We start from the raw sequence: 284341 nt of genomic DNA, 5'->3' as shown, positions 1-284341 counted from the left end.
ATGAAACATAAACAAGAAATAAAAATAATATTTGCAAAATCAGAATAGATGAAATGAAATAATGATAAAGAAGTAAAACAAAATAAAAAAAATAAAAAAATAAAAATGGAATAAAATTAACATAAAATGCAACTTTAAAATTCTACTAAAACTTAATAATCCGAACATTAATTCACGTAGATTTTAAATGTATCATCATGGCAGTGGTTTAGAAAAGTAAGTTGAGAATTTAAAATATAAAATATAGGAGTAAAAAGTAAGAAAAAACAAAAAAACAAAACAAAAACAATTATTTGATGCTGTAGTGTTTACAAATATTTTAGTTAGACAACTTGGCTGACCTAGAAAAGGGCCGGATGGTGATACTGAAAAAACACAAGTCTGTGCATAGATACTCGTCATAATTGGCATAATATGCATGAACTTGTCCTGATCGCCAAATTTCAGGATAAACAGTGCAGGTGAATGTTGCATTTTGTCCTTTGGTCAGAGTGACAGTCTTGGCGGGTTTGTAGGTGTAAGCTTCTGTCAGCATCGCTGACCATGAAAGGAACAGGATCAGGTGGTGCATGATGCAGTTGAAAGAAAATGGTTCTGTGCCTCTAATTGGTGTTTGTTGAATTCACGGAGTTATCCCTCGTGTTGTCCTCTCGTTGTTCATTCTCGCGTTGTCCGTGTTGACAGCTGAGTCCCTCCGTTGGTTCAGGAACCTTCCTGCAGTGGCTGGTGTGTATCCATGTTGTTCTTTCAGCAATCTTCACAGCGGTATGTGTTGTCAGGAGTACTTGGAATGGACCTCGCCAGCTTTTGGAATTCCAATGTTTCCTTCTCATGTCCTTTATCCCCACCCAGTCACCTCTGTGAGAAGCAATCAGAGGCCAGCTCTGTGAGAAATAATAAGAGGCCAGTGAGAGCCAATCAGAAGCCAGCTCTGTGAGAACATATCCGAGGCCAGTTAGAGCGTATCAGAAGCCAGTTCTTTAAGAGCCAATCAGAAGCCAGCTCTGTGAGAACAAATCAGAGGCCATTGAGAGAAAGTCAGACGCCAGCTCAGTGAGAGCTAATCAGAAGCCAGCTCTGTAAGAGCAAACCAGAGGCCAGCTCTGTGAGAAGCAATTAGAGGCCAGCTCTGTCATAGCAAATCAGAGGCAAGATCTTTGAGAGCAGATCAGAGGCCAGCTCCGTGAGAGCCAATCAGAAGCCAGCCCCGTGAGAACAAATAAGAAGCAAGCTCAGTGAGAGCCAATCGGAGGCCTGTAAAAGCCAATCAGAGGCCAGCTCTAACAGAACCAATCAGAGGCCAGCTCTGTGAGAGGCACTCAGAAGCGAGCTCTCTAAGAGCAAGTCATAAGCCAGCTCTGTGAGAACCAATCAGAGGCCAGTGAGAGCCAATCAGAGGCCAGCTCAATGAGAGCCAATCAGATGCCAGCTCTGTGAGAGCAAATCAGAAGCCAGCTCTGTAAGAGCAGATCAGAGGCCGGCTCGGTTAGGAAGCAATTAGAGGGCAGCTCTTTGAGAGCCAATCAGAGGCCAGCCCTGTGAGAGAAAATCAGAGGCAAGCTCAGTGAGAGCCAATCAGAGGCCAGTAAAAGCCAATCAGAGGCCAGCGCTATGAGAACCAATAACATGCCAGCTCTGTGAGAGGCACTCAGAAGCGAGCTCTGTAACAGCAAGTCAGAAGCCAGCTCTGTGAGAACCAATCAGAGGCAAGCTCTTTGAGAGCAGATAAGAGGCCAGCTCAGTGAGAGCCAATCAGAAGCCAGCTCTGTCAGAGCAAATCAGAGGTAAGCTCTTTGAGAGCAGATCAGAGGCCAGCTCAGTGAGAGCCAATCAGAAGCCAGCTCTGTCAGAGCAAATCAGAGGCAAGATCTTTGAGAGCAGATCAGAGGCCAGCTCCGTGAGAGCCAATCAGAAGCCAGCTCTGGAAAAGCAAACCAGAGGCAAGCTCTTTGAGAGCAGATCAGAGGCCAGTTCTGTGAGAAGCAATTAGAGGCAAGCACTGTGAGAGCCAATCAGAAGCCAGCTCTATGAGGACCAATCAGAAGCCGTTGAGAGCCAATGAGAGAATGGCTCAGTGAGAGCCAATCAGAAGCTAGCTCTGTAAGAGCAAATCATATGACACCTCTGTAAGAAGCAATCAGAGGCCAGCTCTGTGAGAGCCAATCAGAGGCCAGTTCTGTAAGAGCCAATCAGAAGCCAGCTCTGTGAGAACCAATCAGAGGCCAGTGAGAGCCAATCAGAGGCCAGCTCAGTGAGAACATAACCGAGGCCAGTTAGAGCGTATCAGAGGCCAGTTCTGTAAGAGCAAATCAGAAGCCAGCTCTGTGAGAACCAAATAGAGGCCAGTGAGAGCCAATCAGAGGCCAGCTCAGTGAGAGCCAATCAGAAGCCAGTTCTGTTAGAGCAAATTAGAGGCCAGCTCTGTGAGAGAAAATCAGAAGCCAGCTCTGTAAGAGCAGATCAGAGGACCTCTGTGAGAAGCAATTAGAGGCCAGCTCTGTGAGAGCCAATTGGAGGCCAGCCCTGTGAGAGAAAATCAGAGGCAAGCTCAGTGAGAGCCAATCAGAGGCCAGTAAAAAACAATCAGAGTCCAGCTCTATGAGAACGAATAAAAGGCCAGCCCTGTGAGAGGCACTCAGAAGCGAGCTCTGTAACAGCAAGTCAGAAGCCAGCTCTGTGAGAACCAATCAGAGGCCAGTGAGAGCCAATCAGAAGCCAGCTCTGTGAGAACCATTCAGAGGCCAGGGAGAGCCAATCAGAGACCAGCTCAGTGAGAGCCAATCAGAAGCCAGCTCTGTCAGAGCAAATCCGAGGCAAGCTCATTGAGAGCAGATCAGAGGCCAGCTCATTGAGAGCCAATCAGAAGCCAGCTCTGTAAGAGCAAACCAGAGGCAAGCTCTTTGAGAGCAGATCAGAGGCCAGCTCATTGAGAGCCAATCAGAAGCCAGCTCTGTAAGAGCAAACCAGAGGCAAGCTCTTTGAGAGCAGATCAGAGGCCAGCTCATTGAGAGCCAATAAGAGGCCAGCCCTGTGAGAACAAATAAGAAGCAAGCTCAGTGAGAGCCAATCGGAGGCCAGTAAAAGCCAATCAGAGGCCAGCTCTAACAGAACCAATCAGAGGCCAGCTCTGTGAGAGGCACTCAGAAGCGAGCTCTCTAAGAGCAAGTCATAAGCCAGCTCTGTGAGAACCAATCAGAGGCCAGTGAGAGCCAATCAGAGGCCAGCTCAATGAGAGCCAATCAGATGCCAGCTCTGTGAGAGCAAATCAGAAGCCAGCTCTGTAAGAGCAGGTCAGAGGCCGGCTCGGTTAGGAAGCAATTAGAGGGCAGCTCTTTGAGAGCCAATCAGAGGCCAGCCCTGTGAGAGAAAATCAGAGGCAAGCTCAGTGAGAGCCAATCAGAGGCCAGTAAAAGCCAATCAGAGGCCAGCGCTATGAGAACCAATAACATGCCAGCTCTGTGAGAGGCACTCAGAAGCGAGCTCTGTAAGAGCAAGTCAGAAGCCAGCTCTGTGAGAACCAATCAGAGGCAAGCTCTTTGAGAGCAGATAAGAGGCCAGCTCAGTGAGAGCCAATCAGAAGCCAGCTCTGTCAGAGCAAATCAGAGGTAAGCTCTTTGAGAGCAGATCAGAGGCCAGCTCAGTGAGAGCCAATCAGAAGCCAGCTCTGTCAGAGCAAATCAGAGGCAAGATCTTTGAGAGCAGATCAGAGGCCAGCTCCGTGAGAGCCAATCAGAAGCCAGCTCTGGAAAAGCAAACCAGAGGCAAGCTCTTTGAGAGCAGATCAGAGGCCAGTTCTGTGAGAAGCAATTAGAGGCAAGCACTGTGAGAGCCAATCAGAAGCCAGCTCTATGAGGACCAATCAGAAGCCGTTGAGAGCCAATGAGAGAATGGCTCAGTGAGAGCCAATCAGAAGCTAGCTCTGTAAGAGCAAATCATATGACACCTCTGTAAGAAGCAATCAGAGGCCAGCTCTGTGAGAGCCAATCAGAGGCCAGTTCTGTAAGAGCCAATCAGAAGCCAGCTCTGTGAGAACCAATCAGAGGCCAGTGAGAGCCAATCAGAGGCCAGCTCAGTGAGAACATAACCGAGGCCAGTTAGAGCGTATCAGAGGCCAGTTCTGTAAGAGCAAATCAGAAGCCAGCTCTGTGAGAACCAATAAGAGGCCAGTGAGAGCCAATCAGAGGCCAGCTCAGTGAGAGCCAATCAGAAGCCAGTTCTGTTAGAGCAAATTAGAGGCCAGCTCTGTGAGAGAAAATCAGAAGCCAGCTCTGTAAGAGCAGATCAGAGGACCTCTGTGAGAAGCAATTAGAGGCCAGCTCTGTGAGAGCCAATTGGAGGCCAGCCCTGTGAGAGAAAATCAGAGGCAAGCTCAGTGAGAGCCAATCAGAGGCCAGTAAAAAACAATCAGAGTCCAGCTCTATGAGAACGAATAAAAGGCCAGCCCTGTGAGAGGCACTCAGAAGCGAGCTCTGTAACAGCAAGTCAGAAGCCAGCTCTGTGAGAACCAATCAGAGGCCAGTGAGAGCCAATCAGAAGCCAGCTCTGTGAGAACCATTCAGAGGCCAGGGAGAGCCAATCAGAGACCAGCTCAGTGAGAGCCAATCAGAAGCCAGCTCTGTCAGAGCAAATCCGAGGCAAGCTCATTGAGAGCAGATCAGAGGCCAGCTCATTGAGAGCCAATCAGAAGCCAGCTCTGTAAGAGCAAACCAGAGGCAAGCTCTTTGAGAGCAGATCAGAGGACAGCTCATTGAGAGCCAATCAGAAGCCAGCTCTGTAAGAGCAAACCAGAGGCAAGCTCTTTGAGAGCAGATCAGATGCAAGCTCATTGAGAGCCAATCAGAAGCCAGCTCTGTAAGAGCAAACCAGAGGCAAGCTCTTTGAGAGCAGATCAGAGGCCAGCTCTGTGAGAAGCAATTAGAGGCCAGCTCTGTGAGAGCCAATCAGAGGCCAGTTCTTTAAGAGCCAATTAGAAGCCAGCTCTGTGAGAACCAATCAGAGGCCAGTGAGAGCCAATCAGAGGCCAGCTCAGTGAGAACATAACCGATGCCAGTTAGAGCGTATCAGAGGCCAGTTCTGTAAGAGCAAATCAGAAGCCAGCTCTGTGAGAACCAATAAGAGGCCAGTGAGAGCCAATCAGAGGCCAGCTCAGTGAGAGCCAATCAGAAGCCAGTTCTGTTAGAGCAAATTAGAGGCCAGCTCTGTGAGAGAAAATCAGAAGCCAGCTCTGTAAGAGCAGATCAGAGGACCTCTGTGAGAAGCAATTAGAGGCCAGCTCTGTGAGAGCCAATTGGAGGCCAGCCCTGTGAGAGAAAATCAGAGGCAAGCTCAGTGAGAGCCAATCAGAAGCCAGCTCTGTGAGAACCATTCAGAGGCCAGGGAGAGCCAATCAGAGACCAGCTCTGTGAGAACATATCCGAGGCCAGTTAGAGCGTATCCGAAGCCAGTTCTTTAAGAGCCAATCAGAAGCCAGCTCTGTGAGAACAAATCAGAGGCAATTGAGAAAAAGTCAGAGGCCAGCTCAGTGAGAGCTAATCAGAAGCCAGCTCTGTAAGAGCAGATCAGAGGCCAGCTCTGTGAGAAGCAATTAGAGGCCAGCTCTGTGAGAGCCAATAAGAGGCCAGCCCCGTGAGAACAAATAAGAAGCAAGCTCAGTGAGAGCCAATCGGAGGCCAGTAAAAGCCAATCAGAGGCCAGCTCTAACAGAACCAATCAGAGGCCAGCTCTGTGAGAGGCACTCAGAAGCGAGCTCTCTAAGAGCAAGTCATAAGCCAGCTCTGTGAGAACCAATCAGGGGCCAGTGAGAGCCAATCAGAGGCCAGCTCAATGAGAGCCAATCAGATGCCAGCTCTGTGAGAGCAAATCAAAAGCCAGCTCTGTAAGAGCAGATCAGAGGCCGGCTCGGTTAGGAAGCAATTAGAGGGCAGCTCTTTGAGAGCCAATCAGAGGCCAGCCCTGTGAGAGAAAATCAGAGGCAAGCTCAGTGAGAGCCAATCAGAGGCCAGTAAAAGCCAATCAGAGGCCAGCGCTATGAGAACCAATAACATGCCAGCTCTGTGAGAGGCACTCAGAAGTGAGCTCTGTAAGAGCAAGTCAGAAGCCAGCTCTGTGAGAACCAATCAGAGGCAAGCTCTTTGAGAGCAGATAAGAGGCCAGCTCAGTGAGAGCCAATCAGAAGCCAGCTCTGTCAGAGCAAATCAGAGGTAAGCTCTTTGAGAGCAGATCAGAGGCCAGCTCAGTGAGAGCCAATCAGAAGCCAGCTCTGTCAGAGCAAATCAGAGGCAAGATCTTTGAGAGCAGATCAGAGGCCAGCTCCGTGAGAGCCAATCAGAAGCCAGCTCTGGAAAAGCAAACCAGAGGCAAGCTCTTTGAGAGCAGATCAGAGGCCAGTTCTGTGAGAAGCAATTAGAGGCAAGCACTGTGAGAGCCAATCAGAAGCCAGCTCTATGAGGACGAATCAGAAGCCGTTGAGAGCCAATGAGAGAATGGCTCAGTGAGAGCCAATCAGAAGCTAGCTCTGTAAGAGAAAATCATATGACACCTCTGTAAGAAGCAATCAGAGGCCAGCTCTGTGAGAGCCAATCAGAGGCCAGTTCTGTAAGAGCCAATCAGAAGCCAGCTCTGTGAGAACCAATCAGAGGCCAGTGAGAGCCAATCAGAGGCCAGCTCAGTGAGAACATAACCGAGGCCAGTTAGAGCGTATCAGAGGCCAGTTCTGTAAGAGCAAATCAGAAGCCAGCTCTGTGAGAACCAATAAGAGGCCAGTGAGAGCCAATCAGAGGCCAGCTCAGTGAGAGCCAATCAGAAGCCAGTTCTGTTAGAGCAAATTAGAGGCCAGCTCTGTGAGAGAAAATCAGAAGCCAGCTCTGTAAGAGCAGATCAGAGGACCTCTGTGAGAAGCAATTAGAGGCCAGCTCTGTGAGAGCCAATTGGAGGCCAGCCCTGTGAAAGAAAATCAGAGGCAAGCTCAGTGAGAGCCAATCAGAGGCCAGTAAAAAACAATCAGAGTCCAGCTCTATGAGAACGAATAAAAGGCCAGCCCTGTGAGAGGAACTCAGAAGCGAGCTCTGTAACAGCAAGTCAGAAGCCAGCTCTGTGAGAACCAATCAGAGGCCAGTGAGAGCCAACCAGAAGCCAGCTCTGTGAGAACCATTCAGAGGCCAGGGAGAGCCAATCAGAGACCAGCTCAGTGAGAGCCAATCAGAAGCCAGCTCTGTCAGAGCAAATCCGAGGCAAGCTCATTGAGAGCAGATCAGAGGCCAGCTCATTGAGAGCCAATCAGAAGCCAGCTCTGTAAGAGCAAACCAGAGGCAAGCTCTTTGAGAGCAGATCAGAGGCCAGCTCATTGAGAGCCAATCAGAAGCCAGCTCTGTAAGAGCAAACCAGAGGCAAGCTCTTTGAGAGCAGATCAGAGGCCAGCTCATTGAGAGCCAATCAGAAGCCAGCTCTGTAAGAGCAAACCAGAGGCAAGCTCTTTGAGAGCAGATCAGAGGCCAGCTCTGTGAGAAGCAATTAGAGGCCAGCTCTGTGAGAGCCAATCAGAGGCCAGTTCTGTAAGAGCCAATCAGAAGCCAGCTCTGTGAGAACCAATCAGAGGCCAGTGAGAGCCAATCAGAGGCCAGCTCAGTGAGAACATAACCGAGGCCAGTTAGAGCGTATCAGAGGCCAGTTCTGTAAGAGCAAATCAGAAGCCAGCTCTGTGAGAACCAATAAGAGGCCAGTGAGAGCCAATCAGAGGCCAGCTCAGTGAGAGCCAATCAGAAGCCAGCTCTGTGAGAACCATTCAGAGGCCAGGGAGAGCCAATCAGAGACCAGCTCAGTGAGAGCCAATCAGAAGCCAGCTCTGTCAGAGCAAATCCGAGGCAAGCTCATTGAGAGCAGATCAGAGGCCAGCTCATTGAGAGCCAATCAGAAGCCAGCTCTGTAAGAGCAAACCAGAGGCAAGCTCTTTGAGAGCAGATCAGAGGCCAGCTCATTGAGAGCCAATCAGAAGCCAGCTCTGTAAGAGCAAACCAGAGGCAAGCTCTTTGAGAGCAGATCAGAGGCCAGCTCATTGAGAGCCAATCAGAAGCCAGCTCTGTAAGAGCAAACCAGAGGCAAGCTCTTTGAGAGCAGATCAGAGGCCAGCTCTGTGAGAAGCAATTAGAGGCCAGCTCTGTGAGAGCCAATCAGAGGCCAGTTCTGTAAGAGCCAATCAGAAGCCAGCTCTGTGAGAACCAATCAGAGGCCAGTGAGAGCCAATCAGAGGCCAGCTCAGTGAGAACATAACCGAGGCCAGTTAGAGCGTATCAGAGGCCAGTTCTGTAAGAGCAAATCAGAAGCCAGCTCTGTGAGAACCAATAAGAGGCCAGTGAGAGCCAATCAGAGGCCAGCTCAGTGAGAGCCAATCAGAAGCCAGTTCTGTTAGAGCAAATTAGAGGCCAGCTCTGTGAGAGAAAATCAGAAGCCAGCTCTGTAAGAGCAGATCAGAGGACCTCTGTGAGAAGCAATTAGAGGCCAGCTCTGTGAGAGCCAATTGGAGGCCAGCCCTGTGAGAGAAAATCAGAGGCAAGCTCAGTGAGAGCCAATCAGAGGCCAGTAAAAAACAATCAGAGTCCAGCTCTATGAGAACGAATAAAAGGCCAGCCCTGTGAGAGGCACTCAGAAGCGAGCTCTGTAACAGCAAGTCAGAAGCCAGCTCTGTGAGAACCAATCAGAGGCCAGTGAGAGCCAATCAGAAGCCAGCTCTGTGAGAACCATTCAGAGGCCAGGGAGAGCCAATCAGAGACCAGCTCAGTGAGAGCCAATCAGAAGCCAGCTCTGTCAGAGCAAATCCAAGGCAAGCTCATTGAGAGCAGATCAGAGGCCAGCTCATTGAGAGCCAATCAGAAGCCAGCTCTGTAAGAGCAAACCAGAGGCAAGCTCTTTGAGAGCAGATCAGAGGCCAGCTCATTGAGAGCCAATCAGAAGCCAGCTCTGTAAGAGCAAACCAGAGGCAAGCTCTTTGAGAGCAGATCAGAGGCCAGCTCATTGAGAGCCAATCAGAAGCCAGCTCTGTAAGAGCAAACCAGAGGCAAGCTCTTTGAGAGCAGATCAGAGGCCAGCTCTGTGAGAAGCAATTAGAGGCAAGCACTGTGAGTCCTCAAAGCAATTTCAATCAAAAACAACTGGACTGGTTGTTTGTCTAGGAAGACGTTTCACCTCTCATCCAAGAGGCTTCATCAGTTCATGTACGCATCTGACCAGGCTGGGACTGGTCTTTGGACCAGTCCCAGCCTTGGATGAGAGGTGAAACGTCTTCCTAGACAAATAACCAGTCCAGTTGTTTTTGACTGAAATTGCTTTGAGGATAACGATGACCTGGACGAATGAGAACATTCACAGGCTTAAGCACTGTGAGAGCTGTCGTGGAAATGTTCTGCTCTTGGTGAAGAATGAAATAACGAATTCTTGCAGGCCGACAAAGTTTTATTTTCTTTGCAAAGAAATGGTCAATCGACATGCGAACCATGAGCATAAAGAAACTTTGAACATTTATACCTGAGGGAAAGCCCACCCCTTGTATGTGTATTACATCCTTTGTCTACTGTGGGGTTGACCCCCTCCTCAGGGTGTCTTTTCACACTCTTGTTTTTCACAGGTATCAGCCCAGACATCCTGTAGTATGATCAAGAGGTCTAATCAACACAGTTCAGAATGCAAAAGGGTTTGAATACATCATGAGACACTGAGCGGTTGACTGTCTCCGAAACTTGAAATGCCATTACAAGGTCTAGACATTAAAATACACAAATGGGTAGCAAAGAAAAAGAGATCTGATATCTTGGGGGGAAAGCCTTCTGTTCTGCCTGTCTGAAAGGCTTCTCAAGGAAATAGGAATATTCAAATTTACCATTACATTTCCCCCTTTTTATTATTCATTAATCACAACTGAAGAGAATGAAACATAAACAAGAAATAAAAATAATATTTGCAAAATCAGAATAGATGAAATGAAATAATGATAAAGAAGTAAAACAAAATAAAAAAAATAAAAAAATAAAAATGGAATAAAATTAACATAAAATGCAACTTTAAAATTCTACTAAAACTTAATAATCCGAACATTAATTCACGTAGATTTTAAATGTATCATCATGGCAGTGGTTTAGAAAAGTAAGTTGAGAATTTAAAATATAAAATATAGGAGTAAAAAGTAAGAAAAAACAAAAAAACAAAACAAAAACAATTATTTGATGCTGTAGTGTTTACAAATATTTTAGTTAGACAACTTGGCTGACCTAGAAAAGGGCCAGATGGTGATACTGAAAAAACACAAGTCTGTGCATAGATACTCGTCATAATTGGCATAATATGCATGAACTTGTCCTGATCGCCAAATTTCAGGATAAACAGTGCAGGTGAATGTTGCATTTTGTCCTTTGGTCAGAGTGACAGTCTTGGCGGGTTTGTAGGTGTAAGCTTCTGTCAGCATCGCTGACCATGAAAGGAACAGGATCAGGTGGTGCATGATGCAGTTGAAAGAAAATGGTTCTGTGCCTCTAATTGGTGTTTGTTGAATTCACGGAGTTATCCCTCGTGTTGTCCTCTCGTTGTTCATTCTCGCGTTGTCCGTGTTGACAGCTGAGTCCCTCCGTTGGTTCAGGAACCTTCCTGCAGTGGCTGGTGTGTATCCATGTTGTTCTTTCAGCAATCTTCACAGCGGTATGTGTTGTCAGGAGTACTTGGAATGGACCTCGCCAGCTTTTGGAATTCCAATGTTTCCTTCTCATGTCCTTTATCCCCACCCAGTCACCTCTGTGAGAAGCAATCAGAGGCCAGCTCTGTGAGAAATAATAAGAGGCCAGTGAGAGCCAATCAGAAGCCAGCTCTGTGAGAACATATCCGAGGCCAGTTAGAGCGTATCAGAAGCCAGTTCTTTAAGAGCCAATCAGAAGCCAGCTCTGTGAGAACAAATCAGAGGCAAGCTCTTTGAGAGCAGATCAGAGGCCAGCTCATTGAGAGCCAATCAGAAGCCAGCTCTGTAAGAGCAAACCAGAGGCAAGCTCTTTGAGAGCAGATCAGAGGCCAGCTCTGTGAGAAGCAATTAGAGGCAAGCACTGTGAGTCCTCAAAGCAATTTCAATCAAAAACAACTGGACTGGTTGTTTGTCTAGGAAGACGTTTCACCTCTCATCCAAGAGGCTTCATCAGTTCATGTACGCATCTGACCAGGCTGGGACTGGTCTTTGGACCAGTCCCAGCCTTGGATGAGAGGTGAAACGTCTTCCTAGACAAATAACCAGTCCAGTTGTTTTTGACTGAAATTGCTTTGAGGATAACGATGACCTGGACGAATGAGAACATTCACAGGCTTAAGCACTGTGAGAGCTGTCGTGGAAATGTTCTGCTCTTGGTGAAGAATGAAATAACGAATTCTTGCAGGCCGACAAAGTTTTATTTTCTTTGCAAAGAAATGGTCAATCGACATGCGAACCATGAGCATAAAGAAACTTTGAACATTTATACCTGAGGGAAAGCCCACCCCTTGTATGTGTATTACATCCTTTGTCTACTGTGGGGTTGACCCCCTCCTCAGGGTGTCTTTTCACACTCTTGTTTTTCACAGGTATCAGCCCAGACATCCTGTAGTATGATCAAGAGGTCTAATCAACACAGTTCAGAATGCAAAAGGGTTTGAATACATCATGAGACACTGAGCGGTTGACTGTCTCCGAAACTTGAAATGCCATTACAAGGTCTAGACATTAAAATACACAAATGGGTAGCAAAGAAAAAGAGATCTGATATCTTGGGGGGAAAGCCTTCTGTTCTGCCTGTCTGAAAGGCTTCTCAAGGAAATAGGAATATTCAAATTTACCATTACATTTCCCCCTTTTTATTATTCATTAATCACAACTGAAGAGAATGAAACATAAACAAGAAATAAAAATAATATTTGCAAAATCAGAATAGATGAAATGAAATAATGATAAAGAAGTAAAACAAAATAAAAAAAATAAAAAAATAAAAATGGAATAAAATTAACATAAAATGCAACTTTAAAATTCTACTAAAACTTAATAATCCGAACATTAATTCACGTAGATTTTAAATGTATCATCATGGCAGTGGTTTAGAAAAGTAAGTTGAGAATTTAAAATATAAAATATAGGAGTAAAAAGTAAGAAAAAACAAAAAAACAAAACAAAAACAATTATTTGATGCTGTAGTGTTTACAAATATTTTAGTTAGACAACTTGGCTGACCTAGAAAAGGGCCAGATGGTGATACTGAAAAAACACAAGTCTGTGCATAGATACTCGTCATAATTGGCATAATATGCATGAACTTGTCCTGATCGCCAAATTTCAGGATAAACAGTGCAGGTGAATGTTGCATTTTGTCCTTTGGTCAGAGTGACAGTCTTGGCGGGTTTGTAGGTGTAAGCTTCTGTCAGCATCGCTGACCATGAAAGGAACAGGATCAGGTGGTGCATGATGCAGTTGAAAGAAAATGGTTCTGTGCCTCTAATTGGTGTTTGTTGAATTCACGGAGTTATCCCTCGTGTTGTCCTCTCGTTGTTCATTCTCGCGTTGTCCGTGTTGACAGCTGAGTCCCTCCGTTGGTTCAGGAACCTTCCTGCAGTGGCTGGTGTGTATCCATGTTGTTCTTTCAGCAATCTTCACAGCGGTATGTGTTGTCAGGAGTACTTGGAATGGACCTCGCCAGCTTTTGGAATTCCAATGTTTCCTTCTCATGTCCTTTATCCCCACCCAGTCACCTCTGTGAGAAGCAATCAGAGGCCAGCTCTGTGAGAAATAATAAGAGGCCAGTGAGAGCCAATCAGAAGCCAGCTCTGTGAGAACATATCCAAGGCCAGTTAGAGCGTATCAGAAGCCAGTTCTTTAAGAGCCAATCAGAAGCCAGCTCTGTGAGAACAAATCAGAGGCCATTGAGAGAAAGTCAGAGGCCAGCTCACTGAGAGCTAATCAGAAGCCAGCTCTGTAAGAGCAGATCAGAGGCCAGCTCTGTGAGAAGCAATTAGAGGCCAGCTCTGTCAGAGCAAATCAGAGGCAAGATCTTTGAGAGCAGATCAGAGGCCAGCTCCGTGAGAGCCAATCAGAAGCCAGCTCTGTAAGAGCAAACCAGAGGCAAGCTCTTTGAGAGCAGATCAGAGGCCAGTTCTGTGAGAAGCAATTAGAGGCAAGCACTGTGAGAGCCAATCAGAAGCCAGCTCTATGAGGACGAATCAGAAGCCGTTGAGAGCCAATGAGAGAATGGCTCAGTCAGAGCCAATCAGAAGCTAGCTCTGTAAGAGCAAATCATATGACACCTCTGTAAGAAGCAATCAGAGGCCAGCTCTGTGAGAGCCAATCAGAGGCCAGTTCTGTAAGAGCCAATCAGAAGCCAGCTCTGTGAGAACCAATCAGAGGCCAGTGAGAGCCAATCAGAGGCCAGCTCAGTGAGAACATAACCGAGGCCAGTTAGAGCGTATCAGAGGCCAGTTCTGTAAGAGCAAATCAGAAGCCAGCTCTGTGAGAACCAATAAGAGGCCAGTGAGAGCCAATCAGAGGCCAGCTCAGTGAGAGCCAATCAGAAGCCAGTTCTGTTAGAGCAAATTAGAGGCCAGCTCTGTGAGAGAAAATCAGAAGCCAGCTCTGTAAGAGCAGATCAGAGGACCTCTGTGAGAAGCAATTAGAGGCCAGCTCTGTGAGAGCCAATTGGAGGCCAGCCCTGTGAAAGAAAATCAGAGGCAAGCTCAGTGAGAGCCAATCAGAGGCCAGTAAAAAACAATCAGAGTCCAGCTCTATGAGAACGAATAAAAGGCCAGCCCTGTGAGAGGCACTCAGAAGCGAGCTCTGTAACAGCAAGTCAGAAGCCAGCTCTGTGAGAACCAATCAGAGGCCAGTGAGAGCCAACCAGAAGCCAGCTCTGTGAGAACCATTCAGAGGCCAGGGAGAGCCAATCAGAGGCCAGCTCATTGAGAGCCAATCAGAAGCCAGCTCTGTAAGAGCAAACCAGAGGCAAGCTCTTTGAGAGCAGATCAGAGGCCAGCTCATTGAGAGCCAATCAGAAGCCAGCTCTGTAAGAGCAAACCAGAGGCAAGCTCTTTGAGAGCAGATCAGAGGCCAGCTCATTGAGAGCCAATCAGAAGCCAGCTCTGTAAGAGCAAACCAGAGGCAAGCTCTTTGAGAGCAGATCAGAGGCCAGCTCTGTGAGAAGCAATTAGAGGCCAGCTCTGTGAGAGCCAATCAGAGGCCAGTTCTGTAAGAGCCAATCAGAAGCCAGCTCTGTGAGAACCAATCAGAGGCCAGTGAGAGCCAATCAGAGGCCAGCTCAGTGAGAACATAACCGAGGCCAGTTAGAGCGTATCAGAGGCCAGTTCTGTAAGAGCAAATCAGAAGCCAGCTCTGTGAGAACCAATAAGAGGCCAGTGAGAGCCAATCAGAGGCCAGCTCAGTGAGAGCCAATCAGAAGCCAGTTCTGTTAGAGCAAATTAGAGGCCAGCTCTGTGAGAGAAAATCAGAAGCCAGCTCTGTAAGAGCAGATCAGAGGACCTCTGTGAGAAGCAATTAGAGGCCAGCTCTGTGAGAGCCAATTGGAGGCCAGCCCTGTGAGAGAAAATCAGAGGCAAGCTCAGTGAGAGCCAATCAGAGGCCAGTAAAAAACAATCAGAGTCCAGCTCTATGAGAACGAATAAAAGGCCAGCCCTGTGTGAGGCACTCAGAAGCGAGCTCTGTAACAGCAAGTCAGAAGCCAGCTCTGTGAGAACCAATCAGAGGCCAGTGAGAGCCAATCAGAAGCCAGCTCTGTGAGAACCATTCAGAGGCCAGGGAGAGCCAATCAGAGACCAGCTCAGTGAGAGCCAATCAGAAGCCAGCTCTGTCAGAGCAAATCCAAGGCAAGCTCATTGAGAGCAGATCAGAGGCCAGCTCATTGAGAGCCAATCAGAAGCCAGCTCTGTAAGAGCAAACCAGAGGCAAGCTCTTTGAGAGCAGATCAGAGGCCAGCTCATTGAGAGCCAATCAGAAGCCAGCTCTGTAAGAGCAAACCAGAGGCAAGCTCTTTGAGAGCAGATCAGAGGCCAGCTCATTGAGAGCCAATCAGAAGCCAGCTCTGTAAGAGCAAACCAGAGGCAAGCTCTTTGAGAGCAGATCAGAGGCCAGCTCTGTGAGAAGCAATTAGAGGCAAGCACTGTGAGTCCTCAAAGCAATTTCAATCAAAAACAACTGGACTGGTTGTTTGTCTAGGAAGACGTTTCACCTCTCATCCAAGAGGCTTCATCAGTTCATGTACGCATCTGACCAGGCTGGGACTGGTCTTTGGACCAGTCCCAGCCTTGGATGAGAGGTGAAACGTCTTCCTAGACAAATAACCAGTCCAGTTGTTTTTGACTGAAATTGCTTTGAGGATAACAATGACCTGGACGAATGAGAACATTCACAGGCTTAAGCACTGTGAGAGCTGTCGTGGAAATGTTCTGCTCTTGGTGAAGAATGAAATAACGAATTCTTGCAGGCCGACAGGTTGACCCCCTCCTCAGGGTGTCTTTTCACACTCTTGTTTTTCACAGGTATCAGCCCAGACATCCTGTAGTATGATCAAGAGGTCTAATCAACACAGTTCAGAATGCAAAAGGGTTTGAATACATCATGAGACAGTGAGCGGTTGACTGTCTCCGAAACTTGAAATGCCATTACAAGGTCTAGACATTAAAATACACAAATGGGTAGCAAAGAAAAAGAGATCTGATATCTTGGGGGGAAAGCCTTCTGTTCTGCCTGTCTGAAAGGCTTCTCAAGGAAATAGGAATATTCAAATTTACCATTACATTTCCCCCTTTTTATTATTCATTAATCACAACTGAAGAGAATGAAACATAAACAAGAAATAAAAATAATATTTGCAAAATCAGAATAGATGAAATGAAATAATGATAAAGAAGTAAAACAAAATAAAAAAAATAAAAAAATAAAAATGGAATAGAATTAACATAAAATGCAACTTTAAAATTCTACTAAAACTTAATAATCCGAAAATTAATTCACATAGATTTTAAAATGTATCATCATGGCAGTGGTTTAGAAAAGTAAGTTGAGAATTTAAAATATAAAATATAGGAGTAAAAAGTAAGAAAAAACAAAAAAACAAAACAAAAACAATTATTTGATGCTGTAGTGTTTACAAATATTTTAGTTAGACAACTTGACTGACCTAGAAAAGGGCCGGATGGTGATACTGAAAAAACACAAGTCTGTGCATAGATACTCGTCATAATTGGCATAATATGCATGAACTTGTCCTGATCGCCAAATTTCAGGATAAACAGTGCAGGTGAATGTTGCATTTTGTCCTTTGGTCAGAGTTACAGTCTTGGCGGGTTTGTAGGTGTAAGTTTCTGTCAGCATCGCTGACCATGAAAGGAACAGGATCAGGTGGTGCATGATGCAGTTGAAAGAAAATGGTTCTGTGCCTCTAATTGGTGTTTGTTGAATTCACGGAGTTATCCCTCGTGTTGTCCTCTCGTTGTTCATTCTCGCGTTGTCCGGGTTGACAGCTGAGTCCCTCTGTTGGTTCGGGAACCTTCCTGCAGTGGCTGGTGTGTATCCACGTTGTTCTTTCAGCAATCTTCACAGCGGTATGTGTTGTCAGGAGTACTTGGAATGGACCTCGCCAGCTTTTGGAATTCCAATGTTTCCTTCTCAGGTCCTTTATCCCCACCCAGTCACCAGGCTGGAAGTCATGGAGCGATGTGGAAGCTGGCGGTGGAAGGGCTGACTTCACCTGTGTTATGTGTTGCACAAATCATACATGATGACAAAACTTCTGAACATAAGCTGAAAAACCTTTGGGGAACCAATAGCGGGTTATGGCATCAAACATTACCCCTTTTGACACATGGTCCAATCCATGTGTCAACTTTGCAAAGTGAGGAAAGAAATGTTTAGGTAGACATGGTTTGTTATCAGGCCCTTGCCACACTGCGTCTTTCTGTGTGGCACCGCATCGTTTCCACAGCGTCTTTTCCTCTGGTGTCTGTAATGCTTCGAGGGAGCTGGGTATGGAGGCTGGAGTTGAAACAAACAAAGGATTAAGGATAATGGGTTGGAACATGCTCTTTTTGCAGCAGTATCAGCTCTTGCGTTCCCTAGGGAGATAGGGTCAGAGTTGTTAGTATGAGCAAGACATTTACAAACAGCAATTGAGGTTGGGAGCAAAATGGCATCTAGAAGAGCTGCAACTTTGTCATGATTAAGAATGGGTTTCTCTTCAGATTTTAAGAATTTTCTGTGTTTCCACAGAGTGCCGAAATCGTGTACACCACCAAATGCATATCTGGAGTCAGTGTTAATAGTTACGGTTTTGTTTCTTGCCAGTTTGCATGCCTCTGTCAATGCTATCAGTTCTGCTGCTTGTGCAGAGTAGTGGGAAGGGAGTGAGTCTGAGACAAGAGTTTCATGGTTAGTGACAACAGCAAATCCCACTCTGTTGTGACCGCTTTGGGGGTCACGTGAGGCAGATCCATCGACAAAAACAACCAAATCAGGGTTAGTTAATGGGGTTTCTTGTAGATCTGGTCTTGGAGAGCAAACCTGTTGGAGGACAGCAACACAATTATGTTCCTGTCTGTCGTCAGGCGTAGGGAGGAGAGTGGCAGGGTTTAAAACATTGCATCTTTTGACAGTGATGTTAGACATTTCTAAAAGCACAGTGTTATATCTGAGCAATTCTGCTGTGGAGAGGTGAGAAGTTTTTTTTTTTTTTTTTGTTCAAGTAAAATTATGGACACAGCATGTGGGACCAGGAGGGTTACATCAGAGTAACCCACAATGTCTCTGGATGCCATAACTGCCTTTTCTACAGCAGCAACAGCTCTGAGACATCTTGGGAGGCCTGCAGCCACAGGATCCAGTTTGGAAGAAAAATAAGCTACGGGACGTAAAGGGGTTTTCACACTTGAGAGTCTTCACAGGAGATAATTACACCTGCTGCTTTAAGAGACTCAAAAACTGGCGTTATGCCATCGATGGCTTCTTGTTCGAATGGATATTGAGTCTTGCAAGGTCTAAAGTCAGATTTTGGATTTATGACAACAGGTTCACAGTTTTTGATGAGGCCAACATCATACTTATTAATAGCCCACAGTGTCTTAGGGACTTCCTGTAGGGCGTTGATAGCTGCAGCTTGTTCTTCAGACAAATAAGAAAAAGATTTAGGAGTGCTTTCGGGTACCAGCTGGATTGTTTTCGTAGTGTGCACAACAGATGTTAAACCTTTACAATTACACTGCAGTGTTGGTGAAAAAAAAATAAAAAAAATAAAAAAAATAAAAACTAAAAAATAGATCGATCACATGTCATTTTCCAATCGGCTGCGCGCTGACATGATTTTATGAATGGGCCCAAATCTTCCCAGTTATCTGATGTGTGTTTTGCAAGTGTTATGTGTGGGACGGAATCAGTTGTGGTGTACATGTTTGATTGAGCAGATGTGAGAGAGATTGATTAGCACATCTGTGTTTTGTCCAATGTATGTGTGATAGTTTAAGCTTGTCAAATCTCTCTCTCATCCAGCTTTCCTCAAATGGCTCATCAGGTTCTGGTGACACATGAGATGTACATGAGATGTACAATGCAGATCCCCTGGTGTCATGAAATCAGTTGCAGTTGTTAAAACTGTCTTTTTAGCTTCTGTGACTAGTTCAGAAGAGACTGTTAGTTCCTGTGTGAAAGACTTGGTTCCAAATCAAATAGTCTGTGAACTTTCACACCCTCTGATTGCTTGACCTGATGAACCAACAGAGTATACATGTTTTCCACTCAGTCTTGTTTTTGTAGTGAGTTCTAGAGCTCTTATCACAGAATATGTGGCTCCTGAATCAACTAAGAATACAACATCTTGTTCAGCAATAGTCGATGTATGTTTGGGAAACCTTTTGAAATGATCAGATGTGTATTGAACATATGTTAAAGCAATTGTGTCTGAGCTCTCAATAGATTGTGTGTCAATCTGCCCAACATGTGTGTGTGAGTGTGGTGCAGTACCTCCTTCTGGTTTCATAAGTTGGTTGAGCCTGTCAGCAGGAGTCCATCTCTCGCCGGCAACCCCCGACCACCGTCAGTCTGATGTCTGTGGAACTGATGATCTTGGTGTGAGACATTCACGTCTCCAATGTCCAGATTGGCCACAGCGGTAACAGATGTCATCGGGACGTCTTCTTGCAGATCTGTTAGCATTGTTTTTCCAGTTGTTGTCTTGGCTGTGTATTCTTTGTCTGTGTTCATGCTGTGGCTGTCTGTAGTCTCGGGCTGTGTTATACATGGTCATTGCTGCCATGTGAAGTTCTTTTTGAGTTGTTTCTTCTTTTTTTTTTTTTTTTTTGCGATTGGAGAAGGTGGTTTGTCTGAAGAATCTTTTGTTTGAACAGACGCATCTGGATGGGCTGCTCCCGAACTTGTTTGTTGTGTCATGCTAAAGGGATCTGTTCCTCAGAAGCTAGCTCTGTAAGAGCAAATCATATGACACCTCTGTGAGAGCAAATCAGAAACCAGCTCTGTAGGAGAAGATCAGAGGACCTCTGTGAGAAGCAATCAGAGGCCAGCTCTGTGAGAAATAATTAGAGGCCAGTGAGAGCCAATCAGAAGCCAGCTCTGTGAGAACATATCCGAGGCCAGTTAGAGCGTATCAGAAGCCAGTTCTTTAAGAGCCAATCAGAAGCCAGCTTTGTAAGAGCAGATCAGAGGCCAGCTCTGTGAGAAGCAATTAGAGGTCAGCTCTGTGAGAGCCAATAAAAGGCCAGCCCGGTGAGAGCAAATAAGAGACAAGCTCAGTGAGAGCCAATCGGAGGCCAGTAACAGCCAATCAGAGGCCAGCTCTATGAGAACCAATCAGAGGCCAGCTCTGTGAGAGGCACTCAGAAGCGAGCTCTCTAAGAGCAAGTCATAAGCCAGCTCTGTGAGAACCAATCAGAGGCCGGTGAGAGCCAATCTGAGGCCAGCTCGGTGAGAGCCAATCAGATGCCAGCTCTGTGAGAGCAAATCAGAAGCCAGCTCTGTAAGAGCAGATCAGAGGCCGGCTCCGTGAGAAGCAATTAGAGGGAAGCTCTCTGAGAGCCAATCAGAGGCCAACCCTGTGAGAGCGTATCAGAGGCCAGTTCTGTAAGAGCCAATCAGAAGCCAGCTTTGTGAGAACCAATCAGAGGCCAGTGAGAGAAAATCAGAGGCGAGTTCAGTGAGAGCCAATCAGAAGCCAGTTCTGTTAGAGCAAATTAGAGGCAAGGTCTTTGAGAGCAGATCAGAGGCCAGCTCAGTGAGAGCCAATGGGAAGCCAGCTCTGTAAGAGCAAACCAGAGGCAAGCTCTTTGAGAGCAGATCAGAGGCCAGCTCTGTGAGAAGCAATTAGAGGCAAGCACTGTGAGAGCCTATCAGAAGCCAGCTCTATGAGGACCAATCAGAAGCTAGCTCTGTAAGAGCAAATCAGATGACACCTCTGTGAGAGCAAATCAGAAGCCAGCTCTGTAGGAGAAGATATGAGGTCCTCTGTGAGAAGCAATTAGAGGCCATCTCTGTGAGAGGCAATCATAGGCCAATGAGAGGCAGTCAGAGGCCAGCTCTGTGAGAAATAATCAGAGGCCAGTGAGAGCCAATCAGAGGCCAGCTCTGTGAGAACATATACGAGGCCAGTTAGAGCGTATCAGAGGCCAGTTCTGTTAGAGCCAATCAGAGGCCAGCTCTGTGAGAACCAATCAGAGGCCATTGAGAGAAAATCAGAGGCCAGCTCTGTGAGAGAAAACAGAAGCCAGCTTTGTAAGAGCTGATCAGAGGACCTCTGTGAGAGAAAACAGAAGCCAGCTTTGTAAGAGCTGATCAGAGGACCTCTGTGAGAAGCAATTAGAGGCCAGCTCTGTGAGAGCTAATAAGAGGCCAGCCCGGTGAGAGCAAATCAGAGGCAAGCTCAGTGGGAGCCAATCAGAGGCCAGTAAAAGCCAATCAGAGGCCAGCTCTATGAGAACCAATCAGAGGCCAGCTCTGTTAGAGGCACTCAGAAGCGAGCTCTGTCAGAGCAAGTCATAAGCCAGCTCTGTGAGAACCAATCAGAGGCCAGTGAGAACCAATCAGAGGCCAGCTCAGTAAGAGCCAATCAGATGCCAGCTCTGTAAGAGCAGATCAGAGGCCGGCTCGGTGAGAAGCAATTAGAGGGAAGCTCTCTTAGAGCCAATCAAAGGCCAGCCCTGTGAGAGCGTATCAGAGGCCAGTTCTGTAAGAGCCAATCAGAAGCCTGCTCTGTGAGAACCAATCAGAGGCCAGTGAGAGCCAATCAGAGGCCAGTTCTGTGAGAACATATGCGAGGCCAGTTAGAGCGTATCAGAGGCCAGTTCTGTAAGAGCCAATCAGAAGCCAGCTCTGTGAGAAGCAATCAGAGGCCATTGAGAAAAAATCAGAGGCCAGCTCAGTGAGAGCCAATCAGAAGCCAGCTCTGTAAGAGCAAATTAGAGGCCAGCTCTGTGAGAGAAAATCAGAAGCCAGCTCTGTAAGAGCAGATCAGAGGACCTCTTTGAGAAGCAATTTGAGGCCAGCTCTGTGGGAGCCAATTGGAGGCCAGCCCTGTGAGAGAAAATCAGAGGCAAGCTCAGTGAGAGCAAATCAGAGGCCAGTAAAAGCCAATCAAAGGCCAGCTCTATGAGAACCAATAAAAGGCCAGCTCTGTGAGAGGCACTCAGAAGCGAGCTCTGTAAGAGCAAGTCAGAAGCCAGCTCTGTGAGAACCAATCAGAGGCCAGTGAGAGACAATCAGAGGCAAGCTCAGTGAGAGCCAATCAGAAGCCAGCTCTGTCAGAGCAAATCAGAGGCAAGCTCTTTGAGAGCAGATCAGAGGCCAGCTCAGTGAGAGCCAATGGGAAGCCAGCTCTGTAAGAGCAAACCAGAGGCAAGCTCTATGAGAGCAGATCAGAGGCCAGCTCTGTGAGAAGCAATGAGAGGCAAGTACTGTGAGAGCCAATAAGAAGCCAGCTCTGTGAGAACCAATCAGAAGCCAGTGAGAGCCAATGAGAGGCAGGCTCAGTGAGAGCCAATCAGAAGCTAACTCTGTGAGAGCAAATCAGATGACACCTCTGTGAGAGCAAATCAGAAGCCAGCTCTGTAGGAGAAGTTTAGAGGACCTCTGTGAGAAGCAATTAGAGGCCAGCTCTGTGAGAGGCAATCATAGGCCAATGAGAGGCAGTCAGAGGCCAGCTCTGTGAGAAATAATCAGAGGCCAGTGAGAGCCAATGAGAGGCCAGCTCTGTGAGAACATATCCGAGGCCAGTTAGAGCGTATCAGAGGCCAGTTCTGTAAGAGCCAATCAGAAGCCAGCTCTGTGAGAAGCAATCAGAGGCCATTGAGAGAAAATCAGATGCCAGCTCAGTGAGAGCCAATCAGAAGCCAGCTCTGTAAGAGCAAATTAGAGGCCAGCTCTGTGAGAGAAAATCAGAAGCCAGCTCGTTAAGAGCAGATCAGAGGACCTCTGTGAGAAGCAATTTGAGGCCAGCTCTGTGAGAGCCAATTGGAGGCCATTCCTGTGAGAGAAAATCAGAGGCAAGCTCAGTGAGAGCCAATCAGAGGCCATTAAAAGCCAATCAGAGGCCAGCTCTATGAGAACCAATAAAAGGCCAGCTCTGTGAGAGGCACTCAGAAGCGAGCTCTGTACGCGAAAGTCAGAAGCCAGCTCTGTGAGAACCAATCAGAGGCCAGTGAGAGCCAATCAGAGGCCAGCTCAGTGAGAGAAAATCAGAGGCAAGCTCAGTGAGAGCCAATCAGAGGCCAGTAAAAGCAATCAGAGGCCAGCTCTATGAGAACCAATAAAAGGCCAGCTCTGTGAGAGGCACTCAGAAGCGAGCTCTGTAAGCGCAAGTCAGAAGCAAGCTCTGTGAGAACCAATCAGAGGCCAGTGAGAGCCAATCAGAGGCCAGCTCAGTGAGAGCCAATCAGAAGCTAGCTCTGTCAGAGCAAATCAGAGGCAAGCTCTTTGAGAGCACATCAGAGGCCAGCTCAGTGAGGACCAATCAGAAGCCAGCTCTTTAGGAGAAGATCAGAGGACCTCTGTGAGAAGCAATTAGAGGCCAGCTCTGTGAGAGGCAATCATAGGTTAATGAGAGGCAGTCAGAGGCCAGCTCTGTGAGAAATAATCAGAGGCCAGTGAGAGCCAATCTGAGGCCAGCTCTGTGAGAACATATCCCAGGCCAGTTAGAGCGTATCAGAGGCCAGTTCTGTAAGAGCCAATCAGAAGCCTTCTCTGTCAGAGCAAATCAGAGGCAAGCTCTTTGAGAGCAGATCAGAGGCCAGCTCAGTGAGAGCCAATGGGAAGCCAGCTTTGTGAGAACCAATCAGAGGCCAGTGAGAGAAAATCAGAGGCGAGTTCAGTGAGAGCCAATCAGAAGCCAATTCTGTTAGAGCAAATTAGAGGCAAGGTCTTTGAGAGCAGATCAGAGGCCAGCTCAGTGAGAGCCAATGGGAAGCCAGCTCTGTAAGAGCAAACCAGAGGCAAGCTCTTTGAGAGCAGATCAGAGGCCAGCTCTGTGAGAAGCAATTAGAGGCAAGCACTGTGAGAGCCTATCAGAAGCCAGCTCTATGAAAACCAATCAGAAGCTAGCTCTGTAAGAGCAAATCAGATGACACCTCTGTGAGAGCAAATCAGAAGCCAGCTCTGTAGGAGAAGATAAGAGGTCCTCTGTGAGAAGCAATTAGAGGCCATCTCTGTGAGAGGCAATCATAGGCCAATGAGAGGCAGTCAGAGGCCAGCTCTGTGAGAAATAATCAGAGGCCAGTGAGAGCCAATCAGAGGCCAGCTCTGTGAGAACATATACGAGGCCAGTTAGAGCGTATCAGAGGCCAGTTCTGTTAGAGCCAATCAGAGGCCAGCTCTGTGAGAACCAATCAGAGGCCATTGAGAGAAAATCAGAGGCCAGCTCTGTGAGAGAAAACAGAAGCCAGCTTTGTAAGAGCTGATCAGAGGACCTCTGTGAGAGAAAACAGAAGCCAGCTTTGTAAGAGCTGATCAGAGGACCTCTGTGAGAAGCAATTAGAGGCCAGCTCTGTGAGAGCTAATAAGAGGCCAGCCCGGTGAGAGCAAATCAGAGGCAAGCTCAGTGAGAGCCAATCAGAGGCCAGTAAAAGCCAATCAGAGGCCAGCTCTATGAGAACCAATCAGAGGCCAGCTCTGTTAGAGGCACTCAGAAGCGAGCTCTGTCAGAGCAAGTCATAAGCCAGCTCTGTGAGAACCAATCAGAGGCCAGTGAGAACCAATCAGAGGCCAGCTCAGTAAGAGCCAATCAGATGCCAGCTCTGTAAGAGCAGATCAGAGGCCGGCTCGGTGAGAAGCAATTAGAGGGAAGCTCTCTTAGAGCCAATCAAAGGCCAGCCCTGTGAGAGCGTATCAGAGGCCAGTTCTGTAAGAGCCAATCAGAAGCCTGCTCTGTGAGAACCAATCAGAGGCCAGTGAGAGCCAATCAGAGGCCAGTTCTGTGAGAACATATGCGAGGCCAGTTAGAGCGTATCAGAGGCCAGTTCTGTAAGAGCCAATCAGAAGCCAGCTCTGTGAGAAGCAATCAGAGGCCATTGAGAAAAAATCAGAGGCCAGCTCAGTGAGAGCCAATCAGAAGCCAGCTCTGTAAGAGCAAATTAGAGGCCAGCTCTGTGAGAGAAAATCAGAAGCCAGCTCTGTAAGAGCAGATCAGAGGACCTCTTTGAGAAGCAATTTGAGGCCAGCTCTGTGGGAGCCAATTGGAGGCCAGCCCTGTGAGAGAAAATCAGAGGCAAGCTCAGTGAGAGCAAATCAGAGGCCAGTAAAAGCCAATCAAAGGCCAGCTCTATGAGAACCAATAAAAGGCCAGCTCTGTGAGAGGCACTCAGAAGCGAGCTCTGTAAGAGCAAGTCAGAAGCCAGCTCTGTGAGAACCAATCAGAGGCCAGTGAGAGGCAGTCAGAGGCCAGCTCTGTGAAAAATAATCAGAGGCCAGTGAGAGCCAATCAGAGGCCAGCTCTGTGAGAACATATACGAGGCCAGTTAGAGCGTATCAGAGGCCAGTTCTGTTAGAGCCAATCAGAGGCCAGCTCTGTGAGAACCAATCAGAGGCCATTGAGAGAAAATCAGAGGCCAGCTCTGTGAGAGAAAACAGAAGCCAGCTTTGTAAGAGCTGATCAGAGGACCTCTGTGAGAGAAAACAGAAGCCAGCTTTGTAAGAGCTGATCAGAGGACCTCTGTGAGAAGCAATTAGAGGCCAGCTCTGTGAGAGCTAATAAGAGGCCAGCCCGGTGAGAGCAAATCAGAGGCAAGCTCAGTGAGAGCCAATCAGAGGCCAGTAAAAGCCAATCAGAGGCCAGCTCTATGAGAACCAATCAGAGGCCAGCTCTGTTAGAGGCACTCAGAAGCGAGCTCTGTCAGAGCAAGTCATAAGCCAGCTCTGTGAGAACCAATCAGAGGCCAGTGAGAACCAATCAGAGGCCAGCTCAGTAAGAGCCAATCAGATGCCAGCTCTGTAAGAGCAGATCAGAGGCCGGCTCGGTGAGAAGCAATTAGAGGGAAGCTCTCTTAGAGCCAATCAAAGGCCAGCCCTGTGAGAGAAAATCAGAGGCAAGCTCAGTGAGAGCCAATCAGAGGCCAGTAAAAGCCAATCAAAGGCCAGCTCTATGAGAACCAATAAAAGGCCAGCTCTGTGAGAGGCACTCAGAAGCGAGCTCTGTAAGAGCAAGTCAGAAGCCAGCTCTGTGAGAACCAATCAGAGGCCAGTGAGAGACAATCAGAGGCAAGCTCAGTGAGAGCCAATCAGAAGCCAGCTCTGTCAGAGCAAATCAGAGGCAAGCTCTTTGAGAGCAGATCAGAGGCCAGCTCAGTGAGAGCCAATGGGAAGCCAGCTCTGTAAGAGCAAACCAGAGGCAAGCTCTATGAGAGCAGATCAGAGGCCAGCTCTGTGAGAAGCAATGAGAGGCAAGTACTGTGAGAGCCAATAAGAAGCCAGCTCTGTGAGAACCAATCAGAAGCCAGTGAGAGCCAATGAGAGGCAGGCTCAGTGAGAGCCAATCAGAAGCTAACTCTGTGAGAGCAAATCAGATGACACCTCTGTGAGAGCAAATCAGAAGCCAGCTCTGTAGGAGAAGTTTAGAGGACCTCTGTGAGAAGCAATTAGAGGCCAGCTCTGTGAGAGGCAATCATAGGCCAATGAGAGGCAGTCAGAGGCCAGCTCTGTGAGAAATAATCAGAGGCCAGTGAGAGCCAATGAGAGGCCAGCTCTGTGAGAACATATCCGAGGCCAGTTAGAGCGTATCAGAGGCCAGTTCTGTAAGAGCCAATCAGAAGCCAGCTCTGTGAGAAGCAATCAGAGGCCATTGAGAGAAAATCAGATGCCAGCTCAGTGAGAGCCAATCAGAAGCCAGCTCTGTAAGAGCAAATTAGAGGCCAGCTCTGTGAGAGAAAATCAGAAGCCAGCTCGTTAAGAGCAGATCAGAGGACCTCTGTGAGAAGCAATTTGAGGCCAGCTCTGTGAGAGCCAATTGGAGGCCATTCCTGTGAGAGAAAATCAGAGGCAAGCTCAGTGAGAGCCAATCAGAGGCCATTAAAAGCCAATCAGAGGCCAGCTCTATGAGAACCAATAAAAGGCCAGCTCTGTGAGAGGCACTCAGAAGCGAGCTCTGTACGCGAAAGTCAGAAGCCAGCTCTGTGAGAACCAATCAGAGGCCAGTGAGAGCCAATCAGAGGCCAGCTCAGTGAGAGAAAATCAGAGGCAAGCTCAGTGAGAGCCAATCAGAGGCCAGTAAAAGCAATCAGAGGCCAGCTCTATGAGAACCAATAAAAGGCCAGCTCTGTGAGAGGCACTCAGAAGCGAGCTCTGTAAGCGCAAGTCAGAAGCAAGCTCTGTGAGAACCAATCAGAGGCCAGTGAGAGCCAATCAGAGGCCAGCTCAGTGAGAGCCAATCAGAAGCTAGCTCTGTCAGAGCAAATCAGAGGCAAGCTCTTTGAGAGCACATCAGAGGCCAGCTCAGTGAGGACCAATCAGAAGCCAGCTCTTTAGGAGAAGATCAGAGGACCTCTGTGAGAAGCAATTAGAGGCCAGCTCTGTGAGAGGCAATCATAGGTTAATGAGAGGCAGTCAGAGGCCAGCTCTGTGAGAAATAATCAGAGGCCAGTGAGAGCCAATCTGAGGCCAGCTCTGTGAGAACATATCCCAGGCCAGTTAGAGCGTATCAGAGGCCAGTTCTGTAAGAGCCAATCAGAAGCCTTCTCTGTGAGAACCAATCAGAGGCCAGTGAGAGCCAATCAGAGGCAAGCTCTTTGAGAGCAGATCAGAGGCCAGCTCAGTGAGAGCCAATGGGAAGCCAGCTCTGTAAGAAGCAATCAGAGGCCATTGAGAGAAAATCAGAGGCCAGCTCAGTGAGAGCCAATCAGAAGCCAGCTTTGTAAGAGCTGATCAGAGGACCTCTGTGAGAAGCAATAAGAGGACAGCCCTGTGAGAGAAAATCAGAGGCAAGCTCAGTGAGAGCCAATCAGAGGCCAGTAAAAGCCAATCAGAGGCCAGCTCTATGAGAACCAATAAAAGGCCAGCTCTGTGAGAGGCACTCAGACGCGAGCTCTGTAAGAGCAAGTCAGAAGCCAGCTCTGTGAGAACCAATCAGAGGCCAGTGAGAGCCAATCAGAGGCCAGCTCAGTGAGAGCCAATCAGAAGCCAGCTCAGTCAGAGCAAATCAGAGGCAAGCTTTTTGAGAGCAGATCAGAGGCCAGCTCTGTGAGAAGCAATTAGAGGCAAGCACTGTGAGAGCCAATCAGAAACCAGCTCTATGAAGACCAATCAGAAGCAGTTGAGAGCCAATGACAGGCTGGCTCAGTGAGAGCCAATCAGAAGCTAGCTCTGTGAGAACCAATCAGAGGCCAGTGAGAGCAAATCAGAGGCCAGCTCAGTGAGAGCCAATCAGAAGCCAGCTCTGTCAGAGCAAATCAGAGGCAAGTTCTTTGAGATCAGATCAGAAGCCAGCTCAGTGAGAGCCAATGGGAAGCCAGCTCTGTAAGAGCAAACCAGAGGCAAACTCTTTGAGAGCAGATCAGAGGCCAGCTCTGTGAGAAGCAATTAGAGGCAAGTACATTGAGAGCCATTTAGAAGCCAGCTCTTTGAGGAACAATCAGAAGCCAGTGAGAGCCAATGAAAGGCTGGCTCAGTGAGAGCCAATCAGAAGCCAGCTCTGTGAGAGCCAATCAGAAGCCAGCTCTGTGAGAACAAATCAGAGGCCAGTGAGAGCCAATCAGAGGCCAGCTCAGTGAGAGCCAATCAGATGCCAGCTCTGTGAGAGCAAATCAGAAGCCAGCTCTGTAAGAGCAGATCAGAGGCCGGCTCGGTGAGAAGCAATTAGAGGGAAGCTCTCTGAGAGCCAATCAAAGGCCAGCCCTGTGAGAGCGTATCAGAGGCCAGTTCTGTAAGAGCCAATCAGAAGCCTTCTCTGTGAGAACCAATCAGAGGCCAGTGAGAGCCAATCAGAGGCAAGCTCTTTGAGAGCAGATCAGAGGCCAGCTCAGTGAGAGCCAATGGGAAGCCAGCTCTGTAAGAAGCAATCAGAGGCCATTGAGAGAAAATCAGAGGCCAGCTCAGTGAGAGCCAATCAGAAGCCAGCTTTGTAAGAGCTGATCAGAGGACCTCTGTGAGAAGCAATAAGAGGACAGCCCTGTGAGAGAAAATCAGAGGCAAGCTCAGTGAGAGCCAATCAGAGGCCAGTAAAAGCCAATCAGAGGCCATGCCTATGAGAACCAATCAGAGACCAGCTCTGTGAGAGGCACTCAGAAGCGAGCTCTGTAAGAGCAAGTCATAAGTCAGCTCTGTGAGAACCAATCAGAGGCCAGTGAGAGCCAATCAGAGGCCAGCTCAGTGAGAGCCATCAGATGCCAGCTCTGTGAGAGCAAATCAGAAGCCAGCTCTGTAAGAGCAGATCAGAGGCCAGCTCTGTGAGAACCAATCAGAGGCCAGTGAGAGCCAATCAGAGGCCAACTCTGTGAGAACATATCAGAGGCCAGTTCTGTAAGAGCCAATCAGAAGCCAGCTCTGTCAGAGCAAATCAGAGGCAAGCTCTTTGAGAGCAGATCAGAGGCCAGCTGAGTGAGAGCCAATGGGAAGCCAGCTCTGTAAGAGCAAACCAGAGGCAAACTCTTTGAGAGCAGATCAGAGGCCAGCTCTGTGAGAAGCAATTAGAGGCAAGTACTTTGAGAGCCAATCAGAAGCCAGCTCTGTGAGGACCAATCAGAAGCCAGTGAGAGCCAATGAAAGGCTGGCTCAGTGAGAGCCAATCAGAAGCCAGCTCTGTGAGAGCCAATCAGAAGCCGGCTCTGTGAGAACAAATCAGAGGCCAGTGAGAGCCAATCAGAGGCCAGCTCAGTGAGAGCCAATCAGATGCCAGCTCTCTGAGAGCAAATCAGAAGCCAGCTCTGTAAGAGCAGATCAGAGGCCGGCTCGGTGAGAAGCAATTAGAGGGAAGCTCTCTGAGAGCATATCAAAGGCCAATCCTGTGAGAGCGTATCAGAGGCCAGTTCTGTAAGAGCCAATCAGAAGCCTTCTCTGTGAGAACCAATCAGAGGCCAGTGAGAGCCAATCAGAGGCAAGCTCTTTGAGAGCAGATCAGAGGCCAGCTCAGTGAGAGCCAATGGGAAGCCAGCTCTGTAAGAAGCAATCAGAGGCCATTGAGAGAAAATCAGAGGCCAGCTCAGTGAGAGCCAATCAGAAGCCAGCTCTGTAAGAGCAAAATAGAGGCCAGCTCTGTGAGAGAAAACAGAAGCCAGCTTTGTAAGAGCAGATCAGAGGACCTCTGTGAGAAGCAATAAGAGGCCAGCCCTGTGAGAGAAAATCAGAGGCAAGCTCAGTGAGAGCCAATCAGAGGCCAGTAAAAGCCAATCAGAGGCCAGCTCTATGAGAACCAATAAAAGGCCAGCTCTGTGAGAGGCACTCAGACGCGAGCTCTGTAAGAGCAAGTCAGAAGCCAGCTCTGTGAGAACCAATCAGAGGCCAGTGAGAGCCAATCAGAGGCCAGCTCAGTGAGAGCCAATCAGAAGCCAGCTCTGTCAGAGCAAATCAGAGGCAAGCTCTTTGAGAAGAGATCAGAGGCCAGCTCAGTGATAGCCAATGGGAAGCCAGCTCCATAAGAGCCAACCAGAGGAGAGCTCTTTGAGAGCAGATCAGAGGCCAGCTCTGTGAGAAGCAATCAGAGGCCATTGAGAGAAAATCAGATGCCAGCTCAGTGAGAGCCAATCAGAAGCCAGCTCTGTAAGAGCAAATTCGAGGCCAGCTCTGTGAGAGAAAATCAGAGGCAAGCTCAGTGAGAGCCAATCAGAGGCCAGTAAAAGCCAATCAGAGGCCAGCTCTATGAGAACCAATAAAAGGCCAACTCTGTGAGAGGCACTCAGAAGCGGTCTGTAAGCGCAAGTCAGAAGCCAGCTCTGTGAGAACCAATCAGAGGCCAGTGAGAGCCAATCAGAGGCCAGCTCAGTGAGAGCCAATCAGAAGCCAGCTCTGTCAGAGCAAATCAGAGGCAAGCTCTTTGAGAAGAGATCAGAGGCCAGCTCAGTGAGAGCCAATCAGAAGCCAGCTTTGTAAGAGCTGATCAGAGGACCTCTGTGAGAAGCAATAAGAGGACAGCCCTTTGAGAGAAAATCAGAGGCAAGCTCAGTGAGAGCCAATCAGAGGCCAGTAAAAGCCAATCAGAGGCCAGCTCTATGAGAACCAATAAAAGGCCAGCTCTGTGAGAGGCACTCAGACGCGAGCTCTGTAAGAGCAAGTCAGAAGCCAGCTCTGTGAGAACCAATCAGAGGCCAGTGAGAGCCAATCAGAGGCCAGCTCAGTGAGAGCCAATCAGAGGCAAGCTCTTTGAGAAGAGATCAGAGGCCAGCTCAGTGAGAGCCAATGGGAAGCCAGCTCCATAAGAGCAAACCAGAGGCACGCTCTTTGAGAGCAGATCAGAGGCCAGCTCTGTGAGAAGCAATTAGAGGCAAGCACTGTGAGAGCCAATCAGAAGCCAGCTCTATGAAGACCAATCAGAAGCAGTTGAGAGCCAATGACAGGCTGGCTCAGTGAGAGCCAATCAGAAGCTAGCTCTGTGAGAACCAATCAGAGGCCAGTGAGAGCAAATCAGAGGCCAGCTCAGTGAGAGCCAATCAGAAGCCAGCTCTGTCAGAGCAAATCAGAGGCAAGTTCTTTGAGATCAGATCAGAAGCCAGCTCAGTGAGAGCCAATGGGAAGCCAGCTCTGTAAGAGCAAACCAGAGGCCAGCTCTTGAGAGCAGATCAGAGGCCAGCTCTGTGAGAAGCAATGAGAGGCAAGTACTGTGAGAGCCAATCAGAAGCCAGCTCTGTGAGGAACAATCAGAAGCCAGTGAGAGCCAATGAGAGGCAGGCTCAGTGAGAGCCAATCAGAAGCTAGCTCTGTAAGAGCAAATCAGATGACACCTCTGTGAGAGCCAATCAGAAGCCAGCTCTGTAAGAGCAAATTAGAGGCCAGCTCTGTGAGAGAAAATCAGAAGCCAGCTCGTTAAGAGCAGATCAGAGGACCTCTGTGAGAAGCAATTTGAGGCCAGCTCTGTGAGAGCCAATTGGAGGCCAGCCCTGTGAGAGAAAATCAGAGGCAAGCTCAGTGAGAGCCAATCAGAGGCCAGTAAAAGCCAATCAGAGGCCAGCTCTATGAGAACCAATAAAAGGCCAACTCTGTGAGAGGCACTCAGAAGCGGTCTGTAAGCGCAAGTCAGAAGCCAGCTCTGTGAGAACCAATCAGAGGCCAGTGAGAGCCAATCAGAGGCCAGCTCAATGAGGACCAATCAGAAGCATTTGAGAGCCAATGACAGGCTGGCTCAGTGAGACCCAATCAGAAGCTACCTCTGTGAGAGCAAATCAGATGACACCTCTGTGAGAGCAAATCAGAAGCCAGCTCTGTAGGAGAAGTTTAGAGGACCTCTGTGAGAAGCAATTAGAGGCAAGCACTGTGAGAGCCAATCAGAAGCCAGCTCTATGAAGACCAATCAGAAGCAGTTGAGAGCCAATGACAGGCTGGCTCAGTGAGAGCCAATCAGAAGCTAGCTCTGTGAGAACCAATCAGAGGCCAGTGAGAGCAAATCAGAGGCCAGCTCAGTGAGAGCCAATCAGAAGCCAGCTCTGTCAGAGCAAATCAGAGGCAAGTTCTTTGAGATCAGATCAGAAGCCAGCTCAGTGAGAGCCAATGGGAAGCCAGCTCTGTAAGAGCAAACCAGAGGCCAGCTCTTGAGAGCAGATCAGAGGCCAGCTCTGTGAGAAGCAATGAGAGGCAAGTACTGTGAGAGCCAATCAGAAGCCAGCTCTGTGAGGAACAATCAGAAGCCAGTGAGAGCCAATGAGAGGCAGGCTCAGTGAGAGCCAATCAGAAGCTAGCTCTGTAAGAGCAAATCAGATGACACCTCTGTGAGAGCCAATCAGAAGCCAGCTCTGTAAGAGCAAATTAGAGGCCAGTTCTGTGAGAGAAAATCAGAAGCCAGCTCGTTAAGAGCAGATCAGAGGACCTCTGTGAGAAGCAATTTGAGGCCAGCTCTGTGAGAGCCAATTGGAGGCCAGCCCTGTGAGAGAAAATCAGAGGCAAGCTCAGTGAGAGCCAATCAGAGGCCAGTAAAAGCCAATCAGAGGCCAGCTTCTCTGAGAACCAATAAAAGGCCAACTCTGTGAGAGGCACTCAGAAGCGGTCTGTAAGCGCAAGTCAGAAGCCAGCTCTGTGAGAACCAATCAGAGGCCAGTGAGAGCCAATCAGAGGCCAGCTCAATGAGGACCAATCAGAAGCATTTGAGAGCCAATGACAGGCTGGCTCAGTGAGACCCAATCAGAAGCTACCTCTGTGAGAGCAAATCAGATGACACCTCTGTGAGAGCAAATCAGAAGCCAGCTCTGTAGGAGAAGTTTAGAGGACCTCCGTGAGAAGCAATTAGAGGCCAGCTCTGTGAGAGGCAATCATAGGCCAATGAGAGGCTTTAAAAGGCCAGCTCTGTGAGAAATAATCAGAGGCCAGTGAGAGCCAATGAGAGGCCAGCTCTGTGAGAACATATCCGAGGCCAGTTAGAGCGTATCAGAGGCCAGTTCTGTAAGAGCCAATCAGAAGCCAGCTCTGTGAGAAGCAATCAGAGGCCATTGAGAGAAAATCAGATGCCAGCTCAGTGAGAGCCAATCAGAAGCCAGCTCTGTAAGAGCAAATTAGAGGCCAGCTCTGTGAGAGAAAATCAGAAGCCAGCTCGTTAAGAGCAGATCAGAGGACCTCTGTGAGAAGCAATTTGAGGCCAGCTCTGTGAGAGCCAATTGGAGGCCAGCCCTGTGAGAGAAAATCAGAGGCAAGCTCATTGAGAGCCAATCAGAGGCCAGTAAAAGCCAATCAGAGGCCAGCTCTATGAGAACCAATAAAAGGCCAGCTCTGTGAGAGCCAATGGGAAGCCAGCCCTGTGAGAGAAAATCAGAGGCAAGCTCATTGAGAGCCAATCAGAGGCCAGTAAAAGCCAATCAGAGGCAAGCTCTTTGAGAAGAGATCAGAGGCCAGCTCAGTGAGAGCCAATGGGAAGCCAGCTCCATAAGAGCAAACCAGAGGCAAGCTCTTTGAGAGCAGATCAGAGGCCAGCTCTGTGAGAAGCAATTAGAGGCAAGCACTGTGAGAGCCAATCAGAAGCCAGCTCTATGAAGACCAATCAGAAGCAGTTGAGAGCCAATGACAGGCTGGCTCAGTGAGAGCCAATCAGAAGCTAGCTCTGTGAGAACCAATCAGAGGCCAGTGAGAGCAAATCAGAGGCCAGCTCAGTGAGAGCCAATCAGAAGCCAGCTCTGTCAGAGCAAATCAGAGGCAAGTTCTTTGAGATCAGATCAGAAGCCAGCTCAGTGAGAGCCAATGGGAAGCCAGCTCTGTAAGAGCAAACCAGAGGCCAGCTCTTGAGAGCAGATCAGAGGCCAGCTCTGTGAGAAGCAATGAGAGGCAAGTACTGTGAGAGCCAATCAGAAGCCAGCTCTGTGAGGAACAATCAGAAGCCAGTGAGAGCCAATGAGAGGCAGGCTCAGTGAGAGCCAATCAGAAGCTAGCTGTGTAAGAGCAAATCAGATGACACCTCTGTGAGAGCAAATCAGAAGCCAGCTCTGTAGGAGAAGATCAGAGGACCTCTGTGACAAGCAATTAGAGGCCAGCTCTGTGAGAGGCAATCATAGGCCAATGAGAGGCAGTCAGAGGCCAGCTCTGTGAGAAATAATCAGAGGCCAGCTCTGTGAGAGGCACTCAGAAGCGAGCTCTCTAAGATCAAGTCATAAGTCAGCTCTGTGAGAACCAATCAGAGGCCAGTGAGAGCCAATCAGAGGCCAGCTCAGTGAGAGCCAATCAGATGCCAGCTCTGTGAGAGCAAATCAGAAGCCAGCTCTGTAAGAGCAGATCAGAGGCCAGCTCAGTGAGAACCAATCAGAGGCCAGTGAGAGCCAATCAGAGGCCAACTCTGTGAGAACATATCAGAGGCCAGTTCTGTAAGAGCCAATCAGAAGCCAGCTCTGTCAGAGCAAATCAGAGGCAAGCTCTTTGAGAGCAGATCAGAGGCCAGCTGAGTGAGAGCCAATGGGAAGCCAGCTCTGTAAGAGCAAACCAGAGGCAAACTCTTTGAGAGCAGATCAGAGGCCAGCTCTGTGAGAAGCAATTAGAGGCAAGTACTTTGAGAGCCAATCAGAAGCCAGCTCTGTGAGGACCAATCAGAAGCCAGTGAGAGCCAATGAAAGGCTGGCTCAATGAGAGCCAATCAGAAGCCAGCTCTGTGAGAGCCAGTCAGAAGCCGGCTCTGTGAGAACAAATCAGAGGCCAGTGAGAGCCAATCAGAGGCCAGCTCAGTGAGAGCCAATCAGATGCCAGCTCTGTGAGAGCAAATCAGAAGCCAGCTCTGTAAGAGCAGATCAGAGGCCGGCTCGGTGAGAAGCAATTAGAGGGAAGCTCTCTGAGAGCCAATCAAAGGCCAATCCTGTGAGAGCGTATCAGAGGCCAGTTCTGTAAGAGCCAATCAGAAGCCTTCTCTGTGAGAGCCAATCAGAGGCAAGCTCTTTGAGAGCAGATCAGAGGCCAGCTCAGTTAGAGCCAATGGGAAGCCAGCTCTGTAAGAAGCAATCAAAGGCCATTGAGAGAAAATCAGAGGCCAGCTTAGTGAGAGCCAATCAGAAGCCAGCTCTGTAAGAGCAAAATAGAGGCCAGCTCTGTGAGAGAAAACAGAAGCCAGCTTTGTAAGTGCAGATCAGAGGACCTCTGTGAGAAGCAATAAGAGGCCAGCCCTGTGAGAGAAAATCAGAGGCAAGCTCAGTGAGAGCCAATCAGAGGCCAGTAAAAGCCAATCAGAGGCCAGCTCTATGAGAACCAATAAAAGGCCAGCTCTGTGAGAGGCACTCAGACGCGAGCTCTGTAAGAGCAAAATAGAGGCCAGCTCAGTGAGAGCCAATCAGAAGCAAGCTCTGTAAGAGCAAAATAGAGGCCAGCTCTGTGAGAGAAAACAGAAGCCAGCTTTGTAAGAGCAGATCAGAGGACCTCTGTGAGAAGCAATAAGAGGCCAGCCCTGTGAGAGAAAATCAGAGGCAAGCTCAGTGAGAGCCAATCAGAGGCCAGTAAAAGCCAATCAGAGGCCAGCTCTATGAGAACCAATAAAAGGCCAGCTCTGTGAGAGGCACTCAGACGCGAGCTCTGTAAGAGCAAGTCAGAAGCCAGCTCTGTGAGAACCAATCAGAGGCCAGTGAGAGCCAATCAGAGGCCAGCTCAGTGAGAGCCAATCAGAAGCCAGCTCTGTCAGAGCAAATCAGAGGCAAGCTCTTTGAGAAGAGATCAGAGGCCAGCTCAGTGATAGCCAATGGGAAGCCAGCTCCATAAGAGCAAACCAGAGGAGAGCTCTTTGAGAGCAGATCAGAGGCCAGCTCTGTGAGAAGCAATCAGAGGCCATTGAGAGAAAATCAGATGCCAGCTCAGTGAGAGCCAATCAGAAGCCAGCTCTGTAAGAGCAAATTCGAGGCCAGCTCTGTGAGAGAAAATCAGAGGCAAGCTCAGTGAGAGCCAATCAGAGGCCAGTAAAAGCCAATCAGAGGCCAGCTCTATGAGAACCAATAAAAGGCCAACTCTGTGAGAGGCACTCAGAAGCGGTCTGTAAGCGCAAGTCAGAAGCCAGCTCTGTGAGAACCAATCAGAGGCCAGTGAGAGCCAATCAGAGGCCAGCTCAGTGAGAGCCAATCAGAAGCCAGCTCTGTCAGAGCAAATCAGAGGCAAGCTCTTTGAGAAGAGATCAGAGGCCAGCTCAGTGAGAGCCAATCAGAAGCCAGCTTTGTAAGAGCTGATCAGAGGACCTCTGTGAGAAGCAATAAGAGGACAGCCCTGTGAGAGAAAATCAGAGGCAAGCTCAGTGAGAGCCAATCAGAGGCCAGTAAAAGCCAATCAGAGGCCAGCTCTATGAGAACCAATAAAAGGCCAGCTCTGTGAGAGGCACTCAGACGCGAGCTCTGTAAGAGCAAGTCAGAAGCCAGCTCTGTGAGAACCAATCAGAGGCCAGTGAGAGCCAATCAGAGGCCAGCTCAGTGAGAGCCAATCAGAGGCAAGCTCTTTGAGAAGAGATCAGAGGCCAGCTCAGTGAGAGCCAATGGGAAGCCAGCTCCATAAGAGCAAACCAGAGGCACGCTCTTTGAGAGCAGATCAGAGGCCAGCTCTGTGAGAAGCAATTAGAGGCAAGCACTGTGAGAGCCAATCAGAAGCCAGCTCTATGAAGACCAATCAGAAGCAGTTGAGAGCCAATGACAGGCTGGCTCAGTGAGAGCCAATCAGAAGCTAGCTCTGTGAGAACCAATCAGAGGCCAGTGAGAGCAAATCAGAGGCCAGCTCAGTGAGAGCCAATCAGAAGCCAGCTCTGTCAGAGCAAATCAGAGGCAAGTTCTTTGAGATCAGATCAGAAGCCAGCTCAGTGAGAGCCAATGGGAAGCCAGCTCTGTAAGAGCAAACCAGAGGCCAGCTCTTGAGAGCAGATCAGAGGCCAGCTCTGTGAGAAGCAATGAGAGGCAAGTACTGTGAGAGCCAATCAGAAGCCAGCTCTGTGAGGAACAATCAGAAGCCAGTGAGAGCCAATGAGAGGCAGGCTCAGTGAGAGCCAATCAGAAGCTAGCTCTGTAAGAGCAAATCAGATGACACCTCTGTGAGAGCCAATCAGAAGCCAGCTCTGTAAGAGCAAATTAGAGGCCAGCTCTGTGAGAGAAAATCAGAAGCCAGCTCGTTAAGAGCAGATCAGAGGACCTCTGTGAGAAGCAATTTGAGGCCAGCTCTGTGAGAGCCAATTGGAGGCCAGCCCTGTGAGAGAAAATCAGAGGCAAGCTCAGTGAGAGCCAATCAGAGGCCAGTAAAAGCCAATCAGAGGCCAGCTCTATGAGAACCAATAAAAGGCAAACTCTGTGAGAGGCACTCAGAAGCGGTCTGTAAGCGCAAGTCAGAAGCCAGCTCTGTGAGAACCAATCAGAGGCCAGTGAGAGCCAATCAGAGGCCAGCTCAATGAGGACCAATCAGAAGCATTTGAGAGCCAATGACAGGCTGGCTCAGTGAGACCCAATCAGAAGCTACCTCTGTGAGAGCAAATCAGATGACACCTCTGTGAGAGCAAATCAGAAGCCAGCTCTGTAGGAGAAGTTTAGAGGACCTCTGTGAGAAGCAATTAGAGGCCAGCTCTGTGAGAGGCAATCATAGGCCAATGAGAGGCAGTAAAAGGCCAGCTCTGTGAGAAATAATCAGAGGCCAGTGAGAGCCAATGAGAGGCCAGCTCTGTGAGAACATATCCGAGGCCAGTTAGAGCGTATCAGAGGCCAGTTCTGTAAGAGCCAATCAGAAGCCAGCTCTGTGAGAAGCAATCAGAGGCCATTGAGAGAAAATCAGATGCCAGCTCAGTGAGAGCCAATCAGAAGCCAGCTCTGTAAGAGCAAATTAGAGGCCAGCTCTGTGAGAGAAAATCAGAAGCCAGCTCGTTAAGAGCAGATCAGAGGACCTCTGTGAGAAGCAATTTGAGGCCAGCTCTGTGAGAGCCAATTGGAGGCCAGCCCTGTGAGAGAAAATCAGAGGCAAGCTCATTGAGAGCCAATCAGAGGCCAGTAAAAGCCAATCAGAGGCCAGCTCTATGAGAACCAATAAAAGGCCAGCTCTGTGAGAGCCAATGGGAAGCCAGCCCTGTGAGAGAAAATCAGAGGCAAGCTCATTGAGAGCCAATCAGAGGCCAGTAAAAGCCAATCAGAGGCAAGCTCTTTGAGAAGAGATCAGAGGCCAGCTCAGTGAGAGCCAATGGGAAGCCAGCTCCATAAGAGCAAACCAGAGGCAAGCTCTTTGAGAGCAGATCAGAGGCCAGCTCTGTGAGAAGCAATTAGAGGCAAGCACTGTGAGAGCCAATCAGAAGCCAGCTCTATGAAGACCAATCAGAAGCAGTTGAGAGCCAATGACAGGCTGGCTCAGTGAGAGCCAATCAGAAGCTAGCTCTGTGAGAACCAATCAGAGGCCAGTGAGAGCAAATCAGAGGCCAGCTCAGTGAGAGCCAATCAGAAGCCAGCTCTGTCAGAGCAAATCAGAGGCAAGTTCTTTGAGATCAGATCAGAAGCCAGCTCAGTGAGAGCCAATGGGAAGCCAGCTCTGTAAGAGCAAACCAGAGGCCAGCTCTTGAGAGCAGATCAGAGGCCAGCTCTGTGAGAAGCAATGAGAGGCAAGTACTGTGAGAGCCAATCAGAAGCCAGCTCTGTGAGGAACAATCAGAAGCCAGTGAGAGCCAATGAGAGGCAGGCTCAGTGAGAGCCAATCAGAAGCTAGCTGTGTAAGAGCAAATCAGATGACACCTCTGTGAGAGCAAATCAGAAGCCAGCTCTGTAGGAGAAGATCAGAGGACCTCTGTGACAAGCAATTAGAGGCCAGCTCTGTGAGAGGCAATCATAGGCCAATGAGAGGCAGTCAGAGGCCAGCTCTGTGAGAAATAATCAGAGGCCAGCTCTGTGAGAGGCACTCAGAAGCGAGCTCTCTAAGATCAAGTCATAAGTCAGCTCTGTGAGAACCAATCAGAGGCCAGTGACAGCCAATCAGAGGCCAGCTCAGTGAGAGCCAATCAGATGCCAGCTCTGTGAGAGCAAATCAGAAGCCAGCTCTGTAAGAGCAGATCAGAGGCCAGCTCAGTGAGAACCAATCAGAGGCCAGTGAGAGCCAATCAGAGGCCAACTCTGTGAGAACATATCAGAGGCCAGTTCTGTAAGAGCCAATCAGAAGCCAGCTCTGTCAGAGCAAATCAGAGGCAAGCTCTTTGAGAGCAGATCAGAGGCCAGCTGAGTGAGAGCCAATGGGAAGCCAGCTCTGTAAGAGCAAACCAGAGGCAAACTCTTTGAGAGCAGATCAGAGGCCAGCTCTGTGAGAAGCAATTAGAGGCAAGTACTTTGAGAGCCAATCAGAAGCCAGCTCTGTGAGGACCAATCAGAAGCCAGTGAGAGCCAATGAAAGGCTGGCTCAATGAGAGCCAATCAGAAGCCAGCTCTGTGAGAGCCAATCAGAAGCCGGCTCTGTGAGAACAAATCAGAGGCCAGTGAGAGCCAATCAGAGGCCAGCTCAGTGAGAGCCAATCAGATGCCAGCTCTGTGAGAGCAAATCAGAAGCCAGCTCTGTAAGAGCAGATCAGAGGCCGGCTCGGTGAGAAGCAATTAGAGGGAAGCTCTCTGAGAGCCAATCAAAGGCCAATCCTGTGAGAGCGTATCAGAGGCCAGTTCTGTAAGAGCCAATCAGAAGCCTTCTCTGTGAGAGCCAATCAGAGGCAAGCTCTTTGAGAGCAGATCAGAGGCCAGCTCAGTTAGAGCCAATGGGAAGCCAGCTCTGTAAGAAGCAATCAGAGGCCATTGAGAGAAAATCAGAGGCCAGCTTAGAGAGAGCCAATCAGAAGCCAGCTCTGTAAGAGCAAAATAGAGGCCAGCTCTGTGAGAGAGAACAGAAGCCAGCTTTGTAAGTGCAGATCAGAGGACCTCTGTGAGAAGCAATAAGAGGCCAGCCCTGTGAGAGAAAATCAGAGGCAAGCTCAGTGAGAGCCAATCAGAGGCCAGTATAAGCCAATCAGAGGCCAGCTCTATGAGAACCAATAAAAGGCCAGCTCTGTGAGAGGCACTCAGACGCGAGCTCTGTAAGAGCAAGTCAGAAGCCAGCTCTGTGAGAACCAATCAGAGGCCAGTGAGAGCCAATCAGAGGCCAGCTCAGTGAGAGCCAATCAGAAGCCAGCTCTGTGAGAGCAAATCAGAGGCAAGCTCTTTGAGAAGAGATCAGAGGCCAGCTCAGTGATAGCCAATGGGAAGCCAGCTCCATAAATGCAAACCAGAGGAGAGCTCTTTGAGAGCAGATCAGAGGCCAGCTCTGTGAGAAGCAATCAGAGGCCATTGAGAGAAAATCAGATGCCAGCTCAGTGAGAGCCAATCAGAAGCCAGCTCTGTAAGAGCAAATTAGAGGCCAGCTCTGTGAGAGAAAATCAGAAGCCAGCTCGTTAAGAGCAGATCAGAGGACCTCTGTGAGAAGCAATTTGAGGCCAGCTCTGTGAGAGCCAATTGGAGGCTAGCCCTGTGAGAGAAAATCAGAGGCAAGCTCAGTGAGAGCCAATCAGAGGCCAGTAAAAGCCAATCAGAGGCCAGCTCTATGAGAACCAATAAAAGGCCAACTCTGTGAGAGGCACTCAGAAGCGGTCTGTAAGCGCAAGTCAGAAGCCAGCTCTGTGAGAACCAATCAGAGGCCAGTGAGAGCCAATCAGAGGCCAGCTCAGTGAGGACCAATCAGAAGCAGTTGAGAGCCAATGACAGGCTGGCTCAGTGAGACCCAATCAGAAGCTACCTCTGTGAGAGCAAATCAGATGACACCTCTGTGACAGCAAATCAGAAGCCAGCTCTGTAGGAGAAGTTTAGAGGACCTCTGTGAGAAGCAATTAGAGGCCAGCTCTGTGAGAGGCAATCATAGGCCAATGAGAGGCAGTCAGAGGCCAGCTCTGTGAGAAATAATCAGAGGCCAGTGAGAGCCAATGAGAGGCCAGCTCTGTGAGAGCATATCCGAGGCCAGTTAGAGCGTATCAGAGTCCAGTTCTGTAAGAGCCAATCAGAAGCCAGCTCTGTGAGAAGCAATCAGAGGCCATTGAGAGAAAATCAGATGCCAGCTCAGTGGGAGCCAATCAGAAGCCAGCTCGTTAAGAGCAGATCAGAGGACCTCTGTGAGAAGCAATTTGAGGCCAGCTCTGTGAGAGCCAATTGGAGGCCAGCCCTGTGAGAGAAAATCAGAGCCAAGCTCAGTGAGAGCCAATCAGAGGCCAGTAAAAGCCAATCAGAGGCCAGCTCTATGAGAACCAATCAAAGGCCAACTCTGTGAGAGGCACTCAGAAGCGGTTTGTAAGCGCAAGTCAGAAGCCAGCTCTGTGAGAACCAATCAGAGGCCAGTGAGAGCCAATCAGAGGCCAGCTCAGTGAGAGAAAATCAGAGGCAAGCTCAGTGAGAGCCAATCAGAGGCCAGTAAAAGCCAATCAGAGGCCAGCTCTATGAGAACCAATAAAAGGCCAGCTCTGTGAGAGGCACTCAGAAGCGAGCTCTGTAAGCGCAAGTCAGAAGCCAGCTCTGTGAGAACCAATCAGAGGCCAGTGAGAGACAATCAGAGGCCAGCTCAGTGAGAGCCAATCAGAAGCTAGCTCTGTCAGAGCAAATCAGAGGCAAGCTCTTTGAGAGCACATCAGAGGCCAGCTCAGTGAGAGCCAAAGGGAAGCCAGCTCTGTAAGAGCAAACCAGAGGCAAGCTCTTTGAGAGCAGATCAGAGGGCAGCTCTGTGAGAGGAAATTAGAGGCAAGTACTGTGAGAGCCAATCAGAAGCCTGCTCTGTGAGGACCAATCAGAAGCCAGCGAGAGCCAATGAGAGGCAGGCTCAGTGAGTGCCAATCAGAAGCTAGCTCTGTAAGAGCAAATTAGATGACACCTCTGTGAGAGCAAATCAGAAGCCAGCTCTTTAGGAGAAGATCAGAGGACCTCTGTGAGAAGCAATTAGAGGCCAGCTCTGTGAGAGGCAATCATAGGTTAATGAGAGGCAGTCAGAGGCCAGCTCTGTGAGAAATAATCAGAGGCCAGTGAGAGCCAATCTGAGGCCAGCTCTGTGAGAACATATCCCAGGCCAGTTAAAGCGTATCAGAGGCCAGTTCTGTAAGAGCCAATCAGAAGCCAGCTCTGTAAGAGCAAATTACAGGCGTGCTCTGTGAGAGAAAATCAAAGGCCAGCTTTGTAAGAGCAGATCAGAGGCCAGCTCTGTGAGAAGCAATTAGAGGCCAGCTCTGTGAGAGCCAATAAGAGGCCAGCCCGGTGAGACCAAATAAGAGGCAAGCTCAGTGAGAGCCAATCGGAGGCCAGTAACAGCCAATCACGGCCATGCCTATGAGAACCAATCAGAGACCAGCTCTGTGAGAGGCACTCAGAAGCGAGCTCTCTAAGAGCAAGTCATAAGTCAGCTCTCTGAGAACCAATCAGAGGCCAGTGAGAGCCAATCAGAGGCCAGCTCAGTGAGAGCCAATCAGATGCCAGCTCTGTGAGAGCAAATCAGAAGCCAAATCTGTAAGAGCAGATCAGAGGCCAGCTCTGTGAGAACCAATCAGAGGCCAGTGAGAGCCAATCAGAGGCCAGCTCTGTGAGAGCCAATCAGAAGCCAGCTCTGTCAGAGCAAATCAGAGGCAAGCTCTTTGAGAGCAGATCAGAGGCCAGCTCAGTGAGAGCCAATGGGAAGCCAGCTCTGTAAGAGCAAACCAGGGGCAAACTCTTTGAAAGCAGATCAGAGGCCAGCTCTGTGAGAAGAAATTAGAGGCAAGTACTTTGAGAGCCAATCAGAAGCCAGCTCTGTGAGCACCAATCAGAAGCCAGTGAGAGCCAATGAAAGGCTGGCTCAGTGAGAACCAATTAGAAGCCAGCTTTGTGAGAGCCAATCAGAAGCCAGTGAGAGCCAATGAAAGGCTGGCTCAGTGAGAACCAATCAGAAGCCAGCTCTGTGAGAGCAGATCAGAGGCCGGCTCGGTGAGAAGCAATTAGAGGGAAGCTCTCTGAGAGCCAATCAAAGGCCAGCCCTGTGAGAGCGTATCAGAGGCCAGTTCTGTAAGAGCCAATCAGAAGCCTTCTCTGTGAGAACCAATCAGAGGCCTGTGAGAGCCAATCAGAGGAAAGCTCTTTGAGAGCAGATCAGAGGCCAGCTCAGTGATAGCCAATGGGAAGCCAGCTCTGTAAGAGCAAACCAGAGGCCAGCTCTTGAGAGCAGATCAGAGGCCAGCTCTGTGAGAAGCAATGAGAGGCAAGTACTGTGAGAGCCAATCAGAAGCCAGCTCTGTGAGGACCAATCAGAAGCCAGTGAGAGCCAATGAGAGGCAGGCTCAGTGAGAGCCAATCAGAAGCTAGCTCTGTAAGAGCAAATCAGATGACACCTCTGTGAGAGCAAATCAGAAGCCAGCTCTGTAGGAGAAGATCAGTGGACCTCTGTGAGAAGCAATTAGAGGCCAGCTCTGTTAGAGGCAATCATAGGCCAATGAGAGGCAGTCAGAGGCCAGCTCTGTGAGAAATAATCAGAGGCCAGTGAGAGCCAATCAGAGGCCAGCTCTGTGAGAACATATCCGAGGCCAGTTAGAGCGTATCAGAGGCCAGTTCTGTAAGAGCCAATCAGAAGCCAGCTCAGTGAGAGCCAATCAGAAGCCAGCTCTGTAAGAGCAAATTAGAGGCCAGCTCTGTGAGAGAAAACAGAAGCAAGCTTTGTAAGAGCTGATCAGAGGACCTCTGTGAGAAGCAATAAGAGGCCAGCCCTGTGAGAAAAAATCAGAGGCAAGCTCAGTGAGAGCCAATCAGAGGCCAGTAAAAGCCAATCAGAGGCCAGCTCAATGAGAACCAATAAAAGGCCAGCTCTGTGAGAGGCACTCAGACGCGAGCTCTGTAAGAGCAAGTCAGAAGCCAGCTCTGTGAGAACCAATCAGAGGCCAGTGAGTGCCAATCAGAGGCCAGCTCAGTGAGAGCCAATCAGAAGCCAGCTCTGTCAGAGCAAATCAGAGGCAAGCTCTTTGAGAGCAGATCAGAGGCCAGCTCAGTGAGAGCCAATGGGAAGCCAGCTCTGTAAGAGCAAACCAGAGGCAAGCTCTTTGAGAGTAGATAAGAGGCCAGCTCTGTGAGAAGCTATTAGAGGCAAGCACTGTGAGAGCCAATCAGAAGCCAGCTCTATGAGGACCAATCAGAAGCCGTTGAGAGCCAATGAAAGGCTGGCTAAGTGAGAGCCAATCAGAAGCCAGCTCTGTGAGAACAAATCAGAGGCCAGTGAGAGCCAATCAGAGGCCAGCTCAGTGAGAGTCAATCAGATGCCAGCTCTGTGAGAGCAAATCAGAAGCCAGCTTTGTAAGAGCAGATCAGAGGCCGGCTCGGTGAGAAGCAATTAGAGGGAAGCTCTCTGAGAGCCAATCAAAGGCCAGCCCTCTGAGAGCGTATCAGAGACCAGTTCTGTAAGAGCCAATCAGAATCCTTCTCTGTGATAACCAATCAGAGGCCAGTGAGAGCCAATCAGAGGCTAGCTCTGTGAGAACATATCTGAGGCCAGTTACAGCTTATCAGAGGCCAGTTCTGTAAGAGCCAATTAGAAGCCAGCTCTGTAAGAACCAATCAGAGGCCATTGAGAGAAAATCAGAGGCCAGCTCAGTGAGAGCCAATCAGAAGCCAGCTCTGTAAGAGCAAATTAGAGGCCAGCTCTGTGAGAGAAAATCAGAAGCCAGCTCGTTAAGAGCAGATCAGAGGACCTCTGTGAGAAGCAATTTGAGGCCAGCTCTGTGAGAGCCAATTGGAGGCCATTCCTGTGAGAGAAAATCAGAGGCAAGCTCAGTGAGAGCCAATCAGAGGCCATTAAAAGCCAATCAGAGGCCAGCTCTATGAGAACCAATAAAAGGCCAGCTCTGTGAGAGGCACTCAGAAGCGAGCTCTGTACGCGAAAGTCAGAAGCCAGCTCTGTGAGAACCAATCAGAGGCCAGTGAGAGCCAATCAGAGGCCAGCTCAGTGAGAGAAAATCAGAGGCAAGCTCAGTGAGAGCCAATCAGAGGCCAGTAAAAGCAATCAGAGGCCAGCTCTATGAGAACCAATAAAAGGCCAGCTCTGTGAGAGGCACTCAGAAGCGAGCTCTGTAAGCGCAAGTCAGAAGCAAGCTCTGTGAGAACCAATCAGAGGCCAGTGAGAGCCAATCAGAGGCCAGCTCAGTGAGAGCCAATCAGAAGCTAGCTCTGTCAGAGCAAATCAGAGGCAAGCTCTTTGAGAGCACATCAGAGGCCAGCTCAGTGAGGACCAATCAGAAGCCAGCTCTTTAGGAGAAGATCAGAGGACCTCTGTGAGAAGCAATTAGAGGCCAGCTCTGTGAGAGGCAATCATAGGTTAATGAGAGGCAGTCAGAGGCCAGCTCTGTGAGAAATAATCAGAGGCCAGTGAGAGCCAATCTGAGGCCAGCTCTGTGAGAACATATCCCAGGCCAGTTAGAGCGTATCAGAGGCCAGTTCTGTAAGAGCCAATCAGAAGCCTTCTCTGTGAGAACCAATCAGAGGCCAGTGAGAGCCAATCAGAGGCAAGCTCTTTGAGAGCAGATCAGAGGCCAGCTCAGTGAGAGCCAATGGGAAGCCAGCTCTGTAAGAAGCAATCAGAGGCCATTGAGAGAAAATCAGAGGCCAGCTCAGTGAGAGCCAATCAGAAGCCAGCTTTGTAAGAGCTGATCAGAGGACCTCTGTGAGAAGCAATAAGAGGACAGCCCTGTGAGAGAAAATCAGAGGCAAGCTCAGTGAGAGCCAATCAGAGGCCAGTAAAAGCCAATCAGAGGCCAGCTCTATGAGAACCAATAAAAGGCCAGCTCTGTGAGAGGCACTCAGACGCGAGCTCTGTAAGAGCAAGTCAGAAGCCAGCTCTGTGAGAACCAATCAGAGGCCAGTGAGAGCCAATCAGAGGCCAGCTCAGTGAGAGCCAATCAGAAGCCAGCTCAGTCAGAGCAAATCAGAGGCAAGCTTTTTGAGAGCAGATCAGAGGCCAGCTCTGTGAGAAGCAATTAGAGGCAAGCACTGTGAGAGCCAATCAGAAGCCAGCTCTATGAAGACCAATCAGAAGCAGTTGAGAGCCAATGACAGGCTGGCTCAGTGAGAGCCAATCAGAAGCTAGCTCTGTGAGAACCAATCAGAGGCCAGTGAGAGCAAATCAGAGGCCAGCTCAGTGAGAGCCAATCAGAAGCCAGCTCTGTCAGAGCAAATCAGAGGCAAGTTCTTAGAGATCAGATCAGAAGCCAGCTCAGTGAGAGCCAATGGGAAGCCAGCTCTGTAAGAGCAAACCAGAGGCAAACTCTTTGAGAGCAGATCAGAGGCCAGCTCTGTGAGAAGCAATTAGAGGCAAGTACATTGAGAGCCATTTAGAAGCCAGCTCTTTGAGGAACAATCAGAAGCCAGTGAGAGCCAATGAAAGGCTGGCTCAGTGAGAGCCAATCAGAAGCCAGCTCTGTGAGAGCCAATCAGAAGCCAGCTCTGTGAGAACAAATCAGAGGCCAGTGAGAGCCAATCAGAGGCCAGCTCAGTGAGAGCCAATCAGATGCCAGCTCTGTGAGAGCAAATCAGAAGCCAGCTCTGTAAGAGCAGATCAGAGGCCGGCTCGGTGAGAAGCAATTAGAGGGAAGCTCTCTGAGAGCCAATCAAAGGCCAGCCCTGTGAGAGCGTATCAGAGGCCAGTTCTGTAAGAGCCAATCAGAAGCCTTCTCTGTGAGAACCAATCAGAGGCCAGTGAGAGCCAATCAGAGGCAAGCTCTTTGAGAGCAGATCAGAGGCCAGCTCAGTGAGAGCCAATGGGAAGCCAGCTCTGTAAGAAGCAATCAGAGGCCATTGAGAGAAAATCAGAGGCCAGCTCAGTGAGAGCCAATCAGAAGCCAGCTTTGTAAGAGCTGATCAGAGGACCTCTGTGAGAAGCAATAAGAGGACAGCCCTGTGAGAGAAAATCAGAGGCAAGCTCAGTGAGAGCCAATCAGAGGCCAGTAAAAGCCAATCAGAGGCCATGCCTATGAGAACCAATCAGAGACCAGCTCTGTGAGAGGCACTCAGAAGCGAGCTCTCTAAGAGCAAGTCATAAGTCAGCTCTGTGAGAACCAATCAGAGGCCAGTGAGAGCCAATCAGAGGCCAGCTCAGTGAGAGCCATCAGATGCCAGCTCTGTGAGAGCAAATCAGAAGCCAGCTCTGTAAGAGCAGATCAGAGGCCAGCTCTGTGAGAACCAATCAGAGGCCAGTGAGAGCCAATCAGAGGCCAACTCTGTGAGAACATATCAGAGGCCAGTTCTGTAAGAGCCAATCAGAAGCCAGCTCCGTCAGAGCAAATCAGAGGCAAGCTCTTTGAGAGCAGATCAGAGGCCAGCTGAGTGAGAGCCAATGGGAAGCCAGCTCTGTAAGAGCAAACCAGAGGCAAACTCTTTGAGAGCAGATCAGAGGCCAGCTCTGTGAGAAGCAATTAGAGGCAAGTACTTTGAGAGCCAATCAGAAGCCAGCTCTGTGAGGACCAATCAGAAGCCAGTGAGAGCCAATGAAAGGCTGGCTCAGTGAGAGCCAATCAGAAGCCAGCTCTGTGAGAGCCAATCAGAAGCCGGCTCTGTGAGAACAAATCAGAGGCCAGTGAGAGCCAATCAGAGGCCAGCTCAGTGAGAGCCAATCAGATGCCAGCTCTCTGAGAGCAAATCAGAAGCCAGCTCTGTAAGAGCAGATCAGAGGCCGGCTCGGTGAGAAGCAATTAGAGGGAAGCTCTCTGAGAGCATATCAAAGGCCAATCCTGTGAGAGCGTATCAGAGGCCAGTTCTGTAAGAGCCAATCAGAAGCCTTCTCTGTGAGAACCAATCAGAGGCCAGTGAGAGCCAATCAGAGGCAAGCTCTTTGAGAGCAGATCAGAGGCCAGCTCAGTGAGAGCCAATGGGAAGCCAGCTCTGTAAGAAGCAATCAGAGGCCATTGAGAGAAAATCAGAGGCCAGCTCAGTGAGAGCCAATCAGAAGCCAGCTCTGTAAGAGCAAATAGAGGCCAGCTCTGTGAGAGAAAACAGAAGCCAGCTTTGTAAGAGCAGATCAGAGGACCTCTGTGAGAAGCAATAAGAGGCCAGCCCTGTGAGAGAAAATCAGAGGCAAGCTCAGTGAGAGCCAATCAGAGGCCAGTAAAAGCCAATCAGAGGCCAGCTCTATGAGAACCAATAAAAGGCCAGCTCTGTGAGAGGCACTCAGACGCGAGCTCTGTAAGAGCAAGTCAGAAGCCAGCTCTGTGAGAACCAATCAGAGGCCAGTGAGAGCCAATCAGAGGCCAGCTCAGTGAGAGCCAATCAGAAGCCAGCTCTGTCAGAGCAAATCAGAGGCAAGCTCTTTGAGAAGAGATCAGAGGCCAGCTCAGTGATAGCCAATGGGAAGCCAGCTCCATAAGAGCAAACCAGAGGAGAGCTCTTTGAGAGCAGATCAGAGGCCAGCTCTGTGAGAAGCAATCAGAGGCCATTGAGAGAAAATCAGATGCCAGCTCAGTGAGAGCCAATCAGAAGCCAGCTCTGTAAGAGCAAATTAGAGGCCAGCTCTGTGAGAGAAAATCAGAGGCAAGCTCAGTGAGAGCCAATCAGAGGCCAGTAAAAGCCAATCAGAGGCCAGCTCTATGAGAACCAATAAAAGGCCAACTCTGTGAGAGGCACTCAGAAGCGGTCTGTAAGCGCAAGTCAGAAGCCAGCTCTGTGAGAACCAATCAGAGGCCAGTGAGAGCCAATCAGAGGCCAGCTCAGTGAGAGCCAATCAGAAGCCAGCTCTGTCAGAGCAAATCAGAGGCAAGCTCTTTGAGAAGAGATCAGAGGCCAGCTCAGTGAGAGCCAATCAGAAGCCAGCTTTGTAAGAGCTGATCAGAGGACCTCTGTGAGAAGCAATAAGAGGACAGCCCTGTGAGAGAAAATCAGAGGCAAGCTCAGTGAGAGCCAATCAGAGGCCAGTAAAAGCCAATCAGAGGCCAGCTCTATGAGAACCAATAAAAGGCCAGCTCTGTGAGAGGCACTCAGACGCGAGCTCTGTAAGAGCAAGTCAGAAGCCAGCTCTGTGAGAACCAATCAGAGGCCAGTGAGAGCCAATCAGAGGCCAGCTCAGTGAGAGCCAATCAGAGGCAAGCTCTTTGAGAAGAGATCAGAGGCCAGCTCAGTGAGAGCCAGTGGGAAGCCAGCTCCATAAGAGCAAACCAGAGGCACGCTCTTTGAGAGCAGATCAGAGGCCAGCTCTGTGAGAAGCAATTAGAGGCAAGCACTGTGAGAGCCAATCAGAAGCCAGCTCTATGAAGACCAATCAGAAGCAGTTGAGAGCCAATGACAGGCTGGCTCAGTGAGAGCCAATCAGAAGCTAGCTCTGTGAGAACCAATCAGAGGCCAGTGAGAGCAAATCAGAGGCCAGCTCAGTGAGAGCCAATCAGAAGCCAGCTCTGTCAGAGCAAATCAGAGGCAAGTTCTTTGAGATCAGATCAGAAGCCAGCTCAGTGAGAGCCAATGGGAAGCCAGCTCTGTAAGAGCAAACCAGAGGCCAGCTCTTGAGAGCAGATCAGAGGCCAGCTCTGTGAGAAGCAATGAGAGGCAAGTACTGTGAGAGCCAATCAGAAGCCAGCTCTGTGAGGAACAATCAGAAGCCAGTGAGAGCCAATGAGAGGCAGGCTCAGTGAGAGCCAATCAGAAGCTAGCTCTGTAAGAGCAAATCAGATGACACCTCTGTGAGAGCCAATCAGAAGCCAGCTCTGTAAGAGCAAATTAGAGGCCAGCTCTGTGAGAGAAAATCAGAAGCCAGCTCGTTAAGAGCAGATCAGAGGACCTCTGTGAGAAGCAATTTGAGGCCAGCTCTGTGAGAGCCAATTGGAGGCCAGCCCTGTGAGAGAAAATCAGAGGCAAGCTCAGTGAGAGCCAATCAGAGGCCAGTAAAAGCCAATCAGAGGCCAGCTCTATGAGAACCAATAAAAGGCCAACTCTGTGAGAGGCACTCAGAAGCGGTCTGTGAGCGCAAGTCAGAAGCCAGCTCTGTGAGAACCAATCAGAGGCCAGTGAGAGCCAATCAGAGGCCAGCTCAGTGAGGACCAATCAGAAGCATTTGAGAGCCAATGACAGGCTGGCTCAGTGAGACCCAATCAGAAGCTACCTCTGTGAGAGCAAATCAGATGACACCTCTGTGAGAGCAAATCAGAAGCCAGCTCTGTAGGAGAAGTTTAGAGGACCTCTGTGAGAAGCAATTAGAGGCCAGCTCTGTGAGAGGCAATCATAGGCCAATGAGAGGCAGTAAAAGGCCAGCTCTGTGAGAAATAATCAGAGGCCAGTGAGAGCCAATGAGAGGCCAGCTCTGTGAGAACATATCCGAGGCCAGTTAGAGCGTATCAGAGGCCAGTTCTGTAAGAGCCAATCAGAAGCCAGCTCTGTGAGAAGCAATCAGAGGCCATTGAGAGAAAATCAGATGCCAGCTCAGTGAGAGCCAATCAGAAGCCAGCTCTGTAAGAGCAAATTAGAGGCCAGCTCTGTGAGAGAAAATCAGAAGCCAGCTCGTTAAGAGCAGATCAGAGGACCTCTGTGAGAAGCAATTTGAGGCCAGCTCTGTGAGAGCCAATTGGAGGCCAGCCCTGTGAGAGAAAATCAGAGGCAAGCTCATTGAGAGCCAATCAGAGGCCAGTAAAAGCCAATCAGAGGCCAGCTCTATGAGAACCAATAAAAGGCCAGCTCTGTGAGAGCCAATGGGAAGCCAGCCCTGTGAGAGAAAATCAGAGGCAAGCTCATTGAGAGCCAATCAGAGGCCAGTAAAAGCCAATCAGAGGCAAGCTCTTTGAGAAGAGATCAGAGGCCAGCTCAGTGAGAGCCAATGGGAAGCCAGCTCCATAAGAGCAAACCAGAGGCAAGCTCTTTGAGAGCAGATCAGAGGCCAGCTCTGTGAGAAGCAATTAGAGGCAAGCACTGTGAGAGCCAATCAGAAGCCAGCTCTATGAAGACCAATCAGAAGCAGTTGAGAGCCAATGACAGGCTGGCTCAGTGAGAGCCAATCAGAAGCTAGCTCTGTGAGAACCAATCAGAGGCCAGTGAGAGCAAATCAGAGGCCAGCTCAGTGAGAGCCAATCAGAAGCCAGCTCTGTCAGAGCAAATCAGAGGCAAGTTCTTTGAGATCAGATCAGAAGCCAGCTCAGTGAGAGCCAATGGGAAGCCAGCTCTGTAAGAGCAAACCAGAGGCCAGCTCTTGAGAGCAGATCAGAGGCCAGCTCTGTGAGAAGCAATGAGAGGCAAGTACTGTGAGAGCCAATCAGAAGCCAGCTCTGTGAGGAACAATCAGAAGCCAGTGAGAGCCAATGAGAGGCAGGCTCAGTGAGAGCCAATCAGAAGCTAGCTGTGTAAGAGCAAATCAGATGACACCTCTGTGAGAGCAAATCAGAAGCCAGCTCTGTGGGAGAAGATCAGAGGACCTCTGTGACAAGCAATTAGAGGCCAGCTCTGTGAGAGGCAATCATAGGCCAATGAGAGGCAGTCAGAGGCCAGCTCTGTGAGAAATAATCAGAGGCCAGCTCTGTGAGAGGCACTCAGAAGCGAGCTCTCTAAGATCAAGTCATAAGTCAGCTCTGTGAGAACCAATCAGAGGCCAGTGAGAGCCAATCAGAGGCCAGCTCAGTGAGAGCCAATCAGATGCCAGCTCTGTGAGAGCAAATCAGAAGCCAGCTCTGTAAGAGCAGATCAGAGGCCTGCTCAGTGAGAACCAATCAGAGGCCAGTGAGAGCCAATCAGAGGCCAACTCTGTGAGAACATATCAGAGGCCAGTTCTGTAAGAGCCAATCAGAAGCCAGCTCTGTCAGAGCAAATCAGAGGCAAGCTCTTTGAGAGCAGATCAGAGGCCAGCTGAGTGAGAGCCAATAAAAGGCCAACTCTGTGAGAGGCACTCAGAAGCGGTCTGTAAGCGCAAGTCAGAAGCCAGCTCTGTGAGAACCAATCAGAGGCCAGTGAGAGCCAATCAGAGGCCAGCTCAGTGAGACCCAATCAGAAGCTACCTCTGTGAGAGCAAATCAGATGACACCTCTGTGAGAGCAAATCAGAAGCCAGCTCTGTAGGAGAAGTTTAGAGGACCTCTGTGAGAAGCAATTAGAGGCCAGCTCTGTGAGAGGCAATCATAGGCCAATGAGAGGCAGTCAGAGGCCAGCTCTGTGAGAAATAATCAGAGGCCAGTGAGAGCCAATGAGAGGCCAGCTCTGTGAGAACATATCCGAGGCCAGTTAGAGCGTATCAGAGTCCAGTTCTGTAAGAGCCAATCAGAAGCCAGCTCTGTGAGAAGCAATCAGAGGCCATTGAGAGAAAATCAGATGCCAGCTCAGTGGGAGCCAATCAGAAGCCAGCTCGTTAAGAGCAGATCAGAGGACCTCCGTGAGAAGCAATTTGAGGCCAGCTCTGTGAGAGCCAATTGGAGTCCAGCCCTGTGAGAAAATCAGAGGCAAGCTCAGTGAGAGCCAATCAGAGGCCAGTAAAAGCCAATCAGAGGCCAGCTCTATGAGAACCAATCAAAGGCCAACTCTGTGAGAGGCACTCAGAAGCGGTCTGTAAGCGCAAGTCAGAAGCCAGCTCTGTGAGAACCAATCAGAGGCCAGTGAGAGCCAATCAGAGGCCAGCTCAGTGAGAGAAAATCAGAGGCAAGCTCAGTGAGAGCCAATCAGAGGCCAGTAAAAGCCAATCAGAGGCCAGCTCTATGAGAACCAATAAAAGGCCAGCTCTGTGAGAGGCACTCAGAAGCGAGCTCTGTAAGCGCAAGTCAGAAGCCAGCTCTGTGAGAACCAATCAGAGGCCAGTGAGAGACAATCAGAGGCCAGCTCAGTGAGAGCCAATCAGAAGCTAGCTCTGTCAGAGCAAATCAGAGGCAAGCTCTTTGAGAGCACATCAGAGGCCAGCTCAGTGAGAGCCAAAGGGAAGCCAGCTCTGTAAGAGCAAACCAGAGGCAAGCTCTTTGAGAGCAGATCAGAGGGCAGCTCTGTGAGAGGAAATTAGAGGCAAGTACTGTGAGAGCCAATCAGAAGCCTGCTCTGTGAGGACCAATCAGAAGCCAGCGAGAGCCAATGAGAGGCAGGCTCAGTGAGTGCCAATCAGAAGCTAGCTCTGTAAGAGCAAATTAGATGACACCTCTGTGAGAGCAAATCAGAAGCCAGCTCTTTAGGAGAAGATCAGAGGACCTCTGTGAGAAGCAATTAGAGGCCAGCTCTGTGAGAGGCAATCATAGGTTAATGAGAGGCAGTCAGAGGCCAGCTCTGTGAGAAATAATCAGAGGCCAGTGAGAGCCAATCTGAGGCCAGCTCTGTGAGAACATATCCCAGGCCAGTTAAAGCGTATCAGAGGCCAGTTCTGTAAGAGCCAATCAGAAGCCAGCTCTGTAAGAGCAAATTACAGGCGTGCTCTGTGAGAGAAAATCAAAGGCCAGCTTTGTAAGAGCAGATCAGAGGCCAGCTCTGTGAGAAGCAATTAGAGGCCAGCTCTGTGAGAGCCAATAAGAGGCCAGCCCGGTGAGACCAAATAAGAGGCAAGCTCAGTGAGAGCCAATCGGAGGCCAGTAACAGCCAATCACGGCCATGCCTATGAGAACCAATCAGAGACCAGCTCTGTGAGAGGCACTCAGAAGCGAGCTCTCTAAGAGCAAGTCATAAGTCAGCTCTCAAAGAACCAATCAGAGGCCAGTGAGAGCCAATCAGAGGCCAGCTCAGTGAGAGCCAATCAGATGCCAGCTCTGTGAGAGCAAATCAGAAGCCAAATCTGTAAGAGCAGATCAGAGGCCAGCTCTGTGAGAACCAATCAGAGGCCAGTGAGAGCCAATCAGAGGCCAGCTCTGTGAGAGCCAATCAGAAGCCAGCTCTGTCAGAGCAAATCAGAGGCAAGCTCTTTGAGAGCAGATCAGAGGCCAGCTCAGTGAGAGCCAATGGGAAGCCAGCTCTGTAAGAGCAAACCAGGGGCAAACTCTTTGAAAGCAGATCAGAGGCCAGCTCTGTGAGAAGAAATTAGAGGCAAGTACTTTGAGAGCCAATCAGAAGCCAGCTCTGTGAGCACCAATCAGAAGCCAGTGAGAGCCAATGAAAGGCTGGCTCAGTGAGAACCAATCAGAAGCCAGCTTTGTGAGAGCCAATCAGAAGCCAGTGAGAGCCAATGAAAGGCTGGCTCAGTGAGAACCAATCAGAAGCCAGCTCTGTGAGAGCAGATCAGAGGCCGGCTCGGTGAGAAGCAATTAGAGGGAAGCTCTCTGAGAGCCAATCAAAGGCCAGCCCTGTGAGAGCGTATCAGAGGCCAGTTCTGTAAGAGCCAATCAGAAGCCTTCTCTGTGAGAACCAATCAGAGGCCTGTGAGAGCCAATCAGAGGAAAGCTCTTTGAGAGCAGATCAGAGGCCAGCTCAGTGATAGCCAATGGGAAGCCAGCTCTGTAAGAGCAAACCAGAGGCCAGCTCTTGAGAGCAGATCAGAGGCCAGCTCTGTGAGAAGCAATGAGAGGCAAGTACTGTGAGAGCCAATCAGAAGCCAGCTCTGTGAGGACCAATCAGAAGCCAGTGAGAGCCAATGAGAGGCAGGCTCAGTGAGAGCCAATCAGAAGCTAGCTCTGTAAGAGCAAATCAGATGACACCTCTGTGAGAGCAAATCAGAAGCCAGCTCTGTAGGAGAAGATCAGTGGACCTCTGTGAGAAGCAATTAGAGGCCAGCTCTGTAAGAGGCAATCATAGGCCAATGAGAGGCAGTCAGAGGCCAGCTCTGTGAGAAATAATCAGAGGCCAGTGAGAGCCAATCAGAGGCCAGCTCTGTGAGAACATATCCGAGGCCAGTTAGAGCGTATCAGAGGCCAGTTCTGTAAGAGCCAATCAGAAGCCAGCTCAGTGAGAGCCAATCAGAAGCCAGCTCTGTAAGAGCAAATTAGAGGCCAGCTCTGTGAGAGAAAACAGAAGCAAGCTTTGTAAGAGCTGATCAGAGGACCTCTGTGAGAAGCAATAAGAGGCCAGCCCTGTGAGAAAAAATCAGAGGCAAGCTCAGTGAGAGCCAATCAGAGGCCAGTAAAAGCCAATCAGAGGCCAGCTCAATGAGAACCAATAAAAGGCCAGCTCTGTGAGAGGCACTCAGACGCGAGCTCTGTAAGAGCAAGTCAGAAGCCAGCTCTGTGAGAACCAATCAGAGGCCAGTGAGAGCCAATCAGAGGCCAGCTCAGTGAGAGCCAATCAGAAGCCAGCTCTGTCAGAGCAAATCAGAGGCAAGCTCTTTGAGAGCAGATCAGAGGCCAGCTCAGTGAGAGCCAATGGGAAGCCAGCTCTGTAAGAGCAAACCAGAGGCAAGCTCTTTGAGAGTAGATCAGAGGCCAGCTCTGTGAGAAGCTATTAGAGGCAAGCACTGTGAGAGCCAATCAGAAGCCAGCTCTATGAGGACCAATCAGAAGCCGTTGAGAGCCAATGAAAGGCTGGCTAAGTGAGAGCCAATCAGAAGCCAGCTCTGTGAGAGCAAATCAGAAGCCAGCTTTGTAAGAGCAGATCAGAGGCCGGCTCGGTGAGAAGCAATTAGAGGGAAGCTCTCTGAGAGCCAATCAAAGGCCAGCCCTCTGAGAGCGTATCAGAGACCAGTTCTGTAAGAGCCCATCAGAATCCTTCTCTGTGATAACCAATCAGAGGCCAGTGAGAGCCAATCAGAGGCTAGCTCTGTGAGAACATATCTGAGGCCAGTTACAGCTTATCAGAGGCCAGTTCTGTAAGAGCCAATTAGAAGCCAGCTCTGTAAGAACCAATCAGAGGCCATTGAGAGAAAATCAGAGGCCAGCTCAGTGAGAGCCAATCAGAAGCCAGCTCTGTAAGAGCAAATTAGAGGCCAGCTCTGTGAGAGAAAATCAGAAGCCAGCTCTGTAAGAGCAGATCAGAGGACCTCTGTGAGAAGCAATTTGAGGCCAGCTCTGTGAGAGCCAATTGGAGGCCAGCCCTGTGAGAGAAAATCAGAGGCAAGCTCAGTGAGAGCCAATCAGAGGCCAGTAAAAGCCAATCAAAGGCCAGCTCTATGAGAACCAATAAAAGGCCAGCTCTGTGAGAGGCACTCAGAAGCGAGCTCTGTAAGAGCAAGTCAGAAGCCAGCTCTGTGAGAACCAATCAGAGGCCAGTGAGAGACAATCAGACGCAAGCTCAGTGAGAGCCAATCAGAAGCCAGCTCTGTCAGAGCAAATCAGAGGCAAGCTCTTTGAGAGCAGATCAGAGGCCAGCTCAGTGAGAGCCAATGGGAAGCCAGCTCTGTAAGAGCAAACCAGAGGCAAGCTCTATGAGAGCAGATCAGAGGCCAGCTCTGTGAGAAGCAATGAGAGGCAAGTACTGTGAGAGCCAATCAGAAGCCAGCTCTGTGAGGACCAATCAGAAGCCAGTGAGAGCCAATGAGAGGCAGGCTCAGTGAGAGCCAATCAGAAGCTACCTCTGTGAGAGCAAATCAGATGACACCTCTGTGAGAGCAAATCAGAAGCCAGCTCTGTAGGAGAAGTTTAGAGGACCTCTGTGAGAAGCAATTAGAGGCCAGCTCTGTGAGAAATAATCAGAGGCCAGTGAGAGCCAATGAGAGGCCAGCTCTGTGAGAACATATCCGAGGCCAGTTAGAGCGCATCAGAGGCCAGCTCTGTAAGAACCAATCACAGTCCAGCTCTGTGAGAACCATTCAGTGGCCAGTGAGAGCCATTCAGAGGCCAGTAAGAAGTAGACAGAGGCCAGTGAAAGCCAATCAGAAGCCGGCTCTGTGAGAAGCATTGAGAGGCCAGCTCTGTGAGAGCCAATCAGAGGCCAGTGAGATCCAATCAGAGGCCAGCTCTGTGAGATCATATCGGGGTTCAGTTAGAGCCAATCAGAGTCCTACTCCGTGAGAGCAAATAAGAGGCTAGCTCAGTGAGAAGAAATTTGAGGTTCGTTTTCAGATAGCCAATCAGAAGACAGCTCTGTTAGAAACAATCAGATACCAGATCTATGAGAGCCGATAACAGGCCAGCTCAGTGAGAAGCAATCAGAGGCCAGTAAAGGCCAATCAGAGCTCAGCTATATGAGAACAAATCAGAGGCCAGTGACAGCCAATCAGATGACAGCTCTGTGAGAGCCAATCAGAAGCCAGCTCTGTAAGAGCAGTTCAGAGGCCAGCTCTATGAGAAGCAATTAGAGGCCAGCTCTGTGAGTGCCAATAAGAGGCCAGCCCGGTGAGAGCAAATCAATGGCAAGCTCTGTGAGAACCAATCAGAAGCCAGCTCTGTGAGAACCAATCAGATGCAAGCTCTCTTAGACCCAATCAAAGGCAAGCTCTGCGAGAGTCAATAAGAAGCCAGCTCTGTCAGAGCCAATAAGAGGCCAGCTCTATCATAGCCAATCAGAGGCCAGTGAGAGCCAATAAGAGGCCAGCTCTGGTAGAACCAATCAGAGGCCAGTGAGAGCCAATCAGAGGCCAGCTCTGTGAAAACATTTCCGAGGCCAGTTAGAGCGTATCAGAGGCCAGCTCTGTGAGAACCAATCACAGGCCAGCTCTGTGAGAACCAATCAGTGGCCAGTGAGAGCGAATCCGAGGCCAGTAAGGGGTAGGCAGAGGCCAGTGAAAGCCAATCAGAAGCCAGCTCTGTGAGAAGCATTTAGAGGCCAGCTTTGTGAGAGCCAATCAGAATCCAGTGAGAGCCAATCAGAGGCCAGCTCTGTGAGAACATATCAGAGGCCAGTTAGAGCCAATCAGAGTCGTACTCTTTAAGAGCAAATCAGAGGCCAGCTCTGTGAGAGACAATCAGACGCCAGCTCTGTAAGAGCAAATTAGAGGCGTGCTCTGTGAGAGAAAACCAAAGGCCAGCTCTGTGAGATCATATCAGAGGCCAGTTAGAGCATATCAGAGGCGAGCTCAGTGAGAGCCAATCACAGGCCAGCTCTGTGAGAGCCAATCACAGGCCAGCTCTGTGAGAACCAATAGGTGGCCAGTGAGAGCCAATCAGAGGCCAGCTCAGTAATAGCAAATCTGAGGCCAGCTCTGTAAGAGCAAATCAGAGGCCAGCTCAATGAGAGCAAATCAGAGGACAGCTCAGTGAGAGCCAATCATAGGCCAGTAAAAGCCAATCAGAGGCCAGCTCTGTTAGAACATATCAGAGGCCAGCTCTGTGACAAGAAATTTGAGGCCAGTTTTCAGATAGCCAATCAGAAGACAGCTCTGTGACAAACAATCAGATGCCAGATCTATGAGAGCCGATAAGAGGCCAGCTCAGAGAGAAGCAAAGAGAGGCCAGTAAAGGCCAATCAGAGGCCAGCTCTATGTGAACAAATCAGAGGCCAGTGAGAGCCAATCAGAGGCCAGCTCAGTGAAAGCCAATTAGAAGCCAGCTCTGTAAGAGCAGACTAGAGGCCAGCTCTGTAAGAAGAAATTAGAGGCCAGATCTGTGAGAGCCAATAAGAGGCAAGCCCGGTGAGAGCAAATCAAAGGCAAGCACTGTGAGAGCCAATCAGAAGCCAGCTCTGTGAGAACCAATCAGATGCCAGCTCTCTTAGACCTAATCAAAGGCAAGCTCTGCAAGAGCCAATAAGAAACCAGCTCTTTGAGAGCAAATAAGAGGCCAGCTCCATCATAGCCGATTAGAGGCTAGTGAGAGCCAATAAGAGGCCAGCTCTGGTAGAACATTTCCGAGGCCAGTTAGAGCGTATTATAGTCCAGCTCTGTAAGAACCAATCATAGGCCAGCTCTGTGAGAACCAATCACAAGCCAGCTCTGTGAGAACCAATCAGATGCCAGCTCTCTTAGACCCAATCAAAGGCAAGCTCTGTGAGAGCCAATAAGAAGCCAGCTCTGTGAAAGCAAATAAGAGGCCAGCTCTATCATAGCCAATCAGAGGCCAGTGAGAGCCAATAAGAGGCCAGCTCTGGTAGAACCAATCAGAGGCCAGTGAGAGCCAATCAGAGGCCACCTCTGTGAAAACATTTCCGAGGCCAGTTAGAGCGTATCAGAGGCCAGCTCTGTAAGAACCAATCACAGGCCAGCTCTGTGAGAACCAATCAGTGGCCAGTGAGAGCCATTCAGAGGCCAGTAAGAAGTAGACAGAGGCCAGTAAAAGCCAATCAGAAGCCAGCTCTTTGAGAAGCATTAAGTGGCCATCTCTGTGAGAGCCAATCAGAGGCCAGTGAGAGCCAATCAGAGGCCAGCTCAGTGAAAGCATATCAAAGCCAGCTCTGTAAGAGCAGACTAGAGGCCAGCTCTGTAAGAAGCAATTAGAGACCAGATCTGTGAGAGCCAATAAGAGGCCAGCCCGATGAGAGCAAATGAAAGGCAAGCACTGTGAGAGCCAATCAGAAGCCAGCTCTGTGAGAACCAATTAGAGGCCAGTGAGAGCTGTTAAGAGGCCAGCTCAGTGAGAGCCATTCAGAAGCTAGCTCTGTAAGAGCAAATCAGATGACAGATCTGTCAGAGCATATTAGAGGCGTGCTCTGTGAGAGAAAATCAAAGGCCAGCTCTGTGAGATCATATCAGAGGCCAGTTAGAGCATATCAGAGGCGAGCTCAGTGAGAGCCAATCAGAGGCCAGCTCTCTAAGAGCAAACTAGAGTCTAGCTCTGTAAGAAATAATTAGAGGCCAGATCAGTGAGAGCCAATAAGAGGCCAGCCCGGTGAGAGCAAATCAAAGGCAAGCACTGTGAGAGCCAATCAGAAGCCAGCTCTGTGAGAACCAATCAGATGCCAGCTCTCTTAGACCTAATCAAAGGCAAGCTCTGCAAGAGCCAATAAGAAACCAGCTCTTTGAGAGCAAATAAGAGGCCAGCTCCATCATAGCCGATTAGAGGCTAGTGAGAGCCAATTAGTGGCCAGCTCTGGTAGAACATTTCCGAGGCCAGTTAGAGCGTATCATAGGCCAACTCTGTAAGAACCAATCACAGGCCAGCTCTGTGAGAACCAATCACAAGCCAGCTCTGTGAGAACCAATCAGATGCCAGCTCTCTTAGACCCAATCAAAGGCAAGCTCTGCGAGAGCCAATAAGAAGCCAGCTCTGTGAGAGCAAATAAGAGGCCAGCTCTATCATAGCCAATCAGAGGCCAGTGAGAGCCAATAAGAGGCCAGCTCTGGTAGAACCAATCAGAGGCAAGCTCTGTGAAAACATTACCGAGGCCAGTTAGAGCGTATCAGAGGCCAGCTCTGTAAGAACCAATCACAGGCCAGCTCTGTGAGAACCAATCAGTGGCCAGTGAGAGCCATTCAGAGGCCAGTAAGAAGTAGACAGAGGCCAGTAAGAGCCAATCAGAAGCCAGCTCTTTGGGAAGCATTAAGTGGCCATCTCTGTGAGAGCCAATCAGAGGCCAGTGAGAGCCAATCAGAGGCCAGCTCAGTGAAAGCATATCAAAGCCAGCTCTGTAAGAGCAGACTAGAGGCCAGCTCTGTAAGAAGCAATTAGAGGCCAGATCTGTGAGAGCCAATAAGAGGCCAGCCCGATGAGAGCAAATGAAAGGCAAGCACTGTGAGAGCCAATCAGAAGCCAGCTCTGTGAGAACCAATTAGAGGCCAGTGAGAGCCGTTAAGAGGCCAGCTCAGTGAGAGCCATTCAGAAGCTAGCTCTGTAAGAGCAAATCAGATGACAGATCTGTCAGAGCATATTAGAGGCGTGCTCTGTGAGAGAAAATCAAAGGCCAGCTCTGTGAGATCATATCAGAGGCCAGTTAGAGCATATCAGAGGCGAGCTCAGTGAGAGCCAATCAGAGGCCAGCTCTCTAAGAGCAAACTAGAGGCTAGCTCTGTAAGAAATAATTAGAGGCCAGATCTGTGAGAGCCAATAAGAGGCCAGCCCGGTGAGAGCAAATCAAAGGCAAGCACTGTGAGAGCCAATCAGAAGCCAGCTCTGTGAGAACCAATCAGATGCCAGCTCTCTTAGACCTAATCAAAGGCAAGCTCTGCAAGAGCCAATAAGAAACCAGCTCTTTGAGAGCAAATAAGAGGCCAGCTCCATCATAGCCGATTAGAGGCTAGTGAGAGCCAATTAGTGGCCAGCTCTGGTAGAACATTTCCGAGGCCAGTTAGAGCGTATCATCGGCCAGCTCTGTAAGAACCAATCACAGGCCAGCTCTGTGAGAACCAATCACAAGCCAGCTCTGTGAGAACCAATCAGATGCCAGCTCTCTTAGACCCAATCAAAGGCAAGCTCTGCGAGAGCCAATAAGAAGCCAGCTCTGTGAGAGCAAATAAGAGGCCAGCTCTATCATAGCCAATCAGAGGCCAGTGAGAGCCAATAAGAGGCTGGCTCTGGTAGAACCAATCAGAGCCCACTGAGAGCCAATCAGAGGCCAGCTCTGTGAAAACATTTCCGAGGCCAGTTAGAGCGTATCAGAGGCCAGCTCTGTAAGAACCAATCACAGGCCAGCTCTGTGAGAACCAATCAGTGGCCAGTGAGAGCCATTCAGAGGCCAGTAAGAAGTAGACAGAGGCCAGTAAAAGCCAATCAGAAGCCAGCTCTTTGAAAAGCATTAAGTCGCCATCTCTGTGAGAGCCAATAAGAGGCCAGTGAAAGCCAATCAGAGGCCAGCTCAGTGAAAGCATATCAAAGCCAGCTCTGTAAGAGCAGACTAGAAGCCAGCTCTGTGAGAACCAATCAGATGCCAGCTCTCTTAGACCCAATCAAAGGCAAGCTCTGCGAGAGCCAATAAGAAACCAGCTCTTTGAGAGCCAATAAGAGGCCAGCTCTATCATAGCCAATCAGAGGCCAGTGAGAGCCAATAAGAGGCCAGCTCTGGTAGAACCAATCAGAGGCCAGTGAGAGCCAATCAGAGGCCACCTCTGTGAAAACATTTCCGAGGCCAGTTAGAGCGTATCAGAGGCCAGCTCTGTAAGAACTAATCACAGGCCAGCTCTGTGAGAACCAATCAGTGGCCAGTGAGAGCCATTCAGAGGCCAGTAAGAAGTAGACAGAGGCCAGTAAAAGCCAATCAGAAGCCAGCTCTTTGAGAAGCATTAAGTGGCCATCTCTGTGAGAGCCAATCAGAGGCCAGTGAGAGCCAATCAGAGGCCAGCTCAGTGAAAGCATATCAAAGCCAGCTCTGTAAGAGCAGACTAGAGGCCAGCTCTGTAAGAAGCAATTAGAGACCAGATCTGTGAGAGCCAATAAGAGGCCAGCCCGATGAGAGCAAATGAAAGGCAAGCACTGTGAGAGCCAATCAGAAGCCAGCTCTGTGAGAACCAATTAGAGGCCAGTGAGAGCTGTTAAGAGGCCAGCTCAGTGAGAGCCATTCAGAAGCTAGCTCTGTAAGAGCAAATCAGATGACAGATCTGTCAGAGCATATTAGAGGCGTGCTCTGTGAGAGAAAATCAAAGGCCAGCTCTGTGAGATCATATCAGAGGCCAGTTAGAGCATATCAGAGGCGAGCTCAGTGAGAGCCAATCAGAGGCCAGCTCTCTAAGAGCAAACTAGAGTCTAGCTCTGTAAGAAATAATTAGAGGCCAGATCAGTGAGAGCCAATAAGAGGCCAGCCCGGTGAGAGCAAATCAAAGGCAAGCACTGTGAGAGCCAATCAGAAGCCAGCTCTGTGAGAACCAATCAGATGCCAGCTCTCTTAGACCTAATCAAAGGCAAGCTCTGCAAGAGCCAATAAGAAACCAGCTCTTTGAGAGCAAATAAGAGGCCAGCTCCATCATAGCCGATTAGAGGCTAGTGAGAGCCAATTAGTGGCCAGCTCTGGTAGAACATTTCCGAGGCCAGTTAGAGCGTATCATAGGCCAACTCTGTAAGAACCAATCACAGGCCAGCTCTGTGAGAACCAATCACAAGCCAGCTCTGTGAGAACCAATCAGATGCCAGCTCTCTTAGACCCAATCAAAGGCAAGCTCTGCGAGAGCCAATAAGAAGCCAGCTCTGTGAGAGCAAATAAGAGGCCAGCTCTATCATAGCCAATCAGAGGCCAGTGAGAGCCAATAAGAGGCCAGCTCTGGTAGAACCAATCAGAGGCAAGCTCTGTGAAAACATTACCGAGGCCAGTTAGAGCGTATCAGAGGCCAGCTCTGTAAGAACCAATCACAGGCCAGCTCTGTGAGAACCAATCAGTGGCCAGTGAGAGCCATTCAGAGGCCAGTAAGAAGTAGACAGAGGCCAGTAAGAGCCAATCAGAAGCCAGCTCTTTGGGAAGCATTAAGTGGCCATCTCTGTGAGAGCCAATCAGAGGCCAGTGAGAGCCAATCAGAGGCCAGCTCAGTGAAAGCATATCAAAGCCAGCTCTGTAAGAGCAGACTAGAGGCCAGCTCTGTAAGAAGCAATTAGAGGCCAGATCTGTGAGAGCCAATAAGAGGCCAGCCCGATGAGAGCAAATGAAAGGCAAGCACTGTGAGAGCCAATCAGAAGCCAGCTCTGTGAGAACCAATTAGAGGCCAGTGAGAGCCGTTAAGAGGCCAGCTCAGTGAGAGCCATTCAGAAGCTAGCTCTGTAAGAGCAAATCAGATGACAGATCTGTCAGAGCATATTAGAGGCGTGCTCTGTGAGAGAAAATCAAAGGCCAGCTCTGTGAGATCATATCAGAGGCCAGTTAGAGCATATCAGAGGCGAGCTCAGTGAGAGCCAATCAGAGGCCAGCTCTCTAAGAGCAAACTAGAGGCTAGCTCTGTAAGAAATAATTAGAGGCCAGATCTGTGAGAGCCAATAAGAGGCCAGCCCGGTGAGAGCAAATCAAAGGCAAGCACTGTGAGAGCCAATCAGAAGCCAGCTCTGTGAGAACCAATCAGATGCCAGCTCTCTTAGACCTAATCAAAGGCAAGCTCTGCAAGAGCCAATAAGAAACCAGCTCTTTGAGAGCAAATAAGAGGCCAGCTCCATCATAGCCGATTAGAGGCTAGTGAGAGCCAATTAGTGGCCAGCTCTGGTAGAACATTTCCGAGGCCAGTTAGAGCGTATCATCGGCCAGCTCTGTAAGAACCAATCACAGGCCAGCTCTGTGAGAACCAATCACAAGCCAGCTCTGTGAGAACCAATCAGATGCCAGCTCTCTTAGACCCAATCAAAGGCAAGCTCTGCGAGAGCCAATAAGAAGCCAGCTCTGTGAGAGCAAATAAGAGGCCAGCTCTATCATAGCCAATCAGAGGCCAGTGAGAGCCAATAAGAGGCTGGCTCTGGTAGAACCAATCAGAGCCCACTGAGAGCCAATCAGAGGCCAGCTCTGTGAAAACATTTCCGAGGCCAGTTAGAGCGTATCAGAGGCCAGCTCTGTAAGAACCAATCACAGGTCAGCTCTGTGAGAACCAATCAGTGGCCAGTGAGAGCCATTCAGAGGCCAGTAAGAAGTAGACAGAGGCCAGTAAAAGCCAATCAGAAGCCAGCTCTTTGAAAAGCATTAAGTCGCCATCTCTGTGAGAGCCAATAAGAGGCCAGTGAGAGCCAATCAGAGGCCAGCTCAGTGAAAGCATATCAAAGCCAGCTTTGTAAGAGCAGACTAGAAGCCAGCTCTGTGAGAACCAATCAGATGCCAGCTCTCTTAGACCCAATCAAAGGCAAGCTCTGCGAGAGCCAATAAGAAACCAGCTCTTTGAGAGCCAATAAGAGGCCAGCTCTATCATAGCCGATCAGAGGCCAGTGAGAGCCAATAAGAGGCCAGCTCTTGTAGAACATTTCCGAGGCCAGTTAAAGCGTATCAAAGGCCAGCTCTGTAAGAACCAATCACAGGCCAGCTCTGCGGGAACCAATCACAAGCCAGCTCTGTGAGAACCAATCAGATGCCTGCTCTCTTAGACCCAATCAAAGGCAAGCTCTGCGAGAGCCAATAAGAAGCCAGCTCTGTGAAAGCAAATAAGAGGCCAGCTCTATCATAGCCAATCAGAGGCCAGTGAGAGCCAATAAGAGGCCAGCTCTGGTAGAACCAATCAGAGGCCAGTGAGAGCCAATCAGAGGCCAGCTCTGTGAGATCATATCAGGGGCCAGTTAGAGCCAATCAGAGTCCTACTCTGTGAGAGCAAATAAGAGGCTAGCTCTGTGAGAAGAAATTTGAGGGTGGTTTTAAGATAGCCAATCATAAGACAGCTCTGTGAGAAACAATCAGATGCCAGATCTATGAGAGCCGATAAGAGGCAAGCTCAGTGAGAAGCAATTAGAGGCCAGTAAAGGCATATTAGATTTCAGCTCTATGAGAACAAATCAGAGGCCAGTGAGAGCCAATCAGATGACAGCTCTGTGAGAGCCATTCAGAAGCCAGCTCTGTAAGAGCTGATCAGAGGCCGGCTCTGTGAGAAGCAATTAGAGGCCAGCTCTGTGAGAGCCAATAGGAGGCCAGCCCGGTGAGAGCAAAACAAAGTTAAGCACTGTCAGAGCCAATAAGAGGCCGGCCCGGTGAGAGGCATTCAGAAGCTAGCTCTGTAAGAGCAAATCAGATGACAGATCTGTCAGAGCAAATCAGAAGCCCGCTCTGTAAAAGCAGATCAGAGGCAAGCTCTGTGAGAAGCAATTAGAGGCCTGCCCTGTGAGATCAAATCAGAGGCCATCACTGTGAGAGCCAATCAGAAGACAGCTCTGTGAGAAAAAATCAGATGCCAGCTTTCTGAGACCCAATCAATGGCAAGCTCGGCGAGAGCCAATCAGAAGCCAGCTCTGTGAGAGCCAATCAGAGGCCATCTCTGTGAGAACCAATCACAGGCCAGCTCTGTGAGAACAAATCAGTGGCCAGTGAGAGCCAATCAGAGGCCAGTAAGGAGTAGACAGAGGCCAGTGAAAGCCAATCAGAAGCCAGCTCTGTGAGAAGCATTTAGAGGCCAGCTCTGTGAGAGCCAATCAGAAGCCAGTGAGAAGCACTTAGAGGCAAGCACTGTGAGAACCAATAAGAGGCCAGCCCGGTGAGAGCAAATCAAAGACAAGCACTGTGAGAGCCAATCAGAAGCCAGCTCTGTAAAAAGCATTTAGAGGCCAGCTCTGTGAGAGCCAATCAGAAGCCAGTGAGAGCCAATCAGAGGCCAGCTCTGTGAGAACCAATCAAAGGTCAGTGAGAGAAAATCAGAGGCCAGCTCTGTGAGAGACAATCAGAAAACCAGCTCTGTGAGAGCAAATTAGAGGCGTGCTCTGTGAGAGAAAATCAAAGGCCAGCTCTGTGAGATCATATCAGAGGCCAGTTAGAGCATATCAGAGGCAATCAGTGAGAGCCAATCAGAGGCCAGCTCTCTAAGAGCAAACTAGAGGCCAGCTCTGTAAGAAGCAATTAGAGGCCAGATCTGTGAGAGCCAATAAGAGGCCAGCCCGGTGAGAGCAAATCAAAGGCAAGCACTGTGAGAGCCAATCAGAAGCCAGCTCTGTGAGAACCAATAAGAGGCCAGCTCTCTCATAGCCAATCAGAGGCCAGTGAGAGCCAATAAGAGGCCAGCTCTGGTAGAACATTTCCGAGACCAGTTAGAGCGTATCATAGGCCAGCTCTGTAAGAACCAATCACAGGCCAGCTCTGTGAGAACCAATCAGAAGCCAGCTCTGGGAGAACCTATCAGATGTTAGCTCTCTTAGACCCAATCAAAGGCAATAAGAATTCAGCTCTGTGAGAGCCAATAAGAGGCCAGCTCTATCATAGCCAATCAGAGGCCAGTGAAAGCCATTAAGAGGCCAGCTCTGGTAGAACCAATCAGAGGCCAGTGAGAGCCAATCAGAGGCCAGCTTTGTGAAAACATTTCCGAGGCCAGTTAGAGCGTAATAGAGGCCAGCTCTGAAAGAACCAATCACAGGCCAGCTCTGTGAAAACCAATCAGTGGCCAGTTAGAGCCAATCAAATGACAGCTCTGTGAGAGCCAATCAGAAGCCAGCACTGTAAGAACCAATTAGAGGCCAGTGAGAACCGTTAAGAGGCCAGCTCTGTAAGAGCAAATCAGATGACAGATCTGTTAGAGCAAATCAGAAGCCAGCTCTGTAAGAGCAGATCAGAGGCCAGCCAATCAGAAGCCAGTGAGAGCCAATCAGAGGCCAGCTCTGTGAGAACATATCAGAGGCCAGTTAGAGCCAATCAGAGTCCTACTCTGTGAGAGCAAATCAGAGGCCAGCTCTGTGAGAGACAATCAGAAGCCATTTCTGTAAGAGCAAATTAGAGGCGTGCTCTGTGAGATCATATCAGAGGCCAGTTAGAGCATATCAGAGGCGAGCTCAGTGAGAAGCAATTAGAGGCCAGTTCTATGGGAGCCAATATGAGGCCAGGTCAGTGAGAAGAAATCACAGGCCAGTAAAAGCCAATCAGACGCCAGCCCTGCGAGAGCAATTCATAGGCCAGCACTGTGAGAAGCAATTAAAGGCTAGTTCTTGGATAGCCAATCAGAAGACAGCTCTCTAAGAAATAATCAGATTCCAGCTTTATGTGAGCCGATAAGAGGCCAGCTCAATAAAAAGCAGTAAAGGCCAATCAGAGGCGAGCTCTTTGTGAACCAATCAGAGGCCAGTGAGAGCCAATCAGAAGCCAGCTCTGTGAGAACCAATCAGAGGCCAGTGAGAGCCATTAAAAGGCAAGCTCAGTGAGAGCCAATCAGAAGCTAGCTCTGTAAGAGTAAATCAGATGACAGCTCTGTAAGAACAGTTCAGAGGCCAGCCCTGTGAGAAGCAATTAGAGGCCAGTTTTATGAGAGCCAATATGAGGCAAGCTCAGTGAGAAGCAATAAGAGGCCAGCTCTACGAGAGCAAATCAGAAGCCAGCTCTGTAAGAGCAGATCAGAGGCCTGCACTGTGAGAGCCAATCAGAAGCAAGCTCTGTGAGAACCATTCAGAGGCCAGTAAGAGCCAATCAGAGGCCAGCTCTGTGAGAGCGAATCAGAACACAGCTCTGTGAGAAGCAATTTAAGGCCAGCTCAGTGAGAGCCAATCAGAAGCCAGCTCTGTAAAGGCAAATCATAGGCCAGCTCTGTAAGAAGCAATTAGATGCCAGCTCTGTGAGAGCCAATAAGTGGCCAGCCCGGTGAGAGCAAATCAAAGGAAAGCACTGTGACAGCCAATCAGAAGACAGCTCTGTGAGAACAAATCAGAGGCCGGGGAGAGCCATTAAGAGGCCAGCTCAGTGAGAGCCAATCAGAAACTAGCTCTGTAAGAGCAAATTAGATGACAGCTCTGTTATAGTAAATCAGAAGCCAGCTCTGTAAGAACATTTCAAAGGCCAGCTCTGTGAGAAGCAATTAGATGCCAGTTCTATGAGAGCCAATATGAGGCCAGGTCAGTGAAAAGAAATCACAGGCCAGTAAAAGCCAATCAGACGCCAGCCCTGCGAGAGCAATTCATAGGCCAGCACTATGAGAAGCAATTAAAGGCTAGTTCTTGGATAGCCAATCAGAAGACAGCTCTCTAAGAAACAATCAGATGCCAGCTCTCTTAGACCCAATCAAAGGCGAGCTCTGCGAGAGCCAACAGAAGCCAGCTCTGTGAGAGCCAATCAGAGGCCAGCTCTGTCATAGCCAATCAGAGGCCAGCTCTGTGAGAGCCAATCAGAAGCCAGCTCTGTAAGAGTAGATCAGAGGCCAGCTTTGTAAGAAGCAATATGAGGCCAGGTCAGTGAGAAGAAATCACAGGCCAGTAAAAGCCAATCAGACGCCAGCCCTGCAAGAGCAATTCATAGGCCAGCACTGTGAGAAGCAATTAAAGGCTAGTTCTTGGATAGCCAATCAGAAGACAGCTCTCTAAGAAATAATCAGATGCCAGCTCTCTTAGACCCAATCAAAGGCGAGCTCTGCGAGAGCCAACAGAAGCCAGCTCTGTTCGAGCCAATCAGAGGCCAGCTCTGTCATAGCCAATCAGAGGCCAGCTCTGTGAGAGCCAATCAGAAGCCAGCTCTGTAAGAGTAGATCAGAGGCCAGCTCTGTAAGAAGCAATTAGAGGCCAGCTCTTTGAGAGCCAATAAGAGGCCAGCCCGGTGAGAGCAAATCAAAGGAAAGCACTGTGAGAGCCAATCAGAAGACAGCTCTGTGAGAACAAATCAGAGGCCAGTGAGAGCCATTAAGAGGCCAGCTCAGGGAGAGCCAATCAGAAACTAGCTCTGTAAGAGCAAATCAGATGACAGCTCTGTGAGAGCCAGTCAGAAGCCAGCTCTGTAAGAGCAGATCAGAGGCCAGCTTTGTGAGAAGCAATTAGAGGCCAGTTCTGTGAGAGCCGATAAGAGGCCAGCCCGGTAAGAGCAAATCAGAGGCCAGCACTGTGAGAACTAATTTAGAGGCCAGTGAGAGCCAATGAGAGGCCAGCTCAGTGAGAGCCAATCAGAAGCTAGCTCTGTAAGAGCAAAATCGAAAGACAGCTCTGTGAGATCAAATCAGAAGCTAGCTATGTAAGAGCAAATCAGATGACAACTCTTTGAGGGCAAATCAGAAGCCATCTCTACAAGAGCAGATCAACGGCTAGCTCTGTGAGAAGCAAGTAGAGTCCAGGTTTGTGAGAACCAATCAGACGCCAGCCCTTTGAGAGCAAATTATAGGCCAGCACTGTGATAAGCAATTCGAGGCCAGTTCTTAGATAGCCAATCAGAAGAAAGTTCTGTAAGAAACAATCAGATGCCAGCTCTCTTAGACCCAATCAAAGGCAAGCTCTGCAAGAGCCAATCAGAAGCCAGCTCTGTGAGAAGCATTGAGAGGCCATCTCTTTGAGAACCAATCAGAGGCCAGTGAGAGCCAATCAGAGGCCAGCTCTGTGAGATCATATCAGAGGCCAGTTAGACCCAATCAAAGGTGAGCTCTGCGAGAGCCAACAGATGCCAGCTCTGTGAGAGCCAATCATAGCCCAGCTCTGTCATAGCCAATCAGAGGCCAGCTCTGTGAGAGCCCATCAGAAGCCAGCTCTGTAAGAGTAGATCAGAGGCCAGCTCTGTAAGAAGCAATTAGAGGCCAGTTCTTTGAGAGCTAATAAGCCAATCAGAAGCATTGAGAGGCCATCTCTTTGAGAACCAATCAGAGGCCAGTGAGAGCCAATCAGAAGACAGCTCTGTGAGAACAAATCAGAGGCCAGTGAGAGCATTTAAGAGGCCAGCTCAGGGAGAGCCAATCAGAAACTAGCTCTGTAAGAGCAAATCAGATGACAGCTCTGTTAGAGTAAATCAGAAGCCAGCTCTGTAAGAACACTTCAGAGGCCGGCTCTGTGAGAAGCAATTAGAGGCCAGTTCTATGGGAGCCAATATGAGGCCAGGTCAGTGAGAAGAAATCACAGGCCAGTAAAAGCCAATCAGACGCTAGCCCTGCGAGAGCAATTCATAGGCCAGCACTGTTAGAAGCAATTAAAGGCTAGTTCTTGGATAGCCAATCAGAAGACAGCTCTCTTAGACCCAATCAAAGGCAAGCTTTGCGAGAGCCAACAGAAGCCAGCTCTGTCATAGCCAATCAGAGGCCAGCTCTGTGAGAGCCATTCACAGGCCAGTAAGAGCAAATCAGAGGCCAGCTCTGGTAGAACCAGTCAGAGGCCAGTGAGAACCAATCAGAGGCCAGCTCTGTGAAAACATATCCGAGGCCAGTTAGAGCGTATCCGAGGCCAATCACAGGCCAGCTCTGTGAGAACCAATAGGTGGCCAGTGAGAGCCAATCAGAGGCCAGCTCAGTGATAGCATATTTGCGGCCAGCTCAGTGAGAGCTAATCAGAGGCCAGTAAAAGCCAGTCAGAGGCCAGCTCTGTGAGAACATATCAGAGGCCAGTTAGAGCCAATCAGATGACAGCTCTGTGAGAGCCAATCAGAAGCCAGCTCTGTAAGAGCAGATCAGAGGCCAGCTCTGTGAGAAGCAATTGGAGGCCAGCTCTGTGAGAGCCAATAAGAGGCCAGCCCGGTGAGAGCAAATCAAAGGCAAGCACTGTGAGAGCCAATCAGAAGCCAGCTCTGTGAGAACTAATTAGAGGCCAGTGAGAGCCGTTAAGAGGCCAGCTCAGTGAGAGCCATTCAGAAGCTAGCTCTGTAAGAGCAAATCAGATGACAAATCTGTTAGAGCAGATCAGAGGCCAGCTCTGTGAGAATCATTTAGAGGCCAGCCCTGTGAGAGCAAATCAGAGGCCATCTCTGTGAGAGCCAATCAGAAGACAGCTCTGTGAGAAAAATTCAGATGCCAGCTCTCTGAGACCCAATCAACGGCAAGCTTGGCAAGAGCCAATCAGAAGCCGGCTCTGTGAGACCCAACCAGAGGCCATCTCTGTAAGAGCCAATCACAGGCCAGCTCTGTGAGAACCAATCAGTGGCCAGTGAGAGCCAATCAGAGGCCAGTAAGAAGTAGACAGAGGCCAGTGAGAGCAAATCAGAAGCCAGCTCTGTGAGATCATACCAGAGGCGAGCTCTGTGAGAGCCAATCACAGGCCAGCTCTGTGAGAACCAATAGGTGGCCAGTGAGAGCCAATCAGAGGCCAGCTCAGTGATAGCAAATCTGAGGCCAGCTCTGTAAGAGCAAATCAGAGGCCAGCTCAATGAGAGCAAATCAGAGGCCAGCTCAGTGAGAGCCAATCAGAGGCCAGTAAAAGCCAATAAGAGGCTAGATCTGTGAGAACATATCAGAGGCCAGCTCTGTGACAAGAAATTTGAGGCCAGTTTTCAGATAGCCAATCAGAAGACAGCTCTTTGAGAAACAATCAGATGCCAGATCTATGAGAGCCGATAAGAGCCCAGCTCAGTGAGAAGCAATCAGAGGCCAGTAAAGGCCAATCAGAGGCCATCTCTATGAGAACAAATCAGAGGCCAGTGAGAGCCAATCAGATGACAGCTCTGTGAGAGCCAATCAGAAGCCAGCCTGGTAAGAGCAAATCAGAGGCCAGCTCAGTGAAAGCCAATCAGAAGCCAGCTCTGTAAGAGCAGACTAGAGGCCAGCGCTGTAAGAAGCAATTAGAGGCCAGATCTGTGAGAGCCAATAAGAGGCCAGCCCGGTGAGAGAGAATCAAAGTCAAGCACTGTGAGACCCAATCAGAAGCCAGCTCTGTGAGAACCAATCAGATGCCAGCTCTCTTAGACCCAATCAAAGGCAAGCTCTGCGAGAGCCAATAAGAAGCCAGCTCTGTGAGAGCCAATAAGAGGCCAGCTCTATCATAGCCAAACAGAGGCCAGTGAGAGCCAATAAGAGGCCAGCTCTGGTAGAACCAATCAGAGGCCAGTGAGAGCCAATCAGAGGCCAGCTCTGTGAAAACATTTCTGAGGCCAGTTAGAGTGTAAAAGAGGCCAGCTCTGTAAGAACCAATCACAGGCCAGCTCTGTGAGAACCAATCAGTGGCCAGTGAGAGCCATTCAGAGGCAAGTAAGAAGTAGACAGAGGCCAGTGAAAGCCAATCAGAAGCAAGCTCTGTGAGAAGCATTGAGAGGCCAGCTCTGTGAGAGCCAATCAGAAGCCAGCTCTGTAAGAGCAGATCAGAGGCCAGCTCTGTTAGAAGCAATTGGAGGCCAGCTCTGTGAGAGCCAATAAGAGGCCAGCCCGGTGAGAGCAAATCAAAGGCAAGCACTGTGAGAGCCAATCAGAAGCCAGCTCTGTGAGAACCAGTTAGAGGCCAGTGAGAGCCGTTAAGAGGCCAGCTCAGTGAGAGCCATTCAGAAGCTAGCTCTGTAAGAGCAAATCAGATGACAAATCTGTTAGAGCAGATCAGAGGCCAGCTCTGTGAGAATCATTTAGAGGCCAGCCCTGTGAGAGCAAATCAGAGGCAATCTCTGTGAGAGCCAATCAGAAGACAGCTCTGTGAGAAAAATTCAGATGCCAGCTCTCTGAGACCCAATCAACGGCAAGCTTGGCAAGAGCCAATCAGAAGCCGGCTCTGTGAGACCCAACCAGAGGCCATCTCTGTAAGAACCAATCACAGGCCAGCTCTGTGAGAACCAATCAGTGGCCAGTGAGAGCCAATCAGAGGCCAGTAAGAAGTAGACAGAGGCCAGTGAAAGCCAATCAGAAGCCAGCTCTGTGAGAAGCATTTAGAGGCCAGCTCTGTGAGAGCCAATCAGAAGCCAGTGAGAGCCAATAAGAGGCCAGCTCTATGAGAACATATAAGAGGCCAGTAAGAGCCATTCAGAGTCCTACTCTGTGAGAGCATATCAGAGGCCAGCTCTGTGAGAAGAAATTTTATGCCAGTTTTCAGATAGGCAATCAGAAGATAGCTCTTTGAGAAACAATCAGATGCCAGATCTATGAGAGCCGATAAGAGGCCAGCTCAGTGAGAAGCAATCAGAGGCCAGTAAAGGCCAATCAGAGGCCAGCTCTATGAGAACAAATCAGAGGCCAGTGAGAGCCAATCAGATGACAGCTCTGTGAGAGCCAATCAGAAGCCAGCCTGGTAAGAGCAAATCAGAGGCCAGCACTGTGATAGCCAATCAGAAGCCAGCTCTGTGAGAACCAATTTAGAGGCCAGTGAGAGCCAATGAGAGGCCAGCTCAGTGAGAGCCAATCAGAAGATAGCTCTCTAAGAGCAAATCAGATGACAGCTCTTTGAGGGCAAATCAGAAGCCAGCTCTATAAGAGCCGATCAGAGGCCAGCTCTGTGAGAAGCAATTAGAGGCCAGCTTTGTGAGAACCAATCAGATGTCAGCCCCTTGAGAGCAAATTATAGGCCAGCACTGTGATAAGCAATTCGAGGCCAGTTCTTAGATAGCCAATCAGAAGAAAGTGTCATGATCTGGCTCTGTCAGAGCCCTCCTCTCTTTTGTCTTGTGTGTGTTTGTCTCCCTCTGTCTGCGTTTCCCTGCATGTGCTTTCCCCTGTCTGTAGGTCCGGTAGGCGTTCCCCAAAGCTGCTGCCTGTTTAGCTGATTACACCACCACCTTAAAAGCCTGAGGCTGGCAGGCATGCAGCGCTGGACCGTCGTCGACCCAACCTTGGTAAAACTATTCCCCCCGGAATCATCCCCTTTCTCGTTGTGATTTTCACGCTCCCCGTTGCAAGCTTACTAATCGTGTTTGTGTTCTGTTTTCTCTCCGTAGTTCCCGTGTTCCCGTTTTCCCGTCCGTCTCCCGATCTCCCGTCGTCTCCCCGTTCTTGTATTTCCGTGTTTGTTTAGTTAGTCTTGTGTTTGATTATCTGTAGTGTTTTTCCGTTGTATTATTGAACGTTTAATTTGTAACTTTCTTTTGTCCGTGTCTGCATTTGAGTCCACCTTTGTGTTATTCCTGTACCGTTTATGACAGAAAGGTCCGGCCATAACATGGACTCTGCGGACATGGAAACCGAACCCCCGGGTTTTTCCGTGCGTCGTTTCTTCTCAGGGTTTACTCCTCGGTAAACATTCTCAGACGCTGCAAGGAATCCTGGATACTCTCAGTCAGTTGACTGCCTGCGTCTCTCGTCTAGAGTCGAGCCAGGTGAGACCTGTCCTTGCTGCTCCCATGAATGCTGAGTCACCCGCTACTGCTGTGAGTACTCTCTTACCTCGTGAGCCCTATGTACCGGCACCAGAGCGTTACTGTGGAACGCTGGGTGAGTGTGGAATTTTCCTTTTCCAGTGCTCTCTGGTGTTCGGTCAGCAGCCCCGCACATATGCTAACGACTGCACCAAGATAGCATATGTGCTGGGGTTGTTGTCCGGTAGGGCTCGAGCCTGGGGAGCTGCGTTTCGGAACAATCCCCTGACTCGGCAGGCTTCGTTCCAACAGTTCTCTAGTGAAATCATGTCTGTTTTCGATCATCCCGTCGCTAATAGCGTTGCCAGCAACCGGTTGCTGGATTTACATCAGGGCTCAGCTAGCGCTGCGGATTACTCCGTTGAGTTTCGCACGTTAGCGGCAGAATTAGGGTGGCATGATCGGGCTCTTCAGAGCATTTTTGTCAAGGGGCTTAATGAGGAGGTTAAAGACAGTTTAGTGGGTAGATCTGAGACTGCTAACCTTCAGGAACTCGCTATAAAATTGATAACCGTCTGCGTGAGAGACGCCGCGACCGACGGTAGAGGCCAGCCCTGTGAGAGCAAATCAGAGGCCATCTCTGTGAGAGCCAATCAGAAGACAGCTCTGTGAGAAAAATTCAGATGCCAGCTCTCTGAGACCCAATCAACGGCAAGCTTGGCAAGAGCCAATCAGAAGCCGGCTCTGTGAGACCCAACCAGAGGCCATCTCTGTAAGAGCCAATCACAGGCCAGCTCTGTGAGAACCAATCAGTGGCCAGTGAGAGCCAATCAGAGGCCAGTAAGAAGTAGACAGAGGCCAGTGAGAGCAAATCAGAAGCCAGCTCTGTGAGATCATACCAGAGGCGAGCTCTGTGAGAGCCAATCACAGGCCAGCTCTGTGAGAACCAATAGGTGGCCAGTGAGAGCCAATCAGAGGCCAGCTCAGTGATAGCAAATCTGAGGCCAGCTCTGTAAGAGCAAATCAGAGGCCAGCTCAATGAGAGCAAATCAGAGGCCAGCTCAGTGAGAGCCAATCAGAGGCCAGTAAAAGCCAATAAGAGGCTAGATCTGTGAGAACATATCAGAGGCCAGCTCTGTGACAAGAAATTTGAGGCCAGTTTTCAGATAGCCAATCAGAAGACAGCTCTTTGAGAAACAATCAGATGCCAGATCTATGAGAGCCGATAAGAGCCCAGCTCAGTGAGAAGCAATCAGAGGCCAGTAAAGGCCAATCAGAGGCCATCTCTATGAGAACAAATCAGAGGCCAGTGAGAGCCAATCAGATGACAGCTCTGTGAGAGCCAATCAGAAGCCAGCCTGGTAAGAGCAAATCAGAGGCCAGCTCAGTGAAAGCCAATCAGAAGCCAGCTCTGTAAGAGCAGACTAGAGGCCAGCGCTGTAAGAAGCAATTAGAGGCCAGATCTGTGAGAGCCAATAAGAGGCCAGCCCGGTGAGAGAGAATCAAAGTCAAGCACTGTGAGACCCAATCAGAAGCCAGCTCTGTGAGAACCAATCAGATGCCAGCTCTCTTAGACCCAATCAAAGGCAAGCTCTGCGAGAGCCAATAAGAAGCCAGCTCTGTGAGAGCCAATAAGAGGCCAGCTCTATCATAGCCAAACAGAGGCCAGTGAGAGCCAATAAGAGGCCAGCTCTGGTAGAACCAATCAGAGGCCAGTGAGAGCCAATCAGAGGCCAGCTCTGTGAAAACATTTCTGAGGCCAGTTAGAGTGTAAAAGAGGCCAGCTCTGTAAGAACCAATCACAGGCCAGCTCTGTGAGAACCAATCAGTGGCCAGTGAGAGCCATTCAGAGGCAAGTAAGAAGTAGACAGAGGCCAGTGAAAGCCAATCAGAAGCAAGCTCTGTGAGAAGCATTGAGAGGCCAGCTCTGTGAGAGCCAATCAGAAGCCAGCTCTGTAAGAGCAGATCAGAGGCCAGCTCTGTTAGAAGCAATTGGAGGCCAGCTCTGTGAGAGCCAATAAGAGGCCAGCCCGGTGAGAGCAAATCAAAGGCAAGCACTGTGAGAGCCAATCAGAAGCCAGCTCTGTGAGAACCAATTAGAGGCCAGTGAGAGCCGTTAAGAGGCCAGCTCAGTGAGAGCCATTCAGAAGCTAGCTCTGTAAGAGCAAATCAGATGACAAATCTGTTAGAGCAGATCAGAGGCCAGCTCTGTGAGAATCATTTAGAGGCCAGCCCTGTGAGAGCAAATCAGAGGCAATCTCTGTGAGAGCCAATCAGAAGACAGCTCTGTGAGAAAAATTCAGATGCCAGCTCTCTGAGACCCAATCAACGGCAAGCTTGGCAAGAGCCAATCAGAAGCCGGCTCTGTGAGACCCAACCAGAGGCCATCTCTGTAAGAACCAATCACAGGCCAGCTCTGTGAGAACCAATCAGTGGCCAGTGAGAGCCAATCAGAGGCCAGTAAGAAGTAGACAGAGGCCAGTGAAAGCCAATCAGAAGCCAGCTCTGTGAGAAGCATTTAGAGGCCAGCTCTGTGAGAGCCAATCAGAGGCCAGTGAGAGCCAATAAGAGGCCAGCTCTATGAGAACATATAAGAGGCCAGTAAGAGCCATTCAGAGTCCTACTCTGTGAGAGCATATCAGAGGCCAGCTCTGTGAGAAGAAATTTTATGCCAGTTTTCAGATAGGCAATCAGAAGATAGCTCTTTGAGAAACAATCAGATGCCAGATCTATGAGAGCCGATAAGAGGCCAGCTCAGTGAGAAGCAATCAGAGGCCAGTAAAGGCCAATCAGAGGCCAGCTCTATGAGAACAAATCAGAGGCCAGTGAGAGCCAATCAGATGACAGCTCTGTGAGAGCCAATCAGAAGCCAGCCTGGTAAGAGCAAATCAGAGGCCAGCACTGTGATAGCCAATCAGAAGCCAGCTCTGTGAGAACCAATTTAGAGGCCAGTGAGAGCCAATGAGAGGCCAGCTCAGTGAGAGCCAATCAGAAGATAGCTCTCTAAGAGCAAATCAGATGACAGCTCTTTGAGGGCAAATCAGAAGCCAGCTCTATAAGAGCCGATCAGAGGCCAGCTCTGTGAGAAGCAATTAGAGGCCAGCTTTGTGAGAACCAATCAGATGTCAGCCCCTTGAGAGCAAATTATAGGCCAGCACTGTGATAAGCAATTCGAGGCCAGTTCTTAGATAGCCAATCAGAAGAAAGTGTCATGATCTGGCTCTGTCAGAGCCCTCCTCTCTTTTGTCTTGTGTGTGTTTGTCTCCCTCTGTCTGCGTTTCCCTGCATGTGCTTTCCCCTGTCTGTAGGTCCGGTAGGCGTTCCCCAAAGCTGCTGCCTGTTTAGCTGATTACACCACCACCTTAAAAGCCTGAGGCTGGCAGGCATGCAGCGCTGGACCGTCGTCGACCCAACCTTGGTAAAACTATTCCCCCCGGAATCATCCCCTTTCTCGTTGTGATTTTCACGCTCCCCGTTGCAAGCTTACTAATCGTGTTTGTGTTCTGTTTTCTCTCCGTAGTTCCCGTGTTCCCGTTTTCCCGTCCGTCTCCCGATCTCCCGTCGTCTCCCCGTTCTTGTATTTCCGTGTTTGTTTAGTTAGTCTTGTGTTTGATTATCTGTAGTGTTTTTCCGTTGTATTATTGAACGTTTAATTTGTAACTTTCTTTTGTCCGTGTCTGCATTTGAGTCCACCTTTGTGTTATTCCTGTACCGTTTATGACAGAAAGGTCCGGCCATAACATGGACTCTGCGGACATGGAAACCGAACCCCCGGGTTTTTCCGTGCGTCGTTTCTTCTCAGGGTTTACTCCTCGGTAAACATTCTCAGACGCTGCAAGGAATCCTGGATACTCTCAGTCAGTTGACTGCCTGCGTCTCTCGTCTAGAGTCGAGCCAGGTGAGACCTGTCCTTGCTGCTCCCATGAATGCTGAGTCACCCGCTACTGCTGTGAGTACTCTCTTACCTCGTGAGCCCTATGTACCGGCACCAGAGCGTTACTGTGGAACGCTGGGTGAGTGTGGAATTTTCCTTTTCCAGTGCTCTCTGGTGTTCGGTCAGCAGCCCCGCACATATGCTAACGACTGCACCAAGATAGCATATGTGCTGGGGTTGTTGTCCGGTAGGGCTCGAGCCTGGGGAGCTGCGTTTCGGAACAATCCCCTGACTCGGCAGGCTTCGTTCCAACAGTTCTCTAGTGAAATCATGTCTGTTTTCGATCATCCCGTCGCTAATAGCGATGCCAGCAACCGGTTGCTGGATTTACGTCAGGGCTCAGCTAGTGCTGCGGATTACTCCGTTGAGTTTCGCACGTTAGCGGCAGAATTAGGGTGGCATGATCGGGCTCTTCAGAGCATTTTTGTCAAGGGGCTTAATGAGGAGGTTAAAGACAGTTTAGTGGGTAGATCTGAGACTGCTAACCTTCAGGAACTCGCTATAAAATTGATAACCGTCTGCGTGAGAGACGCCGCGACAGACGGTCTGAGTTTCCCTTGACTCCTGTTTCCCCCGTTAGCTTTTCCGAGCGTATCCCTGTGACACCTGTGAGCCGCCGGGTTCCTTTATCCTCTGTTCCTAACCAAGAGGAACCCATGCAGCTAGGCCGTAGCCACCTGATCCCCGCGGAACGCGAACGGCGTTTCCAGAACCATTTATGCATTTATTGTGGGGATCCGAACCATCAGATTTCTTACTGCCGTAAGAGGTTGAACGGTCAGACTCATCAGTCACAGGCGGGGTCCTGGTGAGTCGTTCAGTTGTTCCTGATAATCCCCGTCAACGCATAAATCTGGAAGTGGTCTTGTCGTGTGAGGGCAGGGAGTTTTCCCTTCAGGCACTCGTCGACTCTGGTGCTGACACTAACATTATTGACCGTGATTTTGTGGCCAGTAATGCCATCCCCGTGAGCCAGCTAGAGACCCCCTTAAGTGTCAACAGTCTCAGTGGGAGCGAACTCGCTCAGATTTCCGCAGAGACCTTGCCCTTAACCATGGCTCTGGCTGGTAACCAATCCGAATCTATTGCGTTTCACGTCATGTCCTCCACCAATGCTCCAGTAGTCCTGGGACTCCCCTGGTTGATTACTCATAACCCGGTTATCGACTGGGTAACTGGTCGGATTGTGAGTTGGAGTAGTTTTTGTCATTCCTCTTGTCTACGCTCAGCTCCTCCTAGTGGTCCTCGTGCTCTTAGTTCCCTGGTACCCGATCCGCGTGATTTGACTTCCGTACCTCCCGTGTATCACGATCTGGCCGAGGTCTTTAGCAAGACTAAGGCGCTTTCCTTACCTCCTCACCGTCCTTACCACTGCCCCATTGAGCTTTTGCCGGGATCAACTTTTCCCACGAGTCGCCTATATAATCTGTCTGGTCCCGAACGAGAGTCAATGGAGACTTATATAAATGACTCCCTCAAATCTGGGATCATCCGTCCCTCGTCTTCTCCACTGGGAGCAGGGTTTTTCTTTGTTGCCAAGAAGGACAAATCCCTGCGCCCCTCTATAGATTACCGATGTCTTAATAACATCACTGTTAAAAATAAATACCCTTTACCACTGATCAACTCCACCTTCGAGCCACTACATGGCGCTACCGTTTTCTCCAAACTTGACCTCCGTAATGCTTATCACCTTGTGAGGGTGAGGGAGGGGGACGAGTGGAAAACAGCGTTCAACACACCACTGGGTCACTTTGAGTACCTCGTCATGCCTTTTGGCTTAACTAATGCCCCGGCTGTTTTTCAGGCGTTAGTTAATGACGTTCTTCGAGACATGCTCAATCGCTCAGTTTTTGTATATTTAGACGATATCCTGATCTTCTCGAAGGACTTGAATGAGCACGTGGTGCACGTTCGGCAGGTTCTTCAGCGACTTCAAGAGAACCGTCTGTTCGTCAAAGCCGAGAAATGCGAGTTTCATGTTTCGTCCATGGCTTTTTTGGGATATATTGTCAAGAGCGGACAGGTTAGGGCTGACCCTGCCAAGGTCACGGCTGTGACTGAGTGGCCCACACCTACCTCTCGCAAACACCTTCAGAGGTTCCTGGGTTTCGCCAACTTCTACCGCCGGTTCATTCGCAACTACAGTCAGGTAGATTCCCCGATGACCAGATTAACGTCTCCCTCCACTCCTTTTTTTTGGTCCCCTGCTGCTAACAGCGCTTTCCTGGTCCTTAAGAAGCGTTTTTCTTCCGCCCCTGTTCTCGTGCAACCAGACACTGGCCTTCAGTTCATCGTTGAGGTGGACGCTTCTGATCTAGGAGTGGGGGCAGTCTTGTCCCAGCGAGCGGTTTCCGACAATAAGATTCACCCTTGTGCCTTTTTCTCAAAGTAACTTTCCCCAGCAGAGAGAAACTACGATGTCGGAAACCGCGAGCTGCTCGCAGTGAAACTAGCACTGGAGGAATGCCGTCATTGGCTGGAGGGGGCGGAGGTTCCATTTGTGGTTTGGACTGACCATAAGAATTTGGCCTACATACAGACAGCCAAAAGACTCAACTCACGTCAAGCCAGGTGGGCCCTGTTTTTCGGAAGATTTAACTTTACCTTGACCTATATTCCAGAAAGCAAGAATATCAAGCCTGACGCACTCTCGCGGCAGTTCGGACCTGCCGAGGAGGAGGAGTGCGGCGTAGAGAACATCGTTTCTTCGTCTTGTGTTATGGCAGCTTTAACCCGGGAGATCAAGGCCATGGTCAGGCAGGCGCAACGTTCACATGCTGATCCTGGTGGTGGACCACCGGGTCGCCTGTTTGTTCCTTCCAGTTGTCACGGCTCTCCTGTCATCCCGGAATCACCAGAACTCTGAATCTCCTTAGTCGCCACTTCTGGTGGAACTCAGTGGTTCCTGATTCCAAGCAGTTCGTTTTGGCCTGCACCGTCTGCGCTCGAGGGAAGGCTTCCCATCGACCTCCAGCTGGCCTTCTGCAACCTCTTCCAGTTCCTGGTCGACCATGGTCATATATCGCTCTGGATTTTGTTACTGGACTTCCCATGTCGCAAGGTAAAGACACCATAGTGACAATTGTAGATCATTTTTCCAAGATGGTGCATTTTGTCCCTTTACCTAAGCTAACGTCTGCCATGGAGACTGCTCAGATCCTCGTGGACCACGTATTCCGCCTCCATGGAATCCCTGCTGACATCGTCTCCGACCGTGGTCCTCAATTCACCTCCCGGGTCTGGAAGGCCTTCTGTCAAGCATTAGGGGCCAAGGTTAGCTTATCCTCTGGTTTCCACCCTCAGTCAAATGGTCAGACGGAGCGGGCGAACCAGGATCTGGAGACTGCCCTTCGTTGCATCTGTGCTCGCAACCCTTCTTCGTGGTCTTCGCAGCTTTCCTCGGTCGAGTACTCCCACAACTCCTTATCCAGCACCGCTATAGGTATGTCCCCCTTCGAGGCATCTCTGGGTTACTTACCTCCTCAGCTCTGTGAGAAGCATTTAGACGCCAGCTCTTTGAGAGCCAATCAGATTCCTACTCTGTGAGAGCAAATCAGAGGCCAGCTCTGTGAGAAGAAATTTGAGGCCAGTTTTCAGAAAGTCAATCAGAAGACAGCTCTGTGAGAAACAATCAGATGCCAGATCTATAAGAGCCGATAAGAGGCAAGCTCAGTGAGAAGCAATCAGAGGCCAGTAAAGGCCAATCAGAAGCCAGCTCTATGAGAACAAATCAGAGGCCAGTGAGAGCCAATCAGATGACAGCTCTGTGAGAGCCAATCAGAAGCCAGCTCTGTAAGAGCAGATCAGATGACAACTCTTTGAGGGCAAATCAGAAGCCAGCTCTACAAGAGCAGATCAGAGGCCATCTCTGTGAGAAGCAATTAGAGTCCAGCTTTGTGAGAACCAATCAGACGGCAGCCCTTTGAGAGCAAATTATAGGCCAGCACTGTGATAAGCAATTCGAGGCCAGTTCTTAGATAGCCAATCAGAAGAAAGTTCTGTAAGAAACAATCAGATGCCAGCTCTCTTAGACCCAATCAAAGGCAAGCTCTGCGAGAGCCAATCAGAAGCCAGCTCTGTGAGAAGCATTGAGAGGCCAGCTCTGTGAGAGCCAATCAGAGGCCAGTGAGAGCCAATCAGAGGCCAGCTCTGTGAGATCATATCAGAGGCCAGTTAGACCCAATCAAAGGTGAGCTCTGCGAGAGCCAACAGAAGCCAGCTCTGTGAGAGCCAATCATAGCCCAGCTCTGTCATAGCCAATCAGAGGCCAGCTCTGTGAGAGCCCATCAGAAGCCAGCTCTGTAAGAGTAGATCAGAGGCCAGCTCTGTAAGAAGCAATTAGAGGCCAGTTCTTTGAGAGCTAATAAGAGGCCAGTGAGAGCCGTTAAGAGGCCAGCTCAGTAAGAGCCATTCAGAAGCTAGCTCTGTAAGAGCAAATCAGATGACAAATCTGTAAGAAACAATCAGATGCCAGCTCTCTTAGACCAAATCAAAGGCAAGCTCTACGAGAGCCAATCTGAAGCCAGCTCTGTGAGAGCCAATATAGGCCAGCTCTATCATAGCCAATCAGAGGTGAGTGAGAGCCAATCAGAGGCCAGCTCTGTGAAAACATTTCCGAGGCCAGTTAGAGCGTATCAGAGGCCAGCTCTGTGAGAACCAATCATAGGCCAGCTCTGTGAGAACCAATCAGTGGCCAGATCTATAAGAGCCGATAAGAGGCAAGCTCAGTGAGAAGCAATCAGAGGCCAGTAAAGGCCAATCAGAAGCCAGCTCTATGAGAACAAATCAGAGGCCAGTGAGAGCCAATCAGATGACAGCTCTGTGAGAGCCAATCAGAAGCCAGCTCTGTAAGAGCAGATCAGATGACAACTCTTTGAGGGCAAATCAGAAGCCAGCTCTACAAGAGCAGATCAGAGGCCATCTCTGTGAGAAGCAATTAGAGTCCAGCTTTGTGAGAACCAATCAGACGGCAGCCCTTTGAGAGCAAATTATAGGCCAGCACTGTGATAAGCAATTCGAGGCCAGTTCTTAGATAGCCAATCAGAAGAAAGTTCTGTAAGAAACAATCAGATGCCAGCTCTCTTAGACCCAATCAAAGGCAAGCTCTGCGAGAGCCAATCAGAAGCCAGCTCTGTGAGAAGCATTGAAAGGCCAGCTCTGTGAGAGCCAATCAGAGGCCAGTGAGAGCCAATCAGAGGCCAGCTCTGTGAGATCATATCAGAGGCCAGTTAGACCCAATCAAAGGTGAGCTCTGCGAGAGCCAACAGAAGCCAGCTCTGTGAGAGCCAATCATAGCCCAGCTCTGTCATAGCCAATCAGAGGCCAGCTCTGTGAGAGCCCATCAGAAGCCAGCTCTGTAAGAGTAGATCAGAGGCCAGCTCTGTAAGAAGCAATTAGAGGCCAGTTCTTTGAGAGCTAATAAGAGGCCAGTGAGAGCCGTTAAGAGGCCAGCTCAGTAAGAGCCATTCAGAAGCTAGCTCTGTAAGAGCAAATCAGATGACAAATCTGTAGGAAACAATCAGATGCCAGCTCTCTTAGACCAAATCAAAGGCAAGCTCTACAAGAGTCAATCAGAAGCCAGCTCTGTGAGAGCCAATATAGGCCAGCTCTATCATAGCCAATCAGAGGTGAGTGAGAGCCAATCAGAGGCCAGCTCTGTGAAAACATTTCCGAGGCCAGTTAGAGCGTATCAGAGGCCAGTTCTGTGAGAACCAATCATAGGCCAGCTCTGTGAGAACCAATGAAAGCCAATCAGAAGCCAGCCATGTGAGAAGCATTTAGAGGCCAGGGGCCTCATGTATAAATGTTGCGTACGCACAAAAACGTGGCGTACGCCATTTTCCACGCCAACGTTCAGATGTATCAAAAGTGAAATGACCGTGGAAATGTGCGGTGCGCCACGCAAACTTCATGGCTGTCGAACGCACGTTTCTACAGCTATTGTTTCGTTGGCGACACTTAGAGGTGATGCTGGGAAACTGTTAGTTATGTGAAAACAATTCATCCTCAGTGTAATGTGCGCATCAGAAACACATTAATGGACAATTAACACACACGTGTTTGCAATTATATGGATGGATATAAAAGCATGCGCAAAATGATGAAAAAATGGCATTAACAATGTCAGCCTTGGCCTTGTTAGAAGACATTGCAAATGGTAATATCAGACGCGAGAGGGTGTTTAGAGATCGGGAAGATCTGTTAGCAAATGATGACAACTGGCTCATGAGTCGTTTTAGGTTGCCGAGGCCAGTGTTACTGGAGCTGTGCGCAGAGCTGCGGCCAGCCCTAGAACGACACACAGCCAGGAGCCAGGGGTTGTCCGTTTCCACACAGGTGCTGACCACTCTGAGGTTTCTGACAACGGGGTCTACCGGGGGAACCTGTCCGACCGGTCAGGAGTGTGCCAGTCCACTCTGAGCCGAGCCATGCCCGCTGTGTGGGACGTCATCATAAGAATGTCATCCAGGTACATCAAATTCCCATACAATGCTGTTGAACAGGCCAACATTAAAGCGCAATTTGCAGCAAGAGCCGGTTTTCCTAATGTAATCGGCGCTATTGACTGCACACATGTTGCTATAAAAGCGCCGTCACAGGATGAATTTGTTTTTGTGAACAGGAAACATTTTCATTCAATAAACGTTCAAATTAAATGCGATGCGCAAATGCAGCTCACCAACATCGTGGCAAGGTGGCCTGGTTCAACGCATGACTCGTTCATTCTTACCAATAGCATGGTTGGTAACAGGTTGGAGGCTGGCACGGTGCGCGATGGGTGGCTTCTCGGTGAGTAAATCATTTATCCTTTTAATTGCGCCCCGAATTTAAACCAGCACAATGCCCGTTTGGGCACGTCCATTCATATATGTGTATTTGTTTTTTCTCTGGTGAAAAAGTGGCAGCGCTATCTTGTCTCTTTGTGTTCAGTATTTGTCAAACGCGTGCGTAAAGTTGAATATGTCACTGCAGTAGCCACGGCGCACCTCTGCAGTCAATATAAGTGTGATCAGTCTTGTCAATCCTTGTAATGAAGTTGTTTTGTCCTGTTTGTTTTCCCACGAACAGTCGTGTGATCATTTATATTATCTAAATATCTCTTTAGAAAAGTGACTTAATCAAGTGGTGCATAAACAAAGGAAATTAAATCTTTCACATGTTGTATTCTTCCTTCATTTGACTCCAGGGGACAGTGGTTACCCCCTGAGAACGTGGCTGTTGACCCCTCTCACTAACCCCGGCACCGACCAAAAGGGGAGGTACAACGACCGCCATTCCCGAACTCGGGCAGTGGTGGAGAGGGCAATAAGGCCTATTGAAGGGGCGCTGGCGCTGTCTAGACAGGTCGGGCGGGGTGCTGCTGTACACACCTGAGAAGGTGTGCCGCATCGTGCTGGCCTGTGGTGTCCTGCACAACTTGGCACACCGCCATGGCATACCACTGCCAGACCACATCCCCCCACCAGAAGAACCGGATGCCGGACCTGTTAACCTCGACCCACCCCGCGAAGCGATACGGGCCCGGCAGCGTCTGATATCAACGATGTAAAGAGGCAAGGACACAATTTACTTTTTAAGTGCATTTATTGCTTGACAAATATCCCCAAGTGCATTGACAATTTGGTCAAGACGATCACTAACGCCGCGTATGGCGCGCACTATTTCTTCCTGGGATTCCAGCACAGCTTGCGAGAGGACACGGCCAGTCGGGCGGACGTCAGCTGGCGTGGAGTCGCCGGGGCGCGTGGTGCTGGAGGTGCCGGTAGAGTCGCCGGGGCGCGTGGTGCTGGAGGTGCCGGTAGAGTCGCCGGGGCGCGTGGTGCTGGAGGAGCTGGTGGAGATGCCAGGGCGCACTGTGCAGAGGGAGGAAGAGAACCAATCAGAGGCCAGTGAGAGACAATTAGAGGCCAGCTCTGTGAGAACCAATCAGAGACAAATGAGAGCCAATGAAAAGCCAGCTCAGTGAGAGCCAATCAGAAGACAGCTCTGTAAGAGCAAATCAGATGCAAGCTCTGTGAGAGCCAATCAAAGCAAAGCTCTGTGAGAATCAATCAGAGGCCAGAAAGAGCCAATCAGAGGCCATCCCTGTAAGAACATATCCGAGGCCAGTTCGAGCGTTTCACAGGCCAGTGCTTTTACAGCCAATCCGAAGCCAGCTCTGTAAGAACATATCCAAGGACAGTTAGAGCGTATCTGAGGCCAGTTCTGTGAGAACCAATCAAAGGCCAGCTCTGTGAGAACCAATCAGTGGCCAGTGCGAGCCAATCAGAGGCCAGGGGCCTCATGTACTAAGAATTGCGTGGCTTTCTTACTAAAACATGGCGTACGCTAGAATCCAGAAACTGGCGTAAGCATAAAAAAATTCAGATGTATCAATGTGTGCGTACGCATGGATCCAAGCACTTTTCCTTTGTACATCCCAATCAACGTGGAATTGAGCGCACATGCAGAAGTGCTAAACTCCTCCCTGTCCACGCCCCCATTTAAATATGCAAATCAATGTAAATAGGGCCTGCACCGGGGATTCCCTCTCTGCACTATCAGATTTAAACGATGAGTAAAGGTAAGAAGCGCAACTTCAACGAGTCTAAGCTCGAAATTTTATTAAATGAAGTGGAGACCGAAGAGCGGTTTTATTTGGTAGCCTCTTTTCAGGGATAAACACAAAGAAAAAGACATTTCTGGGGAGTGTGTGTGTGAGGCAGTGAACGCTGTTGGGTCGGAGCAGCGCACAACCACTGAAATAAAAAAAAAAAATGGTCCGACGTGAAGCGGAGGATTTCGGCCCACCGCCGAAGTATCACCGCAACGGGCGGGGTGACAGGAGGGGAGGAACTGACCCCCTTTGACCAGAGAGTGGCGGCTATTGTGGAGGGAACAGCTCTAAGCGGAGTTGTGGGGGGCCATGAAGGCGACACAGATCATCCTCAAGGTAAATGTGTTAAACTCAGAAATGTCATTATACTAGGCTGCTCACATTACACATGCTCGTGCGTTAAGTTGCCAGGATATAAACACATTGACTCATGTTTAATTACTTCATTTTTTTTAATTATTATTTCTCAATAGACGATGAGACAGGAGAGGGCTCCTCCCTCTGCACCGTGCGCCCTGGCGTCTCCACCGGCACCTCCAGCACCACGCGCCCCGGCGACCCCACGCCAGCTGACGTCCGCCCGACTGGCCGTGTCCTTTCACAAGCTGTGCTGGAATCACAGGAGGAAATATTGAGAGCCATCCGTGGCGTCAGTGATCTTCTAGATCAAATTGTCAATGCACTGGGAGATATTTATCATGCAATAAATGCACGTACAAAGTAAATCGTGTCCTTGCCTCTTTACATCATTGAAATCAGACGCTGACGGGCCCGTATCGCTTTGCGGGGTGGGTCGAGGTTGACGGGTCCGGCATCCGGTTCCTCCGGTGGGGGGGGGGGGGGGGGGGGTGCTCTGGCAGTGGTATGCCATGGCGGTGTGCCAAGTTGTGCAGGACACCATAGGCCAGCACGATGCGGCACACCTTCTCAGGTGTGTACAGCAGCACCCCGCCCGACCTGTCTAGACAGCGCCAGCGCCCCTTCAATAGGCCAATTGCCCTCTCCCCTCTCCACCACTGCCCGAGTTCGGGAATGACGGTCGTTGTATCTCCCCTCTTGGTCGGTGCCGGGGTTAGTGAGAGGGGTCAACAGCCACGTTCTCAGGGGGTAACTATATATATATATATATATATAAATCACACTACTGTTCGCGGGAAAACAAACAGGACAAAATAACTGCATTACAAGGATTGACAAGACTGATCACACTTATATTAATGACTGCAGAGGTTCCAACTTTACGCACGCGTTTATTGAGACGAATAATGAACACAAGGAGACATTCTTTTTTCACCAGGGAAAAAAACAAATACACATATTTGAATGCGCGTGTCCAAACGGGCATTGTGCTGGTTTAAATTCGGGGCGCATTAAACGGATAAATGATTTACTCACCGAGAAGCCACCCATCGCGCACCGTGCCAGCCTCCAACCTGTTACCTACCATGCTATTGTTTAGATTGAACGAGTCATGCGTTGCCAGAAATCCCAGAGTGGTCAGCACCTGTGTGGGAATGGACAACCCCTGGCTCCTGGGCGTGTGTCGTTCTAAGTCTGGCCGCGGCTCCGCGCACAGCTCCAGTAACACTGGCCTCGGCAACCCGAAACGACTCATGAGCCAGTTGTCGTCATTTGCAAACAGATCTTCCCGCTCTCTAAACACCCTCTCACGGCTGACATAACCATTTGCGATGTCTTCTAACAAGGCCAAGGCTGCCATTGTTAATTCCCTTTTTATTAAATTGCGCATGCTTTTATATCCTTCTCCTTATTTTATATCCTTACGATTGCAAACACGTGTGTGTTAATTGTCCATTAATGTGTCTCTGATGCGCACATTACACTGAGGATGAATTGTTTTCACATAACTAACAGTTTCCCAGCATCACCTCTAAGTGTCGCCAACGAAACAATAGCTGTAGAAACATGCGTACGCCAGCCATGAAGTTTGCGTGGCGCACCGCACATTTCCACGGTCATTTCACTTTTGATACATCCGAACGTTGGCGTGGAAAATGGCGTACGCCACGTTTGTGTGCGTACGCAACATTGATACATGAGGCCCCAGGTCTGTGAAAACCAATCAAAGGCCAGCTCTGTGAGAACCAATCAGTGTCCAGTGAGAGCCAATCAGAGGCCAATAAGAAGTAGACAGAGGCCAGTGAAAGCCAATCAGTATCCAGCTCTGTGAGAGCAAATCAAAGGCCAGCTCTGTAAGAGCCAAAAAAAGGCCAGCCCTGTGAGAACAAATCAGAAGCCAGCTCTGTGAGAACCAATGAGAGGGAAGCTCAGTGAGAGCCACCAGAGGCCCGCACTGTCAGCAGCAATTCGAGGCCAGTTTTATGAGAGACATTATGAGGCCAGCTCAGTAAGAAGGAATCAGAAGCCAGTAAAAGCTAATCAGAGGCCAGCTCTATGAGAACCAATCAGAGGCCAGTGTGAGCAAATCAGAGGCCAGCTCTGTGAGAGCCAATCAGAAGCCAGCTCTGTGAAAACTATTCAGAGGCCAGTGAGAGCCAATCAGAGGCCCGCTCAGTGAGAGCCAATCACAAGTTAGCTCTGTTATAGCAGATCATAGGCTAGCTCTCTGAGAAGCATTCAGAGGCCAGTTTTATGGGAGACATTATGAGGCCAGCTAGGTGAGAAGCAAGCAGGGGCCAGTAAAAGCCAATTTAGAGGCCAGCTCTAAGAGAACCTATAAGAGGCCAGTGTTGTGAGAGCCAATCAGAGGACAGCTATGTGAGAAGCATTTAGAGGCCAGCTCAGTGAGAGCCAATTAGAGGCCAGCTCTGTATTAAGCAATTAGAGGCCAGATCTGTCAGCTCTGTGAGAACCAATCAGAAGCCAGTGAGAGCCAATCAGAAGCCAGCTTTTTAAGAACATATCTGAGGCCAGTTAGAGCGTTTAAGAGGCCAGTGGTTTTAGAGCCAATCCGAAGCCAGCTCTGTGAGAACATATCCAATGACAGTTAGAGTGTATCAGAGGACAGCTCTGTGAAAACCAATCAAAGGCCAGCTCTGTGAGAACAAATCAGTGGCCAGTGAGAGCCAATCAGAGGCCAGTAAGAAGTAGACAGAGGCCAGTGAAAGCCAATCAGTATCCAGCTCCGTGAGAGCAAATCAGAGGCCAGCTCTGTGAGATAAAATCCGAAGCCAGCTCTGTAAGAGCAGATCAGAGGACCTCTGTTAGAAGCAAATAGAGGCCAGCTCTGTGAGAGCCAAACAAAGGCCAGCCCTGTGAGAGCAAATCAGGAGCCAGTGAGAGCCAATCACAAGTTAGCTCTGTTATAGCAGATCAGAGGACAGCTCTCTGAGAAGCAATTAAAGGCCAGCTCTGTGAGAGCATATCAGACGCCAGCCCTGTGAGAGCAAATCAGAGGCCAGCACTGTGAGAGCCAATCAGAAGCAAGCTCTGTGAAAGCCAATGTGAGGCCAGCTATGTGAGAGCCGATCAGAAGCCAGCTCTATTAGAGCAGATCAGAGACCAGCTCTGTTAGAAGCAATAAGAGGCCGGCTTTGTATGAGTCAATGAGAGGCCAGCACTGTGAGAAGCAATTCGAGGCCAGTTTTATGAGAGCCATTATGAGGCCAGCTAAGTGAGAAGCAGTCAGAGGCCAGTAAAAGCCAATTAGAGGCCAGCTATAAGAGAACCAATAGGAGGCCAGTGTAGTGAGAGCCAATCAGAAGCCAGCTCTGTAAAAGCAAATCAGAGGCCAGCTCTGTGAGAGCAAATCAGAAGCCAACTCTGTAAGAGCAGATCAGAGGCCAGCTCTGTGTGTAGCAATTAGAGGCCAGCTCTGTAAGAACATATCAGAGGCCAGTTGGAGCGTATCAGAGGCGAGCTATGTGTGCGCCAATCACAGGCCAGCTCTGTGAGAACCAATAAATGGCCAGTAAGAGCCTATTAGAGGTCAGCTAAGTGAGAAGCAATCAGAGGCCAGTAAAAGCCAATTAGAGGCCAGCTCTAAGAGAACCAATAAGAGGCCAGTGTATCGAGGGCCAATCAGAAGCCAGCTCTGTAAAAGCCAATCAGAGGCCAGTTCTGTGAGAGCAAATCAGCCAGCTCTGTCATAGCCAGTCAAGGGCTAGCTCTATGAAAGCCAATCAGAGGCCAGTGAGAGCCAATCAGAGGCCAGCTCTGTGAGAGCCAATCAGAAGCCAGCTCAGTGAGAGCAAATCAGAAGCCAGCTCTGTAAGAGCAAATTAGAGGCCAGCTTTGTGAAAGAAAATCAGAAGCCAGTTCTGTAAGAGCAGATTAGAGGACCTCTGTGAGAACCAATCAGAGGCCAGTGAGAGCCAATCAGAGGCCAGCTCTGTGAGAACCAATCAGAGGCCAGTTAAAGCGAATCAGAGGCCAGCTTTGTGAGAGCCAATCAGAGGCCATTGAGAGCCAATCAGAGGCCAGCTCTGTGAGAACCAATCAGTGTCCAGTGAGAGCCAATCAGAGGCCAGCTCTGTGAGAACCTATCCGAGGCCATTTAGAGCATATCAGAGAACAGCTCTGTGAGAGCCAATCAGAAACCAACACTGTATTTGCCAATCAGAAGCCAGCTCTGTGAGAACCAATCAGAGGCCAGTGAGAGCAAATCAGAGGCAAGCTCAATGAAAGCCAATCAGAAGCCAGGTCTGTAAGAGCAAATTAGAGGCCAGCTCTGTGAGAGATAATCAGAAGCCAGCTCTGTAAGAGCAGATTAGAGAACCTCTGTGAGAAGCAATTAGAGGTCAGCTCTGGGAGAGCCAATAAGAAGCCAGCTCTGTGAGAACATATCAGATGGCAGTGAGAGTGTATCAGAGGCGAGCTCTGTGAGAGCCAATCACAGGCCAACTCTGTGAGAACCAATCAGTAGCCTGTAAGATCCAATCAGGGGCCAGTGAGAGCCAATCAATGGCCAGCTCAGTGAGTGCCAATCAGAATCCAGTTCTGTAAGAGAAGATCAGAGGCCAGCTCTGTGAGAACCAATCAGAGGCCAGTGAGAGCTCATCAGAGGCCAGCTCAGTGAGAGCCAATCAGAAGCGAGCTCTATAAGAGCAGATCAGAGGCCAGCTCTGTGAGAAGCACTTAGAGGCCAGCTTCATGAAAGCCAATTAGAGGCCAGCCCTGTGAGAGCAAATCAGAGGCCAACACATTAAAAAGCAATTCGAGGCCACTTCTATGAGAGCCAATATGAGGCCGGTTCAGTGAGAAGAAATCAGAGGCCAGCTCTGTGAGAGCCAATCAGAGGCCAGACCTGTGAGAGCAATTCGGAGGCCAGCTCTGTGAGAACCAATCAGAGGCCAGTGAGAGACAATGAGAGGCTAGCACAGTGAGAGCCAATCAGAAGCCAATTCTGTGAGAACCAATCAGAGGCCAGTGAGAGCCAATCAGAAGCCAGCTCAGTGAGAGCCAATCAGAGGCCAGCTCTGTAAGAGCAGATCAGAGGCCAGCTCTGTGAGAAGCAATTAGAGGCAAGCTCTGTGACACCCGATCAGAGGCCAGCCCTGTGAGAGAAAATCAGAGGCCAACACTGTGAGAGCCAATCAGAAGCCAGCTCTGTGAGAACCAATCAGTGGCCAGTGAGAGCCAAAGAGAGGCCAGCTCAGTGAGAGCCAATCAGAAGCGAGCTCTGTGAGAACCAATCAGAGACTAATGAGAGCCAATGAGAGGACAGGTCAGTGAGAGCCAATCAGAAGACAGCTCTGTAAGAGCAAATCAGATGCAAGCTCTGTGAGAGCAAATCAGAAGCCAGCTCTATAAGAGCAGATCAGACGCAAGCTCTGTGAGAAACACTTAGAGGAGAGCTTTATGAGGCCAGCCCTGTAAGAGCAAATCAGAGGCCGACACTGTAAAAAGCAATTTGAGGCCACTTCTATTAGAGTCAATATGAGGCCAGTTCAGTGAAAAGAAATCAGAGGCCAGTAAAAGCAATCAGAGGCCAGCTCTATGAGAACCAATCAGGGGCCAGTGTGAGCCAATCAGAAGCCAGTTCTGTAAGAGCCAATCAGAAGCCTGCTCTGTGAGAACCAATCAGAGGCCAGTGAGAGCCAATTAGAGGCCAGCTCTGTAAGAGCAAATCAGAGGCCAGCTCTTTGAGAAGCAATTAGAGGCCAGTTCTCTCAGATCCAATCAGAGGCCAGACCTTTGAGAGCAAATCAGAGGCCAGCTCTGTGAGAACCAATCAGAGGCCAGTGAGAGACAATGAGAGACTAGCTCAGTTAGAGACAATCAGAAGCCAGCTCTGTGAGAACCAATTAGAGGCCAGTGAGAGCCAATCAAAGGCCAGATCAGTTAGAGACAATCAGAGGCCAGCTCTGTGAGAACATATCAGAGGCCAGTTAGAGCAAATCAGAGGCCAGTAAGAAGTAGACAGAGGCCAGTGAAAGCCAATCAGAAGCCAGCTCTGGGAGAGGTAATCAGAGGTCAGCTCTGTGAGAACATATCAGAGGCAAGTGGGAGCCAATGAGAGGCCAGCTCTGTGAGAGCAATTCAGAAGCCAGCTCTGTATCAGCAGATCAGAGGCCAGCTCTGTGAAAAGCAATTAGAGGCCAGCTTTGTGGGAGCCAATAAGAAGCCAGCTCTGTGAGAGGTAATCAGAGGTCAGCTCTGTGAGAACAAATCAGAGGCCAGCTCTGTAAGAAGCATTTCAAGGCCAGTTTTCAGATAGCCAACCAGAAGACAGCTCTTTGAGAGCCAATCAGAGGCCAGCTCAGTGAGAAGCAATCGGAGGCCAGTAAAAGCAAATCAGAGGCCAGCTCTATGAAAACCAATCAGAGGCCAATGTGAGCCAATCAGAGGCCAGCTCAGTGAGAGCCAATCAGAAGCCAGCTCTGTAAGAGCAAATCAGAGGCCAGCACTGTGAGAGCCAATCAGAAGCTAGCTGTGTGAGAACCAATCAGAGGCCAGTGAGAGCCAATGAGAGGCCAGCTCTGTGAGAGCAAATCAGAAGCCAGCTCTGTTAAAAGCAATTAGAGGCCAGCTTTGATTCAAGATTCAAGATTTAAGAAGCTTTATTTATCCCGAGGGAAATTATTGTGCAACAGTTTCAATACAAAGATGGGAAAGAATCAGAGTAACAATAAGCTAACATAATCAAATCAAAATAAAGCTAACGTAAAATAAATCAAGCAATTAACTGAGTGTGACAGAGTGCAACAGACATTGTGGTTAAGCGTAGGTATATACAATATACAACAATACGCACTGTGCAGTTTAGCAGCAGATTTAAATGAAATAAGTACAAACTAGATAAGTAAGAAGGAGCTATAAGTGATAACAGTGTTAAAAATGTAGCAGCATTTCCTACAGAACTAAGTGACAGTATGGCACAGTGAAGTGTAGCAGCATTTCATACTGAAGTAAGTTACAGTAAGTTACAGTAAACCACAGTGAAATGTAGGAGCATGTCCTAAAGCACAGTAAGTGTAGCAGCAGATAGTTACAGCACCACAAAATAAAGTGAAGTAGTGGTGGTTTAAAGTGACAGTGTAAAGTGTAGCAGCAGTAAGTTACAGTACCACCAAAATAAAATGATGTAGTGGTGGTATAAAGTGACAGTGTAAAGTGTAGCAGCAGATAGTTACAGTACCACCAAAATAAAGTGGTGCAGTGATGATATAAAGTGACAAAGTGACATTTTTTAAGGATACAGTGTCTCCACTGGTCCTTACCCGACCAGGGGGAGATGAATTATAAAGTTTGAAGAAAAGACTTCCTCCGGGGTTCAGTATTACACCGGTGGAGAATGAGTCTTTGGCTGAAGGTGCTTCTGCTGGAAGTCAGCGGATGGTGGAGAGGGTGAGAGTTGTTGTCCAGGATGCTGTGCAGTTTAGACAGCATCCTCCTCTAAGACACCGCCACCAAAGAGTCCAGTTTGACCCCCAGGACGGAGCCAGCCTTCCTGATGATCTTACTGATTCTCTTGGCGTCTGCTGTCCTCAGTCGGCTGCCCCAGCACACAACAGCAAAGAAGATGGCACTGGCTACCACCGACTGATAGAACATCCTCAGCATGGTGTTACATACATTCTATGACCGGAGCCTCCTCAGGAAATAGAGACGACTCTGGCCCTTCTTGGAAACAACCTCAGTGTTCTTGGACCAGTCCAGTTTGTTGTCCAGGTATACTCCAAGGTATTTGTAATCCTGGACAACATCCACAGTCACGCCGTTGATGGAGATGGGTGTGGGGGCAGAATTACTCCTGCGGAAATCCACCACTAGCTCCTTAGTCTTGGTGGCGTCTAGAATCAGGTGATTAGCTGCACACCAGTCGACGAAGGAGTCCACAACACCCCTGTATTCCTCCTCCTTACCCTCACTGACGCAGCCAAAAATTGCAGAATCGTCAGCAAACTTCTGCAGGTGGCAGGACTCAGAGAGGAGCTGAAAGTCTGAGGTGTACAGGGTGAACAGAAATGGGGAAAGAACAGTTCCCTGTGGAGCTCCAGTGCTGCTGACCACAGTGTCAGACACTCCGTCCTGCAGTCTGACATACTGTGGTCGACCCGTCAAGTAATCCGTAATCCAGGAAACCTGGGGGGGGGGGGGTCCACCTGCATCGCCGTCAGCTTATGTCCCAGCAGAGCAGGCCGGATGGTATTGAACGCACTGGAGAAGTCTTGAACAAGATTGTCACCGTGGTTTCCGGTCTGTCCATGTGGGTGCAGGCACGGTTGAGCAGGAAGATGATAGCGTCCTGCACACCTAGTCTCGGCTGGTAGGCAAACTGTAGAGGGTCCAGTGATAAGCTGACCAGGGGCCGAAGAAGTGACAGGACCAGCCTCTCCAGGGACTTCATCAGGTGCGACGTCAGCGCCACCGGTCTGTAGTCTTCGGAGGTGCTGGGACGCACCTTCTTTGGTACTGGTACCAGGCAGGGTGTCTTCCACAGCACAGGGACCTTCTCAAGACTCAGTCTGAGGTTGTTGATGTACTGCAGGACTCCACACAGCTGGATCGCACATGCTTTGAGGACCCTCTGGCTGACACCGTCGGGACCTGCTGCCTTGCCTGGGCGGAGTCTGCACAGCTCCTTCCTCACCTGCTCTCCAGTGAAAGTCTGTCTGCTGTGTGTGTTGGTGGGGGTGGAGAGAGGTGATGGCCGGGGGGAGGGGACAGGTAGGGCAAAATCAGGAAGGAATTGAGGGGGAGGGGGGGTGTGTCAGCAGGGCTGGAGGTTTGGAGGTGGATGGTTGTGGAGGAGCCGCGGGGGGGTGGTCCAGAGCCCTTTCATCAAATCTGTTGAAGAACAGATTCAGCTCATTGACATGTTCAGTACCACCTCCTACTGTCTGGCTACCAGATGGTTTGTAGCCAGTGATGCTCCTCATGCCGCTCCACACGTCCTTTAAATTGTTCTGCTGGAGTTTTTGCTCCAGCTTCCTCCTGTAGGTATCTTTGCCCTGTTGGATCCTCTCCTTCAGCTCCCTCTGGACCTGCCTCATCTGCTCTCTGTCCCCTTCTCTGAAGGCCCTCTTCTTTGCATTCAGCAGGACCTTGATGTCTCTGGTGACCCACGGCTTGTTATTTGGGAAACAGCGTACAGTCACTGTAGGAACAACGCTGTCCACACAGAAATTGATGTATCCTGTTATGCAGTCAGTGAGATCATCAATGTCCTCTCCATGTGAATTACAGAGCAAATCCTAGTCTGTACGTTCAAAGCAGCCTTGTAAAGCTTCATCGGTCTCCTGTGACACAGTCCTGGTGGTCACAGGAAGCCGCTGAACTTGGGGCTTATACAGGGGCTGCAGGTGGATGAGGTTGTGGTCTGATCTTCCAAGAGGAGGAAGGGCAGTGGAGCTGTAAGCCCCTTTTCCGTGAGGGAGAAACTGTGCACCCCGGACATCGAGCTTCTGAACGAAAGCATCATCACACTCCAAGGATGCTTTGAATCCACTGACTGGGACAACCTCCTGGCCCCCTCTGATGACATTAATGAACATGTGGACACTGTGTCATCGTACATCTACTTCTGTGTGGACAACATCATCCCCTCCAAAACGGTCACTAGCTACCCCAACAACAAACCCTGGATCACCAAAGAGCTTAAGGAGATCCTCAACAATAAGAAAAGGGTCTTCTTCACCTGCTCCGAAACTGAGAAAAAGGATGTCAACAGAGAGGTCAAGCATGCCATAAAAACTGCCAAGCTTGAGTACAAGAACAAAGTGGAGGAGTGCTTCACGCAGGGTAACCTCCGCTCAGCCTGGCAGGGACTCAAGAACATGGCTGCTGTGAACACTGCTGCAAGCAACACAAAAACCATCCAGGTTTCAGGCAGCAGCTCTTCATCTCTCCCCAACGACCTTAACTCTTTCTACACAAGGTTCGAGCAAGACAACACCACCCAGCTGGAAGAAGCGATGTCCAAGCTCAAGCCCAGTGACTCAGCAGCTTTCACTTTCAGCGCAGAGGACGTGGTGAAAGCCCTCAGGAAGACAAGGGAGAACAGCTCACCTGGCCCAGGCAACATTAGCGGCCACGTCCTGAAGCACTGTGCTGAGCAGCTAGGGGGCGTGTTTCAGACCCTGTTTCAAAGATCCATGGACAGCAGCATAGTCCCCCAGCAGTGGAAACACCCAACAGTTATCCCCATCCCCAAGAAGAGCGCCGTCAAATGTCTGAATGACCTCCGGTCGGTGGCCCTCACCTCTCTTGTGATGAAGGCCATGGAGAGGATCATAAAACAACACATCATCAGGGAAACCCACTCCCAGATGGACCCGCTCCAATTCGCTTATCGAGCTGGCAGGGGCGTCGATGATGCAAAAACATTCATAATAGACACTGTTCACAAACACCTGGAGCGCCCCAACACCTCAGCCAGACTCCTGTTTGCAGACTTCTCCTCTGCATTTAACACCATGCAGCCCCACATCCTGACTGACAAACTCTCAGCCCTCTTTCATCTGGACCAACAGCTAATCCTGTGGATACTGGACTTCCTGACCAACCGTTCACAGAGAGTCCTGGTCAACAGCACCTTCTCCGACCTCCAACACACCTCAACCGGCTCCCCTCAGGGCTGTGTGCTCTCACCTCTGCTCTTCATCCTCTACACCGATGACTGCAGAACCACACAGCCTAACTGTCATCTGGTGAAGTACGCTGACGACACCGTCCTCCTGTCTCTGCTGTCAGGCCCATCTCTTCACCACGGACCAGCTCTTCAGGAGTTTGTGGAGTGGTGTGACAGCTCCTGCCTGGAGCTGAATGTCAACAAAACCAAAGACATGGTGGTGACTCCAACAAGCAGAGGGAACTGGCTGCACCAGCAAACACCGTGATCCACAGGAAGCCTGTTGAAGCAGTTGAGGAGTACAGGTACCTGGGCACCATCTTCGAAAGCCTGCTGAAATTCTCCTCCAACACAGAGGAGATTCTCAGGAAATGTCAGCAGCGGAAATACCTCCTTAGGAAGCTCAATTCCTTTGGAGTCAGCAAAAACATCCTCCTGACCTTTTACTACTCCTTCATCGAGAGCATCATCACATTCTCCATCACATGCTGGCTCTACTCCACCAGCCTCCAGAACAGAAACCGCCTGCAGAGCACAGCCACGGTCTGCTCTAAGATCATTGGACTTCCTGTTAGAACTCTGTCGGCCATTTCCGAGCAGCAGACACTCAGGTTAGCTGGTCGGATCATGCAGGACTCCTCTCATGCTCTCTTCTCAGCGTTTGAGTGGCTCCCCTGAGGACGCCGTCTTCGCTGTCCCTGCTGCAGGACACAGACAGCCTCCCTGGACACCTCACCCCCCTCTCGACCCAGGGACATCCCTCCCATCACCCCCCTCCTCCCCTCTCTAGACACCCTCCCTCGACACCATCACCATCACCCCCCCTTCCCACCCCTGACACCTTCCCTGGACACCACCACCACCCCCTGGACACCCCCCGGACACTTACCGGACACATGAACAGGCTACCTACCTCCACTCCTGTCCTCAAAGCTGTGAACTACTGGTTTGATGCACTACTCCACTTTATTCTGTTCATTCTGTTTGTAATGTTACTGGTTTGTTGCACTACTCCACTTATTTATCCTGTTTACTATGTTACTCCGGTCTGTTGCACTACTCCACTTACTTATTTATTCTGTTATGTTCACACCGGACCTATTCTGTTACTATGTTCTTACTGGTCTACTTGATTCTGTTATTTTAATTTATGGTATTAATGCACTGCTTCACTTTATTCTGTCTATCAGGTCTTATATTGTATCCATCATAGCACTATGGTCACTTTATTTTTCAGTATTCATCTGGTTACACAGAGCTAGCATATACTTAGACTGCTGTTTTCCTGCCATGCACCACTATCACTTTATTATTTAGTATCTGCACATAGCTTATAGTTATATATTATATTTATACTCTATTACTGCACTATAGTTCTGTTTACGTCTGCTCATTACACACATGTATCATGTCTGACCACATCTGAATCTGATCACTGTCCACTTATATCTTTTCTGCACTACAGTTCTGTTTATACCTGTTTCAACAGTCTACTGCATGTTTACATCATATACACCGGTCCACATGTCTGCTTACATCTGATACACGCATGTCTTTCTACATCTCACGCCGACGAAGTTCTCCGTATCTTACTCTGTGACTGGATTCTAACCTGTACTAACACACTAACATCCTGACACTTATTCTACCTTTACTAACACACTAACATCCTGACACTTAGTCTTCTTTTACACTTTATTCTTGTTGATAGGTAAAATGTTTTTGTATAGTTGCACTGTCGTTATTTGCTGCTCTGTGTGCCCTGAATTGCCCCCCCGGGGACAAATAAAGTTTTTTGAATTGAATTGAATTGAATTGAATTTACATTAGCATAACGCAGGTCAAGTGTCTTGTTTTCCCTGGTGGGACAGTCCACAAACTGCTTGAAAGTGGGCAGTGTTGCAGCCAGAGTGATGTGGTTGAAGTCCCCAGATATTGCAATGAATGCATCTGGGTGCCGTGTCTGAAGGCCCGCGACGACGGTGTGGATGACGTCACTCGCGCGCGCCGCATTTGCAGTCGGCGGAATGTAAACAACCAGGATGATCACGTGTGAAAACTCCCTTGGCAGGTAGTAAGGCCGCAGACTAACGGCAAGCAGCTCAATGTCCGGGCTGCACACACGCTCCTTTACAGTAACGTTTCCAGGATGACACCACTTGTTGTTAATAAGAATAGCAAGTCCCCCACCTTTCCTCTTGCCACTCTCACGGTGACTCCTGTCCGCCCGAACAGTCTGAAAGCCGTCCACAGTTACGTTAGAGTCCGGGATGTCCTCGTGGAGCCACGTCTCCGTGAAACACAGCACACTGCTCACACGATACATCCACTGAGTCTTCACCAGGCCCGCCAGCTCGTCCATCTTATTAGCCAGCGACCTCACGTCCCCCATGGTGATGGAAGGGAGAGATGGTTTATATCTCCTCTTCTTTTACCGGTGTTTACGTCCAGCCTTACATCCCCTGTACTTTCTCCTCAGTTCTGTGGGGATTTCAGGCCTCTCCCGCATTAGCGCCGTTGGTGCTAGCGACAACAGCTGTTCACGAGTGTAAACAATGGAGCCGCCGCATTGTTGCGTCCAGACGGAGACGCGGTCGGCAAAAATAGACCCAAGAATGAGACAAACGGACAAAAAACATGTAAGAAAGTTAACAAACATAGTTGGCTAAGGTTAGCACGACGACTTACAGGAAAAAGCACTAATAAAAAGACAGTAAAATAAGATAAATAGCTAAAAAGTGCGGAAAGGAGAGAGAGCAACTGTTGCTGGCTGCCGCTTTACACAGCGCCGGAACCGGAAGGAGAGCAAATCAGAGGCCAGAGCTGTGAGAAGCAACTCGAGGCAAGCTCAGCGAGAAGCAATGTGAGGCCAATTCTCAGATAGCTCATCAGAAGACAGCTCTGGTAGAAACAATCAGATACAGCTCTGCAAGAGCCAATCAGAGCCCAGCTCTTTAAGAGCAAATCAGAGTTCAACTGGGTGAGAGCCACTCAGAGGCCAGCTCTATGAGAGATGATATGAGGCCAGCTCCGTGAGATGCAAACAGAGGCCAGTAAAAGCCAATCAGAGGCAAGCTCTATGAGAACCAATCAGAAGCCAGTGTGAAACAATCATAAGCCAGCTCTGTAAGAGCCAATCAGAAACAAGCTCTGTGAGAACCAATCAGAGGCCTGTGAGAGCCAATCAGAGGCCAGCTCAATGAGAGCCAATCAAAAGCCAGCTCTGTCAGAGCAGATCAGAGGCCAGCTCTGTGAGAAGCAATTAGAGGCATGCTCTGTAAGAGCAAATCAGAGGCCAGCCCAGTTAGAGCAAATCAGAGGCCGGCACTGTGAGAGCCAATCAGAAAACAGCTCAGTGAGAACCAATCAGAGGCCAGTGAGAGCCAATGAGAGGCCAGCCCTGTGAGAGCCAATCAGAAGCCAGCTCTATAAGAGCAGATCAGAGGCCAGCTCTGTGAGAAACAAATAGAGGCAAGCTCTGTAAGAGTTAATTAGAGGCAAGCTCTGTAAGAGCTAATCAGAGGCCAGCCCAGTTAGAGCAAATCAGAGGCCGGCACTGTGAGAGCCAATCAGAAAACAGCTCAGTGAGAACCAATCAGAGGCCAGTGAGAGCCAATGAGAGGCCAGCCCTGTGTGAGCCAATCAGAGGCCAGCACTGTGAGAGCCAATCAGAAGCTAGCTCTGTGAGAACCAATCACTGGCCAGTGGGAGCCAATGAGAGAACAGCTCTGTGAGAGCAAATCAGAAGCCAGCTCTATATCAGCAGATCAGAGGCCAGCTCTGTGAAAAGCAATTAGAGGCCAGCTTTGTGAGAGCCAATCAGAGGCCAGCACTGTGAGAAGCAACTCGAGGCAAGCTCAGTGAGAAGCAATGTTAGGCCAATTTTCAGATAGCTGATCAGAAGACAGCTCTGGAAGAAACAATCAGAGATCAGTGAGAGCCTTTCAGAGGCAAGCTCTGTGAGAACCAATCAGAGGCCAGTTAGAGCCAATCTGAGGCCAGCTCTGTGAGAACATATCCGAGGCCAGTAAGAGCCTATCAGAGGCCAGCTCTGTGAGAGCCAATCAGAAGCCAGCTCTGTAAGAGCCAATCAGGAGCCATCTCTGTGAGAACCAATCAGAGGCCAGTGAGAGCAAATCAGAGGCCAGCTCAGTGAGAGCCTATCAGAAGCAAGCTCTGTAAGAGCTAATTAGAGGCCAGCTCTGTGATAGCCAATCAAAGGCCAGCCCTGTGAGAGAAAATCATAAGCCAGCTCTCTGAGAACCAATCAGAGGCCAGTAAGAGCCAATAAGGGGCCGGCTCAGTGAGAGCTAATCAGAAGCCAGCTCTGTAAGAGAAGATCAGAGGTCAACTCTGTGAGAAGCAATAAGAGGCAAGCTCTGTAAGAGCTAATCAGAGGCCAGCCCAGTTAGAGAAAATAAGAGGCCGGCATTGTAAGAGCCAATCAGAAGCCAGCTCTGTGAGAACCAATCAGAGGCCAGTGAGAGCCAATGAGAGACCAGCTCTGTTAGAGCCAATAAGAAGCCAGCCCGGTGAGAGCAAATCAGAGGCCAGCTCTGTAAGAAGAAATTCAAGGCCAGTTTTCAGATAGCCAATCAGAAGCCAGCTCTGTGAGAGCCAATGTGAGGCCAGCTCAGTGAGAAGCAATCAGAGGCCAGTAAAAGCCAATCAGAGGCCAGCTCTATGAGAACCAATCAGCTCTGTGAGAACAAATCAGAGGCCAGCACTGTGAGATCAAATCAAAAGCTAGATCTTTGAGAACCAATCAGAGGCCAGTAAGAGCCAACAAGGGGCAGGCTCAGTGAGAGCTAATAAGAAGCCAGCTCTGTAAGAGCAAATCAGATGCCAGCTCTGTTGGAGCAAATCAGAAGCCCTCTCTGTAAGAGCACATGAAAGGCCAGCACTGTGAGAAGCAATTAGAGGCCAGCTCTATAGGAGCCAATATGAGGCCAGTGTGAGCCAATCAGAGTCCAGCTCTGTGAGAGCAAATCTGAGGCCAGCTCAGTAAGAAGGAACCAGAGGGCAATAAAAGCCAATCAGAGGGCAGCTCTATAAGAACCAATCAGAGGCCAGTGTGAGACAATCAGAGTCCAGCTCTGTGAGAGCAAATCTGAGGCCAGCTCTATGAGAGCAAATATGAAACCAGCTCTGTAAGAGCAAATCAGAAGCCAGCTCTGCAATAGCAAATCAGAGGCCAGCTCTGTGAGTGCATTTTAGAGTTCAACTGGGTGAGAGCCACTCATAGGCCAGCTCTATGAGAGCCGATATGAGGCCAGCTCAGTGAGAAGCAATAAGAGGCCACTAAAAGCCAATAAGAGGCCAGCTCTATGGGGACCAATCAGAGGCCAGTGTGAGCCAATCAGAAGCCATCTTTTAAGAGCAAATCAGAAGCCAGCTCTGTGAGAACCAATCAGAGGCCAGCTCTTTAAGAAGCAATTTGAGGCCAGTTTTCAGATAGCTAATCAGAAGACAGCTCTGTGAGAACCAATCAGAGGCCAGTGTGAGCCAATTGGAGGCCAGCTCAGTGAGAGCCAATCAGAAGCCAGCTCTGTAAGAGCCAAACAGAAGCCATCTCTGTGAGAACCAATCAGAGGCCAGTGAGAGCAAATCAGAGGCCAGCTCAGTGAGAGCCAATCAGAAGCAAGCTCTGTAAGAGCAAATTAGAGGCCAGCTCTGTGATTGCCAATCAAAGGCCAGCCCTGTGAGAGAAAATCATAAGCCTGCTTTTTGAGAACCAATCAGAGGCCAGTAAGAGCCAATAAGAGGCCGGCCCTGTGAGAGCGAATCAGAAGCCAGCTCTATAAGAGCAGATCAGAGGCCAGCTCTGTGAGAAACAAATAGAGGCAAGCTCTGTAAGAGTTAATTAGAGGCAAGCTCTGTAAGAGCTAATCAGAGGCCAGCCCAGTTAGAGCAAATCAGAGGCCGGCACTGTGAGAGCCAATCAGAAAACAGCTCAGTGAGAACCAATCAGAGGCCAGTGAGAGCCAATGAGAGGCCAGCCCTGTGTGAGCCAATCAGAGGCCAGCACTGTGAGAGCCAATCAGAAGCTTGCTCTGTGAGAACCAATCACTGGCAAGTGGGAGCCAATGAGAGAAAAGCTCTATGAGAGCAAATCAGAAGCCAGCTCTATATCAGCAGATCATAGGCCAGCTCTGTGAAAAGCACTTAGAGGCCAGCTTTGTGAGAGCCAATCAGAGGCCAGCACTGTGAGAAGCAACTCGAGGCAAGCTCAGTGAGAAGCAATGTAAGGCCAATTCTCAGATAGCTGATCAGAAGACAGCTCTGGAAGAAACAATCAGAGATCAGTGAGAGCCTATCAGAGGCAAGCTCTGTGAGAACCAATCAGAGGCCAGTTAGAGCCAATCTGAGGCCAGCTCTGTGAGAACATATCCGAGGCCAGTAAGAGCCAATCAGAGGCCAGCTCTGTGAGAGCCAATCAGAAGCCAGCTCTGTAAGAGCCAATCAGAAGCCATCTCTGTGAGAACCAATCAGAGGCCAGTGAGAGCAAATCAGAGGCCAGCTCAGTTAGAGCCAATCAGAAGCAAGCTCTGTAAGAGCAAATTAGAGGCCAGCTCTGTGATAGCCAATCAAAGGCCAGCCCTGTGAGAGAAAATCATAAGCCAGCTCTCTGAGAACCAATCAGAGGCCAGTAAGAGCCAATAAGAGGCCGGCTAAGTGAGAGCTAATCAGAAGCCAGCTTGGTAAGAGAAGATCAGAGGTCAACTCTGTGAGAAGCAATAAGAGGCAAGCTCTGTAAGAGCTAATCAGAGGCCAGCTCAGTGAGAAGATATCAGAGGCCAGTGAGAGCCAATGAGACGCCAGCTAAGTGAGAGCCAATCAGAAGCCAGCTCTGTAAGAGCAGATCAGATGCTGGCTCTGTGAAATTAAATCAGAAGCCAGCTCTGTAAGAGCCAATCAGAAGCCAGCTCTGTGAGAACTTATCAGAGGCCAGTGAGAGAAAATCAGAGGCCAGCTCAGTGAGAGCCAATAAGAAAAGTGCTCTGTAAGAGCAAATTAGAGGCCAGCTCTGTGACAAGCAATTAGAGGCCAACTCTGTGAGAGCCAACCAAAGACTAGCTCTGTAAGAGCAGATGAAAGGCCAGCACTGTGAGAAGCAATTAGAGGCCAGCTTTGTGAGAGCCAATCGGAGGCCAGCCCTTTGAGAGCAAATCAGAGGTCAACTGGGTGAGAGCAACTCAGAGGCCAGCTCTATGAGAGCCGATATGAGGCCATCTTTGTGAGAGCCTATCAGAGGCCAGCTCAGTAAGAAGCAATCAGAGGCCAGTAAAAGCCAACCAGAGGCCAGCTCTATGAGAACCAATCAGAGGCCAGTGTGAGCCAATCAAAGGCCAGCTTAGTGAGAAGCAATTAGAGGCCAGCTCTGTGAGAGCCAATCAGAGGCCAGCTCAGTGAGAAGCGATCAGAGGCCAGTAGAAGCCAATCAGAGGCCAGGTCTGTAAGAGCCAATCAAAGGCCAGCTTTGTGAGAAGCAATTAGAGGCCAGCTCTGTGAGAGCCAATCGGAGGTCAGGTCTTTGAGAAGCGACCAGAGGCCAGTAGAAGCCAATCAGAGGCCAGCTCTATGAGAGCCGATATGGTTTGGTTTTAAAAGTCCCTTTATTGAACCACTTCAAAAAAAACGAAAAAAATTCACTCTTTCACTTGCCTCAGAATGACAACAACAACAACAACAACAACAACAACAACAACAACATCAACATCAACAAAACAACAACAACACGGTCAAACAAACCAATGAGAGTCTCAGATGTGTATTTCCAGCTCCCCATTTTCCCCCACAGAGCACAAAACCTCCTCAACAGCCCAGAGATCTTTGAACACCTGCATAGTGCCAGTCATTTTGTAATATGCGTGTTCTACCCGCAGTCGGGCCTTCAGCAGTCCTCTCAGAACCCACACTGGCTCCACATTGCCCACAGTTTGTGCCTGGTTTCTGCGGGTCAGCCAGATGGCCAGCTTTGCAGAACCAGATATAAAGTTAAGCAGGGTATGGACGGGCTTTTTCTTTGCACAATATTTTGGGCCAAAGATAAACAACTGGAAAGAAAAAACCTCCCCGTAACCCAGAAACCAGGTTTTTAGCAAACTGAACAAGATGTCCAAACGCGGACACTGAACAAACAAGTGTGCCAGAGTCTCAGCCTGTGGACAAAACAAGCATCCCTCCCCGAGCTCAGGATCAAGGTGCACCCTGTATCTGTTTGTGGCTATCGCCCCGTGCACAATCCTCCACTGGAGGTCAGCTGTCCGTTTCTCAACGGGCAACTTGTACAGAGACCGCCAGCTGCCTTTGGGGGAGGCGTCTGGGCCAAAAAACTCAGTCCACCTCGACTCCTCCATCCCTGCCAGAGACTGCACATTTAGGGTCTTGACACATATTTGATAGAGTGCTTTTTTCCCCACAGCCTGAAACTTGTCCAGGTGAGGGGTTTCAAAAGACAGCAGCTTACCCTCTCCCTCCTGCCACTCCCCCACCGCTGGGCTGATGAACAGAGAGGGGAAGCTGTATTCGCACTCTTCACTCCACTGATCACACAGCGAGCGATCTTCCGCAGTCTCTTTTAGGTGTTGAGGCAGGGCAGCACAGACTTCCTCCACCACTTTATGAATCAGCCTGATAGAGGTGATGTTGCTCTTGTTCCTCAGGTTGTCCAGAGATGTCGCAGTCATCTTCATTAATTGACCAAGTTTGGTGCAGCCAGCTCCTCTCAGACTGGCTCGAAGGCTGGCAGACTGCAGAGTTCGGGTGTTAATTAAGCTGTTGAAGAACAGAGGCTCCTCAAACAGCCACAGCCCCGGAGTCTCTGCAGTGTCACGCTTCATCCTGAATATCTGCCAAGCCTGCAGGACCGAGGTGTAGAAAGGTGTTATTCCATTTAGGTCCATATTCTCGTGTTGTAGGAGGAACAGGTGTTTGTTGTATCCCAGCCGTCCAGCTCTTCTCAACAGCCAGCGAGCTGTGTCGCACCAACTTGGGACACAGTCATACATAAGTTTTTGAGCCGTTCTCAGTCGGAAAGCGGCGATCTTGGATTGGATGCTGATCAATCCCTGTCCCCCTTCAGCCACAGGTAGATAAAGGCCAGCTGCACGTATCCAGTGTCTCCCAGACCAGAAAAAGTCCAGAACGGCTCTTTGAATGTCCTCTATCAGGCCTCTCGGTGGTGTCAGTGCTGTTAGTTTGTGCCAGAGGGTCGAGGCAACCAAGTTATTGGCAACCAGAACTCTCCCCCTATATGACAACTGGGGTAGCAACCATTTCCATTTAGACAACCGAGCACACACTTTCTCCTTCACTCCCTCCCAGTTCTTTTTCTGGAAGCCTTCTGTGCCTAAAAAGACTCCCAACACTTTCAGTCCCTCCCTCCCCCATTTCAGTCCTCCAGGCAAACCTGGCACTATCTGGTTATTACAGCCAATCCACAAAGCTTCGCTCTTTGCCCAGTTCACCCGTGCAGAAGACGCCTTTTCGTAAAGGGACAGGGTGTCCTTCAGACATTGAACATCCCCTTGGCTGGAGATAAGAATATTAACATCATCTGCATAAGCAGAAAGGGTTGGAAAACCTCGATTAGGCATGAACGAACCAGTCAATGAGAGACCACTGAGGCGATCTCTAAGTCTGCACAGCAAGGGTTCAATGGCTAAGCTGTACAGCTGACCTGAGATTGGACAACCCTGTCTGATTCCACGCCCTACAGGGATTGGCCGACTCAACCCTGCCCCCACCTTCACCATACACTGTGCATCCCTGTACAACAAACTTACCCAAGACAAAAAACCATCACCGATACCAAACGCCTTAAGTGCAGAAAACAAATAGGAGTGATCCACCCTATCAAACGCCTTTTCCTGGTCTAAAGAAACAATGCCAATGCTGACATTGTCACATTTACACACATCAATGATATCACGAAGCAGGAAAATGTTGTCCATGATCGTCCTATCAGGAATACAGTATGTCTGATCAGGATGTACAATTATTTCCAGTACATCCTTGAGTCTGTTTGATAAGGCTCTGGAAAGCACCTTATAATCAGTGCAAAGGAGAGCCACAGGCCTCCAGTTTTTTAGTAATGCCAGATCTCCTTTTTTTGGCAGCAAGGAAAGCACTGCGCGCTGACAGGAAACAGGAAGAGATCCGGTTCTAAAACACTCCAGCAGAACACAGTGCAGGTCAGGTCCCAGTAAATTCCAGAAGTGTTTAAAAAAGTCAGTGGAAAGACCATCAATCCCCGGTGCCCTTCCTGGTGCCAACTGATTAACAGCAATTGTCAGTTCCTGTAACGTCAGCTCGAAGTCCAGAGCAGCTTTCTCCCCCTCGCTGAGCTGTGGAAGCCCCTCCAGGAGCTCCTCACGGCCTTCCATGCTACATTGCTCTTTTGCAAAGAGTTCAGTGTAGAAGTTCATTGCATGGCTTCTCATTTCTTTTGGACAGGTGGTCACTCTACCTCCCGGCAGCTCGAGGCAGGTCATGTGTTTCCTCTGTGCCACCGTCCTCTCCAAGTTAAAGAAAAAAGAGGTTGGGGCATCCATGTCCTTCAGCTGAAGGAAACGAGACCTTACCAGAGCCCCCTTCACCCTCTCCTGCAAAAAGGAGCTCAAAGCCAACCTCTTCTCCTGTAGCAGTTGGCCCTTGGTTGGATCTGAGTCTCCATGTAGTTCATCTTCCATGCTCTTTATGCTTGCTTCGAGTTCCTGAACTGTTGATTTGATCTTAGCAGTTGAATGGGAAGTGTACTGCTGGCAAAAACCACGAATCTGTGCCTTGCCCACCTCCCACCACAGCTTCAGAGAACTGAAGTAAGCTTTTTGAAGCTTCCACTTTTGCCACAGTGATTTAAAATGCTGGCAAAAAACAGTGTCCTGCAGGAGCTTGTTGTTAAAGAGCCAGTAGGACTTAACCCTTTCACCTGGCGAGATGTTCAAAATTAGATTAACAAAATGGTGGTCAGTGAAACCAACTGGATTGATATGGCAGTGAATCAGTCTGGAGCTTAGGTTTGGGGAAATGTAGATCCTGTCCAATCGTGCAGCACAGACCCTGCTGTTACTGACCCTCACCCATGTGTACTGTCTGGACTGTGAATGTTTTACCCTCCATGTGTCTAACAGATCCAGATGTGTGATGATGTTATTGAGGCTTTGAGCTGACTGAGGATGAGGTTCCTCACTTGTCCTGTCTAAAGTGAAATCTAATGTGCAGTTAAAATCTCCACCGATGATGAGCTGGTCCTGATGGTAGTTTCTCAGCTCATTTTCCATCTGGTTGAAGAAACGTACCCTTTCTGCTCCATGATTTGGAGCGTAGACGTTGACGAAGCAGAACACGTTGTTGTGTATTTCTGCCCGTACAATGAGAAGACGGCCCTTGACCACTTCAGTACAGGATATAACTGTTGCATTAGCTGTTGTCTTAAACAAAACAGCTACTCCTGCACTGAAGTTAGTGCCATGACTGAGGGCACATGGACCCTGCCACCATAATCTCCAGTCTGTTTCATCTGCTTGATTTGAATGCGTCTCCTGCAGGAACAGCACATCTGTGTTTTTTAAAGTGGAAACTTCATCTATCAGAGCCCTTTTGCGTCTGTCTCTCCCCCCATTGATGTTTAGAGACCCTATTTTAAGACTCTCCATGAAGAAGTTTGAAAAAAACAACAGACAGGAAGAAACTATAAGAGTACAGTGAGTAGAGAAAACTAGCCTGTAGTGCATGATCGCGTTTTACTTTCTGGTCCTTCTTTTAACAGTTTTACCTTTTTTTTCTTTTCTCAATGTTGTGAGATGTTTTTTAAGGCGAAAACGCTTCTTCTCATCCAAAAGGTCAAAACCAACTAATCTTTTTAGGACATCGACAGATCTTATGAATTTGTCAGTGTCACTGAAGTAGTCACTGACTTTTACAGATTTTTTGTACGTTTCATCCAGAAACTGATTGATGTCTTCCAGCGAGTAAAGATCTGTGGCCCTGGTGGTTATATCGACTACTGAGGTGGCATCTGACTCAGAGTCATACTCCATCTCATCCGTTTCCCCTAACACCTGGCTGCTGAACACAACCAGTCCTTCTCCAGTGATCTCACTGTTTTGTGTGTCAGCCACACTTGTGGATGCTGTCTCAGTCTGTCCTGCCTGTGCTTCAGCAGCTGCACACTGAGAGCTGCTCAGGTTTTCTGCAGCTACATCAGCCTGTTGCCTCTCAGGCTGACTCTCTTCCTCCCTATCTATATTCTTTTTTAACAGTGCACCAGTAGCGCCGGCCGTGTCCACACCACCATCATCCGCACTGGCTTCGGGTCCACTGGGTCGGACCGCGGCGCCCCCGCCCGCAACACCGAGCGCAGCACCGCCACCGGCCGCGGGCCCGGCGCCACCACCGCCACCGCCGTCGGCCGCGGGCCCAGCGCCACCAACGCCGTCGGCTGCGGGCCCGGCGCCACCACCGCCGTCGGCAGCGGCAGCGGGCCCGGCAACACCACCGCCGTCGGCAGCGGCAGCGGGCCCGGCAACACCACCGGCAGCGGAGCCCGCACTGGTCGCGGCGGCGGCAGCCGCTGCCCGACCCAAGCCCCCCGCGGCATCACTGTCGTGAGCTGCCGCCTGCTGTTTGTGCGGACAGGTGTAACGCTTATGGCCCACATCTCCACATTCAAAACACTTGAGTTGTCCTGAGCTAGCGTACACCATGTAAGAACCGTCTCCGTGTTTCACTCGGAATGACACCTCCAGTGTTTGAGACGGCGAGTCTAAAAACATAAAAACCTGTCGCCTCAACGACTGGACGTGCTTCAGTTTCGGGTCCTTACACCCCAAACTCACATTTTTAAAGCCGCTGGCAAACTTCCCAAACCTCCGCAGCTCATTCTCCAACAGCTCGTTGGGAATGAACGGCGGGACTCCGGATACGGTGATCCGCGATGAGGGAGCTGACAGCGGGGACACCTGCACAAACAAATCTCTGACAAACACTCCACTCTGCACCAGCTGATGAACAAGTGGCTCGTTTTTTACAAACACCACTACTGCTTTGTTCATCCGCGATGCAAAGCAGAGGCTGTCATGTCCTACCTGCTCACCTGCAGCCAGCAAAACCTCCTCCACACTTACGCTACTATCCGGCGGGACTATCCGCACTCCCTGCCGGATAGACGGAGGTGGCGTCTCGGCGGACGCCATCTCTCCCAACAACCACCAAGAAACCACTGATTAGTCGGTCACTCAATATAAATCAAAAAGCTTACCTGATCATGCACATACAGATGAAAACTGATATACAGGGACAGCAAACAATTCAAAGCTCCGCGCCACTCGCACATCCACCACCACCAACCACTCACGCTGGCAAGCTCAGTGAGAAGATATCAGAGGCCAGTGAGAGCCAATGACACGCCAGCGAAGTGAGAGCCAATCAGAAGCCAGCTCTGTAAGAGCAGTTCAGAGGCCGGCTCTGTGAGAGCAAATAAGAAGCCAGCTCTGTAAGAGCCAATCAGAAGCCAGCTCTGTGAGAACCAATCAGAGGCCAGTGAGAGCCAATCAGAGGCCAGCTCTATGAGAACCAATCAGAGGTCAACTGGGTGAGAGCCACTCAGAGGCCAGCTCTATGAGAGCCGATATGTGGCAAGCTCAGTGAGAAGATATCAGAGGCCAGTGAGAGCCAATGACACGCCAGCGAAGTGAGAGCCAATCAGAAGCCAGCTCTGTAAGAGCAGTTCAGAGGCCGGAGCTGTGAGAGCAAATCAGAAGCCAGCTCTGTAAGAGCCAATCAGAAGCCAGCTCTGTGAGAACTTATCAGAGGCCAGCTCAGTGAGAGCCAATAAGAAACGCGCTCTGTAAGAGCAAATATGAAGCCAGCTCAGTAAGAAGGAATCAGAGGCCAGTAAAAGCCAATCAGAGGCCAGCTCTATAAGAACCAATCAGAGGCCAGTGTGAGCCAATCAGAGGCCAGTTCTGTGAGAGGCAATACGAAGCGAGCTCTGTAAGAGCAAATAAGAAGCCAGCTCTGTTAGAACCATAATTGGTGAGTGAGAGCCAATCACAGGCCAGCTCAGTGAGGGCCAATCAGAAGCCAGCTCTTTAAGAGCCAATCAAAGGCCAGCCCTGTGAGAAACAATCAAATGCCAGCTCTCTAAGACCAAGTCAGAGGCCAGCTATCTGAAAGCAAATCAGAGGTCAACTGGGTGAGAGCCATTCAGAGGCCAGCTCTAGGAGAGCCGATATGAGGCCATCTTTGTGAGAGCCAATCAGAGGCCAGCTCAGTATGAAGCAATCAGAGTCCAGTAAAAGCCAACCAGAGGCCAGCTCTATGAAATCCAATCAGAGGCCAGTGTGAGCCAACCAGAGGCCAGCTTAGTGAGAAGCAATTGGTGGCCTGTTCTGTGAGAGCCAATCAGAAGCGAGCTCTGTAAGAGCAAATCAGAAGCCGGCTCTGTGAGAACCAATCAGAGGCTAGTGAGAGCCAATGAGACGCCAGCTCTGTGAGAAACAATCAGAGGCCAGTAAAAGCCAATCAGAGGCCAGCTATATGAGAACCAATCACAGGCCAGTGAGAGCCAATGAGACGCCAGCTCAGTGAGAGCCAATCAGAAGCCAGCTCTGTAAGAGCAGATCAGAGGCCGGCTCTGTGAAAGCAAATCAGAAGCCAGCACTGTTAGAAGCAATTAGAGGCCAGCTTTGTGAGAGCCAATCAGAGGCCAGCCCTTTGAGAGCAAATCAGAAGCCAGTACTGTGAGAAGCAATTTGAGGCCAGTTCTCTGGGAGCCAATATGAGGCCAGCTCAGTAAGAAGGAATCAGAGGCCAGTAAAAGCCAATCAGAGGCCAGCTCTGAGAGCAAATCAGAAGCCAGCTCTGTAAGAGCCAATCAAAAGCCAGCTTTGTGAGAACTTATCAGAGGCCAGTGAGAGCAAATCAGAGGCAAGCTCAGTGAAAGCAAATCAGAAACGCGCTCTGTAAGAGTAAATTAGAGGCCAGCTCTGTGACAAGCAAATTAGAGGCCAGCTCTGTGAGAGCCAATCAAAGGCTAGCACTATGAGAGCCAATAAGAGGTCAGTGAGAGCCAATCAGAAGCCAGCTCTGTAAGAGCAAATCAGAGGCCAGCTCTGAGAGTAAATCAGAAGCCAGCTCTGTAAGAGCCAATCAAAAGCCAGCTCTGTGAGAGCCAATCAGAGGCCAGCTCAGTGAGAAGCAATCAGAGGCCAGTAAATGCCAATCAGAGGCCAGCTCTATGAGAACCAATCAGAGGCCAGTAAAAGCCAATCACAGGCCAGATCTATGAGAACCAATCAGAAGCCAGTGTCTGACAATCAGAAGCCAGCTCTGTAAGAGCCAATCAGAAGCCAGCTCTGTGAGAACCAATCAGAGGCCAGTGAGAGCCAATCAGAGGCCAGCTCAGTTAGAGCCAATCAGAAACGGGCTCTGTAAGAGCAGATCAGAGGACAGCTCTGTGAGAAGCAATTAGAGGCAAGCTCTGTAAAAGCTAATCAGAGGCCAGCCCAGTGAAAGCAAATCAGAGGCCGGCACTGTGAGAGCCAATCAGAAGCCAGCTCTGTAAGAACAAATCAGATGCCAGCTCTGTGAGACCAAATCAGAAGCCAGCTCTATAAGAGCGTATCAGAGGTCAGCTCTGTGAGAGCGAATCAGAAGCCCGCTCTGTGAGAACCAATCAGAGGCCAGTGAGAGCCAATGAGACGCCAGCTCAGTGAGAGCAAATCAGAAGCCAGCTCTGTAAGAGCAGATCAGAGGCCGGCTCTGTGAAAGCAAATCAGAAGCCAGCACTGTAAGAAGCAATTAGAGGCCTGTGAGAGCAAATCAGAGGCCGGCACTGTGAGAGCCAATCAGAAGCCAGCTCTGTGAGAACCAGTCAGAGGCGCTGACAGCCAATGAGAGGCCAGCTCAGTGAGAGCCAATAAGAAGCCAGCTCTGTAAGAGAAAATTAGATGCCAACTCTGTTGGAGCAAATCAGAAGCCAGCTCTGTAAGAGCAGGTCAAAGGCCAGCACTGTGAGAAGCAATTAGAGGCCAGCCCTCGAAGAGCAAATCAGAGGCCAGCACTGTGAGAAGCAATTCGAGGCCAGTTCTCTGGAAGCCAATCAGAGGCCAGCTCTGTGAGAAACAATCAGAGGCCAGTAAAAGCCAATCAGAGGCCAGCTATATGAGAACCAATCACAGGCCAGTGAGAGCCAATGAGACGCCAGCTCAGTGAGAGCCAATCAGAAGCCAGCTCTGTAAGAGCAGATCAGAGGCCGGCTCTGTGAAAGCAAATCAGAAGCCAGCACTGTTAGAAGCAATTAGAGGCCAGCTTTGTGAGAGCCAATCAGAGGCCAGCCCTTTGAGAGCAAATCAGAAGCCAGTACTGTGAGAAGCAATTTGAGGCCAGTTCTCTGGGAGCCAATATGAGGCGAGCTCAGTAAGAAGGAATCAGAGGCCAGTAAAAGCCAATCAGAGGCCAGCTCTATAAAAACCAATCACAGGCCAGTGTGAGCCAATCAGAGGCCAGCTCTGTGAGAGCCAATCAGAAGCCAGCTCTATAAGAACCAATCAGAGGCCAGTGTGAGCCAATCAGAGGACAGCTCTGTGAGAACCAACCACAGGCCACTGTAAGCCAATCAGAAGCCAGCTCTGTAGGAGCCAATCAGAAACCAGCTCTGTAAGAGCAGATCAGAGGCCAGCTCTGTGAGAGCAAATCAGAAGCCAGCTTTGTAAGAGCCAATCAGAAGCCAGCTCTGTGAGAACTTATCAGAGGCCAACTCTGTGAGAGCCAATCAGAAGCCAGCTCTGTGAGAACTTATAAGAGGCCAACTCTGTGAGAGCCAATCAAAGGCTAGCTCTGTAAGAGCAGATCAAAAGCCAGCACTGTGAGAAGCAATTAGAGGCCAGCTTTGTGAGAGTCAATCAGAGGCCAGCTCTATGAAAGCAAATCAGAGACCAGCACTGTGAGCAGCCATTCGAGGCCAGTTCTCTGGGAGCCAATATGAGGCTAGCTCAGTAAGAAGGAATCAGAGCCCAGTAAAAGCCAATCAGAGGCCAGCTCTATAACAACCAATCACAGGCCAGTGTGAGCCAATCAGAGGCTAGCTCAGTGAGAAACAATCAGAGGCCAGTAGAAGCCAATCAGAGGCCAGCTCTATGAGAACAAATCAGAGGTCAACTGGGTGAGAGCCAATCAGAGGCCAGCTCAGTAAGAAGCAATCAGAGGTCATTAAAAGCCAATTAGAGGCCAGCTATATGAGAACCAATCACAGGCCAGTGTAAGCCAATCAGAAGCCAGCTCTGTAAGAGCCAATCAGAAGCCAGCTCTGTGAGAACCAATCATAGGCCAGTGAGAGCCAATGAGACGCCAGCTCAGTGAGAGCCAATCAGAAGCCAGCTCTGTAAGAGCAGATCAGAGGCCGGCTTTGTGAAAGAAAATCAGAAGCCAGCACAGTGAGAAGCAATTAGAGGCCAGCTTTGTGAGAGCCAATCAGAGGCCAGCCCTTTGAGAGCAAATCAGAGACCAGCACTGTGAGCAGCCATTCGAGGCCAGTTCTCTGGGAGCCAATATGAGGCTAGCTTAGTAAGAAGGAATCAGAGCCCAGCAAAAGCCAATCAGAGGCCAGCTCTATAAAAACCAATCACAGGCCAGTGTGAGCCAATCAGAGGCCAGCTCTGTGAGAGCCAATCAGAAGCCAGCTCTGTGAGAACCAATCAGAGGCGCTGACAGCCAATGAGACACCAGCTCAGTGAGAGCCAATAAGAAGCCAGATCTGTAAGAGCAGATCAAAGGCCAGCACTGTGAGAACTTATCAGAGGCCAGTAAGAGCAAATCAGAGACCAGCTCAGTGAGAGTCAGTCAGAAACGTACGCACGCTCGTGCTCGTACATGTACAAACGGCTCCGCTAAAGCCCACCTCTTTCAAGCGGGCCGTGGACGGTCTGCTGGCCGCAGTTGAGCGCGGAGCGGGTGCACTCACATGGCTTAAAGGTACTAGACTTTAGCTGAAAAAACGGTTTTGCCCGCGGCCAAAAGGATAGTGTGAGCACGCTCTAAGAAGGAATAGGAGGCCAGTGAAAGCCAATCAGAGGCCAGCTCTTTGAGAACTAATCAGAGGCCAGTATGAGCCAATCAGAGGCCAGCCCTGTGAGAGCTAATGAGAAGCAAGCTCTGTAAGAGCAGATCAGAGGACCTCTGTGAGATGCAATAAGAGGCCAGTTCTTTGAGAACCAATCAGAGGCCAGTGAGAGCAAATCAAAGGCCAGCTCTGTGAGAAGCAATTAGTGACCAGCTCTGTGAGAGGCAATCAGAGGCCAGTTCTATGGGAGCTGATATGAGGCCAGCTCAGTAAGAAGGAATAGGAGGCCAGTAAAAGCCAATCAGAGGCCTGCTCTGTGAGAACCTATCAGAGGCCTGTGGAAAATAACCAGGATTTTTCCTTTCTTTGTAAGTGTTTTTTTTTAGTTCATAATGTAAATCCTTGATTAACAAATCAATCAAGATTCCGGTTCCGGCGCTGTGTAAAGCGGCAGCCAGCAACAGTGGCTCTCTCTCCTTTCCGCACTTTTTAGCTATTTATCTTATTTTACTATCTTTTTATTAGTGCTTTTTCCTGTAAGTCGTCGTGCTAACCTTAGCCAACTATGTTCGTTAACTTTCTTACATGTTTTTTGTCCGTTTGTCTCATTCTTGGGACTATTTTTGGGAGTCACCGTGAGAGTGGCAAGAAGAAAGGTGGGGGACTTGCTATTCTTATTAACAACAAGTGGTGTCATCCTGGACACGTTACTGTAAAGGAGCGTGTGTGCAGCCCGGACATTGAGCTGCTTGCTGTGAGTCTGAGGCCGTGTTATTTGCCGAGGGAGTTTTCACACGTGATAGGGCCTTCAGAGAAGGGGACAGAGAGCAGATGAGGCAGGTCCAGAGGGAGCTGAAGGAGAGGATCCAACAGGGCAAAGACACCTACAGGAGGAAGCTGGAGCACAAACTCCAGCAGAACAATTTAAAGGACGTGTGGAGCGGCATGAGGAGCATCACTGGCTACAAACCATCTGGTAGCCAGACAGTAGGAGGCGGTACTGAACGTGCCATTGAGCTGAATCTGTTCTTCAACAGATTTGATGAAAGGGCTCTGGACACAACCACAACCATCCACCTCCAAACCTCCAGCCCTGCTGACACCCCCCCCTCCCCCTCAATTCCTTCCTGGTTTTGCCCTACCTGCCCCCTCCCCCCCGCCATCACCTCTCTCAACCCCCACCAACACACAGAGCAGACAGACCTTCACCGCAGAGCAGGTGAGGAAGGAGTTGTGCAGACTCCGCCCAGGCAAGGCAGCAGGTCCTGACGGTGTCAGCCCGAGGCTTATCAAAACATCTGCGATCCAGCTGTGTGGAGTCCTGCAGTACATCTACAACCTCAGCCTGAGTCTTGAGAAGGTCCCTGTGCTGTGGAAGACATCCTGCCTGGTACCAGTACCAGTACCAAAGCACCTCCGAAGACTACAGACCGGTGGCGCTGACGTCGCACCTGATGAAGTCCCTGGAGAGGCTGGTCCTTTCACTTCTTCGGCCCCTGGTCAGCTCATCACTGGACCCCCTACAGTTTGCCTACTAGCCGAGACTAGGTGTGGATGACGCTATCATCTTCCTGCTCCACCGGGCCTGCACCCACCTGGACAGACCGGGAACCACAGTGAGAATCTTGTTCATGGACTTCTCCAGTGCGTTCAATACCATCCGGCCTGCTCTGCTGGAACATAAGCTGACGGTGGACCCTCCCCTGGTTTCCTGGATTATGGATTACTTAACGGGTCGACCACAGTATGTCAGACTGCAGGAAGGAGTGTCTGACACTGTGGTCAGCAGCACTGGAGCTCCACAGGGAACTGTTCTTTCCCCATTTCTGTTCACCCTGTACACCTCAGACTTTCAGTTCCTCTCTGAGTCCTGCCACCTGCAGACGTTTGCTGACGATTCTGCAATTGTTGGCTGTGTCAGTGAGGGTAAGGAGGAGGAATACAGGGGCGTTGTGGATGACTTCGTCGACTGGTGTGCAGCTAATCACCTGATTCTAAACACCACCAAGACTAAGGAGCTAGTGGTGGATTTCCGCAGGAGTAAATCTGCCCCCACACCCATCTCCATCAACGGCGTGACTGTGGATGTTGTCCAGGATTACAAATACCTTGGAGTATACCTGGACAACAAACTGGACTGGTCCAAGAACACTGAGGCTGTTTCCAAGAAGGGCCAGAGTCGTCTCTATTTCCTGAGGAGGCTCCGGTCATTCAATGTATGTAACAACATGCTGAGGATGTTCTATCAGTCGGTGGTAGCCAGTGCCATCTTCTTTGCTGTTGTGTGCTGGGGCAGCCGACTGAGGACAGCAGACGCCAAGGGAATCAGTAAGATCATCAGGAAGGCTGGCTCCGTCCTGGGGGTCAAACTGGACTCTTTGGTGGCGGTGTCTGAGAGGAGGATGCTGTCTAAACTGCACAGCATCCTGGACAACAACTCTCACCCTCTCCACCATCTGCTGACCTCCAGCAGAAGCACCTTCAGCCACAGACTCATTCTCCCCCGGTGTAATACTGAACGCCGGAGGAAGTCTTTTCTTCTGGCGGCCATCAAACTTTATAATTCATCTCCCCCTGGTCGGGTAAGGAACAGTGGAGACACTGTATACTGAAAAATGTCACTTTGTCACTTTATATCATCACTGCACCACTTTGTTCAGTTGTACTGTCACTTACTTCAGTAAGAAATGCTGCTACACTTTACAATGTCACTTTATATCACCACTACATCATTTTATTTTGGTGGTACTGTAACTACTGCTGCTACACTTTACACTGTCACTTTATATCACCACTACATCACTTTATTTTGGTGGTACTGTAACTACTGCTGCTACACTTCACTGTACTTTACTGTAACCTAGTTCTGTAGGAAATGCTGCTACATTTCACTGTGGTTTACTGTAACGTATCTCAGTAAAATGCTGCTACACTGTACTTTACTGTAACTTACTGTGGCTTACTTCAGTATGAAATGCTCCTAGACTTCACTGTGCCATACTGTCACTTAGTTCTGTAGGAAATGCTGCTACATTTTTAACACTGTTATCACTTATCGCTCCTTCTCACTTATCTAGTTTGTACTTATTTTATTTCAATCTGCTGCTAAACTGCACAGTGCGTATTGATGTATATTGTATATACCTACGCTTAACCACAATGTCTGTTGCACTCTGTCACACTTAGTTAATTGTTTGATTTATTTTACGTTAGCTTTATTTTGATTTGATTATGTTAGCTTATTGATCCTTTCCCATCTTTGTATTGAAACTGTTGCACAATAATTTCCCTCGGGATAAATAAAGCTTCTTGAATCTTTAATCTGGAATCTTGAAAGCTGTGAATGACTGCTGGGGGGGATTGTTGAGAAGGAGTCACAGGGGGTTTGCAAATGGTGACATTTGACTGTCGTAAAACACTGATAACATCCAATGGGGTCATAAACATTGGGTAGGGTGTTTTTGTTACTTTGATGTCCTTGTGTTTGTAAGGTGCTTTGATGTAAGAATATATCTAAGAATATACAGGCAGAGATTGTTGGAGACCGGTTGTGGTAGCGTCTCTCCTGTTATGCATGCAGTATTTAGTAAAGACATGATTTGAGAAACACTGAGGACTCCAGAGAATTTCTTTCACAATTTGGCGACGAGGATGGGATGGACGTTCCGCTGATCAGGCCTGAGTCCTGACTGAAGGTTAAACCGGTAAGGGAAAATTCCGCTCCACCAAGGAGGACAGGATTCTGCCTGATGTCAGGAACGGGTGCTGGACAGCGGACGCTCCATCCATTTTAAACGTGAGTACAGTGTTTTTAGATCATATCTCGTTTGTAATTTTGAAGACAAGCTTCATTTACTTGTGGGTTTTTTGAAGCTCAGAAGAAGGTGTGTAAACCTAGGCGACAGTTCGAGAACCTGTATGTGGTCTGCTGTCAAGATATTCTTTAATTCCTGTGAGTATGAATATGAGGTCTGACGAGTCCTTTTGTGGAGGTCGTGACCGTCTTCATATGTCCTTTGTGGTTTTGAAGACTAGTTTCATTTTCTGTGTGATTTTGAGGCTCTGAGAAGGCGTGGTAACCTAGGTGACAGTTCGAGACAATGTGGTCTGCTGTCTGATATTCTATAAATCCTATAGGGTTGAATATCAAGGCTCGATGAGTCCCTTTTGGAGGTTGTGACCGTCTTCATATTTTCTGTGTAATTTTATTTTGTAGACTAGTTTAATAAAAAAAAATATATGCACTTAAAGGTATATAAGTGATGTCTTAAAATAGATATAAATGAAGATAATGTGTTGTGAGAGGTTGGTGCAACCTAACAAATGAGAGAGGTGTTTTGGAAAATACACAAGCATTTAGGGAGAAAATGAATGATTTCTGAATCAATTATTTAAAGGAGTAGGAATTTATTCCCAACCACAATAAAATGGGCGTATGAATGTGGTAAGAAAAATAAACTTTGTGATGAATCATTTCAGTGTCTAAATATCCAGTTTGGATATTAAAGGGTGCGTTGCTTGGAACGAAGGTGTCGTACAAACCACCTGGCTGAAAGGTTATCCAAAGTTAGTGGATGTGTGATAAGATCTAACCATCTTTGTATTGGAAGATCAGCCGGTGTGAAATAGTCTGAGTGATTGATAAGCCCATTAAAGGTGAAAAGCACATCCGTTTAAGTGAATCAATAGACAACATGGGTAACAAAACTGGAAAACTCAAGTCAGTATCTGATCCTCTTACGGGTCCTTCTAAATTAATGGCAGAGAAATGGGGTAAAAGTGTTGTTGAAAATGTTCCACTGTGGCACCATTTGACTGAAGAAGTTTTTCCTATAATAGGCACATTGAGCACTGATTGTTTGAAAAGGTGTAGAGTGTTGTTAGAAGAGAAAATGGGAAAGAAAGTAAGAAAAACTATAGACTGGCAAGCATTTGAAAAATGGGAAAGAGAAGCCGCTTTTAGGGAAGCTAAGTCTGTTGCAGGTTTAATGTTAAAACAGGAAATAGGAGAAGAAGGTGATACAAAGAAAGAAAAATAAAGACGTAGGGCCAAAGAATGGAATATGCCTCCCCCATATGGTGCCCCCATGTCTGCAGCTCTCCTCCCTCAGAGAAAAAAAAACAAGGACAATCACCTAAAGCTGACTACCCCCAAAAGGGTTCCGAAGGGGAGAAGGAGGAGAAACCAGAGCTGTACCCTGATCTGTCAAATCTTTCAACACCGAGGAGTGACAACAAACAGACTGTAATTACCAATCAACTAGTTAACACCACCTCTCCCAGTAATGTCTCTTCTCCATTAGCACCTTCTTTCAGGGGTCACAAAGACAAAGGACACGTGCACCAGATGCCTATGCTGACGTTTCCAAATCCACAGCCACGGCCAACAGATGAAGAGGCACAGGCTCACTGGGATCCAGAAGTGTTGGTTTACAGGCCATGGCAACCGGATGAACTGAAGGAGATTGCAGGAGAACTGCCAGATCCTCAAAGGACTGGAGGTGAGAGATGGGGGGCGGCAATGCGACAGCTGTTAACCATGTATAATCCAACTCTGCAGGAGGTAGAAGCTGTGTGTCGAAGGTGCTTTAAGCTCAGATGGGCCAACATCCGACCGGCCAACTGGCCGACATCCCCATCTGTTGGATCAATGTGTTTCAATGACATGATGACCAGACTGGCTGAAGCTGTCCGTGCTGCTTTCCCCTTAAGAGTCTGTTGGCCTGAGATCCACAACACAAAACAAAAGGAGGGTGAGTTAGCAGCTGACTACCGCACTCACATGGAATCTGTTTTCGCAGCTCACTTCGGTATCGACGCAGACAATGAGGTATACAATGATTTGCTGAAAACAGCTTTGATTAATGGACTTCATCCTAGCCTCAAGGATCGTGTCATGGCTACATGTGCTGGATGGGAGACTGGGACCATAGCGAATGTTTGGACACACGTTCTACAAGCCGAACGAAATAAGGTAGATTTGGACTCTAAACAGACACAAGAACTTCAGACTGCTCAACTGATGTATTACCAGCAGGGTGGGGCATATAATCCTGAAAAGAAGTGGAAGCTGCATCAACCCAACACCAGAGGGAGGCGTAGACTGGGTCCAAGACAGAATTTCCAGGGGCACACCAACAGCCGAGACAGACAAGATACAGTGCTACAATTGGCATGGGCATTTGTCATATGATTGTCCTACAATGACTGTATGTTTTGGAGATTACAGAGGTGAGCATCAATTCCTTCTCTCTGATGTATGTCCTGTTAATTTGTTAGCACATGACCTTATGTGTGGTCTAGGCATTGATGTACATTGTGATTCTACAGGAATCAAGGTTCCATGTGCCACAGCTGGTCTATATCCTGTCTCTGTTCCTGGGAGTGATTATCAATATTCTTGGGACCTGCTAAATTTAAAGGATATAGACAAGCTGTTGTCCCTGATACCATAGATTACAGAGACACCTAAGTATCTGCAGTGTGTGTCACATTCTCTCACAAAAATCTAAAGATTACACCTATGAAGATACCTGGAATGTGGGAGGGGATAAGGAGGCAATAGGTATAGATACAGTTTTTGTGGGTTTAGAGTTTGCAGCTGCGTCAGTAAGTCTGTCTGAAACTCAGTTGACCTTGTTTTCAATGCCTGGGTCTGTGCCTCACATTCCAGACAAAAAAATCCGATGTTGCATGGACCAAATTGGGACCCTGGGTTAAGGCAGCCTTACTGACGACAGACTGGCAAAATAGACCAAATGGTAGTTGTTACTCCCCATCAATGAAAATCACATCTTATCCTGTAAACATGAAAGCAGCAGTCAATCGGAAAATTCACACATACACAAATGAGGTGACACTAATGACATTAACTACTGAAGAGGAAGCATTGGTTTCAACAGTACCTGGGAAATTGTGGGCTCAAAATAAATTTGATTTTGGAAATATAAAAGGAACAACTCCTGTTACTGTTCAGCCAAAATCCGTTTTCAGACCATGCAAAATATATCCACCTAGCCCAGAATCTCTTGAAGGCATAGATCCTGTCATTCAGTCTCTCATAAAACAAGGTGCCATTGTGGAATGTCCTCATTCACCATGTAACTCCCCCATTCTGCCTATCAAAAAACCAAATGGGGGGTGGAGACCAGTTCAGGATCTCAGAGCCATAAATGATGCTGTGCAACACCCAGCACCAACTGTGCCAAATGTTACAAAACTAATGTCACACCTTCCATCAGATTCTTGTTGGTTTTCTGTAATAGACTTAGCAAATGCATTTTTCACTATTCCTGTCCATCCTGATTCACAATTCTGGTTTGCTTTCGATTTCAATGGTAAACGATATACATGGACGCGAATGCCACAGGGTTTTGCCTCCAGTCCCACTTTGTTTGCAATGACTGTAGCGGAAAACCTGTCGCATTGGCAGCCACCATGTGGGAGCAGACTTGTACAGTATGTTGACGATCTCCTTGTGTGTTCACCCACAAGGGAGGATTGTGTCTCTACTTAGTTTTTTGGCAGAAAATGGTCACAAAGTGTCCAAAGACAAGCTGCAGCTTGTCTCAAAATCAGTCCGGTATCTTGGTCATATAATCACTCCAGACGGTCGTAAATTGGGTCCTGACCGCATTCAAGCAATTTTAGATGTTCCAAAACCACAAACAAAAAAACAAATGATGTCCTTCTCGGGCTTATCTGGTTATTGTCGTCCATGGATTAGGAATTTTGCGGAGATCTCCCAACCAATGTATGACATAACACATGGGGGAAAACATTTGGCCATGACTGACTTGGTGACTTGGACTCTTGAGGCAGAGACAGCATTTACTGACTTGAAACAAGCTCTCTCTACCTCACCTTGTTTAGGACTTCCAGACCCGACCAAACCTTTTAATCTTTTTGTTTCTGAATGTAATGGATTTATGTCAGCAGTTCTCACTCAGTCCCATGGGGACAAACAACGACCAATTGGATACTATTTAAAACGCCTTTCTACTACGGAAAGAGCAATGGTAACATGTTTAAGGGCTGTAGCGGCCGCTACAGAAGCAGTTTTAGCCACAGCAGACATTGTGGCTATGTGTCCTTTGACTGTTCATGTCCCGCATGCTGTTCATTCTCTAATTCTGCAAGCTAAAACAGCACATCTGACTCCGGCACGACTACTGCATTGGCAGAATATCTTACTTATTATGTCACATGTTACCCTGAAACGATGTACTGTTCTTAACCCTGAAACTCTGCTTCCCACAGCTGAAGATGGAGAACCACATTCTTGCCCGGAAGTGGTGGACATTGTATCAAAACCATGGGATGTACTATTTGATAGTCTCTGTCTCTGTCTCTGTCTAACGCTGATTCTGTTTTCTTTGGAGATGGATGTGCCATGAGAAACCCAGCTGATGGTTCCTCTTGTGTGTTTTATGCTGTATGTACTGAACAAGCTATTCTTGAAAGTGCCAAACTGCCTGGTAACCTGTCTGCTCAGGCAGTTATTCGCATTAACTGGGGCTTTCATTTTAGGAGCAGGACAGAATATTACAGCATACACAGATTCACAATATGCTTTCAATGTTTGCCATAATTTCATACTTTGTGGAAAAACTGTGGGTTTTTTACTTCTACAGGAAAACCTATTGCTCATAGACCATTAATCCTCAACCTTTTGTCTGCATTATTCCTGCCTACTTCAGTAGCGGTATCTAAATGCAGAGCCCACACTGGGTTTAATGACCCTGTGTCACAGGGAAATGCAACAGCTGATGCAGCTGCTAAAGGAGCAGCTCTTGCCCCTGCCACCCCAATGTTGCAAATGCCCCTAGTTGTCCAGGATGATCTTCTTTCCCTTAATGATGTCTCTTTGCTTCAAACAGGAGCTGATGCTGGGGAAAAAGCATTCTGGCTGGTTTTTGTCTCCCTGTGTCTGTGTTTTTCTGTATGTACTTTCTTGCTGTTTTCTGGTTTGAGTTTGTTGTCTTGGCAGGTGATTCTTGTTGGCACTAATCACCTGCCACTCTGTATATCAACCCGGTACTGAGCTTCACTCAGTGCCGGATCATACCCTCTACATACCCTGATGTCTCCCTGTGTACCTGTTCCTCTTGTGTCCATTCATCGTGTCAGTTTGTATCTAGTTCTTCGTGTTTTTCCTTTGTGTTAGTGCACCTTTTGTAAATAAGTTTTATTAAATTTGTTAATACCGTCTCCTGAGTTCCGTGTCTGCATTTGGGTCCCCTCCTCCGTCGTCACACATGACACTGGCAGAAAAAAGGGTACACAAAACTCCCATCTGAAGTCTGGGTGGACGTAAATGGTCTTCCAGTACTTCCAAAATCTATATTCCCTTTTCTAGCTAAATTGACCCATGGTCCTGACCATGTGTCAAAAGGAGGGATGTTAGATATTGTAAATAGACTATGGTATGCGCCAGGGTTTTCAACGTTTGCGGAAAGCTTTTGTAAAAAAGTGTGATTTGTGCTACCAACAATGTTGGTAGAGGTGTGCAAATGCCTATATCAGCACATCTTAAACCTCAAGGTCCCTTTGAACATTTGATGATGGATTTTATTGAGCTCACTCCATTCAAGGGGTACAAATATTGCCTTGTAATTGTTGACATGTTTTCAAAATGGATTGAATGTTTCCCATGTAGACATGCGAAGGCTATGTCAGTGGCAAAATCAAGAAGTGATACCACGCTGGGGTTTGCCGTCAAAATTGACTAGTGACAATGGGCCTCATTTTGTAAATAGTGTCATTCAAAGTTTATCAGAAAGCCTTCAGATAAACTTAAAGACACACTTAGCTTATCATCCAGCCAGCGGAGGAGCAGTCGAGAGGGCTAATCAGACCCTGAAAACAAAATTAACAAAATGAATGGCTGAAACTAAGTTGCCATGGGTTGAGATTTTACCCCTTGCCCTCATGTTTATGAGAGGACGTCCACATAAGACAACTAGATTATCTCTCTATTATTAGAATATCTATTCTTACTGGGCGTCCTATGCGAATGACAAATACTCCTTACCCTCAAAACAGGCTAACCTTATTAGGAATGGATGATGACATGTTAAGATATTGTTGTGCACTTCACCATATTCTTAAGCTTATCTTTCCTAAGGTGAAAGCAGCCCTTCCTGACCCTGCAGTAGCTGAACTACACAACATCCGGCCTGGAGACTGGATAGTGGTTAAAGATCTCAGAAGGAAGCACTGGCATCAACCGTTGGTCAGGACCATTCCAAGTGCTGCTGACAACTCCAACTGCTGTCCGAATCCCTGAGAGAGATACCTGGATCCATGCGTCCCATTGTAAATTGTTCCCTGGGAATGCCGCATCAAACAGAGAAACGACGCCAGGAAAATTAGCCTGGAAATGGCTGCAAATGGGGATCTTCATGGGGATCTTCACTACACTCGTTGCAGTCCAAGGGCCTGGACAGCAGAGAAATGACAGCCTGCAGCAGATGGACTCCAAAAGGCCGCACATAATCACATCAACCACACATAACACTGATTTACCCACATTCACCGGTCGAACTGGCGCCATTTATACTGATACTTTGACACCTACCATGGATAAACCTCTCACTACCACAGAAAAGGTAGTCAGAAAAAAGAGACAACTCTTTGAACAGACTGATTGGAAACCTTGGGGTTTCAACGCAGACAAACTGTTTGACAGTTCTAACCAAAAAAATAGTTGGTATTCGTTTATAACATGGATGAGAAATAAGGTGTACGGCTCAAATACTACTGCATTAGTTGTTCAAAGTCCTCCAGCTAATTGGCATTCTTTGTTCCAGCTTGAGGTAAAACATTGTCCTTGCTTAGATCCTGTGATTAGTTTAGTGCAGTATTACGCTGGTCGTCCCCACATGGCCAATACAAATCGGAAGTTGTGTAAGGTTTCTCACCATTCATGGTATAAAGCGAGGAAGAAGTTGTACAATCATTCGACATCTCAAGCAAATATGAATGTATCTTGTGTAAACTGGTTCGGCGAGAACATGGTTCCACAACCGTTCCCTTCAAACTCAACCTATGCAGAACCAACTGAAATTCCTAACAAGAGCATAAATCTCTCACATTCTAATTGTTAATGTTCAAACGGTACAGGTCAGTTCATGGGAGTCTCACATTGTTCAAATCCTATTATTAGTTTAAGCATACACTACCGTTCAAAAGTTTGGGGTCACTTAGAAATGTCCTTATTTTTGAAAAAAAAGCACGGTTAATCTAAGTTTAAACTAATCTATACATTGCTAATGTGGTAAATGACTATTCTAGATGCAAATGTCTGTTTTTTGGTGCAATATCTACATAGGTGTATAGAGGCCCATTTCCAGCAACTATCACTCCAGTGTTCTAATGGTACAATGTGTTTGCTCATTGGGTCAGAAGGCTAATGGATAATTAGAAAGCCCTTGTGCAATTATGTTAGCACAGCTGAAAACAGTTTGGCTGGTTAGAGAAGCTATAAAACTGACCTTCCTTTGGGCTAGTTGAGTATCTGGATCATCACATTCGTGGGGACGATTAAACGCTCAAAATGGCCAGAAAAAGAGAACTTTCATGTGAAACTCGACAATCTATTCTTGTTCTTAGAAATGAAGGCTATTCCAGATTTCCTACAACGGTGTGTACTACTCCCTTCAGAGAACAGCACAAACAGGCTCTAACCAGGGTAGAAAGAGAAGTGGGAGGCCCCGCTGCACAACTCAGCAAGAAGATAAGTACATTAGAGTCTCTAGTTTGTGAAATAGACACCTCACAGGTCCTCAACTGGCAGCTTCATTGAATAGTACCCGCAAAACGCCAGTGTCAACATCTACAGTGAAGAGGCGACTCCAGGATGCTGGCCTTCAGGGCAGAGTGGCAAAGAAAAAGCCATATCTGAGACTGGCCAATAAAAGAAAAATATTAATATGTGCAAAAGAACACAGACATTGGACAGAGGAAGATTGGAAAAAAGTGTTATGGACGGACGAATCGAAGTTTGAGGTGTTTGGATCACACAGAAGAACATTTGTGAGACGCAGAACAACTGAAAAGATGCTGGAAGAGTGCCTGACGCTATCTGTCAAGCATGGTGGGGGTAACGTGATGGTCTGGGGTTGCTTTGGTGCTGGTAAGATGGTTGTTCAGGGTTAAAGGGATTCTGAATAAGGAAGGCTATCACTCCATTTTGCAACGCCATGCCATACCCTGTGGACAGCGCTTGATTGGAGCCAATTTCATCCTACAACAGGACAATGACCCAAAGCACACCTCCAAGTTGTGCAAGAACTATTTAGAGAAGAAGCAGGCAGCTGGTATTCTATCTGTAATGGAGTGGCCAGCGCAGTCACCAGATCTAAACCCCATTGAGCGGTACGCAAGAAGTGCCCATCCAGCCAATCCAACTTGTGGGAGGGGCTTCTAGAAGCATGGGGTGAAATTTCTCCTGATTACCTCAACAAATTAACAGCTAGAATGCCCAAGGTCTGCAATGCTGTAATTGCTGCAAATGGAGGATTCTTTAACGAAAGCAAAGTTTGAAGGAAAAAAAATATTATTTCAAATCAAAATCATTATTTCTAACCTTGTCAATGTCTTGACTATATTTTCTATTCATTTTACAACTCATGGTGGTAAATAAGTGTGACTTTTCATGGAAAACACAACATTTTCTGGGTGACCCCAAACTTTTGAACGGTAGTGTATATCGATTTAAATCCGGTCCCATCAAAATAATATTTAGAAATAAAGACACTGTGCTAAGTAATAAATCTCTTCACGCGCCTGCATATAAGGGTATCCCTACTATTGGAAATTTTTATTGGCTTTGTGGTAATGAAGCATTCTTGTTCTTACCACCAGAATGGTCTGGGTGTTGTTATTTTGTTAATTTAACGATTGCTAATTTAGCAATACTTCCAATATACCTGAATCAAAATTCAAACCCTATGCACATTCACAAATGAGAGATGGCACAGTTTTCCATCCTTTCATCATATCATTGGCGTATTTCATTAGGAGAAAAATGGGGCATTGGATTATTGCCGTGGTATGGTGTTACGTTTCTAGCTGATCATATTGATAATATTACCTATTCAATGTCTGGTTTTGCTAATGAAACTATAAAAGGTTTTCAATACTTAGCGGCAAATGACAAGTCCCATAGGTTGACTTTGTTAAAACACAAAATGGCTCTTGATTATATTTTGGCAAAAACTGGAGGGCTGTGTCTGACTTTGAATTTAACAGGGGACGCATGTGTTACAGTAATCCCTGATAACTCAGATAATATGACGAGTGTAATTTCAGCACTGGAGACGATTCGTAATGCATTTGGTCCCTCTGAATCAGCAGGTTTTAGTTTCAACAAATGGTTAACTGAACAATTTGGTCCCTGGGGTGCAATGATTATCCATTTATGTATTCCTGTACTAATTGTGTTTGGTATAACTTTGTGTTTTTGTACTTGTACACTCACTTGTATGCGAGCCCTTGTGTATAAGTGGATAGGGGGAGTACTTGGAGGTGATGGAACACAATTATACGTGAAAGTAGCGTGTGAGCCAAGTAAGGAGTGTGAATCGAATTTGTGTCACATTTCAGAATGGGCCCCTGGGAACCCATATAGTGTAAGTGGTTCAGATGAAGAAACGTTGTGAATAGAATTGTTTTTGTTTTAATGTTTTTCATTGTTTTTATTTTTTCCTCGTTATATTTGGAGAGTTAGAAGGTAACCTATAATAATGTTTGCAGTGTGTAGTCATAGAACAAATTAGTGGTCACCAGGTTATTTCCAAAAAATTATTTGACACTTTGTGTCAAAAGGGAGAAATGTGGAAAATAACCAGGATTTTTCCTTTCTTTGTAAGTGTTTTTTTTTTTAGTTTATAATGTAAATCCTTGATTAACATAACAATCAAGCTGTGAATGAGTGCTGGGGGGATTGTGGATAGGAGTCACAGGGGGTTTGCAAATGGTGACATTTGACTGTCGTAAAACACTGATAACATCCACTGGGGTCATAAACATTGGGTAGGATGTTTTTGTTACTTTGATGTCCTTGTGTTTGTAAGATGATTTGATGTGAGTGTATATCTGCTAAAGTGATTTGGAGACAGGAAGAGATTGTTGGAGACCGGTTGTGGTAGCGTCTCTCCTGTTATGCAGTATTTAGTAAAGACATGATTTGAGAAACACAGACGACTCCAGATAATTTCTTTCACAGGCCAGTGTGAGCCAATCAGAGGCCAGCTCTGTGAGAACCAATCAGAGGCCAGTGACAGAAAATCAGAGGCAAGTTCAGTGAGAGCAAATCAGAAGCCAGCTCTGTAAAAGCAATTAGAGGCCAGCTTTGTGAGAGGCAATCAAAGACCAGCCCTGTGAGATCAAATCAGAGGCCAGCACTGTAAGAAGCAACCCGAGGCAAGCTCGATGAGAAGCAATGTGAGGCCAGTTCTTAGATAGCCTTTCAGATGCCAGCTATCTGAGACCCAATCAAAGGCGAGCTCGGCGAAAGCGATTCAGAAGCCAGCTCTGTGAGAACCAATCAGAGGCCAGAAAGAGCATATCAGAGGCCAGCTCTTTCAGAACATATCCGAGGCCAGTTAGAGCGTATCAGAGGCCAGCTCTGTGAGAGCCAATCAGAAGTCAGCTCTGTAAGAGAAAATAAGAGGCCAGCTCTGTAAGAGCAGATCAGAGGACCACTGTGAGAAGCAGCTAGAGGCCAGCTCTTTGAGAGCCAATCAGAGGCCAGTGACAGCCAATCAGAGGCCAGCTCTGTGAGAACGTATCAGAGGCCAGTTAAAGTGTATCAGGGGCAAGCTTTGTGAGAGCCAATCAGAGGCCAGCTCTGTGAGAACCAATCAGAGGCCATTGAGAGCCAATCAGAGGCCAGTAAAAGCCAATCAGAGGCCAGCTCTATGAGAACTAATCAGAGGCCAGTGTGAGCCAATCAGAGGCCAGCTCTGTGAGAACCAATCAGAGGCCATTGAGAGCCAATCAGAGGCCAGTAAAAGCCAATCAGAGGCCAGCTCTATGAGAACTAATCAGAGGCCAGTGTGAGCCAATCAGAGGTCAGCTCTGTAAGAGCAAATCAGAAGCCAGCTCTGTGAGAACCAATCAAAGGCCAGTGAGAGCCAACCAGAGACCAACTCTGTGAGAGCCAATCAGAGGCCAGCTCTGTAAGAGCCAATCAGAAGCCAGCTCTTTGAGAACCAATGTGAGTTCTCTGGAGTCCTCAGTGTTTCTCAAATCATGTCTTTACTAAATACTGCATGCATACAGGAGAGAGTCTACCCCAACCAGGTCTCAAATGATCTCTCCCTGTCTCGAAATCACCTCAGCAGATATATACTCACATCAAAGCATCTTACAAACACAAGGACATCAAAGTAACCAAAACACCCTACCCAATGTTTATGACCCCAGTGGATGTTATCAGTGTTTTTCGACCCCCAAATGTCACCATTTGCAACCCATGTGAGTCCTATCCACAATCCCCCCAGCACTCATTCACAGCTTGAATGTTATGTGTGAAAGAAATTCTCTGGAGACCTCAGTGTTTCTCAAATCATATCTTTCCTAAATACTGCATGCATAACAGGAGAGATGCTACAGCAACCGGTCTCCAACAATCTCTGCCTGTCTCAAAGTCACTTCAACATTTATAGTGTGAAAGTTATGGACAATATCAGAGCACATTGTGACTCTGACACTGTATCAAGTTATTCGGCAGTTCAGTTCAAAGGCAAACACAGAAAGAGCAGTTAGATGGATTCCTCGCAGAACCATCTATAAAGAAAAGCAGAATCATCGTTAGACACTATGTATCAAACAATGCATCCCATGGTTTTGATCCACTGTTAAACATTTCCATCCAAGAATGGTTCTCCATCTTCAGCTGTAGGATCAAAGGCCCAAAAATGAAGACGGTACAGCGCTTCAGGCTGACATAAAACTACTATCATGCAAAAATGAAAAAGAAACAATCAGAGCTCGATCAGGTAGGTCATTTTAAGTCGGTAGAGGCTGTTTGCCTCAGCAGTCACAGTCTATAAAGTCAGTCATTGGCCAAGTTTCTTTAAACAGGGTTTGGGAGATCTCCACAGAAACATAAAATAATCCATAAGTGGCAATAGAATTTAATCTATTTTTAAAACCCATCCAGTTCCTATGGATGCAGTCAGGACCCACTTATTATCATTATTATTATTAACTTTCTGTGTCTAATGATCAACTCTCACTGCAAAACCCTAACCTTCCCTATTGACACCAATACCTATTCTTAATAAATGTCCCTATATGTATATGCATGTGTATGTATGTGTTGATCATTAACATCCTGTTCATTCTAAGTTCATCTAACAGTGTCATCTAGTGTGGATGTTTTTATCTTTAATTTCTAATTTGTGATTTTCAAATGCTCTGACCTTCCTCCGCTGTCTTTGTGGCCTGTTCACTGGAAATATGAAGACCCCAGGCAGGAAAATGCAACCAGGACTTCCCTAGATCTTGTCCCAGTCTCCTTCTGATGTTGTCTTAATGAGGCCATCTTTGTCCAGGATTCTGTGCCCCATTCTTCTGGTATAGTGAACCAAATGGCCGGTCGAATGTTTGGCTCATCGGAGTTCACACCACACCAGCTCCCACTTCCTTGCAATCTTTTAGTTCCTCTGGCTGCCATGTCCTGAACACAAGCTCTTCACTGTTCAATTCAACTGAACATCTGGTGCGGTGGACATCGGCTCTGTTTCCTTTTCTTCAGGCCAGTAGTCAGAAAAAGAAGTTGCTGTTTGGAGAGAGAACTTTCTGGAGAAGCAATGTTAGCTTTTTCCTTGTTTCAGTCTGTTTTCCTCAGTCACTGGTTTTGTGACAACTGACACACCAGATGCAGGTACAGTCTCCCTTCCCCCTCATTGTCAGAGTCTTTCTGGGCTGTTGCATATGTGCGTGATGGAGGGGCTGCATGGCTTGGAGACATTAGGAGGAGGCCGCTGTCTTTTATCCCTAATCTCTGCTCCTCATCAGTCATTCACTTCTTCTCCTTCTGTCACACATACTCTTTTCTTTAATTTCTTGTCTTCCTATAACTGACTTTGCTTCCCTCCGTCCTTCTCTTTCCCTACTCGCTGTCCCTTTCTCTCTCATCACTTTACCCTCTTCACTACATTCTTACCTAAATATGTGCCTAATAAAAGATGGAAAAATAAAAAAAATTTAAAAAAAACTCTTAGTCTAGTAATGCCAAAATGGAACCTCTCAACCACATTAACCCATTTATCTGCTATAAATTTAGCAGGATCTGTAAAAATTTTAACTTTCCCATTTTGTTTCCCATTTTTCTATTGACTCACTGGGATGTGCTTTTACTTTCAATGGGCTCATTGTTCTCTCAGACAGATTTCACACACAGTTAGAGCGTATCAGAGGCGAGCTCTGTGAGAGTCAATCAGAGGCATGTGGGAGCCAATCAGAGTCCTACTCTGAAAGAGCAAATCAAAGGCCAGCTCTGTAAGAAGCAATTCAAGGCCAGTTTTCAGATAGCCAATCAGAAGACAGCTCTGTGAATACCAATCAGAGGCCATCAAGAGCCAATTAGAGCCCAGCTCAGTGAGAGCCAATCAGAAGCTAGCTCTGTGAGAGCCATTTTAAAGCCAGCTCTGTAAGAGTCAATCAGAAGCCAGCTCTGTAAGAGCATATCAGAGGTCAGCTCTGTAAGAAGCAATTAGGGGCCAGCTCTGTGAGAGCCAATCAGAGGCCAGGCCGGTGAAAGCAAATCAGAGGTCAGCACTGTGAGAGCCAATCAGAAGCCGGCTCTGTGAGAACCAATCCGAGGCCAGTTAGAGCGTATCAGAAGCGAGCTCTGTGAGAGTCAATCAAAGGCCAGCTCTGTGAGAACATATCAGAGGCAAGTGGGAGCCAATCAGAGTCCTACTCTGTGATAGCAAATCAAAGGCCAGCTCTGTAAGAAGCAATTCGAGGCCAGTTTTCAGATTGCCAATCAGAAGACAGCTCTGTGAGAACCAATCAGAGGCCAGTGAGAGTCAATGAGAGGCCAGCTCAGTGAGAGCCAATCAGAAGCTAGCTCTGTGAGAGCCATTTAAAAGCCAGCTCTGTAAGAGTCAATCAGAAGCCAGCTCTGTGAGAACCAATCAGATGCCAGTGAGAGCCAATCAGAGGCCAGCTCTGTAAGAACAAATAAGAGGCCAGCTCTGTGAGAGCCAACCGGAGGTCAGGCCGGTGAAAGCAAATCAGAGGCCAGCACTGGGAGAGCCAATCAGAAGCCAGCTCTGTGAGAACCAATCAGAGGCCAGTTAGATCATATCAGAAGCGAGCTCTGTGAGAGTCAATCAGATGCCAGTGAGAGCCAATCATAGGCCAGCTCTGTAAAAGCAGATCAGAGGCCAGCTCTGTAAGAGCAGATCAGAGGCCAGTTCTGTGTGAAGCAATTAGAGGCCAGCTCTGTGGGAACCATTCAGAGGCCAGAGAGAGCCAATCAGAGGCCAGCTCTGTGAGAGCCAATCAGAAGCCAGCTCTGTAAGAGACAATCAGAAGCCAGCTCTGTGAGAACCAATCAGAGGCCAGTGAGATTAAATCAGAGGCCAGCTCAGTGAGAGCCAATCATAAGCCAGCTCTGTGAGAGCAAATCAGTGGCCAGCTCTATGAGAGCCGATATAAGGCCAGCTCAGTGAAAAGCAATCAGAGGGCAGTAGAGGCCAATCAGACGCCAGCACTATGAGAACCAATCAGAGGCCAGTTAGAGCGTATCAGAGGCCAGCTCTGTGAGAGCCAATCAGAGGCCTGCTCTGTGAGAACCAATCAGAGGCCACTGAGAGCCAATAAGAGGCCAGTAAAAGCATATCAGAGGCCAGCTCTATGAGAACTAATCAGAAGCCAGCTCTGTAAGAGCAAATCGGAAGTCAGCTCTGTGACAACCAATCAGAGGCCAGCTCTATGAGAGCAAATCAGAAGCCAGCTTTGTAAGAGCTGATGAGAGGCCAGCTCTGTGAGAAAAAATCAGAGGCTTTGAGATTAAATCAGAGGCCAGCTCAGTGTGAGCCAATCAGAAGCCAGCTCTGTAGGAGGAAATTAGAGGCCAGCTCTGTGAGAAGCAATTAAAGGCCAGCTCTGTGAGAACAAATCAGAGGTCAGCCCTGTGAGATCAAATCAGAGGCCAGCACTGTGATATTCAATCAGAAGCCAGCTCTGTAAGAGCAAATCAGATGCCAGCTTTGTGAGAGCAAGTCAGAGGCCAGCTCTGTGAGAAGCAATTTGAGGTCAGCTCTAAGAGAACCAATCAGAAGCCAGCTCTATAAGAGCAGATCAGAGGCCAGCTCTGTGAGAAACTAATAGAGGCAAGCTCTGTAAGAGTTAATTAGAGGCAAGCTCTGTAAGAGCTAATCAGAGGCCAGCCCAGTTAGAGCAAATCAGAGGCCGGCACTGTGAGAGCCAATCAGAAAACAGCTCAGTGAGAACCAATCAGAGGCCAGTGAGAGCCAATGAGAGGCCAGCCCTGTGTGAGCCAATCAGAGGCCAGCACTGTGAGAGCCAATCAGGAGCTAGCTCTGTGAGAACCAATCACTGGCCAGTGGGAGCCAATGAGAGAACAGCTCTGTGAGAGCAAATCAGAAGCCAGCTCTATATCAGCAGATCAGAGGCCAGCTCTGTGAAAAGCAATTAGAGGCCAGCTTTGTGAGAGCCAATCAGAGGCCAGCACTGTGAGAAGCAACTTGAGGCAAGCTCAGTGAGAAGCAATGTTAGGCCAATTCTCAGATAGCTGATCAGAAGACAGCTCTGGAGGAAACAATCAGAGATCAGTGAGAGCCTATCAGAGGCAAGCTCTGTGAGAACCAATCAGAGGCCAGTAAGAGCCAATCTGAGGCCAGCACTGTGAGAACATATCCGAGGCCAGTAAGAGCCTATCAGAGGCCAGCTCTGTGAGAGCCAATCAGAAGCCAGCTCTTTAAGAGCCCATCAGAAGCCATCTCTGTGAGAACTAATCAGAGGCCAGTGAGAGCAAATCAGAGGCCAGCTCAGTGAGAGCCAATCAGAAGCAAGCTCTGTAAGAGCAAATTAGAGGCCAGCTCTGTGATAGCCAATCAAAGGCCAGCCCTGTGAGAGAAAATCATAAGCCAGCTCTCTGAGAACCAATCAGAGGCCAGTAAGAGCCAATAAGAGGCTGGCTCAGTGAGAGCTAATCAGAAGCCAGCTCGGTAAGAGAAGATCAGAGGTCAACTCTGTGAGAAGCAATAAGAGGCAAGGTCTGTAAGAGCTAATCAGAGGCCAGCCCAGTTAGAGAAAATAAGAGGCCGGCATTGTAAGAGCCAATCAGAAGCCAGCTCTGTGAGAACCAATCAGAGGCCAGTGAGAGCCAATGAGAGACCAGCTCTGTTTGAGCTAATAAGAAGCCAGCCCGGTGAGAGCAAATCAGAGGCCAGCTCTGTAAGAAGAAATTCAAGGCCAGTTTTCAGATAGCCAATCAGAGGCCAGCTCTGTGAGAGCCAATGTGAGGCCAGCTCAGTGAGAAGCAATCAGAGGCCAGTAAAAGCCAATCAGAGGCCAGCTCTATGAGAACCAATCAGCTCTGTGAGAACAAATCAGAGGCCAGCACTGTGAGATCAAATCAAAAGCTAGATCTTTGAGAACCAATCAGAGGCCAGTAAGAGCCAACAAGGGGCCGGCTCAGTGAGAGCTAATAAGAAGCCAGCTCTGTAAGAGCAAATCAGATGCCAGCTCTGTTGGAGCAAATCAGAAGCCCTCTCTGTAAGAGCACATGAAAGGCCAGCACTGTGAGAAGCAATTAGAGGCCAGCTCTATAGGAGCCAACATGAGGCCAGTGTGAGCCAATCAGAGTCCAGCTCTGTGAGAGCAAATCTGAGGCCAGCTCTGTGAGAACATATCAGAGGCAAGTGGGAGCCAATCAGAGTCCTACTCTGTGATAGCAAATCAAAGGCCAGCTCTGTAAGAAGCAATTCGAGGCCAGTTTTCAGATTGCCAATCAGAAGACAGCTCTGTGAGAACCAATCAGAGGCCAGTGAGAGTCAATGAGAGGCCAGCTCAGTGAGAGCCAATCAGAAGCTAGCTCTGTGAGAGCCATTTAAAAGCCAGCTCTGTAAGAGTCAATCAGAAGCCAGCTCTGTGAGAACCAATCAGATGCCAGTGAGAGCCAATCAGAGGCCAGCTCTGTAAGAACAAATAAGAGGCCAGCTCTGTGAGAGCCAACCGGAGGTCAGGCCGGTGAAAGCAAATCAGAGGCCAGCACTGGGAGAGCCAATCAGAAGCCAGCTCTGTGAGAACCAATCAGAGGCCAGTTAGAGCATATCAGAAGCGAGCTCTGTGAGAGTCAATCAGATGCCAGTGAGAGCCAATCATAGGCCAGCTCTGTAAAAGCAGATCAGAGGCCAGCTCTGTAAGAGCAGATCAGAGGCCAGTTCTGTGTGAAGCAATTAGAGGCCAGCTCTGTGGGAACCATTCAGAGGCCAGAGAGAGCCAATCAGAGGCCAGCTCTGTGAGAGCCAATCAGAAGCCAGCTCTGTAAGAGACAATCAGAAGCCAGCTCTGTGAGAACCAATCAGAGGCCAGTGAGATTAAATCAGAGGCCAGCTCAGTGAGAGCCAATCATAAGCCAGCTCTGTGAGAGCAAATCAGTGGCCAGCTCTATGAGAGCCGATATAAGGCCAGCTCAGTGAAAAGCAATCAGAGGGCAGTAGAGGCCAATCAGACGCCAGCACTATGAGAACCAATCAGAGGCCAGTTAGAGCGTATCAGAGGCCAGCTCTGTGAGAGCCAATCAGAGGCCTGCTCTGTGAGAACCAATCAGAGGCCACTGAGAGCCAATAAGAGGCCAGTAAAAGCATATCAGAGGCCAGCTCTATGAGAACTAATCAGAAGCCAGCTCTGTAAGAGCAAATCGGAAGTCAGCTCTGTGACAACCAATCAGAGGCCAGCTCTATGAGAGCAAATCAGAAGCCAGCTTTGTAAGAGCTGATGAGAGGCCAGCTCTGTGAGAAAAAATCAGAGGCTTTGAGATTAAATCAGAGGCCAGCTCAGTGTGAGCCAATCAGAAGCCAGCTCTGTAGGAGGAAATTAGAGGCCAGCTCTGTGAGAAGCAATTAAAGGCCAGCTCTGTGAGAACAAATCAGAGGTCAGCCCTGTGAGATCAAATCAGAGGCCAGCACTGTGATATTCAATCAGAAGCCAGCTCTGTAAGAGCAAATCAGATGCCAGCTTTGTGAGAGCAAGTCAGAGGCCAGCTCTGTGAGAAGCAATTTGAGGTCAGCTCTAAGAGAACCAATCAGAAGCCAGCTCTATAAGAGCAGATCAGAGGCCAGCTCTGTGAGAAACTAATAGAGGCAAGCTCTGTAAGAGTTAATTAGAGGCAAGCTCTGTAAGAGCTAATCAGAGGCCAGCCCAGTTAGAGCAAATCAGAGGCCGGCACTGTGAGAGCCAATCAGAAAACAGCTCAGTGAGAACCAATCAGAGGCCAGTGAGAGCCAATGAGAGGCCAGCCCTGTGTGAGCCAATCAGAGGCCAGCACTGTGAGAGCCAATCAGGAGCTAGCTCTGTGAGAACCAATCACTGGCCAGTGGGAGCCAATGAGAGAACAGCTCTGTGAGAGCAAATCAGAAGCCAGCTCTATATCAGCAGATCAGAGGCCAGCTCTGTGAAAAGCAATTAGAGGCCAGCTTTGTGAGAGCCAATCAGAGGCCAGCACTGTGAGAAGCAACTTGAGGCAAGCTCAGTGAGAAGCAATGTTAGGCCAATTCTCAGATAGCTGATCAGAAGACAGCTCTGGAGGAAACAATCAGAGATCAGTGAGAGCCTATCAGAGGCAAGCTCTGTGAGAACCAATCAGAGGCCAGTAAGAGCCAATCTGAGGCCAGCACTGTGAGAACATATCCGAGGCCAGTAAGAGCCTATCAGAGGCCAGCTCTGTGAGAGCCAATCAGAAGCCAGCTCTTTAAGAGCCCATCAGAAGCCATCTCTGTGAGAACTAATCAGAGGCCAGTGAGAGCAATTCAGAGGCCAGCTCAGTGAGAGCCAATCAGAAGCAAGCTCTGTAAGAGCAAATTAGAGGCCAGCTCTGTGATAGCCAATCAAAGGCCAGCCCTGTGAGAGAAAATCATAAGCCAGCTCTCTGAGAACCAATCAGAGGCCAGTAAGAGCCAATAAGAGGCTGGCTCAGTGAGAGCTAATCAGAAGCCAGCTCGGTAAGAGAAGATCAGAGGTCAACTCTGTGAGAAGCAATAAGAGGCAAGGTCTGTAAGAGCTAATCAGAGGCCAGCCCAGTTAGAGAAAATAAGAGGCCGGCATTGTAAGAGCCAATCAGAAGCCAGCTCTGTGAGAACCAATCAGAGGCCAGTGAGAGCCAATGAGAGACCAGCTCTGTTTGAGCTAATAAGAAGCCAGCCCGGTGAGAGCAAATCAGAGGCCAGCTCTGTAAGAAGAAATTCAAGGCCAGTTTTCAGATAGCCAATCAGAGGCCAGCTCTGTGAGAGCCAATGTGAGGCCAGCTCAGTGAGAAGCAATCAGAGGCCAGTAAAAGCCAATCAGAGGCCAGCTCTATGAGAACCAATCAGCTCTGTGAGAACAAATCAGAGGCCAGCACTGTGAGATCAAATCAAAAGCTAGATCTTTGAGAACCAATCAGAGGCCAGTAAGAGCCAACAAGGGGCCGGCTCAGTGAGAGCTAATAAGAAGCCAGCTCTGTAAGAGCAAATCAGATGCCAGCTCTGTTGGAGCAAATCAGAAGCCCTCTCTGTAAGAGCACATGAAAGGCCAGCACTGTGAGAAGCAATTAGAGGCCAGCTCTATAGGAGCCAACATGAGGCCAGTGTGAGCCAATCAGAGTCCAGCTCTGTGAGAGCAAATCTGAGGCCAGCTCAGTAAGAAGGAACCAGAGGGCAATAAAAGCCAATCAGAGGGCAGCTCTATAAGAACCAATCAGAGGCCAGTGTGAGACAATCAGAGTCCAGCTCTGTGAGAGCAAATCTGAGGCCAGCTCTATGAGAGCAAATATGAAACCAGCTCTGTAAGAGCAAATCAGAAGCCAGCTCTGCAAGAGCCAATCAGAGGCCAGCTCTGTGAGTGCATTTTAGAGTTCAACTGGGTGAGAGCCACTCATAGGCCAGCTCTATGAGAGCCGATATGAGGCCAGCTCAGTGAGAAGCAATCAGAGGCCACTAAAAGCCAATCAGAGGCCAGCTCTATGGGGACCAATCAGAGGCCAGTGTGAGCCAATCAGAAGCCATCTTTTAAGAGCAAATCAGAACCCAGCTCTGTGAGAACCAATCAGAGGCCAGCTCTTTAAGAAGCAATTTGAGGCCAGTTTTCAGATAGACAATCAGAAGACAGCTCTGTGAGAACCAATCAGAGGCCAGTGTGAGCCAATCAGAGGCCAGCTCAGTGAGAGCCAATCAGAAGCCAGCTCTGTAAGAGCCAATCAGAAGCCATCTCTGTGAGAACCAATCTGAGGCCAGTGAGAGCAAATCAGAGGCCAGCTCAGTGAGAGCCAATCAGAAGCAAGCTCTGTAAGAGCAAATTAGAGGCCAGCTCTGTGATAGCCAATCAAAGGCCAGCCCTGTGAGAGAAAATCATAATCCTGCTTTTTGAGAACCAATCAGAGGCCAGTAAGAGCCAATAAGAGGCCGGCCCAGTGAGAGCTAATCAGAAGCCAGCTCTGTAAGAGAAGATCAGAGGCCAACTCTGTGAGAAGCATTTAGAGGCAAGCTCTGTAAGAGCTAATCAGAGGCCAGCTCAGTGAGAAGGTATCAGAGGCCAGTGAGAGCCAATGAGACGCCGGCTAAGTGAGAGCCAATCAGAAGCCAGCTCTGTAAGAGCAGATCAGAGGCTGGCTCTGTGAGATTAAATCAGAAGCCAGCTCTGTAAGAGCCAATCAGAAGCCAGCTCTGTGAGAACTTATCAGAGGCCAGTGAGAGAAAATCAGAGGCCAGCTCAGTGAGAGCCAATAAGAAAAGCGCTCTGTAAGAGCAAATAAGAGGCCAGCTCTGTGACAAGCAATTAGAGGCCAACTCTGTGAGAGCCAACCAAAGACTAGCTCTGTAAGAGCAGATGAAAGGCCAGCACAGTGAGAAGCAATTAGAGGCCAGCTTTGTGAGAGCTAATCAGAGGCCAGCTCAGTAAGAAGCAATCAGAGGCCAGTAAAAGCCAACCAGAGGCCAGCTCTATGAGAACCAATCAGAGGCCAGTGTGAGCCAATCAAAGGCCAGCTTAGTGAGAAGCAATTAGAGGCCAGCTCTGTGAGAGCCAATCGGAGGCCAGGTCTTTGAGAAGCGACCAGAGGCCAGTAGAAGCCAATCAGAGGCCAGCTCTGTAAGAGCCAATCAGAAGCCAGGTCTTTGAGAACCAATTAGAGGCCAGTGAGAGCCAATCAAAGGCCAGCCCTGTGAGAGAAAATCATAAGCCTGCTTTTTGAGAACCAATCAGAGGCCAGTAAGAGCCAATAAGAGGCCGGACCAGTGAGCGCTAATCAGAAGCCAGCTCTGTAAGAGAAGATCAGAGGCCAACTCTGTGATAGGCATTTAGAGGCAAGCTCTGTAAGAGCTAATCAGAGGCCAGCTCAGTGAGAAGGTATCAGAGGCCAGTGAGAGCCAATGAGACGCCGGCTAAGTGAGAGCCAATCAGAAGCCAGCTCTGTAAGAGCAGATCAGAGGCTGGCTCTGTGAGATTAAATCAGAAGCCAGCTCTGTGAGAACTTATCAGAGGCCAGTGAGAGAAAATCAGAGGCCTGCTCAGTGAGAGCCAATAAGAAAAGCGCTCTGTAAGAGCAAATTAGAGGCCAGCTCTGTGACAAGCAATTAGAGGCCAACTCTGTGAGAGCCAACCAAAGACTAGCTCTGTAAGAGCAGATGAAAGGCCAGCACTGTGAGAAGCAATTAGAGGCCAGCTTTGTGAGAGCCAACCAGAGGCCAGCTCTATGAGAACCAATCAGAGGCCAGTGTGAGCCAATCAAAGGCCAGCTTAGTGAGAAGCAATTAGAGGCCAGCTCTGTGAGAGCCAATCAGAGGCCAGCTCAGTGAGAAGCGATCAGAGGCCAGTAGAAGCCAATCAAAGGCCAGCTTAGTGAGAAGCAATTAGAGGCCAGCTCTGTGAGAGCCAATCAGAGGCCAGCTCAGTGAGAAGCGATCAGAGGCCAGTAGAAGCCAATCAGAGGCCAGGTCTGTAAGAGCCAATCAAAGGCCAGCTTAGTGAGAAGCAATTAGAGGCCAGCTCTGTGAGAGCCAATCGGAGGCCAGGTCTTTGAGAAGCGACCAGAGGCCAGTAGAAGCCAATCAGAGGCCAGCTCTGTAAGAGCCAATCAGAAGCCAGCTCTTTGAGAACCAATCAGAGGCCAGTGAGAGCCAATCAGAGGCCAGCTCTATGAGAACCAATCAGAGGTCAACTGGGTGAGAGCCACTCAGAGGCCAGCTCTATGAGAGCCGATATGTGGCAAGCTCAGTGAGAAGATATCAGAGGCCAGTGAGAGCCAATGACACGCCAGCGTAGTGAGAGGCCAGCTCTATGAGAACCAATCAGAGGCCAGTGTGAGCCAATCAAAGGCCAGCTTAGTGAGAAGCAATTAGAGGCCAGCTCTGTGAGAGCCAATCAGAGGCCAGCTCAGTGAGAAGCGATCAGAGGCCAGTAGAAGCCAATCAAAGGCCAGCTTAGTGAGAAGCAATTAGAGGCCAGCTCTGTGAGAGCCAATCAGAGGCCAGCTCAGTGAGAAGCGATCAGAGGCCAGTAGAAGCCAATCAGAGGCCAGGTCTGTAAGAGCCAATCAAAGGCCAGCTTAGTGAGAAGCAATTAGAGGCCAGCTCTGTGAGAGCCAATCGGAGGCCAGGTCTTTGAGAAGCGACCAGAGGCCAGTAGAAGCCAATCAGAGGCCAGCTCTGTAAGAGCCAATCAGAAGCCAGCTCTTTGAGAACCAATCAGAGGCCAGTGAGAGCCAATCAGAGGCCAGCTCTATGAGAACCAATCAGAGGTCAACTGGGTGAGAGCCACTCAGAGGCCAGCTCTATGAGAGCCGATATGTGGCAAGCTCAGTGAGAAGATATCAGAGGCCAGGGAGAGCCAATGAAACGCCAGCGAAGTGAGAGCCAATCAGAAGCCAGCTCTGTAAGAGCAGTTCAGAGGCCGGCTCTGTGAGAGCAAATCAGAAGCCAGCTCTGTAAGAGCCAATCAGAAGCCAGCTCTGTGAGAACTTATCAGAGGCCAGTGAGAGAAAATCAGAGGCCAGCTCAGTGAGAGCCAATAAGAAACGCGCTCTGTAAAAGCAAATATGAAGCTAGCTCAGTAAAAAGGAATCAGAGGCCAGTAAAAGCCAATCAGAGGCCAGCTCTATAAGAACCAATCAGAGGCCAGTGTGAGCCAATCAGAGGCCAGTTCTGTGAGAGCCAATAGGAAGCGAGCTCTGTAAGAGCAAATAAGATGCCAGCTCTGTTAGAACCATAATTGGTGAATGAGAGCCAATCAGAGGCCAGCTCAGTGAGGGCCAATCAGAAGCCAGCTCTGTAAGAGCAAATCAGAGGCCAGCTCTATGAGAGCAAATCAGAAACCAGCTCTTTAAGAGCCAATCAGAGGCCAGCCCTGTGAGAAACAATCACATGCCAGCTCTCTAAGACCAAGTCAGAGGCCAGCTATCTGAAAGCAAATCAGAGGTCAACTGGGTGAGAGCCACTCAGAGGCCAGCTCTAGGAGAGCCGATATGAGGCCATCTTTGTGAGAGCCAATCAGAGGCCAGCTAAGTATGAAGCAATCAGAGTCCAGTAAAAGCCAACCAGAGGCCAGCTCTATGAAATCCAATCAGAGGCCAGTGTGAGCCAACCAGAGGCCAGCTTAGTGAGAAGCAATTGGAGGCCTGTTCTGTGAGAGCCAATCAGAAGCGAGCTCTGTAAGAGCAAATCAGAAGCCGGCTCTGTGAGAACCAATCAGAGGCTAGTGAGAGCCAATGAGACGCCAGCTCAGTGAGAGCCAATCAGAAGCCAGCCCTGTAAGAGCAAATCAGAGGCCAGCACTGTGAGAGCCAATCAGAAGCCAGTGTGAGCCAATCAGAAGCAAGCTCTGTGAGAGCCAATCAGAAGCCAGCTCTGAGAACCAATCGGAGGCCAGCTCTGAGAGCAAATCAGAAGCCAGCTCTGTAAGAGCCAATCCAAAGCCAGCTTTGTGAAAACTTATCAGAGGCCAGTGAGAGCAAATCAGAGGCCAGCTCTGAGAACCAATCGGAGGCCAGTGAGAGCAAATGAGAGGCCAGCTAAGTGAGAGCCAATCAGACGCCAGCTATGTAAGAGCAAATCAGAGGCCAGCTCTGAGAGCAAATCAGAAGCCAGCTCTGTAAGTGCCAATCAAAGGCCAGCTTAGTGAGAATCAATTAGAGGCCAGCTCTGTGAGAGCCAATCAGAGGCCAGCTCAGTGAGAAGCGATCAGAGGCCAGTAGAAGCCAATCAGAGGCCAGGTCTGTAAGAGCCAATCAAAGGCCAGCTTAGTGAGAAGCAATTAGAGGCCAGCTCTGTGAGAGCCAATCGGAGGCCAGGTCTTTGAGAAGCGACCAGAGGCCAGTAGAAGCCAATCAGAGGCCAGCTCTGTAAGAGCCAATCAGAAGCCAGCTCTTTGAGAACCAATCAGAGGCCAGTGAGAGACAATCAGAGGCCAGCTCTATGAGAACCAATCAGATGTCAACTGGGTGAGAGCCACTCAGAGGACAGCTCTATGAGAGCCGATACGTGGCAAGCTCAGTGAGAAGATATCAGAGGCCAGTGAGAGCCAATGACACGCCAGCGAAGTGAGAGCCAATAAGAAACGCGCTCTGTAAGAGCAAATATGAAGCTAGCTCAGTAAGAAGGAATCAGAGGCCAGTAAAAGCCAATTAGAGGCCAGCTCTATAAGAACCAATCAGAGGCCAGTTTGAGCCAATCAGAGGCCAGTTCTGTGAGAGCCAATAGGAAGCGAGCTCTGTAAGAGCAAATAAGAAGCCAGCTCTGTTAGAACCATAATTGGTGAGTGAGAGCCAATCAGACGCCAGCTCAGTGAGGGCCAATCAAAAGCCAGCTCTGTAAGAGCAAATGAGAGGCCAGCTCTATGAGAGCAACATAGAAACCAGCTCTTTAAGAGCCAATCAGAGGCCAGCCCTGTGAGAAACAATCACATGCCAGCTCTCTAAGACCAAGTCAGAGGCCAGCTATCTGAAAGCAAATCAGAGGTCAACTGGGTGAGAGCCACTCAGAGGCCAGCTCTAGGAGAGCCGATATGAGGCCATCTTTGTGAGAGCCAATCAGAGGCCAGCTCAGTATGAAGCAATCAGAGTCCAGTAAAAGCCAACCAGAGGCCAGCTCTATGAAATCCAATCAGAGGCCAGTGTGAGCCAACCAGAGGCCAGCTTAGTGAGAAGCAATTGGAGGCCTGTTCTGTGAGAGCCAATCAGAAGCAAGCTCTATAAGAGCAAATCAGAAGCCGGCTCTGTGAGAACCAATCAGAGGCTAGTGAGAGCCAATGAGACGCCAGCTCTGTGAGAGCCAATCAGAAGCCAGCCCTGTAAGAGCAAATTAGAGGCCAGCACTGTGAGAGCCAATCAGAAGCCAGTGTGAGCCAATCAGAAGCAAGCTCAGTGAGAGCAAATCAGAAACGCGCTCTGTAAGAGTAAATTAGAGGCCAGCTCTGTGACAAGCAAATTCGAGGCCAGCTCTGTGAGAGCCAATCAAAGGCTAGCCCTGTGAGAGCCAATCAAAGGCCAGCACTATGAGAGCCAATAAGAGGTCAGTGAGAGCCAATCAGAAGCCAGCTCTGTAAGAGCAAATCAGAGGCCAGCTCTGAGAGCAAATCAGAAGCCAGCTCTGTAAGAGCCAATCAAAAGCCAGCTCTGTGAGAGCCAATCAGAGGCCAGCTCAGTGAGAAGCAATCAGAGGCCAGTAAAAGCCAATCAGAGGCCAGCTCTATGAGAACCAATCAGAGGCCAGTAAAAGCCAATCACAGGCCAGCTCTATGAGAACCAATCAGAAGCCAGTGTGAGACAATCAGAAGCCAGCTCTGTAAGAGCCAATCAGAAGCCAGCTCTTTGAGAATCAATCAGAGGCCAGTGAGAGCCAATCAGAGGCCAGCTCAGTTAGAGCCAATCAGAAACCGGCTCTGTAAGAGCAGATCAGAGGACAGCTCTGTGAGAAGCAATTAGAGGCAAGCTCTGTAAAAGCTAATCAGAGGCCAGTCCAGTGAAAGCAAATCAGAGGCCGGCACTGTGAGAGCCAATCAGAAGCCAGCTCTGTAAGAACAAATCAGATGCCAGCTCTGTGAGAGCAAATCAGAAGCCAGCTCTATAAGAGCGTATCAGAGGCCAGCTCTGTGAGAGCGAATCAGAAGCCCGCTCTGTGAGAACCAATCAGAGGCCAGTGAGAGCCAATGAGACGCCAGCTCAGTGAGAGCCAATCAGAAGCCAGCTCTGTAAGAGCAGATGAGAGGCCGGCTCTGTGAAACAAATCAGAAGCCAGCACTGTAAGAAGCAATTAGAGGCCGGTAAGAGCAAATCAGAGGCCGGCACTGTGAGAGCCAATCAGAAGCCAGCTCTGTGAGAACCAGTCAGAGGCGCTGAAAGCCAATGAGAGGCCAGCTCAGTGAGAGCCAATAAGAAGCCAGCTCTGTAAGAGAAAATTAGATGCCAACTCTGTTGGAGCAAATCAGAAGCCAGCTCTGTAAGAGCAGGTCAAAGGCCAGTACTGTGAGAAGCAATTAGAGGCCAGCCCTCGAAGAGCAAATCAGAGGCCAGCACTGTGAGAAGCAATTCAAGGCCAGTTCTCTGGAAGCCAATCAGAGGCCAGCTCTATGAGAAACAATCAGAGGCCAGTAAAAGCCAATCAGAGGCCAGCTATATGAGAACCAATCACAGGCCAGTGAGAGCCAATGAGACGCCAGCTCAGTGAGAGCCAATCAGAAGCCAGCTCTGTAAGAGCAGATCAGAGGCCGGCTCTGTGAAAGCAAATCAGAAGCCAGCACTGTTAGAAGCAATTAGAGGCCAGCTTTGTGAGAGCCAATCAGAGGCCAGCCCTTTGAGAGCAAATCAGAAGCCAGTACTGTGAGAAGCAATTTGAGGCCAGTTCTCTGGGAGCCAATATGAGGCCAGCTCAGTAAGAAGGAATCAGAGGCCAGTAAAAGCCAATCAGAGGCCAGCTCTATAAGAACCAATCAGAGGCCAGTGTGAGCCAATCAGAGGACAGCTCTGTGAGAACCAACCACAGGCCACTGTAAGCCAATCAGAAGCCAGCTCTGTAGGAGCCAATCAGAAACCAGCTCTGTAAGAGCAGATCAGAGGCCAGCTCTGTGAGAGCAAATCAGAAGCCAGCTTTGTAAGAGCCAATCAGAAGCCAGCTCTGTGAGAACTTATCAGAGGCCAACTCTGTGAGAGCCAATCAGAAGCCAGCTCTGTGAGAACTTATCAGAGGCCAACTCTGTGAGAGCCAATCAAAGGCTAGCTCTGTAAGAGCAGCTCAAAAGCCAGCACTGTGAGAAGCAATTAGAGGCCAGCTTTGTGAGAGTCAATCAGAGGCCAGCTCTATGAAAGCAAATCAGAGACCAGCACTGTGAGCAGCCAGTCGAGGCCAGTTCTCTGGGAGCCAATATGAGGCTAGCTCAGTAAGAAGGAATCAGAGCCCAGTAAAAGCCAATCAGAGGCCAGCTCTATAACAACCAATCACAGGCCAGTGTGAGCCAATCAGAGGCTAGCTCAGTGAGAAACAATCAGAGGCCAGTAGAAGACAATCAGAGGCCAGCTCTATGAGAACAAATCAGAGGTCAACTGGGTGGGAGCCAATCAGAGGCCAGCTCAGTAAGAAGCAATCAGAGGTCATTAAAAGGCAATTAGAGGCCAGCTATATGAGAACCAATCACAGGCCAGTGTAAGCCAATCAGAAGCCAGCTCTGTAAGAGCCAATCAGAAGCCAGCTCTGTGAGAACTTATCAGAGGCCAACTCTGTGAGAGCCAATCAAAGGCTAGCTCTGTAAGAGCAGATCAAAAGCCAGCACTGTGAGAAGCAATTAGAGGCCAGCTTTGTGAGAGTCAATCAGAGGCCAGCTCTATGAAAGCAAATCAGAGACCAGCACTGTGAGCAGCCATTCGAGGCAAGTTCTCTGGGAGCCAATATGAGGCTAGCTCAGTAAGAAGGAATCAGAGCTCAGTAAAAGCCAATCAGAGGCCAGCTCTATAACAACCAATCACAGGCCAGTGTGAGCCAATCAGAGGCTAGCTCAGTGAGAAACAATCAGAGGCCAGTAGAAGACAATCAGAGGCCAGCTCTATGAGAACAAATCAGAGGTCAACTGGGTGGGAGCCAATCAGAGGCCAGCTCAGTAAGAAGCAATCGGAGGTCATTAAAAGGCAATTAGAGGCCAGCTATATGAGAACCAATCACAGGCCAGTGTAAGCCAATCAGAAGACAGCTCTGTAAGAGCCAATCAGAAGCCAGCTCTGTGAGAACTTATCAGAGGCCAACTCTGTGAGAGCCAATCAAAGGCTAGCTCTGTAAGAGCAGATCAAAAGCCAGCACTGTGAGAAGCAATTAGAGGCCAGCTTTGTGAGAGTCAATCAGAGGCCAGCTCTATGAAAGCAAATCAGAGACCAGCACTGTGAGCAGCCATTCGAGGCCAGTTCTCTGGGAGCCAATATGAGGCTAGCTCAGTAAGAAGGAATCAGAGCCCAGTAAAAGCCAATCAGAGGCCAGCTCTATAACCACCAATCACAGGCCAGTGTGAGCCAATCAGAGGCTAGCTCAGTGAGAAACAATCAGAGGCCAGTAGAAGCCAATCAGAGGCCAGCTCTATGAGAACAAATCAGAGGTCAACTGGGTGAGAGCCAATCAGAGGCCAGCTCAGTAAGAAGCAATCAGATGTCATTAAAAGGCAATTAGAGGCCAGCTATATGAGAACCAATCACAGGCCAGTGTAAGCCAATCAGAAGCCAGCTCTGTAAGAGCCAATCAGAAGCCAGCTCTGTGAGAACCAATCATAGGCCAGTGAGAGCACATGAGACACCAGCTCAGTGAGAGCCAATCAGAAGCCAGCTCTGTAAGAGCAGATCAGAGGCCGGCTTTGTGAAAGAAAATCAGAAGCCAGCACAGTGAGAAGCTATTAGAGGCCAGCTTTGTGAGAGCCAATCAGAGGCCAGCCCTTTGAGAGCAAATCAGAGACCAGCACTGTGAGCAGCCATTCGAGGCCAGTTCTCTGGGAGCCAATATGAGGCTAGCTTAGTAAGAAGGAATCAGAGCCCAGCAAAAGCCAATCAGAGGCCAGCTCCATAAAAACCAATCACAGGCCAGTGTGAGCCAATCAGAGGCCAGCTCTGTGAGAGCCAATCAGAAGCCAGCTCTGTGAGATCCAATCAGAGGCGCTGACAGCCAATTAGACACCAGCTCAGTGAGAGCCAATAAGAAGCCAGATCTGTAAGAGCAGATCAAAGGCCGGCACTGTGAGAACTTATCAGAGGCCAGTAAGAGCAAATCAGAGGCCAGCTCAGTGAGAGTCAGTCAGAAACGTGCTCTGTAAGAGCAAATTAGAAGCCAGCTCTATGACAAGCAATTAGAGGCCAACTCTGTGAGCACAAATCAAAGGCTAGCTCTGTAAGAGCAGATCAAAGGCCAGCACTGTGAGAAGCAATTAGAGGCCAGCTTTGTTAGAGCCACTCATAGGCTAGCGCTTTGAGAACAAATCAAAGGCCAGCACTTTGAGAAGCAATTAGAGGCCAGTTCTCTGGGAGCCATAATGAGGCCAGTTCAGTAAGAAGGAATAGGAGGCCAGTGAAAGCCAATCAGAGGCCAGTATGAGCCAATCAGAGGCCAGCTCTGTGAGAAGCAATTAGTGACCAGCTCTGCAAGAGGCAGTCAGAGGCAAGTTCTATGGGAGCTGATATGAGGCCAGCTCAGTAAGAAGGAATAGGAGGCCAGTAAAAGCCAATCAGAGGCCAGCTCTTTGAGAACAAATCGAGGCCAGTGAGAGCCAATCAGAGGCCGGCTCTATGAGAACCAATCAGAAGCCAGTGTGAGTCAATCAGAGGCCAGCTCTATAGGAGCCAACATGAGGCCAGTGTGAGCCAATCAGAGTCCAGCTCTGTGAGAGCAAATCTGAGGCAAGCTCAGTAAGAAGGAACCAGAGGGCAATAAAAGCCAATCAGAGGGCAGCTCTATAAGAACCAATCAGAGGCCAGTGTGAGACAATCAGAGTCCAGCTCTGTGAGAGCAAATCTGAGGCCAGCTCTATGAGAGCAAATATGAAACCAGCTCTGTAAGAGCAAATCAGAAGCCAGCTCTGCAAGAGCCAATCAGAGGCCAGCTCTGTGAGTGCATTTTAGAGTTCAACTGGGTGAGAGCCACTCATAGGCCAGCTCTATGAGAGCCGATACGAAGCGAGCTCTGTAAGATCAAATAAGAAGCCAGCTCTGTTAGAACCATAATTGGTGAGTGAGAGCCAATCAGAGGCCAGCTCAGTGAGGGCCAATCAGAAGCCAGCTCTGTAAGAGCAAATCAGAGGCCAGCTCTATGAGAGCAAATCAGAAACCAGCTCTTTAAGAGCCAATCAGAGACCAGCCCTGTGAGAAACAATCACATGCCAGCTCTCTAAGACCAAGTCAGAGGCCAGCTATCTGAAAGCAAATCAGAGGTCAACTGGGTGAGAGCCACTCAGAGGCCAGCTCTAGGAGAGCCGATATGAGGCCATCTTTGTGAGAGCCAATCAGAGGCCAGCTCAGTATGAAGCAATCAGAGTCCAGTAAAAGCCAACCAGAGGCCAGCTCTATGAAATCCAATCAGAGGCCAGTGTGAGCAAACCAGAGGCCAGCTTAGTGAGAAGCAATTGGAGGCCTGTTCTGTGAGAGCCAATCAGAAGTGAGCTCTGTAAGAGCAAATCAGAAGCCGGCTCTGTGAGAACCAATCAGAGGCTAGTGAGAGCCAATGAGACGCCAGCTCAGTGAGAGCCAATCAGAAGCCAGCTCTGAGAACCAATCGGAGGCCAGCTCTGAGAGCAAATCAGAAGCCAGCTCTGTAAGAGCCAATCAAAAGCCAGCTTTGTGAAAACTTATCAGAGGCCAGTGAGAGCAAATCAGAGGCCAGCTCTGAGAACCAATCGGAGGCCAGTAAGAGCAAATGAGAGGCCAGCTAAGTCAGAGCCAATCAGACGCCAGCTATGTAAGAGCAAATCAGAGGCCAGCTCTGAGAGCAAATCAGAAGCCAGCTCTGTAAGAGCCAATCAAAAGCAAGCTTTGTGAGAACTTATCAGAGGCCAGTGAGAGCCATTAAGAAGCAAGCTCTTTAAGAGCCAATCAGAAGCCAGCTCTGTGAGAATCAACCAGAGGCCAGTGAGAGCCAATCAGAGGCCAGCTCTGTGAGAGCCAATCAGAAGGCAGCTCTGAGAACCAATCGGAGGCCAGTGAGAGCAAATGAGAGGCCAGCTCAGTGAGAGCCAATCAGAAGCCAGCTCTGTAATAACCAATCAAAAGCCAGCTTTGTGAGAACTTATCAGAGGCCAGTGAGAGCAAATCAGAGGCCAGCTCTGAGAACCAATCGGAGGCCAGTGAGAGCAAATGAGAGGCAAGCTCAGTGAGAGCAAATCAGAAACGCGCTCTGTAAGAGTAAATTAGAGGCCAGCTCTGTGACAAGCAAATTAGAGGCCAGCTCTGTGAGAGCCAATCAAAAGCTAGCCCTGTGAGAGCCAATCAAAGGCCAGCACTATGAGAGCCAATAAGAGGTCAGTGAGAGCCAATCAGAAGCCAGCTCTGTAAGAGCAAATCAGAGGCCAGCTCTGAGAGCAAATCAGAAGCCAGCTCTGTAAGAGCCAATCAAAAGCCAGCTCTGTGAGAGCCAATCAGAGGCCAGCTCAGTGAGAAGCAATCAGAGGCCAGTAAAAGCCAATCAGAGGCCAGCTCTATGAGAACCAATCAGAGGCCAGTAAAAGCCAATCACAGGCCAGCTCTATGAGAACCAATCGGAAGCCAGTGAGAGCCAATCAGAGGCCAGCTCAGTTAGAGCCAATCAGAAACCGGCTCTGTAAAAGCTAATCAGAGGCCAGTCCAGTGAAAGCAAATCAGAGGCCGGCACTGTGAGAGCCAATCAGAAGCCAGCTCTGTAAGAACAAATCAGATGCCAGCTCTGTGAGAGCAAATCAGAAGCCAGCTCTATAAGAGCGTATCAGAGGCCAGCTCTGTGAGAGCGAATCAGAAGCCCGCTCTGTGAGAACCAATCAGAGGCCAGTGAGAGCCAATGAGACGCCAGCTCAGTGAGAGCCAATCAGAAGCCAGCTCTGTAAGAGCAGATCAGAGGCCGGCTCTGTGAAAGCAAATCAGAAGCCAGCACTGTAAGAAGTTATTAGAGGCCTGTGAGAGCAAATCAGAGGCCGGCACTGTGAGAGCCAATCAGAAGCCAGCTCTGTGAGAACCAGTCAGAGGCTTTGACAGCCAATGAGAGGCCAGCTCAGTGAGAGCCAATAAGAAGCCAGCTCTGTAAGAGAAAATTAGATGCCAACTCTGTTGGAGCAAATCAGAAGCCAGCTCTGTAAGAGCAGGTCAAAGGCCAGCACTGTGAGAAGCAATTAGAGGCCAGCCCTCGAAGAGCAAATCAGAGGCCAGCACTGTGAGAAGCAATTCGAGGCCAGTTCTTTGGAAGCAAATCAGAGGCCAGCTCTGTGAGAAACAATCAGAGGCCATTAAAAGCCAATCAGAGGCCAGCTATATGAGAACCAATCACAGGCCAGTGAGAGCCAATGAGACGCCAGCTCAGTGAGAGCCAATCAGAAGCCAGCTCTGTAAGAGCAGATCACAGGCCGGCTCTGTGAAAGCAAATCAGAAGCCAGCACTGTTAGAAGCAATTAGAGGCCAGCTTGTGAGAGCCAATCAGAGACCAGCCCTTTGAGAGCAAATCAGAAGCCAGTACTGTGAGAAGCAATTTGAGGCCAGTTCTCTGGGAGCCAATATGAGGCCAGCTCAGTAAGAAGGAATCAGAGGCCAGTAAAAGCCAATCAGAGGCCAGCTCTATAAGAACCAATCAGAGGCCAGTGTGAGCCAATCAGAGGACAGCTCTGTGAGAACCAACCACAAGCCACTGTAAGCCAATCAGAAGCCAGCTCTGTAGGAGCCAATCAGAAACCAGCTCAGTAAGAGCAGATCAGAGGCCAGCTCTGTGAGAGCAAATCAGAAGCCAGCTTTGTAAGAGCCAATCAGAAGCCAGCTCTGTGAGAACTTATCAGAGGCCAACTCTGTGAGAGCCAATCAGAAGCCAGCTCTGTGAGAACTTATCAGAGGCCAACTCTGTGAGAGCCAATCAAAGGCTAGCTCTGTAAGAGCAGATCAAAAGCCAGCACTGTGAGAAGCAATTAGAGGCCAGCTTTGTGAGAGTCAATCAGAGGCCAGCTCTATGAAAGCAAATCAGAGACCAGCACTGTGAGCAGCCATTCGAGGCCAGTTCTCTGGGAGCCAATATGAGGCTAGCTCAGTAAGAAGGAATCAGAGCCCAGTAAAAGCCAATCAGAGGCCAGCTCTATAACAACCAATCACAGGCCAGTGTGAGCCAATCAGAGGCTAGCTCAGTGAGAAACAATCAGAGGCCAGTAGAAGCCAATCAGAGGCCAGCTCTATGAGAAGAAATCAGAGGTCAACTGGGTGAGAGCCAATCAGAGGCCAGCTCAGTAAGAAGCAATCAGAGGTCATTAAAAGCCAATTAGAGGCCAGCTATATGAGAACCAATCACAGGCCAGTGTAAGCCAATCAGAAGCCAGCTCTGTAAGAGCCAATCAGAAGCCAGCTCTGTGAGAACCAATCATAGGCCAGTGAGAGCCCATGAGACGCCAGCTCAGTGAGAGCCAATCAGAAGCCAGCTCTGTAAGAGCAGATCAGAGGCCGGCTTTGTGAAAGAAAATCAGAAGCCAGCACAGTGAGAAGCAATTAGAGGCCAGCTTTGTGAGAGCCAATCAGAGGCCAGCCCTTTGAGAGCAAATCAGAGACCAGCACTGTGAGCAGCCATCCGAGGCCTGTTCTCTGGGAGCCAATATGAGGCTAGCTTAGTAAGAAGGAATCAGAGCCCAGCAAAAGCCAATCAGAGGCCAGTGTGAGCCAATCAGAGGCCAGCTCTGTGAGAGCCAATCAGAAGCCAGCTCTGTGAGATCCAATCAGAGGCGCTGACAGCCAATGAGACACCAGCTCAGTGAGAGCCAATAAGAAGCCAGATCTGTAAGAGCAGATCAAAGGCCGGCACTGTGAGAACTTATCAGAGGCCAGTAAGAGCAAATCAGAGGCCAGCTCAGTGAGAGTCAGTCAGAAACGTGCTCTGTAAGAGCAAATTAGAGGCCAGCTCTATGACAAGCAATTAGAGGCCAACTCTGTTAGCACAAATCAAAGGCTAGCTCTGTAAGAGCAGATCAAAGGCCAGCACTGTGAGAAGCAATTAGAGGCCAGCTTTGTTAGAGCCACTCAGAGGCCAGCGCTTTGAGAACAAATCAAAGGCCAGCACTTTGAGAAGCAATTAGAGGCCAGTTCTCTGGGAGCCATAATGAGGCCAGTTCAGTAAGAAGGAATAGGAGGCCAGTGAAAGCCAATCAGAGGCCAGTATGAGCCAATCAGAGGCCAGCTCTGTGAGAAGCAGTCAGAGGCAAGTTCTATGGGAGCTGATATGAGGCCAGCTCAGTAAGAAGGAATAGGAGGCCAGTAAAAGCCAATCAGAGGCCAGCTCTTTGAGAACAAATCAGAGGCCAGTGAGAGCCAATCAGAGGCCGGCTCTATGAGAACCAAATTGAAGCCAGTGTGAGTCAATCAGAGGCCAGCTCTATAGGAGCCAACATGAGGCCAGTGTGAGCCAATCAGAGTCCAGCTCTGTGAGAGCAAATCTGAGGCCAGCTCAGTAAGAAGGAACCAGAGGGCAATAAAAGCCAATCAGAGGGCAGCTCTATAAGAACCAATCAGAGGCCAGTGTGAGACAATCAGAGTCCAGCTCTGTGAGAGCAAATCTGAGGCCAGCTCTATGAGAGCAGATATGAAACCAGCTCTGTAAGAGCAAATCAGAAGCCAGCTCTGCAAGAGCCAATCAGAGGCCAGCTCTGTGAGTGCATTTTAGAGTTCAACTGGGTGAGAGCCACTCATAGGCCAGCTCTATGAGAGCCGATATGAGGCCAGCTCAGTGAGAAGCAATCAGAGACCACTAAAAGCCAATCAGAGGCCAGCTTTATGGGGACCAATCAGAGGCCAGTGTGAGCCAATCAGAAGCCATCTTTTAAGAGCAAATCAGAAGCCAGCTCTGTGAGAACCAATCAGAGGCCAGCTATTTAAGAAGCAATTTGAGGCCAGTTTTCAGATAGCCAATCAGAAGACAGCTCTGTGAGAACCAATCAGAGGCCAGTGTGAGCCAATCAGAGGCCAGCTCAGTGAGAGCCAATCAGAAGCCAGCTCTGTAAGAGCCAATCAGAAGCCATCTCTGTGAGAACCAATCAGAGGCCAGTGATAGCAAATCAGAGGCCAGCTCAGTGAGAGCCAATCAGAAGCAAGCTCTGTAAGAGCAAATTAGAGGCCAGCTCTGTGATAGCCAATCAAAGGCCAGCCCTGTGAGAGAAAATCATAAGCCTGCTTTTTGAGAACCAATCAGAGGCCAGTAAGAGCCAATAAGAGGCCGGCCCAGTGAGAGCTAATCAGAAGCCAGCTCTGTAAGAGAAGATCAGAGGCCAACTCTGTGAGAAGCATTTAGAGGCAAGCTCTGTAAGAGCTAATCAGAGGCTAGCTCAGTGAGAAGATATCAGAGGCCAGTGAGAGCCAATGAGACGCCAGCTAAGTGAGAGCCAATCAGAAGCCAGCTCTGTAAGAGCAGATCAGAGGCTGGCTCTGTGAGATTAAATCAGAAGCCAGCTCTGTAAGAGCCAATCAGAAGCCAGCTCTGTGAGAACTTATCAGAGGCCAGTGAGAGAAAATCAGAGGCCAGCTCAGTGAGAGCCAATAAGAAAAGCGCTCTGTAAGAGCAAATTAGAGGCCAGCTCTGTGACAAGCAATTAGAGGCCAACTCTGTGAGAGCCAACCAAAGACTAGCTCTGTAAGAGCAGATGAAAGGCCAGCACTGTGAGAAGCAATTAGAGGCCAGCTTTGTGAGAGCCAATCGGAGGCCAGCCCTTTGAGAGCAAATCAGAGGTCTACTGGGTGAGAGCAACTCAGAGGCCAGCTCTATGAGAGCCGATATGAGGCGATGTTTGTGAGAGCCTATCAGAGGCCAGCTCAGTAAGAAGCAATCAGAGGCCAGTAAAAGCCAACCAGAGGCCAGCTCTATGAGAACCAATCAGAGGCCAGTGTGAGCCAATCAAAGGCCAGCTTAGTGAGAAGCAATTAGAGGCCAGCTCTGTGAGAGCCAATCAGAGACCAGCTCAGTGAGAAGCGATCAGAGGCCAGTAGAAGCCAATCAGAGGCCAGGTCTGTAAGAGCCAATCAAAGGCCAGCTTAGTGAGAAGCAATTAGAGGCCAGCTCTGTGAGAGCCAATCGGAGGCCAGGTCTTTGAGAAGCGACCAGAGGCCAGTAGAAGCCAATCAGAGGCCAGCTCTGTATGAGCCAATCAGAAGCCAGCTCTTTGAGAACCAATCAGAGGCCAGTGAGAGCCAATCAGAGGCCAGCTCTATGAGAACCAATCAGAGGTCAACTGGGTGAGAGCCACTCAGAGGCCAGCTCTGTAAGAGCAGTTCAGAGGCCGGCTCTGTGAGAGCAAATCAGAAGCCACCTCTATAAGAGCCAATCAGAAGCCAGCTCTGTGAGAACTTATCAGAGGCCAGTGAGAGAAAATCAGAGGCCAGCTCAGTGAGAGCCAATAAGAAACGCGCTCTGTAAGAGCAAATATGAAGCCAGCTCAGTAAGAAGGAATCAGAGGCCAGTAAAAGCCAATCAGAGGCCAGCTCTATAAGAACCAATCAGGGGCCAGTGTGAGCCAATCAGAGGCCAGTTCTGTGAGGGCCAATCAGAAGCCGGCTCTGTAAGAGCAAATAAGAAGCCAGCTCTGTTAGAACCATAATTGGTGAGTGAGAGCCAATCAGAGGCCAGCTCAGTGAGGGCCAATCAGAAGCCAGCTCTGTAAGAGCAAATCAGAGGCCAGCTTTATGAGAGCAAATCAGAAACCAGCTCTTTAAGAGCCAGTCAGAGGCCAGCCCTGTGAGAAACAATCACATGCCAGCTCTCTAAGACCAAGTCAGAGGCCAGCTATCTGAATGCAAATCAGAGGTCAACTGGGTGAGAGCCACTCAGAGGCCAGCTCTAGGAGAGCCGATATGAGGCCATCTTTGTGAGAGCCAATCAGAGGCCAGCTCAGTATGAAGCAATCAGAGTCCAGTAAAAGCCAACCAGAGGCCAGCTCTATGAAATCCAATCAGAGGCCAGTGTGAGCCAACCAGAGGCCACCTTAGTGAGAAGCAATTGGAGGCCTGTTCTGTGAGAGCCAATCAGAAGCAAGCTCTGTAAGAGCAAATCAGAAGCCGGCTCTGTGAGAACCAATCAGAGGCTTGTGAGAGCCAATGAGACGCCAGCTCAGTGAGAGCCAATCAGAAGCCAGCCCTGTAAGAGCAAATCAGAGGCCAGCACTGTGAGAGCCAATCAGAAGCCAGTGTGAGCCAATCAGAAGCAAGCTCTGTGAGAGCCAATCAGAAGCCAGCTCTGAGAACCAATCTGAGGCCAGCTCTGAGAGCAAATCAGAAGCCAGCTCTGTAAGAGCCAATCAAAAGCCAGCTTTGTGAAAACGTATCAGAGGCCAGTGAGAGCAAATCAGAGGCCAGCTCTGAGAACCAATCGGAGGCCAGTGAGAGCAAATGAGAGGCCAGCTATGTGAGAGCCGATCAGATGCCAGCTATGTAAGAGCAAATCAGAGGCCAGCTCTGAGAGCAAATCAGAAGCTAGCTCTGTAAGAGCCAATCAAAAGCCAGCTTTGTGAGAACTTATCAGAGGCCAGTGAGAGCCAATCAGAAGCAAGCTCTGTAAGAGCCAATCAGAAGCCAGCTCTGTGAGAATCAACCAGAGGCCAGTGAGAGCCAATCAGAGGCGAGCTCTGTGAGAGCCAATCAGAAGGCAGCTCTGAGAACCAATCGGAGGCCAGTGAGAGCAAATGAGAGGCCAGCTCAGTGAGAGCCAATCAGAAGCAAGCTCTGTAAGAACCAATCAAAAGCCAGCTTTGTGAGAACTTATCAGAGGCCAGTGAGAGCAAATCAGAGGCCAGCTCTGAGAACCAATCTGAGGCCAGTGAGAGCAAATGAGAGGCCAGCTAAGTGAGAGCCAATCAGAGGCCAGCTCAGTATGACGCAATCAGAGTCCAGTAAAAGCCAACTAGAGGCCAGCTCTATGAAATCCAATCAGGCCAGTGTGAGCCAACCAGAGGCCAGCTTAGTGAGAAGCAATTGGAGGCCTGTTCTGTGAGAGCCAATCAGAAGCGAGCTCTGTAAGAGCAAATCAGAAGCCGGCTCTGTGAGAACCAATCAGAGGCTAGTGAGAGCCAATGAGACGCCAGCTCAGTGAGAGCCAATCAGAAGCCAGCCCTGTAAGAGCAAATCAGAGGCCAGCACTGTGAGAGCGAATCAGAAGCCAGTGTGAGCCAATCAGAAGCAAGCTCTGTGAGAGCCAATCAGAAGCCAGCTCTGAGAACCAATCGGAGGCCAGCTCTGAGAGCAAATCAGAAGCCAGCTCTGTAAGAGCCAATCAAAAGCCAGCTTTGTGAAAACTTATCAGAGGCCAGTGAGAGCAAATCAGAGGCCAGCTCTGAGAACCAATCGGAGGCCAGTGAGAGCAAATGAGAGGCCAGCTAAGTGAGAGCCAATCAGACGCCAGCTCTCTAAGAGCAAATCAGAGGCCAGCTCTGAGAGCAAATCAGAAGCCAGCTCTGTAAGAGCCAATCAAAAGCCAGCTTTGTGAGAACTTATCAGAGGCCAGTGAGAGCCAATCAGAAGCAAGCTCTGTAAGAGCCAATCAGAAGCCAGCTCTGTGAGAATCAACCAGAGGCCAGTGAGAGCCAATCAGAGGCCAGCTCTGTGAGAGCCAATCAGAAGGCAGCTCTGAGAACCAATCGGAGGCCAGTGAGAGCAAATGAGAGGCCAGCTCAGTGAGAGCCAATCAGAAGCCAGCTCTGTAAGAACCAATCAAAAGCCAGCTTTGTGAGAACTTATCAGAGGCCAGTGAGAGCAAATCAGAGGCCAGCTCTGAGAACCAATCGGAGGCCAGTGAGAGCAAATGAGAGGCCAGCTAAGTGAGAGCCAATCAGACGCCAGCTCTGTAAGAGCAAATCAGAGGCCAGCTCTGAGAGCAAATCAGAAGCCAGCTCTATAAGAGCCAATCAAAAGCCAGGTTTGTGAGAACTTATCAGAGGCCAGTGAGAGCAAATCAGAGGCAAGCTCAGTGAGAGCAAATCAGAAACGCGCTCTGTAAGAGTAAATTAGAGGCCAGCTCTGTGACAAGCAAATTAGAGGCCAGCTCTGTGAGAGCCAATCAAAGGCTAGCCCTGTGAGAGCCAATCAAAGGCCAGCACAATGAGAGCCAATAAGAGGTCAGTGAGAGCCAATCAGAAGCCAGCTCTGTAAGAGCAAATCAGAGGCCAGCTCTGAGAGCAAATCAGAAGCCAGCTCTGTAAGAGCCAATCAAAAGCCAGCTCTGTGAGAGCCAATCAGAGGCCAGCTCAGTGAGAAGCAATCAGAGGCCAGTAAAAGCCAATCAGAGGCCAGCTCTATGAGAACCAATCAGAGGCCAGTAAAAGCCAATCACAGGCCAGCTCTATGAGAACCAATCAGAAGCCAGTGTGAGACAATCAGAAGCCAGCTCTGTAAGAGCCAATCAGAAGCCAGCTCTGTGAGAACCAATCAGAGGCCAGTGAGAGCCAATCAGAGGCCAGCTCAGTTAGAGCCAATCAGAAACCGGCTCTGTAAGAGCAGATCAGAGGCCAGCTCTGTGAGAAGCAATAAGAGGCAAGCTCTGTAAAAGCTAATCAGAGGCCGGCACTGTGAGAGCCAATCAGAAGCCAGCTCTGTAAGAACAAATCAGATGCCAGCTCTGTGAGAGCAAATCAGAACCCAGCTTTATAAGAGCGTATCAGAGGCCAGCTCTGTGAGAGCGAATCAGAAGCTCTCTGTGAGAACCAATCAGAGGCCAGTGAGAGCCAATGAGACGCCAGCTCAGTGAGAGCCAATCAGAAGCCAGCTCTGTAAGAGCAGATCAGATCCCGGCTCTGTGAAAGCAAATCAGAAGCCAGCACTGTAAGAAGCAATTAGAGGCCTGTGAGAGCAAATCAGAGGCCGGCACTGTGAGAGCCAATCAGAAGCCAGCTCTGTGAGAACCAGTCAGAGGCGCTGACAGCCAATGAGAGGCCAGCTCAGTGAGAGCCAATAAGAAGCCAGCTCTGTAAGAGAAAATTAGATGCCAACTCTGTTGGAGCAAATCAGAAGCCAGCTCTGTAAGAGCAGGTCAAAGGCCAGCACTGTGAGAAGCAATTAGAGGCCAGCCCTCGAAGAGCAAATCAGAGGCCAGCACTGTGAGAAGCAATTCGAGGCCAGTTCTCTGGAAGCCAATCAGAGGCCAGCTCTGTGAGAAACAATCAGAGGCCAGTAAAAGCCAATCAGAGGCCAGCTATATGAGAACCAATCACAGGCCAGTGAGAGCCAATGAGACGCCAGCTCAGTGAGAGCCAATCAGAAGCCAGCTCTGTAAGAGCAGATCAGAGGCCGGCTCTGTGAAAGCAAATCAGAAGCCAGCACTGTTAGAAGCAATTAGAGGCCAGCTTTGTGAGAGCCAATCAGAGGCCAGCCCTTTGAGAGCAAATCAGAAGCCAGTACTGTGAGAAGCAATTTGAGGCCAGTTCTCTGGGAGCCAATATGAGGCCAGCTCAGTAAGATGGAATCAGAGGCCAGTAAAAGCCAATCAGAGGCCAGCTCTATAAGAACCAATCAGAGGCCAGTGTGAGCCAATCAGAGGACAGCTCTGTGAGAACAGACCACAGGCCACTGTAAGCCAATCAGAAGCCAGCTCTGTAGGAGCCAATCAGAAACCAGCTCTGTAAGAGCAGATCAGAGGCCAGCTCTGTGAGAGCAAATCAGAAGCCAGCTTTGTAAGAGCCAATCAGAAGCCAGCTCTGTGAGAACTTATCAGAGGCCAACTCTGTGAGAGCCAATCAGAAGCCAGCTCTGTGAGAACTTATCAGAGGCCAACTCTGTGAGAGCCAATCAAAGGCTAGCTCTGTAAGAGCAGATCAAAAGCCAGCACTGTGAGAAGCAATTAGAGGCCAGCTTTGTGAGAGTCAATCAGAGGCCAGCTCTATGAAAGCAAATCAGAGACCAGCACTGTGAGCAGCCATTCGAGGCCAGTTCTCTGGGAGCCAATATGAGGCTAGCTAAGTAAGAAGGAATCAGAGCCCAGTAAAAGCCAATCAGAGGCCAGCTCTTTAACAACCAATCACAGGCCAGTGTGAGCCAATCAGAGGCTAGCTCAGTGAGAAACAATCAGAGGCCAGTAGAAGCCAATCAGAGGCCAGCTCTATGAGAACAAATCAGAGGTCAACTGGGTGAGAGCCAATCAGAGGCCAGCTCAGTAAGAAGAAATCAGAGGTCATTAAAAGCCAATTAGAGGCCAGCTATATGAGAACCAATCACAGGCCAGTGTAAGCCAATCAGAAGCCAGCTCTGTTGGAGCAAATCAGAAGCCAGCTCTGTAAGAGCAGGTCAAAGGCCAGCACTGTGAGAAGCATTTAGAGGCCAGCCCTCGAAGAGCAAATCAGAGGCCAGCACTGTGAGAAACAATCAGAACCAGTAAAAGCCAATCAGAGGCCAGCTATATGAGAACCAATCACAGGCCAGTGAGAGCCAATGAGACGCCAGCTCAGTGAGAGCCAATCAGAAGCCAGCTCTGTAAGAGCAAATCAGAAGCCGGCTCTGTGAGAACCAATCAGAGGCTAGTGAGAGCCAATGAGACGCCAGCTCAGTGAGAGCCAATCAGAAGCCAGCCCTGTAAGAGCAAATCAGAGGCCAGCACTGTGAGAATCAATCAGAAGCCAGTGTGAGCCAATCAGAAGCAAGCTCTGTGAGAGCCAATCAGAAGCCAGCTCTGAGAACCAATCTGAGGCCAGCTCTGAGAGCAAATCAGAAGCCAGCTCTGTAAGAGCCAATCAAAAGCCAGCTTTGTGAAAACGTATCAGAGGCCAGTGAGAGCAAATCAGAGGCCAGCTCTGAGAACCAATCGGAGGCCAGTGAGAGCAAATGAGAGGCCAGCTAAGTGAGAGCCGATCAGATGCCAGCTATGTAAGAGCAAATCAGAGGCCAGCTCTGAGAGCAAATCAGAAGCTAGCTCTGTAAGAGCCAATCAAAAGCCAGCTTTGTGAGAACTTATCAGAGGCCAGTGAGAGCCAATCAGAAGCAAGCTCTGTAAGAGCCAATCAGAAGCCAGCTCTGTGAGAATCAACCAGAGGCCAGTGAGAGCCAATCAGAGGCCAGCTCTGTGAGAGCCAATCAGAAGGCAGCTCTGAGAACCAATCGGAGGCCAGTGAGAGCAAATGAGAGGCCAGCTCAGTGAGAGCCAATCAGAAGCAAGCTCTGTAAGAACCAATCAAAAGCCAGCTTTGTGAGAACTCATCAGAGGCCAGTGAGAGCAAATCAGAGGCCAGCTCTGAGAACCAATCTGAGGCCAGTGAGAGCAAATGAGAGGCCAGCTAAGTGAGAGCCAATCAGAGGCCAGCTCAGTATGAAGCAATCAGAGTCCAGTAAAAGCCAACCAGAGGCCAGCTCTATGAAATCCAATCAGGCCAGTGTGAGCCAACCAGAGGCCAGCTTAGTGAGAAGCAATTGGAGGCCTGTTCTGTGAGAGCCAATCAGAAGCGAGCTCTGTAAGAGCAAATCAGAAGCCGGCTCTGTGAGAACCAATCAGAGGCTAGTGAGAGCCAATGAGACGCCAGCTCAGTGAGAGCCAATCAGAAGCCAGCCCTGTAAGAGCAAATCAGAGGCCAGCACTGTGAGAGCGAATCAGAAGCCAGTGTGAGCCAATCAGAAGCAAGCTCTGTGAGAGCCAATCAGAAGCCAGCTCTGAGAACCAATCGGAGGCCAGCTCTGAGAGCAAATCAGAAGCCAGCTCTGTAAGAGCCAATCAAAAGCCAGCTTTGTGAAAACTTATCAGAGGCCAGTGAGAGCAAATCAGAGGCCAGCTCTGAGAACCAATCGGAGGCCAGTGAGAGCAAATGAGAGGCCAGCTAAGTGAGAGCCAATCAGACGCCAGCTCTCTAAGAGCAAATCAGAGGCCAGCTCTGAGAGCAAATCAGAAGCCAGCTCTGTAAGAGCCAATCAAAAGCCAGCTTTGTGAGAACTTATCAGAGGCCAGTGAGAGCCAATCAGAAGCAAGCTCTGTAAGAGCCAATCAGAAGCCAGCTCTGTGAGAATCAACCAGAGGCCAGTGAGAGCCAATCAGAGGCCAGCTCTGTGAGAGCCAATCAGAAGGCAGCTCTGAGAACCAATCGGAGGCCAGTGAGAGCAAATGAGAGGCCAGCTCAGTGAGAGCCAATCAGAAGCCAGCTCTGTAAGAACCAATCAAAAGCCAGCTTTGTGAGAACTTATCAGAGGCCAGTGAGAGCAAATCAGAGGCCAGCTCTGAGAACCAATCGGAGGCCAGTGAGAGCAAACGAGAGGCCAGCTTAGTGAGAGCCAATCAGACGCCAGCTCTGTAAGAGCAAATCAGAGGCAAGCTCAGTGAGAGCAAATCAGAAACGCGCTCTGTAAGAGTAAATTAGAGGCCAGCTCTGTGACAAGCAAATAAGAGGCCAGCTCTGTGAGAGCCAATCAAAGGCTAGCCCTGTGAGAGCCAATCAAAGGCCAGCACAATGAGAGCCAATAAGAGGTCAGTGAGAGCCAATCAGAAGCCAGCTCTGTAAGAGCAAATCAGAGGCCAGCTCTGAGAGCAAATCAGAAGCCAGCTCTGTAAGAGCCAATCAAAAGCCAGCTCTGTGAGAGCCAATCAGAGGCCAGCTCAGTGAGAAGCAATCAGAGGCCAGTAAAAGCCAATCAGAGGCCAGCTCTATGAGAACCAATCAGAGGCCAGTAAAAGCCAATCACAGGCCAGCTCTATGAGAACCAATCAGAAGCCAGTGTGAGACAATCAGACTTCAGCTCTGTAAGAGCCAATCAGAAGCCAGCTCTGTGAGAACCAATCAGAGGCCAGTGAGAGCCAATCAGAGGCCAGCTCAGTTAGAGCCAATCAGAAACCGGCTCTGTAAGAGCAGATCAGAGGCCAGCTCTGTGAGAAGCAATAAGAGGCAAGCTCTGTAAAAGCTAATCAGAGGCCGGCACTGTGAGAGCCAATCAGAAGCCAGCTCTGTAAGAACAAATCAGATGCCAGCTCTGTGAGAGCAAATCAGAACCCAGCTCTATAAGAGCGTATCAGAGGCCAGCTCTGTGAGAGCGAATCAGAAGCCCGCTCTGTGAGAACCAATCAGAGGCCAGTGAGAGCCAATGAGACGCCAGCTCAGTGAGAGCCAATCAGAAGCCAGCTCTGTAAGAGCAGATCAGAGGCCGGCTCTGTGAAAGCAAATCAGAAGCCAGCACTGTAAGAAGCAATTAGAGGCCTGTGAGAGCAAATCAGAGGCCGGCACTGTGAGAGCCAATCAGAAGCCAGCTCTGTGAGAACCAGTCAGAGGCGCTGACAGCCAATGAGAGGCCAGCTCAGTGAGAGCCAACAAGAAGCGAGCTCTGTAAGAGAAAATTAGATGCCAACTCTGTTGGAGCAAATCAGAAGCCAGCTCTGTAAGAGCAGGTCAAAGGCCAGCACTGTGAGAAGCAATTAGAGGCCAGCCCTCGAAGAGCAAATCAGAGGCCAGCACTGTGAGAAGCAATTCGAGGCCAGTTCTCTGGAAGCCAATCAGAGGCCAGCTCTGTGAGAAACAATCAGAGGCCAGTAAAAGCCAATCAGAGGCCAGCTATATGAGAACCAATCACAGGCCAGTGAGAGCCAATGAGACGCCAGCTCAGTGAGAGCCAATCAGAAGCCAGCTCTGTAAGAGCAGATCAGAGGCCGGCTCTGTGAAAGCAAATCAGAAGCCAGCACTGTTAGAAGCAATTAGAGGCCAGCTTTGTGAGAGCCAATCAGAGGCCAGCCCTTTGAGAGCAAATCAGAAGCCAGTACTGTGAGAAGCAATTTGAGGCCAGTTCTCTGGGAGCCAATATGAGGCCAGCTCAGTAAGAAGGAATCAGAGGCCAGTAAAAGCCAATCAGAGGCCAGCTCTATAAGAACCAGCTCTGTGAGAGCAAATCAGAAGCCAGCTTTGTAAGAGCCAATCAGAAGCCAGCTCTGTGAGAACTTATCAGAGGCCAACTCTGTGCGAGCCAATCAGAAGCCAGCTCTGTGAGAACTTATCAGAGGCCAACTCTGTGAGAGCCAATCAAAGGCTAGCTCTGTAAGAGCAGATCAAAAGCCAGCACTGTGAGAAGCAATTAGAGGCCAGCTTTGTGAGAGTCAATCAGAGGCCAGCTCTATGAAAGCAAATCAGAGACCAGCACTGTGAGCAGCCATTCAAGGCCAGTTCTCTGGGAGCCAATATGAGGCTAGCTCAGTAAGAAGGAATCAGAGCCCAGTAAAAGCCAATCAGAGGCCAGCTCTATAACAACCAATCACAGGCCAGTGTGAGCCAATCAGAGGCTAGCTCAGTGAGAAACAATCAGAGGCCAGTAGAAGCCAAACAGAGGCCAGCTCTATGAGAACAAATCAGAGGTCAACTGGGTGAGAGCCAATCAGAGGCCAGCTCAGTAAGAAGCAATCAGAGGTCATTAAAAGCCAATTAGAGGCCAGCTATATGAGAACCAATCACAGGCCAGTGAAAGCCAATCAGAAGCCAGCTCTGTAAGAGCCAATCAGAAGCCAGCTCTGTGAGAACCAATCATAGGCCAGTGAGAGCCAATGAGACGCCAGCTCAGTGAGAGCCAATCAGAAGCCAGCTCTGTAAGAGCAGATCAGAGGCCGGCTTTGTGAAAGAAAATCAGAAGCCAGCACAGTGAGAAGCAATTAGAGGCCAGCTTTGTGAGAGCCAATCAGAGGCCAGCCCTTTGAGAGCAAATCAGGGACCAGCACTGTGAGCAGCCATTCGAGGCCAGTTCTCTGGGAGCCAATATGAGGCTAGCTTAGTAAGAAGGAATCAGAGCCCAGCAAAAGCCAATCAGAGGCCAGCTCTATAAAAACCAATCACAGGCCAGTGTGAGCCAATCAGAGGCCAGCTCTGTGAGAGCCAATCAGAAGCTAGCTCTGTGAGAACCAATCAGAGGCGCCGACAGCCAATGAGACACCAGCTCAGTGTGAGCCAATAAAAATCCAGATCTGTAAGAGCAGATCAAAGGCCAGCACTGTGAGAACTTATCAGAGGCCAGTAAGAGCAAATCAGAAGCCAGCTCTATGACAAGCAATTAGAGGCCAACTCTGTGAGCACAAATCAAAGGCTAGCTCTGTAAGAGCAGATGAAAGGCCAGCACTGTGAGAAGCTATTAGAGGCCAGCTTTGTTAGAGCCACTCAGAGGCCAGCGCTTTGAGAACAAATCAAAGGCCAGCACTTTGAGCAGCCATTCGAGGCCAGTTCTCTGGGAGCCATAATGAGGCCAGTTCAGTAAGAAGGAATAGGAGGCCAGTGAAAGCCAATCAGAGGCCAGTATGAGCCAATCAGAGGCCAGCTCTGTGAGAAGCATTAGTGACCAGCTCTGCAAGAGGCAGTCAGAGGCAAGTTCTATGGGAGGTGATATGAGGCCAGCTCAGTAAGAAGGAATAGGAGGCCAGTAAAAGCCAATCAGAGGCCAGCTCTTTGAGAACAAATCAGAGGCCAGTGAGAGCCAATCAGAGGCCGGCTCTATGAGGACCAATCAGAAGCCAGTGTGAGTCAATCAGAGGCCAGCTCTGTGAGAGCAAATCAGAAGACAGCTCTGTGAGAAACAATCAGATGCCAGCTCTCTGAGACCCAATCAAAGACGAGCTCGGCAAGAGCCAATCAGAAGACAGCTCTGTTAGAGCAAATTGGAGGCAAGCTCTGTGAGAGAAAATCAGAAGCCAGCTCTGTAAGAGCAGATCAGAAACCAGCCCCGTGAGAACCAATCAGAGGCCAGTGAGAGCAAATCCGAGGCTAGCTCAGTGAGAGCCAATCAGAATCAAGCTCTGTAAGAGCAAATTAGAGGCCAGCTCTGTGAGAAGCAAATAGAGGTCAGCTCTGTGAGAGCCAATCAAAGGCCAGCCCTTCGAGAGCAAATCAGAGGCCAGCTCTGTGAGAGCCAAAAAGAAGCCAGCTCTGTAAGAGCATATCAGATGCCAGCTATGTGAGAGCAAATCATAAGCAAGCTCTGAAAGAGCAGATCAGAGAGCAATACTGTGAGAAGCAATTTGAGGCCAGTTCTATGGGAGCTGATATGAGGCCAGTTCAGTAAGAGCGTGATCACACTGTCCTCCCGGACCACGACCCGGACTTTAGGGTACTTGTCCCCCCTCCCTCTCCCCCCCGCGCCCCAGCCCCGTTTGTACTCACACTGCCAGGGCCTCGGCCAATGCTTCTTGCTGTCCATACGCCATCACGCCTTAACACGTCACACGCATTGATCATGTGTGTGTGGCTTTGTTTACAAATCTTTCCACAGACCTCGGAGTTTTTGTGCGTCTTGTCGACTGTTTTTGAATATTTTCATCCGACCAAATCTGCAGTAAACACTCCACCTCCGCATCACACAAACGTGAACCTTTCGCCACCATTGTTGTTGTTGTTAAATGTCCGCGCATGGTCCGTCCTTCTATTTACATGTCCGAACAGGCGGACATAACGCTACTGCCGTAGGGCTCGTGCTCGTGTTCGTGCTCGTACACGTGCGCACACTCGTGCTCGTACATGTACAAACGGCTCCGCTAAAGCCCACCTCTTTCAAGCGGGCCGTGGACGGTCCGCTGGCCGCAGTTGAGCGCGGAGCAGGTGCACTCACATGGCTTAAAGGTACTAGACTTTAGCTGAAAAAACGGTTTTGGCCGCGGCCAAAAGGATAGTGTGAGCACGCTCTAAGAAGGAATAGGAGGCCAGTGAAAGCCAATCAGAGGCCAGCTCTTTGAGAACTAATCAGAGGCCAGTATGAGCCAATCAGAGGCCAGCCCTGTGAGAGCTAATGAGAAGCGAGCTCTGTAAGAGCAGATCAGAGGACCTCTGTGAGATGCAATAAGAGGCCAGTTCTTTGAGAACCAATCAGAGGCCAGTGAGAGCAAATCAAAGGCCAGCTCTGTGAGAAGCAATTAGTGACCAGCTCTGTGAGAGGCAATCAGAGGCCAGTTCTATGGGAGCTGATATGAGGCCAGCTCAGTAAGAAGGAATAGGAGGCCAGTAAAAGCCAATCAGAGGCCTGCTCTGTGAGAACCTATCAGAGGCCTGTGGAAAATAACCAGGATTTTTCCTTTCTTTGTTAGTTTTTTTTTTTAGTTCATAATGTAAATCCTTGATTAACAAATCAATCAAGTTCATGTTCACCCTGTACACCTCAGACTTTCAGCTCCTCTCTGAGTCCTGCCACCTGCAGACGTTTGCTGACGATTCTGCAATTGTTGGCTGTGTCAGTGAGGGTAAGGAGGAGGAATACAGGGGCGTTGTGGACGACTTCGTCGACTGGTGTGCAGCTAATCACCTGATTCTAAACGCCACCAAGACTAAGGAGCTAGTGGTGGATTTCCGCAGGAGTAAATCTGCCCCCACACCCATCTCCATCAACAGCGTGACTGTGGATGTTGTCCAGGATTACAAATACCTTGGAGTATACCTGGACAACAAACTGGACTGGTCCAAGAACACTGAGGCTGTTTCCAAGAAGGGCCAGAGTCGTCTCTATTTCCTGAGGAGGCTCCGGTCATTCAATGTATGTAACACCATGCTGAGGATGTTCTATCAGTCGGTGGTAGCCAGTGCCATCTTCTTTGCTGTTGTGTGCTGGGGCAGCCGACTGAGGACAGCAGACGCCAAGGGAATCAGTAAGATCATCAGGAAGGCTGGCTCCGTCCTGGGGGTCAAACTGGACTCTTTGGTGGCGGTGTCTGAGAGGAGGATGCTGTCTAAACTGCACAGCATCCTGGACAACAACTTCTCACCCTCTCCACCATCTGCTGACCTCCAGCAGAAGCACCTTCAGCCACAGACTCATTCTCCCCCGGTGTAATACTGAACGCCGGAGGAAGACTTTTCTTCTGGCGGCCATCAAACTTTATAATTCATCTCCCCCTGGTCGGGTAAGGAACAGTGGAGACACTGTATACTGAAAAATGTCACTTTGTCACTTTATATCATCACTGCACCACTTTGTTCAGTTGTACTGTCACTTACTTCAGTAAGAAATGCTGCTACACTTTACAATGTCACTTTATATCACCACTACATCACTTTATTTTGGTGGTACTGTAACTACTGCTGCTACACTTCACTGTACTTTACTGTAACCTAGTTCTGTAGGAAATGCTGCTACATTTCACTGTGGTTTACTGTAACGTATCTCAGTAAAATGCTGCTACACTGTAGTTTACTGTAACTTACTGTGACTTACTTCAGTATGAAATGCTCCTACACTTCACTGTGCCATACTGTCACTTAGTTCTGTAGGAAATGCTGCTACATTTTTAACACTGTTATCACTTATCGCTACTTCTCACTTATCTAGTTTGTACTTATTTTATTTCAATCTGCTGCTAAACTGCACAGTGCGTATTGATGTATATTGTATATACCTACGCTTAACCACAATGTCTGTTGCACTCTGTCACACTTAGTTAATTGTTTGATTTATTTTACGTTAGCTTTATTTTGATTTGATTATGTTAGCTTATTGATCCTTTCCCATCTTTGTATTGAAACTGTTGCACAATAATTTCCCTCGGGATAAATAAAGCTTCTTGAATCTTTAATCTGGAATCTTGAAAGCTGAAAGTTCTTTTGATGCATATAATACTAAGTGTTCTTTTAGAGTGTTTGTTGCAAAGTATGTGCCTGCATGTCTAACCAATTATATTTGACCCATCTGGGGAAAGTTTGATAACGTGTTCCCTCCCTAGAAGAGAACTGTGGGAGCAAAAGCTGTGACCTTGTAGAAATTCTTGTGTGGAAAATAGTATCTGTATGTAACTAGTTAATTATTATTCATGAGTGACTTATGATTATTCATGCAAACTTCAAATAAAAGGACACGGGGAAGAATGGAGAGTCGGAGAGAATTTGCAGAGGGACAAGCCAAGCAGTGCTCGTTGACCTCCTCTCTCCCCGTGTCAGATACGTTAAAGGTGTCTCTTGTTTCTGATCTGATGAAGCCTCCAATGTGTTGTCCTGTCTGACAACTGAAAGAATTGACTGTGTTGCGTTTGTCAAAGCAACAGAAATATTTTGACATTTTTATGTGTTGTCCTGTCTGACAACTGAAAGAATTGACTGTGTTGCGTTTGTCAAAGCAACAGAAATATTTTGACATTTTTATGTGTTGTCCTGTCTGACAACTGAAAGAATTGACTGTGTTGCGTTTGTCAAAGCAACAGAAATATTTTGACATTTTTATGTGTTGTCCTGTCTGACAACTGAAAGAATTGACTGTGTTGCGTTTGTCAAAGCAACAGAAATATTTTGACATTTTTATGTGTTGTCCTGTCTGACAACTGAAAGAATTGACTGTGTTGCGTTTGTCAAAGCAACAGAAATATTTTGACATTTTTGGTCCTTCGAGCCGGATCTCAACACTGCAGAAAAAAGGGTGACTGACGGGACGTCTGCAAAGACTGTGCACAGCAAAGTCTGGCGGAAAAACCTGCCGCTGGACAAAGACCACTTTTCAACGTGGCCAGACGGAAAAACCCCTCATCCATCCTTTTGACGCAGCAGACGAGATCCGAGCCAGTGGAGGGGAGACTTTCATCACGAAAAGGTCAGAGATTTGAAGAGACTAGGGAGCATTACGGCTCCACAGAAAGACGTCTTTAAAAGTGTGTCTGATTGCAGATCTGCAAAGAGTGTATGTGTGTGCGTGAATAATTGTTGTATGAAAAGGAATTTGGTCTGTTCGGCAGTATTTGGGCCCGAAACCTAACGGTGTAAACAGAAAGCCTATTTGCTTGCTGTAATAGATTAAATTGCATTAAGGACATTAGGTGAAGGGACTAGGGATCTAAAACGCAGATTTATTCCTGGGATAGAACCCCCAGACTGTGTCCGCAAGGAACAATACGTTCTTTGTAGAAGCTTGACACAGTGGGAATTATCTGTGGTCCTTGAGAAATTTCCCTGAGTCCTGGATCACTCAGTAACGTGATGCAATTGAATAAAACATTTCATGTTGTAGTAAGATGCAATTAAAATAAAAAGTAAAAGACAGATACTTGTAAGTGTAGAGAAAGCTAAAGCAAAAGAGGTGCTGGTTTATATGACGGAGGATGAAGAGACAGGGCCAGTGACGGGAAGACAGGAGAGACATAGGGATGAGGAAAGTGAAGAAAAAGTAGCTGCTGCAAAGCCAATGGTTGCTGCAAAGCCAAAGGTCGTAGTGCAGGGATTATGTAAAGTACATTCTTTCAGGATAGGAAGAGTTGATTTACTACCAAAAAGGGGTAGAGGAGGTTTCAGATAGAGCGAAACAGACAGGGACAGGGGAAGTGCTATTAAACTAACTGCTAAACTGATCTTTATGCATAGTATAAAACAAGAGGTCATTTTGTATGTGAACGGTAAACTTATTACCTTTTTATGTGACATAGGTGCCTGCAGGACTACCTGCAGATAACTAATAGATAAATAAATAGATAAATAGATAGAAATACCATTAAAGCAGTGCACAGACGCACAGTACGGAGGACAGAAGCTGCCAAACAAATAAATGAATAAGTTGCTTTTTAGTTTAAGAAAACATTTAATTTGACTTCACTTTGTCCGTTTGTGGCTGTAGATTTCTCCTTAATTCATCAAAAGTTAACATTAGATAAAACATACGATTATAAAAAATAAGCTTAATTTTATGGGGACATATATTATAAATAATACAAAATAGTACTTAATATACAAACATATCCCTCGATCAAATTTAAGATCAATCTAGACAACAGCCTTGGTCCTTGTTAACTTTCTGTCAGCTGATGTTATTTCACATTCACTGCAACAGGAATCAAACTGGGTCTAAAGGTATTCTGGATGTATAATGTTTGGGGATTTGGGTTTAATTTAAAATGCTATTTAGGTAATCATCAAATACACGCAGAAAACCTGACATACAAACTTTGATTCTGATCGTTTTCTGGATGTTTAAATACACCCCAACGGTGTTAGTAAAATTTGAGGGCAGCAGGGGGTTAACGTCAGTAAAGAACGGGGGAAGTTTCATGGTGATCTCAGCCTGGTTTGTACATTTGATTCATAAAAACATGCAGAAAACAAAACTAACAGTATTTTCTGATTTATGGTTAAAAGTGATTTCTGTAAATATATCTCTATATTATAAATATGTCAAAATTAAACAAGAACGTTGAACTTGGTTTTATCAAATGTTCACTTTTCTGTTCTGGAAATGTAAGAAAAATAATACTTTATATTTTATACCTTAATGCCTCATTTGCATTTTTAAACATTACATTTCAAAGAACTTGTAATACAATAAATATTTTAATAATATAATACATTGTACCCTTTTCATCCCTTTATAAAGACTCAACCTCTTTCTGTACAGTAGATATAACAAATGATGCATTATATTTAATGCAGGGTGGACGCACACCACATGTTTCTTTGACTAAATCCTCAAAGCAAACATGGAAAGATTTGGATAATGAAGCAAGACGAGTAAAAGCAGCTCACAGCTGGACAAATACAATCGATCCTAAAGTTCAATACAATAAGGATACGCAATATTATCGTCAAAAACTACAGTGGGTGGTCACAACCACTCCAAACGTCCAGTTGGACGAGTCAAACACATGAGAAGCAAATGTGTACGACAGAAGAAGAACAAAGTCTGGCTTCATTACCCAAAGAATTATGGTCTGAAGGTCCATCTGATGTAGGATTAATGAAAGGCGTCCCACCAGTAGTAATTAAAGGAAAAACAGAATATAGGCCGAAAGTTAAACAATATCCCTTAAAACCTGATGCAGAAGAAGGCATTGAGCCAGTAATTGAAGATCTAAAGAAAGCAGGAATTATAATTCCGTGCCCAGATTCACCCTGTAATACACCTATTTTTCCTGTCCGAAAAGCTGCGCCATCAATTTCTTGGCGCATGATACAGGACTTAAGAGCAATTAATGCTGCAGTACAACAAAGGGCACCAAATGTCCCCAATCCACACACATTGCTTAATTCTATGGATCCTAATGCAAAGTATTTCTCGGTCATAGACTTAAGCAATGCGTTCTGGTCGATTCCAATACATAAAGATAGCCAACATTGGTTCGCATTTACGTTTAAGAATAAACGATATACATTCACAAGACTAGCACAAGGCTATTGCGAAAGTCCCACAATTTTCGCTGAAGCAATTGCCAATTGTCTAGCAGACTTCAACCCCCCTAGAGGGAGCCAAATCCTCTCATATGTAGATGATATCATAATTAACTCCACAACAAAAGAGGATTGTAAAGAAGACACGTTAGCTTTACTCAAATTTCTTGCTAAAACTGGCAACAAAGTAAGTAAAAGTAAATTACAATTGTGGAAAGAAGAAGTAAAATACCTAGGTCACACGTTGACCCAAAATGGCAAAACAGTAAATCCAGAAAGAAAAACAGCCATTTTGTCTGCACCAAGACCAATAACAAAAAGACACATGATGTCCTTTTTAGGACTTTGCAACTACTGCCGAACGTGGGTAATGGATTACGCAGAAGTAACAAGACCTCTGCTTGATCTCATTTACTCTACACCTATGGCGTTAACAGATAAAATAATTTGGACAGAAACGGCAGAAAAAGCATTTTGTAACATAAAACAAATGTTTGCAGGAATGACGGTACTTGCCTTACCAAACTATGATAAACATTTTATCCAAACTGTAGATTGTAAAAATGGATTTATGACGTCAGTGTTATTACAAATACATGGGCAAAAACAAAAACCCTTAGCCTACTATTCAACACAACTGGACCCAGTGGCTAGAGCATCCCCGCCCTGTGTTCAGGCTGTGATCGCAGCAGCAATGGCTGTACAGGCCTCTGCGGAAGTAGTATTATTTCACCCAATAACACTACAAGTGCCACATGCAGTAGCAGCACTGTTATTACAAACAAAAATGACCTTTTTATCACCTGCCAGACATCTGTCATGCATGACTACACTTTTGTCGCAACCATATCTGAATATAGAAAGAAGTACAACACTAAATCCAGCCACGCTGATACCAGTATCAACGGATGGCACTATACATGATTGTCTGCATGAAACACAGTTAGTGTACAAACAACGTCCTGATTTATTAGACGCACCTTTGACACATGGCCATATAGTATTTGTTGATGGTTCTGCACGTAAGAATGCACAAGGACAAAATTGTGTAGGCTACGCTGTAACAACTGTAGATAAATGCCTAAAAACAGGAAAATTACCATCTAATTTATCGGCACAGGCCGCTGAAATAGTAGTATTAACTGAAGCATGTAAATTATTTCAAAATAAGGATGTAACAATTTACACAGATAGCCAATTTGCATATGGCGCAGTACATCTATTCTGCCAACAGTGGAAACAGGTTTTAAAACGTCCACAGGAAAACCAATAACACATGACAAGTTATTACAAGAACTTTTAAAAGCTATAATGTTACCTAAATCTATTGCAGTGTGCAAGTGTGATGCCCACACTAGAAGAAAAGATATGGTTTCAATCGGCAATGCAATGGCAGACAAAGAAGCTAAATTAGCCGCACATCCTGTCTTGCATGTTTCAACTTCTCAAAATACACCAGTGACGTGTGACATATTACGACAAAGACAACAACAAGCACCACAAATGGAGAAATCAATGTGGCAGAAAAAAGGAGCTACAAAAATAAATGATATTTATATTGGACCTGATGGTAAACCCTGGTTACCTCGATCGCTGTTCAAATGGGCTTCAATAATGAGCCATGGGCGTTGCCATGCCTCAAACGGGGGGATGACAGACTTAGTGAACAGCTACTATACTACTTATGGGTTTAATACATAATAAAAAAAAAATTTGTAATCAATGTTAACATGCATTAAACATAACTCACCAGGACAACAACGTCCAAAACGAGGTGCATTTCCAAAACCAGAATATCCTTTTGAATACATACTTCTGAAAATACATATGGATTTCATAAAACTAAACAAAAGCAAAGGTGTAGAATACTGTTTAGTTATAATAGATGCCTTTTCCAAATGGGTAGAAATGTTTCCATGTGCTAACCCTGATGCAATCACAGTAGCAAAAGCTATATGTAAAAGAATTGTCCCAACCTTCGGGATACCAAAAAGAATACGATCAGATAATGGCTCACATTTTGTAAACGACACAATAAATAAAATAGGAAAAAACCTAAAAATGACTTAAAATACCATAGTGCTTATCACCCGGCCTCAGCTGGACTTGTTGAGAAGTTCAATGGCACAATTAAAAATAAGCTAACCAAATGCATGAACGAAACTGGAAGACCATGGCCTGAATGTGTTGATTTAGTACAACTAAGTCTACACATTATGCCTACAGGCGGATGTAAATTGACTCCTTTTGAAACACTGTATGGTAGACCATATTATTTACCTGACTGACATTTAAAAATAAAAGACGAGCCTGACTCTGAGAAGACATTGGCAGACTATATGAGACAGGCGCTGAGCCATAGAAAATGTAAAGAAACCAATAATCTGCCTGATTTTCCTATATGCCCCCAGGAGGACAAAACTGTGACGCCTGGTGACCACGTGTTCGTGAAGGTGGTAAAAAGGAAGTGCTGGTCCAGTCCAAAGTGGGAGGGGCCATTCCAAGTTATTCTCTCCACACCCACTGCTGTGAAGATCGCTGAGAGGTCCAGCTGGATACATCTCTCACATTGCAAAGTGAGGACACTTAGTGATCTCGTTCCAACCGCTGAGTAGGGGAAGTCTGACTACAAAGGGGTTTGGAAACGCCTAGGTCCACTCGTCTCAACGTCAGTGAAGAAATCAACGATCCTCTCAGGTTAGTGGAACGAGAGCATAAGTGTGAAACCATGTCAAAATACCAGAAAAGATGGCTGGCCTCCTGGACTGCAGGTGCAACGATGCACGCACTGATGATCTTTGCTGCCTTCGCCCCGTGGATGTGGACAACACCTCAAGACCCGAAGGATGAAGAAATGATTCCATTGTTAAAAACTGTGATTGATGACTGTGATGATTTATTTCTTCTCCGTAACAGTACTGGTATGACGAGGTCTGTAAATCTCAGATCACGTAGGAAATGTTATCAAGACAGCGAGCAGAGTCATGGTAAGACTTTGATATACTGTAGTGATTGCATTATTCTCACAGCAGAAGGTACTTGGTCACTTCAGGTTCTCAATAAATTATTGATGACATGCAAACACTTGTTCCGTAATCATAGCATGTGGACACCTATTGTTGAACCATACACACTCCGCATACGACATCCTAGAGGTGATTATTATCGTAACCTCATTGGCAGGGAAGGGCATGGCTTACTGGAGGGGACTGGTGTGAGATTCTGCTGAAGTTTCTGACACCCATAACTGTGATTCTTCTCCTATGCTGTGTATTCATCACGTGCATCGTGCCTTGTCTACAATCCCTGATGTCCAAGATGATAAGCAGAACCACGGCCGAGAGCCTGGCCCTGATAACTGCACATGCACATAACGAAGGATCCACCACAGCAGACACACACTTATACTGTGATGGCTGTGAGGAGTGTGCACTGGCTGACATAAAATACATTGTCTAAACTGATTACCTCTGAGTGTAAAGAAATGTTGTTTTCGAACCTGACGACTGTACTGAAAGCTCTGCCAAGAGAATGGTATGTGTCTGATATGAGAAAGAATAATAACAATTCTGATAAACAGGAGGGAAATGTTAAAGAAATGTATAAAATATTATCAGAAATGTTCTTTTGATGCATATAATACTAAGTGTTCTTTTAGAGTGTTTGTTGCAAAGTATGTGCCTGCATGTCTAACCAATTATATTTGACCCATCTGGGGAAAGTTTGATAACGTGTTCCCTCCCTAGAAGAGAACTGTGGAGCAAAAGCTGTGACCTTGTAGAAATTCTTGTGTGGAAAATAGTATCTGTATGTAACTAGTTAATTATTATTCATGAGTGACTTATGATTATTCATGCAAACTTCAAATAAAAGGACACGGGGAAGAATGGAGAGTCGGAGAGAATTTGCAGAGGGACAAGCCAAGCAGTGCTCGTTGACCTCCTCTCTCCCCGTGTCAGATACGTTAAAGGTGTCTCTTGTTTCTGATCTGATGAAGCCTCCAATGTGTTGTCCTGTCTGACAACTGAAAGAATTGACTGTGTTGCGTTTGTCAAAGCAACAGAAATATTTTGACATTTTTATGTGTTGTCCTGTCTGACAACTGAAAGAATTGACTGTGTTGCGTTTGTCAAAGCAACAGAAATATTTTGACATTTTTATGTGTTGTCCTGTCTGACAACTGAAAGAATTGACTGTGTTGCGTTTGTCAAAGCAACAGAAATATTTTGACATTTTTATGTGTTGTCCTGTCTGACAACTGAAAGAATTGACTGTGTTGCGTTTGTCAAAGCAACAGAAATATTTTGACATTTTTATGTGTTGTCCTGTCTGACAACTGGAAGAATTGACTGTGTTGCGTTTGTCAAAGCAACAGAAATATTTTGACATTTTGTTACATTGATATCCTTTTGTTTGTAAGGTGCTTTGATGTAAGAATATATCTGCTGAAGTGATTGGGAGACAGGCAGAGATTGTTGGAGACCGGTTGTGGTAGCGTCTCTCCTGTTATGCATGCAGTATTTAGTAAAGACATGATTTGAGAAACACTGAGGACTCCAGAGAATTTCTTTCACAATTTGGCGACGAGGATGGGATGGACGTTCCGCGGATCAGGCCTGAGTCCTGACTGAAGGTTAAACCGGTAAGGGAAAATTCCGCTCCACCAAGGAGGACAGGATTCTGCCTGATGTCAGGAACGGGTGCTGGACAGCGGACGCTCCATCCATTTTAAACGTGAGTACAGTGTTTTTAGATCATATCTCGTTTGTAATTTTGAAGACAAGCTTCATTTACTTGTGGGTTTTTTGAAGCTCAGAAGAAGGTGTGTAAACCTAGGCGACAGTTCGAGAACCTGTATGTGGTCTGCTGTCAAGATATTCTTTAATTCCTGTGAGTATGAATATGAGGTCCGACGAGTCCTTTTGTGGAGGTCGTGACCGTCTTCATATTTTCTGTGTAATTTTATTTTGTAGACTAGTTTAATAAAAAAATATATATGCACTTAAAGGTATATAAGTGATGTCTTAAAATAGATATAAATGAAGATAATGTGTTGTGAGAGGTTGGTGCAACCTAACAAATGAGAGAGGTGTTTTGGAAAATACACAAGCATTTAGGGAGAAAATGAATGATTTCTGAATCAATTATTTAAAGGAGTAGGAATTTATTCCCAACCACAATAAAATGGGCGTATGAATGTGGTAAGAAAAATAAACTTTGTGATGAATCATTTCAGTGTCTAAATATCCAGTTTTGATATTAAAGGGTGCGTTGCTTGGAACGAAGGTGTCGTACAAACCACCTGGCTGAAAGGTTATCCAAAGTTAGTGGATGTGTGATAAGATCTAACCATCTTTGTATTGGAAGATCAGCCGGTGTGAAATAGTCTGAGTGATTGATAAGCCCATTGAAGGTGAAAAGCACATCCGTTAATCAATAGACAACATGGGTAACAAAACTGGAAAACTCAAGTCAGTATCTGATCCTCTTACGGGTCCTTCTAAATTAATGGCAGAGAAATGGGGTAAAAGTGTTGTTGAAAATGTTCCACTGTGGCACCATTTGACTGAAGAAGTTTTTCCTATAATAGGCACATTGAGCACTGATTGTTTGAAAAGGTGTAGAGTGTTGTTAGAAGAGAAAATGGGAAAGAAAGTAAGAAAAACTATAGACTGGCAAGCATTTGAAAAATGGGAAAGAGAAGCCGCTTTTAGGGAAGCTAAGTCTGTTGCAGGTTTAATGTTAAAACAGGAAATAGGAGAAGAAGGTGATACAAAGAAAGAAAAATAAAGACGTAGGGCCAAAGAATGGAATATGCCTCCCCCATATGGTGCCCCCATGTCTGCAGCTCTCCTCCCTCAGAGAAAAAAAAACAAGGACAATCACCTAAAGCTGGCTACCCCCAAAAGGGTTCCGAAGGGGAGAAGGAGGAGAAACCAGAGCTGTACCCTGATCTGTCAAATCTTTCAACACCGAGGAGTGACAACAAACAGACTGTAATTACCAATTCAATTCAATTCAATTTTATTTATAGTGTCAAATCATAACAAAAGTTATCTCAGGACACTTTACAGAGTAGGTAAAGACCACACTCAATGACTTATTTATGATTTACATAGACCCAACAATTCCTCCGTAGAGTACAGTGGCAACGAAAACCTTCCCTATAACAGGCAGGAACGTCAGACAGACCCAGCTCTGTGGAGGACGGCCATCTGTCTTGACCGGTTGGGGAGGAAGAGAAGGAGAGAGAAAGAGAGAAAAGACACACAGATGGACAGAGAGAGACAGACACACTTCCAGAGATGCAAGCAAAGCCTAACAGTAACTATAATATTTATAGTAATGTGAATATAACGTATATGTTAAGGCAGTTAATACAACAGAATAGTAGAAACAAGCACAGCTAAGGTGACAAAATATGAAAATGATAATAATTATGGTGGCAAACATGATCAATGATGAGTAGTGGCAATAGCAGCTACGATACAGCTACAAATTTTATAGTTTATTAAACTAGTGATAGTATATATGAGTAACAGTGACAATAGCAGCAGGAAGCGTCATGTAGGACCATAGCAGCAAGCACCACCACGATCAGCAGAGACCTGCGAGACGACAAAGCACAAACAGCTCCGGGGAAGAAGCTGAATCAGTAACATGCATTGATGGGACATGAATGATTCAGACAGAGAGGAGAGAAGCTCAGAGTATCAGGAAAAGTATTATCCCCCGGCAGACTAGGCCTATAGCAGCATAATTAAGCAGAATAAAGTCTCATCGTAAGCCCTAGCTGTAAGCTTTATCAAAAAGGAAAGTTTTAAGTTTACTCTTAAATATGGGGACAGTGTCTGCCTCCCGAATAACATTTGGGAGTTTGTTCCACAGGAGAGGAGCTTGGTAGCTGAAGGCTCTGCCTCCCATTCTACTTTTGGAGACTCTAGGAACGACGAGTAGCCCTGCATTCTCAGAGCGCAGAGATCTAGTTGGGTGATACGGTACTATGAGCTCTTTAAGATACGACGGAGCCTGACCAATAAGAGCTTTGTACGTAAGGAGAAGGATTTTAAATTCTATTCTAGATTTTACAGGTAGCCAGTGCAGAGAAGCTAATACAGGAGAAATATGTTCTCTTCTATTTGTTTTAGTTAGTACACGAGCTGCAGCATTTTGGACCAACTGGAGACTCTTAACAGACTTATTGGAGCAGCCTGATAATAAGGAATTGCAATAGTCCAGCCTAGAAGTAACAAATGCATGAACAAGTTTCTCTGCATCTTTCTGAGACACAATGTTCCTAATTTTTGCAATATTACGAAGGTGAAAATATGCAGTCCTTGTTGTTAGTTTTATGTGAGAATCGAAGGACATATCCTGATCAAAAATAACACCCAGATTCCTTACTGTGGTGCTGGAGGACAACACAACATCATCCAGAGTAACAATGTCTTTAGCTATTGAATTTCGGAGGCCTTTGGGGCCAAGTACAATAATTTCAGTTTTGTCTGAGTTTAACATCAGAAAATTGCAGGTCATCCAGCTTTTTATTTCCTTAATGCACATTTGAAGTTTATCTAACTGATAGGTTTCTTCTGGTTTGATCGACAAATATAATTGTGTATCATCAGCATAACAATGAAAATTTATGGAGTGCTTCCTTATAATATTTCCTAAGGGAAGCATATATAAGGTGAAAAGAATCGGTCCAAGGACAGAACCCTGTGGGACTCCGTGACTAACTTTAGTGTGCATGGAGGATTTGTCATTAACATGTACAAACTGAGATCTATCTGATAAATATGACTTAAACCAGCTCAGTGCGGTTCCTTTAATGCCGATCAGATGCTCTAGTCTGTGTAGCAGGATGTGATGGTCAATAGTGTCGAAGGCAGCACTAAGATCTAGTAAGACAAGTACAGAGACAAGTCCTTTGTCTGAAGCTATTAGAAGGTCGTTAGTAATTTTCACCAGTGCTGTCTCAGTGCTATGATTTGCTCTAAATCCTGACTGGAAATCCTCAAATAACTCATTATTATGTAAAAAGTCACACAACTGATTGGCAACTAATTTCTCGAGGATCTTAGAGAGAAAAGGAAGGTTAGATATAGGTCTATAGTTGGCTAGTACCTCAGGATCAAGACTGGGCTTTTTAAGAAGAGGTTTAATTACAGCTACTTTAAAAGACATTGGTACATAACCTGCTGATAAAGACATGTTAATCATATCTAATACAGGAGTGCTAATTAAAGGTAACACTTCTTTAAGTAACCTAGTTGGAATAGAGTCTAGAAGACAAGTAGAAGATTTTGATGCTGAAATAGTAGAGTTTAATTTGTTAAGGTCGACTGTAGAAAAGCAGTCCAAGAATATATCAGGTCGTACAGTTTGTAAGGTTCCTGGGTTCGATGAAAGATTGGTGCCAAGCGAGTTGATTTTGTCCCTTATAGTTATAATTTTGTCATTAAAGAAGGTCATGAAGTCGTTACTGCTGAGGGTTATAGGAATACATGGCTCAATAGAGCTGTGGCTCTCTGTCAGCCTGGCTACAGTGCTGAAAAGAAATCTAGGATTGTTCTTATTCTCCTCTATTAAAGATGAGTAATATGCTGCTCTGGCATTACGGAGGTCCTTCCTATAGGTTTTAAGACTTTCTTGCCAAACTAAGTGAGATTCCTCCAGTTTAGTGGAGCGCCATTTACTTTCCAACTTTCGCGATATTTGTTTTAATTCACGGGTTTGTGAGTTATACCACGGAGCTAACTTCCTCTGTTTTATTATCTTCTTTTTTAAAGGAGCAACAGAGTCAAGTGTTGTTCTTAGAGAGCCTGCAACACTTTCAACAAGGTGATCAATTTCAGAGAAACTAACGTTAGTGCAGGAGTCTTGAATATTAGGATGAGGCATTAAAGTAAATGCAGATGGAATCGCTTCCTTAAATTTAGTTATAGCACTATCAGATAAACATCTGGTGTAGACACTTTTACCCAGTGGTGAGTAGTCCTGTAATATGAATTCAAAAGTTATTAAATAATGGTCTGATAAAATAGGATTCTGTGGAAAGACTATTAAGTCATCAATTTCCACACCATAAACCAAAACAAGGTCGAGGGTGTGATTAAAACAGTGAGTAGGTTTATGTACACTCTGACTAAAACCAATCGAATCTAATAGAGAGATAAACGCGATACTGAGACTATTATTATCGCTGTCCACATGAATATTAAAATCACCTACAATTATTACTTTGTCGGATTTAAGGACTAAATTTGACAGAAACTCTGAGAATTCGGACAGAAATTCAGAGTACGGACCAGGAGCACGGTACACTATAACAAATATAATTGGCTGCACAGTTTTCCAGGTTGAATGTGAAAGACTAAGAACAAGACTTTCAAATGAATTATAATTTAGTTTAGGTTTAGGGTTTATTAATAGGCCTGAATTATAAATAGCTGCAACGCCTCCTCCTCGACCACTGCCTCGAGAAATATGAGTATTAATATGACTGGGAGGAGTGGATTCATTTAGGCTAACATATTCTTCGGGACGCAGCCAGGTTTCGGTCAGACAGAGTAAATCAATATGGTTGTCTGATATCAGATCGTTTACTAATACAGCTTTAGATGAGAGAGATCTAATGTTTAAAAGTCCACATTTTATTTTCTGATATTGTTGCATTGTCGCAGATTTTGCGTTGATTTGTATCAAGTTTTTCTTTGTAGCTCCTCTTCTGTTCATTTTTGATCTGTTTAATTTAAATGATCGTGGGGCAGACAGTGTTTGTATACTAAACTGAGCTGGAAAATGCTCCACAGGGAGCGCAGAGAGGTGTGTAAGACTGCCACTCTGCTTCCTGGGCACCTGCGATAAGGGCAGCGCAGAGAGGTGTATTAAACTGCGACTCTGCTTCCTGATCCCAACACTGGGTTGTCATGGTTTTAGACCGCTAACAACTGCGTCCAGGTTCTTAGATATGAGAGCGGCACCCTCCAAAGTAGGATGAATACCATCTCTCCTAATAAGTCCAGGTTTTCCCCAGAAAGACTGCCAATTATCTACGAAGCCCACAATCAACTAGTTAACACCACCTCTCCCAGTAATGTCTCTTCTCCATTAGCACCTTCTTTCGATTACTGGCTCAGGGGTCACAAAGACAAAGGACACGTGCACGAGATGCCTATGCTGACGTTTCCAAATCCACAGCCACGGCCAACAGATGAAGAGGCACAGGCTCACTGGGATCCAGAAGTGTTGGTTTACAGGCCATGGCAACCGGATGAACTGAAGGAGATTGCAGGAGAACTGCCAGATCCTCAAAGGACTGGAGGTGAGAGATGGGGGGCGGCAATGCGACAGCTGTTAACCATGTATAATCCAACTCTGCAGGAGGTAGAAGCTGTGTGTCAAAGGTGCTTTAAGCTCAGATGGGCCAACATCCGACCGGCCAACTGGCCGACATCCCCATCTGTTGGATCAATGTGTTTCAATGACATGATGACCAGACTGGCTGAAGCTGTCCGTGCTGCTTTCCCCTTAAGAGTGTGTTGGCCTGAGATCCACAACACAAAACAAAAGGAGGGTGAGTTAGCAGCTGACTACCGCACTCACATGGAATCTGTTTTCGCAGCTCACTCCGGTATCGACGCAGACAATGAGGTATAAATTGATTTGCTGAAAACAGCTTTGATTAATGGACTTCATCCTAGCCTCAAGGATCGTGTCATGGCTACATGTGCTGGATGGGAGACTGGGACCATAGCGAATGTTTGGACACACGTTCTACAAGCCGAACGAAATAAGGTAGATTTGGACTCTAAACAGACACAAGAACTTCAGACTGCTCAACTGATGTATTACCAGCAGGGTGGGGCATATAATCCTGAAAAGAAGTGGAAGCCGCATCAACCCAACACCAGAGGGAGGCGTAGACTGGGTCCAAGACAGAATTTCCAGGGGCACACCAACAGCCGAGACAGACAAGATACAGTGCTACAATTGGCATGGGCATTTGTCATATGATTGTCCTACAATGACACCCGCCCAGCAAGAAGGAAGAAATCCAGGGGAATCATGGCCACACACACCACCAAGAGGTCTCTCTGTGTAGTCTCCGGGGCTACAGGTAGCGCAACCATAGGAAACAGTGGAGGCAGGTCAGAGCATACAACACATAGACACATATACACATGTAGACACTGTTGAGGATAGTGACAAACCAGTTGTCACATATCAACAATATGTACACTTAACACAAGACTCTAAAAAAAACCCTACATTGCTATTAAACATACAAGGTATTAATATGACATTCCTTGTAGATTCGGGAGCACAGGTCTCTGTAATCCAATCCAAATTACTCCCTGAGGCACCCAAAACAAGTAAATTCTTAAAGACAATAGGAGCTTCAGGGGTTCCAGGTTTTGAGCCATTGTCTGAGCCACTGACTGTATGTTTTGGAGATTACAGAGGTGAGCATCAATTCCTTCTCTCTGATGTATGTCCTGTTAATTTGTTAGCACATGACCTTATGTGTGGTCTAGGCATTGATGTACATTGTGATTCTACAGGAATCAAGGTTCCATGTGCCACAGCTGGTCTATATCCTGTCTCTGTTCCTGGGAGTGATTATCAATATTCTTGGGACCTGCTAAATTTAAAGGATATAGACAAGCTGTTGTCCCTGATACCACAGATTACAGAGACACCTAAGTATCTGCAGTGTGTGTCACATTCTCTCACAAAAATCTAAAGATTACACCTATGAAGATACCTGGAATGTGGGAGGGGATAAGGAGGCAATAGGTATAGATACAGTTTTTGTGGGTTTAGAGTTTGCAGCTGCGTCAGTAAGTCTGTCTGAAACTCAGTTGACCTTGTTTTCAATGCCTGGGTCTGTGCCTCACATTCCAGACAAAAAAATCCGATGTTGCATGGACCAAATTGGGACCCTGGGTTAAGGCAGCCTTACTGACGACAGACTGGCAAAATAGACCAAATAGTAGTTTTTACTCCCCATCAATGAAAATCACATCTTATCCTGTAAACATGAAAGCAGCAGTCAATCGGAAAATTCACACATACACAAATGAGGTGACACTAATGACATTAACTACTGAAGAGGAAACATTGGTTTCAACAGTACCTGGGATATTGTGGGCTCAAAATAAATTTGATTTTGGAAATATAAAAGGAACAACTCCTGTTACTGTTCAGCCAAAATCCGTTTTCAGACCATGCAAAATATATCCACCTAGCCCAGAATCTCTTGAAGGCATAGATCCTGTCATTCAGTCTCTCATAAAACAAGGTGCCATTGTGGAATGTCCTCATTCACCATGCAACTCCCCCATTCTGCCTATCAAAAAACCAAATGGGGGGTGGAGACCAGTTCAGGATCTCAGAGCCATAAATGATGCTGTGCAACACCCAGCACCAACTGTGCCAAATGTTACAAAACTAATGTCACACCTTCCATCAGATTCTTGTTGGTTTTCTGTAATAGACTTAGCAAATGCATTTTTCACTATTCCTGTCCATCCTGATTCACAATTCTGGTTTGCTTTCGATTTCAATGGTAAACGATATACAGTACATGGACGCGAATGCCACAGGGTTTTGCCTCCAGTCCCACTTTGTTTGCAATGACTGTAGCGGAAAACCTGTCGCATTGGCAGCCACCATGTGGGAGCAGACTTGTACAGTATGTTGACGATCTCCTTGTGTGTTCACCCACAAGGGAGGATTGTGTCTCTACTTAGTTTTTTGGCAGAAAATGGTCACAAAGTGTCCAAAGACAAGCTGCAGCTTGTCTCAAAATCAGTCCGGTATCTTGGTCATATAATCACTCCAGACGGTCGTAAATTGGGTCCTGACCGCATTCAAGCAATTTTAGATGTTCCAAAACCACAAACAAAAAAACAAATGATGTCCTTCTCGGGCTTATCTGGTTATTGTCATCCATGGATTAGGAATTTTGCGGAGATCTCCCAACCAATGTATACCATAACACATGGGGGAAATCATTTGGCCATGACTGACTTGGTGACTTGGACTCTTGAGGCAGAGACAGCATTTACTGACTTGAAACAAGCTCTCTCTACCTCACCTTGTTTAGGACTTCCAGACCCGACCAAACCTTTTAATCTTTTTGTTTCTGAATGTAATGGATTTATGTCAGCAGTTCTCACTCAGTCCCATGGGGACAAACAACGACCAATTGGATACTATTTAAAACGCCTTTCTACTACGGAAAGAGCAATGGTAACATGTTTAAGGGCTGTAGCGGCCGCTACAGAAGCAGTTTTAGCCACAGCAGACATTGTGGCTATGTGTCCTTTGACTGTTCATGTCCCGCATACTGTTCATTCTCTAATTCTGCAAGCTAAAACAGCACATCTGACTCCGGCACGACTACTGCATTGGCAGAATATCTTACTTATTAACCCTGAAACTCTGCTTCCCACAGCTGAAGATGGAGAACCACATTCTTGCCTGGAAGTGGTGGACATTGTATCAAAACCACGGGATGCACTATTTGATAGTCTCTGTCTCTGTCTCTGTCTAACGCTGATTCTGTTTTCTTTGGAGATGGATGTGCCATGAGAAACCCAGCTGATGGTTCCTCTTGTGTGTTTTATGCTGTATGTACTGAACAAGCTATTCTTGAAAGTGCCAAACTGCCTGGTAACCTGTCTGCTCAGGCAGTTATTCGCATTAACTGGGGCTTTCATTTTAGGAGCAGGACAGAATATTACAGCATACACAGATTCACAATATGCTTTCAATGTTTGCCATAATTTCATACTTTGTGGAAAAACTGTGGGTTTTTTACTTCTACAGGAAAACCTATTGCTCATAGACCATTAATCCTCAACCTTTTGTCTGCATTATTCCTGCCTACTTCAGTAGCGGTATCTAAATGCAGAGCCCACACTGGGTTTAATGACCCTGTGTCACAGGGAAATGCAACAGCTGATGCAGCTGCTAAAGGAGCCGCTCTTGCCCCTGCCACCCCAATGTTGCAAATGCCCCTAGTTGTCCAGGATGATCTTCTTTCCCTTAATGATGTCTCTTTGCTTCAAACAGGAGCTGATGCTGGGGAAAAAGCATTCTGGCTGGTTTTTGTCTCCCTGTGTCTGTGTTTTTCTGTATGTACTTTCTTGCTGTTTTCTGGTTTGAGTTTGTTGTCTTGGCGGGTGATTCTTGTTGGCACTAATCACCTGCCACTCTGTATATCAACCCGGTACTGAGCTTCACTCAGTGCCGGATCATACCCTCTACATACCCTGATGTCTCCCTGTGTACCTGTTCCTCTTGTGTCCATTCATCGTGTCAGTTTGTATCTAGTTCTTCGTGTTTTTCCTTTGTGTTAGTGCACCTTTTGTAAATAAGTTTTATTAAATTTGTTAATACCGTCTCCTGAGTTCCGTGTCTGCATTTGGGTCCCCTCCTCCGTCGTCACACATGACACTGGCAGAAAAAAGGGTACACAAAACTCCCATCTGAAGTCTGGGTGGACGTAAATGGTCTTCCAGTACTTCCAAAATCTATATTCCCTTTTCTAGCTAAATTGACCCATGGTCCTGACCATGTGTCAAAAGGAGGGATGTTAGATATTGTAAATAGACTATGGTATGCGCCAGGGTTTTCAACGTTTGCGGAAAGCTTTTGTAAAAAAGTGTGATTTGTGCTACCAACAATGTTGGTAGAGGTGTGCAAATGCCTATATCAGCACATCTTAAACCTCAAGGTCCCTTTGAACATTTGATGATGGATTTTATTGAGCTCACTCCATTCAAGGGGTACAAATATTGCCTTGTAATTGTTGACATGTTTTCAAAATGGATTGAATGTTTCCCATGTAGACATGCGAAGGCTATGTCAGTGGCAAAATCAAGAAGTGATACCACGCTGGGGTTTGCCGTCAAAATTGACTAGTGACAATGGGCCCCATTTTGTAAATAGTGTCATTCAAAGTTTATCAGAAAGCCTTCAGATAAACTTAAAGACACACTTAGCTTATCATCCAGCCAGCGGAGGAGCAGTCGAGAGGGCTAATCAGACCCTGAAAACAAAATTAACAAAATGAATGGCTGAAACTAAGTTGCCATGGGTTGAGATTTTACCCCTTGCCCTCATGTTTATGAGAGGACGTCCACATAAGACGACTAGATTATCTCTCTATTATTAGAATATCTATTCTTACTGGGCGTCCTATGCAAATGACAAATACTCCTTACCCTCAAAACAGGCTAACCTTATTAGGAATGGATGATGACATGTTAAGATATTGTTGTGCACTTCACCATATTCTTAAGCTTATTTTTCCTAAGGTGAAAGCAGCCCTTCCTGACCCTGCAGTAGCTGAACTACACAACATCCGGCCTGGAGACTGGATAGTGGTTAAAGATCTCAGAAGGAAGCACTGGCATCAACCGTTGGTCAGGACCATTCCAAGTGCTGCTGACAACTCCAACTGCTGTCCGAATCCCTGAGAGAGATACCTGGATCCATGCGTCCCATTGTAAATTGTTCCCTGGGAATGCCGCATCAAACAGAGAAACGACGCCAGGAAAATTAGCCTGGAAATGGCTGCAAATGGGGATCTTCATGGGGATCTTCACTACACTCGTTGCAGTCCAAGGGCCTGGACAGCAGAGAAATGACAGCCTGCAGCAGATGGACTCCAAAAGGCCGCACATAATCACATCAACCACACATAACACTGATTTACCCACATTCACCGGTCGAACTGGCGCCATTTATACTGATACTTTGACACCTACCATGGATAAACCTCTCACTACCACAGAAAAGGTAGTCAGAAAAAAGAGACAACTCTTTGAACAGACTGATTGGAAACCTTGGGGTTTCAACGCAGACAAACTGTTTGACAGTTCTAACCCAAAAAATAGTTGGTATTCGTTTATAACATGGATGAGAAATAAGGTGTACGGCTCAAATACTACTGCATTAGTTGTTCAAAGTCCTCCAGCTAATTGGCATTCTTTGTTCCAGCTTGAGGTAAAACATTGTCCTTGCTTAGATCCTGTGATTAGTTTAGTGCAGTATTACGCTGGTCGTCCCCACATGGCCAATACAAATCGGAAGTTGTGTAAGGTTTCTCACCATTCATGGTATAAAGCGAGGAAGAAGTTGTACAATCATTCGACATCTCAAGCAAATATGAATGTATCTTGTGTAAACTGGTTTGGCGAGAACATGGTTCCACAACCGTTCCCTTCAAACTCAACCTATGCAGAACCAACTGAAATTCCTAACAAGAGCATAAATCTCTCACATTCTAATTGTTAATGTTCAAACGGTACAGGTCAGTTCATGGGAGTCTCACATTGTTCAAATCCTATTATTAGTTTAAGCATACACTACCGTTCAAAAGTTTGGGGTCACTTAGAAATGTCCTTATTTTTGAAAAAAAAGCACGGTTAATCTAAGTTTAAACTAATCTATACATTGCTAATGTGGTAAATGACTATTCTAGATGCAAATGTCTGTTTTTTGGTGCAATATCTACATAGGTGTATAGAGGCCCATTTCCAGCAACTATCACTCCAGTGTTCTAATGGTACAATGTGTTTGCTCATTGGGTAAGAAGGCTAATGGATAATTAGAAAGCCCTTGTGCAATTATGTTAGCACAGCTGAAAACAGTTTGGCTGGTTAGAGAAGCTATAAAACTGACCTTCCTTTGGGCTAGTTGAGTATCTGGATCATCACATTCGTGGGGACGATTAAACGCTCAAAATGGCCAGAAAAAGAGAACTTTCATGTGAAACTCGACAATCTATTCTTGTTCTTAGAAATTAAGGCTATTCCAGATTTCCTACAACGGTGTGTACTACTCCCTTCAGAGAACAGCACAAACAGGCTCTAACCAGGGTAGAAAGAGAAGTGGGAGGCCCCGCTGCACAACTCAGCAAGAAGATAATTACATTAGAGTCTCTAGTTTGTGAAATAGACACCTCACAGGTCCTCAACTGGCAGCTTCATTGAATAGTACCCGCAAAACGCCAGTGTCAACATCTACAGTGAAGAGGCGACTCCAGGATGCTGGCCTTCAGGGCAGAGTGGCAAAGAAAAAGCCATATCTGAGACTGGCCAATAAAAGAAAAAGATTAATATGTGCAAAAGAACACAGACATTGGACAGAGGAAGATTGGAAAAAAGTGTTATGGACGGACGAATCGAAGTTTGAGGTGTTTGGATCACACAGAAGAACATTTGTGAGACGCAGAACAACTGAAAAGATGCTGGAAGAGTGCCTGACGCTATCTGTCAAGCATGGTGGGGGTAACGTGATGGTCTGGGGTTGCTTTGGTGCTGGTAAGGTGGTTGTTCAGGGTTAAAGGGATTCTGAATAAGGAAGGCTATCACTCCATTTTGCAACGCCATGCCATACCCTGTGGACAGCGCTTGATTGGAGCCAATTTCATCCTACAACAGGACAATGACCCAAAGCACACCTCCAAGTTGTGAAAGAACTATTTAGAGAGGAAGCAGGCAGCTGGTATTCTATCTGTAATGGAGTGGCCAGCGCAGTCACCAGATCTAAACCCCATTGAGCGGTACGCAAGAAGTGCCCATCCAGCCAATCCAACTTGTGGGAGGGGCTTCTAGAAGCATGGGGTGAAATTTCTCCTGATTACCTCAACAAATTAACAGCTAGAATGCCCAAGGTCTGCAATGCTGTAATTGCTGCAAATGGAGGATTCTTTAACGAAAGCAAAGTTTGAAGGAAAAAAAATATTATTTCAAATCAAAATCATTATTTCTAACCTTGTCAATGTCTTGACTATATTTTCTATTCATTTTACAACTCATGGTGGTAAATAAGTGTGACTTTTCATGGAAAACACAACATTTTCTGGGTGACCCCAAACTTTTGAACGGTAGTGTATATCGATTTAAATCCGGTCCCATCAAAATAACATTTAGAAATAAAGACACTGTGCTAAGTAATAAATCTCTTCACGCGCCTGCATATAAGGGTATCCCTACTATTGGAAATTTTTATTGGCTTTGTGGTAATGAAGCATTCTTGTTCTTACCACCAGAATGGTCTGGGTGTTGTTATTTTGTTAATTTAACGATTGCTAATTTAGCAATACTTCCAATATACCTGAATCAAAATTCAAACCCTATGCACATTCACAAATGAGAGATGGCACAGTTTTCCATCCTTTCATCATATCATTGGCGTATTTCATTAGGAGAAAAATGAGGCATTGGATTATTGCCGTGGTATGGTGTTACGTTTCTAGCTGATCATATTGATAATATTACCTATTCAATGTCTGGTTTTGCTAATGAAACTATAAAAGGTTTTCAATACTTAGCGGCAAATGACAAGTCCCATAGGTTGACTTTGTTAAAACACAAAATGGCTCTTGATTATATTTTGGCAAAAACTGGAGGGCTGTGTCTGACTTTGAATTTAACAGGGGACGCATGTGTTACAGTAATCCCTGATAACTCAGATAATATGACGAGTGTAATTTCAGCACTGGAGACGATTCGTAATGCATTTGGTCCCTCTGAATCAGCAGGTTTTAGTTTCAACAAATGGTTAACTGAACAATTTGGTCCCTGGGGTGCAATGATTATCCATTTATGTATTCCTGTACTAATTGTGTTTGGTATAACTTTGTGTTTTTGTACTTGTACACTCACTTGTATGCGAGCCCTTGTGTATAAGTGGATAGGGGGAGTACTTGGAGGTGATGGAACACCATTATACGTGAAAGTAGCGTGTGAGCCAAGTAAGGAGTGTGAATCGAATTTGTGTCACATTTCAGAATGGGCCCCTGGGAACCCATATAGTGTAAGTGGTTCAGATGAAGAAACGTTGTGAATAGAATTGTTTTTGTTTTAATGTTTTTCATTGTTTTTATTTTTTCCTCGTTATATTTGGAGAGTTAGAAGGTAACCTATAATAATGTTTGCAGTGTGTAGTCATAGAACAAATTAGTGGTCACCAGGTTATTTCCAAAAAATTATTTGACACTTTGTGTCAAAAGGGAGAAATGTGGAAAATAACCAGGATTTTTCCTTTCTTTGTAAGTGTTTTTTTTTTTAGTTTATAATGTAAATCCTTGATTAACATAACAATCAAGCTGTGAATGAGTGCTGGGGGGATTGTGGATAGGAGTCACAGGGGGTTTGCAAATGGTGACATTTGACTGTCGTAAAACACTGATAACATCCACTGGGGTCATAAACATTGGGTAGGATGTTTTTGTTACTTTGATGTCCTTGTGTTTGTAAGATGATTTGATGTGAGTGTATATCTGCTAAAGTGATTTGGAGACAGGAAGAGATTGTTGGAGACCGGTTGTGGTAGCGTCTCTCCTGTTATGCAGTATTTAGTAAAGACATGATTTGAGAAACACAGACGACTCCAGAGAATTTCTTTCACAGGCCAGTGTGAGCCAATCAGAGGCCAGCTCTGTGAGAACCAATCAGAGGCCAGTGACAGAAAATCAGAGGCAAGTTCAGTGAGAGCAAATCAGAAGCCAGCTCTGTAAAAGCAATTAGAGGCCAGCTTTGTGAGAGGCAATCAAAGACCAGCCCTGTGAGATCAAATCAGAGGCCAGCACTGTAAGAAGCAACCCGAGGCAAGCTCGATGAGAAGCAATGTGAGGCCAGTTCTTAGATAGCCTTTCAGATGCCAGCTATCTGAGACCCAATCAAAGGCGAGCTCGGCGAAAGCGATTCAGAAGCCAGCTCTGTGAGAACCAATCAGAGGCCAGAAAGAGCATATCAGAGGCCAGCTCTTTCAGAACATATCCGAGGCCAGTTAGAGCGTATCAGAGGCCAGCTCTGTGAGAGCCAATCAGAAGTCAGCTCTGTAAGAGAAAATAAGAGGCCAGCTCTGTAAGAGCAGATCAGAGGACCACTGTGAGAAGCAGCTAGAGGCCAGCTCTTTGAGAGCCAATCAGAGGCCAGTGACAGCCAATCAGAGGCCAGCTCTGTGAGAACGTATCAGAGGCCAGTTAAAGTGTATCAGGGGCAAGCTTTGTGAGAGCCAATCAGAGGCCAGCTCTGTGAGAACCAATCAGAGGCCATTGAGAGCCAATCAGAGGCCAGTAAAAGCCAATCAGAGGCCAGCTCTATGAGAACTAATCAGAGGCCAGTGTGAGCCAATCAGAGGCCAGCTCTGTGAGAACCAATCAGAGGCCATTGAGAGCCAATCAGAGGCCAGTAAAAGCCAATCAGAGGCCAGCTCTATGAGAACTAATCAGAGGCCAGTGTGAGCCAATCAGAGGTCAGCTCTGTAAGAGCAAATCAGAAGCCAGCTCTGTGAGAACCAATCAAAGGCCAGTGAGAGCCAACCAGAGGCCAACTCTGTGAGAGCCAATCAGAGGCCAGCTCTGTAAGAGCCAATCAGAAACCAGCTCTTTGAGAACCAATGTGAGTTCTCTGGAGTCCTCAGTGTTTCTCAAATCATGTCTTTACTAAATACTGCATGCATACAGGAGAGAGTCTACCCCAACCAGGTCTCAAATGATCTCTCCCTGTCTCGAAATCACCTCAGCAGATATATACTCACATCAAAGCATCTTACAAACACAAGGACATCAAAGTAACCAAAACACCCTACCCAATGTTTATGACCCCAGTGGATGTTATCAGTGTTTTTCGACCCCCAAATGTCACCATTTGCAACCCATGTGAGTCCTATCCACAATCCCCCCAGCACTCATTCACAGCTTGAATGTTATGTGTGAAAGAAATTCTCTGGAGACCTCAGTGTTTCCCAAATCATATCTTTCCTAAATACTGCATACATGCATAACAGGAGAGATGCTACAGCAACCGGTCTCCAACAATCTCTGCCTGTCTCAAAGTCACTTCAACATTTATAGTGTGAAAGTTATGGACAATATTAGAGCATATTGTGACTCTGACACTGTATCAAGTTATTCGGCAGTTCAGTTCAAAGGCAAACACAGAAAGAGCAGTTAGATGGATTCCTCGCAGAACCATCTATAAAGAAAAGCAGAATCATCGTTAGACACTATGTATCAAACAATGCATCCCATGATTTTGATCCACTGTTAAACATTTCCATCCAAGAATGGTTCTCCATCTTCAGCTGTAGGATCAAAGGCCCAAAAATGAAGACGGTACAGCGCTTCAGGCTGACATAAAACATTAGTGTGACAATGAGTATCATGCAGAACATGCACACTTTTAAAATACAATGGGGTCAGATGTTAGTGTTTGTTAATCGACATAAAACTATTGACATTCAACTATCATGCAAAAATGAAAAAGAAACAATCAGAGCTCGATCAGGTAGGTCATTTTAAGTCGGTAGAGGCTGTTTGCCTCAGCAGTCACAGTCTATAAAGTCAGTCATTGGCCAAGTTTCTTTAAACAGGGTTTGGGAGATCTCCACAGAAACATAAAATAATCCATAAGTGGCAATAGAATTTAATCTATTTATTTTTTATTTTTTTTTAAAACCCATCCAGTTCCTATGGATGCAGTCAGGACCCACTTATTATCATTATTATTATTAACTTTCTGTGTCTAATGATCAACTCTCACTGCAAAACCCTAACCTTCCCTATTGACACCAATACCTATTCTTAATAAATGTCCCTATATGTATATGCATGTGTATGTATGTGTTGATCATTAACATCCTTTTCATTCTAAGTTCATCTAACAGTGTCATCTAGTGTGGATGTTTTTATCTTTAATTTCTAATTTGTGATTTTCAAATGCTCTGACCTTCCTCCGCTGTCTTTGTGGCCTGTTCACTGGAAATATGAAGACCCCAGGCAGGAAAATGCAACCAGGACTTCCCTAGATCTTGTCCCAGTCTCCTTCTGATGTTGTCTTAATGAGGCCATCTTTGTCCAGGATTCTGTGCCCCATTCTTCTGGTATAGTGAACCAAATGGCCGGTCGAATGTTTGGCTCATCGGAGTTCACACCACACCAGCTCCCACTTCCTTGCAATCTTTTAGTTCCTCTGGCTGCCATGTCCTGAACACAAGCTCTTCACTGTTCAATTCAACTGAACATCTGGTGCGGTGGACATCGGCTCTGTTTCCTTTTCTTCAGGCCAGTAGTCAGAAAAAGAAGTTGCTGTTTGGAGAGAGAACTTTCTGGAGAAGCAATGTTAGCTTTTTCCTTGTTTCAGTCTGTTTTCCTCAGTCACTGGTTTTGTGACAACTGACACACCAGATGCAGGTACAGTCTCCCTTCCCCCTCATTGTCAGAGTCTTTCTGGGCTGTTGCATATGTGCGTGATGGAGGGGCTGCATGGCTTGGAGACATTAGGAGGAGGCCGCTGTCTTTTATCCCTAATCTCTGCTCCTCATCAGTCATTCACTTCTTCTCCTTCTGTCACACATACTCTTTTCTTTAATTTCTTGTCTTCCTATAACTGACTTTGCTTCCCTCCGTCCTTCTCTTTCCCTACTCGCTGTCCCTTTCTCTCTCATCACTTTACCCTCTTCACTACATTCTTACCTAAATATGTGCCTAATAAAAGATGGAAAAAAAAAAAAAATTTAAAAAAAAACTCTTAGTCTAGTAATGCCAAAATGGAACCTCTCAACCACATTAACCCATTTATCTGCTATAAATTTAGCAGGATCTGTAAAAATTTTAACTTTCCCATTTTGTTTCCCATTTTTCTATTGACTCACTGGGATGTGCTTTTACTTTCAATGGGCTCATTGTTCTCTCAGACAGATTTCACACACAGTTAGAGCGTATCAGAGGCGAGCTCTGTGAGAGTCAATCAGAGGCATGTGGGAGCCAATCAGAGTCCTACTCTGAAAGAGCAAATCAAAGGCCAGCTCTGTAAGAAGCAATTCGAGGCCAGTTTTCAGATAGCCAATCAGAAGACAGCTCTGTGAATACCAATCAGATGCCATCAAGAGCCAATTAGAGCCCAGCTCAGTGAGAGCCAATCAGAAGCTAGCTCTGTGAGAGCCATTTTAAAGCCAGCTCTGTAAGAGTCAATCAGAAGCCAGCTCTGTGAGAACCAATCAGATGCCAGTGAGAGCCAATCAGAGGCCAGCTCAGTAAGAGCCAATATGAAGCCAGCTCTGTAAGAGCAGATCAGAGGTCAGCTCTGTAAGAAGCAATTAGGGGCCAGCTCTGTGAGAGCCAATCAGAGGCCAGGCCGGTGAAAGCAAATCAGAGGTCAGCACTGTGAGAGCCAATCAGAAGCCAGCTCTGTGAGAACCAATCCGAGGCCAGTTAGAGCGTATCAGAAGCGAGCTCTGTGAGAGTCAATCAAAGGCCAGCTCTGTGAGAACATATCAGAGGCAAGTGGGAGCCAATCAGAGTCCTACTCTGTGAGAGCAAATCAAAGGCCAGCTCTGTAAGAAGCAATTCGAGGCCAGTTTTCAGATAGCCAATCAGAAGACAGCTCTGTGAGAACCAATCAGAGGCCAGTGAGAGTCAGTGAGAGCCAATCAGAAGCTAGCTCTGTGAGAGCCATTTAAAAGCCAGCTCTGTAAGAGTCAATCAGAAGCCAGCTCTGTGAGAACCAATCAGATGCCAGTGAGAGCCAATCAGAGGCCAGCTCTGTAAGAGCAGATCAGAGGTCAGCTCTGTAAGAAGCAATAAGAGGCCAGCTCTGTGAGAGCCAACCGGAGGTCAGGCCGGTGAAAGCAAATCAGAGGCCAGCACTGGGAGAGCCAATCAGAAGCCAGCTCTGTGAGAACCAATCAGAAGCCAGTTAGAGCATATCAGAAGCGAGCTCTTTGAGAGTCAAAAAGATGCCAGTGAGAGGCCAGCTCTGTAAGAGCAGATCAGAGGCCAGCTCTGTAAGAGCAGATCAGAGGCCAGTTCTGTGTGAAGCAATTAGAGGCCAGCTCTGTGGGAACCATTCAGAGGCCAGAGAGAGCCAATCAGAGGCCAGCTCTGTGAGAGCCAATCAGAAGCCAGCTCTGTAAGAGACAATCAGAAGCCAGCTCTGTGAGAACCAATCAGAGGCCAGTGAGATTAAATCAGAGGCCAGCTCAGTGAGAGCCAATCATAAGCCAGCTCTGTCAGAACAAATCAGTGGCCAGCTCTATGAGAGCCGATATGAGGCCAGCTCAGTGAGAAGCAATCAGAGGGCAGTAGAGGCCAATCAGACGCCAGCACTATGAGAGCCAATCAGAGGCCAGTTAGAGCGTATCAGAGGCCAGCTCTGTGAGAGCCAATCAGAGGCCTGCTCTGTGAGAACCAATCAGAGGCCACTGAGAGCCAATAAGAGGCCAGTAAAAGCATATCAGAGGCCAGCTCTATGAGAACTAATCAGAAGCCAGCTCTGTAAGAGCAAATCAGAAGTCAGCTCTGTGACAACCAATCAGAGGCCAGCTCTATGAGAGCAAATCAGAAGCCAGCTTTGTAAGAGCTGATGAGAGGCCAGCTCTGTGAGAAAAAATCAGAGGCCAGTGAGATTAAATCAGAGGCCAGCTCAGTGTGAGCCAATCAGAAGCCAGCTCTGTAGGAGGAAATTAGAGGCCAGCTCTGTGAGAAGCAATTAAAGGCCAGCTTTGTGAGAGCCAATCAGAGGCCAGCACTGTGATATTCAATCAGAAGCCAGCTCTGTAAGAGCAAATCAGATGCCAGCTTTGTGAGAGCAAGTCAGAGGCCAGCTCTGTGAGAAGCAATTTGAGGTCAGCTCTAAGAGAACCAATCAGAAGCCAGCTCTATAAGAGCAGATCAGAGGCCAGCTCTGTGAGAAACAAATAGAGGCAAGCTCTTTAAGAGTTAATTAGAGGCAAGCTCTGTAAGAGCCTACAGAGGCCAGCCCAGTTAGAGCAAATCAGAGGCCGGCACTGTGAGAGCCAATCAGAAAACAGCTCAGTGAGAACCAATCAGAGGCCAGTGAGAGCCAATGAGAGGCCAGCCCTGTGTGAGCCAATCAGAGGCCAGCACTGTGAGAGCCAATCAGAAGCTAGCTCTGTGAGAACCAATCACTGGCCAGTGGGAGCCAATGAGAGAACAGCTCTGTGAGAACCAATCAGAGGCCAGTAAGAGCCAATCTGAGGCCAGCTCTGTGAGAACATATCCGAGGCCAGTAAGAGCCTATCAGAGGCCAGCTCTGTGAGAGCCAATCAGAAGCCAGCTCTGTAAGAGCCAATCAGAAGCCATCTCTGTGAGAACCAATCAGAGGCCAGTGAGAGCAAATCAGAGGCCAGCTCAGTGAGAGCCAATCAGAAGCAAGCTCTGTAAGAGCAAATTAGAGGCCAGCTCTGTGATAGCCAATAAAAGGCCAGCCCTGTGAGAGAAAATCATAGGCCAGCTCTCTGAGAACCGATCAGAGGCCAGTAAGAGCCAATAAGAGGCCGGCTCAGTGAGAGCTAATCAGAAGCCAGCTCGGTAAGAGAGGATCAGAGGTCAACTCTGTGAGAAGCAATAAGAGGCCGGCATTGTAAGAGCCAATCAGAAGCCAGCTCTGTGAGAACCAATCAGAGGCCAGTGAGAGCCAATGAGAGACCAGCTCTGTTTGAGCTAATAAGAAGCCAGCCCGGTGAGAGCAAATCAGAGGCCAGCTCTGTAAGAAGAAATTCAAGGCCAGTTTTCAGATAGCCAATCAAAAGCCAGCTCTGTGAGAGCCAATGTGAGGCCAGCTCAGTGAGAAGCAATCAGAGGCCAGTAAAAGCCAATCAGAGGCCAGCTCTATGAGAACCAATCAGCTCTGTGAGAACAAATCAGAGGCCAGCACTGTGAGATCAAATCAAAAGCTAGATCTTTGAGAACCAATCAGAGGCCAGTAAGAGCCAACAAGGGGCCGGCTCAGTGAGAGCTAATAAGAAGCCAGCTCTGTAAGAGCAAATCAGATGCCAGCTCTGTTGGAGCAAATCAGAAGCCCTCTCTGTAAGAGCACATGAAAGGCCAGCACTGTGAGAAGCAATTAGAGGCCAGCTCTATAGGAGCCAACATGAGGCCAGTGTGAGCCAATCAGAGTCCAGCTCTGTGAGAGCAAATCTGAGGCCAGCTCAGTAAGAAGGAACCAGAGGGCAATAAAAGCCAATCAGAGGGCAGCTCTATAAGAACCAATCAGAGGCCAGTGTGAGACAATCAGAGTCCAGCTCTGTGAGAGCAAATCTGAGGCCAGCTCTATGAGAGCAAATATGAAACCAGCTCTGTAAGAGCAAATCAGAAGCCAGCTCTGCAAGAGCCAATCAGAGGCCAGCTCTGTGAGTGCATTTTAGAGTTCAACTGGGTGAGAGCCACTCATAGGCCAGCTCTATGAGAGCCGATATGAGGCCAGCTCAGTGAGAAGCAATCAGAGGCCACTAAAAGCCAATCAGAGGCCAGCTCTATGGGGACCAATCAGAGGCCAGTGTGAGCCAATCAGAAGCCATCTATTAAGAGCAAATCAGAAGCCAGCTCTGTGAGAACCAATCAGAGGCCAGCTCTTTAAGAAGCAATTTGAGGCCAGTTTTCAGATAGCCAATCAGAAGACAGCTCTGTGAGAACCAATCAGAGGCCAGTGTGAGCCAATCAGAGGCCAGCTCAGTGAGAGCCAATCAGAAGCCAGCTCTGTAAGAGCCAATCAGAAGCCATCTCTGTGAGAACCAATCAGAGGCCAGTGAGAGCAAATCAGAGGCCAGCTCAGTGAGAGCCAATCAGAAGCAAGCTCTGTAAGAGCAAATTAGAGGCCAGCTCTGTGTTAGCCAATCAAAGGCCAGCCCTGTGAGAGAAAATCATAAGCCTGCTTTTTGAGAACCAATCAGAGGCCAGTAAGAGCCAATAAGAGGCCGGCCCAGTGAGAGCTAATCAGAAGCCAGCTCAGTGAGAAGATATCAGAGGCCAGTGAGAGCCAATGAGACGCCAGCTAAGTGAGAGCCAATCAGAAGCCAGCTCTGTAAGAGCAGATCAGAGGCTAGCTCTGTGAGATTAAATCAGAAGCCAGCTCTGTAAGAGCAAATCAGAAGCCAGCTCTGTGAGAACTTATCAGAGGCCAGTGAGAGAAATTCAGAGGCCAGCTCAGTGAGAGCCAATAAGAAACGCGCTCTGTAAGAGCAAATATGAAGCTAGCTCAGTAAGAAGGAATCAGAGGCCAGTAAAAGCCAATCAGAGGCCAGCTCTATAAGGACCAATCAGAGGCCAGTGTGAGCCAATCAGAGGCCAGTTCTGTGAGAGCCAATACGAAGCGAGCTCTGTAAGAGCAAATAAGAAGCCAGCTCTGTTAGAACCATAATTGGTGAGTGAGAGACAATCAGAGGCCAGCTCAGTGAGGGCCAATAAGAAGCCAGCTCTGTAAGAGCAAATCAGCGGCCAGCTCTATGAGAGCAAATCAGAAACCAGCTCTTTAAGAGCCAATCAGAGGCCAGCCCTGTGAGAAACAATCACATGCCAGCTCTCTAAGACCAAGTCAGAGGCCAGCTATCTGAAAGCAAATCAGAGGTCAACTGGGTGAGAGCCACTCAGAGGCCAGCTCTAGGAGAGCCGATATGAGGCCATCTTTGTGAGAGCCAATCAGAGGCCAGCTCAGTATGAAGCAATCAGAGTCCAGTAAAAGCCAACCAGAGGCCAGCTCTTTGAAATCCAATCAGAGGCCAGTGTGAGCCAACCAGAGGCCAGCTTAGTGAGAAGCAATTGGAGGCCTGTTCTGTGAGAGCCAATCAGAAGCGAGCTCTGTAAGAGCAAATCAGAAGCCCGCTCTGTGAGAACCAATCAGAGGCTAGTGAGAGCCAATGAGACGCCAGCTCAGTGAGAGCCAATCAGAAGCCAGCCCTGTAAGAGCAAATCAGAGGCCAGCACTGTGAGAGCCAATCAGAAGCCAGTGTGAGCCAATCAGAAGCAAGCTCTGTGAGAGCCAATCAGAAGCCAGCTCTGTAAGAGCCAATCAAAAGCCAGCTTTGTGAAAACGTATCAGAGGCCAGTGAGAGCAAATCAGAGGCCAGCTCTGAGAACCAATCGGAGGCCAGTGAGAGCAAATGAGAGGCCAGCTAAGTGAGAGCCAATCAGACGCCAGCTATGTAAGAGCAAATCAGAAGCCAGCTCTGTGAGAATCAACCAGAGGCCAGTGAGAGCCAATCAGAGGCCAGCTCTGTGAGAGCCAATCAGAAGGCAGCTCTGAGAACAAATCGGAGGCCAGTGAGAGCAAATGAGAGGCCAGCTCAGTGAGAGCCAATCAGAAGCCAGCTCTGTAAGAACCAATCAAAAGCCAGCTTTGTGAGAACTTATCAGAGGCCAGTGAGAGCCAATCAGAAGCAAGCTCTGTAAGAGCCAATCAGAAGCCAGCTCTGTGAGAATCAACCAGAGGCCAGCGAGAGCCAATCAGAGGCCAGCTCTGTGAGAGCCAATCAGAAGGCAGCTCTGAGAACCAATCGGAGGCCAGTGAGAGCAAATGAAAGGCCAGCTCAGTGAGAGCCAATCAGAAGCCAGCTCTGTAAGAACCAATCAAAAGCCAGCTTTGTGAGAACTTATCAGAGGCCAGTGAGAGCAAATCAGAGGCCAGCTCTGAGAACCAATCGGAGGCCAGTGAGAGCAAATGAGAGGCAAGCTCAGTGAGAGCAAATCAGAAACGCGCTCTGTAAGAGTAAATTAGAGGCCAGCTCTGTGAGAGCCAATCAAAGGCTAGCCCTGTGAGAGCCAATCAAAGGCCAGCACTATGAGAGCCAATAAGAGGTCAGTGAGAGCCAATCAGAAGCCAGCTCTGTAAGAGCAAATCAGAAGCCAGCTCTGTAAGAGCGGATCAAAAGCCAGCTCTGTGAGAGACAATCAGAGGCCAGCTCAGTGAGAAGCAATCAGAGGCCAGTAAAAGCCAATCAGAGGCCAGCTCTATGAGAACCAATCAGAGGCCAGTAAAAGCCAATCAGAGGCCAGCTCAGTTAGAGCCAATCAGAAACCGGCTCTGTAAGAGCAGATCAGAGGACAGCTCTGTGAGAAGCAATTAGAGGCAAGCTCTGTAAAAGCTAATCAGAGGCCAGTCCAGTGAAAGCAAATTAGAGGCCGGCACTGTGAGAGCCAATCAGAAGCCAGCTCTGTAAGAACAAATAAGATGCCAGCTCTGTGAGAGCGAATCAGAAGCCCGCTCTGTGAGAACCAATCAGAGGCCAGTGAGAGCCAATGAGACGCCAGCTCAGTGAGAGCCAATCAGAAGCCAGCTCTGTAAGAGCAGATCAGAGGCCGGCTCTGTGAAAGCAAATCAGAAGCCAGCACTGTAAGAAGCAATTAGAGGCCTGTGAGAGCAAATCAGAGGCCGGCACTGTGAGAGCCAATCAGAAGCCAGCTCTGTGAGAACCAGTCAAAGGCGCTGACAGCCAATGAGAGGCCAGCTCAGTGAGAGCCAATAAGAAGCCAGCTCTGTAAGAGAAAATTAGATGCCAACTCTGTTGGAGCAAATCAGAAGCCAGCTCTGTAAGAGCAGGTCAAAGGCCAGCACTGTGAGAAGCAATTAGAGGCCAGCCCTCGAAGAGCAAATCAGAGGCCAGCACTATGAGAAGCAATTCGAGGCCAGTTCTCTGGAAGCCAATCAGAGGCCAGCTCTGTGAGAAACAATCAGAGGCCAGTAAAAGCCAATCAGAGGCCAGCAATATGAGAACCAATCACAGGCCAGTGAGAGCCAATGAGACGCCAGCTCAGTGAGAGCCAATCAGAAGCCAGCTCTGTAAGAGCAGATCAGAGGCCGGCTCTGTGAAAGCAAATCAGAAGCCAGCACTGTTAGAAGCAATTAGAGGCCAGCTTTGTGAGAGCCAATCAGAGGCCAGCCCTTTGAGAGCAAATCAGAAGCCAGTACTGTGAGAGCAAATCAGAAGCCAGCTTTGTAAGAGCCAATCAGAAGCCAGCTCTGTGAGAACTTATCAGAGGCCAACTCTGTGAGAGCCAATCAGAAGCCAGCTCTGTGAGAACTTATCAGAGGCCAACTCTGTGAGAGCCAATCAAAGGCTAGCTCTGTAAGAGCAGATCAAAAGCCAGCACTGTGAGAAGCAATTAGAGGCCAGCTTTGTGAGAGTCAATCAGAGGCCATCTCTATGAAAGCAAATCAGAGACCAGCACTGTGAGCAGCCATTCGAGGCCAGTTCTCTGGGAACCAATATGAGGCAAGCTCAGTAAGAAGGAATCAGAGCCCAGTAAAAGCAAATCAGAGGCCAGCTCTATAACAACCAATCACAGGCCAGTGTGAGCCAATCAGAGGCTAGCTCAGTGAGAAACAATCAGAGGCCAGTAGAAGCCAATCAGAGGCCAGCTCTATGAGAACAAATCAGAGGTCAACTGGGTAAGAGCCAATCAGAGGCCAGCTCAGTAAGAAGCAATCAGAAGTCATTAAAAGCCAATTAGAGGCCAGCTATATGAGAACCAATCACAGGCCAGTGTTAGCCAATCAGAAGCCAGCTCTGTAAGAGCCAATCAGAAGCCAGCTCTGTGAGAACCAGTCAGAGGCGCTGACAGCCAATGAGAGGCCAGCTCAGTGAGAGCCAATCAGAAGCCAGCTCTGTAAGAGCAGATCAGAGGCCGGCTTTGTGAAAGAAAATCAGAAGCCAGCACAGTGAGAAGCAATTAGAGGCCAGCTTTGTGAGAGCCAATCAGAGGCCAGCCCTTTGAGAGCAAATCAGAGACCAGCACTGTGAGCAGCCATTCGAGGCCAGTTCTCTGGGAGCCAATATGAGGCTAGCTTAGTAAGAAGGAATCAGAGCCCAGCAAAAGCCAATCAGAGGCCAGCTCTATAAAAACAAATCACAGGCCAGTGTGAGCCAATCAGAGGCCAGCTCTGTGAGAGCCAATCAGAAGCCAGCTCTGTGAGATCCAATCAGAGGCGCTGACAGCCAATGAGACACCAGCTCAGTGAGAGCCAATAAGAAGCCAGATCTGTAAGAGCAGATCAAAGGCCGGCACTGTGAGAACTTATCAGAGGCCAGTAAGAGCAAATCAGAGGCCAGCTCAGTGAGAGTCAGTCAGAAACGTGCTCTGTAAGATCAAATTAGAAGCCAGCTCTATGACAAGCAATTAGAGGCCAGCTCTGTGAGCACAAATCAAAGGCTAGCTCTGTAAGAGCAGATCAAAGGCCAGCACTGTGAGAAGCAATTAGAGGCCAGATTTGTTAGAGCCACTCTGAGGCCAGTGCTTTGAGAACAAATCAAAGGCCAGCACTTTGAGAAGCAATTAGAGGCCAGTTCTCTGGGAGCCATAATGAGGCCAGTTCAGTAAGAAGGAATAGGAGGCCAGTGAAAGCCAATCAGAGGCCAGTATGAGCCAATCAGAGGCCAGCTCTGTGAGAAGCAATTAGTGACCAGCTCTGCAAGAGGCAGTCAGAGGCAAGTTCTATGGGAGCTGATATGAGGCCAGCTCAGTAAGAAGGAATAGGAGGCCAGTAAAAGCCAATCAGAGGCCAGCTCTTTGAGAACAAATCAGAGGCCAGCTCTATAGGAGCCAACATGAGGCCAGTGTGAGCCAATTGGAGTCCAGCTCTGTGAGAGCAAATCTGAGGCCAGCTCAGTAAGAAGGAACCAGAGGGCAGTAAAAGCCAATCAGAGGGCAGCTCTATAAGAACCAATCAGAGGCCAGTGTGAGACAATCAGAGTCCAGCTCTGTGAGAGCAAATCTGAGGCCAGCTCTGCAAGAGCCAATCAGAGGCCAGCTCTGTGAGTGCATTTTAGAGTTCAACTGGGTGAGAGCCACTCATAGGCCAGCTCTATGAGAGCCGATATGAGGCCAGCTCAGTGAGAAGCAATCAGAGGCCACTAAAAGCCAATCAGAGGCCAGCTCTATGGGGACCAATCAGAGGCCAGTGTGAGCCAATCAGAAGCCATCTTTTAAGAGCAAATCAGAAGACAGCTCTGTGAGAACCAATCAGAGGCTAGTGTGAGCCAATCAGAGGCCAGCTCAGTGAGAGCCAATCAGAAGCCAGCTCTGTAAGAGCCAATCAGAAGCCATCTCTGTGAGAACCAATCAGAGGCCAGTGAGAGCAAATCAGAGGCCAGCTCAGTGAGAGCCAATCAGAAGCAAGCTCTGTAAGAGCAAATTAGAGGCCAGCTCTGTGATAGCCAATCAAAGGCCAGCCCTGTGAGAGAAAATCATAAGCCTGCTTTTTGAGAACCAATCAGAGGCCAGTAAGAGCCAATAAGAGGCCGACCCAGTGAGAGCTAATCAGAAGCCAGCTCTGTAAGAGAAGATCAGAGGCCAACTCTGTGAGAAGCATTTAGAGGCAAGCTCTGTAAGAGCTAATCAGAGGCCAGCTCAGTGAGAAGATATCAGAGGCCAGTGAGAGCCAATGAGACGCCAGCTAAGTGAGAGCCAATCAGAAGCCAGCTCTGTAAGAGCAGATCAGAGGCTGGCTCTGTGAGATTAAATCAGAAGCCAGCTCTGTAAGAGCCAATCAGAAGCCAGCTCTGTGAGAACTTATCAGAGGCCAGTGAGAGAAAATCAGAGGCCAGGTCTGTAAGAGCCAATCAAAGGCCAGCTTAGTGAGAAGCAATTAGAGGCCAGCTCTGTGAGAGCCAATCGGAGGCCAGGTCTTTGAGAAGCGACCAGAGGCCAGTAGAAGCCAATCAGAGGGCAGCTCTGTAAGAGCCAATCAGAAGCCAGCTCTTTGAGAACCAATCAGAGGCCAGTGAGAGCCACTCAGAGGCCAGCTCTATGAGAGCCGATATGTGGCAAGCTCAGTGAGAAGATATCAGAGGCCAGTGAGAGCCAATGACACGCCAGAGAAGTGAGAGCCAATCAGAAGCCAGCTCTGTAAGAGCAGTTCAGAGACCGGCTCTGTGAGAGCAAATCAGAAGCCAGCTCTGTAAGAGCCAATCAGAAGCCAGCTCTGTGAGAACTTATCAGAGGCCAGTGAGAGAAAATCAGAGGCCAGCTCAGTGAGAGCCAATAAGAAACGCGCTCTGTAAGAGCAAATATGAAGCCACTTCAGTAAGAAGGAATCAGAGGCCAGTAAAAGCCAATCAGAGGCCAGCTCTATAAGAACCAATCAGGGGCCAGTGTGAGCCAATCAGAGGCCAGTTCTGTGAGAGCCAATACGAAGCGAGCTCTGTAAGAGCAAATAAGAAGCCAGCTCTGTTAGAACCATAATTGGTGAGTGAGAGCCAATCAGAGGCCAGCTCAGTGAGGGCCAATCAGAAGCCAGCTCTGTAAGAGCAAATCAGAGGCCAGCTCTATGAGAGCAAATCAGAAACCAGCTCTTTAAGAGCCAATCAGAGGCCAGCCCTGTGAGAAACAATCACATGCCAGCTCTCTAAGACCAAGTCAGAGGCCAGCTATCTGAAAGCAAATCAGAGGTCAACTGGGTGAGAGCCACTCAGAGGCCAGCTCTAGGAGAGCCGATATGAGGCCATCTTTGTTAGAGCCAATCAGAGGCAAGCTCAGTATGAAGCAATCAGAGTCCAGTAAAAGCCAACCAGAGGCCAGCTCTATGAAATACAATCAGAGGCCAGTGTGAGCCAACCAGAGGCCAGCTTAGTGAGAAGCAATTGGAGGCCTGTTCTGTGAGAGCCAATCAGAAGCGAGCTCTGTAAGAGCAAATCAGAAGCCGGCTCTGTGAGAACCAATCAGAGGCTAGTGAGAGCCAATGAGACGCCAGCTCAGTGAGAGCCAATCAGAAGCCAGCCCTGTAAGAGCAAATCAGAGGCCAGCACTGTGAGAGCCAATCAGAAGCCAGTGTGAGCTGAAGCAAGCTCTGTGAGAGCCAATCAGAAGCCAGCTCTGAGAACCAATCGGAGGCCAGTGAGAGAAAATCAGAGGCCAGCTCTGTAAGAGCCAATCAAAAGCCAGCTTTGTGAAAACCCATCAGAGGCCAGTGAGAGCAAATCAGAGGCCAGTAAAAGCCAATTAGAGGTCAGCTATATGAGAACCAATCACAGGCCAGTGTTAGCCAATCAGAAGCCAGCTCTGTAAGAGCCAATCAGAAGCCAGCTCTGTGAGAACCAGTCAGAGGCGCTGACAGCCAATGAGAGGCCAGCTCAGTGAGAGCCAATCAGAAGCCAGCTCTGTAGGAGCAGATCAGAGGCCGGCTTTGTGAAAGAAAATCAGAAGCCAGCACAGTGAGAAGCAATTAGAGGCCAGCTTTGTGAGAGCCAATCAGAGGCCAGCCCTTTGAGAGCAAATCAGAGACCAGCACTGTGAGCAGCCATTCGAGGCCAGTTCTCTGGGAGCCAATTCGAGGCTAGCTTAGTAAGAAGGAATCAGAGCCCAGCAAAAGCCAATCAGAGGCCAGCTCTATAAAAACAAATCACAGGCCAGTGTGAGCCAATCAGAGGCCAGCTCTGTGAGAGCCAATCAGAAGCCAGCTCTGTGAGATCCAATCAGAGGCGCTGACAGCCAATGAGACACCAGCTCAGTGAGAGCCAATAAGAAGCCAGATCTGTAAGAGCAGATCAAAGGCCGGCACTGTGAGAACTTATCAGAGGCCAGTAAGAGCAAATCAGAGGCCAGCTCAGTGAGAGTCAGTCAGAAACGTGCTCTGTAAGAGCAAATTAGAAGCCAGCTCTATGACAAGCAATTAGAGGCCAACTCTGTGAGCACAAATCAAAGGCTAGCTCTGTAAGAGCAGATCAAAGGCCAGCACTGTGAGAAGCAATTAGAGGCCAGCTTTGTTAGAGCCACTCTGAGGCCAGTGCTTTGAGAACAAATCAAAGGCCAGCACGTTGAGAAGCAATTAGAGGCCAGTTCTCTGGGAGCCATATTGAGGCCAGTTCAGTAAGAAGGAATAGGAGGCCAGTGAAAGCCAATCAGAGGCCAGTATGAGCCAATCAGAGGCCAGCTCTGTGAGAAGCAATTAGTGACCAGCTCTGCAAGAGGCAGTCAGAGGCAAGTTCTATGGGAGCTGATATGAGGCCAGCTCAGTAAGAAGGAATAGGAGGCCAGTAAAAGCCAATCAGAGGCCAGCTCTTTGAGAACAAATCAGAGGCCAGCTCTATAGGAGCCAACATGAGGCCAGTGTGAGCCAATCAGAGTCCAGCTCTGTGAGAGCAAATCTGAGGCCAGCTCAGTAAGAAGGAACCAGAGGGCAGTAAAAGCCAATCAGAGGGCAGCTCTATAAGAACCAATCAGAGGCCAGTGTGAGACAATCAGAGTCCAGCTCTGTGAGAGCAAATCTGAGGCCAGCTCTGCAAGAGCCAATCAGAGGCCAGCTCTGTGAGTGCATTTTAGAGTTCAACTGGGTGAGAGCCACTCATAGGCCAGCTCTATGAGAGCCGATATGAGGCCAGCTCAGTGAGAAGCAATCAGAGGCCACTAAAAGCCAATCAGAGGCCAGCTCTATGGGGACCAATCAGAGGCCAGTGTGAGCCAATCAGAAGCCATCTTTTAAGAGCAAATCAGAAGACAGCTCTGTGAGAACCAATCAGAGGCTAGTGTGAGCCAATCAGAGGCCAGCTCAGTGAGAGCCAATCAGAAGCCAGCTCTGTAAGAGCCAATCAGAAGCCATCTCTGTGAGAACCAATCAGAGGCCAGTGAGAGCAAATCAGAGGCCAGCTCAGTGAGAGCCAATCAGAAGCAAGCTCTGTAAGAGCAAATTAGAGGCCAGCTCTGTGATAGCCAATCAAAGGCCAGCCCTGTGAGAGAAAATCATAAGCCTGCTTTTTGAGAACCAATCAGAGGCCAGTAAGAGCCAATAAGAGGCCGACCCAGTGAGAGCTAATCAGAAGCCAGCTCTGTAAGAGAAGATCAGAGGCCAACTCTGTGAGAAGCATTTAGAGGCAAGCTCTGTAAGAGCTAATCAGAGGCCAGCTCAGTGAGAAGATATCAGAGGCCAGTGAGAGCCAATGAGACGCCAGCTAAGTGAGAGCCAATCAGAAGCCAGCTCTGTAAGAGCAGATCAGAGGCTGGCTCTGTGAGATTAAATCAGAAGCCAGCTCTGTAAGAGCCAATCAGAAGCCAGCTCTGTGAGAACTTATCAGAGGCCAGTGAGAGAAAATCAGAGGCCAGGTCTGTAAGAGCCAATCAAAGGCCAGCTTAGTGAGAAGCAATTAGAGGACAGCTCTGTGAGAGCCAATCGGAGGCCAGGTCTTTGAGAAGCGACCAGAGGCCAGTAGAAGCCAATCAGAGGCCAGCTCTGTAAGAGCCAATCAGAAGCCAGCTCTTTGAGAACCAATCAGAGGCCAGTGAGAGCCACTCAGAGGCCAGCTCTATGAGAGCCGATATGTGGCAAGCTCAGTGAGAAGATATCAGAGGCCAGTGAGAGCCAATGACACGCCAGCGAAGTGAGAGCCAATCAGAAGCCAGCTCTGTAAGAGCAGTTCAGAGACCGGCTCTGTGAGAGCGAATCAGAAGCCAGCTCTGTAAGAGCCAATCAGAAGCCAGCTCTGTGAGAACTTATCAGAGGCCAGTGAGAGAAAATCAGAGGCCAGCTCAGTGAGAGCCAATAAGAAACGCGCTCTGTAAGAGCAAATATGAAGCCACCTCAGTAAGAAGGAATCAGAGGCCAGTAAAAGCCAATCAGAGGCCAGCTCTATAAGAACCAATCAGGGGCCAGTGTGAGCCAATCAGAGGCCAGTTCTGTGAGAGCCAATACGAAGCGAGCTCTGTAAGAGCAAATAAGAAGCCAGCTCTGTTAGAACCATAATTGGTGAGTGAGAGCCAATCAGAGGCCAGCTCAGTGAGGGCCAATCAGAAGCCAGCTCTGTAAGAGCAAATCAGAGGCCAGCTCTATGAGAGCAAATCAGAAACCAGCTCTTTAAGAGCCAATCAGAGGCCAGCCCTGTGAGAAACAATCACATGCCAGCTCTCTAAGACCAAGTCAGAGGCCAGCTATCTGAAAGCAAATCAGAGGTCAACTGGGTGATAGCCACTCAGAGGCCAGCTCTAGGAGAGCCGATATGAGGCCATCTTTGTTAGAGCCAATCAGAGGCAAGCTCAGTATGAAGCAATCAGAGTCCAGTAAAAGCCAACCAGAGGCCAGCTCTATGAAATCCAATCAGAGGCCAGTGTGAGCCAACCAGAGGCCAGCTTAGTGAGAAGCAATTGGAGGCCTGTTCTGTGAGAGCCAATCAGAGGCCAGCTCTTTGAGAACAAATCAGAGGCCAGTGAGAGCCAATCAGAGGCCGGCTCTATGAGGACCAATCAGAAGCCAGTGTGAGTCAATCAGAGGCCAGCTCTGTGAGAGCAAATCAGAAGACAGCTCTCTGAGACCCAATCAAAGACGAGCTCGGCAAGAGCCAATCAGAAGTCAGCTCTGTTAGAGCAAATTGGAGGCAAGCTCTGTGAGAGAAAATCAGAAGCCAGCTCTGTAAGAGCAGATCAGAAACCAGCCCTGTGAGAACCAATCAGAGGCCAGTGAGAGCAAATCCGAGGCTAGCTCAGTGAGAGCCAATCAGAATCAAGCTCTGTAAGAGCAAATTAGAGGCCAGCTCTGTGAGAAGCAAATAGAGGTCAGCTCTGTGAGAGCCAATCAAAGGCCAGCCCTTCGAGAGCAAATCAGAGGCCAGCTCAGTGAGAGCCAAAAAGAAGCCAGCTCTGTAAGAGCATATCAGATGCCAGCTATGTGAGAGCAAATCATAAGCAAGCTCTGAAAGAGCAGATCAGAGAGCAATACTGTGAGAAGCAATTTGAGGCCAGTTCTATGGGAGCTGATATGAGGCCAGTTCAGTAAGAGCGTGATCACACTGTCCTCCCGGACCACGACCCGGACTTTAGGGTACTTGTCCCCCCTCCCTCTCCCCCCGCGCCCCAGCCCCGTTTGTACTCACACTGCCAGGGCCTTGGCCAATGCTTCTTGCTGTCCATACGCCATCACGCCTTAACACGTCACACGGATTGATCGCGTGTGTGTGGCTTTGTTTACAAATCTTTCCACAGACCTCGGAGTTTTTGTGCGTCTTGTCGACTGTTTTTGAATATTTTCATCCGACCAAATCTGCAGTAAACACTCCACCTCCGCATCACACAAACGTGAACCTTTCGCCACCAATGTTGTTGTTGTTAAATGTCCGCGCATGGTCCGTCCTTCTATTTACATGTCCGAACAGGCGACATAACGCTACTGCCGTAGGGCTCGTGCTCGTGTTCGTGCTCGTACACGTGCGCACGCTCGTACATGTGCAAACGGCTCCGCTAAAGCCCACCTCTTTCAAGCAGGCCGTGGACGGTCCGCTGGCCGCAGTTGAGCGCGGAGCGGGTGCACTCACATGGCTTAAAGGTACTAGACTTTAGCTGAAAAAACGGTTTTGGCCGCGGCCAAAAGGATAGTGTGAGCACGCTCTAAGAAGGAATAGGAGGCCAGTGAAAGCCAATCAGAGACCAGCTCTTTGAGAACTAATCAGAGGCCAGTATGAGCCAATCAGAGGCCAGTCCTGTGAGAGCTAATGAGAAGCGAGCTCTGTAAGAGCAGATCAGAGGACCTCTGTGAGATGCAATAAGAGGCCAGTTCTTTGAGAACCAATCAGAGGCCAGTGAGAGCAAATCAAAGGCCAGCTCTGTGAGAAGCAATTATTGACCAGCTCTGTGAGAGGCAATCAGAGGCCAGTTCTATGGGAGCTGATATGAGGCCAGCTCAGTAAGAAGGAATAGGAGGCCAGTAAAAGCCAATCAGAGGCCTGCTCTGTGAGAACCTATCAGAGGCCTGTGGAAAATAACCAGGATTTTTCCTTTCTTTGTAAGTGTTTTTTTTTAGTTCATAATGTAAATCCTTGATTAACAAATCAATCAAGATTCCGGTTCCGGCGCTGTGTAAAGCGGCAGCCAGCAACAGTGGCTCTCTCTCCTTTCCGCACTTTTTAGCTATTTATCTTATTTTACTATCTTTTTATTAGTGCTTTTTCCTGTAAGTCGTCGTGCTAACCTTAGCCAACTATGTTCGTTAACTTTCTTACATGTTTTTTGTCCATTTGTCTCATTCTTGGGACTATTTTTGGGAGTCACCGTGAGAGTGGCAAGAAGAAAGGTGGGGGACTTGCTATTCTTATTAACAACAAGTGGTGTCATCCTGGACACGTTACTGTAAAGGAGCGTGTGTGCAGCCCGGACATTGAGCTGCTTGCTGTGAGTCTGAGGCCGTGTTATTTGCCGAGGGAGTTTTCACACGTGATAGGGCCTTCAGAGAAGGGGACAGAGAGCAGATGAGGCAGGTCCAGAGGGAGCTGAAGGAGAGGATCCAACAGGGCAAAGATACCTACAGGAGGAAGCTGGAGCACAAACTCCAGCAGAACAATTTAAAGGACGTGTGGAGCGGCATGAGGAGCATCACTGGCTACAAACCATCTGGTAGCCAGACAGTAGGAGGCGGTACTGAACGTGCCATTGAGCTGAATCTGTTCTTCAACAGATTTGATGAAAGGGCTCTGGACACAACCACAACCATCCACCTCCAAACCTCCAGCCCTGCTGACACCCCCCCCTCCCCCTCAATTCCTTCCTGGTTTTGCCCTACCTGCCCCCTCCCCCCCGCCATCACCTCTCTCAACCCCCACCAACACACAGAGCAGACAGACCTTCACCGCAGAGCAGGTGAGGAAGGAGTTGTGCAGACTCCGCCCAGGCAAGGCAGCAGGTCCCGACGGTGTCAGCCCGAGGCTTATCAAAACATGTGCGATCCAGCTGTGTGGAGTCCTGCAGTACATCTACAACCTCAGCCTGAGTCTTGAGAAGGTCCCTGTGCTGTGGAAGACATCCTGCCTGGTACCAGTACCAGTACCGAAGCACCTCCGAAGACTACAGACCGGTGGCGCTGACGTCGCACCTGATGAAGTCCCTGGAGAGGCTGGTCCTTTCACTTCTTCGGCCCCTGGTCAGCTCATCACTGGACCCCCTACAGTTTGCCTACCAGCCGAGACTAGGTGTGGATGACGCTATCATCTTCCTGCTCCACCGGGCCTGCACCCACCTGGACAGACCGGGAACCACAGTGAGAATCTTGTTCATGGACTTCTCCAGTGCGTTCAATACCATCCGGCCTGCTCTGCTGGAACATAAGCTGACGGTGATGCAGGTGGACCCTCCCCTGGTTTCCTGGATTATGGATTACTTAACGGGTCGACCACAGTATGTCAGACTGCAGGAAGGAGTGTCTGACACTGTGGTCAGCAGCACTGGAGCTCCACAGGGAACTGTTCTTTCCCCATTTCTGTTCACCCTGTACACCTCAGACTTTCAGTTGCTCTCTGAGTCCTGCCACCTGCAGACGTTTGCTGACGATTCTGCAATTGTTGGCTGTGTCAGTGAGGGTAAGGAGGAGGAATACAGGGGCGTTGTGGACGACTTCGTCGACTGGTGTGCAGCTAATCACCTGATTCTAAACGCCACCAAGACTAAGGAGCTAGTGGTGGATTTCCGCAGGAGTAAATCTGCCCCCACACCCATCTCCATCAACGGCGTGAATGTGGATGTTGTCCAGGATTACAAATATCTTGGCGTATACCTGGACAACAAACTGGACTGGTCCAAGAACACTGAGGCTGTTTCCAAGAAGGGCCAGAGTCGTCTCTATTTCCTGAGGAGGCTCCGGTCATTCAATGTATGTAACACCATGCTGAGGATGTTCTATCAGTCGGTGGTAGCCAGTGCCATCTTCTTTGCTGTTGTGTGCTGGGGCAGCCGACTGAGGACAGCAGACGCAAAGAGAATCAGTAAGATCATCAGGAAGGCTGGCTCCGTCCTGGGGGTCAAACTGGACTCTTTGGTGGCGGTGTCTGAGAGGAGGATGCTGTCTAAACTGCACAGCATCCTGGACAACAACTCTCACCCTCTCCACCATCTGCTGACCTCCAGCAGAAGCACCTTCAGCCACAGACTCATTCTCCCCCGGTGTAATACTGAACGCCGGAGGAAGTCTTTTCTTCTGGCGGCCATCAAACTTTATAATTCATCTCCCCCTGGTCGGGTAAGGAACAGTGGAGACACTGTATACTGAAAAATGTCACTTTGTCACTTTATATCATCACTGCACCACTTTGTTCAGTTGTACTGTCACTTACTTCAGTAAGAAATGCTGCTACACTTTACAATGTCACTTTATATCACCACTACATCATTTTATTTTGGTGGTACTGTAACTACTGCTGCTACACTTTACACTGTCACTTTATATCACCACTACATCACTTTATTTTGGTGGTACTGTAACTACTGCTGCTACACTTCACTGTACTTTACTGTAACCTAGTTCTGTAGGAAATGCTGCTACATTTCACTGTGGTTTACTGTAACGTATCTCAGTAAAATGCTGCTACACTGTACTTTACTGTAACTTACTGTGGCTTACTTCAGTATGAAATGCTCCTAGACTTCACTGTGCCATACTGTCACTTAGTTCTGTAGGAAATGCTGCTACATTTTTAACACTGTTATCACTTATCGCTCCTTCTCACTTATCTAGTTTGTACTTATTTTATTTCAATCTGCTGCTAAACTGCACAGTGCGTATTGATGTATATTGTATATACCTACGCTTAACCACAATGTCTGTTGCACTCTGTCACACTTAGTTAATTGTTTGATTTATTTTACGTTAGCTTTATTTTGATTTGATTATGTTAGCTTATTGATCCTTTCCCATCTTTGTATTGAAACTGTTGCACAATAATTTCCCTCGGGATAAATAAAGCTTCTTGAATCTTTAATCTGGAATCTTGAAAGCTGTGAATGACTGCTGGGGGGGATTGTTGAGAAGGAGTCACAGGGGGTTTGCAAATGGTGACATTTGACTGTCGTAAAACACTGATAACATCCAATGGGGTCATAAACATTGGGTAGGGTGTTTTTGTTACTTTGATGTCCTTGTGTTTGTAAGGTGCTTTGATGTAAGAATATATCTAAGAATATACAGGCAGAGATTGTTGGAGACCGGTTGTGGTAGCGTCTCTCCTGTTATGCATGCAGTATTTAGTAAAGACATGATTTGAGAAACACTGAGGACTCCAGAGAATTTCTTTCACAATTTGGCGACGAGGATGGGATGGACGTTCCGCTGATCAGGCCTGAGTCCTGACTGAAGGTTAAACCGGTAAGGGAAAATTCCGCTCCACCAAGGAGGACAGGATTCTGCCTGATGTCAGGAACGGGTGCTGGACAGCGGACGCTCCATCCATTTTAAACGTGAGTACAGTGTTTTTAGATCATATCTCGTTTGTAATTTTGAAGACAAGCTTCATTTACTTGTGGGTTTTTTGAAGCTCAGAAGAAGGTGTGTAAACCTAGGCGACAGTTCGAGAACCTGTATGTGGTCTGCTGTCAAGATATTCTTTAATTCCTGTGAGTATGAATATGAGGTCTGACGAGTCCTTTTGTGGAGGTCGTGACCGTCTTCATATGTCCTTTGTGGTTTTGAAGACTAGTTTCATTTTCTGTGTGATTTTGAGGCTCTGAGAAGGCGTGGTAACCTAGGTGACAGTTCGAGACAATGTGGTCTGCTGTCTGATATTCTATAAATCCTATAGGGTTGAATATCAAGGCTCGATGAGTCCCTTTTGGAGGTTGTGACCGTCTTCATATTTTCTGTGTAATTTTATTTTGTAGACTAGTTTAATAAAAAAAAATATATGCACTTAAAGGTATATAAGTGATGTCTTAAAATAGATATAAATGAAGATAATGTGTTGTGAGAGGTTGGTGCAACCTAACAAATGAGAGAGGTGTTTTGGAAAATACACAAGCATTTAGGGAGAAAATGAATGATTTCTGAATCAATTATTTAAAGGAGTAGGAATTTATTCCCAACCACAATAAAATGGGCGTATGAATGTGGTAAGAAAAATAAACTTTGTGATGAATCATTTCAGTGTCTAAATATCCAGTTTGGATATTAAAGGGTGCGTTGCTTGGAACGAAGGTGTCGTACAAACCACCTGGCTGAAAGGTTATCCAAAGTTAGTGGATGTGTGATAAGATCTAACCATCTTTGTATTGGAAGATCAGCCGGTGTGAAATAGTCTGAGTGATTGATAAGCCCATTAAAGGTGAAAAGCACATCCGTTTAAGTGAATCAATAGACAACATGGGTAACAAAACTGGAAAACTCAAGTCAGTATCTGATCCTCTTACGGGTCCTTCTAAATTAATGGCAGAGAAATGGGGTAAAAGTGTTGTTGAAAATGTTCCACTGTGGCACCATTTGACTGAAGAAGTTTTTCCTATAATAGGCACATTGAGCACTGATTGTTTGAAAAGGTGTAGAGTGTTGTTAGAAGAGAAAATGGGAAAGAAAGTAAGAAAAACTATAGACTGGCAAGCATTTGAAAAATGGGAAAGAGAAGCCGCTTTTAGGGAAGCTAAGTCTGTTGCAGGTTTAATGTTAAAACAGGAAATAGGAGAAGAAGGTGATACAAAGAAAGAAAAATAAAGACGTAGGGCCAAAGAATGGAATATGCCTCCCCCATATGGTGCCCCCATGTCTGCAGCTCTCCTCCCTCAGAGAAAAAAAAACAAGGACAATCACCTAAAGCTGACTACCCCCAAAAGGGTTCCGAAGGGGAGAAGGAGGAGAAACCAGAGCTGTACCCTGATCTGTCAAATCTTTCAACACCGAGGAGTGACAACAAACAGACTGTAATTACCAATCAACTAGTTAACACCACCTCTCCCAGTAATGTCTCTTCTCCATTAGCACCTTCTTTCGATTACTGGCTCAGGGGTCACAAAGACAAAGGACAGGTGCACCAGATGCCTATGCTGACGTTTCCAAATCCACAGCCACGGCCAACAGATGAAGAGGCACAGGCTCACTGGGATCCAGAAGTGTTGGTTTACAGGCCATGGCAACCGGATGAAGGTGCTTTAAGCTCAGATGGGCCAACATCCGACCGGCCAACTGGCCGACATCCCCATCTGTTGGATCAATGTGTTTCAATGACATGATGACCAGACTGGCTGAAGCTGTCCGTGCTGCTTTCCCCTTAAGAGTGTGTTGGCCTGAGATCCACAACACAAAACAAAAGGAGGGTGAGTTAGCAGCTGACTACCGCACTCACATGGAATCTGTTTTCGCAGCTCACTCCGGTATCGACGCAGACAATGAGGTATACAATGATTTGCTGAAAACAGCTTTGATTAATGGACTTCATCCTAGCCTCAAGGATTGTGTCATGGCTACATGTGCTGGATGGGAGACTGGGACCATAGCGAATGTTTGGACACACGTTCTACAAGCCGAACGAAATAAGGTAGATTTGGACTCTAAACAGACACAAGAACTTCAGACTGCTCAACTGATGTATTACCAGCAGGGTGGGGCATATAATCCTGAAAAGAAGTGGAAGCCGCATCAACCCAACACCAGAGGGAGGCGTAGACTGGGTCCAAGACAGAATTTCCAGGGGCACACCAACAGCCGAGACAGACAAGATACAGTGCTACAATTGGCATGGGCATTTGTCATATGATTGTCCTACAATGACACCCGCCCAGCAAGAAGGAAGAAATCCAGGGGAATCATGGCCACACACACCACCAAGAGGTCTCTCTGTGTAGTCTCCGGGGCTACAGGTAGCGCAACCATAGGAAACAGTGGAGGCAGGTCAGAGCATACAACACATAGACACATATACACATGTAGACACTGTTGAGGATAGTGACAAACCAGTTGTCACATATCAACAATATGTACACTTAACACAAGACTCTAAAACACCCCCTACATTGCTATTAAACATACAAGGTATTAATATGACATTCCTTGTAGATTCGGGAGCACAGGTCTCTGTAATCCAATCCAAATTACTCCCTGAGGCACCCAAAACAAGTAAATTCTTAAAGACAATAGGAGCTTCAGGGGTTCCAGGTTTTGAGCCATTGTCTGAGCCACTGACTGTATGTTTTGGAGATTACAGAGGTGAGCATCAATTCCTTCTCTCTGATGTATGTCCTGTTAATTTGTTAGCACATGACCTTATGTGTGGTCTAGGCATTGATGTACATTGTGATTCTACAGGAATCAAGGTTCCATGTGCCACAGCTGGTCTATATCCTGTCTCTGTTCCTGGGAGTGATTATCAATATTCTTGGGACCTGCTAAATTTAAAGGATATAGTCAAGCTGTTGTCCCTGATACCACAGATTACAGAGACACCTAAGTATCTGCAGTGTGTGTCACATTCTCTCACAAAAATCTAAAGATTACACCTATGAAGATACCTGGAATGTGGGAGGGGATAAGGAGGCAATAGGTATAGATACAGTTTTTGTGGGTTTAGAGTTTGCAGCTGCGTCAGTAAGTCTGTCTGAAACTCAGTTGACCTTGTTTTCAATGCCTGGGTCTGTGCCTCACATTCCAGACAAAAAAATCTGATGTTGCATGGACCAAATTGGGACCCTGGGTTAAGGCAGCCTTACTGACGACAGACTGGCAAAATAGACCAAATGGTAGTTGTTACTCCCCATCAATGAAAATCACATCTTATCCTGTAAACATGAAAGCAGCAGTCAATCGGAAAATTCACACATACACAAATGAGGTGACACTAATGACATTAACTACTGAAGAGGAAGCATTGGTTCAACAGTACCTGGGAAATTGTGGGCTCAAAATAAATTTGATTTTGGAAATATAAAAGGAACAACTCCTGTTACTGTTCAGCCAAAATCCGTTTTCAGACCATGCAAAATATATCCACCTAGCCCAGAATCTCTTGAAGGCATAGATCCTGTCATTCAGTCTCTCATAAAACAAGGTGCCATTGTGGAATGTCCTCATTCACCATGCAACTCCCCCATTCTGCCTATCAAAAAACCAAATGGGGGGTGGAGACCAGTTCAGGATCTCAGAGCCATAAATGATGCTGTGCAACACCCAGCACCAACTGTGCCAAATGTTACAAAACTAATGTCACAGGTTCCATCAGATTCTTGTTGGTTTTCTGTAATAGACTTAGCAAATGCATTTTTCACTATTCCTGTCCATCCTGATTCACAATTCTGGTTTGCTTTCGATTTCAATGGTAAACGATATACATGGACGCGAATGCCACAGGGTTTTGCCTCCAGTCCCACTTTGTTTGCAATGACTGTAGCGGAAAACCTGTCGCATTGGCAGCCACCATGTGGGAGCAGACTTGTACAGTATGTTGACGATCTCCTTGTGTGTTCACCCACAAGGGAGGATTGTGTCTCTACTTAGTTTTTTGGCAGAAAATGGTCACAAAGTGTCCAAAGACAAGCTGCAGCTTGTCTCAAAATCAGTCCGGTATCTTGGTCATATAATCACTCCAGACGGTCGTAAATTGGGTCCTGACCGCATTCAAGTAATTTTAGATGTTCCAAAACCACAAACAAAAAAACAAATGATGTCCTTCTCGGGCTTATCTGGTTATTGTCGTCCATGGATTAGGAATTTTGCGGAGATCTCCCAACCAATGTATGACATAACACATGGGGGAAAACATTTGGCCATGACTGACTTGGTGACTTGGACTCTTGAGGCAGAGACAGCATTTACTGACTTGAAACAAGCTCTCTCTACCTCACCTTGTTTAGGACTTCCAGACCCGACCAAACCTTTTAATCTTTTTGTTTCTGAATGTAATGGATTTATGTCAGCAGTTCTCACTCAGTCCCATGGGGACAAACAACGACCAATTGGATACTATTTAAAATGCCTTTCTACTACGGAAAGAGCAATGGTAACATGTTTAAGGGCTGTAGCGGCCGCTACAGAAGCAGTTTTAGCCACAGCAGACATTGTGGCTATGTGTCCTTTGACTGTTCATGTCCCGCATGCTGTTCATTCTCTAATTCTGCAAACTAAAACAGCACATCTGACTCCGGCACGACTACTGCATTGGCAGAATATCTTACTTATTATGTCACATGTTACCCTGAAACGATGTACTGTTCTTAACCCTGAAACTCTGCTTCCCACAGCTGAAGATGGAGAACCACATTCTTGCCTGGAAGTGGTGGACATTGTATCAAAACCACGGGATGCACTATTTGATACCCCTCTGTCTAACGCTGATTCTGTTTTCTTTGGAGATGGATGTGCCATGAGAAACCCAGCTGATGGTTCCTCTTGTGTGTTTTATGCTGTATGTACTGAACAAGCTATTCTTGAAAGTGCCAAACTGCCTGGTAACCTGTCTGCTCAGGCAGTTATTCGCATTAACTGGGGCTTTCATTTTAGGAGCAGGACAGAATATTACAGCATACACAGATTCACAATATGCTTTCAATGTTTGCCATAATTTCATACTTTGTGGAAAAACTGTGGGTTTTTTACTTCTACAGGAAAACCTATTGCTCATAGACCATTAATCCTCAACCTTTTGTCTGCATTATTCCTGCCTACTTCAGTAGCGGTATCTAAATGCAGAGCCCACACTGGGTTTAATGACCCTGTGTCACGGGGAAATGCAACAGCTGATGCAGCTGCTAAAGGAGCCGCTCTTGCCCCTGCCACCCCAATGTTGCAAATGCCCCTAGTTGTCCAGGATGATCTTCTTTCCCTTAATGATGTCTCTTTGATTCAAACAGGAGCTGATGCTGGGGAAAAAGCATTCTGGCTGGTTTTTGTCTCCCTCTGTCTGTGTTTTTCTGTATGTGCTTTCTTGCTGTTTTCTGGTTTGAGTTTGTTTTCTTGGCAGGTGATTCTTGTTGGCACTAATCACCTACCACTCTGTATATCAACCCGGTACTGAGCCTCACTCAGTGCCGGATCATACCCTCTACATACCCTGATGTCTCCCTGTGTACCTGTTCCTCTTGTGTCCATTCATCGTGTCAGTTTGTATCTAGTTCTTCGTGTTTTTCCTTTGTGTTAGTGCACCTTTTGTAAATAAGTTTTATTAAATTTGTTAATACCGTCTCCTGAGTTCCGTGTCTGCATTTGGGTCCCCTCCTCCGTCGTCACACATGACACTGGCAGAAAAAAGGGTACACAAAACTCCCATCTGAAGTCTGGGTGGACGTAAATGGTCTTCCAGTACTTCCAAAATCTATATTCCCTTTTCTAGCTAAATTGACCCATGGTCCTGACCATGTGTCAAAAGGAGGGATGTTAGATATTGTAAATAGACTATGGTATGCGCCAGGGTTTTCAACGTTTGCGGAAAGCTTTTGTAAAAAAGTGTGATTTGTGCTACCAACAATGTTGGTAGAGGTGTGCAAATGCCTATAACAGCACATCTTAAACCTCAAGGTCCCTTTGAACATTTGATGATGGATTTTATTGAGCTCACTCCATTCAAGGGGTACAAATATTGCCTTGTAATTGTTGACATGTTTTCAAAATGGATTGAATGTTTCCCATGTAGACATGCGAAGGCTATGTCAGTGGCAAAATCAAGAAATGATACCACGCTGGGGTTTGCCATCAAAATTGACTAGTGACAATGGGCCCCATTTTGTAAATAGTGTCATTCAGAGTTTAACAGAAAGCCTTCAGATAAACTTAAAGACACACTTAGCTTATCATCCAGCCAGCGGAGGAGCAGTCGAGAGGGCTAATCAGACCCTGAAAACAAAATTAACAAAATGAATGGCTGAAACTAAGTTGCCATGGGTTGAGATTTTACCCCTTGCCCTCATGTTTATGAGAGGACGTCCACATAAGACGACTAGATTATCTCTCTATTATTAGAATATCTATTCTTACTGGGCGTCCTATGCGAATGACAAATACTCCTTACCCTCAAAACAGGCTAACCTTATTAGGAATGGATGATGACATGTTAAGATATTGTTGTGCACTTCACCATATTCTTAAGCTTATCTTTCCTAAGGTGAAAGCAGCCCTTCCTGACCCTGCAGTAGCTGAACTACACAACATCCGGCCTGGAGACTGGATAGTGGTTAAAGATCTCAGAAGGAAGCACTGGCATCAACCCCGTTGGTCAGGACCATTCCAAGTGCTGCTGACAACTCCAACTGCTGTCCGAATCCCTGAGAGAGATACCTGGATCCATGCGTCCCATTGTAAATTGTTCCCTGGGAATGCCGCATCAAACAGAGAAACGACGCCAGGAAAATTAGCCTGGAAATGGCTGCAAATGGGGATCTTCATGGGGATCTTCACTACACTCGTTGCAGTCCAAGGGCCTGGACAGCAGAGAAATGACAGCCTGCAGCAGATGGACTCCAAAAGGCCGCACATAATCACATCAACCACACATAACACTGATTTACCCACATTCACCGGTCGAACTGGCGCCATTTATACTGATACTTTGACACCTACCATGGATAAACCTCTCACTACCACAGAAAAGGTAGTCAGAAAAAAGAGACAACTCTTTGAACAGACTGATTGGAAACCTTGGGGTTTCAACGCAGACAAACTGTTTGACAGTTCTAACCCAAAAAATTGTTGGTATTCGTTTATAACATGGATGAGAAATAAGGTGTACGGCTCAAATACTACTGCATTAGTTGTTCAAAGTCCTCCAGCTAATTGGCATTCTTTGTTCCAGCTTGAGGTAAAACATTGTCCTTGCTTAGATCCTGTGATTAGTTTAGTGCAGTATTACGCTGGTCGTCCCCACATGGCCAATACAAATCGGAAGTTGTGTAAGGTTTCTCACCATTCATGGTATACAGCGAGGAAGAAGTTGTACAATCATTCGACATCTCAAGCAAATATGAATGTATCTTGTGTAAACTGGTTTGGCGAGAACATGGTTCCACAACCGTTCCCTTCAAACTCAACCTATGCAGAACCAACTGAAATTCCTAACAAGAGCATAAATCTCTCACATTCTAATTGTTAATGTTCAAACGGTACAGGTCAGTTCATGGGAGTCTCACATTGTTCAAATCCTATTATTAGTTTAAGCATACACTACCGTTCAAAAGTTTGGGGTCACTTAGAAATGTCCTTATTTTTGAAAAAAAAGCACAGTTAATCTAAGTTTAAACTAATCTATACATTGCTAATGTGGTAAATGACTATTCTAGATGCAAATGTCTGTTTTTTGGTGCAATATCTACATAGGTGTATAGAGGCCCATTTCCAGCAACTATCACTCCAGTGTTCTAATGGTACAATGTGTTTGCTCATTGGGTCAGAAGGCTAATGGATAATTAGAAAGCCCTTGTGCAATTATGTTAGCACAGCTGAAAACAGTTTGGCTGGTTAGAGAAGCTATAAAACTGACCTTCCTTTGGGCTAGTTGAGTATCTGGATCATCACATTCGTGGGGACGATTAAACGCTCAAAATGGCCAGAAAAAGAGAACTTTCATGTGAAACTCGACAATCTTGTTCTTGTTCTCTAGTTTGAGAAATAGACACCTCACAGGTCCTCAACTGGCAGCTTCATTGAATAGTACCCGCAAAACGCCAGTGTCAACATCTACAGTGAAGAGGCGACTCCAGGATGCTGGCCTTCAGGGCAGAGTGGCAAAGAAAAAGCCATATCTGAGACTGGCCAATAAAAGAAAAAGATTAATATGGGCAAAAGAACACAGACATTGGACAGAGGAAGATTGGAAAAAAGTGTTATGGACGGACGAATCGAAGTTTGAGGTGTTTGGATCACACAGAAGAACATTTGTGAGACGCAGAACAACTGAAAAGATGCTGGAAGAGTGCCTGACGCTATCTGTCAAGCATGGTGGGGGTAACGTGATGGTCTGGGGTTGCTTTGGTGCTGGTAAGGTGGTTGTTCAGGGTTAAAGGGATTCTGAATAAGGAAGGCTATCACTCCATTTTGCAACGCCATGCCATACCCTGTGGACAGCGCTTGATTGGAGCCAATTTCATCCTACAACAGGACAATGACCCAAAGCACACCTCCAAGTTGTGCAAGAACTATTTAGAGAAGAAGCAGGCAGCTGGTATTCTATCTGTAATGGAGTGGCCAGCGCAGTCACCAGATCTAAACCCCATTGAGCGGTACGCAAGAAGTGCCCATCCAGCCAATCCAACTTGTGGGAGGGGCTTCTAGAAGCATGGGGTGAAATTTCTCCTGATTACCTCAACAAATTAACAGCTAGAATGCCCAAGGTCTGCAATGCTGTAATTGCTGCAAATGGAGGATTATTTGACGAAAGCAAAGTTTGAAGGAAAAAAAATATTATTTCAAATAAAAATCATTATTTCTAACCTTGTCAATGTCTTGACTATATTTTCTATTCATTTTACAACTCATGGTGGTAAATAAGTGTGACTTTTCATGGAAAACACAACATTTTCTGGGTGACCCCAAACTTTTGAACGGTAGTGTATATCGATTTAAATCCGGTCCCATCAAAATAACATTTAGAAATAAAGACACTGTGCTAAGTAATAAATCTCTTCACGCGCCTGCATATAAGGGTATCCCTACTATTGGAAATTTTTATTGGCTTTGTGGTAATGAAGCATTCTTGTTCTTACCACCAGAATGGTCTGGGTGTTGTTATTTTGTTAATTTAACGATTGCTAATTTAGCAATACTTCCAATAAACCTGAATCAAAATTCAAACCCTATGCACATTCACAAATGAGAGATGGCACAGTTTTCCATCCTTTCATCATATCATTGGCGTATTTCATTAGGAGAAAAATGGGGCATTGGATTATTGCCGTGGTATGGTGTTACGTTTCTAGCTGATCATATTGATAATATTACCTATTCAATGTCTGGTTTTGCTAATTAAACTATAAAAGGTTTTCAATACTTAGCGGCAAATGACAAGTCCCATAGGTTGACTTTGTTAAAACACAAAATGGCTCTTGATTATATTTTGGCAGAAACTGGAGGGCTGTGTCTGACTTTGAATTTAACAGGGGACGCATGTGTTACAGTAATCCCTGATAACTCAGATAATATGACGAGTGTAATTACAGCACTGGAGACGATTCGTAATGCATTTGGTCCCTCTGAATCAGCAGGTTTTAGTTTCAACAAATGGTTAACTGAACAATTTGGTCCCTGGGGTGCAATGATTATCCATTTATGTATTCCTGTACTAATTGTGTTTGGTATAACTTTGTGTTTTTGTACTTGTACACTCACTTGTATGCGAGTCCTTGTGTATAAGTGGATAGGGGGAGTACTTGGAGGTGATGGAACACCTCTGTGAGAACCAATCAGAGGCCAGTGACAGAAAATCAGAGGCAAGTTCAGTGAGAGCAAATCAGAAGCCAGCTCTGTAAAAGCAATTAGAGGCCAGCTTTGTGAGAGGCAATCAAAGACCAGCCCTGTGAGATCAAATCAGAGGCCAGCACTGTAAGAAGCAACCCGAGGCAAGCTCGATGAGAAGCAATGTGAGGCCAGTTCTTAGATAGCCTTTCAGATGCCAGCTATCTGAGACCCAATCAAAGGTGAGCTCGGCGAAAGCGATTCAGAAGCCAGCTCTGTGAGAACCAATCAGAGGCCAGAAAGAGCATATCAGAGGCCAGCTCTTTCAGAACATATCCGAGGCCAGTTAGAGCGTATCAGAGGCCAGCTCTGTGAGAGCCAATCAGAAGTCAGTTCTGTAAGAGATAATAAGAGGCCAGCTCTGTAAGAACAGATCAGAGGACCACTGTGAGAAGCAGCTAGAGGCCAGCTCTTTGAGAGCCAATTAAAGGCCTGTGACAGTCAATCAGAGGCCAGCTCTGTGAGAAGCAATTAGTGACCAGCTCTGTGAGAGGCAATCAGAAGCTAGCTCTGTAAGAGCAAATCGGATGACAGCTCTGTGAGAGCAAATCAGAAGTCAGCTCTAAGAAAACATATCCGAGGCCAGTTAGAGCGTATATTAGGGCAGCTCAGTGAGAGCCAATCAGAAGCATGCTCTGTAAGAGCAAATTAGAGGCCAGCTCTGTGAGAGAAAATCAGAAGCCAGCTCTGTAAGAGCAGATCAGAGGACCTCTGTCAGAAGCAATTAGAGGCCAGCTCTGTGAGAGCCAATCAGAGGCCAGTGAAAGCCAATCAGAGGCCAGCTCTGTGAGAACATATCAGAGGCCAGTTACAACGTATAAAAGGCCAGCTCTGTGAGAACCAATCAGAGGCCAGTAAGAAGTAGACAGAGGCCAGTGAAAGCCAATCAGAAGCCAGCTGTGTAAGAGCAAATCAAAGGCCAGCTCTGTAAGAAGTAATTCGAGACCAGTTTTAAGACAGCCAATCAGAAGACAGCTCTTTGTGAATCAATCAGAGGCCAACTCTGTGAGAGCCAATCAGAAGCCAGCTCTGTGAGAGCCAATCAGAGGCCATATCTGTCAAAGCCAATCAGAGGCCAGCTCTTTGAGTGCCAATCAGAGGCCAGTGAGAGCGAATCAGAGGCCAGCTCTGTGAGAACCAATCAGAGGCCAGTGAGAGCATATCAGAGGCGAGCTCTTTCAGAACATAATCGAGGCCAGTTAGAGCGTATCAGAGACCAGCTCTGTGAGAGCCAATCAGAAGTCAGCTCTGTAAGAGAAAATAAGAGGCCAGCTCTGTAAGAGCAGATCAGAGGACCACTGTGAGAAGAAGCTAGAGGCCAGCTCTTTGAGAGCCAATCAGAGGCCAGTGACAGCCAATCAGAGGCCAGCTCTGTGAGAACGTATCAGAGGCCAGTTAAAGTGTATCAGGGGCAAGCTTTGTGAGAGCCAATCAGAGGCCAGCTCTGTGAGAACCAATCAGAGGCCATTGAGAGCCAATCAGAGGCCAGTAAAAGCCAATCAAAGGCCAGCTCTATGAGAACTAATCAGAGGCCAGTGTGAGCCAATCAGAGGCCAGCTCTGTGAGAACCAATCAGAGGCCATTGAGAGCCAATCAGAGGCCAGTAAAAGCCTATCAGAGGCCAGCTCTATGAGAACTAATCAGAGGCCAGTGTGAGCCAATCAGAGGTCAGCTCTGTAAGAGCAAATCAGAAGCCAGCTCTGTGAGAACCAATCAAAGGCCAGTGAGAGCCAATCAGAGGCCAACTCTGTGAGAGCCAATCAGAGGCCAGCTCTGTAAGAGCCAATCAGAAGCCAGCTCTTTGAGAACCAATGTGAGTTCTCTGGAGTCCTCAGTGTTTCTCAAATCATGTCTTTACTAAATACTGCATGCATACAGGAGAGAGTCTACCCCAACCAGGTCTCAAATGATCTCTCCCTGTCTCGAAATCACCTCAGCAGATATATACTCACATCAAAGCATCTTACAAACACAAGGACATCAAAGTAACCAAAACACCCTACCCAATGTTTATGACCCCAGTGGATGTTATCAGTGTTTTTCGACCCCCAAATGTCACCATTTGCAACCCATGTGAGTCCTATCCACAATCCCCCCAGCACTCATTCACAGCTTGAATGTTATGTGTGAAAGAAATTCTCTGGAGACCTCAGTGTTTCTCAAATCATATCTTTCCTAAATACTGCATGCATAACAGGAGAGATGCTACAGCAACCGGTCTCCAACAATCTCTGCCTGTCTCAAAGTCACTTCAACATTTATAGTATGAAAGTTATGGACAATATTAGAGCATATTGTGACTCTGACACTGTATCAAGTTATTCGGCAGTTCAGTTCAAAGGCAAACACAGAAAGAGCAGTTAGATGGATTCCTCGCAGAACCATCTATAAAGAAAAGCAGAATCATCGTTAGACACTATGTATCAAACAATGCATCCCGTGGTTTTGATCCACTGTTAAACATTTCCATCCAAGAATGGTTCTCCATCTTCAGCTGTAGGATCAAAGGCCCAAAAATGAAGACGGTACAGCGCTTAAAGCTGACATAAAACATTAGTGTGACAATGAGTATCATGCAGAACATGCACACTTTTAAAATACAATAGGGTCAGATGTTAGTGTTTGTTAATCGACATAAAACTATTGACATTCAACTATCATGCAAAAATGAAAAAGAAACAATCAGAGCTCGATCAGGTAGGTCATTTTAAGTCGGTAGAGGCTGTTTGCCTCAGCAGTCACAGTCTATAAAGTCAGTCATTGGCCAAGTTTCTTTAAACAGGGTTTGGGAGATCTCCACAGAAACATAAAATAATCCATAAGTGGCAATAGAATTTAATCTATTTATTTTTTTTTTTTTTTAATTCAATTCAATTCAATTCAATTTTATTTATAGTGTCAAATCATAACAAAAGTTATCTCAGGACACTTTACAGAGTAGGTAAAGACCTCACTCAATGACTTATTTATGATTTACATAGACCCAACAATTCCTCTGTAGAGTACAGTGGCAACGAAAACCTTCCCTATAACAGGCAGGAACGTCAGACAGACCCAGTTCTATGGAGGACGGACATCTGTCTTGACCGGTTGGGGAGGAAGAAAAGGAGAGAGAAAAGACACACAGATGGACAGAGAGAGACAGACAGACACACTTCCAGAGATGCAAGCAAAGCCTAACAGTAACTATAATAATTATAGTAATGTGAATATGACGTATATGTTAAGGCAGTTAATACAACAGAATAGTAGAAACAAGCACAGCTAAGGTGACAGAATATGAAAATGATAATAATTATGGTGGCAAACATGATCAATGATGAGTAGTGGCAATAGCAGCTACGATACAGCTACAAATTTTATAGTTTATTAAACTAGTGATAGTATATATGAGTAACAGTGACAATAGCAGCAGGAAGCGTCATGTAGGACCACGGCAGCAAGCATCACCACGATCAGCAGAGACCTGCGAAACGACAAAGCACAGACAGCTCCGGGGAAGAAGCTGAATCAGTAACATGCATTGATGGGACATGAATGATTCAGACAGAGAGGAGAGAAGCTCAGAGTATCAGGAAAAGTATTATCCCCCGGCAGACTAGGCCTATAGCAGCATAATTAAGCAGAATAAAGTCTCAACGTAAGCCCTAGCTGTAAGCTTTATCAAAAAGGAAAGTTTTAAGTTTACTTTTAAATAAGGGGACAGTGTCTGCCTCCCGAATAACATTTGGGAGTTTGTTCCACAGGAGAGGAGCTTGGTAGCTGAAGGCTCTGCCTCCCATTCTACTTTTGGAGACTCTAGGAACGACGAGTAGCCCTGCATTCTCAGAGCGCAGAGATCTAGTTGGGTGATACGGTACTATGAGCTCTTTAAGATACGACGGAGCCTGACCAATAAGAGCTTTGTACGTAAGGAGAAGGATTTTAAATTCTATTCTAGATTTTACAGGTAGCCAGTGCAGAGAAGCTAATACAGGAGAAATATGTTCTCTTCTATTTGTTTTAGTTAGTACACGAGCTGCAGCATTTTGGACCAACTGGAGACTCTTAACAGACTTATTGGAGCAGCCTGATAATAAGGAATTGCAATAGTCCAGCCTAGAAGTAACAAATGCATGAACAAGTTTCTCTGCATCTTTCTGAGACACAATGTTCCTAATTTTTGCAATATTACGCAGGTGAAAATATGCAGTCCTTGTTGTTAGTTTTATGTGAGAATCGAAGGACATATCCTGATCAAAAATAACACCCAGATTCCTTACTGTGGTGCTGGAGGACAACACAACATCATCCAGAGTAACAATGTCTTTAGCTATTGAATTTCAGAGGCCTTTGGGGCCAAGTAGAATAATTTCAGTTTTGTCTGAGTTTAACATCAGGAAATTGCAGGTCATCCAGCTTTTTATTTCCTTAATGCACATTTGAAGTTTATCTAACTGATGGGTTTCTTCTGGTTTGATCGACAAATATAATTGTGCATCATCAGCATAACAATGAAAATTTATGGAGTGCTTCCTTATAATATTTCCTAAGGGAAGCATATATAAGGTGAAAAGAATCGGTCCAAGGACAGAACCCTGTGGGACTCCGTGACTAACTTTAGTGTGCATGGAGGATTTGTCATTAACATGTACAAACTGAGATCTATCTGATAAATATGACTTAAACCAGCTCAGTGCGGTTCCTTTAATGCCGATCAGATGCTCTAGTCTGTGTAGCAGGATGTGATGGTCAATAGTGTCGAAGGCAGCACTAAGATCTAGTAAGACAAGTACAGAGACAAGTCCTTTGTCTGAAGCTATTAGAAGGTCGTTAGTAATTTTCACCAGTGCTGTCTCAGTGCTATGATTTGCTCTAAATCCTGACTGGAAATCCTCAAATAACTCATTATTATGTAAAAAGTCACACAACTGATTGGCAACTAATTTCTCGAGGATCTTAGAGAGAAAAGGAAGGTTAGATATAGGTCTATAGTTGGCTAGTACCTCAGGATCAAGACTGGGCTTTTTAAGAAGAGGTTTAATTACAGCTACTTTAAAAGACATTGGTACATAGCCTGCTGATAAAGACATGTTAATCATATCTAATACAGGAGTGCTAATTAAAGGTAACACTTCTTTAAGTAACCTAGTTGGAATAGAGTCTAGGAGACAAGTAGAAGGTTTTGATGCTGAAATAGTAGAGTTTAATTTGTTAAGGTCGACTGTAGAAAAGCAGTCCAAGAATATATCAGGTCGTACAGTTTGTAAGGTTCCTGGGTTTGATGAAAAAATAGTGCCAAGCGAGTTGATTTTGTCTCTAATAGTTATAATTTTGTCATTAAAGAAGGTCATGAAGTCGTTACTACTGAGGGTTATAGGAATACATGGCTCAATAGAGCTGTGGCTCTCTGTCACTCTGGCTACAGTGCTAAAAAGAAATCTAGGATTGTTCTTATTCTCCTCTATTAAAGATGAGTAATAGGCTGCTCTGGCATTACGGAGGTCCTTCCTATAGGTTTTAAGACTTTCTTGCCAAACTAAGTGAGATTCCTCCAGTTTAGTGGAGCGCCATTTACTTTCCAACTTTCGCGATATTTGTTTTAATTCACGGGTTTGTGAGTTATACCACGGAGCTAACTTCCTCTGTTTTATTATCTTCTTTTTTAAAGGAGCAACAGAGTCAAGTGTTGTTCTTAGAGAGCCTGCAACACTTTCAACAAGGTGATCAATTTCAGAGAAACTAACGTTAGTGCAGGAGTCTTGAATATTAGGATGAGGCATTAAAGTAAATGCAGATGGAATCGCTTCCTTAAATTTAGTTATAGCACTATCAGATAAACATCTAGTGTAGAAACTTTTGCCCAGAGGTGAGTAGTCCTGTAATATGAATTCAAAAGTTATTAAATAACGGTCTGATAAAATAGGATTCTGTGGAAAGACTATTAAGTCATCAATTTCTACACCATAAACCAAAACAAGGTCGAGGGTGTGATTAAAACAGTGAGTAGGTCTATGTATACTCTGACTAAAACCAATCGAATCTAATAGAGAGATAAACGCGATACTGAGACTATTATTATCGCTGTCCACATGAATATTAAAATCACCTACAATTATTACTTTGTCGGATTTAAGGACTAAATTTGACAGAAACTCTGAGAATTCGGACAGAAATTCAGAGTACGGACCAGGAGCACGGTACACTATAACAAATATAATTGGCTGCACAGTTTTCCAGGTTGAATGTGAAAGACTAAGAACAAGACTTTCAAATGAATTATAATTTAGTTTAGGTTTAGGGTTTATTAATAGGTCTGAATTATAAATAGCTGCAACGCCTCCTCCTCGACCACTGCCTCGAGAAATATGAGTATTAATATGACTGGGAGGAGTGGATTCATTTAGGCTAACATATTCTTCGGGACGCAGCCAGGTTTCGGTCAGACAGAGTAAATCAATATGGTTGTCTGATATCAGATCGTTTACTAATACAGCTTTAGATGAGAGAGATCTAATGTTTAAAAGTCCACATTTTATTTTCTGATATTGTTGCATTGTCGCAGATTTTGCGTTGATTTGTAGCTCCTCTTCTGTTCATTTTTGATCTGTTTAATTTAAATGATTGTCGGGCAGACAGTGTTTGTATACTAAACTGAGCTGGAAAATGCTCCACAGGGAGCGCAGAGAGGTGTGTAAGACTGCCACTCTGCTTCCTGGGCACCTGCGATAAGGGCAGCGCAGAGAGGTGTATTAAACTGCCACTCTGCTTCCTGATCCCAACACTGGGTTGTCATGGTTTTAGACCGCTAACAACTGCGTCCAGGTTCTTAGATATGAGAGCAGCACCCTCCAAAGTAGGATGAATACCATCTCTCCTAATAAGACCAGGTTTTCCCCAGAAAGACTGCCAATTATCTACGAAGCCCACATTATTTACCGGGCACCATCCAGACAGCCAGCGACGGAATGATGACATGCGGCTATACATGTCATCGCAAGTCAAGTTGGGCAGGGGACCAGAGAAAATTACGGAGTCCGACATAGTTTTTGCATAAGAACACACCGACTCCACATTAATTTTAGTGACCTCCGATTGACTTAATCGGGTGTCATTACCGCCGACGTGAATAACAATCCTACCATATTTACGTTTATCCCTAGTCAGAAGTTTCAAATAGGATTCAATGTCGCCCGCTCTGGCCCCTGGGATGCATTTTACTATTGTCCCTGGTGTCACTAAGTTCACGTTTCTCAAAATGGAGCTGCCAATAACCAGTGTTGTTTTCTCAGCAGGCGTGTCACTGAGTGGAGAAAACTTGTTTGAAACGTGAACGTACGGATGGTTAACCATGGGCTTCGATTTAGAACTATGCTTTCCTCTCACAGTCACCCAGGAGGACCCTGGCTGCTCAGGGATTGCCGGGGGAGGGCTAGCAGGAGCTAACGCTACACTACGTGGCTTCGCACCGGCTAAAGTTGTAGGTGGCTGGCTAGCTACTGTAGCGTAAGACTGAGCTTCCATGGTGCGGAGCCTTGCCTCTAACTCACTGAGCCTCGCCTCCAGCGCTACAAATACACTACACCTATTACACTTACCATTATCACTAAAGGAGGCAGAGGAGTAGCTAAACATACGACACTCCAAGCAAGAGAGAGCAGGAGAGAGAGCGGGGGAAGCCATCACCAGCCGTGAAGCTAACTGCTAAGCTAAAGTGGCTAACAGCATGTAACGATTAATTAGCCAGAAAGCGGCTGAAAGAAGGAGAGCTGTGAGTGCTTGAGTAGAACTAGCGGATGTTTAAATGTTAAGCGGTAGTTAGCCGCTGTGGTGAATATTATAGCAAAAAGAGTTCAATTTAGCGAGAGCAGCTAACAGTGAAACAACAACGAGTGACCAACACACAAGCACCGGAAATAACGTAATAGGTCACCGTAACACGTCAGCACGTACCAGAGCAGGAGGCGGGATCCAAAGCTGTCCAGCAACATTTCTGAACCAACCATTTTAAAACCCATCCAGGTCCTATGGATGCAGTCAGGACCCACTTATTATCATTATTATTATTAACTTTCTGTGTCTAATGATCAACTCTCACTGCAAAACCCTAACCTTCCCTATTGACACCAATACCTATTCTTAATAAATGTCCCTATATGTATATGCATGTGTATGTATGTGTTGATCATTAACATCCTGTTCATTCTAAGTTCATCTAACAGTGTCATCTCGTGTGGATGTTTTTATCTTTAATTTCTAATTTGTGATTTTCAAATGCTCTGACCTTCCTCCGCTGTCTTTGTGGCCTGTTCACTGGAAATATGAAGACCCCAGGCAGGAAAATGCAACCAGGACTTCCCTAGATCTTGTCCCAGTCTCCTTCTGATGTTGTCTTAATGAGGCCATCTTTGTCCAGGATTCTGTGCCCCATTCTTCTGGTATAGTGAACCAAATGGCCGGTCGAATGTTTGGCTCATCGGAGTTCACACCACACCAGCTCCCACTTCCTTGCAATCTTTTAGTTCCTCTGGCTGCCATGTCCTGAGCACAAGCTCTTCACTGTTCAATTCAACTGAACATCTGGTGCGGTGGACATCGGCTCTGTTTCCTTTTCTTCAGGCCAGTAGTCAGAAAAAGAAGTTGCTGTTTGGAGAGAGAACTTTCTGGAGAAGCAATGTTAGCTTTTTCCTTGTTTCAGTCTGTTTTCCTCAGTCACTGGTTTTGTGACAACTGACACACCAGATGCAGGTACAGTCTCCCTTCCACCTCATTGTCAGAGTCTTTCTGGGCTGTTGCATATGTGCGTGATGGAGGGGCTGCATGGCTTGGAGACATTAGGAGGAGGCCGCTGTCTTTTATCCCTAATCTCTGCTCCTCATCATTCATTCACTTCTTCTCCTTCTGTCACACATACTTTTTTCTTTAATTTCTTGTCTTCCTATAACTGACTTTGCTTCCCTCCGTCCTTCTCTTTCCCTACTCGCTGTCCCTTTCTCTCTCTCATCACTTTACCCTCTTCACTACATTCTTACCTAAATATGTGCCTAATAAAAGATGGAAAAAAAAAAAAATTTAAAAAAAAACTCTTAGTCTAGTAATGCCAAAATGGAACCTCTCAACCACATTAACCCATTTATGTGCTATAAATTTAGCAGGATCTGTAAAAATTTTAACTTTCCCATTTTGTTTCCCATTTTTCTATTGACTCACTGGGATGTGCTTTTACTTTCAATGGGCTCATTGTTCTCTCAGACAGATTTCACACACAGTTAGAGCGTATCAGAGGCGAGCTCTGTGAGAGTCAATCAGAGGCATGTGGGAGCCAATCAGAGTCCTACTCTGAAAGAGCAAATCAAAGGCCAGCTCTGTAAGAAGCAATTCGAGGCCAGTTTTCAGATAGCCAATAAGAAGACAGCTCTGTGAATACCAATCAGAGGCCATCAAGAGCCAATGAGAGCCCAGCTCAGTGAGAGCCAATCAGAAGCTAGCTCTGTCAGAGCCATTTAAAAGCCAGCTCTGTAAGAGTCAATCAGAAGCCAGCTCTGTGAGAACCAATCAGATGCCAGTGAGAGCCAATCAGAGGCCAGCTCAGTAAGAGCCAATCAGAAGCCAGCTCTGTAAGAGCAAATTAGAGGCCAGCTCTGTGAGAGAAAATCAGAAGCCAGTGAGAGCAAATCACGGGCCAGCTCTGTGTGAACCAATCAGAGGCCAGCTCTGTGAGAACCAATCAGAGGCCAGTTAGAGCCAATCAGAGGCCAGCTCTGTGAGAACATATGTGAGGCCAGTTAGAGCATATCAGAGGCCAGCTATGTGAGAGCCAATCAGAAGCAGCACTGTAAGAGCCAATCAGAAGCCAGCTCTAACAAAACCAATCAAGGGCCAGTGAGTGCCAATCAGAGACCAGTGAGAGCCAATCAGAGGTCAGCTCAGGGAGAGCAGATCAGAGTCCAGCACTGTGAGAAGCAATTTGAGGCAAGTTCTCAGATAGCTGATCAGAAGAAAGCTCTGTGAGAAACAATCAAAGGCTAAAAGGGCAAGAGCCAATCAGAAGCCAGCTCTGTAAGAGCCAATCAGAAGCCAGCTCTTTGAGAGCCAATCAGAGGCCAGCTCTGTGAGAACCAATCAGAGGCCAGTTAGAGCCAATCAGAGGCCAGCTCTGTGAGAACATATCAGAGGCCAGATAGAGCGAATCAAAGGCCAGCTATGTGAGAGCCAATAAGAAGCCAGCTCTGTAAGAGCCATTTAGAAGCCAGCTCTGTGAGAGCCAATCAGAGGCCAGCTCTGTGAGAACATATCCGAGGCCAGTTAGAGCGTATCAGAGGCCAGCTCTGTAAGAGCAAGTCAGAAGCCAGCTCTTTCAAAACCAATCAAGGGCCAGTGAGAGACAATCAGAAGCAAGCTCTGTAAGAGCCAATCACAAGCCAGCTCTGTAAGAGCAAATTAGAGGCCAGCTCTGTGAGAGAAAATCAAAAGCCAGCTCTGTGATAGCAGATCAGAAGCCAGCTCTGTGAGAAGCAATTAGAGCCCAGCTCTGAGAGAGCCAATCAGAGGCCAGCCTTGTGAGAGCAAATCAAAAGCAAGCTCTGTTAGAGCAAATCAGGTGCCAGCTCTGTCATAGCCAATCAGGGGCCAGCTCTGTGAGAACCAATTAGAGGCCAGTTAGAGCCTTTCAGAGGCCAGCTCTGTGAGAACATATCTGAGGCCAGTTAGAGCCCATCAGAAGCCAGCTCTGTAAGAGCAGATCAGAGGCCAGCTCTGTGAGAAGCAATCAGAGGCCAGCTCTGTGAGAGCAAATCAGAAGCAAGCTCTGCAAGAGCAAATCAGGTGCCAGCTCTGTCATAGCCAATCAGAGGCCAGCCATGTGAGAACCAATCAGAGGTCAGTTAGATCCAATCAGAGGCAAGCTCTGTGAGAGCCAATCAGAAGCTAGCTCTTTAAGAGCCAATCAGAAGTCAGCTCTGTGAGAACCAATCAGAGGTCAGTGAGAGCAAATCAGAAGCCAGCTCTGTAAGAGCTAATTAGAGGCCAGCTCTGTGAGAGAAAATCAGAAGCCAGCTTTGTGAGAAGCAATTAGAGGCCAGTTCTGTGAGAGCCAATCAGAGGCCAGCCCTCTGAGAGCAAATCAGACACCAGCTCTCTAAAAACAGATCAGAGGCCATCTCTGTGAGAAGCAATTAGAGGCCAGCTCTGTAAGAGCAGATCAGAGGCAAGTTCTGTGAGAAGCAATTTGAGGCAAGTTCTCAGAGAGCTGATCAGAAGACAGCTCTTTCAAAACCAATCAAGGGCCAGTGAGAGACAATCAGAAGCCAGCTCTGTAAGAGCCAATCACAAGCCAGCTCTGTAAGAGCAAATTAGAGGCCAGCTCTGTGAGAGAAAATCAATTCAATTCAATTCAATTCAATTTTATTTATAGTGTCAAATCATAACAAAAGTCAAAAATCAAAAGCCAGCTATGTGATAGCAGATCAGAAGCCATACCTGTGAGAAGCAATTAGAGGCCAGCTCTGTGAGAGCCAATCAGAGGCCAGCCTTGTGAGAGCAAATCAGAAGCAAGCTCTGTTAGAGCAAATCAGGTTCCAGCTCTGTCATAGCCAATCAGGGGCCAGCTCTGTGAGAACCAATTAGAGGCCAGTTAGAGCCTTTCAGAGGCCAGCTCTGTGAGAACATATCTGAGGCCAGTTAGAGCCGAACAGAAGCCAGCTCTGTAAGAGGAGATCAGAGGCCAGCTCTGTGAGAAGCAATCAGAGGCCAGCTCTGTGAGAGCAAATCAGAAGCAAGCTCTGTAAGAGCAAATCAGGTGCCAGCTCTGTCATAGCCAATCAGAGGCCAGCCATGTGAGAACCAATCAGAGGTCAGTTAGATCCAATCAGAGGCAAGCTCTGTGAGAGCCAATCAGAAGCTAGCTCTTTAAGAGCCAATCAGAAGTCAGCTCTGTGAGAACCAATCAGAGGTCAGTGAGAGCAAATCAGAAGCCAGCTCTGTAAGAGCTAATTAGAGGCCAGCTCTGTGAGAGAAAATCAGAAGCCAGCTTTGTGAGAAGCAATTAGAGGCCAGTTCTGTGAGAGCCAATCAGAGGCCAGCCCTCTGAGAGCAAATCAGACACCAGCTCTTTAAAAACAGATCAGAGGCCAGCTCTGTGAGAAGCAATTAGAGGCCAGCTCTGTAAGAGCAGATCAGAGGCAAGTTCTGTGAGAAGCAATTTGAGGCAAGTTCTCAGAGAGCCAATCTGAAGCCAGCTCTGTAAGAGCCAATCAGTTGCAGCTCTGTCATAGCCAATCAGAAGCCAGCTCTTTGAGAGCCAATCCGAGGCCTGTAAGAGCCAATCAGAGGACTGCTCTGTGAGAACCAATCAGAGGCCAGTTAGAGCCAATCAGAGGCTAGCTCTGTGAGAACATATCTGAGGTCAGATAGAGCGAATCAAAAGCCAGCTATGTGAGAGCCAATAAGAAGCCAGCTCTGTAAGAGCCAATCAGAGGCCAGCTCTGTGAGAGCAAATCAGAAGCCAGCTCTAACAAAACCAATCAAGGGCCAGTGAGTGCCAATCAGAGACCAGTGAGAGCCAATCAGAGGCCAGCTCAGGGAGAGCCAATCAGAAGCAAGCTCTGTAAGAGCAGATCAGAGTCCAGCACTGTGAGAAGCAATTTGAGGCAAGTTCTTCAGATAGCCAATCAGAAGCCAGCTCTGTAAGAGCAAATCAGAGGCAAGCTCTGTGAGAGCCAATTAGAAGCAAGCTCTGTAAGAGCAGATCAGAGTCCAGCTCTGTGAGAAACAATCAAGGGCGAGCTTGGCAAGAACCAATCAGAAGCCAGCTCTGTGTGAACCAATCAGAGGCCAGTGAGAGCAGATCAGAAGCCAGCTCTTTGAGAAGCAAATAGAGGCAAGCTCTGTGAGAACCAATCAGAGGCCAGCCCTGTGAGAGCCAATAAGAAGCCAGCTCTGTAAAAGCAAATCAGAAGCCAGCTCTGTGAGAACCAATCAGAGGCCAGCTCTGTGAGAACCAATCAGAGGCCATTTAGAGCTATTCAGAAGCCAGCTCTGTAAGAGCAGATCAGAAGCCAGCTCTGTGAGAACCGATTAGAGGCCAGTGAGAGCCAATCAGAGGCCAGCTCTTTGAGAACCAATCAGAGGCCAGTGAGAGCCAATCAGAGGTCATCTCTGTGAGAACATATCTGAGGCCAGTTAGAACGTATCAGAGGCCAGCTCTGTCAGAGCAATTAAAAGGCCAGCTCTCTGAGAAAAAATATGAAGCCAGTGACAGCCGTTCAAAGGCCTGCTCTGTAACAACCAATCAGTGGCCAGCTCTGTGAGAGCCAATCAGAGGCCAGCCCTGTGAGAAGCATTTAGAGGCCAACTCTGTGAGAGGCAATCAGAGGCCAGCTCTTTGAGAACTGATTAGAGGCCAGTGAGAGCCGATCAGAAGCCAGCTCTGTAAGAGCAAATTAGAGGCCAGCTCTGTGAGAGAAAATCAGAAGCCAGTGAGAGCAAATCACGGGCCAGCTCTGTTTGAACCAATCAGAGGCCAGCTCTGTGAGAACCAATCAGAGGCCAGTTAGAGCCAATGAGAGGCCAGCTCTGTGAGAACATATCTGAGGCCAGTTAGAGCATATCAGAGGCCAGATATGTGAGAGCCAATCAGAAGCAGCACTGTAAGAGCCAATCAGAAGCCAGCTCTAACAAAACCAATCAAGGGCCAGTGAGTGCCAATCAGAGACCAGTGAGAGCCAATCAGAGGCCAGCTCAGGGAGAGCAGATCAGAGTCCAGCACTGTGAGAAGCAATTTGAGGCAAGTTCTCAGATAGCTGATCAGAAGACAGCTCTGTGAGAAACAATCAAAGGCTAAAAGGGCAAGAGCCAATCAGAAGCCAGCTCTGTAAGAGCCAATCAGTTGCAGCTCCGTCATAGCCAATCAGAAGCCAGCTCTTTGAGAGCCAATCAGAGGCCAGCTCTGTGAGAACCAATCAGAGGCCAGTTAGAGCCAATCAGAGGCCAGCTCTGTGAGAACATATCTGAGGCCAGATAGAGCGAATCAAAGGCCATTTATGTGAGAGCCAATAAGAAGCCAGCTCTGTAAGAGCCATTTAGAAGCCAGCTCTGTGAGAGCCAATCAGAGGCCAGCTCTGTTAGAACATATCCGAGGCCAGTTAGAGCGTATCAGAGGCCAGCTCTGTAAGAGCATGTCAGAAGCCAGCTCTTTCAAAACCAATCAAGGGCCAGTGAGAGACAATCAGAAGCCAGCTCTGTAAGAGCCAATCACAAGCCAGCTCTGTAAGAGCAAATTAGAGGCCAGCTCTGTGAGAGAAAATCAAAAGCCAGCTATGTGATAGCAGATCAGAAGCCATACCTGTGAGAAGCAATTAGAGGCCAGCTCTGTGAGAGCCAATCAGAGGCCAGCCTTGTGAGAGCAAATCAGAAGCAAGCTCTGTTAGAGCAAATCAGGTTCCAGCTCTGTCATAGCCAATCAGGGGCCAGCTCTGTGAGAACCAATTAGAGGCCAGTTAGAGCCTTTCAGAGGCCAGCTCTGTGAGAACATATCTGAGGCCAGTTAGAGCCGATCGGAAGCCAGCTCTGTAAGAGGAGATCAGAGGCCAGCTCTGTGAGAAGCAATCAGAGGCCAGCTCTGTGAGAGCAAATCAGAAGCAAGCTCTGTAAGAGCAAATCAGGTGCCAGCTCTGTCATAGCCAATCAGAGGCCAGCCATGTGAGAACCAATCAGAGGTCAGTTAGATCCAATCAGAGGCAAGCTCTGTGAGAGCCAATCAGAAGCTAGCTCTTCAAGAGCCAATCAGAAGTCAGCTCTGTGAGAACCAATCAGAGGTCAGTGAGAGCAAATCAGAAGCCAGCTCTGTAAGAGCTAATTAGAGGCCAGCTCTGTGAGAGAAAATCAGAAGCCAGCTTTGTGAGAAGCAATTAGAGGCCAGTTCTGTGAGAGCCAATCAGAGGCCAGCCCTCTGAGAGCAAATCAGACACCAGCTCTTTAAAAACAGATCAGAGGCCAGTTCTGTGAGAAGCAATTAGAGGCCAGCTCTGTAAGAGCAGATCAGAGGCAAGTTCTGTGAGAAGCAATTTGAGGCAAGTTCTCAGAGAGCCAATCAGAAGCCAGCTCTGTAAGAGCCAATCAGTTGCAGCTCTGTCATAGCCAATCAGAAGCCAGCTCTTTGAGAGCCAATCCGAGGCCTGTAAGAGCCAATCAGAGGACTGCTCTGTGAGAACCAATCAGAGGCCAGTTAGAGCCAATCAGAGGCTAGCTCTGTGAGAACATATCTGAGGTCAGATAGAGCGAATCAAAAGCCAGCTATGTGAGAGCCAATAAGAAGCCAGCTCTGTAAGAGCCAATCAGAGGCCAGCTCTGTGAGAGCAAATCAGAAGCCAGCTCTAACAAAACCAATCAAGGGCCAGTGAGTGCCAATCAGAGACCAGTGAGAGCCAATCAGAGGCCAGCTCAGGGAGAGCCAATCAGAAGCAAGCTCTGTAAGAGCAGATCAGAGTCCAGCACTGTGAGAAGCAATTTGAGGCAAGTTCTTCAGATAGCCAATCAGAAGCCAGCTCTGTAAGAGCAAATCAGAGGCAAGCTCTGTGAGAGCCAATTAGAAGCAAGCTCTGTAAGAGCAGATCAGAGTCCAGCTCTGTGAGAAACAATCAAGGGCGAGCTTGGCAAGAACCAATCAGAAGCCAGCTCTGTGTGAACCAATCAGAGGCCAGTGAGAGCAGATCAGAAGCCAGCTCTTTGAGAAGCAAATAGAGGCAAGCTCTGTGAGAACCAATCAGAGGCCAGCCCTGTGAGAGCCAATAAGAAGCCAGCTCTGTAAAAGCAAATCAGAAGCCAGCTCTGTGAGAACCAATCAGAGGCCAGCTCTGTGAGAACCAATCAGAGGCCATTTAGAGCTATTCAGAAGCCAGCTCTGTAAGAGAAAATCAGAAGCGAGCTCTGTAAGAGCAGATCAGAAGACAGCTCTGTGAGAACCGATTAGAGGCCAGTGAGAGCCAATCAGAGGCCAGCTCTTTGAGAACCAATCAGAGGCCAGTGAGAGCCAATCAGAGGTCATCTCTGTGAGAACATATCTGAGGCCAGTTAGAGCGTATCAGAGGCCAGCTCTGTCAGAGCAATTAAAAGGCCAGCTCTCTGAGAACAAATATGAAGCCAGTGTAACAACCAATCAGTGGCCAGCTCTGTGAGAGCCAATCAGAGGCCAGCCCTGTGAGAAGCATTTAGAGGCCAACTCTGTGAGAGGCAATCAGAGGCCAGCTCTTTGAGAACTGATTAGAGCCCAGTTAGAGCCGATCAGAAGCCAGCTCTGTAAGAGCAAATTAGAGGCCAGCTCTGTGAGAGATAATCAGAAGCCAGTGAGAGCAAATCACGGGCCAGCTCTGTGTGAACCAATCAGAGGCCAGCTCTGTGAGAACCAATCAGAGGCCAGTTAGAGCCAATCAGAGGCCAGCTCTGTGAGAACATATCTGAGGCCAGTTAGAGCATATCAGAGGCCAGCTATGTGAGAGCCAATCAGAAGCAGCACTGTAAGAGCCAATCAGAAGCCAGCTCTAACAAAACCAATCAAGGGCCAGTGAGTGCCAATCAGAGACCAGTGAGAGCCAATCAGAGGCCAGCTCAGGGAGAGCAGATCAGAGTCCAGCACTGTGAGAAGCAATTTGAGGCAAGTTCTCAGATAGCTGATCAGAAGACAGCTCTGTGAGAAACAATCAAAGGCTAAAAGGGCAAGAGCCAATCAGAAGCCAGCTCTGTAAGAGCCAATCAGTTGCAGCTCTGTCATAGCCAATCAGAAGCCAGCTCTTTGAGAGCCAATCAGAGGCCAGCTCTGTGAGAACCAATCAGAGGCCAGTTAGATCCAATCAGAGGCCAGCTCTGTGAGAACATATCTGAGGCCAGATAGAGCGAATCAAAGGCCAGCTATGTGAGAGCCAATAAGAAGCCAGCTCTGTAAGAGCCATTTAGAAGCCAGCTCTGTGAGAGCCAATCAGAGGCCAGCTCTGTGAGAACATATCCGAGGCAAGTTAGAGCGTATCAGAGGCCAGCTCTGTAAGAGCAAGTCAGAAGCCAGCTCTTTCAAAACCAATTAAGGGCCAGTGAGAGACAATCAGAAGCCAGCTCTGTAAGAGCCAATCACAAGCCAGCTCTGTGATAGCAGATCAGAAGCCAGCTCTGTGAGAAGCAATTAGAGGCCAGCTCTGTGAGAGCCAATCAGAGGCCAGCCTTGTGAGAGCAAATCAGAAGCAAGCTCTGTTAGAGCAAATCAGGTTCCAGCTCTGTCATAGCCAATCAGGGGCCAGCTCTGTGAGAACCAATTAGAGGCCAGTTAGAGCCTTTCAGAGGCCAGCTCTGTGAGAACATATCTGAGGCCAGTTAGAGACGATCAGAAGCCAGCTCTGTAAGAGCAGATCAGAGGCCAGCTCTGTGAGAAGCAATCAGAGGCCAGCTCTGTGAGAGCAAATCAGAAGCAAGCTCTGTAAGAGCAAATCAGGTGCCAGCTCTGTCATAGCCAATCAGAGGCCAGCCATGTGAGAACCAATCAGAGGTCAGTTAGATCCAATCAGAGGCAAGCTCTGTGAGAGCCAATCAGAGGTCAGTGAGAGCAAATCAGAAGCCAGCTCTGTAAGAGCTAATTAGAGGCCAGCTCTGTGAGAGAAAATCAGAAGCCAGCTTTGTGAGAAGCAATTTGAGGCCAGTTCTGTGAGAGCCAATCAGAGGCCAGCCCTCTCAGAGCAAATCAGACACCAGCTCTTTAAAAACAAATCAGAGGCCAGCTCTGTGAGAAGCAATTAGAGGCCAGCTCTGTAAGAGCAGATCAGAGGCAAGTTCTGTGAGAAGCAATTTGAGGCAAGTTCTCAGAGAGCTGATCAGAAGACAGCTCTGTGAGAAACAATCAAAGGCAATCTGGGCAAGAGCCAATCAGAAGCCAGCTCTGTAAGAGCCAATCAGTTGCAGCTCTTTCATAGCCAATCAGAAGCCAGCTCTTTGAGAGCCAATCAGAGGCCTGTAAGAGCCAATCAGAGGACTGCTCTGTGAGAACCAATCAGAGGCCAGTTAGAGCCAATCAGAGGCTAGCTCTGTGAGAACATATCTGAGGTCAGATAGAGCGAATCAAAGGCAAGCTATGTGAGAGCCAATAAGAAGCCAGCTCTATAAGAGCCAATCAGAAGTCAGCTCTGGCAAGAACCAATCAGAAGCCAGCTCTGTAAGAGCCAATCAGGTGCCAGCTCGGTCATAGCCAATCAGAAGCCAGCTCTTTGAGAGCCAATCAGAGGCCAGCTCTGTGAGAACATATCTGAGGCCAGTTAGACCGATCAGAGGCCAGCTATGTGAGATCCAATCAGAAGCCAGCTCTATAAGAGCCAATCAGAAGTCAGCTCTGTGAGAACCAATCAGAGGACAGTGAGAGCCAATGAGAAGCCAGCTCTGTAAAAGCAAATTAGAGGCCAGCTCTGTGAGAGAAAATCAGAAGCCAGCTCTGTAAGAGCAAATCAGGTGCCAGCTCTGTCATAGCCAATCAGAGGCCAGCCATGTGAGAACCAATCAGAGGCCAGTTAGAGCCAATCAGAGTCCAGCCCTTTGAGAGCAAATCAGACGCCAGCTCTTTAAAAACAGATTAGAAGCCAGCTCTGTGAGAAGCAATTAGAGGCCAGTTCTGTGAGAGCCAATCAGAGGCCAGCCCTGTGAGAGCAAATCAGAGGCCAGCTCTGTGAGAGCCAATCAGAGTCCAGCCCTTTGAGAGCAAATCAGACGCCAGCTCTTTAAAAACAGATTAGAAGCCAGCTCTGTGAGAAGCAATTAGAGGCCAGTTCTGTGAGAGCCAATCAGAGGCCAGCCCTGTGAGAGCAAATTAGAGGTCAGTGAGAGCCTCTGATTGTGAGAGCCAGCTCTGTGAGAACATATCTGCGGCCAGTTAGAACGTATAAGAGGCCAGCTATATGAGAGCCAATCAGAAGCCAGCACTGTAAGAGCCAATCAGAAGCCAGCACTATGAGAACCAATCAGAAGCCAGCTCTGTAAGAGCAAATCAGAGGCAAGCTCTTTGAGAACATATCTGAGGACATATAGAGGGATTTAAAGGCCAGCTATGTGAGAGCCAATCAGAAGCCAGCTCTGTGTGAACCAATCAGAGGCCAGTGAGAGCAGATCAGAAGCCAGCTCTTTGAGAAGAAAATAGAGGCAAGCTCTGTGAGAACCAATCAGAGGCCAGCCCTGTGAGAGCCAATAAGAAGCCAGCTCTGTAAAAGCAAATCAGAAGCCAGCTGTGTGAGAACCAATCAGAGGCCAGCTCTGTGAGAACCAATCAGAGGCCAGTTAGACCCATTCAGATGCAAGCTCTGTAAGAGAAAATCAGAAGCGAGCTCTGTAAGAGCAGATCAGAAGCCAGCTCTGTGAGAACCGATTAGAGGCCAGTGAGAGCCAATCAGAGGCCAGCTCTTTGAGAACCAATCAGAGGCCAGTGAGAGCCAATCAGAGGTCATCTCTGTGAGAACATATCTGAGGCCAGTTAGAGCGTATCAGAGGCCAGCTCTGTCAGAGCAAAAAGGCCAGCTCTGTGAGAACAAATCAGAAGCCAGTGACAGCAGTTCAAAGGCCTGCTCTGTAACAACCAATCAGTGGCCAGCTCTGTGAGAACTGATTAGAGGCCAGTGAGAGCCAATCAGAGGCCAGCTCTGTGAGATGCAATAAGAGGCCAGCTCTTTGAGAACTGATTAGAGGCCAGTGAGAGCCAATCAGAGGCCAGCTCTGTGAGAACAAATCATAGGCCATTGAGAGCCAATCAGAGGCCAGCCCTGTGAGAAGAAAATAGAGGCCATTGAGAGCCAATCAAGGGCCAGCTCTATAAGAGCAAATCAGAAGTCAGCTCTGTGAGAACCAATCAGAGGCCAGTGACAGCCAATCAGAAGCCAGCTCTGTAAGAGCCAATCCAAGGCCAGCTCTGTCATAGCCAATCAGAGGCCAGTGAGAGCCAATCAGAGGCCAGCTCTGTGAGAACATATCCGAGGCCAGTTAGAGCGTATAAGAGGCCAGCTATATGAGAGCCAATCAGAAGCCAGCACTGTAAGAGCCAATCAGAAGCCAGCACTATGAGAACCAATCAGAAGCCAGCTCTGTAAGAGCAAATCAGAAGCCAGCTCTGTGAGAACCAATCAGAGGCCAGCTCTGTGAGAACCAATCAGAGGCCAGTTAGAGCCATTCAGATGCAAGCTCTGTAAGAGAAAATCAGAAGCAAGCTCTGTAAGAGCAGATCAGAAGCCAGCTCTGTGAGAACCGATTAGAGGCCAGTGAGAGCCAATCAGAGGCCAGCTCTTTGAGAACCAATCAGAGGCCAGTGAGAGCCAATCAGAGGTCATCTCTGTGAGAACATATCTGAGGCCAGTTAGAGCGTATCAGAGGCCAGCTCTGTCAGAGCAATTAAAAGGCCAGCTCTGTGAGAACAAATCAGAAGCCAGTGACAGCCGTTCAAATGCCTGCTCTGTAACAACAGTGGCCAGCTCTGTGAGAGCCAATCAGAGGCCAGCCCTGTGAGAAGCAATTAGAGACCAACTCTGTGAGAGGCAATCAGAGGCCAGCTCTTTGAGAACTGATTAGAGGCCAGTGAGAGCCAATCAGAGGCCAGCTCTGTGAGAACAAATCATAGGCCATTGAGAGCCAATCAGAGGCCAGCCCTGTGAGAAGAAAATAGAGGCCATTGAGAGCCAATCAAGGGCCAGCTCTATAAGAGCAAATCAGAAGCCAGCTCTGTAAGAGCAAATTAGAGGCCAGCTCTGTGAGAGCAAACCAGAAGCCAGCTCTAACAAAACCAATCAAGGGCCATTGAGTGCAAATCAGAGACCAGTGAGAGCCAATCAGAGGCCAGCTCAGGGAGAGCCAATCAGAAGCCAGCTCTGTAAGAGCAAATCAGAGGCAAGCTCTGTGAGAGAAAATTAGAAGCCAGCTCTGTAAGAGCAGATCAGAGTCCAGCACTGTGAAAAGCAATTTGAGGCAAGTTCTCAGATAGCTGATCAGAAGACAGCTCTGTAAGAGCCAATCAGTTGCAGCTCTGTCATAGCCAATCAGAAGCCAGCTCTTTGAGAGCCAATCAGATGCCAACTCTGTGAGAACCAATCAGAGGCCAGTTAGGGCCAATCAGAGGCCAGCTCAGTGAGAACATATCTGAGGCCAGATAGAGCGAATCAAAGGCCAGCTATGTGAGAGCCAATAAGAAGCCAGCTCTGTAAGAGCCATTTAGAAGCCAGCTCTGTGAGAGCCAATCAGAGGCCAGCTCTGTGAGAACATATCCGAGGCCAGATAGAGCGAATCAAAGGCCAGCTATGTGAGAGCCAATAAGAAGCCAGCTCTGTAAGAGCCATTAAGAAGCCAGCTCTGTAAGAGCCATTTAGAAGCCAGCTCTGTGAGAGCCAATCAGAGGCCAGCTCTTTGAGAACTGATTAGAGGCCAGTGAGAGCCGATCAGAAGCCAGCTCTGTAAGAGCAAATTAGAGGCCAGCTCTGTGAGAGAAAATCAAAAGCCAGCTCTGTGATAGCAGATCAGAAGCCAGCTCTGTGAGAAGCAATTAGAGGCCAGCTCTGTGAGAGCCAATCAGAGGCCAGCTCTGTAAGAGCAAATTAGAGGCCAGCTCTGTGAGAGAAAATCAGAAGCCAGTGAGAGCAAATCACAGGCTAGCTCTGTGTGAACCAATCAGAGGCCAGCTCTGTGAGAACCAATCAGAGGCCAGTTAGAGCCAATCAGAGGTCAGCTCTGTGAGAACATATCTGAGGCCAGTTAGAGCGTATCAGAGGCCAGCTATGTGAGAGCCAATCAGAAGCCAGTTCTGTGAGAACCAATCAGAGGCCAGTAAGAGCCAATCAGAAGCCAGGTCTGTAAGAGCAAATTAGAGGCCAGGTCTGTGAGAGAAAATCAGAGGCCAGCCCTGTGAGAGCAAATCAGAAGCCAGCTCTAACAAAAAAAATCAAGGGCCAGTGAGTGCCAATCAGAGACCAGTGAGAGCCAATCAGAGGCCAGCTCAGTGAGAGCCAATCAGAAGCCAGCTCTGTAAAAGCAAATCAGAGGCAAGCTCTGTGAGAGCAAATTAGAAGCCAGCTCTGTAAGAGCAGATCAGAGGCCTGTGAGAGCCAATCAGAGGCCAGCTCTCTGAGAACCAATCAGAGGCCAGTTATAGCCAATCAAAGGTAAGCTCTGTGAGAACATATTTTCGGCCAGTTAGAGCGTATCAGAGGCCAGCTATGTGAGAGCCAATCAAAAGCCAGCTCTGTGAGAACCAATCAGAGTCCAGTAAGAGCAAATCAGAAGCCAGGTCTGTAAGAGCAAATTAGTGGCCAGGTCTGTGAGAGCAAATCCGAAGCCAGCTCTAACAAAACCAATCAAGGGCCAGTGAGTGCCAATCAGAGACCAGTGAGAGCCAATCAGAGGCCAGCTCAGGGAGAACCAATCAGAAGCCAGCTCTGTAAGAGCAAACCAGAGGCAAGCTCTTTGAGAGCAAATTAGAAGCCAGCTCTGTAAGAGCAGATCAGAGGCCAGCGTTGTGAGAAGCAATTTTTGGCAAGTTCTCAGATAGCTGATCAGAAGACATCTCTGTGAGAAACAATCAAAGGTGAGCTTGGCAAGAGCCAATCAGAAGCCAGCTCTTTGAGAGCCTATCAGAGGCCAGTGAAAGCCAATCAGAGGTCAGCTCTGTGAGAACCAATCAGATGCCAGTGAGAGCCAATCAGAGGCCAACTCTGTGAGAATATATCCGAGGCCAGTTAAAGCGTATCAGAGGCAAGCTCTGTGAAAGCAAATCAGAGGCCAGTGAGAGCAAATCAGAGGCCAGTGAGAACAAATCAGAGGCCAGCTCTGTGAGAACCAATCAGAGGCCAGTTAGAGCCAATAAGAGGCCAGCTCTATGAGAACATACCCGAGGCCAGTTAGAGCATATCAGAGGCCAGCTATGTGAGAGCCAATCAGAAGCCAGCACTGTAAAAGCCAATCAGAAGCCAGCACTGTGTGAACCAATCAGAAGCCAGCTCTGTAAGTGCATATCAGAGGCAAGCTCTGTGAGAGCAAATTAGAAGCCAGCTCTGTAAGAGCAGATCAGAGGCCAGCACTGTGAGAAGCAATTTGAGCCAAGTTCTTCAGATAGCTGATCAGAAGACAGCTCTTTGAGAAACAATCAAAGGCTAGCTGGGCAAGAGCCAATCATAAGCCAGCACTGTAAGAGCCAATCAGTTGCAGCTCTGTCATAGCCAATCAGAAGTCAGCTCTTTGAGAGCCAATCAGAGGCCAGCTCTGTGAGAACATATCTGAGGCTGAATAGAGCGAATCAAAGGCCAGCTATGTGAGAGCCAATAAGAAGCCAGCTCTGTAAGAGCCATTTAGAAGCCAGCTCTGTGAGAGCAAATCAGACGCCAGCTCTTTAAGAGCAGATCAGAGGCCAGCTCAGTGAGAAGCAATTAGAGGCCAGCTCTGTGATAGCCAATCAGAGGCCAGCCCTGTGAGAGCAAATCAGAAGCAAGCTCTGTAAGAGCAAATCAGGTGCCAGCTCTGTCATAGCCAATCAGAGGCCAGCCATCTTAAAGCCATATCAGAAGCTAGCTCTTTAAGAGTCAATCAGAAGTCAGCTCTGTGAGAACCAATCAGAGGACAGTGAAAGCAAATCAGAAGCCAGCTCTGTAAGAGCTAATTAGAGGCCAGCTCTGTGAGAGAAAATCAGAAGCCAGCTTTGTGAGAAGCAAGTAGAGGCCAGTTCTGTGAGAGCCAATCAGAGGCCAGCCCTCTGAGAGCAAATCAGACACCAGCTCTTTAAAAACAGATCAAAGGCCAGCTCTGTGAGAAGCAATTAGAGGCCAGCTCTTTGAGAGCAAATCAGAGGCCAGCCCTGTGAGAGCAAATCAGACGCCAGCTGTTTGAGAGCAAATCAGAGGCCAGTTCTGTGAGAGCCAATCAGAGGCCAGCCCTGTGAGAGCAAATCAGACGCCAGCTCTTTAAGAACAGATCAGAGGCCAGCTCTGTGAGAAGCAATTAGAGGCCAGTTCTGTGAGAGCCAATCAGAGGCCAGCCCTGTGAGAGCAAATCAGAAGCAAGCTCTGTAAGAGCCATTTAGAAGCCAGCTCTGTGAGAGCAAATCAGACGCCAGCTCTTTAAGAGCAGATCAGAGGCCAGCTCAGTGAGAAGCAATTAGAGGCCAGCTCTGTGATAGCCAATCAGAGGCCAGCCCTGTGAGAGCAAATCAGAAGCAAGCTCTGTAAGAGGCCAGCCATCTTAAAGCCTTATCAGAAGCTAGCTCTTTAAGAGCCAATCAGAAGTCAGCTCTGTGAGAACCAATCAGAGGACAGTGAAAGCAAATCAGAAGCCAGCTCTGTAAGAGCTAATTAGAGGCCAGCTCTGTGAGAGAAAATCAGAAGCCAGCTTTGTGAGAAGCAATTAGAGTCCAGTTCTGTGAGAGCCAATCAGAGGCCAGCCCTCTGAGAGCAAATCAGACACCAGCTCTTTAAAAACAGATCAAAGGCCAGCTCTGTGAGAAGCAATTAGAGGCCAGCTCTTTGAGAGCAAATCAGAGGCCAGCCCTGTGAGAGCAAATCAGACGCCAGCTCTTTGAGAGCAAATCAGAGGCCAGTTCTGTGAGAGCCAATCAGAGGCCAGCCCTGTGAGAGCAAATCAGACGCCAGCTCTTTAAGAACAGATCAGAGGCCAGCTCTGTGAGAAGCAATTAGAGGCCAGTTCTGTGAGAGCCAATCAGAGGCCAGCCCTGTGAGAGCAAAACAGACGCCAGCTCTTTGAGAGCAAATCAGAGGCCAGCCCTGTGAGAGCAAATCTGAGGCCAGTGAGAGCCAATCAGAAGCCAGCACTGTGAGAACCAATCAGAAGCCAGCTCTTTGAGAGCAAATCAGAAGCAAGCTCTATAAGAGAAAATCAGGTGCCAGCTCTTTCATAGCCAATCAGAGGCCAGCCATGTGAGAACCAATCAGAGGTCAGTTAAAGCCAATCAGAGGCAAGCTCTGTGAGAGCCAATCAGAAGCCAGCTCTATAAGAGCCAATCAGAAGTCAGCTCTGTGAGAACCAATCAGAGGACAGTGAGAGCCAATCAGAAGCCAGCTCTGTGAGAAGCAATGAGAGGCCAGTTCTGTGAGAGCCAATCAGAGGCCAGCTCTTTAAGAGCAGATCAGAGACCAGCTCTGTGAGAAGCAATTAGAGGCCAGATCTGTGAGAGCCAATCAGAGGCCAGCACTGTGGGAAGCAATTTGAGGCAAGTTCTAAGATAGCTGATCAGAAGACAGCCCTGTGAAAAACAATCAAAGGCCAGCTATGTGAGAGCCAATCAGAAGCCAATTCTGTAAGTGCCAATCAGAAGCCAGCTCTGTGAAAACCAATCAGAGGCTAGTGAGAGCCAATCAGAAGTTAGCTCTGTAAGAGCCAATCCGAGGCCAGTTAGAGCCAATCAGAGGCCAGCTCTTTGAGAACCAATCAGAGGCCAGTTAGAGCCAATCAGAGGCCAGCTCTTTGAGAACATATCTGAGGCCAGATAGAGCAATTTAAAAGCAGATTAGAAGCCAGCTCTGTGAGAAGCAATTAGAGGCAAGCTCTGTGAGAACCAATCAGAGGCCAGCCTTGTGAGAGCCAATCAGAAGCGAGCCCTGTAAGAGAAAATCAGGTGCAAGCTCTGTCATAGCCAATCAGAGGCCAGTTAAATGAGAACCAATCAGAAGTCAGTTAGAGCCAATCAGAGGCAAGCTCTGTGAGAGCCAATCAGAATCCAGCTCTATAAGAGCCAATCAGAAGCCACCTCTGTGAGAACCAATCAGAGGACAGTGAAAGCCAATCAGAGGCCAGCTTTGTGAGAGCAAATCAGAAGCCAGCTCTTTAAGAGAGGATCAGAGGCCAGCTCTGTGAGAAGCAATTAGAGGCCAGCTCTGTGAGAAGCAATTAGAGGCCAGTTCTGTGAGAGCAAATCAGAAGCCAGCTCTTTAAGAGGAGATCAGAGGCCATCTCTGTGATAAGCAATTAGAGGCCAGCTCTTTGAGAGCAAATCAGAAGCCAGTGACAGCCAATCAGAGGCCAGCTCTGTGAGAACCAATCAGAGGCCAGTTTGAGCCAATCAGAGGCCAGCTCTGTGAGAACATAACTGAGGCCAGTTAGAGCGTATCAGAGGCCAGCTATGTGAGAACCAATCAGAGTCCAGTGAGAGCCAATCAGAAGCCAGCTCTGTAAGATAAAATTTGAGGCCAGGTCTGTGAGAGAAAATCAGAGGCAAGCCCTGTGAGAGCAAATCAGAGGCCAGCTCTGTCAAAACCAATCAAGGGACAGTGAGTGCCAATCAGAGACCAGTGAGAGCCAATCACAGGCCTGCTCTGTAAGAGCCAATCAGGTGCCAGCTCTGTCATAGCCAATCAGAAGCCAGCTCTTTGAGAGCCTATCAGAGGCCTGTGAGAGCCAATCAGAGGCCAGCTCTGTGAGAATCAATCAGAGGCCAGTTAGAGCCAATCAGAGGCCAGCTCTCTGAGAACATATCTGAGAACAGATAGAGCGATTTAAAGGCCAGCTATGTGAGAGCCAATCAGAAGCCAGCTCTGTGTGAACCAATCAGAGGCCAGTAAGAGCCAATCAGAAACTAGCTCTGTAAGAGCAAATTAGAGGACAGCTATGTGAGAAGCAATGAGAGGCCAGCTTTGTGAGAGCCAATCAGAAGCCAGCCCTGTGAGAGCCAATCAGAAGCCAGCCCTGTAAGAGCAAATCAGAAGCCAGCTCTTATAGAGCCAATCAGAGGCCAGTTAGAGCCAATCAGATCAGAGTCCAGCTCTTTGAGAACATATATGAGGCCAGCTAGAGCGTATCAGAGGCCAGCTATGTGAGAGCCAATCAGAGGCCAGTTAGAGCCAATCAGAGGCCAGCTATGTGAGAACATATCTGAGGCTAGTTAGAGCGTATCAGAGGCCAGCTATGTGAGAACCAATCAGAGGCCAGTGAGAGCCAATCAGAAGCCAGTTCTGTAAGAGCAAATTAGAGGCAAGGTCTGTGAGAGAAAATCAGAAGCCAGCTCTGGTCAAAACCAATCAAGGGCCGGTGAGAGCCAATCAGAGACCAGTGAGAGCCAATCAGAGGCCAGCTCTGTGAGAGCCAATCAGAGGCCAGCTCTGTAAGAGCAAATCAGAGGCAAGCTCTGTGGGAGCAAATTAGAAGCAAGCTCTGTAAGAGCAGATCAGAGGCCAGCACTGTGAGAAGCAATTTGAGGCAAGTTCTCAGATAGCTGATCAGAAGACAGCTCTTTGAGAAACAATCAAAGGCGAGCTTGGCAAGAGCCAATCAGAAGCCAGCCCTGTGAGAAGCAATTAGAGGCCAGCTCTGTCAGAATAAATCAGAAGCCAGTGACAGCCGTTCAAAGGCCTGCTCTGTGACAACCAATCAGAGGCCAGTGAGAGCCAATCAAGAGCCAGCTCTGTAAGAGAAAATCAGAAGCCAGCTCTGTAAGAACAGATCAGAAGCCAGCTCGGGGAGAACTGATTAGAGGCCAGTGAGAGCCAATCAGAGGCCAGCTCTGTGAGAACCAATCAGAGGCCAGTGAGAGCCAATCAGAGGCCAGCTCTTTGAGAACAAATCAGAGGCCTTTGAGAGCCAATCAGAGGCCAGCCCTGTGAGAAGCAAATAGAGGCCCGTGAGAGCAAATCAAGGGCGAGTACTCTGAGAGCAAATTAGAAATCAGCTCTGTGAGAACCAATAAGAGGCCAGTGAGAGCAAAATAGAAGCCAGCTCTGTAAGAGCCAATCCGAGTCCAGCTCTGTCATAGCCAAACAGAGGCCAGTGAGAGCCAATCAGAGGCCAGCTCTGTGAGAACATATCTGAGGCCAGTTAGAGCGTATCAGAGGCCAGCTATGTGAGAACCAATCAGAGGCCAGTGAGAGCCAATCAGAAGCCAGCTCTGTAAGAGCAAATTAGAAGCCAGCTCTGTAAGAGCAGATCAGAGGCCAGCACTGTGAGAAGCAATTTGAGGCAAGTTCTCAGATAGCTGATCAGAAGACAGCTCTTTGAGAAACAATCAAAGGTGAGCTTGGCAAGGGCCAATCAGAAGCCAGCTCTCTAAGATTCAATTAGGTGCCAGCTCTGTCATAGCATATCAGATGCCAGCTCTTTGAGAGCCAATCAAAGGCCTGTGAGAGCCAATCAGAGGCCAGCTCTGTGCGAACCAATCAGAGGCCAGTTAGAGCCAATCAGAGGGCAGCTCTGTGAGAACATATCTGAGGCCAGATAGAGCGATTTAAAGGCAAGCTATATCAGAGCCAATCAGAAGCCAGCTCTGTAAGAGCAAATTAGAGGACAGCTCTGTAAGAGAAAATCAGAAGCCAGCTCTGTAAGAGCAGATCAGAGGCCAGCTCTGTGAGAAGCAATTAGAGGCAAGCTATGTGAGAACCAATAAGAGGCCAGCCCTGTGAGAGCAAATAAGAGGCCAGCTCTGTGAGAAGCAATTAGAGGCCAGCTCTGTTAGAGATATTAAAAAGCCAGCTCTGTCAGAATAAATCAGAAGCCAGTGACAGCCGTTCAAAGGCCTGCTCTGTGACAACCAATCAGTGGCCAGTGAGAGCCAACCAGAGGCCAGCACTGTGAGAAGCAATTTGAGGGAAGTTCTCAGAGAGCTGATCAGAAGAAAGCTCTGTGAGAAACAACCAAAGGCGAGTTTGGCAAGAGCCAATGAGAAGTTAGCTCTGTAAGAGCCAATCAGTTGCAGCTCTGTCATAGCCAATCAGAAGCTAGCTCTGTGAGAGGCAATCAGAGGCCAGCTCTTTGAGAACCAATCAGAGGCCAGCTAGAACCAATCAGAGGCCAGCTCTGTGAGAACATATCTGAGGCCAGTTTGAGCGTATCAGAGTCCAGCTCTGTAAGAGCCAATCAGAAGCCAGCTCTTTCAAAACCAATCAAGGGCCAGTGAGAGCCAATCAGAGGCCAGCTCTGTGAGAACAAATCAGAGGCCAGATCTGTGAGAACAAATCAGAAGCCAGTGACAGCCGTTCAAAGGCCTGCTCTGTGACAACCAATCAGTGGCCAGCTTTGTGAGAGCCAATCAGAGGCCAGCTCTGTGAGAACCGATTAGAGGCCAGTGAGAGCCAATCAGAGGCCAGCCCTGTGAGAAGCAAATAGAGGCCAGTGAGAGCCAATATAGGGCCAGCTCTATAAAGGCAAATCAGTAGTCAGCTCTGTGACAACCAATCAGAGGCCACTGAGAGCCAATCAGAAGCCAGCTCTGTAAGAGCCAATCCGAGGCCAGCTCTGTCATAGCCAATCAGAGGCCAGTGAGAGCCAATCAGAGGCCAGCTCTGTGAGAACATATCCAAGGCCAGTTTGAGCGTATCAGAGGCCAGCTCTGTAAGAGCCAATCAGAAGCCAGCTCTTTCAAAACCAATCAAGGGCCAGTGAGAGCCAATCAGAGGCCAGCTCTGTGACAACATATCCGAGGCCAGTTAGAGCGTATCAGAGGCCAGCTCTGTAAGAACCAGTCAGAAGCCAGCTCTTTCAAAACCAATCAAGGGCCAGTGAAAGACAATCAGAAGCCAGCTCTGTAAGAGCCAATCAGAAGCCAGCTCTGTGAGAACAAATCAGAGGCCATTGAGAGCCAATCAGAAGCCAGCTCGGTATGAGCAAATTAGATGACAGCTCTGTAAGAGAAAATCAGAAGCCAGCTCTGTAAGAGCAGATCAGAAGCCAGCTCTGTGAGAGCCAATCAGAGGCAAGCCCTGTGAGAGCCAATCAGAAGCCAGCCCTGTAAGAGCAAATCAGGTGCCAGTTCTGTCATAGCCAATCAGAAGCCAGCTCTGTAAGAGCCAATCAGAAGCCATTTCTGTGAAAACAAATCAGAGGCCAGTGAGAGCCAATCAGAAGCCAGCTCTGTAAGAGCCAATCAGAGGCCAGTTCTGTGAGAACATATCCGAGGCCAGTTAGAGCGTATCAGAGGCCAGCTCTGTGACAAGCAATTAGAGGCCAGCTCTGTGAGGGCCAATCAGAGGCCAGCCCTGTGAGAAGCAATTAGAGGCCAGCTCTGTTAGAGATATTAAAAGGCCAGCTCTGTCAGAATAAATCAGAAGCCAGTGACAGCCGTTCAAAGGCCTGCTCTGTGACAACCAATCAGTGGCCAGTGAGAGCCAATCAGAGGCCAGTTCTGTGAGAACCAATCAGAGGCAAGTGAGACCCAATCAGAGGCCAGCTCTATGAGAACAAATCAAAGGCCAGCTCTGTTAGAGCAATTAAAAGGCCAGCTCTGTGAGAACAAATCAGAAGCCAGTGACAGCCGTTCAAAGGCCTGCTCTGTGACAACCAATAAGTGGCCAGCTCTGTGTGAGCCAATCAAAGGCCAGCTTAGTGAGAAGCAATTAGAGGCCAGCTCTCTGAGAGGCAATCAGAGGCCAGCTCGTTGAGAACCAATCAGAGGCCAGCTAGAACCAATCAGAGGCCAGCCCTCTGAGAACATATCTGAGGCCAGTTTGAGCGTATCAGAGGCCAGCCCTGTGAGAAGCAAATAGAGGCCAGTGAGAGCCAATATAGGGCCAGCTCTATAAAGGAAAATCAGAAGTCAGCTCTGTGACAACCAATCAGAGGCCACTGAGAGCCAATCAGAAGCCAGCTCTGTAAGAGCCAATCCGAGGCCAGCTCTGTCATAGCCAATCAGAGGCCAGTGAGAGCCAATCAGAGGCCAGCTCTGTGAGAACATATCCAAGGCCAGTTTGAGCGTATCAGAGGCCAGCTCTGTAAGAGCCAATCAGAAGCCAGCTCTGTAAAAGCAAATCAGAAGCCAGCTCTGTTAGAACCAATCCGAGTCCAGAGAGAGCCAATCAGAAGCCAGCTCTGTAAGAGAAAATCAGAAGCCAGCTCTGTAAGAGCAGATCAGAAGCCAGCTCTGTGAGAACCGATTAGAGGCCAGTGAGAGCCAATCAGAGGCCAGTTCTATAAAGGCAAATCAGAAGTCAGCTCTGTGACAACCAATCAGAGGCCACTGAGAGCCAATCAGAAGCCAGCTCTGTAAGAGCCAATCAGAGGCCAGCTCTGTGAGAACATATCTGAGGCCAGATAGAGCGATTTAAAGGCAAGCTATATGAGAGCCAATCAGAAGTCAGCTCTGTAAGAGACAATCCGATGCCAGCTCTATCATAGCCAATCAGAGGCCAATGAGAGCCAATCAGAGGCCAGCTCTGTGAGAACATATCCAAGGCCAGTTAGAGCCAATCAGAGGCCAGCTCTGTTAGAACCAATCAGAGGCCAGTTAGAGCCAATCAGAGGCCAGCTATGTGAGAACATATCTGAGGCCAGTTAGAGCGTATCAGAGGCCAGCTATGTGAGAACCAATCAGAGGCCAGTGAGAGCCAATCAGAAGCCAGTTCTGTAAGAGCAAATTAGAGGCAAGGTCTGTGAGAGAAAATCAGAAGCCAGCTCTGTCAAAACCAATCAAGGGCCGGTGAGAGCCAATCAGAGACCAGTGAGAGCCAATCAGAGGCCAGCTCTGTGAGAGCCAATCAGAGGCCAGCTCTGTAAGAGCAAATCAGAGGCAAGCTCTGTGGGAGCAAATTAGAAGCAAGCTCTGTAAGAGCAGATCAGAGGCCAGCACTGTGAGAAGCAATTTGAGGCAAGTTCTCAGATAGCTGATCAGAAGACAGCTCTTTGAGAAACAATCAAAGGCGAGCTTGGCAAGAGCCAATCAGAAGCCAGCCCTGTGAGAAGCAATTAGAGGCCAGCTCTGTCAGAATAAATCAGAAGCCAGTGACAGCCGTTCAAAGGCCTGCTCTGTGACAACCAATCAGAGGCCAGTGAGAGCCAATCAAGAGCCAGCTCTGTAAGAGAAAATCAGAAGCCAGCTCTGTAAGAACAGATCAGAAGCCAGCTCGGTGAGAACTGATAAGAGGCCAGTGAAAGCCAATCAGAGGCCAGCTCTGTGAGAACCAATCAGAGGCCAGTGAGAGCCAATCAGAGGCCAGCTCTTTGAGAACAAATCAGAGGCCTTTGAGAGCCAATCAGAGGCCAGCCCTGTGAGAAGCAAATAGAGGCCCGTGAGAGCAAATCAAGGGCGAGTACTCTGAGAGCAAATTAGAAATCAGCTCTGTGAGAACCAATAAGAGGCCAGTGAGAGCTAATCAGAAGCCAGCTCTGTAAGAGCCAATCCGAGTCCAGCTCTGTCATAGCCAAACAGAGGCCAGTGAGAGCCAATCAGAGGCCAGCTCTGTGAGAACATATCTGAGGCCAGTTAGAGCGTATCAGAGGCCAGCTATGTGAGAACCAATCAGAGGCCAGTGAGAGCCAATCAGAAGCCAGCTCTGTAAGAGCAAATTAGAAGCCAGCTCTGTAAGAGCAGATCAGAGGCCAGCACTGTGAGAAGCAATTTGAGGCAAGTTCTCAGATAGCTGATCAGAAGACAGCTCTTTGAGAAACAATCAAAGCCGAGCTTGGCAAGAGCCAATCAGAAGCCAGCCCTCTAAGATTCAATTAGGTGCCAGCTCTGTCATAGCCTATCAGATGCCAGCTCTTTGAGAGCCAATCAGAGGGCCTGTGAGAGCCAATCAGAGGCCAGCTCTGTGCGAACCAATCAGAGGCCAGTTAGAGCTAATCAGAGGGCAGCTCTGTGAGAACATATCTGAGGCCAGATAGAGCGATTTAAAGGCAAGCTATATGAGAGCCAATCAGAAGCCAGCTCTGTAAGAGCAAATTAGAGGACAGCTCTGTAAGAGAAAATTTAGAAGCCAGCTCTGTAAGAGCAGATCAGAGGCCAGCTCTGTGAGAAGCAATTAGAGGCAAGCTATGTGAGAACCAATAAGAGGCCAGCCCTGTGAGAGCAAATAAGAGGCCAGCTCTGTGAGAAGAAATTAGAGGCCAGCTCTGTTAGAGACATTAAAAAGCCAGCTCTGTCAGAATAAATCAGAAGCCAGTGACAGCCGTTCAAAGAACTGCTCTGTGACAACCAATCAGTGGCCAGTGAGAGCCAACCAGAGGCCAGCACTGTGAGAAGCAATTTGAGGGAAGTTCTCAGAGAGCTGATCAGAAGAAAGCTCTGTGAGAATCAACCAAAGGCGAGTTTGGCAAGAGCCAATCAGAAGCTAGCTCTGTGAGAGGCAATCAGAGGCCAGCTCTTTGAGAACCAATCAGAGGCCAGCTAGAACCAATCAGAGGCCAGCTCTGTGAGAACATATCTGAGGCCAGTTTGAGCGTATCAGAGGCCAGCTCTGTAAGAGCCAATCAGAAGCCAGCTCTTTCAAAACCAATCAAGGGCCAGTGAGAGCCAATCAGAGGCCAGCTCTGTGAGAACAAATCAGAGGCCAGATCTGTGAGAACAAATCAGAAGCCAGTGACAGCCGTTCAAAGGCCTGCTCTGTGACAACCAATCAGTGGCCAGCTTTGTGAGAGCCAATCAGAGGCCAGCCACGTGAGAAGCAATTAGAGGCCAACTCTGTGAGAGGCAATCAGAGGCCAGCTCTATGAGAACCGATTAGAGGCCAGTGAGAGCCAATCAGAGGCCAGCCCTGTGAGAAGCAAATAGAGGCCAGTGAGAGCCAATATAGGGCCAGCTCTATAAAGGAAAATCAGAAGTCAGCTCTGTGACAACCAATCAGAGGCCACTGAGAGCCAATCAGAAGCCAGCTCTGTAAGAGCCAATCCGAGGCCAGCGCTGTCATAGCCAATCAGAGGCCAGTGAGAGCCAATCAGAGGCCAGCTCTGTGAGAACATATCCAAGGCCAGTTTGAGCGTATCAGAGGCCAGCTCTGTAAGAGCCAATCAGAAGCCAGCTCTTTCAAAACCAATCAAGGGCCAGTGAGAGCGAATCAGAGGCCAGCTCTTCGAGAACATATCCGAGGCCAGTAAGAGCGTATCAGAGGCCAGCTCTGTAAGAACCAGTCAGAAGCCAGCTCTTTCAAAACCAATCAAGGGCCAGTGAAAGACAATCAGAAGCCAGCTCTGTAAGGGCCAATCAGAAGCCAGCTCTGTGAGAACCAATCAGAGGCCATTGAGAGCCAATCAGAAGCCAGCTCGGTATAAGCAAATTAGATGACAGCTCTGTAAGAGAAAATCAGAAGCCAGCTCTGTAAGAGCAGATCAGAAGCCAGCTCTGTGAGAGCCAATCAGAGGCAAGCCCTGTGAGAGCCAATCAGAAGCCAACCCTGTAAGAGCAAATCAGGTGCCAGCTCTGTCATAGCCAATCAGAAGCCAGCTCTTTGAGAGCCAATCAGAGGCCAGTTAGAGCCAATCAGAGGCCAGCTATGTGAGAGCCAATCAGAAGCCAGCTCTGTAAGAGCCAATCAGAAGCCAGCTCTGTGAAAGCCAATGAGAGGCCAGTGAAAGCCAATCAGAAGCCAGCTCTGTAAGACCCAATTTCGAGGCCAGCTCTGTCATAGCCAATCAGAGGCCAGTGAGAGCCAATCAGAGGCCAGCTCTGTGAAAACATATCCAAGGCCAGTTAGAGCATATCAGAGGCCAGCTCTGTAAGAGCAAATCAGAAGCCAGCTCTTTCAAAACCAATCAAGGGCCAGTGAGAGCCAATCAGAGGCCAGCTCTGTGAGAACATATCTGAGGCCAGTAAGAGCGTGACAGAGGCCAGCCCTGTGAGAAGTAATTAGAGGCCAGCTCTGTTAGAGCAGTTAAAAGGCCAGCTCTGTGAGAACAAATCAGAAGCCAGTGAAAGCCGTTCAAAGGCCTGCTCTGTGACAACCAACCAGTGGCCAGCTCCGTGAGAGCCGTTTAAAGGCCTGCTCTGTGACAACCAATCAGAGGCCAGTGAGAGCCAATCAGAAGCTAGCTCTGTAAGAGCCAATCCGAGGCCAGCTCTGTCATAGCCAATCATAGGCCAGTGAGAGCCAATAAGAAGCCAGCTTTTTGATAGCAAATCAGAGACCAGCTCTGTGAAAACCAATCAGAGGCCATTGAGAGCCAATCAGAAGCCAGCTCGGTATGAGCAAATTAGATGACAGCTCTGTAAGAGAAAATCCAAAGCCAGCTCTGTAAGAGCAGATCAGAAGCCAGCTCTGTGAGAGCCAATCAGAGGCCAGCCCTGTGAGAGCCAATCAGAAGCCAACCCTGTAAGAGCAAATCAGGTGCCAGCTCTGTCATAGCCAATCAGAAGCCAGCTCTTTGAGATCCAATCAGAGGCCAGTTAGAGCCAATCAGAGGCCAGCTATGTGAGAGCCAATCAGAAGCCAGCTCTGTTAGAGCCAATCAGAAGCCAGCTCTGTTAAACACAATCAGAGGCCAGTGAGAGCCAATCAGAGGCCAGCTATGTGAGAGCCAATCAGAAGCCAGCTCTGTAAGAGCCAATCAGAAGCCAGCTCTGTGAAAACCAATCAGAGGCCAGTGAAAGCCAATCAGAAGCCAGCTCTGTAAGACCCAATTTCGAGGCCAGCTCTGTCATAGCCAATCAGAGGCCAGTGAGAATCAATCAGAGGCCAGCTCTGTGAGAGCCAATCAGAAGCCAGCTCTGTAAGAGCCAATCAGAAGCCAGCTCTGTGAAAACCAATCAGAGGCCAGTGAAAGCCAATCAGAAGCCAGCTCTGTAAGACCCAATTTCGAGGCCAGCTCTGTCATAGCCAATCAGAGGCCAGTGAGAGCCAATCAGAGGCCAGCTCTGTGAGAACATATCCAAGGCCAGTTAGAGCATATCAGAGGCCAGCTCTGTAAGAGCCAATCAGAAGCCAGCTCTTTCAAAACCAATCAAGGGCCAGTGAGAGCCAATCAGAGGCCAGCTCTGTGAGAACATATCCGAGGCCAGTAAGAGCGTGACAGAGGCCAGCTCTGTGAGAGCAAAACAAAAGACAGCTCTATAAGAGCAGATCAGAGGCCAGCTCTGTGAAAACCAATCAGAGGCCATTGAGAGCCAATCAGAAGCCAGCTCGGTATGAGCAAATTAGATGACAGCTCTGTAAGAGAAAATCCAAAGCCAGCTCTGTAAGAGCCAATCAGAAGCCAGCTCTGTGAAAACCAATCAGAGGCCAGTGAAAGCCAATCAGAAGCCAGCTCTGTAAGACCCAATTTCGAGGCCAGCTCTGTCATAGCCAATCAGAGGCCAGTGAGAGCCAATCAGAGGCCAGCTCTGTGAAAACATATCCAAGGCCAGTTAGGGCATATCAGAGGCCAGCTCTGTAAGAGCAAATCAGAAGCCAGCTCTTTCAAAACCAATCATGGGCCAGTGAGAGCCAATCAGAGGCCAGCTCTGTGAGAACATATCTGAGGCCAGTAAGAGCGTGACAGAGGCCAGCCCTGTGAGAAGTAATTAGAGGCCAGCTCTGTTAGAGCAGTTAAAAGGCCAGCTCTGTGAGAACAAATCAGAAGCCAGTGAAAGCCGTTCAAAGGCCTGCTCTGTGACAACCAACCAGTGGCCAGCTCCGTGAGAGCCGTTTAAAGGCCTGCTCTGTGACAACCAATCAGAGGCCAGTGAGAGCCAATCAGAAGCTAGCTCTGTAAGAGCCAATCCGAGGCCAGCTCTGTCATAGCCAATCATAGGCCAGTGAGAGCCAATAAGAAGCCAGCTTTTTGATAGCAAATCAGAGACCAGCTCTGTGAAAACCAATCAGAGGCCATTGAGAGCCAATCAGAAGCCAGCTCGGTATGAGCAAATTAGATGACAGCTCTGTAAGAGAAAATCCAAAGCCAGCTCTGTAAGAGCAGATCAGAAGCCAGCTCTGTGGGAGCCAATCAGAGGCCAGCCCTGTGAGAGCCAATCAGAAGCCAGCCCTGCAAGAGCAAATCAGGTGCCAGCTCTGTCATAGCCAATCAGAAGCCAGCTCTTTGAGAGCCAATCAGAGGCCAGTTAGAGCCAATCAGAGGCCAGCTATGTGAGAGCCAATCAGAAGCCAGCTCTGTTAGAGCCAATCAGAAGCCAGCTCTGTTAAACACAATCAGAGGCCAGTGAGAGCCAATCAGAGGCCAGCTATGTGAGAGCCAATCAGAAGCCAGCTCTGTAAGAGCCAATCAGAAGCCAGCTCTGTGAAAACCAATCAGAGGCCAGTGAAAGCCAATCAGAAGCCAGCTCTGTAAGACCCAATTTCGAGGCCAGCTCTGTCATCGCCAATCAGAGGCCAGTGAGAGCCAATCAGAGGCCAGCTCTGTGTGAGCCAATCAGAAGCCAGCCCTGTAAGAGCCAATCAGAAGCCAGCTCTGTGAAAACCAATCAGAGGCCAGTGAAAGCCAATCAGAAGCCAGCTCTGTAAGACCCAATTTCGAGGCCAGCTCTGTCATAGCCAATCAGAGACCAGTGAGAGCCAATCAGAGGCCAGCTCTGTGAGAACATATCCAAGGCCAGTTAGAGCATATCAGAGGCCAGCTCTGTAAAAGCCAATCAGAAGCCAGCTCTTTCAAAACCAATCAAGGGCCAGTGAGAGCCAATCAGAGGCCAGCTCTGTGAGAACATATCCGAGGCCAGTAAGAGCGTGACAGAGGCCAGCTCTGTGAGAGCAAAACAAAAGACAGCTCTATAAGAGCAGATCAGAGGCCAGCTCTGTGAGAAGCAATTAGCGGCCAGCTCTGTGAGAGCCAATCAGAGGCCAGCCCTGTGAGAAGTAATTAGAGGCCAGCTCTGTTAGAGCAATTAAAAGGCCAGCTCTGTGAGAACAAATCAGAAGCCAGTGAAAGCCGTTCAAAGGCCTGCTCTGTGACAACCAACCAGTGGCCAGCTCTGTGACAACCAATCAGAGGCCAGTGAGAGCCAATCAGAAGCTAGCTCTGTAAGAGCCAATCCGAGGCCAGCTCTGTCATAGCCAATCATAGGCCAGTGAGAGCCAATCAGAAGCCAGCTCTTTGAGAGCAAATCAGAGGCCAGCTCTGTGAGAACCAATCAGAGGCCATTGAGAGCCAATCAGAAGCCAGCTCGGTACGAGCAAATTAGATGACAGCTATGTAAGAGAAAATCCGAAGCCAGCTCTGTAAGAGCAGATCAGAAGCCAGCTCTGTGAGAGCCAATCAGAGGCAAGCCCTGTGAGAGCCAATCAGAAGCCAGCCCTGTAAGAGCAAATCAGGTGCCAGCTCCGTCATAGCCAATCAGAAGCCAGCTCTTTGAGAGCCAATCAGAGGCCAGTTAAAGCCAATCAGAGGCCAGCTATGTGAGAGCCAATCAGAAGCCAGCTCTGTAAGAGCCAATCAGAAGCCAGCTCTGTGAAAAACAATCAGAGGCCAGTGAGAGCCAATCAGAAGCCAGCTCTGTAAGAGCCAATCCGAGGCCAGCTCTGTCATAGCCAATTAGAGGCCAGTGAGAGCCAATCAGAGGCCAACTCTGTGAGAACATATCCGAGGCCAGTTCGAGCGTATCAGAGGCCAGCTCTGTAAGAGCCAATCTGAAGCCAGCTCTTTCAAAACCAATCAAGGGCCAGTGAGAGCCAATCAGAGGCCAGCTCTGTGAGAACATATCCGAGGCCAGTAAGAGCGTGACAGAGGCCAGCTCTGTGAGAGCAAAACAAAAGACAGCTCAATAAGAGCAGATCAGAGGCAGGCCTGTGAGAAGTAATTAGAGGCCAGCTCTGTTAGAGCAATTAAAAGGCCAGCTCTGTGAGAACAAATCAGAAGCCAGTGAGAGCCGTTCAAAGGCCTGCGCTGTGACAACCAACCAGTGTCCAGCTCTGTGAGAGCCGTTCAAAGGCCTGCTCTGTGACAACCAATCAGAGGCCAGCACTGTGAGAACCATTTGAGGCCAGTGAGAGCCAATCAGAGGCCAGCTCTGTGAGAACATATCCGAGGCCAGTTAGAGCTTATCAGAGGCCAGCTCTGTGAGAGCCAATCAGAAGCCAGCTCTGTAAGAGCCAATCAGAAGCCAGCTCTGTGAGAACCAATAAGAGACCAGGTCTGTGAGAGCAAGTCAGAGGCCAGCACTGTGAGGAGCAATTTGAGGCCAGTGAAAGCCAATCAAAAGCAAGCTCAGTGAGAACCAATCAGAGGCCAGTGAGAGCCAATCAGAGGCCAGCTATGTAAGAACATATCAGAGGCCAGTGAGAGCCAATCAGATGCAAGCTCTGTGAGAGCCAATAAGAAACCAGCGCTATAAGAGCCAATCAGAAGCCAGCTCTGTGATAGCTAATCAGAGGCCAGCTCTTTGAGAGCCAATCAGCAGCCAGCTAAGTGTGTAGCAATCAGAGCCCAGCTCTCTGTAAGCCAATCAGAGACCAGCTCTGTGAGAAGCAATTTGAGGCCAGTGAGAGCCAATCAGAGGCCAGCTCAGTGAGAAGCATTCAGAAGTCAGCTCTGTAAGAGCCAATCAGGTCAGAGGCCTGCTCTGTCATAGCCAATCAGAGGCCAGCTTTATCATAGTCTATCAGAGGCCAGCTCGTTGAGACCCAATCAAAGGCCAGGTCTGTGAGAACAAATCAGCGGCCAGAGAGCGGCAATCAGTGGCCAGCTCTATGAGAACCAATCAGAGGCCAGTGAGAGCCAATCAGAGGCCAGCTCTGTGAGAACATATCCAGGCCAGTTAGAGTATATCAGAGGCCAGCCTTGTGAGAGCCAATCAGAAGCCAGCTCTGTGAGAACCAATCAGACGCTTCTGAGAGCCAATCAGAGGCCCGCTCTGTCAAAACAAATCAGAGGCCAGTGAGAGCCAATCTAAGGCCAGCTAAAAAAGAACCAATAAGAGGCCAGATCTTTGAGAGGCAATAGGAGGCAATTTAATAAAAAATGGAATTAACAATGGCAGCCTTGGCCTTGTTAGAAGACATCGCAAATGGTTATGTCAGCCGTGAGAGGGTGTTTAGAGAGCGGGAAGATCTGTTTGCAAATGACGACAACTGGCTCATGAGTCGTTTCGGGTTGCCGAGGCCAGTGTTACTGGAGCTGTGCGCGGAGCCGCGGCTGGACTTAGAACGACACACAGCCAGGAGCCAGGGGTTGTCCATTCCCACACAGGTGCTGACCACTCTGGGATTTCTGGCAACGCATGACTCGTTCAATCTAAACAATAGCATGGTTGGTAACAGGTTGGAGGCTGGCACGGTGCGCGATGGGTGGCTTCTCGGTGAGTAAATCATTTATCCGTTTAATGCGCCCCGAATTTAAACCAGCACAATGCCCGTTTGGACACGCGCATTCAAATATGTGTATTTGTTTTTTTCCCTGGTGAAAAAAGAATGTCTCCTTGTGTTCATTATTCGTCTCAATAAACGCGTGCGTAAAGTTGGAACCTCTGCAGTCATTAATATAAGTGTGATCAGTCTTGTCAATCCTTGTAATGCAGTTATTTTGTCCTGTTTGTTTTCCCGCGAACAGTAGTGTGATTTATATATATAGTTACCCCCTGAGGACGTGGCCCTTGACCCCTCTCACTAACCCCGGCACCGACCAAGAGGGGAGATACAACGCCCGCCATTCCCGAACTTGGTCAGTGGTGGAGAGGGCAATTGACCTATTGAAGGGGCGCTGGCGCTGTCTACACAGGTCGGGCGGGGTGCTGCTGTACACACCTGAGAAGGTGTGCCGCATCGTGCTGGCCTATGGTGTCCTGCACAACTTGGCACACCGCCATGGCATACCACTGCCAGAGCACCCCACCCCCCCCCACCGGAGGAACCGGATGCCGGACCCGTCAACCTCGACCCACCCCGCAAAGCGATATGGGCCCGGCAGCGTCTGATTTCAATGATGTAAAGAGGCAAGGACACGATTTACTTTGTACGTGCATTTATTGCATGATAAATATCTCCCAGTGCATTGACAATTTGATCACTGACGCCACGGATTGCTCTCACTATTTCCTCCTGTGATTCCAGCACAGCTTGTGAAAGGACACGGCCAGTCGGGCGGACGTCAGCTGGCGTGGAGACGCCAGGGCGCACGGTGCAGAGGGAGGAGCCCTCTCCTGTCTCATCGTCTATTGAGAAATAATAATTAAAAAAAATTAGTAAGTAGTAATTAAACATGAGTCAATGTGTCAATGTGTTTATATCCTGGCAACTTAACGCACGAGCATGTGTAATGTGAGCAGCCTAGTATAATGACATTTCTGAGTTTAACACATTTACCTTGAGGATGATCTGTGTGGCCTTCATGGCCCCCCACAACTCCGCTTAGAGCTGTTCCCTCCACAATAGCCGCCACTCTCTGGTCAAAGGGGGTCAGTTCCTCCCCTCCTGTCACCCCGCCCGTTGCGGTGATACTTCGGCGGTGGGCCGAAATCCTCCGCTTCACGTCGGACCATTTTTTTTTTTATTTCAGTGGTTGTGCGCTGCTCCGACCCAACAGCGTTCACTGCCTCACACACACACTCCCCAGAAATGTCTTTTTCTTTGTGTTTATCCCTGAAAAGAGGCTACCAAATAAAACCGCTCTTCGGTCTCCACTTCATTTAATAACATTTCGAGCTTAGACTCGTTGAAGTTGCGCTTCTTACCTTTACTCATCGTTTAAATCTGATAGTGCAGAGAGGGAATCCCCGGTGCAGGCCTTATTTACATGGATTTGCATATTTAAATGGGGGCGTGGACAGGGAGGAGTTTAGCACTTCTGCATGTGCGCTCAATTCCACGTTGATTGGGATGTACAAAGGAAAAGTCCTTGGATCCATGCGTACGCACACATTGATACATCTGAATTGTTTTGTGCTTACGCCAGTTTCTGGATTCTAGCGTACGCCATGTTTTAGTAAGAAAGCCACGCAATTCTTAGTACATGAGGCCCCAGCTCTTTGAGAAGCAATTCAAGGCCAGTTCTCAGATAGCCAATCAGAAGCCAGCTCAGTGAAAGCCAATCAGAGGTCAACTGGGTTAGAGCCAATCATAGGCCAGCTCTGTGAGAGTCAAAATGAGGCCAGCTCAGTGAGAAGCTATCAGAGGCCAGTGAAAGCAAAACAGAGGCAAGCTCTGTGACAACCAATCGGAGGCCATTGAGAGCCAATCAGAGGCCAGCTCTTCTATAGCCAATTTAATGGTCAGCTCTCTAAAAGCCAATCAGAGTCCAGCTCTGTCAGAATCACTCAGAGACCAGTGAGAGCCAATCTGAGGCCAGCTCAGTGAGAAGGAATCAGAGGCCAGTAAAAGCCAATCAGAGGCAATCTCTGTGGGGACCAATCAAAGGCCAGTGAGAGCCGATCAGAGGCCAACTCTGTAAGAACATATCAGAGGCAAGTGTGATCCAACTAGAAGCCAGCTCTTTGAGAGCAAATTAGAGGCCAGCTCTTTGAGAAGATATTCCAGGCCAGTTCTCAGATAGCCAATCAGAAGCCAGCTTAGTGAGAACCAATCAGAGGTCAACTGGGTGAGAGCCAATCAGAGGCCAGCTCTGTAAGAGTCAAAATGAGGACAGCTCAGTGAGAAGCAATCAGAGGCCAGTGAAAGTCAATCAGAGGCAAGCTCTGTGAGATCCAATCAGAGGCCAGTTCTGTGAGAGCAAATCAGAAGCCAGTAAAAGTTTATCAGAGGCCAGCTATATAAGAACCAATCAGAGGCCAGTGTGAGCCAATCAGAGGCCAGCTCTGTTAGAGCCAATTAGAAGCCAGCTATGTAAGAGCCAATCAGAAACCAGCTCTGTGAGAGCCAATTGGAGGCCAGCTCAGTGAGAGCCAATCAGTAGCCAGCTCTGTAAGAGCCAATCGGAGGCCAGCTCTGTGAGAACGAATCAAAGGCCAGTGAGAGCAAATCAAAGGCGTGCTCTGTGATAGCCAATCGGATTCCAGCACTGTCAGAATCAATTCGAGGCCAGTTCTCTGATAGCCAATCAGAAGACAGCTCTGTGAGTAATAATCAGATGCCAGCTCTCTGGGACCCAATCAAAGGCCTACTCTGTGAAAGCCAATCAGAGGCAAACTCTGTAAGAACATATAAGAGGCCAGTGAGAGTCAATCAGATGCCAGCTCTGTCAGAGCCAATCAGAAGCCAGCTCTATAAGAGCCAATCAGAAGTCAGCTCTGTGATAGCCAATCAGAGGCCAGCTCTTTAAGGGGCCAATCAGCAGCCAGCTCTGTGAGAAGCAATCAGACACCAGGGGCCTCATGTACTAAGAATTGCGTGGCTTTCTTACTAAAACATGGCGTACGCTAGAATCCAGAAACTGGCGTAAGCACAAAAAAATTCAGATGTATCAATGTGTGCGTACGCATGGATCCAAGCACTTTTCCTTTGTACATCCCAATCAACGTGGAATTGAGCGCACATGAAGAAGTGCTGAACTCCTCCCTGTCCACGCCCCCATTTAAATATGCAAATCAATGTAAATAGGGCCTGCACCGGGGATTCCCTCTCTGCACCATCAGATTTAAACGATGGGTAAAGGTAAGAAGCGCAACTTCAACCAGTCTAAGCTCGAAATGTTATTAAATGAAGTGGAGACGGAAGAGCGGTTTTATTTGGTAGCCTCTTTTCAGGGATAAACACAAAGAAAAAGACATTTCTGGGGAGTGTGTGTGTGAGGCAGTGAACGCTGTGGGGTCGGAGCAGCGCACAACCACTGAAATAAAAAAAAATGGTCCGACGTGAAGGTGGAGGTGAAGCGGAGGATTTCGGCCCACCGCCGCAGTATCGCCGCAACCGAAGTATCACCGCAGGGAGAGCGGCGGCTATTGTGGAGGGAACAGCTCTAAGCGGAGTTGTGGGGGGCCATGAAGGCGACACAGATCATCCTCAAGGTAAATGTGTTAAACTCAGAAATGTCATTATACTAGGCTGCTCACATTACACATGCTCGTGCGTTAAGTTGCCAGGATATAAACACATTGACTCATGTTTAATTACTTCATTTTTTTTATTATTATTTCTCAATAGACGACGAGACAGGAGAGGGCTCCTCCCTCTGCACCGTGCGCCCTGGCGTCTCCAGCGGCACCTCCAGCACCACGCGCCCCGGCGACTCCACGCCAGCTGACGTCCGCCCGACTGGCCGTGTCCTTTCACAAGCTGTGCTGGAATCACAGGAGGAAATAGTGAGAACAATCCGTGGCGTCAGTGATCTTCTAGATCAAATTGTCAATGCACTGGGAGATATTTATCATGCAATAAATGCACGTACAAAGTAAATCGTGTCCTTGCCTCTTTACATCATTGAAATCAGACGCTGCCGGGCCCGTATCGCTTCGCGGGGTGGGTCGAGGTTGACGGGTCCGGCATCCGGTTCCTCCGGTGGGGGGCTCTGGCAGTGGTATGCCATGGCGGTGTGCCAAGTTGTGCAGGACACCATAGGCCAGCACGATGCGGCACACCTTCTCAGGTGTGTACAGCAGCACCCCGCCCGACCTGTCTAGACAGCGCCACCGCCCCTTCAATAGGCCAATTGCCCTCTCCACCACTGCCCGAGTTCGGGAATGGCGGTCGTTGTATCTCCCCTCTTGGTCGGTGCCGGGGTTAGTGAGAGGGGTCAACAGCCACGTTCTCAGGGGGTAACTATATATATATATATATATATATATATAAATCACACTACTGTTCGCGGGAAAACAAACAGGACAAAATAACTGCATTACAAGGATTGACAAGACTGATCCCACTTATATTAATGACTGCAGAGGTTCCAACTTTACGCACGCGTTTATTGAGACGAATAATGAACACAAGGAGACATTCTTTTTTCACCAGGGAAAAAAACAAATACACATATTTGAATGCGCGTGTCCAAACGGGCATTGTGCTGGTTTAAATTCGGGGCGCATTAAACGGATAAATGATTTACTCACCGAGAAGCCACCCATCGCGCACCGTGCCAGCCTCCAACCTGTTACCTACCATGCTATTGTTTAGATTGAACGAGTCATGCGTTGCCAGAAATCCCAGAGTGGTCAGCACCTGTGTGGGAATGGACAACCCCTGGCTCCTGGGCGTGTGTCGTTCTAAGTCTGGCCGCGGCTCCGCGCACAGCTCCAGTAACACTGGCCTCGGCAACCCGAAACGACTCGCCAGTTGTCGTCATTTGCAAACAGATCTTCCCGCTCTCTAAACACCCTCTCACGGCTGACATAACCATTTGCGATGTCTTCTAACAAGGCCAAGGCTGCCATTGTTAATTCCATTTTTTATTAAATTGCGCATGCTTTTATATCCTTCTCCTTATTTTATATCCTTACGATTGCAAACACGTGTGTGTTAATTTTCCATTAATGTGTCGCTGATGCGCACATTACACTGAGGATGAATTGTTTTCACATAACTAACAGTTTCCCAGCATCACCTCTAAGTGTCGCCAACGAAACAATAGCTGTAGAAACGTGCGTACGCCAGCCATGAAGTTTGCGTGGCGCACCGCACATTTCCACGGTCATTTCACTTTTGATACATCCGAACGTTGGCGTGGAAAATGGCGTACGCCACGTTTTTGTGCGTACGCAACATTGATACATGAGGCCCCAGCTCTTTGTGAGCCAATATGAGGTCAGCTCTGTGAGAACATACCACAGGCAAGTGAGAGCCAATCAGAAGCCAGCTCTGTGAGAGCCACTCAGAAGCCAGCTCTGTAAGAGCAAATCAGAAGTCAGCTCTGTAAGAGCAGATCAGAGGCCAGCTCTGTGAGAGGCAAATTAGAGGCCAGCTCTGTGAGAGCCAATCAGAGGTACGCTCTTTGAGAACTTATCAGAGGCAAGTGAGAGCCAACTAGAAGCCAGCTCTTTGAGAGCAAATCAGAGGCCAGGGGCCTCATGTATCAATGTGTCGGGTTTAAGCAACCTAAAACATCCAAAACTTAACAAAAGAGAGAAAGACAAGAGTTATATGTTTTACTTGCAAGGAGAACGGACAGAGATCTGCTCAGTAACAATCTCCTACCGCTCTAAAGCACACTCTGCCGTACCCCTCCTTTTTATTGGCTTTTGGTGGTTCCAATATTAGGGGGGTCACACAGCTGCAACTCGAGACATATGGACAATTCATTGTCTTTATGACTTTACAACTCTAAGGAAGCCTTAAAACATGTCCTGTCATTAATCAGTTGAGCAGGGTCTGTGTTTTCACAGACCCCCCTTTTGGTGACTAATCAGCAGTCACACTTATCTGATTTCCTTGACCTGCAAAACACCTCTGCACAAATTGGCTATACACACACACCAAGTAAGGTTAGATTATATGTACAGGCAATTTGAGTAAATATGAGATTACTTAATGCACAATTATTCTAACACAATGTTGCGTACGCACAAAAACATGGCGTACGCCATTTTCCACGCCAACGTTCAGATGTATCAAAAGTGAAGTTTCTACAGCTATTGTTTCGTTGGCGACACTTAGAGGTGAGGCTGGGAAACTGTTAATTATGTGAAAACAATTCATCCTCAGTGTAATGTGCGCATCAGAGACACATTAATGGACAATTAACCCACACGTGTTTGCAATCACAAGGATGGATATAAAAGCATGCACAAAGTGGTGAAAAAATGGCATTAACAATGGCAGCCTTGGCCTTGTTAGAAGACATCGCAAATGGTTATATCAGACGTGAGAGGGTGTTTAGAGAGCCGGAAGATCTGTTGGCAAATGACGACAACTGGCTCATGAGTCGTTTAAGGTTGCCGAGGCCAGTGTTACTGAAGCTGTGCGCAGCCTGCGGCTGTGTGTCGTTCTAGGGCTGCAGCCAGCCAGGAGCCTCGGCACCGACCAAGAGGGGAGGTACAACGACCGCCATTCCCGAACTCGGGCAATGGTGGAGAGGGCAATTGGCCTATTGAAGGGGCGCTGGCGCTGTCTAGACAGGTCGGGCGGGGTGCTGCTGTACACACCTGAGAAGGTGTGCCGCATCGTACTGGCCTGTGGTGTCCTGCACAACTTGGCACACCGCCATGGCATACCACTGCCAGAGCACATCCCCCCACCAGAGGAACCGGATGCCGGACCCGTCAACCTCGACCCACCCCGCGAAGCGATACGGGCCCGGCAGCGTCTGATTTCAACGATGTAAAGAGGCAAGGACACAATTTACTTTGTAAGTGCATTTATTGCATGATAAATATCTCCCAGTGCATTGACAATTTGATCTAGACGATCACTGACGCAAGGGATTGCTCTCACTATTTCCTCCTGGGATTCCAGCACAGCTTGTGAAAGGACACGGCCAGTCGGGCGGACGTCAGCTGGCGTGGAGTCGCCGGGGCGCGTGGTGATGGAGGTGCCTGTGGAGTCACCGGGACGCGTGGTGCTGGAGGTGCCGGTGGAGACGCCAGGGCGCACGGTGCAGAGGGAGGAGCCTTCTCCTGTCTCATCGTCTATTGAGAAATAATAATAAAAAAATTAAGTAATTAAACATGAGTCAATGTGTTTATATCCTGGCAACTTAACGCACAAGCATGTGTAATGTGAGCAGCCTATTGTGCGACCAGTATAATGACATTTCTGAGTTTAACACATTTACCTTGAGGATGATCTGTGTCGCCTTCATGGCCCCCCACAACACCGCTTAGAGCTGTGTCCTCCACAATAGCCTCCACTCTCTGATCAAGGGGGTCAGTTCCTCCCCTCCTGTCCCCCCGCCCATTGCGGTGATACTTTGGCGGTGGGCCGAAATCCTCCGCTTCAACTCCACCTTCACGTCGGACCTTTTTTTTTTTATTTCAGTGGGTGTGCGCTGCTCCGACCCCACAGCGTTCACTGCCTCACACACACACTCCCCACAAATGTCTTTTTCTTTGTGTTTATCCCTGAAAAGAGGCTACCAAATAACACAGCTCTTCGGTTCTCCACTTCATTTAATAGTTGCGCTTCTTACCTTTACTCATCGTTTAAATCTGATGTTGCAGAGAGGGAATCCCCGGTACAGGCTCTATTTACATTGATTTGCATATTTAAATGGGGGTGTTGACAGGGAGGGGTTTAGCACTTCTACATGTGCGCTCAATTCCACGTTGATTGGGATGTACAAAGGAAAAGTGCTTGGATCCATGCGTACGCACACTTTGATATATCTGTACGCCAGTTTCTGGATTCTAGCGTACGCCATGTTTTAGTAAGAAAGCCACGCAAGTCTTAGTACATGAGGCCCCAGGTGTTTATTAAACTTTTGAAGAACAGAGGCTCCTCAAACAGCCCCAGCCCTGGAGTCTGCAGTGTCGGGCTTGATCCTGAATATCTGCCAAGCCTGCAGGACTGAGGTGTAGAAAGGTGTTAATCCATTTAGGTCCATGTTCTCATGTTGTAGGAGGAACAGGTGTTAATCGTATTCCAGCTGTCCAGCTCTTCTTAACAGCCAGCAAGCTGTGTCGCACCAGCTTGGGACACTGTCATAGATACGTTTTTGAGCCGTTCATAGTCGGAAAGCGGCGATCTTGGATTGGATGCTGATCAATCCCTGTCCTTCTGTGCCTAAAAAGACTCCCAACACTTTCAATCCCTCCTTCCCCCATTTGAGTACTCCAGGCAGACCTGGCATTACCTGGCTAGTGTCCAAGCTTCACTTTTTGCCCAGTTTACCCGTGCAGAAGACGCCTTTTCGTAAAGGGACAGGGTGTCCTTCACACCTTGAACATCCCCTTGGCTGGAGATAAGAATATTTACATCATCTGCATAGGCAGAAAGGGTTGGAAAACCTTGATTAGGCTTGAAAGAACCAGTCAATGAGAGACCGCCAGGGCGATCTCTCAGCCTGCACAGCAAGGGTTCAAGGCCAAGCTGTACAGCGGAGGCCAGTGAAAGCCAATCAGAGGCAAGCTCTGTGAGAACCAATCAGAGGCCATTGAGAGCCAATCAGAGGCCAGCTCTGTTATAGCCAATTTAATGGCCAGCTTTCTAAAAGCCAATCAGAGGCCAGCTCTGTCAGAACCATTCAGAGGCCAGTGAGAGCCAATCTGAGCCCGGCTCTGTGAGAGCCAATCCGAGGCCAGCTCAGTGAGAACTGTGAAAGAAATTCTCTGGAGTCCTCAGTGATTCTCAAATCTTGTCTTTACTAAACTGCATGCATACAGGAGAGACTCTTACCAACAACCGGGTCTCAAACAATCTCTCCCTTTCTACAAGTCACTTCAGCATATATGCACTCACATCAAAGCACCTTACAAACACAAGGACATCAAAGTAAGAAAAACACACTACACAATGTTAATAACCCCAGTGGATGTTATCAGTGTTTTACGAACACCAAATGTCACCCTTTGCAAACCATGTGACTCCTCTCCGTAATCCCCCAGCCCTCATTCACAGCTTGACTGTTATGTTAATCAACATACAGGAACCAAGGATTTACATCATAGACTAAAAAACACTTACAAAGAAAGAAAGAGACCCCTGGTTATTTCCCACAGAACCAATCAAAGCCAGCTCTGTAAGAGCAGATCAGAGGCCAGCTCTGTGAGAAGCAATTCAAGGCCAGTTCTCAGAGAGCCAATCAGAGGCCAGTTCTGTGAGTACATATCCGAGATCAGAGGCCAGCTCTGTGAGAAGAAATTAGAGGCCAGCTCTGTGAGAGTCAATAAGGGGCCAGCCCTGTGAGAAGCAATTAGAGAACATTTCTGTGAGAGCCAATCAGAGGCCAGCTCTTTGAGAACCAATCAGAGGCCAGTGAGAGCCAATCAGAGGTCAGCTCTGTAAGAGCCAATCAGAGGCCAGCTCTGTGAGAGTCAATCAGAGGTCAGCTGGGTAAGAGCCAATCAGAGGCAAGCTCTTTGAAAAGCCATCAGTGCTCTGTGAGAGCCAATAAGAAGCCAGCTCTGTGAGAGCCAATCAGAGGCTAGCTTTGCAAGAGCCAATAAGAAGCCAGCTCTGGTAGAACCAATCAGAGGCCAGTGAGAGCCAATCAGAGGCCAGCTCAGTGAGAGCAAATTAGAAGCCAGCTCTGTAAGAGCAAATTAGAGGCCACCTCTCTGAGAGCCAATCAGAAAGCAGCTCTGTGAGAGCAAATATGGTTTGGTTTTAAAAGTCCCTTTATTGAACCACTTAAAAAAAAACAAAAATTCACTCTTTCACTTGCCTCAGTATGACAGTATCAACAAACAACAACAACAACATCAACAAAACAACAACAACAACATGGTCAAACAAACCAATGAGAGTCTCATATGTGTATTTACAGCTCAGCATTTTCCCCCGTAGAGCACAAAACCTCCTCAACAGCCCAGAGATTTTTGAACACCTGCATAGTGCCAGTCATTTTGTAATAAGCGTGTTCTACCCGCAGTCGGGCCTTCAGCAGTCCTCTCAGCACCCACACTGGTTCCACATTGCTGACAGTTTGTGCCCGGTTTCTGCGGGTCAGCCAGAAGGCCAACTTTGCAGAACCAGATATAAAGTTGAGCAGGGTATGGACAGGCTTTTTCTTTGCACAATATTTTGGGCCAAAGATAAACAACTGGAAAGAAAAAACCTCCTCTCAGACTGGCTTGAAGGCTGGCAGACTGCAGAGTTCGGGTGTTAATTAAGCTGTTGAAGAACGGAGGCTCCTCAAACAGCCCCAGCCCCGGAGTCTCTGCAGTGTCGCGCTTCATCCTGAATATCTGCCAAGCCTGCAGGACCGAGGTGTAGAAAGGTGTTATTCCATTTAGGTCAATATTCTCGTGTTGTAGGAGGAACAGGTGTTTATCGTATCCCAGCCGTCCAGCTCTTCTTAACAGCCAGCGAGCTGTGTCGCACCAGCTTGGGACACAGTCATACATAAGTTTTTGAGCAGTTCTCAGTCGGAAAGCGGCGATCTTGGATTGGATGCTGATCAATCCCTGTCCCCCTATATGACAACTGGGGTAGCAACCATTTCCATTTAGAAAACCGAGCACACACTTTCTCCTTCACTCCCTCCCAGTTCATTTTCTGGAAGCCTTCTGTGCCTAAAAAGACTCCCAACCCTTTCAGTCCCTCCTTCCCCCATTTCAGTCCTCCAGGACTACCTGGTTATTACAGTGTCCAATCCACAAAGCTTCGCTCTTTGCCCAGTTTACCCGTGCAGAAGACGCCTTTTCGTAAAGGGACAGGGTGTCCTTCAGACATTGAACATCCCCTTGGCTGGAGATAAGAATATTTACATCATCTGCATAGGCAGAAAGGGTTGGAAAGCCTCGATTAGGCTTGAACGAACCAGTCAATGAGAGACCACCGAGGCGATCTCTAAGACTGCACAGCAAGGGTTCAATGGCTAAGCTGTACAGCTGACCTGAGATTGGACAATCCTGTCTGATTCCACGCCCTACAGGGATTGGCCGACTCAACCCTGCCCCCACCTTCACCATACACTGTGCATCCCTGTACAACAAACTCACCCAAGACAAAATACCATCACCGATACCAAACGCCTTAAGTGCAGAAAACAAATAGGAGTGATCCACCCTATCAAACGCCTTTTCCTGGTCTAAAGAGACAATGCCAATGCTGACATTGTCACATTTACACACATCAATGATATCACGAAGCAGGAAAATGATCGTCCTATCAGGAATACAGTATGTCTGATCAGGATGTACAATTATTTCCAGTACATCCTTGAGTCTGTTTGATAAGGCTCTGGAAAGCACCTTATAATCCGTGCAAAGGAGAGCCACAGGCCTCCAGTTTTTTAGTAATGCCAGGTCTCCTTTTTTTGGCAGCAAGGAAAGCACTGCGCGCTGACAGGAAACAGGAAGAGATCCGGTTCTAAAACACTCCAGGAGAACACAGTGCAGGTCAGGTCCCAGTATATTCCAGAAGTGTTTAAAAAAGTCAGTGGTGCCCTTCCTGGTGCCAACTGATTAACAGCAATTGTCAGTTCCTGTAAAGTCAGCTCGAAGCCCAGAGCAGCTTTCTCCCCCTCGCTGAGCTGTGGAAGCCCCTCCAGGAGCTCCTCACGGCCTTCCATGCTACATTGCTCTTCTGCAAAGAGTTCAGTGTAGAAGTCCATTGCATGGCTTCTCATTTCTTTTGGACAGGTGGTCACTCTACCTCCCGGCAGCTCGAGGCAGGTCATGTGTTTCCTCTGTGCCATCATCCTCTCCAAGTTAAAGAAAAAAGAGGTTGGGGCATCCATGTCCTTCAGCTGAAGGAAATGAGACCTTACCAGAGCCCCCTTCACCCTCTCCTGCAAAAAGGAGCTCAAAGCCAACCTCTTCTCTTGTAGCAGTTGGCCCTTGGTTGGATCTGAGTCTCCATGTAGTTCATCTTCCATGCTCTTTATGCTCGCTTTGAGTTCCTGAACTGTTGATTTGATCTTAGCAGTTGAATGGGAGGTGTACTGCTGGCGAAAAACACGGATCTGTGCCTTGCCCACATCCCACCACAGCTTCAGAGAACTGAAGTAAGCTTTTTGAAGCTTCCACTTTTGCCACAGTGATTTAAAATGCTGGCAAAAAACAGTGTCCTGCAGGAGCTTGTTGTTAAAGAGCCAGTAGGACTTAACCCTTTCACCTGGCGAGATGTTCAAAATTAGATTCACAAAATGGTGGTCAGTGAAACCAACTGGATTGATATGGCAGTGAATCAGTCTGGAGCTTAGGTTTGGGTAAATGTAGATCCTGTCCAATCGTGCAGCACAGACCCTGCTGTTACTGACCCTCACCCATGTGTACTGTCTGGACTGTGAATGTTTTACCCTCCATGTGTCTAACAGATCCAGATGTGTGATGATGTTATTGCGGCTTTGAGCTGACTGAGGATGAGGTTCCTCACTTGTCCTGTCTAAAGTGAAATCTAGTGTGCAGTTAAAATCTCCACTGATGATGAGTTGGTCCTGATGGTAGTTTCTCAGCTCATTTTCCATCTGGTTGAAGAAACGTACCCTTTCTGCTCCATGATTTGGAGCGTAGACGTTGACGAAGCAGAACAAAACAGCTACTCCTGCACTGAAGTTAGTGCCATGACTGAGGGCACATGGACCCTGCCACCATAATCTCCAGTCTGTTTCATCTGCTTGATTTGAATGTGTCTCCTGCAGGAACAGCACATCTGTGTTTTTTAAAGTGGAAACTTCAGCTATCAGAGCCCTCTTGCTACTGTCTCTCCCCCCCATTGATGTTCAGAGACCCTATTTTAAGACTCCCCATGAAGAAGTTTGAAAAAAGCAACAGACAGGGAGTACAGTGAGTGGAGAAAACTAGCCTGTAGTGCATGATCGCGTTTTACTTTCTGGTCCTTCTTCAGTTTTACCTTTTGTTGCTTTTCTCAATGTTGTGAGATGTTTTTTGAGGCGAAAACGCTTCTTCTCATCCAAAAGGTCCAAACCGACTAATGTTTTTAAGACATCAACAGATCTTATGAATTTGTCAGTGTCACTGAAGTAATCACTGACTTTTACAGATTTTTTGTACGTTTCATCCAGAAACTGATTGATGTCTTCCTGCTTCCCCTGACACCTGGCTGCTGAACACAACCAGTCCTTCTCCAGTGATCTCACTATTTTGTGTGTCAGCCACACTTGTAGATGCTGTCTCAGTCTGTCCTCCCTGAGCTTCAGCAGCTGCACACTGAGAGCTGCTCAGGTATTCTGCAGCTACATCAGCCTGCTGCCTCTCAGGCTGACTCTCTTCCTCCCTAACAGTGCACCAGTAGCGCCAGCCGCGTCCACACCACCGTCACCCGCACTGGCTTCGGGTCCACTGGGTCGTACCGCGGCGCCCCAGCCCGCAACACCGAGTGCAGCACCACCACCACCGCCGTCGGCAGCGCCAGCTCCAGGGGAGCCCGCACGGGTCGCGGCAGCGGGAGCCGCCGCCCAACCCAAGCCCCCCGCGGCATCACTGCCGTGAGCTGCCGTCTGCTGTTTGTGCGGACAGGTGTAACGCTTATGACTCTCCACATTCAAAGCACTTGAGTTGTCCTGAGCTAGCGTACACCATGTAAGAACAGTCTCCGTGTTTCACTCGGAATGACACCTCCAGTGTTTGAGACGGCGAGTCTAAAAACATAAATACCTGTCGCCTCAACGACTGGACGTGCTTCAGTTTCGGGTCCTTACACCCCAAACTCACAGTTTTAAAGCCGCTGGCAAACTTCCCAAACCTCCGCAGTTCATTCTCCAACAGCTCGTTTGGAATGAACGGCGGGACTCCGGATACGGTGATCCGCGATGAGGGAGCTGACAGCGGGGACACCTGCACAAACAAATCTCTGACGAACACTCCACTTTGCACCAGCTGATGAACAAGTGGCTCCTCTTTAACGAACACTACTACTGCTTTGTTCATCTGCGATGCAAAGCAGAGGCTGTCGTGTCCTACCTGCTCACCTGCAGCCAGCAGAACCTCCTCCACACTTACGCTACTATCCGGCGGGACTATCCGCACTCCCTGCTGGATAGACGAAGGTGGCGTCTCGGCGGACGACAACCACCAAGAAAACCACTGATTAGTCGGTCACTCAATAAAAATCAAAAAGCTTACCTGATCATGCACATACTGATGAAAACTGATGTACAGGGACAGCACACAATTCAAAGCTCCGCACCACTTGCACATCCACCACCACCAACCACTCACGCTCCCGAAAACGGAAACGCAATTAGAGATCAGCTGGGTGAGAGCCAATTAGAAAGCAGCTCTTTGAGAAGCAATCAGAGGCCAGCTCTCTGAGAGCCAATCGGAGGCCACCTCGATGAGAGCCAATCGGAGGCCACCTCGATGAGAGCCAATTAGAGGCCACCTCTCTGAGACCAACTCAGCCTTCAGCTGGGTGAGAGCCAATCAGAGGCCATCTCTGTGAGAAGCATTCAAAGGCCAGCTCGGTTAAAACCAATTAGAGGCCAGCACTGTGAGAGCCAATCAGAGTTCAACTCTTATAGATCCAATCATAGGCCAGCACTGGGAGAGCCAATCAGAGGCCAGCTCTGTAAGAAGCAATCAGAGACCAGTGAGAGCCAACCAGAAGCCAGCTCTGTGAGAGCCAGACAGAAGCCAGCTCAGTGAGAGCAGATCAGAGACTAACTCTGTAAGAGCAAGTCAGAGGCCAATTCGGTGAGAACCAATCAGAGGCCAGCTCTGTAAGATTCAATCAGAGGTCAGCTTGGTCAGAGCAAAGCAGAGAGCAGCTCTTTGAGGAGCAATTAGAGGCCAGCACTGTGAGAGCCTATCAGAGTTCAACTCTTATAGAGCCAATCATAGGCCAACTCTCTGAGAGCCAGTCAGAAGCGAGCTCTGTGAGAACCAATCAAAAGCCAGTGAGAGCCAATCAGAGTTCAACTCTTATAGAACCAATCATAGGCCAACTCTCTGAGAGCCAGTCAGAAGCCAGCTCTGTCAGAGCCAATTAGAGGCCAGGGGCCTCATGTATCAATGTTGCGTACGCACAAAAACCTGGCGTACGCCATTTTCCACGCCAACGTTCGGATGTATCAAAAGTGAAATGACCGTGGAAATGTGCGGTGCGCCACGCAAACTTCATGGCTGGCGTACGCACGTTTCTACAGCTATTGTCTCGTTGGCGACACTCAGAGGTGATGCTGGAAAACTGTTAATCATGTGAAAACAATTCATCCTCAGTGTAATGTGCGTATCAGAAACACATTAATGGACAATTAACACACGTGTTTGCAATTATATGGATGGATATAAAAGCATGCGCAAAATGATGAAAAATGGCATTAACAATGGCAGCCTTGGCCTTGTTAGAAGACATTGCAAATGGTCATATCAGACGCGAGAGGGTGTTTAGAGATCGGGAAGATCTGTTAGCAAATGATGACAACTGGCTCATGAGTCGTTTTAGGTTGCCGAGGCCAGTGTTACTGGAGCTGTGCGCGGAGCTGCGGCCAGCCCTAGAACGACACACAGCCAGGAGCCAGGGGCTGTCCGTTTCCACACAGGTGCTGACCACTCTGGGGTTTCTGGCAACGGGAGCCTTCCAGCAGGAACCGGCCGACCGGTCAGGAGTGTGCCAGTCCACTCTGAGCCGAGCCATGCCCGCTGTGTGGGACGGGATCATAAGAATGTCATCCAGGTACATCAAATTCCCATACAATGCTGTTGAACAGGCCAACATTAAAGCGCAATTTGCAGCAAGAGCCGGTTTTCCTAATGTAATCGGCGCTATTGACTGCACACATGTTGCTATAAAAGCGCCGTCACAGGATGAATTTGTTTTTGTGAACAGGAAACATTTTCATTCAATAAACGTTCAAATTATATGCGATGCGCAAATGCAGCTCACTAACATCGTGGCAAGGTGGCCTGGTTCAACGCATGACTCGTTCATTCTTACCAATAGCATGGTTGGTAACAGGTTGGAGGCTGGCACGGTGCGGGATGGGTGGCTTCTCGGTGAGTAAATATTTTATCCTTTTAATCGCGCCCCGAACTTAAACCAGCACAATGCCCGTTTGGGCACGTCCATTCATATGTGTATTTGTTTTTTCCCTGGTGAAAAAGTGGCAGCGCTATCTTGTCTCGTTTTCAGTATTTGTCAAACGCGTAAAGAACGCGTAAAGTTGAATGTCACTGCAGTAGCCACGGCGCACCTCTGCAGTCAATATAAGTGTGATCAGTCTTGTCAATCCTTGTAATGAAGTTGTTTTGTCGTAGTGTGATTTATATTATCTAAATATCTCTTTAGAAAAGTGACTTAATCAAGTGGTGCATGAACAAAGGAAATTAAATCTTTCACATGTTGTATTCTTCCTTCATTTGACTCCAGGGGACAGTGGTTACCCCCTGAGAACGTGGCTGTTGACCCCTCTCACTAACCCCGGCACCGACCAAGAGGGGAGGTACAACGACCGCCAATCCCGAACTCGGGCAGTGGTGGAGAGGGCAATTGGCCTACTGAAGGGGCGCTGGCGCTGTTTAGACAGGTCGGGCGGGGTGCTGCTGTACAAACCTGAAAAGGTGTGCCGCATCGTGCTGGCATGTGGTGTCCTGCACAACTTGGCACAACGCCATGCCATTCCACTGCCAGACCACATCCCCCCACCAGAGGAACCGGATGCCGGACCCGTTAACCTCGACCCACCCCGCGAAGCGATACGGGCCCGTCAGCGTCTGATTTCAACGATGTAAAGAGGCAAGGACACGATTTACTTTTTAAGTGCATTTATTGCTTGACATATATCCCCAAGTGCATTTACAATTTGGTCAAGACGATCACTAACGCCTCGGATGGCGCGCACCATTTCCTCCTGTGATTCCAGCACAGCTTGCGAGAGGACACGGCCAGTCGGGCGGACGTCAGCTGGCGTGGAGTCGCCGGGGCGCGTGGTGCTGGAGGTGCCGGTAGAGTCGCCGGGGCGCGTGGTGCTGGAGGTGCCGGTAGAGTCGCCGGGGCGCGTGGTGCTGGAGGAGCCGGTGGAGACGCCGGGGCGCGTGGTGCTGGAGGAGCCGGTGGAGACGCCGGGGCGCGTGGTGCTGGAGGAGCCGGTGGAGACGCCAGGGCGCACTGCGCAGAGGGAGGAGCCCTCCCCTGGTTCATCGTCTATTGATTTAGAAATAATAATAAAAAATGAAGGAATCAAACATGAGTCAATGTGTTTATATCCTGACAACTTAACGCACGAGTGAGCAGCCTATTGTACGACCAGTATGACATTTCTGAGTTTAACACATGTACCTTGAGGATGATCTGTGTCGCCTTCATGGGCCCCCACAACTCCGCGTAGAGCCTTTTCCCCCACAACAGCCGCCACTCTCTGGTCAAAGGGGGTCAGTTCCTCGCCTCCTGCCCCCCCGCCCGTTGCGGTGATACTTCGGCGGTGGGCCGAAATCCTCCGCTTCACGTCGGACCATTTTTTTATTTATTTCAGTGGTTGTGCGCTGCTCCGACCCCACAGCGTTCACTGCCTCACACACACACTCCCCAGAAATGTCTTTTTCTTTGTGTTTATCCCTGAAAAGAGGCTACCAAATAAAACCGCTCTTCGGTCTCCACTTCATTTAATAAAATTTCGAGCTTAGACTCGTTGAAGTTGCGCTTCTTACCTTTACTCATCGTTTAAATCTGATAGTGCAGAGAGGGAATCCCCGGTGCAGGCCCTATTTACATTGATTTGCATATTTAAATGGGGGCGTGGACAGGGAGGAGTTCAGCACTTCTGCATGTGCGCTCAATTCCACGTTGATTGGGATGTACAAAGGAAAAGTGCTTGGATCCATGCGTACGCACACATTGATACATCTGAATTTTTTTGTGCTTACGCCAGTTTCTGGATTCTAGCGTACGCCATGTTTTAGTAAGAAAGCCACGCAATTCTTAGTACATGAGGCCCCAGCTCTGTGAGAATCATCAAAAGCCAGTGAGAGCCAATCAGAGCTCCACTCTTATAGAGCCAATCAGAGGCCAGCTCTGTGAGAAGCAATAAGAGGCCAGCTCTTCAAAGACAATCCTGAACCAGACCTTGAGAGCCAATCAGAGACCAGGGGCCTCATGTACTAAGACTTGCGTGGCTTTCTTACTAAAACATGGCGTACGCTAGAATCCAGAAACTGGCGTAAGCACAAAAATATTCAGATGTATTAAAGTGTGCGTACGCATGGATCCAAGCACTTTTCCTTTGTACATCCCAATCAACGTGGAATTGAGCGCACATGTAGAAGTGCTGAACTCCTCCCTGTCCACGCCTCCATTTAAATATGCAAATATATTTAAATAGGGCCTGCACCTGGGGATTCCCTCTCTGCACCATCAGATTTAAACGATAAGTAAAGGTAAGAAGCGCAACTTCAACGAGTCTGAGCTCGAAACTTTATTAAATGAAGTGGAGACCCGAAGAGCTGTGTTATTTGGTAGCCTCTTTTCAGGGATAAACACAAAGAAAAAGACATTTGAGTGGGAGTGTGTGTGTTGGGCAGTGAACGCTGTGGGGTCGGAGCAGCGCACACTCACTGAAAAATAATGGTCCGACGTGAAGGTGGAGGTGAAGCGGAAGATTTCGGCCCGCCCACCGCGGGGTGACAGGAGGGGAGGAACTGACCCCCTTTTGATCAGAGAGTGGAGGCTATTGTGGAGGGAACAGCTCTAAGCGGAGTTGTGGGGGGCCATGAGGGCGACACAGATCATCCTCAAGGTAAATGTGTTAAACTCAGAAATGTCATTATACTGGTCGTAAAATAGGCTGCTCACATTACACATGCTCGTGCGTTAAGTTGCCAGGATATAAACACATTGACTCATGTTTAATTACTTCATTTTTTATTATTATTTCTCAATAAACGATGAGACAGGAGAGGGCTCCTCCCTCTGCACCGTGCGCCCTGGCGTCTCCACCGGCACCTCCAGTACCACGCGTCCCAGTGACTCCACCGGCACCTCCAGCACCACGCGCCCCAGTGACTCCACAGGCACCTCCATCACCACGCGCCCCGGCGACTCCACGCCAGCTGACGTCCGCCCGACTGGCCGTGTCCTTTCACAAGCTGTGCTGGGATCACAGGAGGAAATAGTGAGAGCAATCCGTGGCGTCAGTGATCGTCTAGATCAAATTGTCAATGCACTGGGAGATATTTATCATGCAATAAATGCACTTACAAAGTAAATTGTGTCCTTGCCTCTTTACATCGTTGAAATCAGACGCTGCAGGGCCCGTAACGCTTCACGGGGTGG

This window comes from Echiichthys vipera (genome assembly GCF_963691815.1).
Source record: "Echiichthys vipera genome assembly, chromosome: Y".
Classification (NCBI taxonomy): Eukaryota; Metazoa; Chordata; class Actinopteri; order Perciformes; family Trachinidae; genus Echiichthys; species Echiichthys vipera.
Note: the sequence above shows the minus strand (reverse complement) of the source record.